Below are 288,358 nucleotides of genomic sequence, written 5' to 3' on the forward strand. Positions count from 1 at the left end.
TAAGGCCTTCACATCCTTCCGAAAGTGTGGTGCCCAGAATTGGACACAATACTCCAGTTGAGGCCGAACCAGCGTTTTTTAAGATTCAACATAACTTCCTTGCTTTTGTACTCAATGCCTCTATTTATGAAGCCTAGGATCCCGTATGCGTTTTTTACCACTTTCTCAACCTGCCCTGCCACCTTCAACAATTTGTGTACATATACCCCCAGGTTTCTCTGTTCATGCTCCCCTTTGGAATTGTACCCTTTAGTTTCTATTGCCTCTCCTAGTTGTTCCAACCAAAATTTATCACATTGCACTTTTCTGCATAGAAACATAGAAACATAGAAAATAGGTGCTGGAGTAGGCCATTCGGCCCTTCGAGCCTGCACCGCCATTTAATAAGATCGTGGCTGATCATTCCCTCAGTACCCCTTTCCTGCTTTCTCTCCATACCCCTTGATCCCTTTAGCCGTAAGGGCCATATCTAACTCTCTCTTGAATATATCCAATGAACTGGCATCAACAACTCTCTGCAGCAGGGAATTGCATAGGTTAACAAGTCTCTGAGTGAAGAAGTTTCTCCTCATCTCAGTCCTAAATGGCCGACCCCTGATCCTAAGACTATGTCCCCTGGTTCTGGACTTCCCCAACATTGGGAACATTCTTTCCCACATCTAACCTGTCCAGTCCTGTCAGAATCTTATACATTTCCATAAGATCCCCTCTCATTCTTCTAAACTCCAGTGAATAAAGGGCCAGTTGATCCAGTCTCTCCTCATATAACAGTCCAGCCATCCCTGGAATCAGTCTGGTGAACCTTCGCTGCACTCCCTCAATAACAAGAATGTCCTTCCTCAGATTAGGAGACCAAAACTGTACACAATATTCCCGGTGAGGCCTCACTAAGGCCCTGTACAACTGCAGTAAGACCTCCCTGCTCCTATACTCAAATCCCCTAGCTATGAAGGCCAACATACCATTTGCCTTCTTCACCACCTGCTGTACCTGTGACTGATGAACCATGACACCCAGGTCTCGTTGCACCTCCCCTTTTCCTAATCTGTCGCCATCCAGATAATATTCCGCCTTCGCGTTTTTGCCCCGAAAATGGATAACCTCACATTTATCCACATTATACTGCATCTGCCATGCATTTGCCCACTCACCTAACCTGTCCAAGTCACCCTGCAGCCTCTTCGCGTCCTCCTGACAGCTCACACCGCCACTCAGTTTAGTGTCATCCGCAAACTTGGAGATATTACACTCAATTCCTTCATCTAAATCGTTAATGTATGTTGTAAAGAGCTGGGGTCCCAGCACTGAGCCCTGTGGCACTCCACTAGTCACTGCCTGCCATTCTGAAAAGGACCCGTTTATCCCGACTCTCTGCTTCCTGTCTGCCAACCAGTTCTCTATCCACGGCAGTACATTTCCCCCAATACCATGCGCTTTGATTTTGCACACCAATCTCTTGTGTGGGACCTTGTCAAAAGCCTTTTGATAGTCCAAATACACCACATCCACTGGTTCTCCCTTGTCCACTCTGCTAGTTACATCCTCAAAAAATTCCAGAAGATTCGTCAAGCATGATTTCCCTTTGATAAATCCATGCTGACTTGGTCCGATCCTGTCACTGCTTTCCAAATGCGCTGCTATTCCATCCTTAATGATTGATTCCAACATTTTCCCCACTACTGATGTCAGGCTAACCGGTCCATAATTACCTGTTTTCTCTCTCCCTCCTTTTTTAAAAAGTGATGTTACATTAGCTACCCTCCAGTCCATATGAACTGATTCAGAGTCAATAGACTGTTGGAAAATGATCACCAATGCATCCACTATTTCTAGGGCCACTTCCTGAAGTACTCTGGGATGCAAACTGTCAGTCCCGGGGGATTTATCGGCCTTCAATCCCATCAATTGCCCAACACAATTTCCCGCCTAATAAGGATATCCTTCAGTTCCTCCTTCTCACTAGACCTACTGTCCCCTCATATAATCGGAAGCTAATTTGTGTTTTCCTTCGTGAAGACAGAACCGAAGTATTTGTTCAATTTGTCTGCCATTTTTTGTTCCCCATTATAAACTCACCTGAATCCGACTGCAAGGGACCGACATTTGTCTTCAATAATCTTTTTCTCTTCACATATTTATAGAAGCTTTTGCAGTCAGTTTTTATGTTCCCTGCAAGCTTCCTCTCGTACTCTATTTTCCCCTCTTAATTAATCCTTTAGTCTTCCTCTGTTGAATTCTAAATTTCTGCCAGTCCTCAGGTTTGTTGCTTTTTCTAGCCAAATTATATGCCTCTTCCTTGGCTTTAACACTATCCTAATTTCCCATGTTAGCCACGGTTGAGCCTCCTTCCCTATTTTATTTTTACTCCAGACAGGGATGTACAATTGCTGAAGTTCATCCATGTGATCTTTAAATGTTTGCCATTGCTTATCCACCATCATCCCTTTAAGTATCATTTGCCAGTCTATTCTAGCCAATTCATGCCTCATACCGTCGAAGTTACCTTTCCTTAAGTTCAGGACTTAATAAGAATTCTGCCATATTATGGTCACTCTTCACCAAGGGGCTGCGCACAACAAGATTGCTAATTAGTCCCTTCTCATTACACATCACCCAGTCTAGGATGGCCAGCTCTCTAGTTGGTTCCTCGACATATTGGTCTAGAAAACCATCCCTAATACACTCCAGGAAATCCTCCTCCACTGCATTGCTACCAGTTTGGTTAGCCCAATCAATATGTAGATTAAAGTTGCCCATGATAACTGCTGTACCTTTATTGCACACATCCCTTATTTCTTGTTTGATGCTGTCCCCAACCTCACAACTACTGTTTGGTCGTCTGTACACAACTCCCACTAGCGTTTTCTGCCCTTTGGAATTCCGCAGCTCCACCCATACTGATTCCACATCATCCAGGCTAATGTCCCTCCTTACTATTGCATTAATTTCCTCTTTAACCAGCAATGCACCCCGCCTCCTTTTCCTTTCTGTTTATCCTTCCTCAATGCTGAATACCTTTGGATGTTGAGTTCCCAGCCTTGGTCACCCTGGAGCCATGTCTCTGTGATGCCAATTACATCATACCCGTGAACTGCTACCTGCGCAGTTAATTCATCCACCTTATTCCGAATCCTCCACACTTTGAGGCACAGAGCCTTCAGGCTTGTCCTTTTAACACACTTTGCCCCTTTAGCATTTTGCTGTAATGTGACCCTTTTTGTTTTTTGCTTTGGGTTTCTCTGCCCTCCACTTTTACTATTCTCCTTTCTATCTTTTGCTTCTGACTCAATTTTATTTCCCTCTGTCTCCCTGCATAGGTTCCCATTCCCCTGCCATATTAGTTTAACTCCTCCCCAACAGCACAAGCAAACACTCCCCCTAGGACATTGGTTCTGGTCCTGCCCAGTTGCAGACCGTCCGGTTTGTACTGGTCCCACCTCCCCAGAACCAGTTCCAAAGCCCCAGGAATTTGAATCCCTCCCTTCTGCACCACTGCTCAAGCCACGTATTCATCTGAGCTGTCCTGCGACTCCTACTCTGACTAGCACGTGGCACTGGTAGCAATCCCAAGATTACTACTTTTGAGGTCCTACTTTTTAATTTAACTCCTAGCTCCCTAAATTCGTCTCGTAGGACCTCATCCCGTTTTTTACCTATATCGTTGGTACCTATATGCACCACGACAACTGGCTGTTCACCCTCCCTTTTCAGAATGTCCTGCACCCGCTCCAAGACATCCTTAACCCTTGCACCAGGGAGGCAACATACCATCCTGGAGTCTCGGTTGCGGCAGCAGAAACGCCTATCTATTCCCCTTACAATTGAATCCCCTATCACTATCGCTCTCCCACTCTTTTTCCTGCCCTCCTGTGCAGCAGAGCCAGCCAAGGTGCCATGAACTTGGCTGCTGCTTCTCTCCCCTGATGAGTCATCCCCCTCAACAGTACTCAAAGCGATGGATCTGTTTTGCAGAGGGATGACCGCAGGGGACCCCTGCACTACCTTCCTTGCACTGCTCTTCCTGTTGGTCTTCCATTCCCTATCTGGCTGTGGACCCTTTACCTGCGGTAAGACCAACTCACTAAGCGTGCTATTCACATCATTCTCAGCACCGTGCACGCACCAGAGTGAATCCACCTGCAGCTCCAGTTCCGCAATGTGGTCCGTCAGGAGCTGGAGGCGGATATACTTCCCGCACACGTAGTCGTCAGGGACATCGGAAGCATCCCTGACTTCCCACACGGCACAGGAGGAGCATAACAAGTGTCCGAGCTGTCCTGCCATGACTTAGATAAACTTAAATTGGCAACAACAATGCTAAAGGTTACTTACTGATAAAGAAAAGAAAAAAGAAAAGCTACTTACCAATCACCAGCCAATCACTTACCCCCTTGGCTGTGACGTCACCTTTTGATTTCTTTCTATTTCTTTTTTGCTATCTTGCTGCTGCAGCTGCACCAGCTGGGCCTTTATAGGCCTCTCGACGCTCCCCGGACTGCCCGAACTCCTCCGACTGCCACCTCTCCGATGCACTGGGCCTTTATAGGCCTCTCGATGCTCCGCGGACTGCCCGAACTCCTCCGATTGCCGCCTCACCGACGCGCTGGGCCTTTATAGGCCTCTCGACGCTTCCCGGACTGCCCGAACTCCTCAGACATTATATTTCATCTGCCACATGTCCGCCCATTCCACCAGTCTGTCTATGTCCACTTGAAGTCTATCCCTATCGTCCTCGCTGTTCACTATATCTCCAAGCTTTATCTGTAAATGTTGTAATTGTGTCCTGTACACTCAAGTCTAAGTCATTAAAATATATCAAGAAAAGCAGTGGTCCTAGTACCAAACCTGGGGAACACCATTGTACACCTTCTTCCAGTCTGAAAAAACACCGTTCACCGCTACTCTTTGTTTCCTGTCACTTAGCCAATTTTGTATCCATGCTGCCACTGTCCCTTTTATTCCATGGGCTTCAACTTTGCCAGCAAACCTATTATGTGGCACTTTATCAAACGCCTTTTGGAAATCCATGTACATCACGCCAACCCTATTGCCCTCATCAACCCTCTCTGTTACCTCATCAAAAAACTCAATCAAGTTAATTTAACACAATTTGCCTTTAACAAATCCATGCTGGCTTTCCTGAATTAATCCACACTTGTCCAAGTGACTGTTAATTTTGTCCTGGATTATCATATTTAAAAGCTTCCCCTCTACCAAGGTTAAACTGATTGGTCTGTAGTTGCTGGGTTTATCCTTACTACCTTTTTTGATCAAGGGTGTAACATTTTCAATTCTCCAGTCCTCTGGCATCAACCCCATATCTAAGGAGGAGCGGAAGATTATGGCCAGTACTTCCACAATTTCCACCCTTACCTCCCTCAGCATCATAGGATGTATCCCATCTGGTCCTGGTGACTTATCTACTTTAAATACAACTAGCCTTTCTAGTATCTCCTTTTTATCAATTTTTATCCCATCCCATATCTCAACTACCTCCTCTTTCGCTATGATTTTGGCAACATCTTCTTCCTTGGTGAAGACAGATGCAAAGTATTCATTTAGTATCTCAGCCATATCCTCTGCCTCCATGCGTAGGTCTCCTTTTTGGTTCCTAATCGGCTCCACCCCTCATTTAATATTTATCTGTCTATAGAACACTTTTGAATTTAATTTTATGTTAGCTGCCATTCTCATACTCATGCTTTACCGCCTGAGGAAAAGAGTGTTTGAAGATCAGGCCCTCAAACCTGCCACCAAGCTCATGGTCTACAGGGTTGTAGTAATACCAGCCCTCCTGTATGGCTCAGAGACATGGACCATATACAGTAGACACCTCAAGTCGCTGGAGAAATGCCACCAATGATGTCTCCGCAAGATCCTACAAATCCCCTGGGAAGACAGACGCACCAACGTTAGCGTCTTCGACCAGGCCAACATCCCCAGCATTGAAGCACTGACCACACTCGATCAGCTCCGCTGGGCAGGCCACATAGTTCGCATGCCAGACACGAGACTCCCAAAGCAAGTGCTCTACTTGGAACTCCCTCACGGCAAACGAGCCAAAGGTGGGCAGAGGAAACATTACAAGGACACCCTCAAAGGCTCCCTGATAAAGTGCAACATCCCCACTGACACCTGGGAGTCCCTGGCCAAAGACCGCCCTAAGTGGAGGAAGTGCATCTGGGAGGGCACTGAGCACCTCGAGTCTCATCGCCAAGAGCATGTAGAAATCAAGCACAGGCAGCGGAAAGAGCGTGCGGCAAACCTGTCCCACCCGCCCCTTCCTTCAATGACTATCTGTCCCACCTGTGACAGGGACTGTGGTTCTCGTATTGGACTGTTTAGCCACCTCAGGACTCAATTTTAGAGTGAAAGCAAGTCTTCCTCAACTCCGAGGGATTGCCTATGATGATGATGATATTTCCTTTTTCACTTCCCCTCTGAACTTTCTATATTCAGCCTGGTTCTCACTTGTATTCTCAACCTGCCATCTGTCATACGCACGCTTTTACTGCTTCCTCTTACTCTTCATCTCTTTTGTCATCCGGGGAGCTCTGGCTTTGGTTGCCCTACCTTTCCCCGCGTGGGAATGTACCTCGACTGTACCTGAACCATCTCCACTTTAAAGGCAGCCCATTGTTAGATGATATTTTTGCCTGACAATCTTTAATTCCAAATTATCCGGGCCAGATAAGTTCTCAAACCATTGAAATTAGCCGTCCTCCAATTAAATATTTTTACTCAAGATTGCTCCTTGCCCTTTTCCATATCTAATATAAGCCTTATGATACTATGATCATTGTTCCCTAAATTTTCCCCGACTGACACTTGCTTCACTTGACCTACCTCATTGCCTGGAACCAGATCCAGCAATGCCTCCTTCCTCGTTGGGCCAGAAACGTACTGATCAAGAAAGTTCTCCTGAACACACTTCTGAAATTCTTCCCCCTCTCTGCCCTTTGCACTATTACTAACCCAGTCTATATTTGGCTAGTTGAAGTTCCCCAAAATCACTGCTCTCTATAATTCTTACACCTCTCTGTAATTTCCCTGCAAATGTGCACCTCTATACTTCCCACTCGTTAAGAGTGTATAGAATACATCTAGTAGTGTAATGTGACCTCTATTTTTACTTAACTCTAAACAAATAAATTCTGCCCTTGACCCCTCCAGGACATCCTCTCTCACCAGTGCTATAATTCTCATAATCAATACTGCCGCCCCATCTCCCTTCTTTCCTTCCCTATCTTTCCTGAACACCTTATAACCAGGAATATTTAGTACCCAAACCTATTCCCATGTGGCTATTCGCGCCTGCAGCTCGCCAACCTTATTTACCACACATTGTGCGTTTACACACATGCACTGTAATCCTATCTTAGACCTTAGAAACATACATAGAAAATAGGTGCAGAAGTAGGCCATTCGGCCCTTCGAGCCTGCACCACCATTCAATAAGATCATGGCTGATCATCCACCTCAGTATCCCTTTCCCGCTTTGTCTCCATACCCCTTGATCCCTTTAGCCATAAGGGCCATATCTAACTCCCTCTTGAATATATCCAATGAACTGGCATCAACAACTCTCTGCAGTAGGGAATTCCACAGGTTAACAACTCTCTGAGTGAAGAAGTTTCTCCTCATCTCAGTCCTAAATGGCTTACCCCCTATCCTTAGACTGTGTCCCCTGATTCTGGACTTCCCCAACATCGGGTACATTCTTCCTGCATCTAACCTGTCTAGTCCCGTCAGAATTTTATATGTTGCTATGAGGTCCCCTCTCATCCTTCTAAACTCCAGTGAATATGGGCCCAGTCGATCCAGTCTCTCCTCATATGTCAGTCCAGCCATCCCGGGAATCAGTCTGGTGAACCTTCGCTGCACTCCCTCAATAGCAAGAACATCCTTCCTCAAATTAGGAGACCAAAACTTAACACAATATTCCAGGTGATGCCTCACCAAGGCCCTGTACAACTGCAGTAAGACCTCTCTGCCCCTATACTCAAATCCCCTAGCTATGAAGGCCAACACAACATTTGCCTTCTTCACCGCCTGCTGTACTTGCATGCCAACTTTCAATGACTGATGTACCATGACACCCAGGTCTTGTTGCACCTCCCCTTTTCCTAATCTGCCGCCATTCAGACAATATTCTGCCTTCGTGGTTTTGCACCCAAAGTGGATAACCTCACATTTATCCACATTATACTGCATCTGCCATGCATTTGCCCATTCACCTAGCCTGTCCAAGTCACTCTGCAGCCTCTTAGCGTCCTCCTCACAGCTCACACCGCCACCCAGTTTAATGTCATCTGCAAACGTGGAGATATTACACTCAATTCCTTCATCCAAATCGTTAATGTATATTGTAAATAGCTGGGGTCCCAGCACTGAGCACTGTGGCACTCCACTAGTCACTGCCTGCCATTCTGAAAAGGACCCGTCTATCCCGACTCTCTGCTTCCTGTCAGCCAACCTGTTCTCTATCCACGTCAGTACATTTCCCCCAATACCATATGCTTTAATTTTGCACACCAATCTCTTGTGTGGGACCTTGTCAAAAGCCTTTTCAGAGTCCAAATACACCACATCCACTGGTTCTCCCTTGTCCACTCTACTAGTTACATCCTCAAAAAATTCTAGAAGATTTGTCAAGCATGATTTCCCTTTCATAAATCCATGCTGACTTGGACCGATCCTGTCACTGCTTTTCAAAGGCGCTGTTATTTCATCTTTAATAATTGATTCCAACATTTTCCCCACTAATGATGTCAGGCTAACCAGTCTATAATTACCCGTTTTCTCTCCCTCCTTTTTTAAAAAGTGGTGTTACATTCGCTACCCTCCAGTCCATAGGAACTGATCCAGAGTCGATAGACTGTTGGAAAATGATCACCAATGCATCCACTATTTCTAGGCCACTTCCCTAAGTACTCTGGGATGCAGACTATCAGGCCCTGGGGATTTATCGGCCTTCAATCCCATCAATTTCCCGAACACCATTTCCCGCCGAATAATGATATCCTTCAGTTCCTCCTTCTCACTAGACCCTTGATCCCCTAGTACTTCCAGAAGGTTATTCATGTCTTCCTTCATGAAGACAGAACCAAAGTGTTTGTTCAACTGGTCTGCCATTTCTTTGTTCCCCATTATAAATTCACCTGAATCTGACTGTTTTCACTAATCTTTTTCTCTTCACATTTCTATAGAATCTTTTGCAGTCAGTTTTTATGTTCCCGGCAAGCTTCCTCTCATAATGTTTCCCCCCTCCTAATTAAATCCTTTGTCCTCCTCTGCTGAATTCTAAATTTCTTCCAGTCCTCAGGTTTGCTGCTTTTTCTGGCCAATTTATATGCCTTTTCCTTGGATTTAACACTATCCTTAATTTCCATTGTTAGCCGTGGTTGAGCCACCTTCCCTGATTTATTTTTACTCTAGACAGGGATGTACAATCGTTGAAGTTCATCCATGTGATCTTTAAATGTTTGCCATTGCCTATCCACCGCCAACCCTTTAAGTATCATTTGCCAGTCTATTCTAGCCAATTCACATCTCATATCATCGAAGTTACCTTTCTTTAAGTTCAGGACCCTAGTCTCTGAATTAACTGTGTCACTCTCCATCTTAATAAAGAATTCTACCATATTATGGTCACTCTTCTCCAAGGGACCTCGCACAACAAGATTGCTAATTAGTCCTTTCTCATTAGTCCTTTCTCATCTTGTATTCTCTCTTAGTCTGACCCCATCTAATACTGTATTATTTCTTACTCTAGTGCTATCTGTCTCTCCCAATCCTTGATTCTCCTTTCGATTGGTACACCCTGGTGTCCATCCAACGCCACTCCCCCGCCCTCCGCCAAATTAGTTTAACCACTCTACAACAGCACGAGCAACTCCCTCCCCCCCCCCCCGCCCCCCAAGGATATTGGTCCCAGCTCTGTGAGGTGCAACCCGTACAGCCTGAACAGGTTCCATCACCCCCAGAACTGGGCCCAATGTCCTAGGAATCTAAAGCCCTTCCTCCTGCACCATCTCTCCAGCCATGCATTCATCTGCTCTATCCTCTTATTTCTATACTCACTCGCTTGTGGCACCAGGAGCAATCCAGAGATTACTACTTTGAGGTCCTGCTTTTCAATCTCTTTCCTAACTCCCTAAAATCTGCATGCTGGACCTCATCCTTCTGTCTGCCTAAGTTGTTGATACCAATATGGACCACTGCTTCTGGCTGTTCACCCTCCCTCCTCGGAATGTTCTGCAGCCGCTCGGTGACATCCTTTACCCTGCACCAGGGAGGCAACACAATATCTTGGAGTCATGTTTGGGGCTGCAGAAAAGTCTGTCTGTTCCCGTAACTATTGAATCCACTATCACTATTGCTTTCCCGATATTCCTCCTCCCCCCCTTTTACAGCTGAGCCATCCATGGACTTGACTTTGGCTGTACTCTCCAGAGGAACCATTGCCCTCACCAATATTCCTGTTAGAGAGTGGGATGCACTCAGAGGACTCCTGCACTACCTGCCTAGTCTTCCTTGTCTGTCTGGCGGTCACCCATTCCCTCTCTGCCTGCACACTCTTATGCTGTGGAGTGACTATAAAGTCTTTACTCTACAGTATGAAACCACACGAAGCACCTTCTGGGGACAAGGTCACTCTGTGACCTGAACTCTTTATTCACAGGACTCCAAAAGCAATGACCCTGCGTGGGACCTCCCTTTTTATATCTGAGTGAACAGGTAAGGAGCGTCTCCCACAAGTTCACCCCTTGTGGTCAAGGTGTGCATCTAGGTTGAGTGTATACAGTAATACGGTGGTGTTACATTGTGGTTACATGCATGACATCACCTCCCCCCATAAAGTCTTATTGGAATCATAGCTTTAGTCTTTCAGGTGGTCTACGCTCCCTCGTGGAGCGCCGCAGTTGGGGCTCTGGTTGTTGGACACTGGCGTGAGTATCTGTCACCTGTGGTGATTCCGGCCTGTTCGGGCTGACCGCAGGGACTGTGCATTCTTCTGATTGCTCTTGTTGCTCATTCACTGGTGGTGTGGTGAGCTCCATCTCATGGTCTTCTTCAAGTACCTCCGTGTCGATGCTGAACCTTTTTTTCACTTGGTCCAGATGCTTACGGCATATCTGACCATTGTTGAGTTTTACCACGATGACCCTATTCCCCTCTTTGTCAATTACAGTGCCCTCAAGCCATTTGGGCCCCATGGCGTGATTGAGGACGAATACAGGATCATTTATTTCTATACATCTCCCCCTCACATTATGGTCATGGTACTCGTTTTGTGACTTGCGCTTGCCCTCAACTATGTCGGTCAGGACTGGGTGAATGAGGGACAACCGAGTTTTGAGTGTCCGTTTCATTAGTAGCTCTGCGGACGGGACCCCCGTGAGCGAGTGCGGTCGGGATCTATAGGCCAGCAGGAGGCGCGATAGGCGGCCCTTGAATCCTGAGCATACCTTGCTTAATGATTTGGACCGCACATTCCGCCTGGCCATTGGAGGCCGGCTTGAACAATGCATTCCTCACGTGGTTGATGCCATTGCCCGACATAAACTCTCGGAATTCATAGCTTGTGAAACGTGGGCCATTATCACTAAGCAGGATGTCCGGCAAGCCATGGGTTGCGAAGATCGCACGTAGGCTTTCCACAGTGGTGGATGATGTGCATGAATTCGGAATGATGCACTCGATCCATTTCGAGTACGCATCTACCACAATAAGGAGCATCTTACTCATGAACAGGCCCGCGTAGTCAACATGAATGCGTGACCCTGGCCTGGTGGGCCAGGGCCACGGGCTGAGCGGGGCCTCCCTGGGGGCATTACCCAGCTGGGCACACGTCGTGCACCTGCGAACACAGTGTTCCAGGTCTGAATCAATTCCAGGCCACCAAACATGTGACCGGGCAATGGCCTTCATCAGCACAATGCCTGGGTGCTCACTGTGGAGTTTCCTGATGAAGGCCTCCCTGCCCTTCTGGGGCATAACTACCCGACTGCCCCATAGTAGGCAGTCGGCTTGGATGGAGAGCTCATCTGTGGAATGGTCTGACCTCCTCAGGGCATGCTCCGTGTGCGGGCGCCCAATCCCCAGTCAGGCCACATTTCTTAATCAGGAATAGGAGGGGATCTCTGTTTGTCCAGATTTTGATCTGCCAGGCTGTGATGGGGGAGCTTGCGCTGTCAAAGGCATCGACAGCCATGACCATCTCGGCGCTTTGTTCCGCTGCCCCCTCAGTGGTGGCCAGTGGAAGCTTGCTGAGCGCGTCAGCGCAATTTTCAGTGACGGGCCGGTGCCGTATGGTGTAGTCTTACGCTGTATGCGAGCTGATGCGTTGGCATTGACAGCCTTGCTGTCTGACAACAGGGATATTAATGGCTTGTGGTCCATCTCTAATTCAAACTTCCTACCAAATAGGTACTGATGCATTTTTCTTACACAGTAGACACATGCAAGCGCTTCCTTCTCGACCATCCCATATCCCCGTTCTGCTTGAGAGAGCGACCTGAAGGCATAAGCCACAGGTTGTAGTTGATCCTCAGTTCCCCCAAAACCAATTGCAACCCTTACGCAGGAGCACGTGTAGCGGCTCCAACAACATGCTCAAGTTCGGCAGAAAGTTCCCGAAATAGTTTAACAGTCCCAGGAATGAACGCAACTCCAATGTGTTGCAGGGCCTGGGTGCTCGCCGAATCACCTGTTTTGGATTCGGTGGGCCGAATCCCATCTGCAGCAATACTCCTGCCCAGAAATTCAACCTCAGGAGCTAAGAGTAAACATTTAGACTTTTTGAGTCGCAGGCCTACCTGGTCTAGTCGGCATAGCACCTCCTCCAGGTTGTGGAGGTGTTCCTCGGTGTCTTGACCCATGATGAGGATGTCGTCCTGGAATACGATCATTCCAGGAACGGATTTAAGCAGGCTTTCCATGTTTCATTGAAATATCGCGGCCGCTGATCGAATGCCAAATGGGCACCTATAATAAACGAACAGTCCCTTGTCCGTGGCGATGGTGGTCAGTAGTTTAGATTCGTTGGCCAGTTCCTGGATCATATCGGTTGAAGTGAGGTCCAACTTGGTGAACAGTTTGCCGCCTGCCAGCGTGGCGAGGAGGTCCTTCGCTCTCGGGAGCGGGTATTGATCTTGTAGGGACACCCGATTGATGGTGGCCTTGTAGTCACCACAGATCCTGACAGAGCCTTCCGCTTTTAGTCCAGGAACGATGGGGCTCGCCCAGTTGCTGAATTCGACAGGCGAGATGATGCCCTCTCTCAACAGCCGGTCCAATTCGCTCTCGATCTTTTCCCGCATCACATACGGCACCGCTCTGGCTTTGTGGTGCACTGGCCTAGCGTCCGGGGTGATGTGTATCACTACTTTAGTGCCTTTGAAAGTCCCGACACCAGGTTGGAATAGTGAATCGAATTGTTGTAGGACTTGTGAGCACGAACTTCGCTCCACAGATGACATTGCGTGAACATCCCCCCATTTCCAGTTCATCTCAGCTAACCAGCTCCTCCCCAACAGTGCGGGACCAATGCCCGGGACAATCCAAAGCGGCAGCCGATTCACTAACCCATTGTGTGTGACAGCCAACATTGCACTGCCTAGCACCGGAATGATTTATTTTGTGTAAGTCCGTAATTGTGTGTCAACATGTGCTAATTTGGGTCTACTGGCTTTAAGTGGCCATAGCTTCTCAAATTGCTGAACGCCCATGATTGACTGGCTGGCCCCAGTGTCCAGCTCCATGCGTACAGGGATACCGTTTAATAAAATCCTCATCATCATTGGTGGTGTTTTGGTGTATGAACTGTGAATATTTGCAACATGGACCCGCTGCACCTCGGCATCCATCGATTTGCCCCAAAGGTCATCCTGCCTCAAAGAACCTTCTTCTGGTCCATCCGCCTCATATATTAGTCTGGTTGCAGGCTTCCTGCACATTCGAGCTAACTGGCCACTGAGATTGCAGTTCCTGCAGACAAACTGTTGAAATCTGCAAGATCTAGCTGAGTGTTTTCCCCCACACCTCCAGCATGAGTTAAATTTCTATTGTTGGGAACAACAGGGCTGTGGCCAGGCATTCCGCGCTGACTGCCCCTTTGACTGCTCTTAAATACCGTATTAGTGGGTGTCAATGGCCCCATCCCAATGTCCACTGTGATGGCGTGAATGTCCGTTCAGCCTGCTATTGTCTCTGTTGAAGTCCTGCTCTGGGATCTATTGCTTTGGACTGCCCCTGCCTGCCTGCGGGGCTCTCAGTCGCATTAATGATGTTGACTTCCTGATCCATCGCCGCGTTAGAGGCACAATTGCGTGCGTATATTATTTTTGTCTCTTCCTCCCCCGCCATGAAAGTTTGAGCTATCAACGCCGCCGCTTCCAAGGTCAAATCCTTGGTCTCAATTAATTTGCGGAAAATTCCCGTATGACCGATGCCCTCGATAAAGAAGTCCCTTAGCATCACCCCCCTGCAGGCCTTCAAACCAGTTTATATCCAGTACTTGGTAAATTACTCATTAAAAAGCTGAGAAGGAGAAAATAAAGCTGTGGTTTATTAAAGATGTCTTACTGAACAGCCCACTCCCTCCCAGCTTATAAAAGTCCAGCTGCACGAAATGGACAGTTCCCTGGTTTGGTGCCTTTTATCCCAATCCTCGAATACAGCTAGGCTACTAGATGTCCTACTCTTTTTCCACTGGAGCCTGTACATGACGATAGCTGAAGACATAGCTGACAATGATACCTATGAGATGCAAATAATCAGGCACAAAGAATACACATTCCAGTGTTAAGATCCATAGCCTGGAGATTTTGCTTCATCAACCTCTAGAGATGGGTAGGAATTTCAGATTTTTCTCATTTTAGCAATCTTCCTTTGTGGTTTCATGTTTTTCAGATAATAAATTTGAAAGACATTCAAGATAGCTCAACTCATGTAGGGTTTGATTGTAGAGACGTCTTTGATAGACGCCTTTTCCTTTTATATACTAATATAGAGAAAAACAAGGAGTCAGATCAAGGCAAACAGCAATGAGGTCATTTTCTTTCATTATGTAGCCTGCACTGCAGTCCAAAAACACATTCAGAATTCAGCCATAATTCTTACATTTTTTCCTAAAGTTTATAAGTTTAATTTGTTTCTTACGCTGTGCATTTTTATTCAGTGTCATTAACCATCTCCTGCCAAGTATTACCATTGTTTCCCCATCATACCCTGATTTTTCGGGCAAACACTTTTATGGTGATGTGCTATCAAAGATACTGTGATCCTGCGCTTTTGTTCCCCATTCTCCACCAGTACATATTTTTTTGGTGTGTTATGTATTTAACTATGTTAATTTTAACCCCTTTATCAAAATTATTCTTTTACAGAGCATTTTCTCTGAACATCAAGATGAAATCACTCATAAAACATCCATCATTTCCTTTATACATCTGTGACGATTATAACGGAGATTGCCAGTGACACCATGGAGTGACCCAAAGGCGTGGAAGCTAGGGCTGTTGTGATCATGTGGTCTTCACAGGCAATGGCAGTGCTACACCTGTGGATGAGCTACAGTGCAGCTCATCTTGCAGCATTTTGACAATCAGTCACTGTCCTGTGAACTGCAGCCTACACAAGTAATGATCCTTTGACAAAATCTAAGGTTGTAACTTCATGTGCAAGGGTACCAGATGACCAGCGAATGCCTCATATACCCCTATTTATTGGAGGAAGAATCATAAAAATGTACGGCTCAGAAGGAGGCTATTTCAACCCATCGTGTCCGTGCCGACCGACAAACAGCCTAATCCCACTTTCCAGCTCTTGGTCTGTAGCCATGCAGGTTACAGTACTTCAAGTGTACATACAAGCACCCCTTAAATGTGGTAAGGGTTTCTGCCTCTACCATCCTTTCAGGCAGTGAGTTCCAGAGCCCTACCACCCTCCGGATGAAGAAATTTCCCCTCATATCTCCTTTAAACCTCTTACCAATTACTTTAAAACGACGTCCCCTGGTTGTTGACCCCTCTGCCAAGGGAAATAGGTCCTTCCTATCCACTCTATCTAGGTCCCTCATAATTTTATACACCTCAATAAGATCAGCGCTCAGCCTCCTCTGTTCTAAGGAAAACAAACCCAGCCTATTCAATCTCTACTCATAGCTACCATTTTCCAGACCAGGCAACATCCACATAAATCTCCTCTGTACCCTCTCAAGTGCAATCACATCTTTCCTGTAATGAGGTGACCAGAACTGCACACAGTACTCTAGCTGTGGCCTTACTACTATTTTATAGATTTGAATCATAACCTCCTTGCTCTTGTATTCCATGCCTCGACTAATAAAGGCAAGTATTCCGTATGCCTTCTTCACCATCTTTTTTACCTGGCCTGCTACTGTGGACCTGCACTCCATGGTCCCTTTATTCCTCTACACTTCTCGGTGTCCTACCATTTAATGTGGATTCCCTTGCCTTGTTAGCCCTCCCCATTATCTCACACTTCTCCAGATTGAATTTCATTTGCCACTGTTCTGGCCACCTGACGATCGATATCCTCCTGCAGTCTGCAGCTTTCTTCTTCATTATCAACCACACAGCCTATTTTTGTATCATCTGCAAACTTCTTAATCACACCCCCTACATTCAAGTCCAAATCATTGAGATATACCACAAAAAACAAGGGACCTAGTACTGATCCCTGTGAAACCCCACTGGAAACATGCTTCCAGTCACAAAAACACCCACAAACCATTACCCTTTATTTCCAGCCCCGAGCCAATTTTGGATCCAACTTGCCGCTTTGCCTTGGATCCCAGTCTGCCATGTGGGACTTCATCAAAAGCCTTGCTAAAATCCATATACACATCAAACGCACTATCCTCATCGACCCTCCGTGTTACCTCTTCAAAAAATTCAATCAAGTTAGTCAGACACGATCTTCCCTTAACAAATCCATGCTGGCTGTCCCTGATTAATCTGTTTCTTTCTAAACGAAGGTTTATCCTGTCCCTCAGAATTTTTTCCAATAATTTTCCCACCACCGAGGTTAGGCTGACTGACCTGTAATTACTCGGTCTATCCCTTTCTCCCTTTTTAAACAAGGTACAACATTAGCAGTCCCCCAGTCCTCTGGCACCACACCTGCATCCAGAGAGGACTGGAAAATGATGGTCGGAGCCTCTGCTATTTCCTCTTTTGCTTCTCTTAACAGCTTGGGGTACATTTCATCCAGACCTGGGGATTTATCCACTTTCAAATCTGCTTAGCCCCTTAATACTTCCTCTCACTATGTTTATTTCATCTAATATTTCACAAGGGTACAGAAGGATTCCCATGGTGAAAACCCATTTCTTTTATTCCACTGCCATTTTTTTTCCAACAGTTGCCCGAAAAAAAAAGTGTCTCAAAGCCAAGTGGGAACCATGGCGAGCATGAGGCAGCCACAGTTTCCTTTGACTCATTTGCCCAGTCCCTGGTATGTCGCTGGGTGGCATGCAGCTCACCTTCCATTTTTAGATATTTTTTTAAATTACATGTAATTTTGAAGTGAGAAATGTCATGGGAGATCCACTCGCTTATAGATCACTATTCAAACACATTCTTCAGTAATGCTTTGCGCAGATTGATGAACACATTTATCATTGTTACAGATAAACATTGCTGAATGCACAGAAGTGATGCAATCGCAATTTCATGGATCATTTAGGCTCGAGAGTGCTCTGAACCAATTGCATAGTTCCTTGGAGCAGGGGAGAAGGGAAAATCAGTGTTTCAATATAGTTATCATGTGAGTCTTTTCAAGGAGAATACGTGCTTGATCTTAGAACTCAGGTTCCCTTGCATGAAATAAGAACACCACAATGTTAATTGGTTTAAGCTTAAAATAGCTTACTATGTATGTAACATACTTAAAATCCTCCTTGTGGAATGAAATGTCAGGAAATAGCAAATAAAATGGTATGCAAAGGCCAGGAAATCCATATATGTTTTAGAGGTTCCAAAATACCTACAAAGTCAGAACATTACACTAAAGACAAAAACAGGAAGATGCTAAAGGTCTATGATAATTCATAAAAAGGTATCTTCACAAGGCTCATATATAAATTAGTGCTAGATCACATTGATTATTAGATAGGATTCTAGTGCATCTCACCCAGTAGACTTTCTATTTGTTATATGAAGATACATTAAAAACCTCTGGCATCATAAATGAATAAATAGCTAATAACTGACAAAGATGCAGGCCAACTAAACAGGCAAAGCAAAAATAAGGAATCGGATTCTACCAATGTTTAACCAGACATTATCCAAACGATTTGCACACAGATTTAAGTTTGTAAACAGAAGAGTTTAATATTGCTGATACTGCATTGATCTGTAATACTTTAAGATATCTATGCATCCATTAGTAACATTCACAGGTACACTACCACACTATGATTATATTTTAATTATAAAACTAAGCTTTGAGTTTTATAGTAAAATATAAAATGGATAACCAAGGAATGTATTAAACAAAGTTAACAATAGAATGAAGCAGTTTACTGCAAATCTTAGTTTGGATAGAATGAGACAGCGAGTCCCAAACACACAGGATTCATCACAGAAATTTACGGCACAAGAGGAGGCCATTTGGCCCAATGTGTTTGTGCCGGCTTGATTTGAAGATCCATCACTTAACAGGTTAAATTTGGCAATTTATACAACACCCAGACACATCATACCATACACGTCACATACAGAAAATGGATTTTCATAGTTTGGCAACCACCATACTTTAAGACTTTAGTGCATTGTGTTGCTTTGCTGAAGAATGTTTCTTTTTATTTCGTGACTTTCATTGAAGTTTGGCAGGCACTTCAATCACCTTTGTGCCTTTGTTTTAAATCTTTATACATAAGCATAAATATCAATATATTTTGACAATACAATAATCATTTGAAGTACAGCATAAAACAATAGAGTCAGACCTGGTTTATCCATAATTCATTAAGCCAAACACGGTTTCTTCTGATACCCAACTTCCATTATAAGCAAATTAAATAATCCAAAAACCTTGCTTTGAATCAAACTTGAATCAACCTATTAATCCAAAAATGACTGCCTATTGGACTGATTTACTGCCGTTGATGCACGTGCTTTTCACCTTGCTGACTTACATCTGCTTGCATATATTGTTACTAACTGGACTATGCATTATGAGCCTAACAGGATACGACATTATAAAAAACCCTGCCTTTACTCATGAACACAGCATTTCAACATGCTGCAATTGGCCAGGTGTTAAGCTCTACAGGAAACATGCCTACCTCAACCCATTGTAAGCTCACTCAACAGATCTCCTGTAACTGCACTCCAAAGTCTCCTGCTAAATGAAAAGGCGTAAGCACCGTCCGGGTTTGGCCTGCGGCTTAGTCTATCAACTAGCTTCATTTGGAGAAACAAGGAGAAGTGATTTGATTAAACTGCCGACTCATCCAGCAGGAATACCGTGTCCATCAGCACCCCCACCCCCCCAAAATCAAGTTTGATCACATGATTTTGAATGTAAGTTTGTATATGGTTCGAATGCTGAATGTGTTCTTGATTATCTGCAAACTGTATACAGAAACCTGCTCCTTTTTTGATGTATTTATATCCATTTTCACTCTTTTGCACATTTTTTGAATGGACAGAGTAATCTGGTGATTTACAATCTAATAAAAGCCAATATTCCAGAAGTATTTGAATAAACCAGGTCAAACTGCAACTACAGTATTGGAGAATACTAGCAATTTTAGCAACAGCAAATCTCTGCAGTTTTCAACAACAAAAAATCAGACAACATCTCCTGAAAAAACGATTTTGTTCATACCTTCCCAAAGTCAATCATGTGTTTGCATCAAAAGAAATCTACATCAGATTTCAAACTGCAAATGTTCTCGAATAACTACATGAAAGGTGGTTATATCTGTAATTTGTGCAGAAATGCAATAGCAATCCCGAGGGTTGATATCTCCATCTTACTAGATTTTTTTTAAAGTATTTTTATTACTTTTTTAATCTCTGCTCTCATGAAGAGAAAAGTATGTCTGTTGAACCAAATGTCATTTGAGAAAAGGTTTCCCAGCCACGGCGAGAGAGGTTAACTTACTTATTGTTGACATGTCATTTAAACATGAACCAGAATTTCCCTCTTGACCAAATCAGATGGGATGAATATGTGCACAAAAATACTCCATGTAAAAAGCCATATAGTGTTGAAGAGAGGGCTCATGCATCAGGTAATCCTAGCAATAACTGCCAGCCAGAATTATCCACAAGGAAAGAATAGCTTTACAAGAATAGCTCAAATATCTTAAATTTACACAAATATTTAAACCTGCTGAACCTTGGAATGTTTCCCTCCCCAGTTCGTTGATTGATAAATTTTACTAAATAAGTGCTTACCGCCATGTACAAAAGCATAATCTTTCAACTATTGGACCAACACCTCAGAAATATAGTAGTATTGCAAAGGAAAGTTCATCCAATCAATGTTATAGTTATACGACAATTATCAAGATTCCCAATTGTTGAAACAGGTAGGAAACAGTACGTTTATTGATCTTGCATGTAATAATACCATTCACTGTGAGATCACTGCCAATCCTATACATTAGGAAAGTGGTACTCAACCTGCAGCTAGAGTCATATTTGGCTATTCAGAACCACAATGCAGATTTTCATCTCCCCCACCCCCGCCTTATCCCCGCTAATGGTCACAACCATCAAAATACATTTTAGAATTATAAATTGTATTGATGAAAAAGTGCATTTACACAGAGTCAGTGTGAAACAGTTTCTACTTCATATCGATGCTAAACTTGTGGTGTAAATCCAGAGTTATGGCCCAACCTAATTGTGCTTTGTTCCAGTGTCAGGTTGGGCCTGGACTCCAGATTAAGGTTGCATTTACACTACAGCTGTAGAACACAGTGACAAACCAATTGCTTGCACTAACTGCGGTCCTAATCTAAAATATAGTCTGTCATTAAAATCCCATTTCTCTTCTGATTTCTTAAAATTGCCCAAATCTCTTCTGATACTACTCTGTTCTGATGCTGGAAACATTTGACTTTTATTGCAAGAGTAACTCCAAATGGTTTTTTCTATATTTTGCCAGCCTGACCACCCATACCTTTGAACTTGGCTGTTTGAGTCTACTTGATTCAATAATGGTTCTGATTGAGATGAGGTTGAGTACCACTACATTGATCAATAACAGTGTCAACCCTACCTCCTCACAGAAAAGTTACATCATCTTGTGACTGCACCCAGTGCCAGTGGGCATCATATTCAATGTGCATTTTATTTCGTTTACAACCATCATAATCTATTTTCCCATTTTTTTGAATTTTCAGTTTCCCACCATCTTTGCATAGTTTATCATGAGAAAATTTACTTTCCACAGTGTAATCAGCAACATTGTTCCCTTGCTTTTCCAAAAAGCCATTAGCCATGTTGGTTTGTTGACAGTATGTCTCGTTGGAATACATTTCTTTCTCCATTGTGGTGAATGGGCCTCCTTGGCTCGAGTGTGTAGAGGACAAAGGATCTATGGTGGTCTGACAGTATTCATCCATATCATCGGCCAAAGTATCCAAAAAACTTCCAATGGAAATGCCATCTAATTTATCATTTGGATCCTGCAGGCTGTTCCAGCTACCTCTCCTTGAGGTCTCCTGACTCTCCACAAGGCTGTACATACTGCTGGTCAAACTGCTGCATCTGCTGGCAAGTGTGCCTTTTTCTTCCAAAATCCACTTCACTGCCTCAATCCCTTCATTAACAGCCATCAACTGGTGCATTATCTTGATATCAATCGCCCTTAGATATGCCTAATGATAAAAAATGAACAGTTATTGGTAAAAATGAACAGTTACTGATAAGATCATAACATTCTACTGCCTAAAGAAACATTTTTTTTTAAGATAATACCTGTATCTTGCTGACTGGTTTCATTTTCAGCAATAGCATATGAATAGCAAATGCCCTCCCCTCAGCATCCCAAAGACTCTTTACACACATTTTACATCTGGTATATTTCAATCCTGAGGATTTAACATTCAAACGGGAAAAATAATATTCCAAATATTTCCTCCTCATCCTGCACCAATTCATTTACTCCCCAGACCTTCACATTGCTATGCTTGAACAGGCCATTAGGAAGTATTAATCCTTCAATTTTCCTTCCATCCTTCCCATGGGGAATGTAACTAGCCTTTGCTCAGTGCCTCTTCTCACCCAACCAAACAGCACAACAGAGATCAGGATCTTGATGAGAAGGACTCATTGCACTGGAGCAGCAACAGTTATTGTGTTGCCTTGCTTGGGAAATAAATCTGTTCTTCAAGTGACTACATCTTTCTGGTGTTAGTGATCAAGGATTAAAAAAAGAAACCCTAAATTCCAAATAGCTTCCATTTACGAGAGAGAACACTCCTCTAAGGTTAATAGCATTAATTCAGTATTATAATTTCATCTGCATTTTAAATTAGGGCTCAAAGTGACTGCTGCCAGATCAGTGGCAAACAATCATAATTACTTTGGGGCGATCATTATCTGCCCAGGAGACCTGGTGATGTAGAGAAGCTACTTGCTGCTGCCTGACATATCCGATAAATTATTTTTAAATAGGTCAATGCAGGAAGGCTTTAATTAATTGGCATTTAAACAGGCTTTAGTTTAGGTTCCCTAAAATGCATCTTTCCAAACCCCCTTCCGTCCTTTAAAAGACATCAGTGAACCAGTTGGGTTTTATGACAATCACTTTAACTGAGATCAGCTATTAAATTCCAGATTTGGAAAAAAAATCTGAATTCAAATTCTCAAAACTGCCATGGTGGGATTTCAACTCACATTCTAGATTACTAGCCGAGGCCTTTGGATTACTAGTCCAGTAATATAACCACAACGCTACTATACCTATCTTGTACTCTAGAACGGAACCACAGAACCGAGAGAGGAAACAGTGCCAAAAAGATTCAAGTTATCTCCTTGCTGAAAAATTGTGCAAACACCTCTCCATAAAGCTTGCCCACGATCACCCATATCTTGCCCAATGATGGTGGGTGGTAGTAGGGTGTCGTGGTGGTGGGTCCCTTGTACACGAAGATAGTGGAGCACAAGATCTTGGTAGGTGGGTGCGTTGATGACTATTCAGGCCAATATGGGACAGACATTTTCTGCTACAAGCCTCATATAATTATGTTCCTGCAGGGTCACCTGTTGATCCCTCTGATGTTGCCAACCCTTCCACCTCTCATATCATGCTGCCATGGTAATGTAGCACAATGTTCTTCACTCCTTCACGGCGTTGCCTGGCAGAGGTCAGAGTTTCCCCAAGATCATGTTGCACTGCGTTAAATGAGTCTTCAGTGTGTCCTTGTAGTGCCTTTGTTGTCCAATCTGCTGGCGTCCATCAGTTCTCCATAAAGTACACGTTTCAGCAACCACATGCTGTCCAGTCTAACAACATATTCAGCCCAATGGAACCAAGCACTGATTATTATAGCCTCACTGCTGGTGCCGTCAACACATTCTAGCACTTTGTGGTTAGTGACCTTGTCCTGTCATCTAATACAAAAAAGCCTTTCCAGCTGTTCCAGTGTGAATAGAACTAGGCCCATTACATAGCCTTACTTCATACCATTCGAAATAGGGAACAATTCAGACAGAGTATCTTCAATACACACTCTACCACAAATGTGTATTGTGGAGGTAGCTCCACCAAGTGGCAAACATCTTCTGAAAAAAGAGGTTCAGTAGTAACTGAGCCTGTAGCATTGTGAAAGACAGAACTGCATTTTTAAATAAAGTGTTGGGTCATACTCCTGAAATTCACAGAAGAAAGAAAATATGAAATCCCTGAATGAGACTTCCAGTCCGCTGATAGAAGATCCTCCTTCCTTTCGGAAGAGGCCAACACATAATAAACTAGTTCCACTGGCACCTGCCATTCTCCATTTATTCAGGTGGCCATTCATACGTAAGCAATATTAGGCTGTTGAACCGTGGGAACCAGAGTTGATTTTCACCCTCCTTACCCTTGTGAACTTGGCTAATTTTAATTTGCCACGACTGGTCTGGCTGAGATCAACTAACTCAGCACAATTAGATAGCACCTTGACCATTCTGACAAAAGGTCTTCGACCTGAAATGTTAACTCAGTTTCTCTCTCCACAGATGCTCCCTGACCTGCTGAGTATTTATAGCATTTTATGTTTCCATTTCAGATTTCCAGCATCCGCAGTATTTTGCTTTTGCAGATAGCACCTTGGGCGATCCTTGTCTATTGGCTCAGCTTCACGCTAGGCCATGACTACCAGCAAAGGGGAGGACAAGAAAGTTCCATTTGTTTGCTTTGGAGTTATACGTACCTGCTTCACATTTATTTCCCTTCCATTTACAACTGGCTAAGATCAAGTGTAGTATCTGTTCTTCTGGTGGGTGGCCTTTTGGCTAAGATCTGCATAACTAACCTGACCAGCCACCATGACTTCCGGGTGGTTTCTCCCTGGTCAGGAAGGTATATGCTTACATTTTTGTAAACAGGAGGTGGGTGGGATGGCTTGACCCATCCACCTCCACGGAGGTGTGTGGGGGACCTGACCCATCCACCTCCATGGCACGAACCTGGTATTGCAGTACTTCCAGGAACGGTGCAGTGGCTCTAGGCCTTTTGGCTAAGAGCATTGGCGCAGAGTGATCCTTGACTGGTGCAGGGTGACCTCTGGCGTTTGTGACTTGACAAAGAATTGGAAACGATTGGCTACGAATTTATTTAAAAAAAAAAAAAAAAAATCTGTTCTTCTGGTGGGTGGGGTGGCTTGACCCATCCACCTCCACGGAGGTGTGTGGGGGACCTGACCCATCCACCTCCATGGCACGAACCTGGTATTGCAGTACTTCCAGGAACGGTGCAGTGGCTCTAGGCCTTTTGGCTAAGAGCATTGGCGCAGAGTGATCCTTGGCGTGTGCAAGGTGACCTCTGGCGTTTGTGATTTGACAAAGAATTGGAACGATTGGCTACGAATTTAAAAAAATAAAAAAAATAAAAATCTGTTCTTCTCGGCCTTTTGGCTAAGATCATGCGTAACTGACCTGACAGGGGAGTAGCCACCATAACCCCAAGGTGGTTCTCCCTGGATCAGGAAGGTATATGCTTGCTTTTTTGGAAATAGGAGGTGGGTGGGGTGGCTTGACCCATCCATCTCCACGGAGGTGTGTGGGGGACCTGACCCATCCACCTCCATGGCACGAACCTGGTATTGCAGTACTTCCAGGAACGGTGCAGTGGCTCTAGGCCTTTTGGCTAAGCGCATTGGCGCAGAGTGATCCTTGATGTGTGCAAGGTGACCTCTGGCGTTTGTGATTTGACAAAGAATTGGAAAGATTGGCAACGAAAATTTTTAAAAAAAATAAAAATTAAAAAAATTAAAAAATAAAAAATTTAAATTAAAAAAAAAAGTATTAACGTTGCTATACACCATTGGCCACAAAATCCATTAAATATACCTACATACAAAAATAAACAGATGTACTAGCAGAGAAAAATATCTGTGACAATAATTTTCCAACATCCTAACCCTCATGAATAATTAAAGTTTCATTAGCCAAACATCAAGCATTATAGCATCAACCTGGCTAATTGCCAAAATTTGCATCACACACTGTCTGCGTATATGTAATAATGACTCTGATGAGCAGTTTCCGCTCTGACTATGCAGAGTTAAATGTATAATGTATAAATAGCTCTCAGAACACTTGGAAAGTCTGCTAGATCATAAATTCATGCTTCACTCACTTGTTTCTTTGGGGTTGATGGAATACAGATAATATTGACAGCATGATTCAGTCTGTAATATTGAGGACTAAATTGTTTCTATGATATCTCTTATCTCTACTCCATGGAATCTTTGCAGTACTTTATAATCGCAGCTGAGGGGGATATGCACCTGTGATGCTCAAGCACTGGGGTTCTTGTCCTTTTTACAGCAGATTGTGACCAATTTGAATAAATCTAGTATGGCGTTCACTATCAGGATCCAATGGAATAACTTTATCAGCATGAGCTGGCCGGCAAGTTTAATATCTCCCAATATAACTACTTGCACTGCTGTCAAGTCTGTCATTTTATCTAGGATCCTACAATCTAATGCAAACTGTCACCTTTAGAGCTGACCCTCTACCCCACAGAACTTCACCTCACCTTGTCTAAAATTAGTAAATTTCACCCAACCCTGGCAGGAGGGCTGGCAGAACTATGGCCACAAATGTGCATTCCTGCTTCCATGCTGATCCTTCCTCACCCTCCTTGAAAAAAGGTGCTGCTGGCTACTGAAGCTATAGGAGCACTAACCACCCCTCTGAACCCAAGCCCTTGTATACCCCAGCCTACTACCTGCAAAATGAACTCCTGTACCTCTCAAGCTCACTCAGATCTCCCTCCTGGTAGCAAGCTAATGTTGTGACAAAATCCAATACAACGAGTGCAGTCTAAGCATGTGAAACATCTACCAGTCAGATCAAGTAACGCACCAGCTGCTAACGAATCTGGAGAACCACCACCAGCTGTTTGGCACCTTCCTGGCGGCCAGCCACCCATCCACAGCCAGACTACGCCGAGGATTGCTTGCACCCTGCACAGTGTCAGCAGGGCCCGAATAATACTGCAGTCTACAACCCACCATCTTCCCACAAGCCACTAGGATCCCCTGACTAGAGATAACACCAGCTCCAATACCAAACACTCTAGTGCATAGATCTGTATAATTATGCATAACACTCATTGCATTTACCTGCAAGTATTAAGATGTATACAATAGCATACACTGTGAAACCATACTTAGTGTGTAAACTTCTATAATAAAAAGGCATTGTATGGTCTTTGGAAAATTAGACTTACAGCAACCCTCCCATGGTGAATTTTCTCTTTACTCTGTAAATAAAAGCTGCAAAGCATGTGTCTATTAACAGCCTCCTCTCTGGGAATCTCCTGTCCATCTCCCATCATCTAGAATGAAGAGCTTGGAAGTCATCTAGTTTTCTGAATGATATTTTTGCTTCTGTGGAATTTGAATAATTTGATTTAGGTTAATTTAATCAGATTTCTAATGGCAGCAAATGATTCTGGAAAATTTCTGAGAAGACAATGTTCCACTGAATGTCACGGAATTCCGTTTCCCACAGAAGAATATTGCAAGTGAACTTTATTCCTTTGCTTTGTTCGGGTCTTTGGTTTGAAAACTCCATATCACCAAACGTAACATGGAATGACAAAATGCATCACTCTTCCTCTCCTTTCAAAAAATGCCACTGCACTGACACAGTCTGAAGACAAATCCAATGGCCGGATTTTGCAGTCAGCGGTGAAGTGACAGCGCTCGCCACTGACCTCAAAGAAAGCTGCCCACAAAGATCTAATGATCTCTGTGGTGTGGATTTCACCTTTTCTGCTGTTAATTTCATTCTGGCGTCATCTATAGGAGATCTCCAGAGTCCAGCTACAGTGATGTCATCAAGCAGGCTTAGCGGCCAATCACACTGAAGAATTCTCACAGGACAGTAAACCAGGAAACAAAAAGTACTGATTATCCTTCATTTTTTAATCATTTTACAGAGAGCGAAATAAAGATTGGGACATACACATGGGATTGAGGCAGATGATGATATACAATAAACTTTTAAAAAAATGCAAGGGCCAGAGACGATGTTCAGCAATAATTATAACTTACTATGCCATTAAAGATTCAGTTACATCTCATTCAACAAGGCTTAACTTTTTTGGGGGGAGGGGGGGGTTACAGCAAGATTAGAGCGTAAAAAGTTGAAGTTCACATCAAATCTTTACAAGATTTCCATTCGCGAGGACTTCAACAGCGCACCCTGTGGAGGAGCAGGGAGTCACTGACAGCAACTTCTGGATTTCTACGTTTAACTGCGTATGTGCAATCCGCCTGATGTTGCTGTCAGTTTAACATAGTAATGACGGCGAATGTTGACAGTTTCGCCATCATTACAACCGCAAATCCAGGCCAATACCTCATTAGGAGCGGCACACAATGTGAAAAAGATTTATGAATTTCGCACTATTATTACAGTACCACTAGCTGATGGAAATAAAGGATAGCTTGATTAACATTTTTAATGTGGCAATTTTCCAAACACAATAAGAAATAGAAGTAGGAGTAGACCACATGGCCCCTTGAGCCTGCTCCGTAATGATGCATGCGACAGAACAAATGAAGATTAAAAAAAGACAGAACGGTTGATACGATTAAAGCGAAGAAAATACTTTAAAAATCATAAATGTGGTGAAAATATATAAAACCTTATGCTCCTGTATTTTCTGAAAAATACTCGAAATATTTAAGCAGACATGGATTGATTTTTACTCCCAGGCAGGAATGCTCGATTTTAACGGCTTGGCCTCATTAGCATGTTGCTTCCCAACCAAAAGGGCCAGGAAGTAATTGCCCAGACGCTAAAATCGTGCAGTTTGGAGGCAGCCGCTGGGGACCAGAGGGATCAGTCCCCGGCACACAGGAAGTCCAGCGGAGGATAATTCTGAGGCAAGGAAGGCCCAAGGTTTTCTTTTGGGGCTCAGAGAAGCACTCCTCCTCCTGGACCATAGGAAATTAAAAACAAACTGGTACCAACACTGCCCCCCCTTACTCCCGCCCCTGAGGTTAAAATAGCAGATAAGGCTCAATTAAATCATCAGAGCCCAACTTGCACAGTTAAAGGGGGAGCTGCCAGCTTCAAGCATTTTAAAATTGCAGTCAGCCAGATTGGGGCTGAAAGGAGGGAGGCGTGGAAGTGTCCTACTTTAGTTTAATTGTGCCCCACCGCCCCCCGTTCCAAGTCCGGTTTCCACCAGGCACGGAGGTAAAATCACCTCCACCCCGCTGTGGTTTCTGTATTTATCTACCTCCAAAGCCCATTGTTTCTGAATCTACATACTGTTCATCATTACTAAAACCTTTCACCTGATGCAGTTGGCTAGATCATAAATATACTGCTTCTATCCTACAAAGCAGCAGCAGCTTGGATGAATAACTCACAATTATAGAGTGATGGGACAAGTAAGACAAAACAGAAGGATACATAGCACCCATTATATGAAAGACAGCAAATTTACCTACGACATTTTACCTATCCTGGCATCCTACATGTCAAACACTACCAGTCTGATCTAACTAGGATCCATTCATTTCTAACAATTGGCATTAATAAGATTAGCTTAGATCTGAAGTGAAATTGGGGGAAAAAACTGAAAGGAAAAAATTAAATCCCTTGAGAAGAAACAGATAGCAGGCAATAAATACAAATATAGAAAGGATAAGCAACAGTTAAAGATACAAATAAAAAACATAAACAAGTTCTAATGCTTGCGTCAGCTCGATGATCTTGGGTGGTACTTAAAGATGAGATAGATACTGGAATCGATCCTTAGTATGTGTGGGCTGAATTAACTAACAGACTAGGGTGTGGTTTGTGAGTCCATGGGCTGAACAGAGTCAGACATAAGAATTAGGAGTAGGCCATACATACAGCCTCTCGAGCCTGCTCTGCCATTCAATAAGATCCTGGCTGATCTTCGACCTCAACTCCACTTTCCCACCCAATCCCCATATCCCTGGATTCCCCGAGTGTCCAAAAATCCATCTATCTCAGTCTTGAATATACAACGATTCAGCATCCACAGCCGTTTGGGGTGGAGAATTCCAAAGATTCACAACCCTCCGAGTGAAGAAATTCTTCCTAATCTCAGTCCTCAATGGCCGATCCCTTATCCTGAGGCTGTGCCCCCGAGTGCTGGACTCTCCATCCAGGGGAAACAGCCCCTCAACATCTACCCTGTCAATCCTCCTCACAATCTTACAGACAGGGGATCTGCCCTCGGCAGCAGAATGTGACCTAATATGCAAAGCCGGGTGAGGGGTGAAGCCTGGGGGGGGGGGGGGAGGAAAGGGGAGGGGGGGGGGAGTGAGGGCGGAATGAAGCCGGGGGAGGGATGGAGTGAGGAGTGGGGGCGGAATGAAACCGGGGAGGTGTGGGGACAGAGTGAAGCCGGGGGGTGGGAAAGTGAAGCCAGAGGGGGGAGGGGGGGGGGGGTGAGTGAAGCGGGGTGGTGGTGGGGGGGTGAGTGAAGCCGGGGGGAGGGGGGGTGAGTGAAGCCGGGGGGAGGGGGGGGTGAGTGAAGCCGGGGGGAGGGGGGGTGAGTGAAGCCGGGGGGAGGGGGGGTGAGTGAAGCCGGGGGGAGGGGGGGGTGAGTGAAGCCGGGGGGAGGGGGGGTGAGTGAAGCCAGGGGGAGGGGGGGTGAGTGAAGCCGGGGGGAGGGGGGGGGTGAGTGAAGCCGGGGGGAGGGGGGGTGAGTGAAGCCGGGGGGAGGGGGGGTGAGTGAAGCCGGGGGGGAGGGGGGGGGGTGAGTGAAGCCGGGGGGAGGGGGGGGTGAGTGAAGCCGGGGGGAGGGGGGGAAGGGGGGAAGGTGAGTGACGCCGGAGGGGGTGTGTGGTGGGGTGAGTGAAGCCAGAGGATGGGGGGAGGGGGAGAGTGAAGCCGGAGGAGGGGGGGGGGAGAAAGAGAGTGAAGCCGGGGGGAGGGGGGGTGAGTGAAGCCGGGGGGAGGGGGGGTGAGGTGAGTGAAGCCGGAGGGGGGGGGGGAAGGGGGAGAGTGAAGCCGGAGGAGGGGGGGGGGAGAAAGAGAGTGAAGCCGGGGGGAGGGGGGGGGGGAAAGAGAGTGAAGCCGGGGGGAGGGGGGGGGGGGGGGAGAAAGAGTGAAGCCGGAGGGGGGCGGGGGAGGAGAGAGAGTGAAGCCGGGGGAAGGGGGGCGAGTGAAGCCGGAGGGTTGGGGGGGGCGGGGGGGAGGTGAGTGAAGTCGGAGGGTGGGGGGTGAGTGAAGCCGGAGGGGGGGGGACGTGAGTGAAGCCGGAGGGGGGGGGGGGTGGTGGTGAGTGAAGCCGGAGGGGGGAGGGAGGTGAGTGAAGCCGGAGGGTGGGGGGTGAGTGAAGCCGGGGGGAGCTGAGTTAAGACAGAGGGGAGTGCAGCGATATTGTGTCAGACCCGGAACACTTGCCTCCCAGCGCCCGCGGGAAGCTCCTGTTACATGAATATTTCCTATTGCCCCCCGCACCGCGGGCTCAGGTTGAACCAGCTGCCGATCGGAGACATATTACAGGGAAGGTGAAGCGGACAGTGGGCGGCTGGTCCTGTGACAGTGTGCACCGCCCAGGGGTTAAAGTCAATGGGGCAATGTCAAACTGGCGAGTAACTTTTCCCGGGAGGCTGTGTGTGGCCAAGGTCAATAAATACACAGCAATAGCCCAGCAAAACACCCGCCCCGGCTCACCATTTCCAGCCGGAGCACTCGGATCTTCTCCGCCAGCCCCTGGGGCAGCCGCTTCCCCGGACTGCCGCCGGCCCCGCTCCCCGGCGCTGCCTGCTCGCCACTCGCCCCGGGATGGTCCAGCTGCTCCCCGGCCGGCCGAGCCGTGTCCTCCCGCAACCAGCGCAGCAACCCCTCGGGAGTCTTCCGTCCCACCTTGCTCTCCAGATCCTTCAGGTCGCGCAGCGATTCACTCGCAGCCTCCTCCATGGCAGCACAACCTCTGGATATATATAATATAGAATAAAACGACTGAGCTCAGTTACAGGCTGGCCAACCAGTGCTGCTCCCCGCCAGTCGGGCTCTCCGGGCTGCACATTTGGCCGCGGTTGGTGTCGATGTGCCGGAGCTCAGTGACCGCCGGCCCGGGGCAGCCGATCGCTCATTTCCACCTGCAAGAGTCAATGAATGAATGAAGACACTGCGGCGAAAGCAGCTCCGGCACAGCGTCCGCCCCTTCTTTACCGCAATGGATCTAAACAAAGCGCCATTCACCAGCCAACCCCCTCAGGGAGGGCGGATACACCTCGCCTCCTCCCACACCCAGATGTGGATCGCCCTGGTATTAGCATTGAGAGAAGGCACAACCCAACCACGTCCATTCAACCCTGCTCGCTGGCTTCGACCTCCATCTGCCAACCCAAGTCCCAATGCCACCAGTAAACCCTCTCCCTTTCCACTTGTGAGTGAGTTCAGAATAAGGGGGGTATAAATATAAGACAGATCAAATGAAGAATTTAGCAGGGACTTCTTTACACAACACAGAGAATGGAGAGAATGTGGAACCGGTTGTCACATGGAATGGTTGAGTCAGACAGCATTGGCTCATTTAAAGGGCGGATTGATGTATACATGACGGAGGATAAGGAGGGGAAAGGGTGGGAAGGGGGTAATTAGAGTGGAAGGAGGCTCTATGTAATTCCTCTGTTTTAAAAGCCAGACACGTTGATTTGTCAAGCTAACATATATTTCGTGTTTACTTAGTACAGGAAGGATCTTCCGCAAGCTCCTACAAATCCCCTGGGAGGACAGACGCACCAACATTAGCGTCCTCGTCCAGGCCAGCATCCCCAGCATTGAAGCACTGACCACACTCGATCAGCTCCGCTGGGCAGACCACATAGTTCGCATGCCAGACACGAGACTCCCAAAGCAAGCGCTCTACTAAGAACTCGTCCAAGGCAAACGAGCCAAAGGTGGGCAGCGGAAACGTTACAAGGACACCCTCAAAGCCTCCCTGATAAAGTGCGACATCCCCACTGACAGCTGGGAGTCTCTGGCCAAAGACCACCCTAAGTGGAGGAAGTGCATCTGGGAGGTTACTGAGCTCCTCGAGTCTCGTCGCCGAGAGCATGCAGAAATCAAGCGCAGGCAGCGGAAGGAGCGTGCGGCAAACCAGACTCCCCGCCCACCCTTTCCTTCAACCACTGTCTGTCCCACCTGTGACAGGGTCTGTGGTTCTCGTATTGGACTGTACAGCCACCTAAGAACTCATGCTAAGAGTGGAAGCAAGTCTTCCTTGATTCTGAGCGACTGCCTATGATGATGGATGATGAGTACAGGAAGGGTTAAGTGTTTAAAAAGTTGAAGTGTCAAGTAAGCTAAACAGAAGTGCATTAATGCTTCAGTGAATCTAATTTATTTTATGGGACTAAGGGTTTTCAGTGCCCAGACGTGATAATTAAATGGAATGATAAATAAATGCCAGGTTTTCTCTGGAATGATGAACCGCAAAGCGCTGCAACACATGTCGAGGACCTTTTAAATATTGAACATTCATTTTCTGCAGAATTAATAAAATTTACATACCTCGCAAGAGTCACAAACAATGTTATGGGCTAATAATACCACCACTTATGCTTTAATGTGAAGCTATTTTAGACATGTAGCAACAGAAAGAATATAGTATACTATACAGTCAGGTTAGTAGTCTGACTGGACTGCAGTAAAGACATCATCATCATCATAGGCAGTCCCTCGGAATCGAGGAAGACTTGCTTCCACTCCCAAAGTGAGTTCTTTGGTGGTTGAACAGTCCAATACGAGAGCCACAGACCCTGTCACAGGTGGGACAGATATTTGTCGGGGGAAGGGAGGGGAGAGACTGATTTACCACATGCTCCTTCCGCTGCCTGCGCCTGATCTCTTCACGCTCACAGCGTTGAAATTCGAAGAGCTCAACGTCCTCCCGGATGCACTTTCTCCACCTTGGGCGGTCTTCGGCCAGGGACTCCCAGGTGTCAGTGGTGATGTCGCACTTTATCAGGGAGGCTTTGAGGGTGTCCGCTGCCCACCTTTGGCTCATTTGCCGTGAATGAGCTCCACATAGAGGTCCGGATGGGGGTCAAACAAGGCTGTGTCATCGCTCCAACCCTCTTCTCAATCTTCCTCGCACTGCCATGCTCCACCTCACAGTCAACAAGCTCCCCACTGGAGTGGAACTAAACTACAGAACTAGTGGAAAGCTGTTTAACCTATGCCGCCTCCTGGCCAGGTCCAAGATCATCCTAACCTCAGTCGTTGAGCTGCAGTACGCAGACGACACCTGCGTCTGCACACATTCTGAGGCTGAACTCCAGGATATAGTCAATGTATTCACCGAGGCATGTGAAAGTTTGGGCCTTACGTTTAACATCCGTAAGACAAAGGTCCTCCACCAGCCTGTCCTCACCGCACAGCACTGCCCCCCCAGTTATTAAGATTCACGGCGCGGCCCTCGACAACATGGACCACTTCCCATTCCTTGGGAGCCTCTTATCAACAAAGGCAGACATTGATGCGGAGATTCAACATCACCTCCAGTGCGCCAGTGCAGCCTTCAGCTGCCTGAGGAAAAGAGTGTTCGAAGACCAGGCCCTCAAACCAACCACCAAGCTCATGGTCTACAGGGCTGTAGTGGATCAGAGGCTTGGACGATGTACAGAAGACACATCAAGTTGCTGGAGATATATCACCAATGATGTCTCTGCAAGATCCTGCAAATCCCCTTGGAGGACAGGTGCACCAACATCAGTGTCCTCGCCCAGGCTAACATCCCCAGCATTAAAGCACTGACCACACTCGATCAGCTTCGCTGGGCAGGCCAGATAGTTCGCATGCCAGACACGAGATTCCCTAAATAAAGACAAGAGGTATGAGCTCACCCCAGGAGGTATGCTCATACCGCTTTAGCATTACACCTTCTGCAGTATAACTGCAGTTTAGTGCCGACTTAAATTTCCAAATTCCCTGATAGAACTTTTAAACTTAATAGTTTCATCTCACAGAATCACAATCATAGAATGATACAGCACAGAAAGGGGTCGATTGACCCATCATGCCTGTGCCGGCTCTTTGGTAGAGCCATCCAATTAATCCCACTTCTCTGTTCTTTCCTATAGCTCTGTAAGTATTTTCTCTTCAAGTGTTTATCCAATTCCTTTTTGAAAGTTACTATTGAATCTGCTTCCACCACCCTTTCAGGCAGAGCATTCCGGGTCACCCATCAGTTCTCTCCTATTATTAACATTTAAACAGCATTTGGAATCCAGTAGTGCCTGGGTAGAAAGGAACATTGGGGCTGGGGCCTATTGATCATGCATTGCCATTTGTAACCTCAATGTATCATATAACTGACCTCATAGTATTACTCAATCAATGCACTTCTTGCTTCTTCAACCAAACTCTGATGGGTATTGCCACATCTCCATGGAAACAAATATCTTCAGTTAAAGTGTCATCATCGTTGTTTGAGGGTGGAGAATACATAAGGAGGATATATCCCTTTAATCTTTCAGATGTCACATGCAACCAATGCTGTGATGTTACTGTAAAGGGAGTCAAGGGTTAGGGAAGTGGAGTTGAGGCCAAGATCAATCAGCCATGATTTTATTGAATGATGGAGCAGGCTCGAGGTGCCAAATGGTTTACTCCTCCTCCTATTTCTCATGTTCTTATGTTCTTATGGGATCTTTTACATCCAGCTGGATTAAAAAAGGTGTCAATATTTTTCCAGGTGGTGAACCATATTTGGGTGAGGCTGGAATGCGAGAGTACATGTCTAAAGGAGTTAGAGAGTAATCTTTCCCAGAATGCAATGTAATATTTGAAGTGTTGGGGCAGGCACGTATCTGCATAGGAATGGTAAAGACGTGATTAGAGAGAGCGATGCCAGTGATAAAGGTTTCAAGGCCACGTGTGATGATAAGGTCAACAGGTGGCCACTTTAATGAAGTACTGGAATGGATGCACTGATCAGACTCTTGAATTGTGTCCCTGTATTTTCATTGATGTCAATGTATTTTCTTGACTGTAATCTTTTTTTTGACCTTTGAATCTTCTGATTTTTTATTTAATTTCAATCATTGCACTTATTCTGAAAGTTACCTTCCCCTTTAAGATGTTTACAAAATACATTAGGAAAATGTTTACAAGATATAATGAAAAGTTCTGGTATTTTGCAATTGCTTTCATGAAAACAACAGTTGTTAGGCATTAGCCTTCATTCAATTCTTGTGTTCCAATTACTGTAATACACAGACAACTTGCTGGTTCATTTTAACTTATGCTAACAATGTTCTTTTATTCTTGAAATGCATATTGAACCACTTGAAACTACTGTCTTTATGACCCAGATTTTACAGTGGTAATGATGGCGAAACTGTCAGCGTTTGCTGTCATCACTCCTCTAAAACTGGCAGCAACTTCAGGATTTAGTGCATGTGCAGATAAACGCCGAAATCCAGAAGTTGTGGTCAGTCATTCCCTGCTTTGCCACAGGTTGCGCTGTGGAACTCCCCAGAGTCAGCAATCAATTGAAATCACACTGAAGGATGAAAAATTCTGCTATTACACTGGAATATCGCTGTTAAACAGCCCCCCACAATCCCTGAAAAAGTTAAGGCCTGTTGAAAGAGATGTAACTGAGATTGTAAAGCCATATTGACTGCTGAACAATCGTTCTGGTCCTGAAACGTTAATTTTATATTTGTGGAATATGAATTTTTTTTATTTCTATGATTAAAAATTACATGTTTTTTAAATTCTTTTTAAGTTTCTTTATAATATTTCAGCTTCTACCTTAATCCTATGTGTATGTTCCAATCTTTATTTTGCTCTCTGTAAAATGTATAAAAAGTAAATTAGAATCTGTGCATTTTACTTCCTGGTTTGCTGACTGTGAGAATTCTTCAATGTGATTGGCTGCTTAGCCTGCTTGATGACATAATTGTTGCTGGATGCTGGCATTTCGTTTGATTTGGTGCCAGATTCAAACAAAGGTCGGGAGAGCTGAAATTCACGCCACAGAGATCGTTAGGTTTTTGTGGGCAGCTTTCGTCGGCAGTGAGCATAATTGCTTTGCTGCTGACTGCAAATTCAGGGCCATTATAGAATCATAGAAATTTATAGCACTGAAGGAGGCCATTCAGCCCATCGTGTCTGTGCAAGAAATATCCAGCCTAATCCCACTTTCCAGCTCTTGGTCCGTAGCCTTGTAGTTTACGGCAATTCAAGTGCATAATCCAAGTACTTTTTAAATGCTATGAGGGTTTCTGTCTCCACCATCCTTTTAGGCAGTGACTTCCAAACCCCCATCACCCACCGGGTGAAAAAAATTCTCCTCAACTTCCCTCTAAACCTTCTACCAATTACTTTAAATCTATGCCCCCTGGTTATCGACCCTTCTGCTAAGTGAAATAGGTTCTTCCTCTCAACTCTATCTAGGCCCCTCATAATTTTATACAACTCAATTAGGTCTCCCATCAGCCCTAGCCCATCCAATCTTTCCTCATAGCTAAAATTCTCCAGTCCAGGCAACATCCTTGTAAATCTCCTCTGTAACCTCACTAGTGCAATCACATCTTTCCTGTAACGTGGTGATCAGAACTGCATGCAGTACTCCAGCTGTGGCCTAACTAATATTTTATACAGTTCAAGCATAACCTCCCTGCTCTTACATTCTATGCCTTAGCTAATAAAGGCAAGTGTCCTGAATGCCTTCTTAATCACCTTATCTACCTGACCTGCTACCTTCAGAGATCTGTGGACATACATTCTAAGGTTCCTCTGTTCCTCTACACTTCTCAGTGTCCTACCATTTATTGTGTATTCCCTTGCCTTGTTAGCCCTCCCCAAATGAATTACCTCACACTTCTCCGGATTGAATTCCATTTTGATGTATCATTGTCCTTTTATCCTCTTTATAAAGGTGTCAGCTTGATTCAGTTGGCAGCATTCTTGCCTCTAAGTTAGAAGGTTGTAGTTTCAAGCCCACTATTAACTTGAGCACATAAACTATGCTAATGGAGTGCAGAATTTTCAAAGATGCTGCCTTCTGAATGAGGCATTAAACTGTGCCCAACTGTTCAAGTGGGGATAAAAGATCCCCATGGCACCATTTAAAGAACAGTTTTCCAATTGTCCTGGCTGCTTGCTAATAGCTGTTCACAAATTGGAGCCACATTTGTCAATATAACAACAATGACTGCATGACAAAAGTAATCCACTGATTGTACAGGACTCAGTGACATTCTGAAGATGTGATAAAGTGCTATATAAATACAAGTTCTTTCTTGTATTTTACCATGATTCATTTTTTCATAGCCTTTGTGAAATAATCACTAATGCTGCACAGAATAAAGTATCATTGCATGCTGGTGAATGACCAATCATGAATCTAGCCCTCTTCCTAGTCCCTGATAAATTACTGTGCAATGCATTTCAGTATACCTGTGAAGGTTATCAAGTGCCACGTGCTCTGATAGCTCGAGGACCACTAGCAGCCTCTGAGGGGCATAAAAATAGCTCAAAATACATTTTTTTAATCATAAATAAACTGCAGTGCTTTCATATCTTCAGAATTTCCTATATGTCACAAGGCAAATACACCTCTGTACAGATAGAGTCCAGAAAGTCAACCAGGACATGAATGATAGATTGTCTTAATGTCAAATTCATCACCATTACCACTCACATTGAGTAAGAAATTAGGATATGCATATCTCAATTAGGCAGCATGTATGCATTTTCCACTGTAATAACACCAAGTATTAATAAAATAACAATTTTCATCACGCAAACTTAATTAAAGAAGTGTACGAGGTGTTAAAGTATTTATTGTATTTCTTTATTAATTAGCAAAATCTCTGTAATTTCATAATTTACTTGTTTTTCCTGATACATTTTCACAGATAGACATAGCAATACAGAAAAAACACCAAGCTAAACACAGAAAAATGTGCACCATGTAAGAACTGTGTGGTCATGAGCTGGGAGCACTGAAATACTGTTGGTTCAAACTTGAACACAAAATCTAGGCTGACACTCCAGTGAAGTACTGAGGGAGTGCTGCACTGTAGGAGGTGTCGTCTTTTGGATGAGATGTTAAATTGAGGCCCGGTCTGCCCACTTAGGTGGGCGTAAAAAATCCTATGACACTATTTCAAAGAAGAGCAGGGGAGTTCTGCCCGGTGACCTGGCCTATATTTATCCCTCAACCAACATCACTAAAAACATGATCTGGTCATTATCACATTGTTGTTTGTCAGACCTTGCTGTGCACAAATTGGCTGTTGTGTTTCCTAATTTATAACAGTGACTACACATCAAAAGTAAATAATTAGCTGTAAAGTACTTTGAGAAGTCCTGAGGTTGTGAAAGCTGCGACAGAAATGGTAGTCTTTTTTTATCTTTGTATAGAAAATGTCTTATGATATCACCTGAACTGCTTGGGCAGGTAATTTACTTAGAGATACACCTTAACAACAACAACTTGCCTTTATATTGCAACTTTAATGTAGTAAAAAATCCCAAAGCGCTTCACGAACATAATCAGACAATAAAATTGACACTGAGGTAAAGGCGGAGACATCAGGACAGATTACCAAAAGCTTGATCAAAGAGATAAGTTTTAGGAGTATCTTAAAGGAGGAAAGAGAGGTGGAGAGGCAATGAGATTTAGGGAGATAATGCCAGAGTTTAGGGCCTAGACAGCTGAAAGCATGGCCAGCAATGGTGGCGTGAAGAAAGATGGGAATGCACAAGATGCCAGAATTGGAAGAATGCATCGCTTTCGGAAGGGTAGAAGGCTGGAGGAGGTTGCAGAGATAGGAAGGGGGTGAGGCCATGGAGGGATTTGAACAAAAGGACGAGAATTTTAAATTTGAGGTGTTGGTGGATCGGGAGCCAATGTAGGTCAGCGAGCACAGGCATGATGGATGGACGAGACTTGGTGTGAGTTAGGTCATGGGCCGCAGAGTTTTGAATTAGTTCAAGTTTATGGAGGGTGGAGGATGGAAGGCCAGCTAGAAGAGCATTAGATTAGTCGAGGCGGGAGGTAACAAAAAGTTGGATGAGGGTTTCAGCAGCAGATGGACTGAGGCAAGAGCAGAGATGAGCGACTTACGGAGATGGAAATAGGGGATCTTAGTGATGGAGAGGATATGGGGTCGGAAGCTCAGCTAAGGGTCAAATAGGATGCCGAGCTTGCGAATAGTCTGGTTCATCCTGAGACAGTGTGCCAGGTGTAGATTAAGAACATAAGAAATAGGAGCAAGAGTAGATCGAACGGCCCCTTGTGCCTGCTCCACCATTCAATAAGATCATGACTGATCTTCAACCTCAACTCCACTTTGCTGCCTGATCTCCATATCCCTTAATTCCCCAAGAGTCCAAAAATCTATTGATCTCAGATTACGTACTGAACATCTGTTAAAGAGTGATGGGTGAACATGACTTGGTGACATTTGACTCAGAGGTGGAAGTGCTACTCCTGGCCAAATTCGACACCTATGAAGTTATTGTTCATGAATCCCACCTACATTTCATACGCTAATCTAGATCTTCATTTATCTGATTTATGGGCTTATGACTGCATTTCAACAGTGGCATGTTTTCTGTTAAAAAGATAATTGGTTAATCTTTCTACTGCATTCATTTCAATAAGACGGGCTCTGCATGTTGGCATGTAAATTCTATATTATTTTTTGAGTAATTTTTCACCAGGTATTTAATTTACCACTTGGTGAGTGCATATGATTTTTGAGCTTATAATTGCAGTTCTCATTTTCACAACTTGAAATATCAAACTCCTATGGCTTATGCTTGAGTGAAGTTTTAACACCAGTTTGCTTTTGACACTGTATTGTTAGTGGGGATAAAGTTTAACTCAATACTGAAGGTCAAGTGTTTAATTTCTTGTGTTAAGATGACTAAATTACACAATTACCCTACTGAACAGCCTAAAATACTAACACTGATCGCTCACTGATTTATAAGAGATGTTCGCTGACAGGGCCCCTTGCTTGTGTAACCTTCCACAAAAATAGTGAGATGTTTTCTTAGATCACCACTATTACCTTTCATAGACACTGTGAAGTATCACAAGGGTGAGACAGTGTCCTTTTTCTACTCCCTCGCTCTGTCTCCTGATTTACCTCATCTTCTTTCTTAGTTTTTACAATCTTGGTGTTGCCCTTTACCTTCGTTTCCCAATTAAAATAATGTTGGTGTTAAATGCCATTTATTTATGAATATTTTACATACATTTTATTGTATCTCAATGGTAGCTATTATATTCATTTTATGAAATTGAACTGCCTTAAAATTAAATATTTGTAAATTCAGAAATCGTTCATCAAAAATGTAATTTTAAAAAATTGAGGTGCTGTAGTTATGAAGTTTAGTTCCCAGTATGGTTTTGCAATTATGAAGGTATTGCTGCGTAGGAAATTATTGATAGCATCCATTGAGGTTGTAGAGTTGTTAATTGTGAATATTGTCACACAAGATGCAATTTTTATGTTACCAATACAATACTGACCTCCAGTGAGCTGTTCCGAAAAGGCTTGATGTTTTCCACAAGAGGGCAGCCTTGATCACTGAAGACAATATTTCACTTCTGAAGAATTGAATGTGCATATACTAAGATCCTGATATATTGAAGGAAATAGTAGCACACATTTATAAATAAATGGTTGCCTGTTCATATTGTTGTCTGCACAAAACAAAAAAAAGCAGAAATTCAAAGAAAATAGCTCAGTCTGAGTTGAATTAAAATTAGTTCTCCCAGACCCTGGGACCCCACCCCCATAAAACAATGCGAAACCCTGAGACCCCATCCCGATGCTGCCAGAACCAGGGCACCTATTCCAGTGCTCTCCGTTACAAAGTCTTCCCCCAATGCTGATGGATTTGTTGTGTTGGTAATACAGTTTAGCATAACACCTCTGTCCTTATAAAACCTCTGCTGATAGTAAGTAAGGCCTGGCGCTTCCAGATATTATCGGCTTCACTGAAATAAATGTCACTTCACTCCTGGAGCACTCCATTGGCACAGTCACAGCCACAAACCTCCGAACCTCCTGGCGCTGGGCTAGCATCACATAGGAGTAAGAGGTTAGGATCATGCGTAAAATGAGTTTTAAAGAAAGACGTGCATTTATATAGCACCGTTCATGACCACCGGACGTCTCAAAGCGTTTTACAGCTAATGAAGTACTTTTGGAATGTAGCCACTGTTGTAATGTGGGAAACATGGCAGTCAATTAACACACAGCAAGCTCCCACAAACAGCAATGTGATAATTACCATGCTATGTTGATTGAGGTATAAATATTGGCCAGAACACTGTGGATAACTTCCCTGCTCTTCTTCAAAATAGTGTCATTGCATCTTTTATGTCCACCTGAGAGAGCTGACAGTGTTCAACGTCTCATCCGAAAGACGGCACCTCCGACAATGCAGCACTGCCTCAGCACTGCACTGGAACATTAGTCTAGATTCATGTGTTCAAGTCCCTGGTGTGGGACCTGAACCCACAATCTTCTGACTCAGAGGGCGAGTCTGCTATCCACTGAGTCACAGTTGGTACTGTTCCAACCACAAGGGATAGTCACAGTGATAAGAGGTAGCATGGAAACATAGAAACATAGAAAATAGGTGCAGGAGTAGGCCATTCGGCCCTTCGAGCCTGCACCAGCATTCAACAAGATCATGGCTGATCATTCACCTCAGTACCCCTTTCCTGCTTTCTCTCCATACCCCTTGATCCCTTTAGCTGTAAGGGCCATATCTAACTCCCTCTTGAATATATCCAATGAACTGGCATCAACAACTCTATGTGGTAGAGAATTCCACAGGTTAACAACTCTCTCTGTGAAGAAGTTTCTCCTCATCTCAGTCCTAAATGGCTTACCCCTTATCCTAAGACTGTGTCCCCTGGTTCTGGACTTCCCCAACATTGGGAACATTCTTCCTGCATCTAACCTGTCCAGTCCGGTCAGAATTTTATATGTTTCTATGAGATCCCCTCTCATCCTTCTAAACTCCAGTGTATAAAGGCCCAGTTGATCCAGTCTCTCCTCATATGTCAGGCCTGCCATCCCAGGAATCAGTCTGGTGAATCTTCGCTGTACTCCCTCAATAGCAAGAAAGTCCTTCCTCAGATTAGGAGACCAAAACTGAACACCATATTCCAGGTGAGGCCTCACAAAGGCCCTGTACAACTGCAGTAAGGCCTCCCTGCTCCTATACTCAAATCCCCTAGATATGAAGGCCAACATACCATTTGCCCTCTTCACCGTCTGCTGTACCTGCATGCCAACTTTCAATGACTGATGTACCATGACACCCAGGTCTCATTGCACCTCCCCTTTTCCTAATCTGCCGCCATTCAGATAATGTTCTGCCTTCGTGTTTTTGCCCAAAAAGTGGATAACCTCACATTTATCCACATTATACTGCATCTGCCATGCATTTGCCCACTCACCTAACCTGTCCAAGTCACCCTGCAGCCTCTTAGCATCATCCTCACAGCTCGCACCGCCACCCAGTTTAGTGTCATCTGCAAACGTGGAGCTATTACACTCAATTCCTTCATCTGAATCATTGATGTATATTGTAAATAGCTGGGGTCCCAGCACTGAGTCCTGCAGCACACCACTAGTCATTGCCTGCCATTCTGAAAAGGACCCGTTTATCCCGACTCTCTGCTTCCTGTCTGCCAACCAATTCTCTATCCACGTCAGTACATTACCCCCAATACCATATGCTTTAATTTTGCACACCAATCTCTTGTGTGGGACCTTGTCAAAACCTTTTTAAAGTCCAAATACACCACATCCACTAGTTTTCCCTTGTCCACTCTATGAGTTACATCCTCAAAAAATTCTAGAAGATTTGTCAAGCATGATTTCCCTTTCATAAATCCATGCTGACTTGGACCGATCCTGTCACTGCTTTCCAAATGCATTGCTATTTCATCTTTAATAATTGATTCCAACATTTTCCCCATTACTAATGTCAGGCTAACCGGTCTATAATTACCTGTTTTCTCTCTCCCTCCTTTTTTAAAAAGTGGTGTTACATTAGCTACCCTCCAGTCCATAGGAACTGATCCAGAGTCGATAGACTGTTGGAAAATGATCACCAATGCATCCACTATTTCTAGGGCCACTTCCTTAAGTACTCTGGGATGCAGACTATCAGGCCCTTGGGATTTATCGGCCTTCAATCCCATCAATTTCCCTAACACAATTTCCCGCCTAATAAGGATTTCCTTCAGTTCCTCCTTCTCACTAGACCCTCGGTCCTCCAGTATTTCTGGAAGGTTATTTGTGTCTTCTTTCGTAAAGACAGAACCAAAGTATTTGTTCAATTGGTCTGCCATTTCTTTGTTCCCCATTATAAATTCACCTGATTCCGACTGCAAGGGACCTACATTTGTCTTCACTAATCTTTTTCTCTTCACATATATATAGAAGTTTTTGCAATCATTTTTATGTTCCCAGCAAGCTTCCTCTCATACTCTATTTTCCCCCTCCTAATTAAAACCTTTGTCCTCCTCTGTTGAATTCTAAATTTCTCCCAGTCCTCAGGTTTGCTGCTTTTTCTGGCCAATTTATATGCCTCTTCCTTGGATTTAACACTATCCGTAATTTCCCTTGTTAGCCACGGTTGAGCCACCTTCCTTGTTTTATTTTTACTCCAGACAGGGATGTACAATTGTTGAAGTTCATCCATGTGCCATTTCCTATCCACCGTCAACCCTTTAAGTATCATTCGCCAGTCTATTGTAGCCAATACACATCTCACACCATCGAAGTTACCTTTCCTTAAGTTCAGGACCCTAATTATCTGTGTCACTCTCCATCTTAATGAAGAATTCTACCATATTATGGTCGCTCTTCCCCAAGGGGCCTCACATAACAAAATTGCTAATTAGTCCTTTCTCATTACACATCACCCAGTCTAGGATGGCCAGCCCTCTAGTTGGTTCCTCGACATATTGGTCTAGAAAACCATCCCTAATACACTCCAGGAAATCCTCCTCCACTGTATTGCTACCAGTTTGGTTAGTACAATCTATATGTAGATTAAAGTCGCCCATGATAACTGCTGTACCTTTATTGCATGCATCCCTAATTTCTTGATTGATGCCATCCCCAACCTCACTACTACTGTTTGGTGGTCTGTACACAACTCCCACTGGCGTTTTCTGCCCTTTGGTATGCAGCAGCTCCACCCATACAGATTCCACATCATCCAAGCTAATGTCCTTCCTTACTATTGCGTTTATTTCCTCTTTAACCAGCAATGCTACCCCACCTTCTTTTCCTTTCTGTCTATCCTTCCTGAATGTTGAATACCCCTGGATGTTGAGTTCCCAGCCTTGGTCACCCTGGAGCCATGTCTTCGTGATGCCAATTATATTATATTCATTAATTGTTGCAGTAGTAGTAGGGCAAGATGGTAGTGAGCATACACATTTTTGGCAGTTTGTGTGTTTATGTATTTTTCAAAGAAGCCTCCTGTTATCTCTCTCATATGATTATTAATGTTTGTAACTTTCCTCTCCCAGAGAGGATATTAGATGTGTTACAGATTGGCTGAATGGTTGTCTGAGAACAAGGCAAGGGACCATGATGGGCTTTATTGCGTCATGCAGGTGGAAGGTACAATCTTTACTGGAAGAAGTTGGTGATGATCTAATGCCTGATAGTACATGCTGTTGGTAGTGAAGTGTCTGGCCCCCACCTCCTCTTGATCTGGGCTTCTTTGTTGTTAGTGAGAGATTGGTCTCCAGCACATTCTTTGTTTTCACTTTTTATTATTGGAAGACCCAAATTATGGAGAATGCAGCAAGATCTACAGCTCTGGAAACCTTTGCTGGACTATAATGCAGACCTTCCCCTAACATGTATAGGCAATGGTAATGTGACTTTGGATGGTCCATTCCACAATGATCCTGGTAGCGTCTAAGGCCTCATTGAACATGCTTTCAACCTCTGTCTTTTAGTTCCGAAAAGGTGTCATCAGCCAAAGTTGAAGTAGGTATCCCTGTTACATTACTCTGCCTAAACAGAGCTGGTAATATTAACAGGTCCCAACATGAAAAATAAAGTAGAATGTTCACAATCAGAAAGCTTTTGCTCAATCAGCACAACAATTTTTTAAGGATTAATTAAATAACTTAAATATATAAAATCTGCTTACAACTGCCTTCACAATGTGTAATAAAGAGTATTAAGAATTCCAAGATGCCCACAGCAGCAAATCTTGGATGACATTCAAGCTTGGGCTGATAAGTGGCAAGTGACATTTGCATCACGTAAATGCCAGGTAATAATTATCTCCAACAAGCGAGATTCTAACTGTTATGTATGAAGAAAGAGTCTGACTGGATACTGTGAGCTCAAAGTAAAGTGCGACCTTAGTCTTTTATTGCAGGTCTCCAGAGTGCCTCTCCAACCTGTGAGGCCTTCTTAAGTACCCATGCTCCCAAGGGATTATGGGATCCCTTGGGACTCCAGGGGATGAGCCCTCTGGTGGCTGTACAAGATAAATACAAGCTTACATATATAACAACACTCTGCCCCCCCACCTCCCCCCCCCCCGCCCCAAAGTCAATAGTGTAACTATTTACAAGGTGAGATGATCTGGGGCCCTTCTTTCCCTGGTTGATCGTCTCGGTGCAGATGCTGGTATTGTTGGACCCTCGCTGGGCTGCTGTACAGCTGGCCTTGCTATGCTGCCTGGTGTGGTGAGTCCTGCTGGGCTGCTGAGGATACTGGGTTCTGCTTTGTGTCCAACCGTGGTGTCGGTTGCCACTGGTGTGTATGTTGGGGGGTCAAAGAAGGTTGGGTCCAAAATGGGTTGCTCAGGATAGTCCGTGAATCTGAGTTTGATTTGGTCCAAGTGTTTCCGGTGAATGAGTCCATTTGAAAGTTTGACCCGAAACACCCTGCTCCCCTATTTGGCCACAACAGTGCCGGAAAGCCACTTGGGACCTTGTCCACAATTCAATACAAATACAGGATCATTTGATTTCAATTTTGCGTGACACATTTGCGCTATCATGATATGTACTTTGTTGAAGCCGCCTGCTTTCTACCTGTTCATGTAAATCAGGGTGAACTAATGAGGGCCTTGTCTTAAGTGCACTTTTCATGAGCAGTTCAGCAGGTGGGATCCCAGTGAGCGAGTGGCGTCTCGTGCGGTAGCTAAGCAGGACTCAGGATAGGCGAGTCTGCAGTGAGTCTTCAGTTACCCTCTTCAAGCCCTGCTTGATGGTTTGCACTGCTCTCTCTGCCTGACCATTGGACGCTGGTTTAAACGGGGCAGAAGTGATATGTTTGATCCCGTTGCGGGTCATGAACACTTTGAACTCAGCACTGGTAAAACATATCCCATTGTCGCTCACAAGGACATCGGGTAATCCGTGCGTGACAAACGTGGCCCGGAGGCTTTCAGTGGTGGCAGCAGATATGTTTGCCAACATTATCTCACATTCAATCCATTTGGATTACACATCTACAACCACAAGGAACATTTTACCCAAGAACGGGCCTGCATAGTCGACATGGACCCTAGACCATGGTTTGGAGGGCCAAGACCATAAACTTAGTGGGGTCTCCCAGGGTGCATTACTTAACTGCGAGCATGTGTTACATCCGTGCACGCAGGACTCTAAGTCCGCATCGATACCGGGCCACCACACGTGGGATCTGGCTATCGCTTTCATCATTACGATGCCTGGGTGGGTGCAGTGGAGGTCACTGATGAAGGTGTCTTTGCGCTTCTTGGGAACCACTACCCGATTTCCCCACAGAAAGCAGTCTGCCTGTATAGACATTTCATCTTTGCGCCACTGGAACGGCTTTACCTTTTCCTGCATTTCCACTGGGACACTGGACCAGCTCCCGTGAAGCACACAGTTTTTAACTAGGGACAGTAAGGAGTCCTGGCTCGTCCAGGTTCTAATCTGTCGGGCTGTGATGGGTGATTGCTCACTCTCAAATGCTTCCATAACCTTGACTAAATCTGCGGGCTGCACCATTTGTCAGACAGGAAGCAAAGAGTAGGAGTAAATGGGTACTTTTCAGAATGGCAGGCAGTGACTAGTGGGGTACCGCAAGGTTCTGTGCTGGGGCCCCAGCTGTTTACACTGTACATTAATGATTTAGATGAGGGGATTAAATGTAGTATCTCCAAATTTGCGGATGACACTAAGTTGGGTGGCAGTGTGAGCTGCGAGGAGGATGCTGTGAGGCTGCAGAGCGACTTGGATAGGTTAGGTGAGTGGGCAAATGCATGGCAGATGAAGTATAATGTGGATAAATGTGAGGTTATCCACTTTGGTGGTAAAAACAGAGAGACAGACTATTATCTGAATGGTGACAGATTAGGAAAAGGGGAGGTGCAAAGAGACCTGGGTGTCATGGTACATCAGTCATTGAAGGTTGGCATGCAGGTGCAGCAGGCGGTTAAGAAAGCAAATGGCATGTTGGCCTTCATAGCAAGGGGATTTGAGTACAGGGGCAGGGAGGTGTTGCTACAGTTGTACAGGGCATTGGTGAGGCCACACCTGGAGTATTGTGTACAGTTTTGGTCTCCTAACCTGAGGAAGGACATTCTTGCTATTGAGGGAGTGCAGCGAAGGTTCACCAGACTGATTCCCGGGATGGCGGGACTGACCTATCAAGAAAGACTGGATCAACTGGGCTTGTATTCACTGGAGTTCAGAAGAATGAGAGGGGACCTCATAGAAACATATAAAATTCTGACGGGGTTAGACAGGTTAGATGCAGTAAGAATGTTCCCAATGTTGGGGAAGTCCAGAACCAGGGGTCACAGTCTAAGGATAAGGGGTAAGCCATTTAGGACCGAGATGCGGAGGAACTTCTTCACCCAGAGAGTGGTGAACCTGTGGAATTCTCTACCACAGAAAGTTGTTGAGGCCAATTCACTAAATATATTCAAAAAGGAGTTAGATGAGGTCCTTACTGCTAGGGGGATCAAGGGGTATGGCGAGAAAGCAGGAATGGGGTACTGAAGTTGAATGTTCAGCCATGAACTCATTGAATGGCGGTGCAGGCTAGAAGGGCCGAATGGCCTACTCCTGCACCTATTTTCTATGTTTCTATGTTTCTATTTCCACCCCCATTGTGGGCAATGGCAGCCTGCTGAGAGCATCGGCACAGTTTTCTGTGCCTGGCCTGTGGCGGATGGCATAGTTGTATGCGGACAACGTGAGCACCCATCTCTGGATGCGGGCCAATGCATTAGTATTTATCCCCTTACTCTCGGAAAACAGGGATATTATGGTCAGTTTCCAATTCAAATTTTAGCCCAAACAGATATTGATGCATTTTCTTTACCCCATAGACAAACACCAACACTTCTTTTTCAATCATGCTGTAGGCTCTCTCAGCCTTAGACAGACTCCTGGATGCATAAGCAATCGGTTGCAATTTTGCAAAATCATTAGCTTGTTGCATACACACCCGACGTCATACGACGACGTATCACATGCTAGTACCAAATGCTTACATGGATCATACAACACAAGCAATCTGTTTGAGCATAACAATTTTCTAGCTTTTACAAAGGCATTTTCTTGGCTTTTGCCCCAAACCCATTCGTCTCCTTTACGCAGTAAGTCGTGCAGTGCTTCTAACAGTGTGCTGAGACCAGGTAAGAAGTTACCAAAATAGTTCAGGAGTCCTAGAAATGACCACAGTTCCATCACGTTCTGTGGCTTCGGTGCGTTCTCAATTGCCTCCGTCTTCGAATCAGTGGGCCTGATGCCGTCCACCGTGATTCTTCTCCCCAGGAACTCCACTTCAGGCACCAGGAAAACGCACTACGAGTGTTTTAACCTGAGCCCCACGCAGTTGAGTCGACTAAGAACCTCCTCCAGGTTCTGCAGATGCTCGCTTGTGTCCCAACCTGTAACCAAGATGACGTCCTGGAAGACCACCGTGCGTGGGACCGACTTCAGTAAGCTTTCCATGTTTCTCTGGAATATCGCTGTTGCTGATCGAATTCCAAATGGGCATCTGTTATAAATGAAGAGACCTGTTGATGCAGGTGAGGGCCTTCGATGATTCCTCCAGCTCCTGCGTCATGTAGGCCGAGGTCAAGTCCAGCTTCGTGAACGTCTTTCCTCCCGCCAGCGTAGCAAAAAGGTCGTCGGCCTTTGGTAGTGGGCATTGGTCCGGCAGAGAGAAACGATTGATAGTTACTTTGTAATCACCACAGATTCTGACGGTGCCTTGAGGACAGGAACAATTGGACAGGCCCACTTGTTGAATTCGATCGGCGAAATGATGCCCTCTTGTTGCAGCCGGTCTAACTCGATCTCTACCCTTTCTCTCATCAGGTACGATACTGCTCTCGCCTTGTAATAGATGGGTCGCGCTCCCGGAATTAGGTGGATCTGCACTTTTGTTCTTTGGAACTTCCTGACGCCTGGTTCAAACAGCAAAGGAAAGTTGTTTAAGACCTGGGCACACGAAGTGTCGTCAGCGGACGAGAGCGCTCGGACATTGTCCCAATTCCAATGTATCTTTCCCAGCCAGCTCCTGCCGAGCAGCATAGGACCATTGTCCGGTACCACCCAGAGTGGTAGTTTGTGCACCGCTCCATCGTAGGAGACCTTTATCGTAGCACTGCCGATTACGGGAATCAGTTCCTTTGTGTAAGTTCTCAGTTTTGTGCGAATTGGAGTCAAGACTAGCCTTGAGGCCTTGCTGCACCACAATTTTCCGAAAGTCTTTCTGCTCATAATGGACTGGCTCGCACCCGTGTCCAGCTCCATTGACACCAGGTGTCTATTCAGTTCAACATTCAATATTATCTGGGGACACTTAGTAGTAAATGTATGCACTCCATATACCTCTGCCTCCTCGGTCTGAGGCTCTAGTTCTCCGTGATCCACCGTGGATCTGTCCTCCTCTGCAATATGGTGGTTTGCAGGATTAACAGGATTAGCAGCTCGCCTGCACACTCGTTGGAGGCGTCCCAATGTTCCACAGCCCTTGCAAATGTACCCTTTGAAGCGGCATGAATGGAAACAATGATCACCCCCGCAGCGCCAACAAGGTGTTGATGGCCTTGCATTCATCACCCTTGATGGTGGACTCTGAGACATCTGCAGACGTACAGCTGCAGACATGTGGGGCCTGCACTGTATGTTGCAATTTGAAAACAACATCACTTTGTTCACAGTACCTATAGCAGCATTCGTGTGCTGAGAGATTTGCTTAGTATTGTCACTGGTGGCAATGAATGCCTGGGCTATCGCTATGGCCTTACTCAAGGTTGGGGTCCCTACAGTCAAAAGTTTGTGAAGTATCGTTTCATGGCCAATGCCAAGTACAAAAAAGTCTCTGAGCATGTTCTCCAAATGTCCTTCAAATTCGCAATGTCCTGCAAGGCGTCTTAGCTCGGCGACATAACTCGGCACTTCCTGGCCTTCAGACCTTTTGTAGGTGTAGAACCGATACCTCGCCATCAGTACGCTTTCCTTCAGGTTCAGATGCTCCCGGACCAGTGTGCACAAATCATCGTACGATCTCTCTGTGGGTTTTGCTGGAGCGAGCATATTTTTCATGAGGCCATACGTTGGTGCCCCACAGATGGTGAGGAGAATCACCCTTCGTTTCGCAGTGTTCTCTTCTCCTTCCAGCACGTTGGCCACAAAGTATTGGCCGAGTCACTCCATGAAGGTTTCCCAATCATCTCCCTCCGAGAATTTCTCCAGGGTGCCCACAGTTCTCTGCATCGTTGGGTTCGTTATCTATACCTCGTCGCCAGTTGTTATGTATGAAAAAAGAGTCTGACTGGATACTGTGAGCTCAAAGTAAAGTGTGACCTTAGTCTTTTATTGCAGGTCTCCAGAGTGCCTCTCCAACCTGTGAGGCCTCCTTAAGTATCCGTGTTCCCAAGGGATTATGGGATCCCTTGGGACTCCAGGGAATGAGCCCTCTGATGACTGCACAAGGTAAATACAAGTTTACATATATAACACTAACCATCATCCCTTGAAATTCAATGGCATTACCATCATCGAATCCCCCATCATCAACATCCCGGGGGTCACCATTGACCAGAAACTTAACTGGACCAGCCACATACATGCGGTGGCTACAAGAGCAGGTCAGAGGCTGGGTATTCTGCGGCAAGTGTGTCACCTCCTGATCCACCAAAGGCTTTCCACCATCTACAAGGCACAAGTCAGGAGTGTGATGGAATGCTCAAGAAGCTCAACACTGTCCAGAACAAAGCAGCCCACTTGATCGGCATCCCATCCACCACCTTAAACATTCACTCCCTCCATCACTGGCGCACCATGGCTGCAGTGTGTACCATTTACAAGATGCACTGCAGCAACTCGCCAAGGCTTCTTCAGCAGCACCTCCCAAACCCACGACCTCTACCACCTAGAAGGACAAGGGTAGCAGGTGCATGGGAACACCACCACCTCCAAGTTCCCCTCCAAGTCACACACCATCCTGACTTGGAAGTATATTGCCGTTCCTTCATCGTCGCTGGGTCGAAATCCTGGAACTTCCTCCCTAACAGCATCGCGGGAGTACCTTCACCAGATGGATTGCAGCGATTCAAGAAGGCGGCTCACCACCACCTTCTCCAGGGCAATTAGGGATAGGCAATAAATGCTGGCCTTGCCAGCGATGCCCACATCCCATGAATAAAACAAAACTAAAGATTTGTGTGCATTATTAGCTGCATACTTGGTATCTGTCCCATCAAACTTCAGTTGTCCATATATAAAGCAGTTGACTAAAGGTGTGCTGTATCTCGATTCTGCCCATTCATGGGGGAAGGGATGGCAAACGCTTCTTGTACCAAAGACAGTATGTGCTGAGTGAGTCAGACTAGAATTGTTCTCTTCTGATATTGATATTTAAGGATTTGATCAGGATTAACGCTAATATTTTAAATTCATCTTTGGGGGAGGGGCATAGTTAGCTGGTGAAATCAGGTTTAACCCTAAAATCAGAAAGCTTATGATTCAGTGTACTGGAAATTTTACCCTACATTAATGAACTCATGCTTTTCTTGACCATAGAATGCTTTATGTTGACACTGAGTACAAGTAGTGGAAATTCAAAAATATTCCATTCTCTAGCACAAACATCTCTCAATTTAATAAATATAATGCTTAACATGAAAAAGTAGAAAAAATAAAACTTTTGTTTTGTAAAATTCTGTAAACCATTGGTAAAAATTGGTGAATGCTTCAAAAATAAAACTTACAGTTTTATGCCTTTTATGTACAACGGGAGGAATTTCCAATATCCACCATTTGTAAATTAAGACATTGAAGAGTCATGACACTTTACAAGGGTGGACAGTTTGGTAACTAATACGATTGTAAAGCTTTCCATAATAACACTAGTGGGCCTATGTAGAGTAACGGTGAAGTATTGGCAAACATTGAACATACATCATTTTGTGATTTTTTTTAAGGCTGTTCTTTGCTTTATTAATTTATTTTCTATCGAATTTTCGCCCTTTTCCTCTACCTTATTCAAGTATGCATCCAGGAATGGCAGTCACTCTCTATTACCTTGTCCAAATGCTCATTATTCATATGTGAACCTGGACAGTGAGACCTGGATTTCCCTCCACTATGCTGGTCCAAATTGGGCAGGATAGCAATGGAAACATTGGGGAAACCAGGCAGTGAGGCCTACTACTACCTTCCTACTCTGTCCTTAATCTCCCTCTTTTTGCAGCTACTGAGACCGCTGATTGAAAACCCTTCTCCACCCACTACATGCAAGTGCAGCTCAGGTTCTTGACCCATTTCCCTCCGGTCCATCTCTCCTACCACTGCATCGGGACTGCCAGGTGAAAGCTGGTCATGGTCCCTGGGTGGCAGCGAGAAGGTCCCCAAAGTCTTCTGATGAAGGGATAGAGCCTAATAGCGACCTGCTCATTTCAGCCTGATCTCTTACCTGCTGAAGGTGTTGGTCTTAGTCGAGACATTCAGTAAGTGATTTGCTGGAGTCTTCAGGGTCCTGTGGCTCTTTTAACCTGACCTCCCATTTCTTCGAGGCCTGCAGCAGCGATCCCGCTGTAGTACCTCCAGGATTTTCCTCGAGGTCATTGGTGACCTCGCACTTACTGGCAGGGATCTTGCCAGAAGCCTGCCATGGAAGAGGTAATGGCCGGGCTGGGGTCATGACAAGGTTAGGGCATTGGGCAGAAGTTCAGCCCTGATGCTTCAGAGGCAGATTAAGAAAAATCCACCCGTGAGTGTAGAGGACATGACAGCCAAGTCCAATCCTGTTCTGACACACGCAGTCGTCTACTTCATATTAGTGTAATCTTACGAGTCCCTCGCACATTATGGAAACTGACCAACCAGTTGAGCAGTTTTAATTGGGCCCAAGTTTTGGGTGGAGTTGCTCCTATTTTTTTGGAGCAACTAATTTAGTTTGGAGCATGTTAGAAATTGCAATTCTCGCCACTTAGTTTGCTCCAGTTCTAGTGAGTTAGTTTAGGTTCGTTTTAGTTCAGGTATTTTTTTTTCAAAAGGGGGTGTGTCCAGCCACTCAGGCCTGTTTTGCAAGTTTCGGCAGCGAAAACTTACTCCAAACTAACTTAGAATGGAGTAAGTGTCCACTTTTGTAAGTTCTGAACAACCTTACCTAGGGTTAAGCTCAGTGCAGGCCCAGCCGGAGACACGGGAGTGGGGGGGGGGGGGAGGAATTAACACAAAAAGGACTGAAGTATTAAACACATCACTTAAAATGGCCTAAAACCTCTTTCGATGATATTTTGCCATATCTACTGAATGAGGATAGTTGGTTCTCTTTTTATAAATAAACAAGTGCAGGCTCCCGGCTGATGCAGGCACATTAACACCTAATTATGGCTAATTTGATCCTTTGGAAATACCCCATTAGTCCAACCTATTACTTGAATGACTCACTTCATTTGTAAAACTAACTGTTTGGCATTGTGCCTGTGTCAGGGACAATGTTGTAAGCCACTCTAACCCACCATTGTCTCCCACACCCCCAGCAGCACTCTTCCCCCATCCCTTCACTCCGTGTGTCCCTCCTCACTCCTGCACTCCCTAACAGCACTCTTCCCCTCCCCGCCTCCACCTCCCCAGCCCAACCCCTCACAGCCAGCAGCAGGACCAATCTGTGTGTCTCAGATACTGTAGGGCAATTAGTCGCTGGCTTCCTCGGTCCACGGACACCCATCCCACTGCAGCAGGAGAGATCTCCGAGCCACGACACGCCACACCAGCACGCCCCTCGGTTATGGCTAGGTGCGGGAGGGCAGGCATGACTGAAGGGCTGAGGGATGTTTATCTTTTGCAGGTGTTCCTAAATGTTGTGTTTGGTATGATAATGGACCATGAATCAGTTTTAATGTTAAGTAATAAACTTTATTGAAACGTTTACAATGTACTTTACTTTAGTGCAATAATAATAAAAGTATTCTTGTCATGATTCAGTTTCAATGTACAATATATTTCATTGAAATCTTTACAATGTACTTTACTTTACTGCAATAAAATCATTCTTCTATCAAATTTGATAAGACTCTTTCCGATTACTTAACAACCCCAAAAACTTATAGTTTTAAAGTTAGAAAACTTAGTAAACAATTTCAATTTGTGAACAAAATCACTGAAAAACCTTAAGATAACTTTTAACGCAGTAAATTTAAACAACTTATTAAATATGAGAATATTTATACTTTAAGATCACTTAAAAACTCAAAGATCACTTATATACTTGTAAAGTTACAAAACTTAGTACACAATTTCAATTTGAAAACAGTTACAACAGTGGTATCAAATCTACTACATCAACACCAACAGCAAAGAGGCTGCACCCAGCTCTCATCCACATCTCGGTGCATGTGCACTGCCTCATGGGGGTGGGGGTGTAGGGGAAGAGAAGGGGTGGGGGGGGGGAGGAGAGAGGGGGAGTCCCAGCTTGGATGCCTACAGAGGCTGATACTGGGATTGCAGTAGGAGGGGCATTTGATTGGCCGGAAGGTATGCGCTTATTGCAGCAGCTAACTGCCTGATGGCCTCTGCCAGCATTTGCGTTGCCCCAGTGATTCCCGCACTCAGTTCACGTGGCATAACTGCTATTTGCCCAGACAGCGCTGTCAACTCATCACCAACCCCTCTGATGGTGCCCTCCAGTGAACGGGTAAGGTCATTGTTCTCCACACCCAATGCAATAACGTCAAGCGCATTTGTTGAATGCTACATCTCAGGAGAGCCTACTCGGGTTCTCCTTCCTCTCCCCCCGGCTCTGCCTCATGGTACCACTCCAGTATGAGGTGCAGGGTGGGACGGTGGGGCCCTGGGTGTTCCACTCTGCATTCCACCACCACCACTGGGACCCGCTTCCTCTGACAGTGGGGCCCTGGGTGTTCCACTCTGCATTCCACCACCACCACTGTGCCCCTCTACCTCGAAGGATGAGAGACCATGGAACGCCTTACCAGAACTTACATCACTATGCGCGGATGGGTACATGAGGAGACGATGATATGCCGCATCAAAACTTAAAGCACCACGCAAGGATGGGGGGTGGATGAAGGAATGGAATGTTGGAGGAGAATTCAAGGTGTTCTCTGGGATAGTGAGGCCTTGCACTATGGACTGAGCCATATTACGATCGACATTCTTCCCTGAACACATATCCATTCCCCCCTCCTCCCCCCCACCGCCTTGGTCTTGATCGCATGCATCCGACTCTTCTGAATTGACATCATGTTCTGCAAAATATAACCGAACAGTCAAATGATTAGCAGCACAGGAGTGGGCAGGATGGGTGACATGGATAGTCTCGCACATGGCAGGCTAGGCAGCAGGATGATTTGAAGGGTTACGATGCATTTTCAGGACTTATCTTCTCCCAAGCGTGTAGGCCCAGCTTGTGCATCACTGATTGCCTTTCTCCAGGCACGACTCATCATGGCAGCGACCCTCTGTTCCAAGGGTGTCAGTGGGTGCAGATTTGGCGGGCCGCCTCCTGATTGTGTTCTTTCCCTTTTGTTGTGAGCCAATTTCTTCTGCAAGGCTGAAAATATAACTTTTTAGAGAGGGTGCCTTTCTGCCGGGTGGAACATATACAGCTGGTCACATTTACAATTGTAATTCCATTGAGAAAAGGAAGATATTACTTACACTAACGACTTGACCAAGGACCTGCCATTTCTTTTTACACTGGGCTCCAGATCTCCTGGTAATCACCACTGCGCAGTATTCATCTGCAACTAGGTCCAGCGTTTCTTGATTTCTTTGGGTGCCACCTTTGTGCGGCCTCTGTTGCTGGTGTCCAGCTCCTGCCATCTCCCCTCAATGACATCAACTCGTGTCTCGACTTCGTCATGCAAGAAGTTCTTCGTTCTCGCTGCACGTTCTTGCATTGCTGTACAGGTACTGGATTTCCACTCAGTGATTTTTAAAAACACAGTACTTTCCTTGCATGCACATGTGCAGCACCCCTTTGCACTCCAAGAATCATTTAAGACTTTTCACTCCTTCCCTTCCTGCACCCAAAAATCACACAGCTCGCTGTAACAGAGTGCCACGTTTTCCCTTTAAATGTCCTTGCTTGCACCTATGCAGCACCTTTGCAGCACTCCTTTGCACAACAAGAATCAGTAAAATAATGTTTACTCCTTTTCCTACCTGCAACCAAAAATCCCAGCTAGCTTTAAATGAGTGCCACGTTCTCCTTTTAAATGGCCGATTGCCATGGTCGAGGTCCCATTGCGCATGCGCGCACATTGTAACGTGCACGTGCAAGGGAGTCGGCTGTGAAAGACATGCAGGGGCTTAGCCCTGCCCCCTGCAGACTGCGATAGGCTTGCTTCGCCCCAGGGAGATTCCGCTGCGCCACGCCACGTTCCAGGAGGACCAGAGAATTACTCGGGAAGATTCCGGAACGCTATTTATCCCAGGCAAGTCACGTAAGTCTCGGAGGTGTGCCGTTTTCGTCAGAATCGGAAACTTGGGCCCATTGTGCGTGAAAAATGAGAGACTACACTCTCTAAAATTATAAACGGCCATCAATAAATATCCCAGGCCAGTAAATATTTATTTTGTTTCTGAAACTGTCTTTCCATTACCAGCCCAATTTAAGACAAGAAATATTTGGAAACATTGTGAATCCGCAGTCACAGGGCAGGTTGAACCCCATAGGTAATTTTACCAATGGGTCTTTTATTACAAGTCAAAATACAAATTGCGCACTTCAAATATCACTGCTGAAATTATATTATGCCGTCTATTCATTTGAACTATTTCATTGGATGATATTATGGGTTGAATAGATTACCATTGACAACAAAACATTAACCTAGGGGTGCATCAGCTTTAACTGCACTGGGACTGAGTAACTGCTCCAGGCTGGTACAATCACTGCTGTTATCAACACTCACTTTTTAAATAGGTGCTGGCTTGATTGCTGGAAAGAAAGAGCAACTGAAACAGTCACGTGTCATTTCCATTACTCAGAAATGAAAGCATTATATTATGTGATATGATGGGTGTTGATGGAAATTAGATTATCACATTGCAATATTTTTCAAACGCAAGTTGCCAAACACTTCTTCACAAGAGAATATTCAAAAGCAATCAAATAGAAAAAAGCTCAAGTTAATGGCTATCCTTTGTCATATATTTGTTGCCTTTTGGCCCAATTTGTCATCTCTCATGGTATTGCAGGTTTTGACAATATTGACAAACTAGCTTCTATGAATTTTGTTTTAAATACCAGTGTAGTGTGTCTGACCCTGTGTGTTTTCCTGTGCCAGGATAGTCACCCGAGCCATCTTCCACTTCATCTGGAGATTGAAAATGGACCGCGTCCGCAGAGACACGATGTACAAATCTCTGGACAAGGGGGGAAAGCATGTTCCAAACGTTGTGTGAGGCTGCATCAAGCTGTGCATAGACCCTTCGTACGCAAACATCAAGTGTCAGTACGTGCTGAGATTCTATCTGTCCCTGGTGTTGTGAAGGATGGGTCTGGCCAGGCTGCCGCGGAACGCTCCGAGCAGTTGGACCATGCCTCAGCACCTGTCCTTCGTGGAAAAGTTTTTCAAGAGAAACACTTTTGACCACAAGGCCATAAAGCAGTGATCGGCACGCAAGGTCTTGGACGCCCTACAAAAGAAGACGATGATGGATCCTGTCGGCAGTTCCCCTAGCAGACTGTCGAACTCGTTTGGCAGAATGTCTCATCGCCAGAACTTTCACACAAGCACCAAGACGTAGCTTGGTTGGCGGTGAGAAGGACCCTACCCGTCAGATCCTTCATGCACAGCCGGGGTTTCAGAGACACAGCACTCTGCCCCCAAGTTGGCTGTGGTGCGGACGAGACTGTCATCCATCTCCTTTGGGACTGCAAGGCAGGTCTGGAAGGAGATGCAGTGGTTGCTGTCGTGGTTCATCCCAGGCAGCTCCGTAACACAGGACTCTGTGCTCTATGGGCTGTTCCCAGGGACACACGCCACGACAGACATCATCTGCTGCTGGAGGGCCATCAACTCGGTGAAAGACGCACTTTGGTCTTGTCGAAATTTGCTGGTCTTCCAGAGCAAGGAGATATCCATGTCTGCGTGTTGCAGACTGGCGCAATCCAAGATCCAGGAGTACGTGCTGAGGGACACACTAAAAATTGGTGCAGTCACCGCAAAGGCACGGTGGGGAAGAGCCACAGTTTAAAGCCCTTCCGCCACGGTAAACCCAGGGGCTAGAATCAGTATAAAACTCCCCTTGGGCTGTACTTGTAAACCTTTGTATACATCGAGCACCATGATCTGAAAATACCTATGCAGTGCCATGTATAATGCAAGTTCAGCAACTGTTTAGTAATGTATGTTGTAAAGAATTGTAACTGTACCCTCACCCGTTCTGTGTACTGTATAGTGCCACATGTAACATAATTTGATGACTGTATTACAATATATCCTGGATTGTACTGAATTGTACCCTGAAATGTAAAGCAAACAAATGTATTGAACGGAACTGCCGTCAGCATCCAAATGTATTGTATGGAATTGCTGACCGCATCCAAACGTACTGAACTGCCTTCCAATGTATCGTGCAAATTTTTAAGTGAATAAAGTATATATTTTGAAATTTTAAAAATGTAGTGTTTTTCAGTGGCAGGATCCATATCTTTTGTAACGTAACTTTAGAAATCATCAACTTTATACATTTTGGTACCTTTAGAGCATTGTGCAATGTTTCATTATTGTTGGAGGAGTACCAGGAGCTGTATCTGTTGTGTTGTCAGCTGTGACTCAGTGGATAGCGCTCTCACCTCTGAGTCAGAAGGTCGTAGATCCAAGTCCCATTCCAGAGACTCTAGGCTGGCACTGTCGGAGGTGCCGTCTTTTGGATGAAACTTTAAACTGAGGCCCCACTCTGCTCTCTCAGGTAGATGTAGAAGATCCCTTAACACTATTCAAAGAAGAGCAGGGGAGTTCTCCCTGGAATTCTGGCCAATATTTAACCCTCAACCAACATCACTAAAACAGATCATCTGGTCATTACAACAGTGACTACACTTCAAAAGTACTTTATTGACTTGTAAAGTGCTTTGAGACATCTGGTGGCCGTGAAAAGCGCTATATAAATGTAAGGCTTTCTTTTAAGGCTTTCTTTCATTTATTCATTGATGTGTGTGGGACCTTGCTGTGTGCAAATTGGCTGCAGCTCATTTCCTACATTACAAACAGCGACTACACTTCAAAAATATTTCATTGGCTGTGAAGTGCTTTGGGACATCCTGAGGTCATGAAAGGCGCTAAAAAAATGCAAGTACTTTCTTTCTTCTTATTTTTGATGATCATTATGCTGCTGTTTGGTATCTCAACGAAGACTAGTTTAATGATATAGGAGTTCTTATGATACCATGTTATAATCATTGTAACTCAGAATTAAATCATTAACCTGTCTGTATTGTATTATAATGTAGTATACACCACTCTTTTATTTCCCAAGTAATGTTTGCATCATAATTGAAGGGTTCCTATGTTATATGCGTCTGTGCTACAAACCATGCAACAACAGCACAGCAACTTCTCATTTATTGAACAGCCACAGCTCAGCCGTCACAGTGAACAAGTTTATTTTTTAACATGAAATCCTGCTTCTTGTACATTATGAAATGACAGGTATCTGTGAGTAAGGACAGGGCACATCATTTAATCTCAAGATCTGGACTGTTTCTGCAAATGTGTCTCTAGCAGGGCGGAACGAAAAATGTTTTAATTCGTTGGCATGGTTTTCTAGTTTGCAATTATATTGTAAATGGATTTATTTTAACGACACAAACTGACAACAATCTACTCACGAGATGTTAACGCACAAAGGCTTTGAACCAACTCCATAACAAACAAAATATATTTGGGTGATAAGAAGTTTTATGTTCAGCATTTGGTGCAGCCTTTCTTGTCCAGTTGTACGTTAAACATTAAAAACAGTGTGATCAGACAATTTACAATGTAAATGCCTCTCACTCACTGTTAAACTATTTTATAACAGAAAGCTCGTTACTGAAGGGCCAGCCTAAGTGTACAGACATCTGTACTCAGTTGATATTGGAATCTTAAATTAACCTGAAATTGAGACATAGATGGTTGTCACGTCCATATTGCAGTTACATTCTGACTGAGAGCTAGCGCTTCACAGCAAGCTGGATGTATGATTTTATGCAAATGCCACTTGATGTCTAGGGACACACCGAGAAATAAGTAATACAATGAGGGAGAGGTACATTTTTCAATCGATCGCTGAACTAGGAATTTGAAGACAATATAATGCTGTGACCACATGTACAGTATATCCAGTAGCAGTATATTTTATGTTGGCAATTTCAGAAAAAATATTACATCAAGGTTACTTTCTAAGCATTTTTATTTAAAAAATAATTCAGCTGAAACCTGCCATATTAAAAAATTCCATAAAATCAAAGCACGTTTCATCTGCCTGTGAAGCACCATTAACATTCTAATTCCAAATATCTTTAAACAGCAATCAATAGAATGTGTAAAGTTCATCTTCAAGGTGATATTTTAAAGGGACATCAGTCCCCCAAATGGAATGCCCCCAGAAGTAGTCCCCTTGATAATTATGCAAATGAATGACTTTACATAGATGCCACATGGAGGGGGAAGAAGCAACAACAAAAGATGCTTGTATATAAAAAGATGTCTTCAATTAGTCAGTCCAAAGCTACAGGTGTCATCAGTCAAACAATACGCACTCTTGTGACAGCTGTGCAGAAACTGGCAATATTTTCTTGTTCTTCTCTTTCTCATATTCAACTTTATTCTGTGTGAGAGGGAGAGAGAGAGAAAGCTGGATTCAGTTCAACTTTAGCTTTTAGTTAATTAAAGAAGGATATCCTGTATTCATTTGCCTTCGTGTTCCCAGTTCTGAAGTCCAATCATTTTCATGTCTCTTGAGGTAAATATAAATGATCTTCTATGAAAATCACCAGTTCATCTGGCTTTTCACCTCCTTCCTGGCGCTGGCTGTCTACTTTATTCAAGCTACTGGAAGTGCATTTCAGATCGCTTTTATTGCTGCTGTCATCTGGAGTTGGTCCGAACATCCAATCTGTAAAAAAGAGCATTGTATAATATGGAAAACAGAAAGAAGAATAAAAGGACAGCGTCGCTAATTAACAACACCCTTAAACCCCAGGTTAAACATGTTTTAATGGAAACGAGCTTCTTACTTACCAATGCTCTTCTACGCCAGCAGAATGGAAATATTTTGTACTAAATAGGAGGCATCATTTACAGTAACTGCATTACCTGGTGTGACGGCAGTTACAGAACAGGATTCACGAAATAACTGACACAAGATCAATTCATTCTCATGCGTCTAATTATCATCTAGATTAGAGGATTAATGACTGACCGTTTTCCAGCTGACGTGTTGCACCTGGAGAAACACTAAACAGATGTTAGCAGGGAGGTGGCGAGGAAATCAAACAGATCGATAAAATAACATTTAGAAATTGTTTAGCATTTTATTTAACAATTTCTAAAGCCAATTAACAGAGTACAATTTCCTGTAAGGTTCAATTTACACATTTATACCCTTGACATTAAAAAAAATTCTATTTCCCCATCCAAATATTAATTTCATTTCAGTGTAACATAGCTAACAGAAGCATGGTGGCAGCAATTATATAGAAAATGACAGATACATAGCAGTAATTGCACAGAATAACACATCTGTAGAGCCGATTACACAGATGATAATAAATGCATGGAAATAATGAGATGGATGATAACCAATGTATTGGTCTGATTATACAGAGAATAACAGATATGTAGGACTCATTTCAGGGAATATGACAAATGTGTGGAACTGTTTACACGTAACATGAAAAATACATGGGACTGATTACAAAGAATAGCAGATAAATAAAACTGATTACAAAGAATAGCAGATCTGTTTAGCATTTCTCCAAGTGTAACACGTCATCTGGAAAATGGTCATTCATTAATCTTCCAATCTAGATGATAATTAGAAACAGGACTGATTAGTTGGCGATAACAGAGGGGTAAAACTGAATACATTGAGAATAATAGATATCTGGAGCTGATTACAGAGAATAATAAATATGGGGCTGATTAATGAACCATAAGGGATATATTAAGAATCAACCATGCAGTGTAGGAGTTGAGTCATGAAAAGATCAGACCGGTAGGGCTGGTAGGTTCCATCAGTGAACTAGTTGGGTCTTTAGGATAATCCAGCAGTTTACCTGGTCATTGTATGTGATGCCAGTCCACAAATTACCAGGTTTATTGAATTTAATTTCACAATTTCCTATGTTTCACTTCTCTGGCTCAAACTCTTTACAATCATTTTATAATTCATTCCCTCTCCTTTCTGTCATACTCACATGTGCTATTTTCTGCTTCTCTCCTTTTCTCCCTTTGTCTCTTCCTTCTGCCTCTCTTCTCTCCTGCCACCATTCTCCATCTCACTCTCTCTTTCTCTGTCACTCTTTTCTCTACCTCGTTTACTTCTCTCTCCACTCTTCTGTCTCTCTCTCCTCTTTTCAGTGTCTCTCTCCTCTCATCTACCACTCTCTCCCCTATTCTGCAGGTCTCTTTCTGACTCTCTCTTTCTCGCCTCTTTTGTCTTTCACTATTTCTTACCTCACTCCACTGCTGGATGGGAGGACAGTACGTTCTGTGTTTCCCTTTATTTCAGTTACTACACATTAGGAATACTTCATTGCCTGTGAAGTACTTTGGAACATCATGGTATCATGAAAGGTATTAAAAAAATCAAGTTCTTTCTTTCAAGCATTTTACAGGCAATGAGTATGTTGAAGAGTAGTCACCATTGAAATAGAGGCTTTTATAACAGCCAATTTGCACACAACAAGATCCCACAGAGTGCAAAGAGATAAATGACTAGTGTTATGTGTTTCAGTCTGCCTTCATTTTCTCGGTTAGCGTGACGAAGTTCACTCTTGTGAACAGTCCAAGCAACACATGTTCAGGAGTTTGCTGTACTGCACAATAACTAACTATACAATAGCGTAATCCATGGGTGTACCTCACAATACAACTCCTAAACTTCTAATCTAAATTTAGCTAAGCTTTTTGAAGGTGGACTGACATGTTTGGTGAGACTACACTATATACAAATTGTTAAGCCGCTTTTATTCACAGACAGCAACTGAATATAGAGTAACAGTCAAGCAAACTCCATTTACTCCACTCAATCTCACTTCTCTCCTCAAAAAATAGGAAACATATTAAACCAAATGCTGTGAGCCTTTTGTGGGATGGTGCACTTTTTTATTGCATTACTTTTCTTTCGAGCTACCTACCTGCAGAAACTGACTTCTGGCAATTTAGCTTTCAGCTGTGGACTCCAGGCCTACAATTTGCAGTCTTTCATTAAAATCTGACTGCCTGCGTGTTCCCTTTCTGTGTTTCCAACAGGGGAGGGGAGGTTGTGAAAGTGACTTCCTCCCTGGTCACTGATTCACCAACAGACCTGCCAATAAAGCCTTTCCTCGTCTCAGGGTGTGAGTTCAAAGACAACATCTTCTGCTGTACTGAAATTCAATAGTTGCCATCCTGGCTAATGGGCCTGGGATGAGACAATTAACTCTCATTGTATCAGTTCTGACATTCCACAAACAAGCCCACCTGGCTGTAATAAATATCTCAATGCCTGCAACCTGTGAATGGCCGTTTCCTTTTAAATCTGAGCAAATTCACTTTGTTTTAAAACACAACAACATTTAAATGTAACTCAATGGGGAAGAAACAATTAATCAATAAATCCCAACATGGCAACCAGCTGTTTTGGTAGTTTGAGGAATATTTTCCAGGATACTGAGAGAATTCACCCGTTCTTCTTTGAGTAGTGCCATGGATCTTACACATCCACCTGAATAGGCAGATGGGGCCTCAGTTTAATGTTTCATCCAAAAAATAGCACATGCAACAGGGCAGCATTCCCTCAATGCTCAAGTTCATAGAATGGGACGTGAACCCACAACTTTCTAAATCAGAGGTGAGGCGACTTCCACCAAGCCAAGCTAACACATGAGATTGATTATCTAGAGAATAACAGATACATGGGATTGGTTGCAAAGGCATGGTGGGGCAAGGATGTGGAGGAATTTCTAAATGAGGATTTTAAATCCAAGACAACAACTTATATTTATATAGTGCCTTCAACATAATAAAATGTCCCAAGGCACTTCACAGGTGCGTTATCAAAAAAAAATAATATCTTGCCATGTAAGGAGATGTTCGGGCAGATGACCAAAAACTTGGTCAAAAAGGTAGGTTTTAAGGAGCACCTTAAAGGAGGAAAGAGACAGAAGTGGAGAGGTGAAAAGATTTATGGAGGGAATTCCAGAGCTTAGAATCTAGGCAGCTGAAGGCACGACCATCAGTGGTGGAGCATTTAAAATCGGGGATATTCAAAAGTCCAGAATAGGTGGAGTGCAGAGGTACAGGTGGATTATACAGCTGGAGGAGGTTACAGAGATAAGGAGGGGCAAGGCAGTGGGGACTATTATATTAATGTTATTTATATGGACTTCCAGAAGGCATTTGATAAAGTCTCTCATAAGAGACTGTTAGCTAAACTTGAATTGAAAGCAAATTATTGACTTGGTTAGGAAATTGGCTGAACGGCAAGAGACAGAGAGTAGGGATAATGGGCAGCTACTCTAACTGGCAGAATGTGACTAATGGTGTCCCACAAGGATCTGAATAAGGTCCTCAACTATTTACTGTATTTATTAATGACTTGGATGATAGGATAGAAAGTCATATATCCAAGTTTGCCAATGACACAAAGGTACGTGGTACTGTAAGCAGTGTAGATGGAAGCATAACATTACAAAGAGATATTAATAGATTAAGTGAATGGGCAAAACTGTGGAAAATGGATTTCAATATAGGGAAATGTGAGGTCATCCACTTTGGACCCAAAACAGATAGAACAAAGTACTTTCTAAATGGTAAAAAGCTAGAAACAGTGGAGGTCCAAAGAGACTTGGGGTCCATATGCATAGCTCATTAAAATGTCCTGGACAGATACAGAAAATAATCAAAAAGGCTAATGGAATGCTGGCTTTATGTCTAGAAGACCAGAATACAAGCGCGTAGATGTTATGCTACAGCTGCACAAAATCTTGGTTAGACCACACCTGGAGTACTGTGAGCAGCTCTGGACACCCCACTTTTGGAAGGAAATATTGGCCTTGGAGGGAGTGCTGCGTAGATTTGTCAGAATGATGCCTAGACTCCAAGGGTTAAATTACAAGGACAAATTACACAAAATAGGGTTGTAATCCCTTGAATTTAGAAGATTAAAGGGTGATTTGATCAAAGTTTTCAAGATATTAAAGGGAACAGATATGGTAGATAGAAATAAACTATTTCCGCTGGCTAGGGAGTCTAGGACTAGGGGGCATAGTTTAAAAATTAGAGCCAAACCTTGCAAGAGTGAAATTAGGAAAAGTGCCTTCACGCCAAGGATGGTAGAAGTTTTGGAAAACATTTCCGCAAATGGCAATTGGTGCTAGATCAATTGTTAATTTTAAATCTGAGATTGATAGATTTTTCTTAACCAAAGGTATTAAGGGATATGAAGCAAAGGCGAGTATATGGTGTTAGGTCACAGATCAGCCATGATCTCATTGAATGGCGGAAGAAGCTCAAGGGGTTAAATGGCCTACTCCTACTCCTATGTGTGGACTGACAATGGAGGCTGGCTAGGACAGAGGCGATAGGGGAGCAGGACTTGATGCATGATAAGGGGCAGCTTAGCAGGAAATTTTGGATCAGTGGAAGCTGATGTGGATGGAGTTCAGATGTCCGATGGAGAGCATCGGAGAAGTCGGTCTGGAGATAATGAAGGCATGGATGACTAGTTTAGTGGCAGTGGGGGTGACATAAGGGTAGAGGTAGGCAAAGTTGCAAAAGTGGAAATACGTTGACTTTCTAGAAGTTGTTAATCTGTTTTTGCTAATTTTTTTTAGGTTGAAATATAGAAATATTTGATTTGATTTACAAAATCGTCAGCTTGCTCTAAATGTATGTATTTCAGTATAGGTCTATTGATTCTGTCTTTTGTTTCATTAATGAAGCAATTTTATACCCATTTTGCGAGTATCTTAAAATAAAATCACACTGTTTCAAATGCATTACATGTCTCCACAATAATCCTGCATCTCCTCACACTTCCATTGCGTACTTCCAACACCTGCAGGAGTTATTATTGCTGATACCATTATCATCATCATTATCATTTAATTTCCAAGACATCATGACCTATTCAAGATGACTTAAAACATGACTTATCAGTGACTTGAATACATTCCATTTAAAACCGATTAGCTTAAAGCATTACTTATCCTACATAATGTCTTTTGAATGGATTTAAGCACATAATCTAGGTTAGCATTTCAGTGCAGTACTAAGGGAGTTGCCACATTTCAGATGGCCCTATCTGCCTATTCAAGTAGATGTAAAGAAATGTAAAATAATTCTATTGGTACATTTCCAAAAAAAACAGCTTATATAGTCATTCATCCCAATTACTGTTTGTGTGCTAATTGGCTGCCATGATTGCCTAAGCAATAGTTGTGACTGCACAGCATTAGACACTGAGTCATGGAATGCTATTGAAACCCAATCATCATCATCATAGGCAGTCCCTCGAAATGAGGATGACTTGCTTCCATGCCAAAAAAGGATGAGTTCACAGGTGTTTCAATGAAGGACCTAATATTCCAGGTCCCGAACTACATCCTGAAGGGTGGAAGATGCCTGTGCGTGGATTTTTTAACATGTGGTGGCCATTGCACACCAGCCACCTCACGGGCTAGATAGAGCTAGGTCTTGGTCCAGTGGCATTGAGTTCTCCAAGACGACTGGAGACCTGCTCTGCTACACAGACCTAGTGTACACATATCGTAGTGTGGGCTGGCCCGTGCTGCCCCTGGGCCCCTGGCCGCGAACTCACGGCTCTCCTGGGCCCCGATCACATCCCTCCACAATCTCTCGCTGCTCTTTTGCCCCAATCTCGCCGCTCCTGCTGTATCTGCCCACGCTCCAATCACCGACCTAGACCTTGATGCCGTCACTCTTCGCTGCCAAAGCATTGAAACCCAATGAGAAGCTAAGGAAGACTTCAGTCAGTCAAGTCACTCCCTTGTAGAAACTCAGCACTGAAAATGGGATGAAGCCATTTTTTCTGCTAATCACCTGCAGATTATCACTAGATCAATTTGCAGTGGTTATGTCATACTAGCTAGTTGACATCCTGTTAATACATGGATTGCACTGGTCACTAATGTCTACCATGATACCACTCACTAGCAAATGGCCCCAAACAGAAATATCTCACTTTAAAGAAAAATTCCATCGAGAATATTTTCAAAAGAAACCATTTGAACTTCTCAATGAGATCATTGCCTTTTAATCATTCCCAAATATCCACATTTCAAAATTAATTCTCTCCCTCCATAACATCCTACTTCATTTTTTCGAACCTTGTCAAACATCATGGGTTATAGATGAAATAAGTGAAATATAACATTGCCTCGACTACCAAATTCAGCAGTGATCTATATTTGAGGTGATCATGCAGGTTATATCGATTTTCCCTAGAGGCCAGAGTAATTTTAAATACAATAGGTTAGTGACTGGTTGCTACCAGCCTTTTTTTTAAAGTCTATTATCAGGCAATGGAGAAGGGTAAAGCATCTCTCCCACACATTATTCCAAGGTCAGAGGAATCTAAGGCTGTTTTTAATACTGTAATCCTATAAATATATAACACACAATCTTTTCCTTCAGCTGCCTACTGACTTTAAGAAATCATTTTAACAGAGGTAGGAGCTGAGTAGATTATGAATTGATAGACGATTAATGAAAGTGTTCCACTTTTTAATGGCAAAATGGGTCAGTACTTGGGTTTCTAACAACAGGTACCTTATGGGAACTTTGAAATTAGAGCAGGCAAACTCTGATAAAGTTGGATAAATTTCCACAAAAAAAATCTTTAAAAAAGTATTCTTCTTCTCAAAATGGTTTTAAAGTAACAGACTCAGCTGTTGGAAAAATAATTTTAATAAATAAGTTAGCCACGCCTACAATGTCAATAATTGACTATAAAAAGTATTCGAGTTGTATATTACACTGCTTCGTGAAGGTGTCTTTAAAGGGATATGTTACAGATGAAAGAATTTGGCAAGTCTCTTGTTCTGTCAATGCGATTTCATCATTTGTGTCAAGAAATATAACGGAGTCAAAAACCTTGTATTAGTTTGACAACTGACGACATTAATTTGACAAAAATGGCACGCTTCCGATTAGAGGAAATTCGTTGGGAATAATCTGAAATGTATTGATTGTATCTCTTTAATATTTACCCTTAATATTTAATATTTGACTTGTCAAAAACCAACTACAACATGGCTAGTATTTAACTTGATGTCTCCTTTCTACTCAGCGTTTTAAAATCGTGTCGACACTATTGATCTAGAATTTAGACTTCAGATTTAGAAGGCAGACTGGATGAGCCAATTGGCCTAATGGCTTCCTTCGGTGCTGTTCTATGATTCTATGAATATTTCTAATAATGTTAAACCGATCAAAACACGCAGCCTTCATTGTCTTCATGCCCAGCTAAACGAGGCAAATCTTGGTGGGTAAAATATTGTTGGGGAGTTAATAGTATATATTTCATTATAAAATTGAGCCCTTTGGTTTTATACGGTTTAAATGTTTTACTGTGATCGGGATCACAGAATCTTTCTGGTGTTTGTAAATTATACTTGATCTTTATTTCAGTTTGACGGAAGTGTATCCAGGTTTCTTTTAGTGTACCATCGGTTTCTAAATGGGTTTGACTTTGATCACATGCTTGTTATTCTGTGCCAGCTTCAAAGCAACGAAGGTATGTTAATGAAATCAAACCGGGTTTGACCGAAGGTGTGTGATCAACAACAGAGAATCTGCCCGTCCAGGCGGAAAGTAATGCGATAAAACTGGCCGCTACAGCAATGATCACAAAGCCAAGGACCGCAGCATCCAGATTTCAGTTCAAGCACTATGTGTTGTTTAATTCGAAGGGCAAAGATGTAGAAATGCTAAAATGAATTGACATTAGTTAAAGGATTATATATTAAAGATTTCCACGTTTAAGTTATCAAGAGATGTTATTCATCATGGTCTCAGTCTTGTTGTGACCTGTGAACAAGTAATCCCTTGAGAGCATTCAGAAACCATTGATGAGATATGAAGGGAGAATACTGGGGAAATAATAACCATCAACCGGATTAGTATGAGCCAGGGCTGGGTGTTCGGATGAGCTTACACGGAGGGATCAAAAGAAAGCTGAGCGTGTGAGAGGTGACCAGTCACTAATGATTTTTAACTGTGGCTTCGAATAGAATTATCCGCTCGGCTCGTTTGAATGGGTGTTAAAAAATGAAAAAGAATCGAATTTGACTAATTGAAAAGCAAAATACTTTGGTTGCTGGAAATCGGAAACCTCTCCACAGATGCTGCCTGACCTGCTGAGTATTTCCGGCATTTTCCGTTTTTACTTTGAATTTGACCTAAGTTTGCTCATAAACTTTGAATGTGTGAAACAAGATATGCATTCTCAGGTTTAAAGAACGTCATTCTGATGCGCCCGTGTGTGTGGTTCATTTACACTGTGCCCCGTTTTAATAGGGCAGTGAGGACTCCCAACTACTCACCCACAAAGTCATGGACAAGGTCCTTGATGAAGTGGCCCACAATAGCATAAGCCACAGCCACCACCACCAGGGCTGCCATCAACAGGTAAAGCACAGCCTTTGGCAAAGGGATGGCGTCCCGAGACGGAGGGTTGTATTCCTTGTACAGCAATTCGTTGTCGGAGAAGGAATACTGGAAGAGATGCTCCATGCCACCGCTGGAATTGGTGGCATTCACCGCTGAGTTATAATCGCCCTCCTCCGGACCCAGCACACTCACCGCCGACGTGGTCGTCTCCACAGTTTTTTGCACCAAATTCGCGGTCTTGTTCACAACGGGTAAAATCCGGGAAAGCAACGTGATCCAGTCTTTGAACGCCGTCCCGTTGCACAGGATCATATTGCCATGGACGCGAGGAACTGAAAGTAGGCTGGAAGGTTGTGCGGCTCCCTGGATATCTGCAGCAGTCTAACCGGGCAGCAACAGTTGGGATCTGTGCAGACTGCAGAGCTGTACTCGGTCTGTGTGTCCGGGCTGTGACTGGATCTTGTTGCGCGCTGACTCTTCTCTCCACGGATTAGTATGAGCCAGGGCTGGGTGTTCGGATGAGCTTACACGGAGGGATCAAAAGAAAGCTGAGCGTGTGAGAGGTGACCAGTCACTGGTGCTGGGGGAGAGATGTTCAGCCTCAGTCTGTGCGCCTTTCTATTTGTTGGTCTCACTCAGTGTTTAGAACGGGGTTGGGTTTCAGACTGACAATGTTTGGAGCTTGAGCCTCAAACAGAGGCAAAGAATAGATTGTAGTGGTAATTACTTCCACCCAAAGCCTCTGCTGATGATGGCTCTTCCCAGGCAGACTCAGAAGTGGCGATCAAGGTGAAAGCAGTGACTTCCATTCACACTGCAAGTTTAGCATCGATGCGTGTTATATCTTCAGTACAACTCACAAACACACACACAGCCTTAAGATGGCAGAACACTCCACAACTCCAGTCAGGTGACCTGTTCCCTCTATTATAAACAGCACTAGCTGCAGTACCACAGGTGGAGCTATATATATTACACTTCTCCCTCCTTAATGAAGAAGTAATTATAACAAAATAATCATCATACATAACTTGCATGGTTATACATAACAAAAGATAGGGACTTATTTTGCCATATTTACAAATCAAGCTTAACCACTTGTTTTCTGTTTCGAAGAGGATACCTTCGCTCTCAAACAGAACTTTCTAAACATGGTGTCAAATTTAAACTCTTTCAAGGCTGATCCTGAGGAAAGTTTTCCTCCAAGGGATGCCCTTGATTTCCATTTGAACTCTCTCTCTTTTACTCTACCTCTATCAAAGTAACTGCGTGCAAAACTCTTGGTCAAGCACATTCCCAGGTGCTGGTCATGGAGGTCTCCTAATAATTTGGACTTGAACTTATTTGGTATAACCACTCTTGCACCCCACATGATACAACCTTTATCGACTGATCATTCATTCCTACGAATGAAGAATGGATGAATATCTTTGTCTGTTACCTGGTTTGGCCAGCCATTTGCAATATAATCATACACCTTTGACATAACTGGGTCATGTTTGGTTGCTCTACCAATCCCTTCAGCTGTGACTGGCAGTTCATCAATGTATGAAAAATAGAACACTTCTTCCCTATCGGGTGTAACTTGTGATGGGGAATGCAATCTAGACATTGCATCAGCATTACTGTGATCAGCTGATCATCTGTATTCAATATCTTATGTATATGCTGACAAAATCAAAGCCCATCTCGGCATTTGGACTGCAGCTAATGTTGGAACTGGGGACTTTGGATGGAGGATTGCTGTCAGGGGCTTATGGTCCATAATGATGGTAAAGTTACGACCATACAAGTATTTGTGGAAATTCTGGACCCCAAAAATTAATGCCAAAGCTTCCCATTCGATTTGCACATAATTACTCTCACTGGCAATGAGAGTGCGTGAAGCAAAAGCAAATAGTCTCTCCTTCCCACTACATAATACATGAGAGATCACTGCCCCAACTCCATCACATGCTAGCTTGATCTCCTTAGATATGTCATAGTGAACTAACATGGTGCTCTCTATCAATTTGCTTTTACACTCCTTGAATGCTGTATCGCATTCTTCTGACCACTTCCAATGGACCTGTCTTTTCAATAGTTCATTCAGTGGATGTAATACAGTAGCCAAATTTGGTAGGCACTTCCTATAATAGTTCAAAAGACCCAAAAATGATTGAAGTTCAGTGACATTCTTGGGAGTGGGTGCATTTCTGATTGCATCCAGCTTTCCCTTGGTTGGATGTAAACCATCTTTGTCTACTCTGTACCCTAAGTACTCCACGGAGTTTTGAAATAACTCACACTTGCGAGCAGACACTTGTATTCTGTGCTTCTCTAGCCATTTGAGGATTTCATTCAATATATTATGAATTTGCCTACTTGGTGCTGAAATGAGTATGTCATCTCAATAACATACTACCCCTTCAATACCTTGCAAAATCTGATTCATTGCCCCTTGAAATATGGCAGGGGTGGAAGACATTCCAAATGGTAGCCTATTAAATTGATATAGGCCGAGATGAGTATTTATAGTCAAGCATGACTTGGACTCCTCATCTAGTTTAAGCTGTAAGTAGGCATTCGTAAGAGCCAACTTTAAGAAAATCTGACCATCCGTCAGTGTTGTGAACAAATCTTCTACATTTGGCAATGTATTGGGGACATTACCCTCTAGAATGTGGTTTACGGTTACTTTATAATCACCACACAATCTTACCTTACCATCGGACTTAGGTACAACAACAATGGGTGTAGCCCAATTACATTGATTTATCTTAGAAATAATGTTCTCAGTCTTTAGTTTTTTGAGTTCTTGCTCAACTTTTTCCTTGAGTGTATATGGCTCAGGACCGATCTAGCATCCTTCTGTACCCTGACACTTGCCTTGAAACCTTTGATCGGACTGCCTGTTTCGCAGAACACCTTCGGATAATTCTTGATGGCATCATCCTTTGATGCAAATCTCATTTCAACACAAAAAATTTCACTCCAATCCAGCTTCAGTGATCCCAATTAATTTCTTCCTAGTAAGGCAGGCTTGTCTCCTGCCACTAGTAATAGAGGCAAGCTCTGAATTGGATCCTTGTATTTCACCGGTACGGTGATATGACCTACCACAGGAATGTTCTCTCCTGAGTAGCCTCGCAGCTCTATCTTGGATTTCTCCAATGGGAAATCACGCAATTTGTCAAGGTATAGCGACTCCGGTATTATACTCACGGATGCACCAGTGTCGATTTCCATGGGTATCTTGGTTCCTGCAACATCTATGATACTTTTTGAATTGCTGTTAGTTAACCTCGTGCTCCTGATGATGTGTTTCTCTAAAACTTCCTCGTCCTGTTGTTTTTCTTCCATGCTATGTAGTCTCTGGGGATTTCTACTTATTCGCATTGAAAGTTGGTTTACCCTTCAGTCGGCATGTTTTCGCAAGCTGCCCAATTTTGCTGCAGATGAAACACCCGGCCTTCACATATGGACAACTTTGAGCAATGTGTTGTCCCAGGCACCGATAGCAGGACTTCAATACTCTGTTACTATTGCCAGTTTCTGAGACCTTGGTGCCAAAATGCCTTTTACTTTTAACCTGCAGGCGATTCACCTCGGTTGTCTGACAACTGGAAATAGTATGAAATTCTCAGGAATATTGGTCAGCCATGTTCATTAACATAGCTGTCTGACACGCTAAATCAAAAGTCAAGTTAGGCATTGTCAATAACTTCCTTCTGATCGCATCATTGTTCATCCCACAAATAAAGTGGTCACGCAATGCTCGGTCCTGAAAGTTTCTGAAATTACCGTGAGTAGATAGCTTTTTTAATGCTACAATGTATTCACTGATATTTTCTTCGGTTAACTGATCTCATATTCCGAAATGATAACTTTCAGCAATTTCCAGAGGCACAGGACTGTAGTGCTGTTCACTGCTTAAGAGTTGTGTCCTTTGGCTTGACAGGCACAAGCACATTTTTCAGGGTTTCATACACCTTGGGCCCTGCTTCAGTTAAGAAAATTGCCCGGTTATGGTTTTCATCATTGGGGACTTCGATGATATTATTTGCAGTGAAAAACATTTCTAGCCGCTCCACATATGCTCCAAAACTTTCACAGTTGTGTTGAAACTCCCCCAAATGTCCTATTATTCCCATAGACACGGCCATCTGGACTCTAGCAGTTCAAACAAGTGTGCTTGTAATTTACCTTGGATTTGCAGCTGTCAATCAAAACAGAGAAGCTCTCAAAGTCTCTGTCAATTGACTGAATCCTCCACCAATAAAAATTGCAGCTTTTTTATCCACTTTATCCCATCTTCATCGCCATTGTTATATCTTCAGTACAACTCACAAACAAACACACAGCCTTAGGATGGCAGAACACTCCGGAACTCCAGTCAGGTGACCTGTTCCCTCTTTATTATAAATAGCACTGGCTGCAATGCCACAGGAGTCCCCAGGTGGAGCTATATATATTACACTGCGAAGCGATTTCCGCACTGATCCCGAACTGGCAGTGTGGACGCGGAAACAGAGTCAAGCCTGACCGAGTCTTCCTGGTGTAAATTCGCGTGCAACTCCAAAGTGCAGATTCTCCCCTCCACTCTATAAACATTTACATCTCGAAATTTTTGGGGGACAGCTCTGCACATATAAGTTCATGCATTTAAAATTCCAGCCAGATGGGAAAATAAAGAAGAAAGATTTGGATTTATATAGCGCCTTTCATGACCACCCAAAGTCTCAAAGCACTTTACAGCTAATGAATTACTTTTGGAGTGTAGTCACTGTTGTAATGTGGGAAACGCAGCAGCCAATTTGCGCACAAGCAAGCTCCCACAGACAGCAATGTGATAATTACCAGATAATCCGTTTTGTTATGATTGAAGGATAAATATTGGCCAGTACACTGTGGATAACTTCCCTGCTCTTCTTCAAAATAGTGTCATCAGATCTTTTACGTTCACCTGAGAGAGCTGACGGGGCCTCGGTTCAATGTCTCATCTGAAAGACGGCACCTCCAACAATGCAGCACTCTCTCAGCACTGCACTGGAGTGTTAGCATACATTCATGTGCTCAAGTCCCTGGAGTGGGGCCTGAATCCACAAAATTCTGACTCAAAGATGAGTGTGCTACCCACTGAGCCACAGCTGTCACAGGAACCAATGCAAACAGAGTTTTGTCTGGTTAGAACCCAAACTCCAGCTACCTGCCTCAAAGCAGTCTAGGTCTAGAATGACTAAAAAAATGATTAAGAAAGGGAAGATAGACTATGAAAGTAAACAAGCATGAAATATAAAAACAGATAGCAAGAGTTTCTACAGGTATATAAAAAGGAAAAGAGTGGCTAAAGTAAACGTTGGTCCCTTAGAGGATGATACCGGGGAATTAGTGATGGGGAACATGGAGATGGTAGAAACTCTGAACAAATATTTTGTATCAGTCTTTAGGGTAGCGGACACTAAAAATATTCCAACAGTGGATAGTCAAGGAGCTGTAACGGGGAGGAACTTAACAATCACTAAGGAGGTGGTACTCAGTAAGATAATGGGACTAAAGGCGGATAAATCCCCTGGACCTGATGGCTTGCATCCCAAGGTCTTAAGCGAAGTAATGGTAAGGATAGTGGATGCATCGGTTGTAGTTTACCAAAATTCCCTGGATTCTTGGGAGGTCCCAGCAGATTGGAAAATTGAAAATGTAACGCCCCTATTTAAAAAAGGAGGCAGAGAAAAAGCAGGAAACTACAGACCAATTAGCTGAACATCTGCAGTTGGGAAAATGTTGAAGTCCATTATTAAAGAAGCAGTAGCAAGGCATTTGGAAAAGCATAATGCAGTCAGGCAAAGTCAGCATGGATTTATGAAGGGAAAGTCATGTTTGACAAATTTGCTGGAATTCTTTGAGGATGTAACGAACAGCGTGGATAAAGGGGAACCAGTGGATGTGGTGTATTTGGACTTCCAGAAGGCATTCGACAAGGTGCCACATAAAAGGTTACTGCATAAGATAAAAGTTCACAGGGTTGGGGGTAATATATTAGCATGGATAGAGGATTGGCTAACTAACAGAAAACAGAGATTTGGGATAAATGATTCATTCTCAGGTTGGCAATCAGTAACTAGTGAAGTGCAGCAGGGATCAGTGCTGGGACCCCAATTATTTACAATCTATAATAACGACTTGGATGAAAGGATTGGGTGTAACGTAGCCAAGTTTTCTGATGATATAAAGATGGGAGGAAAAGCAATGTGTGAAGAGGACACAAAAAACCGGCATAAGAATATAAGAACATAAGAATTAGGAACAGGAGTAGGCCATCTAGCCCCTCGAGCCTGCTCCGCCACTCAACAAGATCATGGCTGATCTGGCCGTGGACTCAGCTCCACTTACCCGCCCGCTCCCCGTAACCCTTAATTCCCTTATTGGTTAAAAATCTATCTATCTGTGACTTGAATACATTCAATGAGCTAGCCTCAACTGCTTCCTTGAGCAGAGAATTCCACAGATTCACAACCCTCTGGGAGAAGAAATTCCTTCTCAACTCGGTTTTAAATTGACTCCCCCGTATTTTGAGGCTGTGCCCCCGAGTTCGAGTCTCCCCGACCAGTGGAAACAACCTCTCTGCCTCTATCTTGTCTATCCCTTTCATTATTTTAAATGTTGCTATAAGATCACCCTTCATCCTTCTGAACTCCAACGAGTAAAGACCCAGTCTACTCAATCTATCATGATAAGGTAACCCCCTCATCTCCGGAATCAGCCTAGTGAATTGTCTCTGTACCCCCTCCAAAGCTAGTATATCCTTCCTTAAGTAAGGTGACCAAAACTGCACGCAGTACTCCAGGTGCGGCCTCACCAATACTCTATACAGTTGCAGAAGGACCTCCCTGCTTTTGTACTCCATCCCTCTCGCAATGAAGGCCAACATTCCATTCGCCTTCCTGATTACCTGCTGCACCTGCAAACTAACTTTTTGGGATTCATGCACAAGGACCCCCAGGTCCCTCTGTACCGCAGCATGTTGTAATTTCTCCCCATTCAAATAATATTCCCTTTTACTGTTTTTTTTCCCAAGGTGGATGACCTCACACTTTCTGACATTGTATTCCATCTGCCAAACCTTAGCCCATTCGCTTAACCTATCTAAATCTCTTTGCAGCCTCTCTGTCTCCTCTACACAGTGTCTGTTTTCCCACTAATCTTTGTTTCATCTGCAAATTTTGTTACACTACACTCTGTCCCCTCTTCCAGGTCATCTATGTATATTGTAAACAGTTGTGGTCCCAGCACCGATCCCTGTGGCACACCACTAACCACCGATTTCTAACCTGAAAAGGACCTATTTATCCCGACTCTCTGCTTTCTGTTCGCCAGCCAATTCTCTATCCATGTTAATACATTTCCTCTGACTCCGCATACCTTTATCTTCTGCAGTAACCTTTTGTGTGGCACCTTATCGAATGCCTTTTGAAAATCTAAATACACCACATCCATCAGTACACCTCTATCCACCATGCTCATTATATCCTCAAAGAATTCCAGTAAATTAGTTGAACATGATTTCCCCTTCATGAATCCATGCTGCATCTGCTTGATTGCACTATTCCTATCTAGATGTCCCGCTATTTCTTCCTTAATGATAGTTTCAAGCATTTTCCCCACTACAGATGTTAAACTAACCAGTCTATAGTTACCTGCCTTTTGTCTGCCCCCTTTTTTAAACAGAGGCGTTACATTAGCTGCTTTCCAATCCACTGGTACCTCCCCAGAGTCCAGAGAATTTTGGTAGATTATAACGAATGCATCTGCTATAACTTCCGCCATCTCTTTTAATACCCTGGGATGCATTTCATCAGGACCAGGGGACTTGTCTACCTTGAGTCCCATTAGCCTGTCCAGCACTACCCCCCTAGTGATTGTCTCAAGGTCCCCCCTTCCCACATTCCTGTGACTAGCAATTTTTGGCATGGTTTTTGTGTCTTCCACTGTGAAGACCGAAGCAAAATAATTGTTTAAGGTCTCAGCCATTTCCACATTTCCCATTATTAAATCCCCCTTCTCATCTTCTAAGGGACCAACATTTACTTTAGTCACTCTTTTCCGTTTTATATATCTGTAAAAGCTTTTACTATCCGTTTTTATGTTTTGCGCAAGTTTACTTTCGTAATCTATCTTTCCTTTCTTTATTGCTTTCTTAGTCATTCTTTGCTGTCGTTTAAAATTTTCCCAATCTTCTATTTTCTCACTCACCTTGGTCACCTTATATATTGGTTTTTAATTTGATATTCTCCTTTATTTCCTTGGTTATCCACGGCTGGTTATCCCTTCTCTTACCGCCCTTCTTTTTCACTGGAATATAGTTTTGTTGAGCACTATGAAAGAGCTCCTTAAAAGTCCTCCACTGTTCCTCAATTGTGCCACCGTTTAGCCTGTGTTTCCAGTCTACTTTAGCCAACTCTGCCCTCATCCCACTGTAGTCCCCTTTGTTTAAGCATAGTACGCTCGTTTGAGACACTACTTTCTCACCCTCAATCTGTATTACAAATTCAACCATACTGTGATCACTCATTCCAAGAGGATCTTTTACTAGGAGATCGTTTACTATTCCTGTCTCATTACACAGGACTAGATCTAAGATAGCTTGCTCCCTTGTAGGTTCTGTAACATACTGTTCTAAGAAACAATCCCGTATGCATTCTATGAATTCCTCCTCCAGGCTACCTCGTGCGATTTGATTTGACCAATCGATATGTAGGTTAAAATCCCCCATGATTACTGCCGTTCCTTTTTCACATGCCTCCATTATTCCCTTGATTATTGCCCGCCCCACTGTGAAGTTATTATTTGGGGGCCTATAAACTACGCCCACCAGTGACTTTTTCCCCTTACTATTTCTAATCTCCACCCACAATGATTCAACATTTTGTTCATTAGAGCCAATATTGTCTCTCACAACTGCCCTGATATCATCCTTTATTAACAGAGCTACCCCACCTCCTTTCCCTTCTTGTCTATCTTTCCGAATCGTCAGATACCCCTGTATGTTTAATTCCTAGTCTTGGCCACCCTGCAGCCACGTTTTTGTAATGGCCACCAAATCATACCCATTTGTAATGATTTGTGCCGTCAACTCATTTACTTTATTTCGAATGCTGCGTGCATTTAAGTAGAGTGTTTTAATACTAGTTTTTAAACCATGATTTTTAGTTTTGACCCCTCCTGCAGCCCTTTTATATTCAGTGGCCCTTTTTGTTTTTTGCCTTGGGTTTCTCTGCCCTCCACTTTTACTCATCTCCTTTCTGTTTTTTGCTTTTGTCTCCTTTTTGTTTCCCTCTGTCTCCCTGCATTGGTTCCCATCCCCCTGCCATATTAGTTTAACTCCTCCCTAACAGCACTGGCAAACACTCCCCCTAGGACATTGGTTCTGGTCCTGCCTAGGTGCAGACCGTCCGGTTTGTACTGGTCCCACCTCCCCCAGAACCGATTCCAATGCCCCAGAAATTTGAATCCCTCTCTGCTGCACCACTGCTCAAGCCACATATTCATCTGAGCTATCTTGCAAAAGGACATCGACAGGCTAAGTGAGTGGGCAAAAATTTGGCAGATGGAATATAATGTTGGTAAGTGTCAGGTTATGCACTTTGGCATAAAAAGTGGAAGAGCAAGTTATTATTTAAATGGAGAAAGATTGCAAAGTGCTGCAGTACAGCAGGACCTGGGGGTTCTGGTGCATGAAACACAAAAGATTAGTATGCAGGTACAGCAAGTGATCAGGGAGGCCAATGGAATCTTGGCCTTTATTGCAAAGGGGATGGAGTATAAAAGCAGGGAAGTCTTGCTACAGCTATACAGGGTATTGGTGAGGCCACACCAAGAATACTGCATACAGTTTTGGTTTCCATATTTAAGAAAAGATATATTTGCTTTGGAGGCAGTTCAGAGAAGGTTCACTAGGTTGATTCCTGAGATGAGGGGCTTGACTTATGAGGAAAGGTTGAGTAGGTTGGGCCTCTACTCATTGGAATTCAGAAGAATGAGAGGTGATCTTATTGAAATGTATCAGATTATGAGGGGGCTTGACAAGGTGGATGCAGAAAAGATGTTTCGACTGATAGGGGAGACTAGAACTAGGGGGCATAATCTTAGAATAAGGGGCCGCCCATTTAAAACTGAGATGAGGAGGAACTTCTTATCTCAGAAGGTTGTAAATCTGTGGTATTCACTGCCTCAGAGAGCTGTGGAAGCTGGGACATTGAATAAATTTAAGACAGAGATAGACAGTTTTTTAAATGATAAGGGAATAAAGGGTTATGGGGAGCGGGCAGAGAAGTGGACCTGAGTCCATGATCGGATCAGCCGTGATGGTATTAAATGGCGGAGCAGGCTCCAGGGACCTACTCCTGCTCCTATTTCTTATGTTCTTACGTTTTGTCGTTACAATGTAAATGCACCCTAAACTTGCACGATGATCGGAGCTCAGTTCTGATCAAAGTACAGAATTCCAATCAGTGTATCAAATCGACTTCCACTCACGCTCATCATGTACAATTTCTGATACAAATATAAAGCATAAAGAGGCAGGAGGGAGGAAAAATGATCTATGTATTATTTTCATTGCAATGACATCATAAACAATGCAATTACATTTTTGCAATGTAATTATATATTTCAAGACAAATTACATCATCAATTGTTTGACAAAGAATTAAGAAATATTTTGCAAACGCCTTTAAAAACATGGATCTTTAAAGAAGAACCACCACCATTTTGCATGGGGAGGCTGAATATAACAGTCGTGCCTGAGAAAACTGGCATGTAATGACTTCAGGTGCAAGTAACACAATAGACTAGAATTTGATCAAAATCCGCCACCACCGGATTGCCGCCCAAAAAACCACTAAGATTATTAAATTAACGCCGGTGAAAAATTGCTAAAAAAATGGAAAAAATTCCACCCGGCGGGAAAAATCGGTCTTACACGTGGATTCTCGGTGGAAAACGTGATCCTGGTCATATTGGGCAGTACTTACTCAAAATTTAGTCCGAGGCTGCAAGTTGGCCCCAGGGAGGGGTGAAAACATAAAAAATATTTTACAAAAAAAAAATCGGTAAACATTCACAGGACCCTTCCGCACTGAATCGCTGCAAAATAATTTTTTTTTAAACTTTCACTTATTTTTTTTGCTGGGTTTCTGACCTACCGCTGATCAAAGGGCTGCTCCAGCTGGTTTCTCGTGGGCGGTATTTTTTTCCCTCATCTGCGGAACACCGCTACCACCAAACTCGGGCGGTGGTGGTTTTTTTCAGTCTTCCACGCCGGCGGTCCGCTCCCCAACGGTATTTTGAAACCGCCGATGTAACCGTTGACGAAACTTGGACCAGGCGGTTTTCAACAAAAAAATAGGAGTACCGTCAAGAAACTGGGCAGAAATGGTGATGAATTTCTAGCCCAATATTATTTTCATAACAGCCCATTTCCAATGTGGAATATATCATTAGGCCATATGTTTACACAACAGAAAACAGTTTTGTCAAAAAAATGCTGATGATTTCCCCTTTAAATGCAAAACTATAAACAAACTACTTTTTTAAATGTCCTCTTCGTTACTCATAGTTTAAGCCTAATGATTTGTCACAATGTGACATCACAGGACAAATGGGATTTTTACAATCTTTTGTGACAAGTATAGTTTTGCCCAGGAGTAGCTTGATGATTTGCCTTGAAAACTCATTGCAAAGCTAGCTTGCAGATGCTTAACATATTCATAGTCATACTCTTGTGGCTGCTATTTTAACAGGGGATGTAATACATTTATTTTAAATAGATATATATTATCCAACCTGTTTATCATAGATCCACTGCTAATTTCAAAGGTGCTTATCTGCCTTTTGTCATGGATATGATCTCCTCGGTGGTCTGGACTGGCTTGGTTGATGATGCAATCTCGGGCATACCATTATGGAAGAGTCACAGATTCACTGAGTTGAGGGACCTAAAAAGTTAAGGTATTAAACTAGACCGTGATCTGAAATCCTACACTGGGGCTTGAACCCACAGACTTCTATTAAAAAAAATACATGCTCAAGACGTGGGTAGCACTGGCAAGACAGGTATTTATTGCCCATCTCTAGTTGCCCTGAGGTGGTGATGGGCCTTCTTCTTGAACCGCTGATAGTGGCTTGATGCAAATGGGTGGCTTGCTAGGCCACTTCGGAGAGCAACTGCGAGTCAAACCACCTGAGAGTGGGACTGGATAAGCCAGACTGGCAAGGACGACATGTTTCTGTCCCTAAATGATATTAGTGACCCAGTGGGTTTTTAACGACAATCCGACAACTTCATGGCCACAGATAGAGAATATGATGAAGCAGAAAAAGAGCACATTTGACAGATGTCAAGTTGTAAACATCCGAGAATAAGGCTTTATATAGAAAAGGTCAGAGCAGAAGTGAAAAAGAAAATAAGAGGGGAAAAGAGAGGGTCTGAGAATAGAATGGCAGCCAACATAAAAGGTAATCCAAAAGTCTTCTATAGACATATAAATACTAAAAGGGTAGTAAGAGGAGAGCGGTGGGGCTGATTCGGGACCAAAAAGATCTATGCATGGAGGCAGAGGGTATGGCTGAGGTACTAAACAACTACTTTGCATCTGACTTCACCAAGGAAGAGGATTCTGCCATAGACATAGTGAAGGAGAAGGTAGCAGTGACACTTGATCGGATAAAACTTGGTAAAGAAGAGGTATTAGAAAGGCTGGCTGTACTTAAAGTAGATAAATCACCAGGAACAGATGGGATGCATCTTAGGATGCTGAGGGGATTGAGGGAAGAAATCACGGAGGTACTGGCCATGATATTCCAATCCTCCTGAGATATGAGGGTGGTTCCTGAGGACTGGAGAATTGCAAATGTTACACCCTTGTTCAAAAAAGGGTGTCAAGATAAACCCAGCAACTACAGGCCAGTCAGTTTAACCTTGGTAGTGGAGAAGCTTTTAGAAACAATAATCAGGGACAAAATTAACAGTCACTCGGATAGGTGTGATAGGATAGGATCGGATAGGATAGATTAATTAAGGAAAACCAGCATGAATTTGTTAAAGGCAAATCATTTTTAACCAACTTGATCGAGTTTCTTGATGAGGTAACAGAGAGGGATGATGAGGGTATTGCGGTTGTCGTAGTATACGTAGCATAGTGAAGATGGCAGGGCAGGTTGAGAAAGCAGTTAAAATGGCTTACGGGATCCTGGGCTTCATAAATAAAGGTATAGAGTAAAAAAGTATGGAAATTATGATGAACCTGGTTCGGCCCCAACTGGAGTATTGTGTCCAATTCTGGGCACCACATTTTAGGAAGGATGTGAAGGCCTTAGAGAAGGTGCAGAAAAGATTTACTAGAATGATTCCTGGAATGAGGGACTTCAGTTACGTGGATAGACTGGAGAAGCTGGGGTTGTTCTCCTTAGATCAGCGAAGATCGAGAGGAGATTTGACAGAGGCGTTCAAAATCATGAGGAGTCTGGACAGAGTAGATAGAGAGAAACAGTTCCCATTGGCAAAACGGTCGAGAACCAGAGAACACAGATTTAAGGCAATTGGCAAAAGAACCAAATACGATGTAAGAAAAAACTTTTTTATGCAGCGAGTGGTTGGGATCTGGAATACACTGCCGGAAAGGGTGGTAGAGGCAGAGTCAATCTTATCGATCAAAAGAAATAAGTATCTGTCCTGTGGAGGATCATGCCGTTGAGGAGAAGATTTCTGCTGGTGTGCCTGCTACTGCTCGTGTTGGGGCTCTTCCTGGTCCGAGTCTGAGGACCAAGGTGACACAGTATAAGCGGAACTCCTGCTGATATAATAGATGGCAGGTCAAGTAGAGATCAGAGGAGCAATCTGTCAATACTGTGATAGTAGCAATGTGGTGAGAGTGGCTTCCGAGGTTGCAGAAAAGACTGCATCTCTAGACACATAAATCTGTGCTCAAAATGTAGTGAGCAAGAGCCTTTCCCTTAAGCAAGTAATGAGGTGTCATGTGGGAGTATTTATGGGGATTTCCATGCTCTGATTAAATTACCTTGATCAATGGCCACTCAGCTTCCGCCTCAGGTTGAGAGACATGGTTCCCGAGCTGCGTAATCCCCGTGGGCATCCAGTGCAATTCAAAAGGTCTGGTTAAAAACACTGTTAAGGGTCTAACAACAAGGTTTTAATGAGTTTAATTAGGTCAGCTACTTCTGCTGTTCAGGTCCGTGCCATGCTTGCAAACATACCCGAATTAAAGATGCGAGGATGTATGACGCAGGTTCTCAACGTGCTCTAAGTGACTTTTACTGCCAACCCACCTCCAAACCCACACACATGCTAACAGGAAAATTCCAGCTTCTATCACTATTTCTCTCTGTCTATCTCTCTCTTTCTCTGTCTCTCTCTGACTTTCTTTCTCCTTCTCTCGCTCTCTGTCCAGTACTTGCCACCATGTAAGAGGGTGGAGCTCCGGCTCCTGATCCCAGTCATGGCTCGGTCGCTAAGCCGGCGGCCCCTCGAGTGGGCTCGACTGGCACCGCCAGTATGATCCGGGGCCTTTTAGGAGGAGGGGGCGAGGGAGGGCTCCAAACGTGCCTCACCAGTCCAAAACCAGGCCCGCTCTCACAGCGGCAGTTTCAAGGTCCCCCGCAACCTCCCCCCGCTGCCGGTAGTTTTAAGGCCACCCCCCAACATTCAAAATCGCAGGACACCTGCGCAACTTGGAAGAGGCTGAAGTCTTTGAATATGATGTCACGTCAGTAAACTGAAACATGGAACATGCGCAGGAGGTAGATATTCTAAAAAACAGTCATGACTTTTTACAGTTGACTCACGAGATTGTGAGTAAGAGCAATTTTTAAATAAAAATCTCATGTCTCGCGATTAATTCAAGATTAATTCACGAGAGTTAACATTACTGTTAATATGCTACTTTTGGCTAAACCAGCAGGGTGAGAGCAACAGGTGAAGCACTAAAAGTCAGGAATAAGGTGAGAGAGAACTGCGGAGAACCAGTACTAAAGTGGGAGTTGGGTGGGAAAGAGCAACAATGTCCATTTGTGAAGTTTTTTTTGCCCAATATGAGTTGAGCTGTGTGTTTGCTCTGATGACTTGACTGACCTGGTTTTTGGAACATGAGTGGCTGTAATATAATGCAAGAGATGGGTACGCAGTCACTCAACCCTATCTACACCTATGCTCTCAGGTAGAGGGGTGATTTTCGAACTTTACCTGCTCAGCCTCTGCACTGATTTCAATCTCCATTTCAACTCACCTTGCCCTCTCTCCTCTGAGTTCGCATCCCCTTGTCTTCCTTTAACCTCTTCTATATAAACTCTTCCACCCATAATCACGGCTAATCTCGCGACCTTATCTTCTCATGGCCTCTCTACCACCATCATCTCTGGAGGACTGCTAATGTGGTACCCTTGTTTAAGAAGGGAGAAAGGGACAGGCTGAATAATTACAGGCCTGTCAGCGTAACTTCAGTGGTGGGAAAATTATTGGAAAAAATCCTGAAAGACCGGATAAATCTACATTTGGAAAGGCAAAGATTAATTAGGGACAGTCAGCACGAATTTGTTAAGGGAAGATCATGTTTGATTAACCTGATTGAATTTTTTGAGGAGGTAAACAAGAGGGTCGATGAGGGTAGTGCATACGATGTAGTGTATATGGACTTTAGCCAAGCTTTTGATAAGATACCACATGGTAGACTGGTCATGAAGGTTAAAGCCCATGGGATCCAGGGCAAAGTGGTTAGTTGGATCCAAAATTGGCTTAGAGGTAGGAAGCAAGGGGTAATGGTTGATGGATGTTTTTATGACTGGAAGGATGTTTCCAGTGGAGTTCTGCAGGGCTCAGTACTGGGTCCCTTGCTTTTGGTGGTATATATCAATGATTTAGATTTGAATATAGGGAGTATGATTCAGAAGTTTGCAGACAAGACTAAAATTGGTTAATAATGAAGAGGAAAGTCATGGACTGCAGGAGGATATCAATCTACTGGTCAGGTGGGCAGAGCAGTGGCAAATGGAATTAATTTGGAGAAATGTAAGGTAATGCACTTTGGGAGGGGTAATAAGGAAAGGGTATAAACAAATATGGCAGGGGGATGGGAACCTATGCAGGGAGACAGAGGGAAATAAAATGGGGGCAGAAGCAAAAGATAGAAAGGAGAATAGTGGAGGGCAGAGAAACCCAAGACGAAAATCAAAAAGGGCCGCATTACAGCAAAATTCTAAAGGGAAAAAGAGTGTTAACAAGACAAGCCTGAAGGCTCTGTGCCTCAATGTGAGGAGTATTCGTAATAAGGTGGATAAATTAACTGCGCAGGCAGCTATTAACGATTATGATATAATTGGGATTACGGAGACATGGCTCCAGGGTGACCAAGGCTGGGAACTCAACATCCAGGGGTATTCAACATTCAGGAAGGATAGACAGAAAGGAAAAGGAGGTGGGGTAGCGTTGCTGGTTAAAGAGGAAATTAACGCAATAGTAAGAAAGGACATTAGCTTGGATGATGTGGAATCTGTATGGGTTGAGCTGAGAAATACCAAAGGGCAGAAAATGCGAGTGGGCGTTGTGTACAGACCACAAAACAGTAGTAGTGAGGTTGGGGATGGCATCAAACAAGAAATTAGGGATGCATGCAATAAAGGTACAACAGTTATCATGGGCGACTTTAATCTACATATAGATTGGGCTAACCAAGCTAGTAGCAATGCGATGGAGGAGGATTTCCTGGAGTGTATTAGGGATGGCTTTCTAGACCAATATGCTGAGGAACCAACTAGAGAGCTGGCCATCCTAGATTGGGTGTTATGTAATGAGAGAGGACTAATCGCAATCTTGTTGTGCGAGGCACCTGGGGAAGTGTGATAATAATATGGTTGAATTCTTTATTAAGATGGAGAGCGACAGTGTTAATTCAGAGACTAGGGTCCTGAACCGAAGGAAAGGTAACTTCGATGGTATGAGAAGTGAATTGGCTAGGATAGACTGGCAAATGATACTTAAAGAGTTGACAGTGGATAGGCAATAGCAGACATTTATAGATTACATGGATGAACTTCAACAATTGTACATCCCTGTCTGGAGTAAAAATAAAATGGGGAAGGTAGCTCAACCGTGGCTAACAAGGGAAATTAGGGATAGTGTTAAATCCAAGAGGCATATAAATTGGCCAGAAAAAGCAGCAAACCTGAGGACTGGGAGAAATTTAGAATTCAGCAGAGGAGGACAAAGGGTCTAATTAGGAGGGGGGAAATACAGTATGAGAGGAAGCTTGCAGGGAACATAAAAACTGACTGCAAAAGCTCTATAGATATGTGAAGAGAAAAAGATTAGTGAAGACCAACGTAGATCCCATGTAGTCAGAATCAGGTGAATTTATAATGGGGAACAAAGAAATGGCAGACCAATTGAACAAATACTTTGGATCTGTCTTCACTAAGCAAGACACAAATAACCTTCCGGAAATACTAGGGGTTTGAGGGTCTAGCGAAAAGGAGGAACTGAAGGAAATCCTTATTAGTCAGGAAACTGTGTTAGCGAAATTGATTGGATTGAGGGCCGATAAAACCCCAGGGCCTGATAGGCTGCATCCCAGAGTACTCAAGGAAGTGGCCTGAGAAATAGTGGATGCATTGGTGATCATTTTCCAACATTCTATTGACTCTGGATCAGTTCCAAAGGACTGGAGGGAGGCTAATGAAATACCACTTTTTAAAAAAGGAGGGAGAGCGAAAACAGCGAATTATAGATCGGTTAGCCTGACATCGGTGGTGGGGAAAAGGTTGGAATCAATTGTTAAAGATGAAATCGCAGCGCATTTGGAAAGCAGTGACAGGATCGGTCCAAGTCAGCATGGATATATGAAAGGGAAATCATGCTTGACAAATCTTCTAGAATTTTTTGAGGATGTAACTAATAGAGTGGACAAGGGAGAACCAGTGGATGTGGTGTATCTGGACTTTCAAAAGGCTTTTGACAAGGTCCCACACAAGAGATTAGTGTGCAAAATTAAAGCACATGGTATTGGGGGCAATGTACTGATGTGGATAGAGAACTGGTTGGCAGACAAGAAGCAGAGAGTCGGAATAAACGGGTCCTTTTCAGAATGGCAGGCAGTGACCAGTGGGGTGCCACAGGGTTCAGTGCTGGGACCCCTGCTATTTACAATATGCATCAATGATTTAGATGAAGGAATTGAATGTAACATCTCCAAGTTTGCAGATTACACTAAGCTGGGTAGCGGTGTGAGCTGTCAGGAGGATGCTAAGAGGCTGCAAGGTGACTTGGACAGGTTAGGTGAGTGGACAACTGCCTGGCAGATGCTGTACAACGTGGATACATGTGAGATTATCCACTTCGGTGGCAAAAACAGGAAGACAGAATATTATCTGAATGGTGACCAATTAGGAAAAGGGGAGGTGCAACGAGTCCTGGATGTCATGGTACATCAGTCATTGAAGGCTGGCATGCAGATACAGCAGGCGGTAAAGAAGGCAAATGGCATGTTGGCTTTCACAGCTAGAGGACTTGAGTATAGGAGCAGGGAGGTCTTACTGCAGTTGTACAGAGGCTTGGTGAAGCCAGACCTGGAAGAGTATGTTCAGTTTTGGTCTCCTAATCTGAGGAAGGACGTTCTTGCTATTGAGCGAGTACAGCGAAGGTTCACCAGATTGATCCCTGAGATGGCAGGACTGACATATGAGGAGAGACTGGATCGACTGGGCCTGTATTCACTGGAGTTTAGAAGAATGAGAGAGGATCTCATAGAAACATATAACATTCTAACGGGATTGGACAGGTTAGAGGCAGGAAGAATGTTCCCTTTGCTGGGGAGTTCCAGAACCAGGGGTCACAGTCTAAGAATAAGGGGTAAGCCATTTAGGACCGAGATGAGGAGAAACTTCTTCATTCAGAGAGTGGTTAACCTGTGGAATTCCCTACCGCAGAGAGTTGTTGAGGCCAGTTCGTTAGATATATTCAAAAGGGAGTTAGACATGGCCCTTACGGCCAAAGGGATCAAGGGGTATGGAGAGAAAGCAGGAAAGGGGTACTGAGGTTGAATGATCAGTCATGATCTTATTGAATGGCGGTGCAGGCTCGAAGGGCCGAATGACCTGCTCCTGCACCTAATTTCTATGTTTCTATGTTTTTATTAAGCGGTAGGCCACTTAATAGTGTAGATAAACAAAGGGACCTTGGTATGCTTGTCCTCAGATCTCTGAAAGTAGCAGACCAGGTGGATAAGGTGGTTAAGAAGGCATACGGAATGCTTGCCTTTATTGGCCAAGGCATAGAATACAAGAGCAGGGAGGTTATGCTTAAATTGTATAATACTCTGGTTAGGCCATAGCTGGAGTACTGCATGCAGTTTTGGTCGCCATATTATAGGAATGACGTGATTGCACTAGAGAGGGTGCAGAGGAGATTTATTAGGATGCTGCCTGGAATGGAGAATCTTAGCTATGAGGACAGATTGGATAGGCTGGGTTTGTTCTCATTGGAATAGAGGAGGTTGAGAGGAGAACTCTGAGGTGTACAAAATTTTGAGGGGTCTGGATATAGTTGATACCAAGGGCCTATTTCCATTGGTGGAGGGGTCAATTATGAGGGGGCATAGTTTTAAGGTGGTTGGTGGAAGCTTCAGAGGGGATTTGAGGGCGGGGGGCTTCTTCATGCAGAGGGTTGTGGGGATCTGGAACTCACTGCCTGGAAGGGTGGTTGATGCAGAAACCCTCACCACATTTAAAAGGTGCTTCGATAGGTACTTAAAGTGCCGTAACCTGCAAGGTTACAGACCTAGAGCTGGTAATTGGGATTAGACTGGATAACCTCTTGTTGGCTGGCGCAGATATGATGGTAAGTACTGCAGAGAATCGAATGCGGCCAAGGTGATCTCCTGGACTAGTTTCGATCGCCTGGATGAGTCGGAGAGGAATTTTCCCAGATTTTTTTCCCCTAATTGGCCTGGGTTTTTAATCTGGTTTTTGTCTCTCCCAGGAGATCACGTGGCTCCGGTTGGGGTGGAATATAGAATGTTTTAGTATAAGGGGTGTCGCAGTTGTGTGGGTTGGACTGGTTGGGCTGGGTGCTCTTTACCTTTCCGCCATTGTTCATTATTCATAGGGTTATATGTAACCTTCAGGGCTGCTGACTGAGGGCCGTGCGGCTCTTTGTCGGCCGGCGCGGACACAATGGGCCGAAATGTATTCCTTCTGCGCTGTAAATTTCTATATTTCTGTCTTGATCACAGCCAAGGCCATCTCTGATCACTTCCTTGTACCCCTTACCACTCACAACCACAAACATCCTTACAACCTAATTTCCTTAACCATCCTCCCCGGAATAAAACTCTCCCCAAGTCATTTACAACTGCATTTTCAAACTCCCAACTGTCTAGCCTTTGGCTCTCCGTTCACCACATACTTCTTCAATCTTCAAGCTGATCAATCACTGTCTCCTTAAACCCCTCTCCCCTGCCTCCTTCACACTTACCTTCAATAATGTGCAAGGAGCTCATGTATTTCTTTGTTGCTAAGATTGAGACCATCCTCTTCTTCAAGTTTTTAGTCACTCCTCCAAATATCTCATAGAATCTTACAGCACAGAAGGGAACCATTCAGCCTGTCATGCTCGTGCCGGCTTTTTTAAAGGGCTATCCAATTTCGGCCCACACCCCAGCTTTTTCCCCATAACCATGCAAATGAGTTCTCTTCAAATACATGTTTGATTGCCTTTTAAAAGTTCCGATGGAATCTGCTTCAGTTTTTAAAAAATTCATTCATGGGATGTGGATATTGCTGGCAAGGCCAGCATTTATTGCCCATCCCGAATTGTCCTTGAGAAGGTGGTAGTGAGCCGCCTTCTTGAACCACAGAGGGCAGTTAAGAGCCAACCACATTGCTGTGGGTCTGGAGTCACATATAGGCCAGACTGAGTAAGGATGGCAAATTTCTTTCTCTAAAGGACATTAATGAACTAGATGGGTTATTATGACAATCCAGTAGTCCCATTGTCATCATTACTGATACAAGCTTTTTATTCCAGATTTTGAATTAACTGAATTTAAATTCCCAGCTGCCATGGTGGGATTTGAACTCATGTCTCTGAATTATTAGGCCAGGCCTCTGGAGTACTAGTCCAGTAACATAACCACAATGCTACCGTATCCTAGGCAGTGCATTTCCGATCTTAACAACCCTCTGTGTGAAATAACTGTTCCTATTTTAAATCTATGACCTCTGGTTACTGACCCACTTGGCAGAAGAAACAGTTTGTCCCTACATGCTCTATCAAACTGTATGAATACCTCTATTAGGCCTCCGCTTATCCTTCTCTGCTCAAAGGAGAACAATCCCAACTTCTCCAATCTCTCCATATAACAGGCATTTATCATCCTGGTACCATCCTGGTAAACCTCATCTGTACCATTTACAAGATCTTGACATCCATCCTAAAGCCCACAGTTGTACACAATACTCCAGCTCAGGCCTAACCAGTGAGTTGTAAAGATTTAGCATGACTTCCTTGTTTTTGTATTCAATACCGCTATTCACAAAGCTAAGTAGCCCATACACTTTCTTCACCATCTTACCAACTTACCCTACCTCCTTCAAAGATTTCTGAACATACAGCCCCAGATCCCTCTGCTCTTGCACCCTTCTCATAATAGTACCAGTTAGATGTTACTGCCTCTCCATGTTGTTTCTCCAAAAGTGCATCACTTCATATTTATCCGCATTAAATTGCAACTGCCATGTGTCTGTCCATTTCCCCAGTCTGTCTCTGTCCTCCTGAAATCTGCTGCTATCCTGCTTACTAATTACTACATTGCCAAATTTTGTATCATCTGCAAACTTCACATTTGTGCTCATTATTCCCAAGGCCAGGTCATTTATATATAACAAGAAAAACAATGGTCCTAATAACGATCCCTGAGGGACCCCACTGCATACATCTCTCCAGTCAGAAAAACATCCTTCATGACTACTCTCTGCCTCTTATCCCTTAGCCAATTACGTACCCAAGTTACCACCATCCGTTTAATACCATGTGCTTCTACTTTCTAAGTATGTTTGTTGTATGGTACTTTATCAAATGCCTTTTGTAATTCCATAAATACAACATCTACTGCACTACCTTCATCAACCCTCTCTGCTACCTCATCAAAGAACTCAATCAGGTTAGTCAGACACGATTTGCCTTTAACACATCCATGTTGGCTGTCCCTTATTAACCCATGCTTCTCCAAGTGAGAATAAATGTTGTTCTTGATAATAGTGTCTAGTAGTTTTCCCATCACTGACATTAGACTGATTGGCCTGTAGTTACCAGGTTTACCCTCCCCCCTTTTTTGAACAGGGCTGTAAAATTTGCAATCCTCCAGTCCTTTGGCACCACTCCCATATCCAAGGAGGATTGAAAGATTGTGGTCCGAGCCTCTATTATCTCACCCTAGCTTCTCTCAGCAACCTAGGATGCATCCCATCTAGACCAGATGACTTGTTAACTTTGAGTGATGCAGACTGTTGTAGGCATTAGGCACCTGCTGAATATATCTAAACTCATAGAAGTTTAAAGTGGCCACACATAAAATGGCTGCCCAGGCATGATGGGTACTCAGTTAGTCAAGTAATGAACTGGGGCTGACCGAGCAATGACCGAGCAATGACCTAGTGAGGCCCACTACCAGGAATGCCTTGGATACAAGATAATTATAACGAACCATTATAGTACACTGGTATAATCAGTGACTTCACACAGCCGAGCCCCGAGGAACAGAGATAAGGGGAGAACCTGCCTCACATAACGAGGTCATTAATCAGCCCGAGCTGACAAAAACCGAACATACAGCCCCTGAGGTATCAAGGGAATTCTATTGGGTTAAAGAAACCTATATGTAATCTATAATCGTTATGATTGGATTGTGTCCAGCCGAAGTGGGCTGAGTAACTGTAAAGAACTATTGTAAAACATATAACTATCGATGAGTTTCTTTGTTCGTCGGAGAGAAGTACCTGGATCCAGTCCTGAGGCTTCCTCCCCGCATGCAAAAATAAAGGCTGCATTGGCGTTGGAACCGACTCTGAGTGTTGAGTGATTCTTCTGAGAAAACTTTCACGCTAACACAGACCTATTTAGTACTTCCTTTCTATCTATTTTTATTCTATCCAGTATCTCTACTCCCCCTCCTCTGCTGCAACATTAACCCCACCCTCTTCCTTTGTGAAGACAGATGCAAAGTCCTCATTCAGTACCTCAGTCATGCCTGCCCTCTGCCTCCACAAGAAGATTTCCTTTTTGTCCCTAATCAGCCCCACCATTCCTTTAAGCAGCCTTTTACTTTTTATATGTTTTTAAAATAATTTTAGGTACCCTTTTCTATTACCTGCTAATCTTTTCCCTTTGCCTTTTCTGTATCCTTTATCAATTTCCCTCTGCACTCTCTGTACTCTGCCTGTTTTCGATTGTATTCTTTATCTAACATTTGTCATAAAACTCCTTTTCTGTTTTTTAACCTTTATTTCCTTTGTCATCCAGGGAGCTCTAGCTTTGGATGCTTCATCTTTTCTCCCTGTGGTAATATGCTTGGTTTTTACCCAAAGTATCTGTGCCTTGAAGACATGCCATTGTCCACTCACTGGACGATCTTTGTTTTCATTCCACCTGTGCTAGATCCCTTCTCAAATCACTGAAATTGGCTCTTTTCTAGTTGTGTATTTTCCCTTTTGAATGTTCTTTGTCCCTTTCCATAACTACTTTAAACCAAATTATATTATGATCACTATTAGTCAGATGTTCTCCCACTGCAAAACACTCCACTTGTCCTACTTCATTTCCCCGAGCTATATACTAGTCGGCTTTGCTTCTGTCCTCTAATTCCTGCTCTTTCGACACTATTCTTTATTTTGTTGTTGTTTATGCGTCCTAGTTTTATATTCACCTCTCTGCTGCTATGTTCTGTTGCTGCTCCCCCTGCCAAATTAGTTTAAGTCCTCCTCCACAGCACTAGTTAACCTTCCCACATGGACATTGGTCCCAGTCCTGTTCTCTTTCTTTGGCTGGTGTCAATATTTGCCTCATTATGCTTCTCTGAATCACCTTGGGACATTTTTCTACATTAAAGGCACTATATAAATCAGTCCCAGGACAATGCTGCAGGAGTTCCTCAGGGCAGTTTCCTAGGCCCAACTTCAGCTGCTGCATCAATGACCTTCCCTCCATCACAAGTTCAGAAGTGGTGATGTTTTCTGAGGATTGCACAATCTTCAGTTCCATTTGCAACTTCTCAGATAACGAAGCAGTCTGTGCCCGCATGCAGCAAGACCTGGGCGCCATACAGGCTTGGGCAGATAAGTAACAAGTAACATTCACGCTACACAAGTGCCAGGCAATGACTATCTCCAACAAGAGAGGGTCTAACCACTGCCCCTTGACATTTAATGGCATTACCATCACCAAATCCACCAAAATCAACATCCTGGAGGTCACCATTGACCAGAAACTTAATTGGACCAGCCACATAAATACTGTGGCTACAACAGCAGGTCAGAGGCTGGTTATTCTGTGGTGAGTGACTCACGTCCTGATTCCCCAAAGCCTATCCAACATCTAAAAGGCACAAGTGAGGAGTATGATGGAATACTCTCCACTTGCCTAGATGAATGCAGCTACAACAACACTAAAGAAGCTCGACACCATCCAGGACAAAGCAGCCCACTTAATTGGCTCCAAATCCACCACCTTAAACATTCACTCCCTCCACCACTGCCGCACCATGGCTGCAGTGTGTATCATCTACAAGATGCACTGCATCAACTCATCAAGGCTTCTTCAACAGCATCTCCAAAACCCATGACCCCCACCACCTAGAAGGATAAGGGCAGCAGGTGCATGGGAATATTACTGCCTCTAAGTTCCCTTCCAAGTCACCAACCATCCTGACTTGGAACTATATCGCCGTTCCTTCATCGTCGCTGGGTCAAAATCCTGGATCTCTCTACCTAACAGTACTGTGGGAGTACTTTCACCACAAGGACTACAGCAGTTCAAGAAGGCAGCTCACCACCACCTTCTCGAGGACAATTAGGGATGGACAATAAATACTGGTCTTGCCAGGAACTAATGAAAAAATAATGATAAATGCAAGTTTTAGTTATTGTGCCTGTAACTTACTCTGTTGCGTTGGGAAGAATTTCCCATGATAAATCATTAGCCTTAGTAATATTTAATGTTCCGAATATTGTGAAGACAGCAACACCCATTCAAAGTCTAATTCCTGTAGATATGACAAACCTGAAAGATTTGGTACTTTTATGCATAAAACTCAGTCTGAGCTATCCTTGCAACTTCCGTAAAAGTAGCCAAGTTTCCACTGACTTTTAAAATCTTTAACCAAGCACTATTTTTGTAATTCCAAGTGTAGCCTTGTGATATCATGTTCATTTTCTATGTCAGTGCTTTAATGGTATAAAATTCAGTAACTTCTCTGTTTAAAGCAATTACCCATAACAAAACAAGCAAAATGGAAGTTAGCACCAAGTAGCTGATAATTTTCCTGTTATGGTAATGGATAGTTTAAATCGGTACACCTTGGCCTAATTGCTGCATTTTAAATGATTTATTTTCAACTTGGTAGCTCTGCTGCTGAGCTAAGATTTAAGGAGGAGAAGTAGCGGGAAGACTCAGGCTAGTGGATCCAGTATATTAATATCATTTATCATACCATAATTGGTGGATAGAATTCTGGAGGTGATGCATTGCTTCTCCATCCCATTTGATCTAATTAGTTTCACTTCTAAGGAAATGTAATTCTTTTTCTACGACATTAATTGTAAGAAAATAATGAACATTGATTATTTTCATTCAAATTATGTTACAGAATATCTACATGGACCTATGTATCTGCTTACTAAACTAATCACTTTATTCAACAGAATCTTGATCTTTATTTCTAAATTAATTTCATGTAGTTAAATAATGAGAACTCAATTCCAATCATTGCATAACCCCAAATAACTAGCACAGCTCATTAAATATGCTGCAGCATAAACTAGAAAACCTGTGCATGGTTAAGGACATCTTCTCACAGCTGAAGAAAAGTTTTGAGGTGGGGGGAATCCAGTTGTCGCGGTCCACATAGTAACCAATGACATGGGTAGAACTAGGAATGAGATTCTGCTGAGAGAGTTTGGGGAGCTCGGGTCGAAATTAAAATGCAGGACCTCACAGGTAATAATCTCTAGATTGTTACCGGAGCCAAGTGCAAATTGTCATAGGAACAAACAGATTAGAAGGTTAAGTGCATGGCTGAAAGAGTGGTGCGTGAGGCAGGGGTTTCAATTCATGGGACACTGGCATCAGTAATAGGGAAAGAGGGAGCTGTTCTGTTGGGATGGACTCCACTTGAACCAGGCTGGAATCAGTATCCTGGCGAATTGGCAGTAGACAGGGCTTTAAACTAATGGGGAGGGTGGATTTAGGAAAGGGTAAATTCAAAAGTAGTAAGAGAAATGTCAAATCTGTAGAGCAGTGCAGCGCTTTGGGTAAAAATAAGCAGAGTGGGTCAGGAAGGGACAGAGAGCTTAACAAAGGTAATAGGGCATCAGGGAAAAATAGGAAAAAAAATCAAAACTAAAGGCACTATATCTGAATGTGTGAAACATTCGCAACAAAATAGTTGAATTAATGGCACAGATAAAAAATAAATGGGTTTGACTAATAGCCAATATGAAGACTTGGTTGCAGAATAACCAAGGTTGTGAACTAAATATTCCAGGATACTGGACTTTTAGAAGAAATAGGCAGAATGAGAAAGGAGCGGGGGTAGCCCTGATAATAAAGGATCGGATAAAGACAGTAGAGAGAAAGGAGTTTAGCTCGGAAAATCAAGATGTAGAATCAGTTTGGGTGGAGCTAAGAAACAAGGAGTAGAAAATATAGGTGGGAGTTCTTTATAAGCCCCCTAATAGCAGTTGTAATGTCGGGCAGAGTATAAATGAGGAAATTAGAGGTGAATCTAACAAGGGTAATCCAATAATCATGGGGGACTTTAATATTCATTTAGACTGGGCCAAACCAAATTTGCAGTAATAGTGTGGAGGACAAGTTCATGGAATGCATTCAATGTAGTTTTCTAGATCAGTATGTTGGGGAACCAACTAGGGAACAGGGTATTTTAGATCTAGTATTGTGCAATGAGACAGAGCTAATTAATAACCTTGCAGTCCTGAGCCTCTGCAGAAGAATGATCGTAATATAATAGAATTTTATATTGATTTTGAGAGTGATTTAGTGAAGTCAGAAACTAGGGTCTTACATCTGAACAAAGCAACCTATGTAATTATGAGGGGGTGAGTTGGCTAAGATAGATTGGGAAACTAGATTAAAATATATGATGGTAGATAAGAAATGGAAAACATTTAAAGAAAGAATTTATAATTCACAACAGATGTACATTCCTTTAAGGAATAAAAACCCCAAGGGAAAAGTGGTCCAACCATGGCTAACAAGAGAAGTAAAAGATAGTATTAGATTAAAGGAAAAGGCATATAATGCTGCCAAAAATGAGTCGTAAGCCTGAGGATTGGGAGGATTTTAGAACACAGTAAAAGAGAACCAATAAATTGATAAGAGCGAAAATAGAATGTGAGAGTAAACTCACAGAGATATACAAACAGATTGTAAAAGCTTTTATAGGTATGTAAAAATGAAGAAATTAATGAAAGTAAATATGGGTCCCTGCAGATTCCGTCTGCAGCAATTTTTCGTTCAAGGAATTCAACCTCTGGTGCCATGAAAACGCACTTCAAACGTTTCAGCCTGAGTCCCACTTTGTCCAGACGACGCAGAACCTCTTCCAGATTGTGCAGGTGCTCGGCGGTGTCACGACCTGTGACTAGGATGTCGTCTTGGAATACCACGGTCCTGGGGACGGATTTCAATAGGCTCTCCATGTTTCTCTGAAATATGGCTGCCGCCGAACGAATGCCAAAAGAGCACCTGTTGTAAATAAACAGTCCTTTGTGCTTTTTGATGCACGTAAGTTTCTTTGATGATTCAACCAGTTTTTTTGTAATGTAGGCTGACGTTAGATCCAATTTGGTGAACGATTTCCCCCCGGTTAGCCTTGCAAACAGATCATCAGCTTTCGGTAGCAGGTACTGATCTTGTTTTGAAACTTGGTTGATCATGATCTTGTAGTCTCCACAAATCCTGACCGTGCCGTCGCACTTTAACAATGGGGCCGGCCCCATTGTTAAAATTTGGCTGGTGAGATAACCCCCTCGCATTGTAGGCTGTCCAATTCGAGCTCGACCTTTTCTCTCATCAAGTGTGGGACCACCCTGGCTTTGTGATGGATGGGCCTTGTGTCTGGGCCTAGGTGAATCTGTGTTTTGGCTCCCTTGAAGCTGCCAATTCCCGGTTCAAACAGTAAGGGAAATTTGCTCAGCACTTGAGCACACAAATCATCATCCGCTGATGACAAAGCTTTGATATTGTACCATTTCCATTTTATTTTCTCGAGCCAACTCCTGCCAAATAAGGATGGGCCATTGCCCGGGATAATCCATAACGGTAGATCATGAATCACTCCCTCGTACGACACTCTTACTGCTGCACTACCGAACACTGGTATGAGCTCTTTTGTGTAGGTACGCAATTTCGCATTTATCGGACTCGGCTTGGGTCTCTCTGCCTTGGTCTCCCATAATTTTTCAAAAATCCTCCGGCTCATTATCGATTGACTCGCGCCCGTAATTCCATGGATACCGGCACGCCGTTTAATTTTACCTCCATCATTATTGGTTGGCTCTTTGTTAGTAATTTTACCTCCATCATTATCAGTTGGCTCTTTGTTAGGAATGCACGGACGTTATACACTTCCTCCTTAGAGCTCTCAGATGCCTCAGGCTGCATCGCCAGATCCACGCTGAATTGATCATCATCCACGTGGTGTGTCACAGCTCGCTTGCTCCGCTGCAGACATGTCCACTGAAGATGCCCCGTCTTCGCACACCCTCTGCATACCTACTGCCTGAAGTGGCACTGATGGGGTCGGTGATTGCCCCCCGCAATGCCAACATGTTGAATTCGGATTTGCGCCCGATGGCGGGCTTTGAACGGCTTCCGTTCCCGCATACGCAGTCGAGTAGGCCCTCGATGGCGAACTTTGAGTGGCTCCCGGTCTGGCAGACGCAGTCGAGTAGGCCCTCGATGGCGAACTTTGAGCGGCTCCCGGTCTGGCAGACGCAGTTGAGTAGGCCGTGCCATGTGCAGCTCTGCCGGCCGTCAATACAATTTTGTACGCAGTACTTGCCGTGGAGTTCCTGTTTTGTCGCGATATCTGCTTCGTGCTTTTCTGCGTGGACATGCAAGCCTGGGCGATGGTGATGACCTTGCTGAGGTCCAGCGTCTCTGTAGCCAGCAGCTTACTTAAGATCGCTTCGTGGTTGACCCCAATCATGAAAAAGTCACGTAACATGTCTTCCAACACAGGCCCAAATTTTCAAGGCTCTGCAAGATGTCTCAGGTCAGCAACAAATGCCACTACGCCCTGGCCTTCTGGACGAATGTACGTAGAAGCGATATCTGGATATGAGGATTCCTTCTGTGGGTTTAAGGTGTTCTCAAACTAGAGCACACAGTTCTTTGTAATCCTTTTCTGTAGGAAAAGTGGGTGAGAGCAGATTCTTGATGAGTGCATAGATCGTGGGGCCACAGATGTTGAGAAGAACTGCCCTGCGCTTCTCTGCATCCTCGTCTTTGTTTAGGTCGTTTGCCACGAAGTACTGGTCAAGACGATCCGTGAAATCCTCTCCCTCATTGAATCACTCGAGAATTCCAACAGTACTCGATCATGCTGTGCTTGCCATACTTTTGAGTGGGTTCATATTTTCCTCGTCGCTAGTTGTAGTGTATGGAATGATACAATAAACTCCGTATTGTGAGCCAGTGACTAGCTGTAACCTGGTCAGTCTTCAATGGCTTCCAGAAGTGAAGATACAAAGGTGAAGTTCAGGTTATATACCGGGCCCAGCACGAGTGTACCTATGACCCTAGGATCTCTGACAGTAGTGCCCCCTGGTGGTAGGCAGACCTTATGTACATACTTTACAGTTCATCTGCACTTTTCAGTGTCATACCATTTAATGTGTATTGCCTTGCCTTGTTAGACCTCCCCAAATGCATTACCTCACACTTATCCAGATTGAATTCCATTTGCCACTGTTCTGCCCACCTGACCAGTACATTGATATCTTCCTGCAGTCCGCAGCTTTCTTCTTCATTATCAACCACACTGCCTATTTTAGTGTCATCTGAAAACTTCTTAATCATACTCCCAACATTTAAGTCCAAGTCATTGATATATACCACAAAAAGCAAGGGACCCAACACTGAGCCCTGCAGAACCCCACTGGATACAGCCTTCCAGTCACAAAAACACCCATCAACCATGCAGCACAAATTATCATTTTGGGGGCAGCCAATCAAATGGTACAGCGCAGCACAGATGCAAATGTGGAAGGTTATCACTGATAATGTGAATGCAGTATCAGGACCCAGCAAACTTCATTAAATGCAGAAAAATGTTCTTTGACTTGGTAAAAGTCACATGGTAAACCCTTACCTGCAAATACATGGAGCAAGCTGTAAATGATCTGCTATCTATGGGCCACTGTCATTGTTAGAGGATCAAGTGTGTTTTGTTACAAAGTAAGTTGCTGGCAAGGGAAATTGTTAAGGAGCTTTGGCTACAACAGAACATAAGAACATAAGAACGTAAGAATTAGGAACAGGAGTCGGCCATCTAGCCCCTCGAGCCTGCTCCACCATTCAATAAGATCATGGCTGATCTGGCCGTGGACTCAGCTCCACTTACCCGCTCCACTTACAGGATACAAGTGTCATCAGAAATGCCCAGCTACAGGCACTTGGGTGCATTAAAGCATATTTGTTCCTCTGTAACCTACAGGCACGCAGCAATTATCATCATACCGTGAAAATCTATAGAGCCGAAATTCGGTATAGTCCCATTTGGTGGTGGTAACCGAGGCAAGGTGGGACTTCCTGCACCCAGCGCAGAATTCCCACCCTGGCAGCAAAATTGGGGTTACTGCCCCCGAGAGGAAGTGGAGCACAATGTTGCACGCTCCACTTCCTCTCGGGGGTGGGACTGGGGCGCTAAGCGTGGGAATTTATCAACGCTACGGGGATTGCTGCGTAGCGCTGGTAGGAGCACAGGGTCCTCCCCTTCTGTTAAAGGGCAGGGCACGCTGCTAACTCTGCAATGAGGCGAGGGGCCACAACGGGGAGCGGGGTGCTGTTCTGCAACATCGCGCAGCATGGACCCCGCGAATTTGGCAATGTAAGGCCAAGACCGGTAAGTCGTCCATTGAAACAAACGCCGGCACACATTTCCCAGCTCACGACCCGCCAGGCTGGTGTGGACTTTGCCCACGGCGGACTCACGGGGCGCTACCGAAGTTCTGCTCTGGGGTGAAAAAGGGTCGCTGCGCACAGCGATGACGTCATCATCATGGCGCAGCGGCCCGGAAGGGAGCGAGGCACTGCCAGTTTGTGCCTCCACTAACTCCCGGGGAATTTCATGCAATGCGGTCATGGCTCCGCACCCTGGGCGAGAAATCGTTTGTGCCCCATTAGCGCCCCCTGGGGACAGGAGGCGCAAATGATGCAAATTTCTCCCTCTATGATCTTTGCAAAGGTGTCAAGGTATAATGATGTTAAGAATGTAGAGAAACTATCACAATTACAATGGCACTGGGACCTATTGATGACATTTCCCTCAATTTAAAATATCAAAATGATGCTCTCGCCTGCTTTAGGTGGGTGCCTGAGCCACCTTCATGAAGGACCTAAAATATAATGATGCCCGTGGGAGTGGGAACGGGATGTTAAGTTCTTCCCACCAACCGTTCCCACCACCCTCCCCGACATCCACCCCACCCTGATTTTCAGGTGCCAGCACCTCGTTTTTGGCCAGCAGAGCCAGTGAAAATCTAGCCCCAATTCTATCCCCAGGTTCATTCCCACCAGCTTTGGGTGGAAGTCAGAATCGGGCATGTAAATGAGGCCTGGGAGTTAAAATCCCCTGGGGCTCATGCTCCAGTGGAGGCCGAACAGTTAGCCACCTGTTTTGGCCCCCACACCCTCGATTCATGAGCCCAGTTAAGATCCACCCGTAAAGTTTCCACTCATTTCTGGAGAAACATTCATTTTTTTATGGGATCAAGACGCTCGCTAAGGCGATAGGTTATGATAATTGCTGTTTTTATATATTTGGCTGAAAACCATTTGTTAAACTTGACTAATAGTGTTTATCATGGTGGATGGTGAAAGAAAACTTCAGCATCACCACTTGTTCATCAAATCTTCACATTTGATAATAACACTCATGCCACAGGCCCACATTTCCCGAGTTTCAACATGCTAGCTTATTAATATGCATGTTTTAAAATTGTTGCTTCTTTTTCGAATTAAAATAATTCTTGTTTCTGAAGCATTTTGATTGTATGATGTGTTTCCAATCTAATTGTATACTTTAACCTATGTAGCTCATTTGGTTCTGTGAAGAACAACTCAAATCTGCATTTTTTTTTAAATGATCTGTTTAAAATGCAGATGTTGAATAAACACTTTCAGACAGTGATACCCCTTATTTATATTTATATATGCATGGCATTTTACATTTAGAAAGGTTGTGGAAAACGTCAAATGCTGGAGTGAGTGGATAGCAGTCAATTAGTTCAGGATTTCACTACACCTCAAACTAGCTGTGGTAATTACCAATTTAAAAACGGATTGATTAATAAGCAGTGACTAATGCAATTAGCAGTAACCGGGGGTACAATAGCATAACGCTTATGTTACTGGACTAGTAATCCAGAGGCCTGGACTAATGATACTGGACTAGTAACCCAGAGGACTGGACCATGAAACTACTGGATTGAAATTAAAAACCCATCTGGTTTACTAATCCCCTTACCTGGTCTGCATGTGGTTGACTTTTAACTACACCTAGTAAGCCATTCAGTTGTACCAAACCACTACTGCAAAGTTTCAAGAAAGTGACTCACCACCACTTTCTCAAGGTCAATCAGAGAGGGAAAATAAATGCTGGCTTTGCCAGTGATGCCCGCATCCCATGAACAAGTAGATCAAAATAATGCTCATATATTTTCCAAAGTATTCAGTCTGGAATGAGTCACCACTTTCAGGAAAGAAGGTGAGAAAATTTGAGGAATTTTGCAAGAGAGAAGTTGTCTCATTGGCTAAAATGAGATTGGGATCCATGGGCCTGGATTCTCTTTCTGGTCGTTGGTTTGCGACAGGCCGTTCATAACATTTGCCAATTTAGGCACATGCTGTGCACGATTTCCCAATTATTTAAATGAATGGTCAGAAATCCATGCGCAGCGCATACCTGAATTTCAGATAGGTGCTTCCTTCCTCAGTGAGGCTGAATACTGTCAGCACAAAGTCAGAAAATTACCCCTCTGAATAACATTCCCTCGGTACTGTACAGAGGCTTCAGCCTGGTTTATGTGCTGAGGTCCTGGAGTAAGCTTCAAGCCACAACCTTCTGACAGAGACAAGAATGCCACCAACTGAGCAAGACTGACACATTGGTAAGGCCTTCGCTAGATTTTGAAAGATGTCAAAGACGATCCATTGATGATCTCCAGGGATATTATTCAGATTAACCTGTATGCAGATGTGCTGTGGAGCAAAATATAGAAGGGGATGTTTATTGGAGAACTGATTGGAGTTTAAGTGACCTTTGCCAGCTTGATGCAGACACTGAGTGCCAAAAAAAATCAACAAATGTTCCATTGCACAACACTGATATTCTTTGCAGTTGGTCAGTACTAACTCCAACACACTTTAAGGGAAAAAAATGATTTTTGACACTATGATGACTGCCTTTGTTGTCATGATACAGAAGTGTCTGCAGAAGGTGGCTAAAGCATTTTGATAATAATAGAAAAAGTAATCTTGCTCTTCATTCCAAAATCAAGTTCAGCACAAGTAGCCAATTATCAAATTATTACACTCTCTAATCAATGGCAATCATCTGGATTCACAACTGACAGATTACCACCCCCTGCCTCTGTCACAATTACAGAAGAAGTGATTATTCAGAGACTGTAATAAGTTAGAACAGTTTGTCAATTTGAATTGAATATTTAAACACCAATTATGATGGTGATTTACTAGAGAAAGTCAGACAGAACCCCCTAAAACATTTATTGATTGCATCACTCTGTTTTATGATATTTGCCAGTTCTACAGAACTAAGAATCAAGTCACATTAATATAACACACACTAACCATAATAAAATAGATTATAATCCCTAAGATAAATGCTAGTCTTCAAACGGCTCTGCTTCCTCTGTAGTTTAATAGGAATAGCATTACTTATTTCATGTGAATTCAAAAATGGAATGGAAAAGGAAGTGACAATTAAAATTCAGGAACTTCAAAAGAGAAAATCCTTGACAAAAGTCTGGTCTCTAGAAACTCTCTGAATATCAGAATCCTTTGGCAAAAGCTATTAATTCATTGATCCCAATATAACACCCTGCCATATCCTAATCGGTTTCAGTGGGCGCTGAAATGGTTAAATCCCTTCAACTAACAGGTCCTCTTCACTATAGAGATAGCAATCCTATCCAATAGCAACCCATGGCTAGTTAGTATGTGACCTATTCAAAACAAACAGATTTTAAGAAAATACAAATTAAAACTGCTAATTCACACACTTGTGTGAAATAATCCTTCGGATATAATTGAACTGGGATGCCGATAATGAAATGGTTTAATTTATGTAAGTGTCTTAAAAGCCATCCGAACCAAATTAGAAACATAGAAACATAGAAAATAGGTGCAGGAGCAGGCCATTCGGCCCTTCGAGCCTGCACCAGCATTCAATATGATCATGGCTGATCATTCAACCTCAGTACCCCAGCCCAGCTTTCTCTCCATACCCACTGATCCCTTTAGCCGTAAGGGCCACATCTAACTCCCTTTTGAATATGTCCAACAAACTGGACTCAACAACTTTCTGTGGCAGAGAATTCCACAGGTTCACAACACTCTGGGTGAAAAAGTTTCTCTTCATCTCAGTCCTATATGGCTTACCCCTTATCCTTAGACTGTGTCCCCTGTATCTGGACTTCCCCAACATTGGGAACATTCTTCCTGCATCTAACCTGTCCAGTCCCGTCAGAATTTTATACGTTTCTATGAGATCCCCTCTCATTCTTCTAAATAGCAGTGAGTATAAGCCTAGCCGATCCAGTCTTTCCTCATATGTCAGTCCTATTATCCCAGGAATCAGTCTGGTGAACATTCGCTGCACTCCCTCAATAGCAAGCATGACCTTTCTCAGATTAGGAGACCAAAACTGCACACAATACTCAAGGTATGGTCTCACCAAGGCCCTGTACAACTGCAGCAAGACCTCCCTGCTCCTATACTCAACCCCTCACTATGAAGGCCAGCATGCCATTTGCTTTCTTTACTGACTGCTGTACCTGCATGCCTACCTTCAATGACTGATGTACCATGACACCCAGGTCTCGTTGCATCTCCCCTTTTACTAATCTGTCAACATTCAGATAATAATCTGCTTTCCTGTTTTTGCCACCAAAGGGGATAACCTCACATTTATCCACATTATACTGCATCTGCCATGCATTTGCCCACTCACCTAACCTGTCCAAGTCCTCCTGCAGCCTCTTAACATCCTCCTCGCAGCTCGCACTGCCACCCAGCTTAGTATCATCTGCAAACTTGGAGATATTACATTCAATTCTTTCGTCTAAATCATTAATTTATATTGTAAATAGCTGGGGTCCCAGCACTGAACCCGGCGTCACCCCATTAGTCACTGCCTGCCATTCTGAAAAGGACACGTTTATTCCCACTTTTTGCTTCCTGTCTGCCAATCATTTCTCTATCCACGTCAATACATTACCTCCAGTGCCTTAATTTTGCACACTAATCTCTTGTGTGGGACCATGTCAAAAGCCTTTTGAAAATCCAAATACAATACATCTACTGGTTCTCCCTTATCCACTCTACTAGTTACATCCTCAAGAAAATACTTTAGAACTGCATTTTAAAGATGTAACTTAATTTAATCAATCAAAGTATTGTTGCGTGGACTTGGAAGGACAGTGGATTAGAACAATTTGTTTTCACTCTGGGACCTGTGGTTGAATCGAGCAAAAACTGATGGGATGAAAGTATCCTGAAAAATGAAGATTCTACAAAATAATATTTCAAGCCAGGAGGAACTCTACAGAGAAGTGCCAACCGGTAATAATACTTAACACACTGTAACCTGCCAAGACTGAATCCTGGTATTTCCTTCAGGGGAATGAACTTGGAGGAGTTACAGAGCCTGGCAGTGTAAAAGATGTGCATTAGCTTCATTAAATAATCTTTTTTTCCGACAGCTTAAACAATTTCCTTATTACAACTAAGTGTACATTGCTTTTACTCTCTTGCACTTTGGCACAATAACTCCTCTCAGCCAGGGCCACTGATGATGCCATTGGCTTCTGCTGGTTTTAAAAAACTGTTCAGCAAATTATGTTACCTCTCTGGTTCTTTAGAACATGAAGAAGAAGTCAGAGGATTTATTTCCAATTAAGATGGTATATGCTCTCACATCACTGTTTGCTGCCTTACTGCTACCAACAATGACTTATTCCAGCTGTATAACTAAAAGTCCTGTTTCTGGTGCAGGTACAGAAGGCGTGGGAAAGTTTCTGACAGACTTAAAAATGTCCACATCACATTTGCAAAATGTCACACATTATCACACACGCACCTTGTAGCCTCAAGTATTATTCATGAAAAAGAAACAAATCACTCTTAACTAAACAAGGGTGATTGTCTTAAATATCACCAGTTAGCAGAGTTACCAATGAAGAAGCAACAAGCAGTAGATAATCATCATCATAGACAGTCCCTCGAATCGAGGATGACTTGCTTCCACTCTAAAAGTTCACAGGTGTTTCAATGAAGGACCTAAAATTCCAGATCCCGAACTGTATGTTGAAGGTGTGGAAGATGCCTGTGCGTAGATTTTTTTAATGTGTGGTGGCCGTTGCACACCAGCCCCCACATGGGCTTGACAGAGCTAGGTCTTGGTCCAAGATTAACCAAGACGACTAAAGACCTGCTCTGCTGCACAGATCCAGTGCGCACACGTATCGCAGTGTGGGGCATATAGCATATAATTAAATACTAAAAACTAACCTTTATTTGTTGAACTAATTTAATAAATTATATAGGGTAAATATTTGATTAGCTTTAAAGTAATTAATTAAATAAAATAATGGGAAAACAGGAAATGTGTTGCTGCTGCAATATGTGGGAGCTTCTGGACGTTTTGGTCCAGGGCGACTACATCTGCGGTAAATGTCTGCGGCTCGACGAACTTCGGCTCCGAGTTGAGGAGCTGGAGTCCGAGCTACAGACATTGCGAGACATCAGGGAGGGAGAAAGTTACCTGGATCTTTTGCTCCAGGAGGCAGCCACACTCTCCAGATTAAATACTTTAGAATTGACAGTAGAATAAAAGCTATGAATACACAATTAGCAAGGAGGAGGAGTGGAACCAAGAAAATCAATTAATAATCACATCATTGTTTGGAAATGTGTTCGGTTGCCATCTTGGTTTCTCAGTAACCTGAGGATATAGGATGAAAAATAACATTTCTAACATAATAAATAAATATAATATTAAATGATTCATAACAAAATCATGAAATGTACTGCAGAGTTGCCTTTTACTGATTTGCATTACCAGAATAAAAAGGACTGGCACAAGAAATACAGGCTACATCACAATCATATAGGAACAAGGAGACTTGAAAGGAACATTGAAGATGCAATTGGAAACCAATGGGAGGGGGTGGCAAAGGATAACCATATTTCAGATGAAGTGGATCGTAGGGTAGAAGGTAGTCAACAGGTGGATGTTGATAGAGTAACCCTGAGAGACAGACATGTACAGGAGCCCAGGAAGAAACTGATACAGGGAGACATGAAGGAAGGTCACTCTACATTGATATGCTTATATATGAATGCTAGAAACATTAGAAATAAGATGACAGAACTAGAGGCAGTTGTGGAAGTCGGGAACAACAATGTGATGGGATGATCCGAAACCTGATTAAATCCAGAGGATGGAAGTAAATTTAATATTCAATGTTCAGAAAGAATAGGAAGTACAGAAAAGGTAGTGATGTGGCCATATAGCAGGGATCACTGGAAGGTAAATGAGGTTGATTCAGTGGGACTAGTTAGCCACAGAAAGAACTACTTGGGATAAACATTTCTAATGTGAATAAATCCAAGCTAACACTAGGCTATTCTAAACAAGGAGGATATTTTGCTCTACAAAAAGACAAGAAAGGTGTGTGAGAATTTGAATGGAAGACTTCAATCAACCCAATATAAATCGGGAAAACCCAAGTGGATTAAAGTCGGGGTTGGTATATGCAATGCATGACTCAGTGCATAAAGGGAGCCGTGAGCAGAAGTACTCATCTGATATATGTAATTGACCCAGACAATATACAGCAAATGGAAGTCACAGCACCCCTGGAGAACTGTGAACACAGAATGATCATATTTAGTACGTTCTGGGATCAAATTATATTAAAGACCGGAGTCAACTTTAAAAAGGTCGAATTCAAAGAGATGAGGGAAGAATTGAGATAAATGGCTTGGAAGAGGATCTTTGTCAACATTTCAGTAGAAGACAAATGGAAGACCTTTACAGGAATAATGCTGGATGAATTTGGGGTAACAGTCTGTTACTTTGGCAAATCGAAGTTTTAACATCACACCTGATTTTAAACTATTGGTGTACTGGAAATTCTGATTCTATAGTTCATTTTTTTAACATTGCTACATGTATACTGGCTGCTCAAAAGATAGATGTTTTAAAGTTATTTTGGGGTTTGTTAAAGTATATTTTTTAAAGATTTATTACAAAGAAAAATATTTTTAATATTATATAATAATACATTATTTGTTTCATAATATGATGATTCTGTTGTTATATAACAGCATATCAAATGATTAATAATAAACACTGGCACAGATAATTGTTCATCCTGTTCTTGGAATATTAACTAAACCAGTTGTTAGCTACATCACAATACAGTCATTCACTTTGCACAAAGATCAACAGCAATAAAAAAAGACAAATATAACTAAATAGCTTGTTCTTTTTAACTGATTGTTTTTTAAAATGAAGATTGATGTTTTATTAAGCTGTTCTTCTGAGAAAAAAAAGCTCATTTAACATTATGAAGTATTTCCCGCAGTCAGTTTGTGGCAAATGGATTTTTGCCTATGTCTCTTGTGGCTGACAACATGACGTAGTCACCGGCTATAATACTAAAAGTTTTTTAAGTTCCACCCCGATCCAATAAATTGAGTCAGACTAGTCTGAGGTTATAGCCAGTAAACACATGGCTAACATCGAGAATTACCTCAGACGTTCTCCCACTCAGCCGCCATAACGTTGGCACAAGATCAGTGGAAACTCTGTTTATGCGGCTCATCCAGGGTTTCTGCCAATCCTCTGCCGGTCATAAGAACCCTATAAGAAAATTGCCAGACAATTTCTAGAAAGGAAACAAATTGCATCTCTATATACCGCATCATCATAGGCAGTCCCTCGGAATCAAGGAAGACTTGCTTCCACTCCTGAAGTGAGTTATTTGGTGGCTGAACAGTCCAATACGAGAGCCACAGACTCTGTCACAGATGGGACAGATAGTCGTTGAGGGAAGGGGGTGGGTGGGACTGGTTTGCCGCACGCTCTTTCCGCTACCTGTGCTTGATTTCTGTATGCTCTCAGCGTTGAGACTCGAGGTGCTCAGCGCCCTCTCGGATGCACTTCCTCCAATTAGGGTGGTCTTGGGCCAGGGACTCCCAGGTGTCAGTGGGGATGTTGCACTTTATCAGGGAGGCTTTGAGGGTGTCCTTGTAGCATTTCCACTGCCCACCTTTGGCTCATTTGCCGTGAAGGAGTTCCGAGTAGAGCACTTGCTTTGGGAGTCTCGTGTCTGGCATGCAGACTATGTGGCCTGCCCAGCGGAGCTGATCGAGTGTGGTCAGTGCTTCAATGCTGGGGATGTTAGCCTGAATGAGGACACTGATGTTGGTGCGCCTGTCCTCCCAGGGGATTTGTAGGATCTTGCGGAGACATCGTTGGTGATATTTCTCCAGCAACTTGAGGTGTCTACTGTACATGGTTCATGTCTCTGAGGGGTCACAGTGCGGATTTCGTCACCTAAGGGGCACAACGGACATGATTTTTGCAGCGCGACAGCTACAGCAAAAATGCAGAGAACAGCGCCAGCCCTTATACATGGCCTTCTTCGACCTTACAAAGGCCTTTGACACTGTCAACCGTGAGGGTCTATGGAGCATCCTCCTCCGTTTTGGATGCCCCCAAAAATTCGTCATTATCCTCCGCCTGCTCCTCGACGACATGCAGGCCGTGATCCTTACCAACGGATCCATCACAGACCCAATCCACGTCCAGACCGGGGTCAAACAGGGCTGCATCATTGCCCCAATCCTCTTTTATATACCTAGGCATGTAGGGAAGATACATATTCTTACATTGTTAAACTATATGTTGTTCATTCGTATACCATGTAAATAAACCATTTATTGATTCAAAGCCTATGTCTCAACTCTGTAGATTACTTATCTAGTAGCTATCTGTAAAGAGAGGAGAACTCACATGGTGGCATGTGGTACATTCCAGGACTCATTCTATAAAAAAATGATGGAATTATAATCTGGCTGGCCATAAATTACACGCAATCTCATTATCATAATGTGTCTCTGAATGCTTCTATTTGTATGTATCTGTTGTCAGTCTTCCATAGGAACATATTCAGTTCTTCCTGTGCACAGTTCCCCATCTCATTTTTATATCATCCACAAGGTCCTGTCCCATGATCCTAGAACCCATTCTGGTATCTTCTGAATGTACCCATTGTAAGAACATAGATATGTTTATACATTATTTTAATGCAGAATGAAGACTGAACAGCCTATGTAGTCATTATGGTTAAATCACTTGAGTAAATCAAAATTGTTTTAAACTGTATGCTGGCAGAGCTTATCTTTTGATCACAATGGCACCCAGGACAAAAAGCTATAGTTCAGGAAGAGCAAACATAGGAAGCAATGGTTGCTGAAGATGAAACCTTAGACAACATAGCAGAATATTGACCAGGATATTAACCAGGACATGAGTCCTCTATCATTGTATGTTCGATTACCTAAAGGTAATAAAACACTCAACAAAGTTAACCTCTGCAAGAACTAAACAATGAAGGCTAGATTTTTTTCAAAAGGGTATAAAAAGAGATAGGAAGCAAACTTCAGTAAGAACTTTGGTTAGCACCAAGGAGAGCTACCATGAATGGCCTGTATTGGCATTCCTCACAATTCTCGCAAAGCCTTTTAGAAACATAGAAACATAGAAAATAGGTGCAGGAGTAGGCCATTCGGCCCTTCTAGCCTGCACCGCCATTCAATGAGTTCATGGCTGAACATTCAACTTCAGTACCCCATTCCTGCTTTCTCGCCATACCCCTTGATCCCCCTAGCAGTAAGGACCTCATCTAACTCCTTTTTGAATATATTTAGTGAATTGGCCTCAACAACTTTCTGTGGTAGAGAATTCCACAGGTTCACCACTCTCTGGGTGAAGAAGTTCCTCCGCATCTCGGTCCTAAATGGCTTACCCCTTATCCTTAGACTGTGACCCCTGGTTCTGGACTTCCCCAACATTGGGAACATTCTTCCTGCATCTAACCTGTCTAACCCCGTCAGAATTTTATATGTTTCTATGAGGTCCCCTCTCATTCTTCTGAACTCCAGTGAATACAAGCCCAGTTGATCCAGTCTTTCTTGATAGGTCAGTCCCGCCATCCCGGGAATCAGTCTGGTGAACCTTCGCTGCACTCCCTCAATAGCAAGAATGTCCTTCCTCAGGTTAGGAGACCAAAACTGTACACAATACTCCAGGTGTGGCCTCACCAATGCCCTGTACAACTGTAGCAACACCTCCCTGCCCCTGTACTCAAATCCCCTTGCTATGAAGGCCAACATGCCATTTGCTTTCTTAACCGCCTGCTGCACCTGCATGCCAACCTTCAATGACTGATGTACCATGACACCCAGGTCTCTTTGCACCTCCCCTTTTCCTAATCTGTTACCATTCAGATAATAGTCTGTCTCTCTGTTTTTACCACCAAAGTGGATAACCTCACATTTATCCACATTATACTTCATCTGCCATGCATTTGCCCACTCACCTAACCTATCCAAGTCGCTCTGCAGCCTCACAGCATCCTCCTCGCAGCTCACACTGCCACCCAACTTAGTGTCATCCGCAAATTTGGAGATACTACATTTAATCCCCTCATCTAAATCATTAATGTACAGTGTAAACAGCTGGGGCCCCAGCACAGAACCTTGCGGTACCCCACTAGTCACTGCCTGCCATTCTGAAAAGTACCCATTTACTCCTACTCTTTGCTTCCTGTCTGACAACCAGTTCTCAATCCATGTCAGTACACTACCCCCAATCCCATGTGCTCTAACTTTGCACATCAATCTCTTGTGTGGGACCTTGTCGAACGCCTTCTGAAAGTCCAAATATACCACATCAACTGGTTCTCCCTTATCCACTCTACTGGAAACATCCTCAAAAAATTCCAGAAGATTTGTCAAGCATGATTTCCCTTTCACAAATCCATGCTGACTTGGACCTATCATGTCACCTCTTTCCAAATGCACTGCTATGACATCCTTAATAATTGATTCCATCATTTTACCCACTACCGATGTCAGGCTGACCGGTCTATAATTCCCTGTTTTCTCTCTCCCTCCTTTTTTAAAAAGTGGGGTTACATTGGCTACCCTCCACTCCATAGGAACTGATCCAGAGTCAATGGAATGTTGGAAAATGACTGTCAACGCATCCGCTATTTCCAAGGCCACCTCCTTAAGTACTCTGGGATGCAGTCCATCAGGCCCTGGGGATTTATCGGCCTTCAATCCCATCAATTTCCCCAACATAATTTCCCGGCTAATAAGGATTTCCCTCAGTTCCTCCTCCTTACTAGACCCCCCGACCCCTTTTATAACCGGAAGGTTGTTCGTGTCCTCCTTCGTGAATACCGAACCAAAGTACTTGTTCAATTGGTCCGCCATTTCTTTGTTCCCCGTTATGACTTCCCCTGATTCTGACTGCAGGGGACCTACGTTTGTCTTTACTAACCTTTTTCTCTTTACATATCTATAGAAACTTTTGCAATCCGTCTTAATGTTCCCTGCAAGCTTCTTCTCATACTCCATTTTCCCTGCCCTAATCAAACCCTTTGTCCTCCTCTGCTGAGTTCTAAATTTCTCCCAGTCCCCAGGTTCGCTGCTATTTCTGGCCAATTTGTATGCCACTTCCTTGGCTTTAATACTATCCCTGATTTCCCTTGATAGCCATGGTTGAGCCACCTTCCCTTTTTTATTTCTATGCCAGACAGGAATGTACAATTGTTGTAGTTCATCCATGCGGTCTCTAAATGTCTGCCATTGCCCATCCACAGTCAACCCCTTAAGTATCATTCGCCAATCCATCTCAGCCAATTCACGCCTCATACCTTCAAAGTTAGCCTTCTTTAAGTTCTGGACCATGGTCTCTGAATTAACTGTTTCATTCTCCATCCTAATGCAGAATTCCACCATATTATGGTCACTCTTCCCCAAGGGGCCTCGCACAACGAGATTGCTAATTAATCCTTTCTCATTACATAACACCCAGTCTAAGATGGCCTCCCCCCTAGTTGGTTCCTCGACATATTGGTCTAAAAAACCATCCCTTATGCACTCCAGAAAATCCTCCTCCACCGTATTGCTTCCAGTTTGGTTAGCCCAATCTATGTGCATATTAAAGTCACCCATTATAACTGCTGCACCTTTATTGCACGCACCCCTAATTTCCTGTTTGATGCCCTCCCCAACATCACTACTACTGTTTGGAGGTCTGTACACAACTCCCACTAACGTTTTTTGCCCTTTGGTGTTCTGCAGCTCTACCCATATAGATTCCACATCATCCAAGCTAATGTCCTTCCTAACTATTGCCTTAATCTCCTCCTTAACCAGCAATGCTACCCCACCTCCTTTTCCTTTTATTCTATCCTTCCTGAATGTTGAATACCCCTGGATGTTGAGTTCCCAGCCCTGATCATCCTGGAGCCACGTCTCCGTAATCCCAATCACATCATATTTGTTAACATCTATTTGCACAGTTAATTCATCCACCTTATTGCGGATACTCCTTGCATTAAGACACAAAGCCTTTAGGCTTGTTTTTTTAACACCCTCTGTCCTTTTAGAATTTTGCTGTACAATGGCCCTTTTTGTTCTTTGCCTTGGGTTTCTCTGCCCTCCACTTTTCCTCATCTCCTTTCTGTCTTTTGTTTTTGCCTCCTTTTTGTTTCCCTCTATCTCCCTGCATTGGTTCCCATCCCCCTGCCATATTAGTTTAACTCCTCCCCAACAGCACTAGCAAACACTCCCCCGAGGACATTGGTTCCGATTCTGCCCAGGTGCAGACCGTCCGGATTGTACTGGTCCCACCTCCCCCAGAACCGGTTCCAATGCCCCAGGAATTTGAATCCCTCCCTGCTGCACCATTGCTCAAGCCACGTATTCATCTGAGCTATCCTGCGATTCCTACTCTGACTAGCACGTGGCACTGGTAGCAATCCCGAGATTACTACTTTTGAGGTCCTACTTTTTAATTTAGCTCCTAGCTCCTTAAATTCATTTCGTAGGAACTCATCCCTTTTTTTACCTATGTCATTGGTACCAACGTGCACCACGACAACTGGCTGTTCTCCCTCCCTTTTTAGAATGTCCTGCACCCGCTCCGAGACATCCTTGACCCTTGCACCAGGGAGGCAACATACCATCCTGGAGTCTCGGTTGCGGCCGCAGAAACGCCTATCTATTCCCCTTACAATTGAATCCCCTATCACTATCGCTCGCCCACTCTTTTTCCTGCCCTCCTGTGCAACAGAGCCAGCCACGGTGCCATGAACTTGGCTGCTGCTGCCCACTCCTGATGAGTCATCCCCCTCAACAGCACTCAAAGCAGTGTATCTGTTTTGCAGTGGGATGACCACAGGGGACCCCTGCACTACCTTCCTTGCACTACTCTTCCTGCTGGTCTTCCATTCCCTCGCTGGCTGTGGACCCTTCTCCTGCGGTAAGACCAACTCGCTACACGTGATACTCACGTCTTTCTCAGCATCGTGGATGCTCCAGAGTGAATCCACCTTCAGCTCCAACTCCGCAACGCGGACCGTCAGTAGCCGGAGGTGGACACACTTCCCGCACATGTAGTCGTCAGGGACACTGGTGTTGTCCCCGTGTTCCCACATGGTACAGGAGGAGCATATCACATGACCGAGCTGTCCTGCCATGACTTAACCCTTAGATACACTTAAATTGCCGACAACAATGTTAAAAGTTACTGACTAATAAAGAAAAAGAAAAACTACTCACCAATCCGCAGCCAATCACTTACCACGTAGGCTGTGACGTCACCTTTTGATTTCTTTCTACTTCTTTTTTGACTTCTCTCAGCTGGAGCTGCACCGCTCCCCGGACTGCTGAGCCTTTTATAGGCCGCTGCCTCTCTGGACTCCCGCCTCTCTCGACGCTCCCCGGACTGCTGAGCCTTTTATAGGCCGCTGCCTCTCTCGACTCCCGCCTCTCTCGACGCTCCCCGGACTGCTGAGCCTTTTATAGGCCGCTGCCTCTCTCGACTCCCGCCTCTCTCGACGCTCCCCGGACTGCTCCGTATCTTTTGCTTTTGTATCTAATTCTCTAGATATAGGACTGTATGTACTGCTCTGTATGTAGTCTTAAGATGAATATTTTGAAACAATAATAAATGAAGTTAATTGTCAGACATATTACTCTCTCTAGCTTTTTGAACCCATTACTAAAAATGGGAAAGGAATTTTCCTCCAACACCAGTCAGTCTTCAACAGGATAGCAAGCACATCCTGCTCAATGAAAACTACTCATTGAAACCTGCTCTGTTACTGCACAAAAATCACAGCTAATGCAGTTAATATTCAGCATCTCTAGTGGAAAGCTTGTCCAGTTCTTGCTTCTGAATCTTCTTCAGAGTCCAGCTTTCAGCACTACTCAGAAATGTAAAGTGCACAGTAGGCCCACACACTCTCACATCGCACATTACATCTATCTTCTCTGGAGGGAAACCACAGGAGTCATTTATTGAACTACATTAAAATAAAAATATGCAACTTCAACTACAATAGGCAGTCAATTGATAGAACTGTTAAATGGATTTATACTAAATAGTTCTCACATGCTTATACTTCTTACATTTTTTCTTTTTAACTGAAGATTGTGTGACATGTGATGAAATGGCTCCTGTGGACAGGTAAATGAGAATTTAGGAGCTGGTGGAATTTTTAATGCTCTTTTCAATATATTATGCTCTTCAAATCATACTGTAGCTGGGACAAGACAACTAATTATTAATAACATTCAGTATGATGAATGAGATGCTTTGAGCAGTGAACAGATCTGAGGCATACTGTGAAGTCACCTTGAGTTGTATTAGTTACATTAACCCCTCACAACCACCAGTAACACAGTGCAAATCTAGTATCCAGATGAACAGTCATTACTGTGGAAACTGGCAACACAGCCTACAGAGATCAGAGTGCCTGAGGGATTAAACATTTCTTGATAACTTTTTTTGATGGTTTCCTTAATGATATTTTTTTCTCAAATATTTTATCCAGTAGCTCTAGTGACAATAGCCTAGATTTTCCAATCAGGTGCGAACGTGACATTAATAATTTCACCTGTTAAAAATACCTCAGTCAGGAATTAGTTAATTGCCCATCCAGTTTCTGCCGGGCGGGCAGGTTTAAAATCACCTTGAAATTTTCTGTAAATCCAATAAAATTAGCGGCTGGCCACTTTAAATATTTACTGCTTTTTTCTAGTGTCCGTCAACCATGGATACCTGTGTAATTCCAGAAAGCACTAATGAGGTGGAAATGTCAGAAAATGTGATTTATATCATCACCACATCATCACTGCCTCATTTGCATGTGTCCATCCAAAAATGGGCTGGCACTTTGCCCAGCTGGCAGAAATGGCGGCGGGAAATTGGGCAAATGCTAAAGTGGGTAAAGTCACAGCAGGACAAAACACCCATACAACTCACCCGACTTACACAATGAGCATTCAGGGACAGAAATGCCAGAGTAATGGCCTGGAATTTGCAGTGGAAATTAATAACGAACGAACAATGTTCGCTGTTATTACCCCTTTGAAACTGACTGCAACTTCTGGATTTAGCGCATGAAGTTATTGTAATGTCTGTAGATCCACACTGTGGATGTATTGTGTTACTGCAACAAGAGTGTTTAATAAAGTCAGGTCACCTGACAAGAAGCAGCTTCCACAGAGAAGGTTCCAGAAACCTGCTCCATCTTAAAAGCTTGTGTGCTATGTGCTCTGTGAATCTATCGCAAATGGCGACGGTGGATGGGATAATCGGATAAAACAAAGCTGAAATCTTTGTTGGTGAAGGATTCAGCCAGTCGACAGAGAGACTTTGGGAGCTTCTCTGTTTTGATTACAGCTACAAATTCGAGGTAAATTACGAGCACATTGTTTGAATGGCCAGAGTCAAAATGGCTGCACCTATGGGAGAGATGGGGCATTTAGGAGAATATAAACGCGACCGGGAAAGGTTCAAAGCATATGTGGATCGGCTAGAAATGTATTTCACTGCAAATAAAATAATCGAAGTCCCAGAGAATGCAGACCAGAACCAGGCTGTGTTGGAACAAAAAAGAGCTATTTTCTTAAATGAAGCTGGCCCTGAGTTGTATGAAATGATGATAAATTTGCTTGTGCCTGCCGAGTCAAAGGATACAATGCTTAAGGAGATTTTAACTAAGCTGGAACAGCACTTCAACTCCATTCCGTTGAAAATTGCTGAAAGCTATAGTTTCGGTATACGAAATCAAAAGGCCGATGAAAATATCAGTGAGTGCATTGTAGCCTTAAAAAAGCTATCTATTCACTGTAATTTCAGAAACTTCCAGAACCAAGCATTGCAGGACCGTTTTGTTTGTGCAATGAAAAATGATGCGATCGGAAGAAAGTTATTGACAACGCCTGACTTGACTTTTGATATAGCTTGTCAGACAGCGAGGCCGATGAGCATGGCCGACCAATATTCCTGAGAATTTCAGACTATTTTCAGTCATCAGACAACCAAGGTGAATCGCCTGCAGGTTCAAAGTAAAAGGCGGTGGGGGTCCAAAGTCTCAGAAACTGGAAATTGTAACAGAGCATTGAAGTCCTGCTATTGGTGCCTGGGATAACACATTGCTGAAAGTTGTCCATATGTGAAGGCAGAGTTTTTCTTCTGCAGAAAAACTGGGCATCTTGCGAAGGCATGCCAACTGAAGGGTAAACCAGTTTTCAAAGCTATGAGTAGAAATCCCCAGAGACTACATAGCATGGAAGAACAACAACAGGACAAGGAGATGTTAGAGTTAAACGTCATCAGGAACATGAGATTAATGGACAGCGATTCGAAAAGTATCAAAATCCACATAGATGTTGCGGGATTCAAGATACCAATGGAAATCGACACGGGTGCATCCGTGAGTGTAGTACCGGAGTCGCTGTACCGCGACAAATTGTGTGATTTCCAACTGGAGAAATCCAAGATAGAGCTGCGAGGCTACTCGGCAGAGAACATTCCTGTGGTAGGTCATATCACTGTACCGGTGAAATACAAGGATCAATTTCAGAACTTGCCTCTAATAGTAGTGGCAGGAGAAAATCTGCCTTAGTAGGAAGAAATTGGTTGGGATCACTGAAGCTGAATTGGAGTGAGATTTTTCGTGTTTAAACGAGATTTGCGTTAACGGATGATGTCATCAAGAATTATCCAAAGGTGTTCTGCAAAACGGGCCATCCAATCCAAGGCTTCAAGGCGAGTGTCAGGGTACAGAAGGACGCTAGATCGGTTTACTACAAGCCACGTTCCGTACCATATACACTCAAGGAAAAAGCTGAGCAAGAACTCAAAAGACTGAAGACTGAGAACATTATTTCTAAGATAGATCGATGTAATTGGACTACACCCATTGTTGTTGTACCTAAGTCCAATGGTAAGGTAAGATTGTGTGGTGATTGTAAAATAACCGTAAACCAAGTTCTAGAGGGTAATATCCCCAATACATTGCCAAATGTAGAAGATTTGTTCACAACACTGACAGGTGGTCAGATCTTCTCAAAGTTGGATCTTACGAATGCCTACTTACAGCTTGAACTAGATGAGGAGTCCAAGTCATGCTTGACTATAAATACTCATCTGGGCCTATATCAATTTAATAGGCTACTGCTTGGAGTGTCTTCCGCCCCCGCCATATTCCAAGGGGTGATGAACCAGATTTTGCAAGGTATTGAAGGGGTAGTATGTTATTTATGTGACATACTCATTTCAGCACCAAATAGGCAAATTCATGATAACATATTGAATGAAATCCTCAAACGGCTAGAGAAGCACAGAGTACGAGTGTCTGCTCGCAAGTGTGAGTTATTTCAAAACTCAGTGGCGTACTTAGGGTACAGAGTAGACAAAGATGGTTTACATCCAACCATGGGAAAGCTGTATGCAATCAGAAATGCACCCACTCCCAAGCATATCACTGAACATCGATCATTTTTGGGACTTTTGAACTATTATGGGAAGTTCCTACCAAATATGGCTACAGTATTACATCCACTGAATGAACTATTGAAAAAACAGGTCCATTCGAGTTGATCAAAATAATGCGATACAACATTCAAGGAGTGTAAAAGCGAATTGGTAGAGGGCACCATGTTAGTTCTCTATGACATATCTAAGGAGATCAAGCTAGCATGTGATGCCGCTCCATATGGAATTGGGGCAGTGATCTCTCATGTATCACGTAGTGGGGAGGAGAGACCAATTGCTTTTGCTTCACGCACTCTCAGTGCCAGTGAGAGTAATTATGCACAAATCAAAAGAGAAGCTTTGGCATTAATGTTTGGGGTCAAGAAGTTCCACAAATACTTGTATGGTTGTAAGTTTACCATTGTTATGGACCATAAGCCCCTGACAGCAATCCTCCATCCAAAGTCCCCAGTTCCAACATTAGCTGCAGCCCGAATGCAGAGATAGGCTTTGATTTTGTCAGCATATACATATGATATTGAATACAGAGGATCAGCTGATCACAGTAATGCTGATGCTACATCTAGATTGCCTTCCCCATCACAAGTTACACCTGATAGGGAAGAAGTGTTCTATTTTTCATACACTGATGAACTGCCAGTCACAGCTGAAGAGATTGGTAGAGCAGCCAAACGTGACCCAGTGATTTCAAAGGTGTATGATTATTGTGATATTTTCACAGAGCACAGCACACACAGCTTTCTAACATGGCAGGCAGCTCTCTCGGAAGCTTCTGGAACATGCCTGGTTCTGTTTCTTATTAACTCTGTAGTTGCAGTACACAATATGCCCACATCCACAGTGTGGAGCTACAAACATTACAAGCTCACAAACATTACAATTATATTGCAAATGGATAGCCAAACCAGGTAACAGACAAAGATATTCATCCATTTTTCATTCATAGGAATGAATTATCAGTCGATAAAAATTGTATCATGTGAGGTGCAAGAGTGGTTATAACAAATAAATTCAGGCCCAAATTATTAGGAGACCTCCATAACCAGCACCTGGGAATGTGCTTGACCAAGAGTTTTGCACGCAGTTATTTATGGTGGCCAGGTCTTGATAAAGATATAGAGTACATCGTGAGTCAGTGTACAACATATCAATTGGTAAGCAAGCAACCACCATCAGTACCGTTACAGCCATGGAAATGGCCTCCCGGGATGTGGCAAAGGCTACATATCGATTTTGCAGAGCTAGAAGGACAACAATTGTTCATTGTGATTGATAGCCATTCGAAGTGGGTCGAGATGTTTCCAATGTGGAAAATAACAAGTAAAAGTTTATTTTCTTCATTTGGCCTCCCAGAAGAAATTGTTTCTGATAATGGACCACAATTTCATTCAGAAAAATTTGCGAGCAAAAATGGGGTGAAACATACCAAGGTTCCACTGTACCACTCTGCTTCGAATGGTGCAGCAGAGCGCACTGTACAAATTGTAAAGCATGCCCTCATCAAACAAATGTTGGATCCAAATCCTAAGAAACTACAGTTGTCATTGGATCACAAATTGGCTAATTTTCTAATTACGTATCGTAATACTCCTCATACAACTACTGGTAGAACACCAGTAGAATTGTTTCTCAAAGGACAGCCATGAACCAGATTCTCGTTGTTAAAACAAAACTTGGTGCAGTCCGTTGAAGAGACACAATTAAGACAGATAGAGAATCATGATAGAGGTAGAGTAAAAGAGAGAAGTGTGAAATTAAATCAGAAGGTGAGAGTGAAGAATCATCACCATAAATGGGTAACGTGGTTACTAGGAAGAGTGGTGAAGATATGTGGTCCTCCCACATATTTGGTCAAGATGTTTGATCATGGACAGGTTAGGTTTGTACACTTTGATCATATTTTACCAGAGACATGGAAGGAGTTGAAGGTGGGAATGATTCAATTATTTCTGACTCATCAGTTGTTTTAATACACCAGTAGCATATCCTACATCTAATATACTGGAAACAAATCCAAGAGAAAATCAGAATTTAAGTCTGAGTCCGAGTAGGGAAAAGAAACAGTCTGAAGTTAGAGTGAGTTCAAATGGAAATCAAGGGCATCCCTTGGAGGAAAACTTTCCTCAGGATCAGCCTCGATTGAGTTTAAATTCAACACCATGTTTGGAAAGTTCTGTTCGAGAGCGAGGGTATCCTCTTCGAAACAGAAAACAAGTGGTTAAGCTTAATTTGTAAATATGGCAAAGTAAGTCCACATCCTTTGTTACGTATAAACATGCAAGTTACGTATGATGATTGTTGTTATAATTACTTCTTCATTAAGGAGGGAGAAGTGTAATGTCTGTAGCTCCAAACTGTGAACGTATTGTGTTACTGCAACAAGAGTGCTTAATAAAGTTAGGTCACCTGACAAGAAGCAGCTTCCACAGAGAAGGTTCCGGAAAGCTGTTCCATCTTAAAAACTTGTGTGCTGTGTGCTCTGCGAATCTATCATAGTTATCATTATCATCATCATAGGCAGTCCCTTGGAATCGAGCAAGACTTGCTTCCACTTTTAAAATGAGCCCATGGTGGCTGAACAGTCCAATACGAGAGCCACAGTCCCTATCACAGGTGGGACAGATAGTTGTTGAGGGAAAGGGTGGGTGGGACTGGTTTGCCGTACGCTCCTTCTGCTACCTGCGCTTGATTTCTGCATGCTCTCGGTGATGCGACTCGAGGTGCTCAGCACCCTCCCGGATGCACTTCCTCCACTTAGGGCGATCTTTGGCCAGGGACTCCCAGGTGTCAGGGGGATGTTGCACTTTTTCAGGGAGGCTTTGAAGATGTCACTGCAACGTTTCCTCTGCCCACCTTTGGCTCATTTGCCGTGACGGAGTTCCGAGTAGAGCGCTTGTTTTGAGAGTCTCGTGTCTGGCATGCGAACGATGTGGCCTGGTCGAGGATGCTAATGTTGGTGCGTCTACCCTCCCAGGGGATTTGTAGGATCTTGCGGAGGCATCGTTGGTGGTATTTCTCCAGCGACTTGAGATGTCTACTGTTCATGGTCCATGTCTCTGAGCCATACAGGAGGGCGCGTATTACTACAACCCTGTAGACCCTGGGCTTGGTGGCAGTTTTGAGGGCCTGATCTTCAAACACTCTTTTCCTCAGGCAGCCGAAGGCTGCACTGGCGCACTGGAGGCAGTGTTGAATCTCGTCGTCAATGTCTGCTCTTGTTGATAGGAGGCTCCCAAAGTATGGGAAACAGTCCACTTTGTCCAGAGCCGCCCCATGGATCTTGATGACTGGGGGTAGTGGTGTACGGTGAGGACAGGCTGGTGGAGGACCTTTGTCTTACGGAAATTTAGCGTAAGGCCCATGCTTTCATACGCCTCAGTAAATACGTCGACTATGTCCTGGAGTCCAGCCTCTGTATGTGCATAACGAATGGTCAGTCATTCACTGCTCCGACAGTGGCTGCGCTGTGCAGTCTCAGGGGCTTTTAGCTACAGCCCAGTCTCAAATTGCAATCAAACTCGGCTTCCTAATGAACAGCTTCAGGATTTATCAGTTTATGAAAAATGAAACACATGGGAACATTACCTTCTGAAGTGTCTGCTTCGAACGCAAATGAAAAATATTTACATGTAAATGCATCATGGAGAGGTTCTTGCAGACTAGTGTTCATGCTTGTCCCGAACAGTAATAGTTACCAAACCAACAGTTTAAAGCTATATAAAACAAACAGTTACAATTACAAGACCTGCAGGAATGAATAATCTTAGAAGATGTTGATTGATTCGCCGCTGACCGCAAATTACGAGCCATTATGTTGCATAGTCTTAACTTAGATTCTTATGTATGCACATCCAGCTATCGTTACTCTGATGCATAAGGATATCCATCAGTCTGATTCACTTAACTCAGTTCTGCAGTTTTCAGCATGTTGCACACCTCTACAGACAAGCAAAGCCAATGAATTCTATTTTGACAAGGAAAGACTAACTTCATACAGTTCTTACACTTCAATTGTACTATACATTCAAAGTAAAATAGGAGGCATTTGCACATCATGGATGATAGAATTTTCCAAATCAAAAAAAGTTAAAAGGAACTTAGAAGTTGACTTGTTGCTTACCATGTCTAACGAATGTGAGTGACAATAAACAAAGGAATAAGAGTTCTGATTACTATTGCTAAAATAGTCAGAAATTACACTGAGTCTGCACATGACCTGCTCAGGCTGCATCGAGAATGCTACATATTGTTCTGGTCATAATGGGCCATGTAGAACCCAGATGTAGTGCAGAGAAGATTCCTGAAGTCAGAGGGATGTGCTATGAGGAATAAATTAATAAGCTAGGTCGCTTCGGTCTAAAAAATAAATGTTTTAGAGAGCACACTTAGAAGCTATAAAAGTGAATGGGCCTGAAATTGTCCCTCCTGGGGGCATTAATGGGGTGCAATATCGTTTTTGACCAGCGGAGGGGGCACTAGTGCCTCCTGGGAAACTGCCCCGGAGGTTTGGGGGCACTGTGCCGGTCGTGCCGCTCCCCGCAATTAATGTCCCGGGCCAGCACATACCAGGCAATGACATCATCGGCATGCGCGCCGACCCCTCACCGCACTGCACTGACCCCTTTTGCACCCTGCGGGCCAAAGACTGATGCGAATCAATGTCAATGTCAGCTTCGCGGGTCGCAGTCATCCGCCACCAGTGTGCCCCTTAAAGGGGAAGGCCTTTAGTGCCCGTGCCACCATTTTATTTTGTCGGCCGACTCTTAGCACTCACGTCAACTGGGTCACCATCATGCAGCCCGGCACTGCTTTGGCACTGCTGGCCCGCTCGATCGCGTCCCTAGTGGCTCAGTAGCTGGCAACTAAAGGGCCTGCAGAGTGCACAGTGGCCCACCCCTTTAAATGAAGGGGAGGGGCGTTGGAGCATCCATGTAGTGCTGGCGTCCTCAGCACTGCGCTGCCGCCCCTCCAAGGATGTGGAGTGCCGGAGACAGTGCTCCACTTCATAGAAATGTTGAAATATAGAAAATAGGTGCAGGAGTAGTCCATTCGGCCTTTCGAGTCTGCACCACCATTCAATATGATCATGGCTGATCATGCAACTTCAGTACCCCATTCCTACTTTCTCTCAATCCCCCTTGATCCCTTTAGCCTTAGGGGCCACATCTAACTCCCTTTTGAATATATCTAATGAACTGGCCTCAACAACTTTCGATGGTAGTGAATTCCACAGGTTCACAACTCTCTGAGTGAAGCAGTTTCTCCTCATCTCGGTCCTAAATGGCTTACCCCTTATCCTAAGACTGTGACCCCTGGTTCTGGACTTCCGCAACATCGGGAACATTCTTCCCGCATCTAACCTGTCCAATCCCGTCAGAATTTTATATGTTTCTATGAGATCCCCTCTCATTCTTCTAAATTCCAATTAATATAAGCCTAGTCGATCCAGTCTTTCTTCATATTTCAGTCCTGCCATCCTGGGAATCAGTCTGTGGTGTACCTTCGCTGCACTCCCTCAATAGCAAGAATGTCCTTCCTCAGATTAGGCGACCAAAACTACACACAATATTCAAGGTGAGGCCTCACTAAGGCCCTGTACAACTGCAGTAAGATCTCCCTGCTCTTATACTCAAATCCTCTAGCTATGAAGGCCAACATGCCATTTGCCTTCTTCACCGCCTGCTGTACCTGTATGCCAACTTTCAATGACTGATGTACCATGACACCCAGGTCTCGTTGCACCTCCCCTTTTCCTAATCTGTCACCATTCAAATAATATGCTGCCTTCCTGCTTTTGCCACTAAAGTGGATAACCTCACATTTATCTACATTATACTGCATCTGCCATGCATTTGCCCACTCACCTAACATGTCCAAGTCACCCTGCAGCCTCTTAGCATCCTCCTCACAGCTCACACTGCCACTCAGCTTAGTGTCATCTGCAAACTTGGAGATATTACATTCAATTCCTTTGTCAAAATCATTAATGTATATTGTAAATATCTAGGGTCCCAGCACTGAACCTTGCGGTACCCCACTAGTCACGGCCTGCCATTCTGAAAAGGACCCATTTATTCCTAATCTTTGCTTCCTGTCTGCCAACCAGTTCTCTATCCACATCACTACATTACCCCCAATACCATGTGCTTTAATTTTGCACACAATATAGGAATTACAGTCTCTGTCACAGGTGGGACAGACAGTCATTGGAGGAAAGCGTGGGTGGGAGTCTGGTTTGCTGCACGCTCCTTCCGCTGCCTGCGTTTGTGTTCTGCATACTCTCGGCGACAAGACTCGAGGTGCTCAGCGCCCTCCCGGATGCTCTTCCTCCACTTAGGGCGGTCTTTGGCCAGGGATTCACAGATGTCGGTGGGGATGTTCCACTTTATCAAGGAGGCTTTGAGTGTGTCCTTGAAACGTTTCCTCTGCCCACCTGGGGCTCACTTGCCGTGTAGGAATTCCGAGTAGAGCGCTTGCTTTGGGAGTCTTGTGTCGGGCATGCGGACAATGTGACCCATCCAACAGAGCTGCTCGAGTGTGGTCAGTGCTTCGATGCTGGGGATGTTGGCCTGATCGAGAACACTGACGTCGGTGTATCTATCCTCCCAGGGGATTTGCGGAGACATCGTTGGTGGTATTTCTCCAGCGCTTTGATGTGTCTGTTGTATATGGTCCACGTCTCTGAGCCATTCAGGAGGGTGGGTATCACTACAGCCCTGTAAACCATAAGCTTGGTGCGAGATTTGAGGGCCTGATCCTCGAACACTCTCTTCCTCAGGCGACCTCCTAGTGTATGAGTGGCCAGTGGTGCGCAGCCAGGAACTTGAATGGAATTATGAAAGAGTGACAAATCTAGAAGTTTTGACATGAATGACCATGTAGAAGCAGTCAGTTAGATTAGCTATTGTGTAATGATCCTGCCCGAGCAGCCAACAACTCAGAAAATACACCTGTATAACTCATTAACAATTGACCAAAGGAGCAAGAATGCAGTGGTGTAAGGTGACCTCAGATCATGGAGTATATTGCAGCAGGTAACTTGTTTATTAATTGGACTGCATAAAAATGGATGGAGGAAATAAAAGGTAAAACTTGTTTTTTCTGACTCTTTAGCATATAAGAAGGGAGATAGTTTGCGGCAGGTGGTGAGCGATCCAACACGAGGGAATAACCTTGTCCTTACCAATCTACCTGTTGCAGAAGTATCTGTCTAAGACAGTATTGGTAAAAGTGGCCACCAAACAGTCCTTGTGGAGACCAAGTCCCATCTTCACACTGAGGACACCCTTGATAATACTGCGTGGCACTACCACCATGCTAAATGGAATAGGTTACTAAAAGATCTAGCAGCTCAAAACTGGGACTCCACAAGGAGCTGTGGGCCATCAGCAGCGGAAGAATTGTGTACAATCACATGCAATCTCACAGTCCAACGAATCTGGCCATACTACATCACCATCAAGTCAGGTGACCATACCTGGTTCAATGAGGAGTGTCACAGAGCAACCCAAAAGCAGCACCAGGCATATCTGAAAATCATGTACCAACCTGGCGAGGCTACAACACAGGACTACTTGGACATATATCCTCAATGCCACTGGGGCACAATCCTGGAACTCCCTACCTGACAGCATTATGGGAGCACATTCACCACATGGACTGCAGCCGTTCATGAAGAACACCCACCACCATCTTCTCAAGGGTAAGTAGGGATAGCCAATGAATACTAGCCTTGATAAAAATATTAAAAAACAAAATTGTTGGAACTGGTTCTGAGGAAGGGTTCCACTTAAAACGTAAGCCCATCTTTCTTTCTCAGCTGTTGGCAACCCAGTGTGTATTTCCAGCATCTTTTGCTTTTACTTCAGATTTCCAACACTTATGTTTATTTATTTTTTAATCTCGAATCTCCACACAAGTGATTAACAAAATTGAAAACACATCCTGACTTAAGAATATATCCCTGCTCCTTCGTCAGAAGCTGGGTCATAATTCTGGAACTCCCTCCCTAACTGTAGGAGAACCTTTACCACACTGACTGCAACGGTTCAAGAAGACGGCTCACCATCACCTTCTCCACGGCAATTAGGGATGGCCAATAAATGCTGGCCTTGCCAGCGATGCCCACATTCCATTAATGAATTATTTTTTTTTAGCCATGACCTAATAAAATGGTAGAACAGGCTTGAGGGGCTGAATGGTGCATTCCTGTTCTTATATTCTTATGTTATTTAGATTATATCTTATTCTTACTTGTTTACCGAGTCGCATTACAAATATTTAAGCAAATATTTAGATTGTTTGTAAATTTGGGAAAGGTTTTTATATCAAGCTGTTAGGAATATCAATTCTAGCTGAGAGCCCCTATGTGAGGAGGATGCAAAGAATCTGCAAAGTGATTTGGATAGGCTAAGTGAGTGGGCAAAAATTTGGCAAATGGATCATAATGTGCGAAACTGTAAGGTTATCCACTTTGGTAGGAAAAATAAAAAAGCAAGTTATTATTTAAATGGGGAGAGATTACAAAATGCTGTAGTACAGAGGGATCTGTACATGAAACACAAAAAGTTAGCATGCAGGTACAGCAAGTAATTAGGAAGACAAATGGAATGTTGGCCTTTATTGCAAGGGGGATGGAGTATAAAAGTAGGGAAGTCCTGCTACAACTGTACAGGGCATTGGCAAGACCACAACTGGAGTACTGTGTATAGTTTTGGTCTCCTTATTTAAGGAGGGATGTACTTGCACTGGAGGCAGTTCAGAGAAGGTTCACGAGGTTGATTCATGAGATGAAGGGGTTGACTTATGAAGAAAGGTTGAGCAGGTTGGGCCTATACTCATTGGAGTTTAGAAGAATGAGAGGTGAATTTATCGAAACATATAAGATTCTGAGGATGCTTGACAGGGTAGATGCAGAGAGGATGTTTCCCCTCGTGGGGGAATCTAGAATTAAGGGACATAGTTTCAGAATTAGGGGTCACCCATTTAAAACGGAAATGAGGAGGAATTTCTTCTCTCAAAGGATTGTGAATCTTTGGAATTCTCTACCCTAGAGAGCTGTGGAGGCTGGGTCATTGAATATATTTTAGGTGGAGATAGACACATTTTTGAAAGATAAGGGAGTCAAGGGTTATGGGGAGCAGGCAGGGAAGTGGAGTTGAGGCCAAGATCAGATCAGCCATGATCTTATTGAATGGTGGAGCAGGCTCGAGAGGCCAAATGGCCTACTCCTGCTCCTATTTCTTATGTTCTAATTTTTTTATGTGCAGACTACATATATATACTCTCTGTGTAGTCACTGTATAGTTGCATAAGATGGAGACTTGTTTACCTGATGTACTATCAATAAGGTTTACACTGTGTATATACATGCTGGCACCACTAGAGGGTACAACTGGTGGAAACCGGGGGTTTCCTGCCCTGGTGGCAGGGGCTGTATAAAAGGGGAGTCATCATGTGGCTGCCTCACTCTGGAGTTACGAGTAAAGGACCAAGATCGCTACAGTTTGAGTACAACACATTGCCCCGTGGAGTCATTCATAGGTACATTACAGACATAATAACTGGTGACAAGAATATGGACTTTCACACAATTATGGCTACCTTTGGCACACTAAAAAACTTTGCAGAGGGTGATGATTGGGATGCCTTCACGGAAAGGCTCAAGCTATATTTCGTGGCAAACGACCTGGCAGGGGAGACAGACGCATCGCCGGAGAAGCACAAGGCTATACTGCTGACCAGTTGTGGGCCCAAGGTTTACCATCTCATCAGAGACTGTTGACACCCATGAAGGCCAAGGATAAGACATATGATGAGCTGACTGAACTAATTCACGACCAACTAAAACCAAAACAGAGCATCCTCACGGCCAGGCGTAGATTCTACACCCACTACAGATCTGCGGGCCAGGAGATTGCAAAATATGCTGCCGACCTCAGGAGATTTGTGGCACCGTGTGATTTTTGCACGCATCTCAACGATGCATTGCGAGACATCTTCATTATAGGAATTGGCCACGAGGGCCTCCTTCACAAGCTATTATCTACCGACACCACAGTCAACCTGCAGAAGGCCACGAGCATCAGTCAGGCGTTCATGACCTCGACCTGCAGCACCAAGCAAATTATTCATCATGTGGACTCAAACCCAGCAAGTACTTGTACACAGAATGGTGCCTTTCACAGGCAAGACTGTAGACCGTGGCTCTGCCCAGGGCAGAGAGCACAAACTTCAGGGTTCCAGAACTCAGAGTCTGCCGAGGGGTGCTAATTGATCAGCACCATGCTGGTGTTGCGGAGGAAACCATAGGGCTCACCAATGTCGGTTTGCTGAGTACATATGCAAAGCCTGTAACACGAAGGGCCACCTTCAGTGTATGTGTAAAAGAAATACGACTCACCATCTAGCAGAGGAGTCGGTAGATGATTTTGAATCCAGCGGGGAGTATGATGATTTGGCGAGAGAGGCAGCCCAGTCCCAAGAAGAAGTATATGAAGTGTATACCTGCACCACCAATTATCCTCCAGTGAAGATGGAAGTCGAGATAAACGGCGTGCAGCGTGGTGTGGCAGGGTTCTTTTAAAGGAGGCCTGCAACCAACTGAATGTGAGAAGACATTGTATGCATGGTAATCAACGTAATGAACTGATTAAGAATGTAAAGAACAAATGTTGCGAGATGTCGGGAATAGAGTGTCCCCAAAAGTAGCAAGCGAGCGACTTCGGGAGGGTAAAGGTGCTGATCCTGATACCCTGCCCCAGGTCTATCCCACACTGCAAGCACCCAATGGCACTATTTGCCAAGGACCTGGAAACGAAAACACCGCCATTGCCCACCAACCGGGTGGAGACGGTGCAGCCCCCAGACCCAGTCGCTACCTCGGCCATGTCCGGGAGCGAAAGGTCAGAACCAACGAGCTCCCCAAACGGGACCTGGAACAGCCAGGTTTCCAACACCGTTAGAGAGCAGGCAGAAGACTCTGCAACTCTCAAAGGAGCACAGGGAGGCCACACACATCTGTGGCTCTGCCCACCACTAGGCAACGGCAAAGGCCCTGAGTCCTGGCTAGGTGAGCAAACCTCCCACCCTGCTAGCAGGGTGCGCAGCGCCGCTATCAGACAACTAAGACCCCGTCTGGTTGCTCTGGAACTAGTGTCCTCGCATACCAGTACTGCTATCTCAGTACTGACCATGACTGAATTAATTATCCAATCTACCCAATCCTGGCGCATGACCGTAAAACGTAATGAATGTAAGTCACTGAACCAAGGTGACACGATACAAACTGTAAAAAAAAAATTTTTTTTCGTCCTTTCTTTGTAGTTTGCACTGTGCCTGATCCTGTATGTTAATGTAACGGGCCAGCTGCATGATCTCACTGTGGGGGGGGGGGAGGGGGGGGATGTATGTAGCCATGGACACACACATGGATCACACCCAGAACCCACTGGAACCTCCACTGCATCATCGAACCATCCAAACTGGTGACCACTACCCAACGTTGTGGCAAAAGGACTTGGGGATTAACAGGGAGAGAGCCAAGCCAAAGCACAGCCAAGGTGCAAGGGCTATTGGCACTTAAATCTGGGGAGAGCTAAGCCAGAGCACATAGTGCAAAAGTAATTGGCACAAAGGACTTGGGGGAGAGTGATATTATATATGCAGACTATTGATATACTCTCTGTGTGGTCACTGTATAGTTGCATAAGATGGAGAATTGTTTACCTAATGTATTATCAATAAGGTTTACACTGTGTATATACATGCTGGCACCACTAGAGGGTGCAACTGGTGGAGACCGGGGGTTTCCTGCCCTGGTGGCAGGGGCTGTATAAAAGGGTAGCCACCATGCGGCTGCCTCACTCTGGAGTTAGGAATAAAGGACCAAGGTCACTACAGTTTGAGTACAACACATTGCCTCATGGAGTCATTCATCGGTACATTACAGACATAATACTTATGTTTAAAGAATTGTGATACGGTCAGTGGAAAAAGCCCACAATTGTGTGAATTGTAATTGTCTGTTGCTATAGTAATAGGGCAAGACTTTCGGCTTCATTGTCGGCAATTTTCTCGGGTTACAGTTGGTTTTCCGCCTGGCGAGAGTTTCCACGTAAGTTTTTGCCTTGGTATCGCCCACTTCTGAAGTTGCCCGCCGGGACCAAAGCGCCCACATACAATGCCGAGAACAACCGCCAGGGCGTAAGTTTGGCCTCGATCGCTGACGTCCAGATGGCCGAGAGACCCGCCCTGTAAAAGCTGCTTTTACAGGGCGGTAAGGGGGGACCCTGCAAAGAAAGGTAAGTTAAAGGTTCTTTAGTTACTTTTTTAAAAAAATTTAACACGCCAATTAGGGTTAAAACTGTCTTGGGAATGCTTTGTATGTTCTGACCATTTTTTAAGGAAATTTTGTTTTTAAGTTTCCCCCCTCTCTAGGTCCAACCGCAGCCTCGGACTAAATTTTACTATTTACCGTCCATTCCGGTAACGACCGCCCATGTTGCTAACTTTCCACTTATCCGGCAAGAAAACCGTTGACAATGAGTGTGCAACGCCCATTTTCTTGCTGGGTGATTAGTTTTACTTACTTTAAACTTTAAAATGGAAATTCTCGCCAGCATTTTTTGCCAAACGTTAGCGGTGCTTCTCAGCGGGCAATCGGGCGTTGAGACCCTTTAGGGAAACTCTAACTCTATTAGGTCATGTTACATCTGATAGAAAAGATTGTTTAAAGCTCGGGAATGAAAAGAGCATTTAAAGTTTTCTGTTTGATTTGATGTTCTGTGGCTTCTTAGATAAATAAATTTTTAAGGGTTTTCAATACTTTTTTATTATTATACCAACTAAAAGGCAAGAATTCTCATCCACTGAAAGTTTACTTTCAAAGCTTTAGTACCACTGGGAATTTTTTTTTAAAGTAGCTCAATCTTCCTCACACAGAAATGAATAGCTAGTCTTACAATAGCATTTACTGCACTGAAGTGTATACTCCAGTTGAATGTTTAGCTATACATAAGGTAATATTTCCCCCATTCATTTTTATGGCCTATGTTAAGTGTATATTTTGGGTAATTTTTGTTTTCGTGCATTGTTTCCAGGCCTTTTTTCACCAATATAAATGTTAATCTCTTCATTTTGATTTATCTAATCAATTTACCAGTGTAAACATCATACTCTAAGCTCTACAAGTGTCCTAAGTGATGATTCATATGCTTAAAAGCATTAGAGCAATTCATTAATTTAAAGAAAGACTCTTTAAAATGAATATATCTTGAAATGAATGACAGCAGTTGTAACTGCTAAGTTAATATGCACCTATGAAAAATGGGCAAGAAAAGAGAACGATGTCCAACACGGTACGCCCCAGCCAAGAGGCAATACAATCACATGGACTATGTTCCGACCTGTGACCAAGATGTCGTCCTGGAAGATCACGGTGTGCGGGACCAACTTCAGTAAGCTTTCCATGTTTCTCTGGAATATCGCCGCCGCTGATCGGATATCAAACGGGCATCTGTTATATACAAAAAGACCTTTGTGCGTGTTGATGCAGGTGAGGGCCTTTGATGATTCCTCCAGTTCCTGCATCATGTAGGCTGAAGTCAGATCCAGCTTTGTGAACGTCTTTCCTCCCACCAGCATTGCAAAGAGGTCGTCGGCCTTTGGTAGAGGTTATTGGTCCTGCAGGGAGAAATGATTGATAGTTACTTTGTAATCGCCACAGATTCTGACGGTGCCGTCTCCCTTGAGGACTGGGACAATAGGACTGGCCCACTCGCTGAACTCAATCGGTGAAATGATGCCCTCTCGTTGCAGCCGGTCCAGCTCGATCTCTACCCTTTCTCTCATCATACTGCTCTCGCCTTGTGATGGATTAGTCGCGCCCCTGGAATTAGGTGGATCTGCATTTTTGCTTCTTGGAATTTCCCGATGCCTGGTTCGAACAGCGAAGCAAATTTGTTTAAGACCTGGGCACACGAAGTGTTGTCAGCGGGCGATAGCACTTGGACGTCGTCCTAGTTCCAGCGTGTCTTTCCCAGCCAGCTCCTGCCGAGCAGCGTGGGACCATCGCCCGGTACCATCCAGAGTGGTAGCTTGTGCACCGCTCCATCATAGGAGACCTTTACGGTAGCACTGCCGATTACAGGAATCAGTTCTTTTGTGTAAGTTCTTAGTTTCGTGCAAACTGGAGTTAAAACTGGCCTTGAGGCCTTGTTGCACCACAACCTTTCAGAAGTCTTTTTGCCCATGATGGACTGGCTCGCGCCTGTGTCCAGCTTCATTGACACTGGGAGTCCATTTAGTTCAACATTCAGCATTATCGGGGGACAATTTGTGGTGAATGTGGGCACCCCATGTACCTCTGCCTCCTCGGTCTGAGGCACTGGTTCGTCATGATCCTCCATGGATCTGTCCTCCACTGCAACATAGTGGTTTGCAGGTTTAACAGGCTTTGCAGCTTGCCTGCACACTCGGAGGTGTCCCATTGTTCCACAGCCCTTGCAAACGTACTCTTTGAATCGGCATGAATGGAAACGATGATCACCCCCGCAGCACCAACAAGATGTTAATGGCCTTCCATTCATCACTCTTGCTGGTGGACTCTGAGTCATCTGCAGACATGCAGCTGCAGGTATGTGTGACCTGTCCTGTACGTTACATTCGAAACTGTCTATTTCTGTCTTAAATTTATTCAATGTCCCAGCTTCCACAGCTCTCTGAAGCAGCGAATTCCACAGATCCACAACCCTCTGAGAGAAGAAATTTCTCCTCATCTCAGTTTTAAATGGGTGGCCCTTTATTCTAAGATCATGCCCTGTAGTTCTAGTCTTCCCCATCAGTGGAAACATCCTCTCTGCATCCACCTTATCAAACCCCCTCATAATCTTCTAAGTTTCGATAAGATCACTTCTCATTCTTCTGAATTCCAATGAGTAGAGGCCCAACCTACTCAACCTTTCCTCATAAGTCAATCCCCTCATCTCCGGAATCAACCTTGTGAACCTTCTCTGAACTGCCTTCAAAGCAAGTATATCCTTTCGTAAATATGGAAACCAAAACTTCACGCAATATTCCAGGTGTGGCCTCACCAATACCCTGTACAACTGTAGCAAGACTTCCCTGCTTTTATACTCCATCTCCTTAGCAATAAAGGCCAAGATTCCATTGACCTTCCTGATCACTTGCTGTACCTGCATACTAACCTTTTGTGTTTCATGCACAAGTACCCCCAGGTCCCGCTGTACTGCAGCACTTTGCAATCTTTCTCCATTTAAATAATAATTTGCTCTTTGATTTTTTCTGCCAAAGTGCATGACCTCACACTTTCCAACATTCTACTCCATCTGCCAAATGTTTGCCCACTCACTTAGCCTGTCTATGTCCTTTTGCAGATTTTTTGTGTCCTTCTCACACATTGCTTTTCGTCCCATCTTTGTATCATCAGCAAACTTGGCTACGTTACACTCAGTCCCTACTTCCAAGTCATTAATATATATTGTAAATAGTTGGGGTCCCAGCACTGATCCCTGCGGCAACCCACTAGTTACTGATTGCCAACCTGAGAATGAACCATTTATCCCGACTCTCTGTTTTCTGTTAGTTAGCCAATCCTCTATCCATGCTAATATATTACCCCCAAGCCCGTGAACTTTTATCTTGTGCAGTAACCTTTTATGTGGCACCTTGTCAAATGCTTTCTGAAAGTCCAAATACACCACATCCACTGGTTCCCCTTTATCCACCCTGTTCATTACATCCTGAAAGAATTCCAGCAAATTCGTCAAACATGACTTCCCCTTCATAAATCCATGCTGACTCTGCCTGACTGAATTTTGTTTTTCTAAATGTCCTGCTACTGCTTCTTTAAAATGGATTCCAACATCTTCCCAACCACAGATGTTTGGCTAACTGGTCTATAAAAGTAATCATGCAAATCAGCTTCACAGCAAATGAACCACTTGGCCTTTGTTAATGAGTAGACTTTATTTCCATTGGCAGTAATGCGACAATAAAATTATGTGACACGTTAGTGAAACAGTTTATAAAGTTGAAAAAAATTATAGGATCCAAAAGCCATCGCCTAAAACTTACTGTTTGCATATTAGAATATAAATCTCATCATCAAAGGCAGTCCCTCGGAATCGAGGAAGACTTGCTTCCACTCTTAGCACGAGTTCTTAGGTGGCTGTACAGTCCAATACCAGAACCACAGTCTCTGTCACAGGTGGGACAGACAGTGGTTGAATGAAAGGGTGGGCGGGGAGCCGCACGCTCCTTCCACTGCCTGTGCTTGATTTCTGCATGCTCTCGGCGACAAGACTCGAGGAGCTCCGTAACCTCCCAGATGCACTTCCTCCACTTAGGGCGGTCTTTAGCCAGGGACGCCCAGGTGTCAGTGGGGATGTCACACTTTATCAGGGAAGCTTTGAGGGTGTCCTTGCAACGTTTTCGCTGCCCATCTTAGGCTTGTTTGCCGTGGACGAGTTCTGAGTAGAATACTTGCTTTGGGACTCTCGTGTCTGGCATGCGGACTATGTGGCCTACCCAGCGGAGCTGATCAAGTGTGGTCAGTGCTTCAATGCTGGGGATGTTGGCCTGGACGAGGACACTAATGTTGGTGCGCCTGTCCTCCCAGGGGATTTGTAGGATCTTGCGGAGACATCGTTGGTGGTATTTCTCCAGAGACTTGAGGTGTCTACTATACCTATCACAGTCACACAATGTCCTTGGGCTAGACTTTCCACTTTGCTGTCTATCGCCCAAAAAATGGGCGATGTTCCAGCGATGTTCGATGTCCCAGCCTTATCGATCGCTGGCTCATCGCCCATTTTTTGGATGCTGATTTTCTACTCGGTGATAGGCCAGCGATGTCAAATGGGTGATGCAAAAGATCAGCGATGTGACGCTCGCCCAAGGAACAGCCAATGTGGAAGGCAAAAGCTTCCCTATCAACAGGCTTCTGCGCATGCGATTTTTTTTTTTCCGGTTGTCAGCATTTTGTGTCTTTTGGGAGGTCAGGGGTCATCCACACATGCGCAGTAAGGTCGATTCTGGTTGGAGAGAAAGTGAGAGCAAGAAGAGGGAGAAGAGTGCTCTTATTAAGATTACGAGGGGATTAAGAAAGAATTAAGATTAAGAGAGGATTAAGAGAGCAAAAGGTGATAACAACATTAGAAAGAGTGAGTTCAACCGACAAAAGCTATCAAAATGTCAGCAGCATCATCATCGGATGTGGAGGAGGCTCACAAAAAGGCCAAGCCCTTCTCAGATGAGGCAAATGAGGGCCTTGTTCAGGAGGTATATGCAAGGTGAGGCAAGTTAACCCGGGGTGGCAGTGGGAAACCCCCACCCCGGACATACAGGAAGATAAGGGCCGAGATTTTGGACGTCGTCTCGGCGGCGTCTAATGAGGCGAGGGGGTCCGACCAATGCCACAAGCGTTGGAACAGCCTGGTCACGTCAGCAAGAGTATGTACAGATTTTACATTTTGTATATTATTGTATATTATTGTATGGAGATTGTATTAGAGAGAGATATGTTTGTGTCAATCATCACCTCGTATCCCCGATATGTGTTATAACTGTTAAAATGTCTTTCCATGATAGTACACATACCATACAGCTTATGCCCTGCACTTTGCCAATTTTGCAGAGGAAGATATCAAACAACCGAGCCCAGCAGAGGTGCACTGGAGGGGGCACAGCCATGTTACAGTCACTGGGTGACATTGAGGATCGTGCTGTAGCTCTGGTGGGGACCCACAGTAGAGCGGCCACCTCCCGTGGATCTGCCAAGCCCACTGATGTGTCACGTGAGTAACGTATCAAGCAGTGTTAAAGTACTGCAATGCCGTTTCATGATAATATACGAATGTACGGTCCTCTTAATCAATCTCAGACTAATCCTGCCTCCACAACTCTGTGTTACTCAATTCCGCATAGATGTACTAACATATGATGCATTGTTATGTAACGTCTCCTGGTCTCAGTTATTGTAGTATTGATGATCCTCTGCAATGTGTAACCCTCTGCTATAATAAACTCAATAAGTTCAATTGTGTTTTGCAGGGCCCACAACACCCACAGCACAAATGTGTAGATCATCAGCGGTTCTGTTCCAGGTGGTCCTCACCACAGGTGGGGAGGAGGACGAGGAGGAGGAAGATACCACAGAGCCTGAGGAGGAAGAGGAGGAAGTGGATTTGGAGGAAGATGCCCCGAGCATCACTCAGCCTATGGTAGAATCACCTGTGGGATCTGTTGTGTATCTGTAAAGCATGCACTCCCATGTTCCGCCACCAGGGAGTGCATCCCCTGAAGCCCCAAGGGTCCCAGCATCTCTTGGGAGCACTGTATATAAGCCGGCCCCTAAGACCTGTTCCTCACTCTGGAGTGTCTTAATAAAGATTGAGGTCACTGTTACTTTAACCTCCCTGTGTGCAGTCTCATCTGTGTTAGGAACACAATAACTGGCGACGAGTATACGAATCCAACGCAAAGATGCAGAAAACTGGGCATCCTGAAGAAGTTCTCGGAGGGTGAGGACTGGGAAGCCGATGTCGAACGGTTAGACCAGAACTTTGTAGCCAACGAGCTGGATGGAGAAGGAAGCGCTGCAAAAAGGAGAGCGGTCCTCCTCACGGTCTGCAGGGCACCGACCTACAGCCTCATGAAGAATCTTCTGGCTCCGGTGAAACCCACAGATAAGTCATATGAGGAGCTGTGTACACTGGTTCGGGAGCATCTTAACCCGAGGGAGAGCGTGCTGATGGCGAGGTATCGGTTCTAAACGTGCCAGCGATCTGAAGTTCAGGATGCGGCGAGCTACGTTGCCGAGCTAAGGCGACTTGCAGGACAATGTGAATTTGATGGCTACCTGGAGCAGATGCTCAGAGATTTTTTGTACCGACCCTCAGTAAGGCCATTGCGATAGCACAGGCATTTATGTCCACCAGTGATAACACCAAACAAATCTCTCAGCACACAAGTGCTAGCATTGTTCATAAATTAACTGGAACTGTGTTTGCGAGCAGAAGTGTGCATGGCAGAAACCACGAGTCTGCAACTGCCAGCAGGCCTCAGGTGACCCAGATGACTCAGAGTCCCCAACAAAGGATGAATGCAAGGCAATTCACACCTTATTGGCTTTGTGGAGGCTTCCATTTAGCCTATTCATGCCACTTCAAAGGGTATGTTTGCAAGAGCTGTGGAACAATGGGGCACCTCCAACGAGCTTTCAGACGAGCTGCAAGCTCTGCAAAACCTGCAAACCACCACGTGGCAGAGGAAGATCAGTCCATGGTGGATCAAAGCAATTTCGAGCCTCAGAGAGAGGAGGCAGATGCTGAAGTACATGGGGTGCACACATTTTCGACGAAATGGCCACCTATAATGTTAAATGTAAAATTGAATGGCTTACCCGTGGCCATGAAACTGGACACTGGCGCTAGCCAATCCATCATGAGTAAAAAGATGTTTGAGAGACTGTGGTGCAACAAGGCATTTAGACCAGCCCTGAGCCCCATCCACACGAAACTGGGAACGTACACCAAAGAGCTAATCACTGTCCTGGGCAGCGCCATGGTCAAGGTCACGGTGCACGAACTGCCACTCTGGATTGTCCCGGGTGATGGCCCCACACTGCTTGGAAGGAGCTGGCTGGGCAATATCCGCTGGAACTGGGATGTCATCTGAGCACTATCACATGTCGATGAGGCCTCATGTAGCCAGGTTCTAAACAAATTTCCTTCCCTTTTTGAGCCAGGCATTGGAAACTTTTCCAGGGCGAAGGTGCAGATCCACTTGGTCCCAGAGGCACAACCCATTCACCACAAGGCGCGAGCGGTACCTCACATGATGAGGGAGAGAGTGGAAATCGAGCTGGACAGGCTGCAACGCAATGGCATCATCTCCCCAGTGGAATTCAGCGAGTGGGCCAGTCCGATTGTTCCAGTACTCAAAAGTGATGGCACGGTCAGGATTTGCGGCGATTATAAAGTAACTATTAATCGTTTCTCGCTACAGTACCAATACCCGCTACCTAAGGCAGACGACCTATTTGCGATGCTGGCAGGAGGCAAGACATTCACCAAGCTCGACCGGACTTCGGCCTACATGACGCAGGAGCTAGAGGAGTCTTCGAAAGGCCTCACCTGCATCAACACGCACAAGGGACTGTACATCTACAACAGATGTCCGTTCGGAATTCGGTCGGCTGCAGCAATCTTCCAGAGAAACATGGAGAGCCTTCTCAAGTCGGTACCACACACTGTGGCTTTTCAGGACAACATATTGGTCACGGGTCGGGACACCGTTGAGCACTTACAAAACCTGGAGGAGGTCCTCCAGCGACTGGATCGCGTAGGGCTGCGGCTGAAGAGGTCGAAATGCGTCTTCATGGCAACAGAAGTGGAGTTTTTGGGGAGAAAGATCGTGGCGGACGGCATTCGGACCACAGACGCCAAGACAGAGGCTATCAGGAATACGCCCAGGCCACAGAATGTCACGGAGCTGCGGTCGTTCCTGGGACTCCTCAACTATTTTGGTAACTTCCTACCGGAGTTAAGCACCCTCTTAGAGCCCCTATATGTGTTATTGCGTAAAGGTGAGAACTGGGTTTGGGGAAAAAAATGAAGTAATTGCTTTTGAGAAAGCCAGAAACATTTTATGCTCCAACAAGCTGCTTGTATTGTATAACCCGTGTAAAAGACTTGTGTTAGCATGTGATGCGTCGTCGAACGGAGTCGGGTATGTATTACAAGAAGCTAACGTTGCGGGCAAGTTACAACCTGTCGCCTATGCCTCCAGGAGCTTGTCTAAGGCTGAGAGGGCCTACGGCATGATTGAGAAAGAGGCATTAGCATGTGTGTTTGGGGTAAAGAAAATGCATCAGTACCTGTTTATCCTCAAATTTGAGCTGGAAACCGATTAAAAGCCCCTCATATCCCTGCTTACTGAAAACAAGGGGATAAATACTAATGCCTCAGCCCGCATACAAAGATGGGCACTCGTGCTATCAGCATATAACTATACCATCCGCCACAGGCCAGGCACCGAGAACTGTGCGGATGCTCTCAGTCGCTACCATTGCCCACCACGGCGGTGGAAATGGCGCAGCCTGCAAACTTGTTGATGGTGGCGCAGTCCGCAGACTTGTTGATGGTCATGGAAGCGTTTGAAAATGATAAATCACCTGTCATGGCCCGCCAGATTAGGACTTGGACCAGTCAAGATCCTCTGCTGTCCCTAGTAAAAAACTGTGTACTGCATGGGAGGTGGGCCAGCATCCCCGTTGAAATGCAAGAGATAATCAAGCCGTTCCAGCGGCGAAAGGACAAGTTGTCCATTCAGGCAGACTGCCTGTTGTGGGGTAACCACATAGTGCTACACAAAAAGGGCAGGGAGACGTTCATCTCGGATCTCCACAGCACACACCCGGGTATAGTAATGATGAAAGCGATAGCCAGATCCCATGTGTGCTGGCTCGGTATCGACTCTGACTTAGAATCCTGTGTATGGCAATGTGTGCTCAGTTGAGCAACGCGCCCAGAGAGGCACTACTAAGTTTGTGGTCCTGGCCCTCCAGACCATGGTCAAGGATCCATGCCGACTATGCGGGCCCGTTTCTCGGTAAAATGTTCCTGGTGGTGGTGGATGCTTTTTCAAAATGGATTGAATGTGAAATAATGTCGGGAAGCACCACCACCGCCACCATTGAAAGCCTGAGGGCCATGTTTGCCACCCACGGCCTGCCTGACATACTGGTCAGTGACAACGGGCCATGTTTCACTGGTGCCGAATTTAAAGAATTCATGACCCGCAATGGAATCAAACATGTCACCTTGGCCCCATTTAAACCAGCTTCCAATGGGCAGGCAGAGCGGGCAGTACAAACAATCAAACAGAGCCTTAAACGAGTCACAGAAGGCTCACTCCAAACCCGCCTGTCCCGAGTACTGCTCAGCTACCACATGAGACCCCATTCGCTCACAGGAGAGCCCCCGGCTGAGCTACTCATGAAAAGGACACTTAAAACCAGACTCTCGCTGGTTCACCCCAACCTGCATGATCAGGTAGAGAGCAGGCGGCAGCAACAAAATGTAAACGATGGTCGCGCCACAGTGTCATGGGAAATTGATCTGAATGACCCTGTTTATGTGCTAAATTATGGACATGGTCCCAAGTGGATCGCAGGCACGGTGATAGCTAAAGAAGAGAATAGGTTGTTTGTAGTCAAACTAGACAATGGACAAATTTGCAGAAAGCACCTGGACCAAACGAGGCTGCGGTTCACAGACTGCCCTGAACAACCCACAGCAGACACCACCCTTTTCGAGCCCACAACACACACCCAAAGGATCAACGAGAGCATACCGGACCAGGAAATTTAACCCATCAGGCCCAACAGCCCAGCAAGGCCAGGCTCACCCAGCAGTCCTGCAAGGCCAACAACACGCCAGCCCAGCGAGGGCACAGCCAACACACCAGAACAGACATTTGTATCGAGGCGGTCCACCAGGGAAAGAAAGGCTCCCGACCGCCTCACCTTGTAAATAGTTTTCACTTTGACTTTGCGGGGGAGTGATGTTATGTATCTGTAAAGCATGCACTCCCATGTTCCGCCACCAGGGAGTGCTTCCCCTGAAGTCCCAAGGGATCCCAGCATCTCTTGGGAGCACTGTATATAAGTCAGCCCCTAAGGCCTATTCCTCACTCTGGTGTGTCTTAATAAAGACTGCGGCCACTGTTACTTTAACCTCCCTGTGTGCAGCCTCATCTGTGTTAGGAACACAAGCGGGTCAGGAGGAAGCAATTCCTTCTGACTCGGAAGGCGATCCCCATGCTTCGCCTTCCCCTCCTCCACCTCCCCAAAATGCGATCGCACCAGCAGTTCCCCCACCACAGCAGGAAGTTTTGCCGTTGGCAGTTGCACACCCGCGACGTCTCGGTGCCACCCGGGGACCAAAGTGGGTGGGTGTGGCACGAGTACGGGGAGGGAAACGTGGTCGCAGGTGATGTATGAATATTGTTTCTGGTTCTCTCTGTTAATGGTTTACTGTTTACTGTTGGGGTGTTGTTTGGGGAGGTTGGGTGGGAGAGTGGGTGGGTTGTTGAGTTGTTTGGGTTGCTCCTGTTGCAGTTGAAATTTAAATTTTGTTTGAGTAAAAATGTTTTGTTACATTTTACAATTTACAATTGTTGTGCATTTTCTTATAATAACATGATAACATATTAATGTAAACAATGGCTGACCAGACCAGGCAATGAGGTAACATAGAAAAAAAGGTGCAGGAGTAGGCCATTCGGCCCTTTGAGCCTGCACCACCATTCAATAAGATCATGGCTGACCATTCCCTCAGTACCCCTTTCCTGCTTTCTCTCCATACCCCTTGACCCCTTAGCCGTAAGGGCCGTATCTAACTCCCTCTTGAATATATCGAATGAACTGGCATCAACAACTCTCTGCGGCAGGGAATTCCACAGGTTAACAACTCTCTGAGTGAAGAAGTTTCTCCTCATCTCAATCCTAAATGGCCTATCCCTTATCGTAAGACTGTGTCCCCTGGTTCTGGATTTCACCAACATCAGAAACATTCTTCCCACATCTAACTTGTCCAGTCCCGTCAGAATCTTATATTTTTCTATGAGATCCCCTCTCATCCTTCTACACTCCAGTGAATAAAGGCCCAGTTCATCCAGTCTCTCCTCATATGTCAGTCCAGCCATTCCGAGAATCACTCTGATGAACCTTCGCTGCACTCCCTCAATAGCAAGAACGTCCTTCCTCAGATTAGGAGACCAAAACTGAACACAATATTTCAGGTGTGGCCTCACCAAGGCCCTGTACAACTGCAGTAAGACCTCCCTGCTCCTATACTCAAATCCCCTAGCTATGAAGGCCAACATACCATTTGCCTTCTTCACCGCCTGCTGCACCTATATGCCAACTTTCAATGACTGATGTACCATGACACCCAGGTCTCGTTGCACCTCCCCTTTTCCTAATCTGTCACCATTCGGATAATATTATGCCTTCCTGTTTTTGCCACCAAAAACAGTTATCCACATTATACTGCTTTTGCCATGCATTTGCCCACTCACCTAACCTGTCCAAGTCACCCTGCAGCCTCTTAGCGTCCTCCTCACAGCTCACACCACCACCCAATTTAGTGTCATCTGCAAACTTGGAGATATTACACTCAATTCCTTCATGTAAATCATTGATGTATATTGTAAATAGCTGGGGTCCCAGCACTGAGCCCTGTGGCACCCCGCTAGTCACTGCCTGCCATTCTGAAAAGGACCCGTTTATCCTGACTCTCTGCTTCCTGTCTACCAACCAGTTCTCTATCCACGTCAGTACATTGCTCCCAATACCATGTGGTTTGATTTTGCACACCAATCTCTTGTGTGGGACCTTGTCAAAAGCCTTTTGAAAGTCCAAATACACCACATCCACTGGTTCTCCCTTGTCCACTCTACTAGTTATATCCTCGAAAAATTCCAGAAGATTTGTCAAGCATGATTTCCCTTTCATAAATCCATGCTGACTTGGACTGATCCTGTCACTGCTTTCCAAATGCGTTGTTATTTCATCCTTAATAATTGATTCCAACATTTTCCCCACTACTGAGGTCAGGCTAACTGGTCTATAATTACCCGATTTCTCTCCCTCTCCCTTTTTAAAAAGTGGTGTTACATTAGCTACCCTCCAGTCCATATGAACTGATCCAGAGTCGATAGACTGTTGGAAAATGATCACCAATGCATCCACTATTTCTAGGGTCACTTCCTTAAGTACTCTGGGATGCAGACTATCAGGCCATGGGGATTTATCCGCCTTCAATCCCATCAATTTCCCTAACACAATTTCCCGCCTAATAAGGATATCCTTCAGTTCCTCCTTCTCACTTGGTCCCCGAGTACTTCCGGAAGGTTATTTGTGTCTTCCTTCGTGGAGACAGAACCAAAGTATTTGTTCAATTGGTCTGCGATTTGTTTGTTGTTCAACGCTCATGCAAACGCAACCGTTGCTTTGCGATAAACATAACTGTAACTCTGACTGTCCACAATGAAAGTTCATGCAAAGCGTTCATTTATGAGCTGCTCACTTTTGCAGCCCACGGGGTCAGCGACCTGATCAGGATGGTACTGTAGGCTGCCTCCTGAGTGGTCCAGGCATCTGAAGCGCTGCTTTAGGACTCCAATTGTGACTCCCACGGGGTTTTTCCACTCTTGCGGGTGAGCGTGGGGGCATGGGTTCATGCCAGGTTTATTGTCCTCCCCGAGATGCTCATCAGTCTCCTCCTGCTCCTCCTCCTCCTCCTCCTCCTGCTGCTCCTCATCATCTACCTCTTCCGTCTCCAATCCTTCTTGAGGTGGAGCGGCAGCTCCATCTGCAAATGTTGTCCTCTCCTTATAGCCAGGTTATGTAACATGCAGCACACCACAATAAACTCAGCGACCTGATCAGGATGGTACTGTAGGCTGCCTCCTGAGTGGTCCAGGCATCTGAAGCGCTGCTTTAGGATTCCAATTGTCTTTTTGACGATGTTGTGTGTAGCAATGTGGTTATCATTGTAACGCTTCTCAGCCTCAGTAATGGGGTTACGCAGGATCATGAGCCAGCTGGCAAGGCCATTTCCTTTATTCCCCAGCATCCAGCCGTGACCTAGTGGCTGATTGGCAAACAGGTCAGAGGCAGCACTCTCACACAGGATGTAGGCATCGTGGATGCTGCCTGGAAAATTAGCATTAATTGCCATGATAATCTGGTTGCGGTCGACAATGAGCTGCACATTTAGCAAGTGAAATCCCTTTCGGTTATGAAACACCTCCGCATTCTGTAAAGGTGATTTCAGGGCAATGTGCGTGCAGTCTATTACTCCCTGCACCTTGGGGAAGTTTGCTATTCTCGAGAACCCCAAAGACCTCCCAGATTGTGCCTCCCTGGTCATGCGGAAGTTTATAAAATCCATCCTGCGAGCGTAAAGGGCTTGAGTCACCTGTCGAATGCAGCAGTGTGTGGCATGCTGAGAGATATGGCAGATGTCACCAGCTGAAGCCTGAAAAGAGCCCGATGCGTAGAATGATAGCGCCACAGTAACTTTTACCTCAACGGGCAATGTGGTCCTGATGGTGCTGGCAGGCTGCAGATCCCCCTTGATAAGCTGACAAATATCATCGATGACCTCCTTTCGGAAGCACCCTCCGAAGGCACGCGTTATCAGAAAAGTTCAGGTAAGATTGCCTTTCCTTGTAAGTTCTTCGGCTGTAAGGTCTCCTCATACGTTCACGCGTTAATCTGCGACTTCTACGATTGACCCCTTCACTTAACTCAAGCTCAGATGCCAGCAGTTCTGCACTTACAAGTAATGGCAGAGAAGGTGCAGCCTCCATTCTTTCACTGTTTATATAAATGCCTTTCTACTGCTAAACTGACCTTTCTACGAAAATAAATTATAATAAATAATATGTTTAAATTTGACTGGATATATCTGTCAAATACACTTATAACTCACAAATTATTAGAGCACTCTTGTTTTTGCAGCCTCCCTCCTTTCCTCCGATATTCAATATGGCGTCAAAATGGCGTCCGTAGTGCCGAGTTCTGTGAGTAAAGCCCGGGAAAAGCAACTATTGCCCAGCACTGTTGTCGACGAGCGATCAGCCCGGCGATGTGCCGGCGATAGTTAGAATGGGTGATGTGCTCAGCAATCAGCTTGGCGATGTGAGCCGAAAGTCAGGGGGATAATCGAAACATAGAAACATAGAAAATAGGTGCAGGAGTAGGCCATTCGGCCCTTCGAGCCTGCACCGCCATTCAATAAGATCATGGCTGATCATTCACCTCAGCACCCCTTTCCTGCTTTCTCTCCATACCCCTTGATCCCTTTAACCGTAGGGCCATATCTTATGCCGTCTTGAATATATCCAATGAACTGGCATCAACAGTTCTCTGTGGTAGGGAATTCCACAGGTTAACAACTCTGAGTGAAGAAGTTTCTCCTCATATCAGTGCTAAATGGCTTACCCCTTATCTTTAGATTGTGACCCCTGGTTTTGGACTTCCCCAACATCGGGAACATTCTTCCTGCATCTAACCTGTCCAGTCCAGTCAGAATTTTATATGTTTCTATGAGATCCCCTCTCATCCTTCTAAACTCCAGTGAATACAGGCCCAGTCGATCCAGTCTCTCCTCAGATGTCGTTCCTGCCATCGCAGGGATCAGTCTGGCAAACCTTCGCTGCACTCCCTTCCAACATTTGATAATTGATTCCAACATTTTCCCCACTACTGACATCAGGCTAACCAATCTATAATTACCCGTTTTCTCTCTCTCTCTCTTTTTAAAAAAGTAGTGTTACATTAACTACCCTCCAGTCCATAGGAACTGACCCAGAGTCGATAGACTTTTGGAAAATGATCACCAATGCATCCACTATTTCTAGGGCCCCTTCCTTAAGTACTCTGGGATGCAGACTATCAGCCCCCGGGGATTTATCGGCCTTCAATCACATCAATTTCCCAACACAATTTTCCGCCTAATAAGGATTTCCTTCAGTTCCTCCTTCTCACGAGACCCTCGGTCCCCTCGTATTTCCGGAAGGTTATTTGTGTCTTCCTTTGTGAAGACAAAACCAAAGTATTTGTTCAATTGGTCTGCCATTTCTTTGTTCCCCATTATAAATTCACCTGAATCTGACTGCAAGGGACCTACGTTTGTCTTCACTAATCTTTTTCTCTTCACATATCTATAGAAGCTTTTGCAGTCAGTTTTTATGTTCCCAGCAAGCTTCCTCTCAAACTCTATTTTCCCCCTCCTAATTAAACCATTTGTCCTCCTCTGCTGAATTCTAAATTTCTCCCAGTCCTCAGGTTTGCTGCTTTTTCTGGCCAATTTATATGCCTCTTCCTTGGATTTAGCACAATCCTTAATTTCCCTTGTTAGCCATGGTTAACCTTCCGCGTTTTATTTTTACACCAGACCGGGATGTACAATTGTTGAAGTTCATCCATGTGATCTTTAAATGTTTGCCATTGCCTATCCACCATCAACTCTTTAAGTATCATTTGCCAGTCTATTCTAGCCAATTCACATCTCATACCATCGAAGTTACCTTTGCTTAAGTTCAGGACCCTAGTCTCTGAATTAACTGTGTCACTCTCCATCTTAATAAAGAATTCTACCATATTATGGTCACTCTTCCCCAAGGGGCCTCAAGATTGCTAATTAGTCCTTTCTCATTACACATCACCCAGTCTAGGATGACCAGCCCTCTAGTTGGCTCCTCGACATATTGGTCTCGAAAACCATCCCTAATACACTCCAGGAAATCCTCCTCCACCGTATTGCTACCAGTTTGGTTAGCCCAATCTATATGTAGATTAAAGTCACCCATGATAACTGCTGTACCTTTATTGTACACATCCCTAATTTCTTGTTTGATGCTGTCCCCAACCTCACTACTACTGTTTGGTGGTCTGTACACAACTCCCACTAGCGTTTTCTGCATTTTGGTATTCCGCAGCTCCACATATACAGATTCCACATCATCCAAGCTAATGTCCTTCCTTACTATTGCGTTAATTTCCTCTTTAACCAGCAATGCCACCCCACCTCCTTTTCCTTTCTGTCTATCCTTCCTGAATGTTGAATACCCCTGGATCTTGAGTTCCCAGCCTTGGTCACCCTGGAGCCATGCCAATTATATCATATTCATTAATTGCTGCCTGTGCAGTTAATTCGTCCAGCTTATTACGAATACTCCTCGCATTGAGGCACAGAGCCTTCAGGCTTGTCTTTTTAACACACTTTGCCCCTTTAGAATTTTGCTGTAATGTGGACCTTTTTGATTTTTGCCTTGGGTTTCTCTGCCCTCCACTTTTACTTTTATTCTTTCTATCTTTTGCTTCTGCCTGCATTCTACTTCCCTCTGTCTCCCAGCATAAGTTCCCATCCCCATGCCATATTAGTTTAACCCCTCCCCAACAGCACTAGCAAACACTCCCCCTAGGACATTGGTTCCGGTCCTGCCCAGGTGCTGACCGTCTGGTTTGTACTGGTCCCACTCCCACAGAACAGGTTCCAATGTCTCAGAAATTTGAATCCCTCCCTTCTGCACCACTCCTCAAGCCACCTATTCATCTGAGCTACCCTGCGATTCCTACTCTGACTAGCACGTGGCATTGGTAGCAATCCTGAAATTACTACATTTGAGGTTCTACTTTTTTATTTAACTCCTAGCTCCCTAAATTCAACTTGTAGGACCTCATCCTGTTTTTTACCTATATCGTTGGTACCTATATGCACCACGACAACTGGCTGTTCACCCTCCCCCTCCAAAATGTCCTGCAGCCGCTCCGTAGTGGCGATGCTCTAGCCTGAATTTCCACTTTTTTATCAAAATGGGCGATGAAAGGCTGTTTTGGGCGATATATGGGTGATGTGCAGTGGAAAGTCTAGCCCCTTATATCTGCTATTTTAACTGAGGTATTAGCCCGTTCAAAACAAATGGGTTTTGCTTCCATTCAAACAGCACACAAAAGTCTAGCGGAGGACAATGAAGGACAATCAGGCTGGAAGGCCTGTTATTACATCACCACCCTGGCTTGGACTTTCCCCTTCTGATCCCAAGCCTCCGGCCAGCCCTTCACCACCCTATCGCATGTAACTGACAGCAGAGGAGACATCGCCTGGAAATCCAGCTGCTTTTGCTGCCTTAGACTGCTGGCACCGCTGTGAAGACAGATTTTCAGGAGAGGGTGACATTAGTCCCTGGGCAGCAGCAGAAAGTCCACTGGCCCCTTTTGGAGGTAGAGAGCCCAGTAGTGGATTCCTCTCCTCTTTAGACCCCAAAACTTACCTTGTTAAGGTCTAAAAGAAGTTAAAGTCAACACTTCTTCATGGTTCTTCGGTCCCCTTTTCATGATCTCTCTGGTGCTATAGTGCTGGTTCCACTATAGCAACTCCCACATGTTCCTCCCTCAGTAGCATCGGGCCCCTTTTTGGACCCAGCCTGCTTGAGCAATGAGCCCTGATCTAAAAAGATGGGGCATGGTGACAGGGCAGAGAGCGGAAATCTCCTCTCAACCTTTCCCAGGTAGAAGGAAGGAACAACGGCGTGCATCGTTCAAATGCCGTTATTTTTTCAATAATTTCTGCCCCATTTCGTTCAGTCTCTTATGCCGCAGACTGGTCTAATTATGTTGAGTCCAATATATTTCTTTCATATTTCACATACCATACTTTCACAAGCACACAGATGAATTACCCACATCCAAAATCACATCTGGTGCCTTCTCCACTGAAGGACAGGATGAAGATGGTGTAAAGAATTTTTTCGGTGTTATATGTAATTAGGTATTTAACTGTTGATTATCTACATTCATTGTTTTATGCTACGCAACAGTAAGTTCGGAGACTGTGCTCTGGGTCTCTGCCCATTCTTCCTGCTCACTTGACACACTTGGGGCACTGGGATGAGGAAAATCGAGCACAGCAACTAACTAAAATCAGTGGCACAAATCATAGCAATTGGCAGTGATTTGATCAGAATACTGCTCAATAAATGATCCCAAGTGGCAGTGACAGAATCAGAATACTGCTCAATACAATGATACCAAATGCAAAACATAATGACAGGGTCATCCCAGAATAGTACAGGGATGACTGGAGTTCTTCTTTTTGTCTTTTCCATTCTACATGTCTTTGCTGTGCACTACTTTCGACGCATTAGCTTTAGAGCATTCTGGTTGTCACACCATCTCTACGTCGTAATATATATCTTGGAAAGGAGACATTTTCATAAGTTATCAATGAAGTCAACTGTCATGTATTCAACTATCATTGTAACCCATGTATAAGCTGACCTAAGTTGTACACCTTGAGAACACTGACCACAAGGGGGTGACCTTGTGGGAGACACTCCTAATCTGGACTTTCAGGTATAAAAGGGGAAGCTCCACCCACCTTCAAGACTGGAGGTCTTGGTGATAAAGGTAACTTGTCACAAAGTGACCTTCACTCAAGCATGGGCCTAGTGTGCAATTATATTGTGTAGTAAGGACATATCATTGGCGACGCAAAACTGGGATTTAAACCACGCGAGCATGGCCACTAGCAGCACAGAAGAGAGGTACTGTGTTGGTGATGATTGGGCCGATTTTATTGAGAGACTACAGCAAAGTTTTTTCACTAAGGAATGATTGGGACATGATTCGGCCGACAAACACAGGGCTAATTTCCTGACGGTTTGTGGATCCAGAACGTACTCCCTGATAAAGGACCTTCTAGCGCCAGAGAAGCCGGCGGACAAGACATTCGAAGAGCTCAGTAAATTGATCGGGGAACACCTTAAACTGGCGAGCAGCATGCACATGGCGAGACACCGGTTTTACATGCACCGGCGGCGAGAAGGGCAAAGCGTTCCAGACTTCATGGCAGACCTCCGGCGACTGGCGATCCAATGTAAGTTCCCAGATGCATGCAGAGCAGAGATGCTGCGAGACTTTTTTATTGAGGGCATCTGGCACGCTGGGGTTTTCAAGGAACTGATTGAGACCAAAGACTTGACCTTGGAAGCGGCGGCTCTGATAGCCCAGACATTTATCTCTGGAGGAAGAGATCAGAATGATGTATGACAAAAATCTTGGCTCAAATGCGGCAAACAACCAGGGAGTCAACATTGTTAACGCGGCACACAGTTCTCTAGGCAGAAAAGGGCAATTGGACATGCCCCAGCATGTAGTCGAATCCAAAGGGGGAATTCAACAGAGACATTGGCTAGCTGAACGGCGATTCATGCCATCACAATGGAAAATGCGGCCAGTAATGGGGCGATCAACATCTGTTAATGGTGCGCTTAACGACAGTTACAGAGACAGTCAGAGATGATCGACTGGTAATGGACCTTTTGTTTCTAACAATGGGGCTTCCAGCTCATGCTGGAGGTGTGGAGGCAAACACCCAGCCAGAGCTTGCAGGTATCAGCAATATACCTGTAGAAACTGCAACATCAGCGGTCACTTGGCACGTATGTGCAGGAAGCCTACAGCCAGGTTGATGTACGAGGAGGACGGACCCGATGTAAGCCCTACAAGGCCAAATGAATACTGGGGGAAATCGCTGGAAGCTGAAGTTCAGTGGAGCTCATGTGGAGCACATATACAGTTCATATATCAGGACGCCACCGATAATGATGAAAGTGCTCCTCAATGGCATCCCAGTATTAATGGAGCTAGACACGGGGACCAGCCAGTCCCTGATGAGTATCAAACAGTTTGAAAGGTTGCGGGTGTCCAAGGCCAGGAGGCCAAAATTATTGCCGATTGACGCACAGCTACGGACATATACAAAGGAGATCATTCCAGTGCTAGGCAGTGCCACGGTAGTTGTGACCCACAAAGATTCGGAGAACAGGTTGCCACTCTGGATTGTCCCGGGGATCGGTCCGCACTACTGGGGAGGAGTTGGCTTGCTGTCATGAACTGGAAGTGGGGCGATGTCAATGCAATTTCTTCTGTGGAGCGAGTATCATGCTCACAGGTCCTGGACAAATTTGACTTATTATTTCAACCCGGAATCGGCACTTTCATGGGGGCCAAGGTAGTGATTCACATAAACCCGGACGCCAGGCCAGTACACAACAAGGCCAGAGCGGTGCCGTACGTGATGCGGGAAAAGATAGAAGGCGAATTGGACCGCCTGCTGAGGGAAGGCATCATCTCGCCAGTCGAATTCAGTGACTGGGCGAGCCTGATCGTGTCGGTGCTCAAGGCAGATGGGTTAGTCAGGATATGTGGCAATTACAAGGCCACCATCAATTGGGTGTCACTCCAAGACCAATACCCGCTACCGAGAGCGGAGGACCTCTTTGCGACGCTATCCGGTGCAAACCTTTTTCAAAATTGGACCTGACCTCAGCTTACATGACCCGGGAGCTGGCGAGTGAGTCGAAGAAGCTGAGCACAATCACGACACACAGGGATTTGAGTACAACAGATGTCCATTCGGGATTCGTTCGGCCGCCGCGATCTTTCAGTGAAATATGGAAAGCCTCCTCAAGTCAATTCCAAGGACGGTGGTTTTTCAAGACGACATCCTCATCACGGATCGCGATACTGAAGAACACCTCCACAACCTAGAGGAGGTGCTACGCAGACTGGACCGGGTAGGGCTGCGACTGAAAAAGGCGAAGTGCGTCTTCTTAGCTCCAGGGGTAGAATTCCTGGGGAGGAAAGTAGCAGCAGACGGGATCAGACCTACTGCGTCCAAAACGGAAGCAATCCAGAGAGCACCCAGACCCCGTAACACGATGGAGCTGCGTTCGTTCCTGGGGCTATTGAACTATTTTGGTAACTTTCTTCCCAGATTGAGCACGCTGTTAGAGCTGCTATACATGCTCCTACGCAAAGGTCACGATTGGGTCTGGGGTACAGCCAGGAAAAGGCTTTTGATAGGGCACGCAATTTGTTATGCTCCAAAAAACTGGTAACGTTATATGACCCGTGTAAGAAACTTGTTTTAACGTGCGATGCGTCGTCCTATGGGGTCGGGTGTGTGTTGCAGCATGTGAATGCCAATGGTTAGTTACAGCCGGTAGCTTATGCCTCCAGAAGTCTGTCCCAGGCAGAAAGGGGCTATGGGATTGTAGAAAAGGAAGCGCTAGCATGTGTGTGCGCAGTAAAAAAAAATGCACCAGTACCTGTTTGGCAGGAAATTTGAGCTGGAGACAGATCACAAACCCCTAACGTCCCTTTTGGCCGACAACAAGGCCAATGCACTCAGCAGGCTCCCACTAGCTACCACTGAGGGGGCAACTGAGCATGATGCTGAGATGGTCATGGCTGTTGAAGCTTTCAAAAGCCCGTCAGATTAAAGTCTGGACAAATAAACACCCGCTACTGTCTTTAGTTAAGAAATGTGTCCTGAATGGGGACTGGGCAGCCACGTACGGGGCATGCCCTGAGGAATTTAAACCGTTTCATAGGCGCAAGGATGAACTCTCGATTCAGGCTGATTGCCTACTGTGGGGAAACCGAGTAGTCATGCCCCAGATGGGCAGAGAGGTGTTTATCAGAGAATTTCACAATAAGCACCCGGGCATTGTCATGATGAAGGCAATTTCCAGGTCACACGTTTGGTGGCCAGGGATAGATGCAGACCTGGAACTTTGTGTTCGCAGGTGTAACATGTGTGCACAGCTGGGCAACGCACCCAGGGAAGCCCTCCTTAGCCCGTGGTCCTGGCCCACCAAGCCATGGTCACGCATCCATGTGGACTACACAGGATCTTTCATGGGAAAAATGTTTTTGGTTGTAGTAGACGCCTACTCCAAATGGATTGAGTGTGCCATTTTAAATTCAAGCACATTCTCTGCCACGGTAGAAAGTCTACGGGCAATGTTCGCCGCCCATGGTCTACCGGATGTCTTGGTCAGCGACAATGGCCCGTGCTTCACAAGCACTGAATTCCAGGACTTCATGGCAGGCAATGGAATCAACCATGTCAGAACGGCACCGTTCAAGCCGGCCTCAAACGGCCAGGCGGAACGAGCAGTGCAGATAATCAAACAGGGGATGCTCAGAATCCAAGGGGGTTCCCTACAAAGCCGCTTATCACGCCTCCTGTTGGCCAATAGATCCCGACCACACTCGCTCACAGGAGTTCCACCCGCAGAGCTGCTAACGAAAAGGATGCTCAAAACCAGGTTATCCCTTATATACACTCCACTATGAAAGAAATTGTTGAGAGCAGGCGTCAGTCACAATGTGACTACCATGACAGGAATGCAAGGGCGCGATGTATTGATGTCAATGACCCTGTTTTTGTCCTTAATTACGCTGCAGGGCCCAAATGGCTTGCAGGCACTGTGATTGCCAAAGAGGGGAATCGGGTTTTGGTAGTTAAACTTACCAATGGACAAATCTGCCGCAAACACGTGGATCAAACTAAAAGGCGGTTCAGCAACCCCATAGAAGAGGCAGAGGAAGAACACGACATAGAGTTTACTCCACCACAGGTGACCGAACACCGGAACCAAGTGGAGGAGAACCCAGTCACTGTGGGCAGTCCGGACAGGCCTGAGGCACCGCAAACAGCAGACACTCAGGCCAGCGCCCAACAACCGGAGCCCCAACTCAGGCGCTCTACAAGAGAGCGTAAACCACCAGAGAGACTTAACCTGTGATCCCAATAAGACTTTGGGGGGGAGGTGATGTCATGTATTCAACTATCATTGTAACCCATGTATAAGCTGACCTAAGTTGTACACCTTGAGAACACTGACCACAAGGGGGTGACCTTGTGGGAGACACTCCTAAACTGGACTTTCAGGTATAAAAGGGGAAGCTCCACCCACCTTCATCACTTGAGGTCTTGGTAATAAAGGTAACTGGTCACAGTGGGACCTTCTCTCAAGTATGGGCCTCGTGTGCATTTATACTGTATAGTTAAGGATATATTACTTTTGGTCACCTGTCCTAATATCTTTTTTTGTGACTCAGTGTCACATTTTGTCTGATAATGCCAGCTGAAGCGCTTTGGGATGTTTTATTACCTTAAAGGTGTTGTATAAATGCAAGTTGATGTTGTCTGGAAAGCAAAGAGCTGATTAAAGTAACTGGCAATAGCTAAACATTTCTATTTTCTAAAGGTCCATTATGTTCACACTTCGTAGACATTTGGTCAACAGGGTCATTTTAAGAACCCATGCAATAATGGGTTTTAAACTTCAGTCACTCTCCTTACAGTACAGAACTTTATCAAAGATTAATTACATTAACATGTCAGACACTTAAATGCCAAAATGTGTTTCAAACAGGGAATGATTTAGTAAAGATTTGTTTTATAATTCTACAATATGGTAAACAGTAGATATTTCCCCTCTTCTTTAACCTGCATAATTTGAGTAGATCATCATCATAGGCAGTCCCTCGGAATCGAAGAAGACTTGCTTCCACTCTTAAAATGAGTTCTTAGATGGTTGAACAGTCCAATACGAGAACCACAGTCCCTGTCACAGGTGGGACAGATAGGCGTTGAGAGAAAGGATAGGTGGGACAGGTTTGTCCCACGCTCTTGCCGCTGCCTGCGCTTGATTTCTGCATGTTCTCACCAATGAGATTCGAGGTGCTCAGCACCCTCCTGGATGCACTTCCTCCACTTAGGGTGAGCTTTGGCCAGGGACTCCCAGAGGAGTGGAAGATGCCTGTGCGTGAGTTCTTTTAATGTGGGGTGGTCGTTGCAGACCGGCTACCATACGGGCTTAGCTGAGCACGGTCTTGATCCAGAGGCAAGGAGGTCCAAGACAACTGGAGACCAGGCACTGTTATATGGGCCTAGTTGCCTACGGCGAGATGTTGGCCACAGGCTCAGTGCTGAGTAGCGCAACTGCAATAGAATGCTGGTTACCAATATCACACAGTGATCTGTGATACCATCATTGCAGTGGTCTTCATTCACATGAACTATTGTCAAGCACGTTGCCCATTCACCCCAGGACTGAAAAGGGAGGAATCAGATTGTTATTTGTTATGATAATAATAGTGGAGCCTTCTTTCCAGCTGTTGGAAGGATGGTCTCAGGGAAACGGTCCAATCGACAATGATAAAACGAGGCTTCCCAATGGCTCTGTAAGTTTATTCAGTGAGTCGCTAACCCACACAATCTAGGAAAGCACCCAGGCTCAATCCCCGATCGTGGCTCAGTTAATTATTCTCATTTTGGCCACTGCAATGGGTGCCAATGGCCCTGGGATCGGGGTAAGTCGTTCAAAGACCCTGCTTGCAACCACTACCCAGTAATCCCGGCATGTGCGGCCTAGGCAGCTGAAGGTACAGCCACCAATGGTGGAGCAATGGAAATTGGGGATGCACAAGAGACCAGAATTGGAGAAGCGCAGAGAGCTCGGAGGTTCGTCGGGCTGAAGGAGATTAGAGGGATAGGGTGGGGCAAGGTCTTGGAGGGATTTGAACACAAGGATGAGAATTCTAAAATCAAGGCCTTGCCGGACCAGGAGCCAAAGATCACTTCCTTGTATCCTTCACCACTCACATCCCTCTTCTCCCTTCCAACCCCACTTCCTAATGCGTATGCCCCTGGAGACAGAATGAAAGGAGGACTGCAATGCCAGTTCATTGGCTGAGACATGGATTTGAAAGTACAAACCTTGTGCAATTCTTCATTACCCGAGAACAGCAGATTGTTAATCAACCCTCAGTAAATTCCTGCAGAGTTATAAGAATGTTAGGAAAGTGACACCTGAAGGTTAATAATCTCATTAATAAAGACTACAGAAAATGTTCTAATCACAGGAGAATGAGTGATTTCATTGAATGCCTTACTTAAACTGTAAATTAAAACCAAGGCATCTTAATCATTCAGGATAATGATACTGAACAGCATGAAGAGATGAACAGAGCAGCACAAAGTTACCCCCCAAATAAAAAGATCCATTATATACAGAGCTATAAAAATTAAACAGGCATCAGACTGAGCTGTGTACAAGATATGTTGTCATTTGGAACGTATAAGATTATGAGGGGGCTTGACAAGGTGGATGCAGAGAGGATGTTTCCACTGATGGGGGAGACAGACTAGAACTAGAGGGCATGATCTTGGAATAAGGGGCTGCCCATTTAAAACAGAGATGAGGAGAAATTTCTTCTCTCAGAGCGCTGTAAATCTGTGGAATTCGCTGCCTCACAGAGCTGTGGAAGCTGGGACATTGAATAAATTTAAGACAGAAATAGACAGTTTCTTAAACAATAAGGGAATAAGTGATTATGGGGAGCGGGTGGGGAAGTGGAGCTGAGTCTGTTATGTTCAGAATAACTCAACAAGACTGTATTGTAAGCTCAAACTGTTGTGACCTTGGTCTCTTTATTCAAACTCCAGAGTGAGGAAGCAGCATAGAAACATAGAAACATAGAAAATAAGTGCAGGAGTAGGCCAATTCGCCCTTCGAGCCTGCACCGCCATTCAATGAGTTCATGGCTGAACATGCAACTTCAGTACCCCATTCCTGCTTTCTCGCCATACCCCTTGATCCCCCTAGTAGTAAGGACTACTTCTAACTCCTTTTTGAATATATTTAGTGAATTGGCCTCAACAACTTTCTGTGGTAGAGAATTCCACAGGTTCACCACCCTCTGGGTGAAGAAGTTTCTCCTCATCTTGGTCCTAAATGGCTTGCCCCTTATCCTTAGTCTGTGACCCCTGGTTCTGGACTTCCCCAACATTGGGAACATTCTTCCTGCATCTAACCTGTCTGAACCCATCAGAATTTTAAACGTTTCTATGAGATCCCCTCTCATTCTTCTGAACTCCAGTGAATACAAGCCCAGTTGATCCAATCTTTCTTGATGTCAGTCCCGCCATCCCGGGAATCAGTCTGGTGAACCTTCGCTGCACTCCCTCAATAGCAAGAATGTCCTTCCTCAAGTTAGGAGACCAAAACTGTACACAATACTCCAGGTGTGGCCTCACCAAGGCCCTGTACAACTGTAGTAACACCTCCCTGCCCCTGTACTCAAATCCCCTCGCTATGAAGGCCAACATGCCATTTGCTTTCTTAACCGCCTGCTGTACCTGCATGCCAACCTTCAATGACTGATGTACCATGACACCCAGGTCTCGTTGCACCTCCCCTTTTCCTATTCTGTCAACATTCAGATAATAGTCTGTCTCTCTGTTTTTATCACCAAAGTGGATAACCTCACATTTATCCACATTATACTTAATCTGCCATGCATTTACCCACTCACCTAATCTATCCAAGTCACTCTGCAGCCTCATAACATCCTCCTCGCAGCTCACACTGCCACCCAACTTAGTGTCATCCGCAAATTTGGAGATACTACATTTAATCCCCTCGTCTAAATCATTAATGTACAATGTAAACAGCTGGGGCCCCAGCACAGAATCTTGCGGTACCCCACTAGTCACTGCCTGCCATTCTGAAAAGTACCCTTTTACTCCTACTCTTTGCTTCCTGTCTGCCAACCAGTTCTCAATCCACGTCAGCACACTACCCCCAATCCCATGTGCTTTAACTTTGCACATTAATCTCTTGTGTGGAACCTTGTCGAAAGCCTTCCACCACATCAACTGGTTCTCCCTTGTCCACTCTACTGGAAACATCCTCAAAAAATTCCAGAAGATTTGTCAAGCATGATTTCCCTTTCACAAATCCATGCTGACTTGGACCTATCATGTCACCTCTTTCCAAATGCGCTGCTATGACATCCTTAATAATTGATTCTGTCATTTTACCCACTACCGATGTCAGGCTGACCGGTCTATAATTCCCTGTTTTCTCTCTCCCTCCTTTTTTAAAAAGTGCGGTTACATTGGCTAACGTCCACTCCATAGGAACTGATCCAGAGTCTATGGAATGTTGGAAAATGACTGTCAATGCATCCGCTATTTCCAAGGCCACCTCCTTAAGTACTCTGGGATGCAGACCATCAGGCCCTGGGGATTTAGTGGCCTTCAATCCCATCAATTTCCCCAACACAATTTCCCGACTAATAAGGATTTCCCTCAGTTCCTCCTTCTTACTAGACCCTCTGACCCCTTTTATATCCGGAAGGTTGTTTGTGTCCTCCTTAGTGAATACCGAACCAAAGTACTTGTTCAATTGGTCTGCCATTTCTTTGTTCCCCGTTATGACTTCCCCTGATTCTGACTGCAGGAGACCTACGTTTGTCTTTACTAACCTTTTTCTCTTTACATATCTATAGAAGTTTTTGCAGTCCATTTTAATGTTCCCTGCAAGCTTCCTCTCGTACTCTATTTTCCCTGCCCTAATCAAACCCGTTGTCCTCCTCTGCTGAGTTCTAAATTTCTCCCAGTCCCCGGGTTCGCTGCTATTTCTGGCCAATTTGTATGCCACTTCCTTGGCTTTAATACTATCCCTGATTTCCCTTGATAGCCACGGTTGAGCCACCTTTCCTTTTTTATTTTTAAGCCAATTGTTGTAGTTCATCCATGCGGTCTCTAAATGTCTGCCATTGCCCATCCACTGTCAACCCCTTAAGTATCATTCGCCAATCTATCCTAGCCAATTCACGCCTCATACCTTCAAAGTTACCCTTCTTTAAGTTCTGGACTATGGTCTCTGAATTAACTGTTTCATTCTCCATCCTAATGTAGAATTCCACCATATCATGGTCACTCTTTCCCAAGGGGCCTCGCACAACGAGATTGCTAATTAATCCTCTCTCATTACACAACACCCAGTCTAAGATGGGCAAGCATGGTAGGTTACCTTTTATACCTGCTTGCCCAGAGTGCACAGGTGACCCTTAGATCTCCCACAAGTGTGCCCCCTGGTGGCAAGTCTTACATATTGGTGAGGTGTACATACATACATAACATCACTCCCCCCCAAAGTCTTATGTGCAAGTTATTTACAAGTTGAGGCGATCTGGCGCTTTGCGTTCCCAGGTCGATCGTCTGAGTTGAAGTCCTGGCATGGGTGAGTTGGTCGGATCATTGCTGCACGGCCGCGTGGCTGGTCAAATCGGACTGACGGGCATGATGGGTTCATCCTCGTGGTTGACAATGAGGTCGATTGTGTTAGTGGGTCGCTGGAGGCCAGGTCCTTTCACAGTGGTTCCTGTTTATCTGTTGTTCGCAGTTTGGTCTGGTCCAAATGCTTGCTGCATTTGTCCATTACATGGTTTCACAACAACAACTCCATTTTCATCACAAACACTCCATTCCCCTCTCTGGCTAATACAGTGCTAGCAGCCCATCTGGGGCCATGAACATGGTCTACATAATTTATTCTGATGTCACGTGGAGGAGCCGTACGATCATGGTACATTCTCAGCTGATAGTATATGGAAGGCTCAGTTCTGAGTGATTCAGTCCGGTGACTGTGTAGCACCTACGATAGCCGGGTCTGTGGGGAGTCTACCATGACACGTGTGGTGCCTGGATTTATGATTTAGGTTGCCCACTCCAGACTATTGTCGCTGACCCTAAGGTCTGGCAAGCCAAGGGTGGCGGATATGGTTTTGAGACTTTCGGTAGCGCCGGGAGGCCGCGTGGTCCCTGTGGATTCTGGGCCATGGTATGGAGGCCCCGGACCACCGACTGTGTGTCGCCTCCCTGCCTTTCTTTGCAACATTGCAGGGTTGCCCCATAGGAGGCAATCTGATGGGATGAGCATTTCGTCTTTGTGACCGATAAGCTGCAACATCCCATCTGGTGGTTCGCCATTGGCAGGCGGTAACATGGGATCCTGGCTGGTTCAGGTCCTAAACTGGGGAGCTGTTACGGTCGACCCCTCACTTTCTAACACTTCCATAACAACGAGCAGGTCTGCGGGCTGGGCCGTTTCCACCCCGGTGGTGGGCAATGGTAGCCAACTGAGGGCATCAGCGCCGTTCTCAGTGCTTGGCCCGTGGTGGATCATGTTACAATGCACAGACAGTGTTAGGCATATTTGAAACAAAGCATTGATAATGGTGCCTCTGCTCTCCAAAAACTGTGAGATTGGCAGCTTGTCTGACTCGAGCAAATATTGGGACACTCTTTGGTACATCTCTTTTATCCCGTGAACACAGGCTACTGCCTTGGTTAACTTATTGGATATATGTACAACCGGTTGGGGCTCGCTCACTACTTTGGCTTGTTGTAAGGTACCCCCGACCCCATATGATAATACATCATTGGCCGCCAAAGAGCGCTCACATGGGTTACATAGTGCAAACAACTTATTGGAATGTAGTGGGTTCCTGGCCTTCTCAGCGGCCGCCCCTTTACTTTTGCCCCAAGCCCAGTCGTCTTCCTTGCTGGGCAACACATGCCTCTGTTTCGTTGTGGCGACATCCTGTGGTCTGGCGCTCTCTCGTCCTGTGGTCTGGACGCACCTTCATCCCGTGGTCTGGACGCACTCTCGTCCCATGATCTGGCCACACTCTCATCCGTGTCCGTGATGCCGACTGCCGCGAACTTCCTCCCCAGGGATTTTGCTTCAGGCATTGGGAAGACGCATTCAGATCGTTTTGGTCGGAGTCCCACTCTGCTTGGTCGACCTGGAGCCTCTTCCATCGTCACAAAGAGGTCGTCGGCTTCGGGTGGTGGGTACCGCGCCTGTACCGCTGCTCGGTTGATCTTTACCTCTTCGTGGTCGTGATGAGCGGCCTGTGTTTGTTTGAGTTTAACTTTTAACATTATCGGAGGGCTTTTAGTGGTGAAAGTGTGTATCCCATATACTTTTTCTTCAACCTCAGGTTGAGTTGCCTCTCCTGCTCGTTCAGCGTGATCCTCACTGGATCCGTCGGCTCTCCTGACTCTGCCACGTGATGAGTCACAGGTCATTTGCACATTCGCTGGAGGTGCCCCATTGTTCCACAGCCCTTGCACACATAGTGCTTGAATCGACATTGATGGGCTCTATAACTGCCCCCGCAGCGCCAACATGGTGTTAATGGATACACATTCACGCCCCACGGCGGACTCTGGGTCACCCTAGGTCTGGCCTCTGTGGTCGTGTAGGCCCTGCCATATACAATTCTGCCTGCAATTCTTTATGCACAATACTTGCCGGTGAGCTTCAATTCTGTGAAGATATCTGTTTCGTGTTATCGCTCGTGGATATGAAAGCCTGGGCTATCGTGATGACCTGGCTCAGATCTAGGGATTCGACAGACAGCAGTTTGCGAAGAATGACCTCGTGGCCGATTCCAAGCATGAAAAAGTCCCGCAACATTTCCCCCAAAGATCCAGCAAATTCGCATTGTCCGCAAGGCACCTTAGGTCGGTGACAAAGCTCGCCATGTTCTGACCCTTGGTGCGATGGTGCATGTAAAAGCGATACCTGGCCATTAAGATGCTCTCCTTCGGCTTGAGGTGTTCCCGAACCAGCGTGCACAGCTCTGTGTAAGTCTTGTCCGTTGGTTTGTCCAGTGCCAGCAGATTTTTGAGGAGGCCATATATCGAAGAGCCACATAGTTGAGGAGAATCGCCTTGCGTTGACCGCCATCTCAGCCTTGTCCAGTTCATTGGCCACGAAGTACTGGTCGAGACGCTCAATGAAGGCTTCCCAATCATCACCCTCAACAAATCTCTCAAGTATATCAACGGCAGCCATTACCGTGTGAAAGTTCGTGATCCGTTACTGGTCACCAATTGTTATGTTCAGAATAACTTCACAAGACTGTATTGTAAGCTCAAACAGTTGTGACCTTGGTCTCTTTATTCAGACTCCAGAATGAGGAAGCAGCATATAAGAACATAAGAACATAAGAATTAGGAACAGGAGTAGGCCATCTAGCCCCTCAAGCCTGCTCCGCCATTCAAAAAGATCATGGCTGATCTGGCCGTGGACTCAGCTCCACTTACCCGCCCGCTCCCCATACCCCTTAATTCCCTTATTGGTTAAAAATTTATCTACTGTGATTTGAATAAATTCAATGAGCTAGCCTCAACTGCTTCCCTAGGCAGAGAATTCCACAGATTCACAACCCTCTGGGAGAAGAAATTCCTTCTCAACTCGGTTTTAAATTGGCTCCCCCGTATTTTGATGCTGTGCCCCCTAGTTCTAGTCTCCCCGACTAGTGGAAACAACTTCTCTGCCTCTATCTTATCTATCCCTTTCATTATTTTAAATGTTTCTATAAGATCACCCCTCATCCTTCTGAACTCCAACGAGTAAAGACCCAGTCTACTCAATCTATCATCATAAGGTAACCCCCTCATCTCCGGAATCAGCCTAGTGAATTATCTCTGTACCCCCTCCACTAGTATATCCTTCCTTAAGTAAGGTGACCAAAACTGCACGCAGTACTCCAGGTGCGGCCTCACCAATACCCTGTACAGTTGCAGCAGGACCTCCCTGCTTTTGTACTCCATCCCTCTTGCAATGAAGGCCAACATTCCATTCGCCTTCCTGATTACCTGCTGCACCTGCAAACTAACTTTTTGGGATTCATGCACAAGGACCCCCAGATCCCTCTGAACCGCAGCATGGTAGGTTACCTTTTATACCTGCTTGCCCAGGTGCACAGGTGACCCTTTGGTCTCCCACAGGTGTACCCCCTGATGGCAAATCTTACATATTGGTGAGGTTTACATACATACATAACAGAATCCATGATCAGATTAGCCATGATCTTATTGAATGGCAGAGGGGCCTATTTCTTATGTTATAATAATTTAGCCCCAATCTTGATTTTAAATCCCGGGCCTCATCTGCCTTGGCCCGTCAATCTCCCGCTCAAGCGGTTGAAAGCAGCAGCTGTCCGGCAAGCGGGGCACTAATGTTGGGCAGCAGGGGGCTGCAGACAGGAACCGAAGGAACAGACCCTGGCACTTAGATTAGGGGCTGAGAGGGGGTCTGACAGGGTCCCACCATTGAGGGAGGGGGGCAAAAGCGAAGGCAGGGGAGGTCTAATCTGTCCCACACCCCTGCTACTCCTGGAGCCACAAAGTAAGGGCTAATTTAAACCCGCACCCACCCCCACAACAAGCGGGAGAGGGGTCAGGGGCTAAATTGGTAAAAATGTGAAACCCGATCCCAACCCGCGATGAACACTCCAACTTCCGGTTTAACCGTGGTGGATTTGGGGGCTTGCGAGTAACCCGCATTGAAGAGGAAAGTGTAGTCAGGTGCCAACAGAATCACATGAGCAGGTGGCAGTCCAGTCACACCATTTTACCAATAGTGCCAGGAAAACCCCGGTCCCAATCATGGCTGTGAAAATCAGGGTTAGCCAACTGAAAAATAGGATGAAACACTCACAGCCATTCAATGACTCAGTGTAACTATTATATGTTCCTCACCACTGACTGATCCTTGGAAAATCAACTGCCTGAATAATCAGTAATCGAATTAATTGAAGAAATCTATTGTTAGAAATTTAATATAGCATTTGTCCCAGAACTGAAAGAGCAAAATGATATTGTACCAGAAGTATTGGCATAAGATCTAAATACTCTTTGTTCGACACAATATGTTCAATGCACCACTCGACTCACTGAGACTGTCTTTTGAAGCCAAGCAATCTTATTCCTGTTCACCACAGCACCACAGCAAACTTGTAATCTGGTCCTAATGATTGCTAGGATACTGCCATTCAAGGAAAAAACAATTTGCACCTGGCTAGATTATTTAACCTCTGCTTGGAAGTGAACACTATATAGAGACAAGTTTCCATTTTAACCAGCATAGATAGAATGCATCACGATGATTACAAATGATCATTTGCTTTATAATGGAGCAACATCCAACACATCAATCAGAATGTAACAGACACTGCCAAAGCAATTGGCATCGCGTTAGTCACAGCACGCTAATTTATTCCAGATGAGAAAGATCATTGGCCGTAGATAGATAGTTGTGATACTGAGACATTTTGCTGGTGCCCTCAGTCATGATCTGTTTGCACTCAGTCTCATTAGTGCTGTCACATCATGTCAGAATGTGCAAAATTGTAAAAATAAAGCCGTCAGAAAAAGGGTCTAAAAGAGACATGTTTGGCAATAATGAGGAGTAAACATATTAACAATCTAACAATGCTAAAGGTGCTGACTGCAAGTCACAGTTTTTAATTCAGAACTGACTAGTTCCTGGAATCAACTCTTAATTAACTTTCGAAACTTGTAGGGGTTGAAATTCAACATCGCGTCGCCTGCTTTTTGAGGCGTAAAATCAATGGTGGGAGTACCAATTTAAGATCATGATCTCCTGGGCATGATTTCCCCTGGAAGTGCACCGCTGCCAAATTGGAAGTCGGTGACTTGTTGGCATGCAGGGCGTCAACGTGAAACAGGAGTTCAGCACCTTGCATAAGCACATCAGGATCGTAATGCTGGTTGTCGGATCCTGATCGAAGTTGGTCTGGCAATGAGTGGAGCTTGCACAGCACACACTCCGCCCAGTTGTTCCAGGTTTTGAGCTGCCTAACAAGTGGTCTGTAAAGGGACATCTAGAGACTGCTCAAAAAAAAGTCAGAAAACGTTTAAATAATTTAATTTCTGTGGAGTCAGAAGGAGTGGAATGATTTTGCCGGCCCCACCAAAACACTGTGAGCCTCTACTGTCTCGGGCAGGCCCCACGCCGCTTCACCCACCTCCCCACGACCTACCTGTGAGCCAGCTCTCCGTCGTGTCACCCAGAATTGGTCAGGCTTCCAGCAAGCTGCATCAGGACACCTGATGGCCATCCATAGCTCATCTGTTAATGCAAATGAATCCTGAGGCCCAATTTCGTTCGAGCCTCAAACTGATATCTTCGGGCATCTGGAAACCGGTGCAAAATGAATTTATCCCCTGTAATCACTAATCATCACGTCAACAATACAGTGGCCATAAAATAAAATTCTCATAGTAACAAGTTGGCAGAGTCAGAAAACTTTGAAATGTGTACCAGATAGATATATTTCTGCAACAAAATTGTTTCCCCCCGCCTGCTAACCTACTCTTGAATTTGTCATCAGAAAATGTATGAGAGTGATGTAAGTTGACTTGACCTCCAGTTCCATTATTTCTGTCCATCTTCTCCTGGCTCATGCTGGAGAGCAGGTCTAAGGGCACCAGGGTCCTCCAGTCCTCCAGTGAGTTCAGCAGGCATTCTAGCAAAGGCAACATTGAAATAGAACTTGATGTCATCCTCACACAGGCTCTGAAAATGCACAGGCCTTCAATCCCAGCATAAATGCCAGGATGCGCCCACCAGGAACCTCCTCCACTGACCCTGCGGAAGCACGTGGGATCGGGGAGATTCCTTTATTACCATAAAGATGGCGGGCACCCGCACTACTATGGGTGGATCTTGGGAACCTGCCAGAGCCGGGGGGGCTGGGGCAGGAGAGGCAGCTCCAGTGCCTTTTCGATAAAAGGCTAATTACCCCCTTGGTCACTCAGGCGAGTTGTACTCCTACTAGCCAGTACATCTCCGCTCTCCTGGCATACTGGCTGCTCGACCGTTCCCAGGCTGTGGTCAACAAGACTCTTGGACAGGAAATCCCTTCTGCCTGGCCAAGCCCCTCTGACACAGGTACTTAGTTTGGGTGGAGATTCCACTCCAAACAAGGCCCCACACAAACTCAGCGCAAAGACTGCAACCTGATATATTATTCGGAATTCCTCTATCTTCCACCGACTGCCTTCCATCAGAAATGCATGGGAAAGGCCAGCACAAATGTCCAAGTGCATAATCCAGTAGAGGTTCGTGAATAGAAGGACCTCAGGGTTGACTTTTCTTTCCTCTAGCCCTTCGACAATAAGGTCAGTTGTACTGATCTATGAGCATTCTGGCTCAGGTCAGCTAATTCAGTGCCGATTTGGACCTAGGCCTTCCTGTTTTTGACTAATATGGCACCATCAGATGTCCATTGAGCCATCAGAGATACCCATTTCTTTTTGGCTGCACACTTCTCTTTTTGATGTCTCAACATTCAAATCAATTCTATCATCGTTTAACACAGAATATTAGTGCACCAACATATTGTGGTTAATACCATAACGCAACAGCCAGCTATCTTGAACAAGATCTTTTCACAGACAACCTGTCTCATTACTTAGTTGCTGGATGAGTATACTTACTCAAGAATTTATTACCACATTGCTTTGCTCCTAAAAGATTCACTTCTTGTAAAAATCAATAGTAAAATACATAGAGGAACAAATTTGGGAGCCCCCCGTTTGGGGCATTAACTTTTTAAAAAGTTGAAAAAATTAGCGGCAGGCACTAGTGTTTTTCAACTTAAACAAATTTGGGGTTTGCGCTCCAGGAACAAAGTGCAGCGCTAAATCAAACACTCCACTTCCTTCCTGGAGCGCAAGAGGTAGCAGGCAGGACGGTAGGTGTGCAGCACTGCTGCGTTGGAAGGCTCCTTCCCTCCATTAAAGGGAAGGGCCAATGCTGCAGGCTTTGCAAGGCAAAAACTTACCTGGTCCCCGATGGCAGCCGCGGTCCGGCCTGATCAGCTCGATGCACTGCAGCAGAGTGCCGGGCTGATCGATCGCGGGCAAAGACAAATCGGAAAAAGTTGTCAGAGAGCATTTCAGAAATTTGTTCACTTACCCCAGCCACCTCGCCTTTAAGCATCTCTCCCGAAGCGCCCGGCCTCCCGATGAACGTCTCCTGCAGCTGCCGATGTTTTTGCCCGGCGATGCTACAGGGGGCGGAACTGAAGTTGGGGTCCGGGGCGATGCACACGGCGATGACGGCACAATCTCTGGGCGCAACACCATAACACCGCCGCAAACCTCCCGCCGAATTTAGCTGGAGTTGATCATCTCGCCACACCCGGTCAGTAAGTGTTTAGCGTCCCGTTATCGCACCCCCCCCGCCCCCTCGCCCCCTAGAGACGATAACAGGAGGCACTAAGGAGGCCAATTTCTAGGCCATAGTCACATACAATATTTATCCCATATTACAATCTTTTAATACATATCTGATTCTTAATTTGTTTCTAAGGTTATGATTCATGTGCAAATCATCATCATAGGCAATCCCTCGAAACGAGGATGACTTGCTTCCATGCCAAAAAAGGATAAGTTCACAGGTGTTCCAATGAAGGACCTAAAATTCCAGGTCCTGAACTGCATCCTGAAGGGTGGAAGATGCCTGTGCTTGGATTTTTTTTAACGTGTGGTGACCATTGCACACCAGCCACCACACGGGCTTGACCGAGCTAGGTCTTGGTCCAGTGGCAAGGATTAACCAAGACAACTGGAGACCTGCTCTGCTGCACGGACCTAGTGCGCACACATATCGCAGTGTGGGCTGGCCATGTGCTGCCCCTGAAAGAATATCGGAAGGTACGAAATCCCAAAGAGCATGCAGGAAATGAGCAAGCACACACAAATTTTGTTGCAATTTCTAAGAGACTTCTTTGCTGTGTTGTGATAACGTTTCCATATAATAAGCAAGATTCCCTTCATTTTTGAAGTCTCAATTCGCTGGCCAAAATGTATTTTACTGCAATGAAAGGAGAAAGCTTTGAGGAGCTAATACCAGACTGGAGATTGCTGCTGGCATCAATTTCCAAACCATCTGTGTAAATTTCTACTGATTTACTGTTACTGGGCATATTCATTATCACTGACAATTCCACCCATCACACGCCCCATGACAGATTTCTTGTTAGAAAACCCCCTAAAAATTACCTGGACAGCCCTACAGGGGCTGCCTCGCTGGCTAACAATTATGGTAATGGTAAGGGAAGAATATGCTAAATTGTTACAATAGTAACCTTTTGCAAATCCAAAGAGACTGGCAAACTATAGCTTCCCATGGATTTTCCTCTAGAGTCTTCTATTAAAAGACAACCGAACAACTTTTTGAATATTCGTGAGTCTTACTGCTTTTTCACGGAGAGCAATTTCTTAATTTCAAGCCCGCTCCCTAACAAAAGAAAGCATTTAAGTTGCAAGTTGTGTTCTATTTCACAATGAACTCACTTGCCCAGTTCTTTTTTGATAATGCACCAATGAACTTTCAGGCAATGGAAGTAACTATATTGAACTGAATATAAGCTGACCTACAGTGTGGAGTCATTCAGCTGTTTAAAATTAGGAAAGGTTTGATAGAGTAGACACACAGGGGCCGAAATTGCCGCTCGCCTTAAGCCCTGTTACCACCACAAATCGGCGGCCATTCTACGGAGTGGGGCAGCCGCTGACTTTTCGTGGAATGGTCATTGATAGCCCAATTGCCCAATTGCCCTTCCGAGGTTTCCCGGCGGTGCCCCGATCTCCCCCACCCCGCCTCTCTGCTGCTGCCGATCCATCTTAAGTGCTTCATCACCATGTGCACTGGTGATCTACCCTCCCCCACCCACCCTCCCCCTCCGATGGCAACATTCCCCTCTGAAAATCTTCGGCCCGCTCAGCGGTGCCAAAACCTGTTTTTTTTTCCCGGTGGTCCAGTGAGCTGTGGCCTTCTGCAACGGCAGTGTGGCTTCTGTAAAAGGGGAGGGCTCACTGCCGCTGCCGTCATGTTTTTTTTTGTCGGCGGACTGCCATGTCGGTCCGACAATTATGCCCCCGGGTTCGGCCGGGCCACCAACAGGCAGCCTGGCACTCCCCTTGGGTGCCAGGCTGCTGCCCCGGCCGAAACCCTCCGTGGTGGCCCAGTGGGCCGAAGTTTTTAAATCGGGAAGGCTCTCCCCTTGAAGTGAAGGGGAGAGCTGTGGTGGCGCGGCGCCGTGATGACATCATCACAGTGGACACCTCGCACCAGCCCCAACTTCCGCCCCTCAGGTGTTGCCACTGCCGCGTATCCGCCCCTCTCGTGTAGTCATCGCACCCATTAAGAGCGACTTCCGGATCCGAATAAAAAAAAACTACCAAAGTGCAGAATTTCGCTCAAGAGGCAACCTCAACCACAGCTGTGGTAAAAACCATTGAAATGGGGTGCGTGCACTCCATTTCAGGCGGGGGGCAATTTCTACCCCACTTGTTCCCACTGGTGGGCAAAACTAGAAGTCATCAATATAAGATAGTCGCCAAGAAATCAAATGGGGAATTCAGAAGAAACTTCTTTATGCAGAGAGTGGTGAGAATGTGGAACTCGCTACCACAGGGAGTGGTTGAAGTGAGTAGTATAGGTGTATTTAAGAGGAGGCTAGACAAGCAGAATAGAGGGTTATGCTTATAGAGTCAGATGAGGAAAGATGGGAGGTAGCTCAAGTGGAGCATAAACTCCACCACGGACTGATTGGGCCGAATGATCTGTGACTGTGCTGTATATTCTCTGTAATTCTATGTATATACACATACAGCTTATGGGCTCAATTTTTCCCAATGCTGTTTTTAGCCGTACTTGAAAACATGGCGGCAGCAGTGCACCCTCCCCGTTTTTTGGGGGCCCAACTACGGCAAAAAAAAAATCATCCATCTATCCCCGCTTGATTTGTTAATTTTGGCGCCACCTAGCCTGTCCTTTAGCTTTGGGGGTGGAGCCTAAGATGTGCGCCAAAAAGATTGGGTTGCCAGGGTAACGAAGGACACACTGTGGGCTGAGGCTGGAAAGTGAAACATACAAAACATTCTCGCCAGCTCACAGCAACCTGCACAAGCACCTTGCACATTGCAGCAGCTTACCAGCATGAAATTATTAAAGTGCTTATGCCAAAAGTCTATCCCCCGCCCCCCCTCCCCTCCCAATGTCCGGTGCCGCTCCTAACCCTGGTCGAAAGGATTCCCTCCCCTGCCGGTGCCGGGTGCCACTCCTAACCCTGGCCGAAAGGCCTCTCTCCTCTCTCTCCTCTTCCCCGCCCCCCCACCCCACCTCTCTTCTCTCCCCCTCTCTCTCTCCCTCTCTGCTGCTGCTGTCCTGGCCGTGGAACTGGACCTTCTGCGCTGATTCGCTTACCTGCGTCAATTTTGTTAATTGCTCAGAAGGTTTTTCCAGAGCGGTCACATACACCATCCTAAAAAAAATTGGAGTATATCAGAGCCAGACAAACTTGCTTAAATGACCAGGATTAGCGCAGGTGAATGACGCTAGCGCAGAAACATTGGGGAAACTTGGAGATTTTAATTTACTCCAAAGAAAACGGTGCACGGCAAAAAAACGGCACAGATAATTGGGGTTAAATTGAGCCCATATCTGTAACTAAGATAAAGATAGCTGCTTCAGTGTGTGTATGTCAAGAATGCATTAGGCAAGCATCTGATACCGACTAGTCCTCATATAAAAATAGTGAACTTTTTAAGAGACAAAAGAAGATTTATTTAGCATCAATAACTAAAACAGACTTTTTGCTTTTAAAATAAAAGAGAGTTTTCTTTGGGGGACAGGATGACTGTTAAAAATGTCAGGTTTGCTCAGGGTATGCTCTGAGGTTCGAGACCACCAACCAATCCTGTAAGCAAACCCCACATTTTTATGACCAAGGGTTTATATTTATTGGCCAGTATCTAGTTATACGGTAGTGTATCCTGGATGTCATAACAATGAAACCACTGATCGTGTGAATTGGATACTGTAATCTCACACATGCCCTCATGTATGTTTACCTTAACTTTCTCGTGCATTTGTCCTATTTCCCAGAACAGGGACCGATCAGCATTCCAGTTAGATGAGGCTAATTGTAACCCAACAAGCTGTTTATTTTACATGTAAGATGTGAACAAGTACAGTTTTCAGTAAAATTCAATCTAATCTCTAAGGCTCCTCGTAACATTAAAAATTCCACAGTTTACCCCTGGTTTCACATTATTATCCAGCCTTCACTGGACTGGCTGGCTTTTACCTTAGATAGAAGACCTCCCTCCCTCTTTGTTTTAAATCCAAGCTTCTGCACATCAATTTTGATGCAGGACATTTTGAGGAAGTGGAAAATGAAAATGTTTGAGCAGTTCTAACGGTGAACATAAGAATATAGAACATAAGAAATAGGAGCAGGCATAGGCCACCTGGCCCCTCAAGCCTGCTCCGCCATTTAATAAGATCATGGACTCAGCTCCATTCCCCTGCCCGCTCCCCATAATACTTTATTCCCTTATTGTTCAAAAATCTGTCTATCTCCGCCTTAAATATATTCAATGACCCAGCTTCCACAGCTCTCTGGGGCACAGAATTCCACAGATTTACAGCCCTCAGAGAGAAGAAATTTCTCCTCATCTCAGTTTTAAATGGGAGGTCCCTTATTCTGAGACTATGTCCCCTAGTTTTAGTTTCCCCTATGAGTAGAAATATCCTCTCTGCATCCACCTTGCCGAGACCCCTCATTATCTTATATGTTTCAATAAAATCATCTCTCATTCTTCTGAACTCCAATGAGTATACGCCCAACCTACTCAATCTATCTTCATAAGTCAACCCCCTCATCTCCAGAATCAACCGCGTGAACCTCCTCTAAACAACCACCAATGCAGATATATCCTTCTTAAATATGGAGACCAAAACTGCACGCAGTACTCCAGGTGTGGCCTCACCAATACCCTGTACAGTTGTAGCAGGACTTCTCTGCTTTTATACTCTATCCCCCTTGCAATAAAGGGCAACATTCCATTCGCCTTCCTGATTACTTGCTATACCTGCCTACTCACTTTTTGTGTTTCATGTACAAGGACCCCAGGTCCCTCTGTATTGCAGCACTTTGCAATGATTTCTCCATTTAAATTCGAATTTACTTTTCTATTTTTTCTGCCAAAGTGGATAACCTCACATTTTCCCACGTTATACTACATCTGCCAATATTTTGGTCATTCATTTAGCCTGTCTATATCCCTTTGCAGATTTTTTGTGTCCTCCTCACAATTTGCTTTCCCACCCATCTCTGTATTGTCAGCAAACTTGGCTACATTACACTCAGTCCCTTCATCCAAGTCATTAATATAGATTGTAAATAATTGAGGCCCCAGCACCGATCCCTGCGGCACCCGACTAGTTACTGTTTGCCAACTGGAAAATGACCCATTTATCCCGATTCTCTGTTTTCCATTAGTTAGCCAATCCTCTATCTATGCTAATATATTACAGTAACCTTTTTTGTGGCACCTTGTTGAATGCCTTCTGGAAATCCAAATACACCACATCCACTGGGTCCCCCTTATCCACCCTGCTCATTGCATCCTCAAAGAACTCCAGAAAATTTGTCAAACATGATTTCACTTTCATAAAACCTTGCTGACTCTGCTTGATTGAATTATGCTTTTCCAAATGTCCCACTACTGCTCCCTTAATAATGGACTCCAGCATTTTTCCAATGACAGATGTTAGGCTAACTGGTCTATAGTTTCCTGCTTTTTGTCTGCCTCCTTTTTTAAATAGGGGCGTTATATTTGCTGGATTAACTGAATAACAAGGTATGCTAGATGGACCGAATAAGCCTTTTCCCCTTTCACGTCATTTTATATTATTTTTCAGAGCCATCAGACTAACTATTACTGGGGCTTTGATGCTATTGGTGCAGCTACCATCCTAGTACCAGGAGCAGTTTCTTCCTGCACCTCTCCTCAGCTGCTCGGTGATGGGACAGGGTGTGGAGATAGTGAAGGGGAGTCCAACTGAACCCGTTATTCTGCCATACTGTAGTTGCAATGCTCACACAGCTGTGACTATACATTGTCATCATTTCCCCACATAATACAGATTCATTGCGGAACCAGCACTCTCGTGTACAATGACAAAATGCCAGTCACGTGGGATCTGTTTGTCCTTCAGAGTGTTGCTGGTGACTCTCGTTGGTGATTTTTTTTCTGGGAGGAGGTATTTAAGGCTAAAAAGAACTAATTCCATTTCTCTAATCTGTACCAGCCAAAATGTTATTGAGGGACTTTGAGTGCAGTGCAATGTTGTCTAATACATCTGCACAAGTCCAATGACTTGACGTTTAAGGGGACTTTCACGTTAAGGTGCTGGGGTTATGACAGGGCCTCAGGGAAGAAGAACAATCCCACTACACAGGAAATTGAAAGGAGTCAGGAGATAAAGCAGAAGTAATTATCATGAAAAATTGCACAAAAATTGTCACCCTCGGGAGATAGGTTTTCTAAAATTCTTATATTTTTCCGTGAACATGAACACATATCAATGCTGCACCATATGGGGGGAGGAACTAGCAGGAATAAAACAAAAAGACCTGCTTGGGTAAAACATAGATACATAGAAAATAGGTGCAGGAGTAGGCCATTCGGCCATTTGAGCCTGCACCACCATTCAATAAGATCATGGCTGATCATTCCCTCAGTACTCCTTTCCTGCTTTCTCTCCATACCCCTTGATCCCTTTAGCCGTAAGGGCCATATCTAACTCCCTCTTGAATATATCCAATGAACTGGCATCAACAACTCTCTGCGGTAGGGAATTCCACAGATTAACATCTCTCTGAGTGAAGAAGTTTCTCCTCATCTCAGTCCTAAATGGTTTACCCCTTATCCTTAGACTGTGTCCCCTGGTTCTGGACTTCCCCAAAATTGGGAACATTCTTCCTGCATCTAACCTGTCCCGTCCCGTCAGAATTTTATAAGTTTCTATGAGATCTCCTCTCATCCTTCTAAACTCCAGTGAATACAGACCCAGTCGATCCAGTCTCTCCTCAGATGTCAGTCCTGCCATCCCAGGAATCAGTCTGGTGAATCTTCGTTCCACTCCCTCAATAACAAGAACGTCCTTCCTCAGATTAGGAGACCAAAACTGAACATAATATTCAAGGTGAGCCCTGTACAACTGCAGTAAGACTTCCCTGCTCCTATACTCAAATCTCCTAGCTATGAAGGCCAACATACTATTTGCTTTCTTCACCGCCTGCTGTACCTGTTGTGTATCTGTAAAGCATGCACTCCCATATTCTGCCACCAGGGAGCACATGCTCTGAAGTCCCAAGGGATCCCAGCATCCCTTGGGAGCTCTGTATGTAAGCTGGCCGCTAAGGCCTGTTCCTCACTCTGGAGTGTCTTAATTAAAGACTGAGGTCACTGTTACTTTAACCTCCCTGTTTGCAGTCTCATCTGTGTTAGGAACACAATAACTGGCGACGAGTATACGAATCCAACGCAAAGATGCAGCAAACTGTGGGCATCCTGGAGAAGTTCTCGGAGGGTGAGGACTGGGAAGCCTATGTCGAACGGCTAGACCAGTACTTTGTAGCCAACGAGCTGGATGGAGAACGAAACGCTGCAAAAGGGAGAGCGGTCCTCCTCACGTTCTGCGGGGCACCGACCTACAGCCTTACGAAGAATCTTCTGGCTCCAGTGAAACCCACAGATAAGTCGTATGAGGAGCTGAGTACACTGGTTCAGGAGCATCTTAACCTGAGGGAAAGCGTGCTGATGACGAGGTATCGGTTCTACACATGCCAGCGATCTGAAGGTCAGGAAGTGGCGAGCTCCGTCGCCGATCTCAGGCGACTTGCAGGACAATGTTTGATGACTACCTGGAGCAGATGCTCAGAGACTTTTTTGTGCTGGGCATTGGCCATGAGACCATCCTATGAAAACTTTTGGCTGTAGAGACACCGACCCTCAATAAGCCCATTGCGATAGCACAGGCGTTTATGTCCACCAGTGATAACACCAAACAAATCTCTCAGCACACATGTGCTAGCAATGTTCATAAAATAATTGGAACTATGTTTGCGAGCAGAAATGTACAGGGCAGAAACCACGAGTCTGCAACTGCCAGCAGGCCTCAGGTGACCCAGATGACTCAGAGTCCGCAACAAAGGATGAATGCAAGGCAATTCACACTTTGTTGGCATTGTGGAGGCTTCCATTCAGCCTATTCATGCCGCTTCAAAGGGTATGTTTGCAAGAGCTGTGGAACAATGGGGCACCTCCAACGAGCTTGCAGACGAGCTGCAAGCTCTGTAAAACCTGCTAACCACCATGTGGCAGAGGAAGATCGGTCCTTGGTGGATCAAAGCAATTTTGAGCCTCAGAGAGAGGAGGCAGATGCTGAAGTACACGGGGTGCACACATCTTCGACGAAATGTCCACCTATAATGCTAAATGTAAAATTCAATTGCTTACTCGTAGCCATGGAACTGGACACTGCCGCTAGCCAATCCATCATGAGTAAAAAGATGTTTGAGAGACGTGGTGCAACAAGGCACTCAGACCAGCCCTGAGCCCCATCCACACAAAACTGAGAACGTACACCAAAGAGCTCATGACTGTCCTGGGCAGCGCCATGGTCAAGGTCACCTACGAGGGCACGGTGCACGAACTGCCACTCTGGATTGTCCCGGGCGATGGCCCCACACTGCTTGGAAGGAGCTGGCTGGCAAAATCCGTTGGAACTGGGATGACATCCGAGCGCTATCACATGTCGATGAGGCCTCATTTACCCCGGTTCTAAACAAATTTCCTTCCCTTTTTGAACCAGGCATTGGAAACTTTTCCGGGGCAAAGGTGAGGATCCACTTTGTCCCAGAGGCACGACCCATTCACCACAAGGCGTGAGCGGTACCTCACATGATGAGGGAGAGAGTGGAAATCGAGCTGGACAGGCTGCAACGCGAGGACATCATCTCCCCAGTGGAATTCAGCGAGTGGGCCAGCCTGATTGTTCCAGTACTCAAAAGTGATGGCACGGTCAGGATTTGCGGTGATTATAAAGTAATTATTAATCGTTTCTCCCTACAGGACCAATACCCGTTACTTAAGGCAGACGACCTATTTGCGACGTTGGCAGGAGGCAAGACATTCACCAAGCTCAACCTGACTTCGGCCTACTTGACGCAGGAGCTGGGGGAGTCTTCAAAGGGCCTCACCTGAATCAACACACACAAAGGACTGTTCATCTACAACAGATGCCCGTTTGGAATTCGGTCGGCTGCAGCGAACTTCCAAAGAAACATGGAGAGCCTACTCAAGTCGGTACCACGCAGGGTGGTTTTTCAGGACAACATATTGGTCATGGGTCGGGACACCATCGAGCACCTACAAAACCTGGAGGAGGTCCTCCAGCGACTGGATCGCGCAGGGCTGTGGCTGAAGAGGTCGAAATGCATCTTCATGGCAACAGAAATGGAATTTTTGGGGAGAAACATCGCGGCGGACGGCATTCGGCCCACAGACGCCAAGACAGAGGCTATCAGAAACGCGCCCAGGCCTCAGAACAACACGGAGCTGCAGTCGTTCCTGGGACTCCTCAACTATTATGGTAAATTCCTACCAGGGTTAAGCACCCTCTTAGAGCCCCTACATGTGTTATTGCGTAAAGGTAAGAACTAGGTATGGGGAAAAAAACAAGTAATTGCTTTTGAGAAAGCCAGAAACATTTTATGCTCCAACAAGCTGCTTGTATTGTATAACCCGTGTAAAAGACTTGTGTTAGCATGTGATGCATCGTCGTACGGAGTCGGGTGTGTATTACAACAAGCTAACGTTGCAGAGAAGTTGCAACCTGTCGCCTATGCCTCCAGGAGCTTGTCTAAGGCCGAGAGGGCCTACAGCATGATTGAGAAAGAGGCATTAGCGTGTGCGTTCGGGGTAAAGAAAATGCATCAGTACCTGTTTGGCCTCAAATTTGAGCTGGAAACCAATCACAAGCCCCTCACATCCCTGTTCGCTGAAAACAAGGGGATAATTACTAATGCCTCAGCCCGCATACAAAGGTGGGCACTCGCGCTATCAGCGTATAACTATACTATCCGCCACAGGCTAGGCACCGAAAACTGTGCGGATGCTCTCAGTCGGCTACTATTGCCCACCACAGGAGTGGAAATGGCGCAGCCTGCAAACTTGTTGATGATGGCGCAGTCCGCAGACTTGTTGATGGTCATGGAAGCGTTTGAAAATGATAAATCACCTGTCACGACCCGCCAGATTGGGACTTGGACCAGCCAAGACCCTCTGTTGTCCTGAGTAAAAAATTGTGTACTGCATGGGAGCTGGGCCAGCATCCCCATTGAAATGCAAGAGCTAATCAAGCCATTCCAGCGGCGAGAGGATGAGCTGTCCATTCAGGCAGACTGCCTGTTGTGGGGTAACCGCGTAGTGCTACCCCAAAAGGGCAGGGAGACGTTCATCTTGGATCTCCACAGCAGACACCCGGGTATAGTAATGATGAAAGCGATAGCCAAATCCCACGCGTGGTGGCCCGGTATCGACTCTGACTTAGAATCCTGTGTACAGCAATGCCGCGTGTGTGCTCAGTTGAGCAACGCGCCCAGAGAGGCACCACTAAGTTTGTGGTCCTGACCCTCCAGAACATGGTCAAGGATCCATTCCGACTATGCGGGCCCGTTTCTCGGTAAAATGTTCCTGGTGGTGGTGGATGCTTTTTCAAAATGGATTGAATGTGAAATAATGTCGCGAAGCACCGCCACCGCCACCATTGAAAGCCTGACGGCCATGTTTGCCACCAACGGCCTGCCTGACATACTGGTCAGTGACAACGGGCCATGTTTCACCAATGCCGAATTTAAAGAATTCATGACCCACAATGGGATCAAACATGTCACCTCGGCCCCGTTTAAACCAGCCTCCAATGGGCAGGCAGAGCGGGCAATACAAACAATCAAACAGAGCCTAAAACGAGTCACAGAAGGCTCACTCCAAATCCGCCTGTCCCGAGTACTGCTCTGCTACCGCACAAGACCCCACTCGCTCACAGGGGTACCCCTGGCTGAGCTACTCATGAAAAGGACACTTAAAACCAGACTCTCGCTGGTTCACCCCAACCTGCATGATCAGGTAGAGAGCAGGCGGCAGCAACAAAATGTAAATGATGGTCGCGCCACTGTGTCACGGGAAATTGATCTGAATGACCCTGTGTATGTGCTAAACTATGGACATGGTCCCAAGTGGATCGCGGGCACGGTGATAGCTAAAGAAGGGAGTCGGGTGTTTGTAGTCAAACTAGACAATGGACAAATTTGCAGAAAGCACCTAGACCAAACGAGGCTGCAGTTCACAGACTGCCCTGAACAACCCACAAAAGACACCACCCTTTTCGAGCCCACCACACACACCCAAAGGATCAACGATACCACCCTGGACCAGGAAATCAAACACATCACGCCCAACAGCTCAGCAAGGCCAGGCTCACCCAGCAACCCTGCAGGGCCAACAACACGCCAGCCCAGCGAGGGCACAGCCAACACACCAGAATAGACATTTGTACCGAGGCGGTCCACCAGGGAAAGAAAGGCTCCCGACCGCCTCACCTTGTAAATAGTTTTCACTTTGACTTTGTGGGGGAGTGATGTTGTGTATCTGTAAAGCATGCACTCCCATGTTCTGCCACCAGGGAGCGCATCCCCTGAAGTCCCAAGGGATCCCAGCATCCCTTGGGAGCACTGTATATAAGTCGGCTCCTAAGGCCTGTTCCTCACTCTGGAGTGTCTTAATAAAGACTGAAGTCACTGTTACTTTAACCTCCCTGTGTGCAGTCTCATCTGTGTTAGGAACACAATAGTACCTGCATGCCAACTTTCAATGACTGATGTACCATGACACCCAGGTCTCATTGCACCTGCCCTTTTCCTAATCTGCCGCCATTCAGATAATATTCAGATAATGTGTTTTTGCCCCCAAAGTGAATAACTTCACATTTATCCACATTATACTGCATCTGCCATGCATTTGCCCACTTACCTAACCTGTCCATGTCACCCTGCATCCTCTTAGCGACCACCTCACAGCTCACACCGCCACCCAGTTTAGTGTCAGCTGCAAACTTGGAGATATTACACTCAATTCCTTCATCTAAATCATTAATGTATATTGTAAATAGCTGGGGTCCCAACACTGAGCCCTGCGGCACCCCACTAGTCACTGCCTGCCATTCTGAAAAGGACCTGTTTATCCCAACTCTATGCTTCCTGTCTGCCAACCAGTTCTCTATCCACGTCAGTACATTACCCCCAATACCATGTGCTTTAATTTTGTACATCAATCTCTTGTGTGGGACCTTGTCAAAAGCTTTTTGAAAGTCCAAATACACCACATCCACTGGTTCTCCCTTGTCCACTCTAGTAGTTACATGCTCAAAAAATTCCACAAGTTTTGTCAAGCATGATTTCCCTTTCATAAATCCATGCTGACTTGGACCTATCCTTTCACTGCTTTCCAAATGTGCTGCTATTTCATCTTTAATAATGGATTCCAGCATTTTCCCCGCTACTGATGTCAGGCTAACCGGTCTATAATTACCCATTTTCTCTCTCCCTCCTTTTTTCAAAAGTGGTGTTACATTCGCTACCCTCCTGTCCATAGGAACTGATCCAGAGTCGCTAGACTGTTGAAAAATGATCACCAATGCAATCACTATTTCTAGGGTCACTTCCTTAAGTACTCTGGGATGCAGATTATCAGGCCCTGGGGATTTATCGGCCTTCAATCCCATCAATTTCCCAAACACAATTTCCCGCCTCATAAGGATATCCTTCAGTTTCTCCTTCTCACTAGACCCTCGGTCCCCTAGTATTTCTGAAAGGTTATTTGTATCTTCCTTCGTGAAGACAGAACCAAAGTATTTGTTCAACTGGTCTGCCATTTCTTTGTTCCCCATTATAAATTCACCTGAATCTGACTGCAAGGGACCTACTTTTGTCTTCACTAATCTTTTTCTCTTCACGTATCTATAGAAGCTTTTGCAATCAGTTTTTATGTAAATTGGGGGCTGGATTTTTGGTCTTCTGCCACCCCTGTTAGTGCCCGGAGGTGCCAGTTTTGACGGGGCACAGAGCAGTACCGTCCAAAAGAGGCGAGCCGCTGTGCAATGCCCCTGGTTGCGACATCGGCTCGATTTTTGGCTCCTGCCCAATCTGCAGCGCTCCATAGAGCGCCATGCTGGGACCACCTGTGTAAGCTGGCGGTCCAAGTTATAGCGGCCGCAGAGAGTCTCAGGTAAGTGTGATTGCTTTTAATTCTTTTTTTTTGCGATTTATGTCATGGTGGCGTGGGTTATTCATTGGGAATCTTTTTGGTGGGTTTTTTTCAGGATCCCCCCCCTCCCCCCAGGTCTCTCTTAGAGTGCTCCGAGCCTGGCTGTTTAGCTCAGGATTTTCACTTGCACAGCTGGCCTAGCACCCTAAAAGAAGTGTGTAACGCCTCCCTTAGCACTCCGCCCCACACTCCGGGCCCAGCTGATGAATTTTGCTGACTGGGGCACAAACTGATCCCGGGCACAAACTTTACCGCCCCGTCGCCATTACCGCCCCGAAATGAGCAGAAGCAAAATTCCAGCTCACTTTTCCTCTTCCAACAAGTCCGAAAAATGTTCATAACCAACTTGTGAAAACATAATTGCTTTCACAAATCCTCCACAAGTGACAGCTACAGGGAACATAGCAGATAGGAAAAACCCAGTGGAGACAGTCCTTTTGAATATCTCTCCCCTACCCCCAGACTTGTCAAAGGAATAGTTAAGAGTAGCTCTTTGCCTTCAAGCTAGGATAGCTAGAGTGTATCGAGCATGTCAGCTTGTCTGCTTTTTGTTAATGACAGTCAATGCCTTTAGTGTATCTCATGCACATTATCACTAGTTAAAAAGGGCATTCTGACATTTCAAATTTCCATTTCCAGAGACAAACATAATGAATAAGACTCATGGTTGAACCAAATGTATAACTTTTCATTAAAGGGATATATATTCCAGTGAAAGCTCAGAAAAATAACTGGTAATTTGTAAAGTCAAGAATTCAATATAATCTTAGGCCTATAAACTATTTTAAATGATAAAATGGATCATGAAGGCTATTATTTCCTGTGCTTGTTGCTATAGCACCAGAAACTGACAACAGACAATGCGGGAGTGTTGTATTGGAGTTCGAGCCCAGCAATCCCTAGCCCCCAATTTACCCTCCGGTTACAGCATGAAAACACCATAATCAGGCCATGTGGCGGGAAATTCGAGGAAGGAATTGGTTACACTGGATCCCTGCTGCTTTTCCCACCCGTCAAAATTTCTGCCAGATTTAGCTTTGGTCGCATAAATCCCAAAAGCGGAAAATATATCATAGAACATATTTCCTCTTATTTGTGACCTAGCAACACTGGACAGAGGGGGTGGGGCTCAGAATCATTGATTGTGTAACCAAAACCGCTTAATGTTTAAACAACTTGCTGAACATTGCCCAGGACTGCCAGGGCCCACTTTACACTGCAACATCATGGTGTAGAAGTTTCTCTCCACCCCCCACCCCCAACAACAGTTGTGCCCCCAGCAGAGCTGTAAATGGCCCCTGCACCTGTCCAAAATATTTAAATGTCCCTGACCTGGGAAATAGGCAGAGGTCAGGGTTACAACCAAGAGGCGGGCAGAAATCTTGCGATGCCAACATTACAGCAGACAAGAAATTCATTACTATTTTAGCAGCAAAAGGAAGTAAAATCTTCTGTTTGTACCTTAGTCCTTTCCCCTCACAGATCTGCCTAAGACATGGCATTCTGAATGTAGACTGCTGGCAGAATGTTAGGATGCAGTATTGTATAGAATAAAAATACTCTGCTTCTGTGTGGCAATGCAGTGAGGATAACATGGTACCTGGCTGTGGTTACAGGAAAATGAATTTATTTTAGTGTTGATTATAAAACTGGTACCATGAGAGTCACAAATTCAGCCCCACAAATACAAAATGATTTCACACAGTGCGTACTAATTTTCATAATTTGAGAAAAATATTGCATCTTAATAACAAAACCAAATAACACTTACTTACAAATGTTTATTTAAACAGTAATACAGTAATGCTGACAATCCTGACTCATTCTGTGTCTGTTCAAAAAACATAGATTGGAGAAGAAGATGCTGTACAACAATTGTTCCAACTGGTTCGTTGATCAAGATGTCTTATATTCGCTTTGGTCAAAACAACATTAACAATCTCAGACTGCCTTTTCAGGGAGACATGAAAGATCCCATGGCACAATTTGAAGCAAAGCAGTGCAGTTCCTCAACCAACTCCACAGAAAATAGACTTACTGGTCATTATCTCATTACTGTTTGTGGGATCTTGCTGTGTACATAATTGATTGTTGCATTTGCCTACATAACAAGAGTGACTGCACTTCAAAATCATTGTCTGTGAAGTGCTTTGGGACGTGCTGAGGATGCGACAGTTACTATATAAATGTAAGTCTTTTTTTCTTCTCATCCGAGTTTAACTAACCTTGCATACATGTTATTTTCTTGTACTACAAACTGTTACTTTGCTTTCCCTGGTTTCAGAGACGAGTTTTTAATAGCTGTTACGCATTTCACAATCTTTACTTCTGTTCAATTAAACTCTTTACAATCTCTCTGCATTTTGCAGAACTGCTTCAAAGGCTTTTTAAAAAACTTTAACTTCTTGGATTCTGTCTCTGTCTCCCTCTCTAAGGATTCAATTTTCCCCAAAGCCGTTTGTTGGCGAACTTGAAGAGTTACGCCCGTTTCTTTGGGGCCCAAACTACGCCTAAAAAAATCATCCGACTTTCCCTGTTTGAATTGTTGATTTTGGCACCGCCAAGCCTGTCCTTTAGCTTTGGGGGTGGAGCCTAAGATCTGTGCCAATAAGATGGGGTTGCCAGGGTAACGAGGAACACACTGCGGGCTGAGGCTGGAAAGTGAGACATTCTCGCCAGCTCACAGCAACCTACACAAGCACCTTACACATTGCAGCAGCTTACCAGCATTAAATTATTAAAGAGTTTATGCCAAAAGTCTATCCCTCCCCTGTCCCCGCTTCCCCCCTGCCCGGTGCCTGGTGTCGCTCCTAACCCTGGCCGAAAGGTTTCCCTCCTCTGCCAGTGACGGTTGCCACTGCTAGCCCTGGCCGAAGGGCCTCCTCCTCCCGGTGCCGGTTGCCACTCCTAATCCTGGCCGAAAGGCCTCCCCGCTTCTCCCCTCTCCCCTCTGTTGCTGCTGTCCGGACCATGGAACTGCATCTGCTTCAATGATTTTCTTATCTGCGCCAATTTTGTTAACTGCCCAGAATGTTTTTCCAGAGTGATCACACACGCCCTAAGAAAAATTGGAGTAAATCAGAGCTGGCCAGACTTGCTTAAATGGCCAGAACTGGTGCGGGTGGCAGGTTACGCCCCCAATGAGGTAAAATTATCGTAGCCTAAAAACATTCTACCGAAGTGAATTATGCTAGCACAGAAACTTAGGGGAAACTTGGAGATTTTAATTTACTCCAAAGGAAACGGTGCAGGCCAAAAAAAATGGCGCAGATAATTGGGGAAAATTGAGGCCCTTCGGGCTCGAATTTTCCTACCGAGGTGGAAGAGAGGCGGGCGACGTCCGAGGCGTATTGCGACACGCTCCTGGCTCCATGTCAGTTTCCCCCACAACTTTCCCTAGATTGGGCTTGTTAAGCCCGCCTTGCGAGGTTCCCGGCCAAATAAAAGGAAGTAGGTCTGATGACGTCATCTGATAATGCGTCATCAGCCGATTTCCTTAAAGGGACCATACCCGCATACATTTTGACAGAGTGCTGTCAGTGTTCTGCAACATTGAGGTGCTGTAAACACTGACAATAATTGCACAAAGGTGCACGGCTGCACCCAGGCTCTCCCATCACTCCCTCCGTAGGCTTATAGAGGGAGTCGCAGCATGCAGGGAGGTTCTCTTCTCTTCCCATGGGTGGAAGAGATTTTCCCAGGACACCATCGCAGCCTGGTTGCACGTTGTACAGGAGGGCACAAGCAGGGATGTTGTCAGGAGGACCTGGCTACAGTGGTGCAAACCTTTCAATGATCTCAGTACATCACAAAACGTTACTGCAAAGCCACACTCAACCTCATCCTGTTGTGCCATTCATCACATCCTCATCATTCTGCCTTCTCTACCCTACTCCTGCACATCCTTACTCACACCAACTTACCTTGCACCTCCACCCATCCCTCTGTCTGTATCCACATTATCTTATCCCCATCTCATGAGCCATCCCTCACACTCACCCTTATCCTTGTCCATTCATACCAACTAACAATACACAAGGGTAGACACTTGGGTGTCATCGTCAATGTTCATGTAAGGTTTGTGCTAATGTGTTGTCAAACTTGAAATCTTTATTTTCAACTCTTTGCCTTCTTGGACAGATCTGGAAGTGGCTTAGTGAGTTGCAGTGAATGGTGAGACATAACGCACACCGCACCCGCCCCCCCTCCCCCAATGGTGGTGAGTGTGAAAAGAAGAGCTTGGGCATTGCAGAGACGTTTTCTATTGGTGTGGGTGGTGCCAACCTGGCGTATCATGTGGCAGCTAGAGTGTACAGCATCAAGTGAAGTAAATGTGGCCATGGTGAGGCCATCCCTGGCGTCCCGGCAGCAATGTGGTTGGGTGCTGATGCCATGGGGTAGAAATTGGCCTCTGCCAGAAATGAGGCGCACCTACCATCTTTAAATGTTCTGGCCACCACATTGGAAGCGGCGGCTTATCCAGCGAAATTCAGCTCCTCGGGTTTTTATTCCAGCAGGGCGGAAGTGGCATCATCATGGGGCCGGAGGTGGGAGGGGAGTGCAGTGGCCATCACTAGTGGGGCGGACGGAGTATCTGAAGCTGTCAGTCATCAGCGCCGCGCTGATGATGTCATCGCGCTGGCACATCACAGCGTCTCTCCCCTTCAGTTAAAGGGGAGGGCTGCTGCAAACTCTGCATTCATTTTAGTTCCGTCCACTGGGCCACCAGGGAGGAATTTGGCCGGGCCAGCGGCCTGGCACCCAAGAGGAGGTGTTGGGGGCACTGGCCGGTGGCAGGACTGCTCCCGCGGGGCAATTTCAGGTAGGGGGCAATTTCGCGAGGGACTCCCATCAGAAAGTAAGGGGACAGTGTCTGCACACTACAGCAGGAAAATGAGTGGAGCGGTCCCGGACACCACTCCGCTCCTGAGGAAGGGCAATTTCAAAAATGGCAGCCCCTTGTAAGTGGTTTTGCCTTTGGTGGTTTCGAATTACCCCTCTTACAATCGTTCTGGACACCGGAATTATAGTCATGAACAGTAATATACAGTCATAGACAGATCCTTTCGGCTTCAACCGTCACAATGCTTTTATTCAAGTTAAAGCACACCTGCACCCAGTAAAAACACACCCTGGTAGCATAATACAAACAAACACAGTACAATACACAGTCTGGCATGTCTAAATAGGCCCCTAATGCAAAATACCCATGTCTAAACCACCCCTTCTCACATTCAAAATTGCACCACTGAAATCTGTCCAACAGAATGTGCGTAAGCTTATGATCCTTGCAAAAATCTTCTCACTAAAACCCCTAAGGCTTGGTTGGGATGCATGACACCCTTTCACAATATGCGATGGTCTTAAAAATGCATGGGCTGGGATAAATGCTCACCAATTACCCCTCTGGCTTACTCGTTGCTTCTCCCAATGAGGTGTATCTTCTGGGTCTTCAAGTCCAGTGTCAAGGTCAGCTTTCCAGTCGAAGTAGCAAGGCTCTCTGGTGTTTCTTCTCTCTGTCCCAGATGGAGTGCTCAGTCCTTGTGCGTTGCAAGCAGGTGTAGAAGAGGGGAGAGAGAGAGAGATGGCAGCCAAAACTGCCTCTCTTATACTTGCAAAAATGCGTCTTCTTGCGCCAAAAGTCCAACTGTCCTTCGCCTGAGGCTGTCCAACTGAAAAGCAAAATCAAGTCTCTGGCTTGTTCCTTTGTCAACTGGGCTGTACCTCGATGTGTAGCTCCGATGAGTCTGTGATTGAATAGCTTTCCTTTGTCTTTCAATGGCCTGAAACCCCGGCCACTTTACTTAATGTCTCACTGATGGGTTCCCATTCCATAACAAAAGGCGCCCATCAACCATGATGTTCCTGCTTTCAGCCATTCTCATTCCCGCCCGGCTGCTGTGTATTCAAGTTAAACATGTTTGGACCTGCCCAGGTCAGTGCTTTCTGCTCTCTGCAGTAACAGAAAATGTGTCCAAGCAATGTAAGTTTTTGCTGTCGAGTTTTCACCGAATGTTACACCCTCCACGGAGAATCGGCGGCCATTCCATGCCGCCCCATGCGCACCGCTTTCTGGTGGCCAGAGGCCTATTGGGAGGGGGGCAATTTTGGCCCCCCTGTGTCCTGCGCAGCATCAGGTGATTGCGGAGAAGGTTGGTGTTGTTGTTGGTGATGCTGGTGTGCCTAGTGCTAATGGTGTTGGGGCTGATCCTGGTGGGATTCTGAGGACCAAGGTGAAAATTTTTCAAGGGCACCAATGCTGATGGAATAGATGGCAGCTGACGTTGAGATGACAGGACTGATCTGTCAATGGTGAGATAGGTTGCTCCAAGGAGGTGACAGTGGATAGAGAGTTCACTGCAAACAGTTCAAACCTCCGTAAAGCTGAAAAGTGTCTTTCAAATCCTGAAGGCTTCAGCTTCTAAGATTGGAAATTGAATAGCTATTAAATGGTAGCTTTTATACCAATTATGCAGCTGTCAACTAGTCAAACCAATCCAGAGTTGTTGAGAACCCGATACACTTACCTACCGTGATCCCCGAGGGATGAGAACCTCGTAAATAACTTGGTAAAATGGTTAAGTCTTGGAAAAATGCCACTGAAATAGCTTTAAGCAGCTTCTTAACTGTTTTAATTGCCTGACACGTCTGCAAACCACAGGCAGAGCCGGCACTTGGGAAATTCACAAGGAGGCAGGTTCAGAGCAGAATTCCACCCCGCTGCCAATCATGGCCATTTTGACCGCGGGCCCACCTCCAAACACACACTCGTAGGGCTGGGAAGATTCAGGTCTCTGATTGCCAGATGTCAATTATTTTGACAAAGGCTGCATTTCTCTTTGGTAGTGCTTAGTTCATCAAGCAAATGAAGAGAAAATGTTTCCAATGACTGAAGAGTCGATAGCCAGAGGGCACAGATTTAAAGTGATTGGCAAAAGAACCAGAGGCGACATGAGGAAAAACTTTTATACGCAAGGAATGGTCAGCATTTGGAATGTACTACCTAATAGGGTGGTGGAAATAACTTCACCAGTAGCCTACAAAAGAGAATTGGATAAATACTTGAAGGAGAAAAAATTGCAGAGATATGGGGAAAGAGCAGGGGAGTGGGACTAACTGGATTGCTCTTCGAAAGAGCCAGTGCAGACTCAATGGGCTGATGGGCCTCCTTCTATATAATTCTATGATTCATGAATGGGACACGAAGGCCCAGACCCCAGTTGCTTCCTAGTCTCTTCCTACTCATTAGACAAGACCCATGACACATCTTTGCTGGTGCTCAGGCCATCAACAAGACACTGATTGTTTCAAGGATTGGTAATTAGTCTTATCATTACAAGACTCATAGCATATTATTACGTTCAGTTTTCCATAACCTTGAGGTCTCATTCAGTCCCAGCTCAGCAAGCTCCATCACCAATGATCTTCTGCTAGCACAGAGCTATGTTATATGTTTGCTATATGTTTCAGTTTGGAAAAATTCAAGGATTACCCCTCTGTTTTACACAAAGTCTGTCGTGTGTTTCGCAATTGACAGCTCCCCTACAGACTGGCGTGTCCCCATGCTCACAGCTGCTTAGTCCTGAGATGATCCTGCTGCAGGCTGCAGCCCCTAGTGGGTAATCTGACCCTGCCTCCTTTCAGCCACATGTGCAGGCACCAGAAGGTGTTGGAAGGAAGCACACATATGTGCTGCTATCCTAAGAGACAGCACCATTATAAGCTTACCTACCAACAATTGCAGGGCACCAGCTCTCCATGAAACATTGGAACATAGGAACAGGAGTAAGCCATTCAGCCCCTTGAGCTTGTCCCGCCATGCAATTAGATCATGGCTGATCTGTACCTTAACTCCATTTACCGGCTTTGCTTCCTTAACCCTTAACACCCTTGCCTAATAAAGGTATTACCTAATATTGTTGTGGTCACTGATCTGTAACTGGTCTCTAAGATGCATATCAGGATAGATAAATGCTGGGGGACTCATTATAAGTCAACCGCCTTCTTTTTCATAGCAAATCCCCAAAGATGTTTTTTTCTTCCACCCACCAAATGAATTACTTGCTTTTGGAAACTTAAAGTAGAAAAGTTAAATTTAGAAAAATGGCAAATGAAATTAAAAAGCCAGCTTTATGTGCAGCATGGGTCTTCCTGGATCCACAAGATATCCAGGAGGAGTACACGTGCATGAAGCATTGGAAGATGGTATTGCTGGAGCTGGGAAATGTCAGCTCGAGCTCGAGCTGACCACGCTCCGCACAATACTGAAGGAGGAACGGATTGGAAAACATAAGTTCCAGGGAGTGGTCACCATACAGGCAGAGAGGAGTCAGGGGCAGGAGAAATGGGTGACCACTCACAGGACAGGAAGGTAAAGTAGAGATGAACCGGAACCCACTGTGTATCTGAAACTGTCCAATCATTACTCAGTGCCAAGTGCCTGTGATGAGGACAAGATGGGAGATATAGGGGAGAGTGACCCAGAAGCAATGTGGAGCAAGTGGTTACGAAACAATATGAACGTATTCATCTTGTATGAATAAATTCATGATGCTTCAACTTGTTATATTTTTTGGATAGGGATCTGTATTCGAGCAGTGAAAATCTTTTGCCTTGAGTAATCGGCACTTCTCACATCAACGCGATTCATTTTCTAATTAAATGGCGATGTAGGAGCCCGGGTAAAGGCCTTCATGTTTAGCATGAATCTGTTTTATGCTCCAGTTTAATAATCTAGTTATGAAAATGCTTTGAAGCCTCACAGCAGGTTGCGAAGTGCACTGATTGATGTCCGGTTCTGAAGCAAACCTTTGCTGATTGCAGCCACTGTTCACTACCAAGCCTAATGTGTTCAATAAGTCATTCATCTCAGGGAGGAGTCCAACATGCTGAGTAAACAGACTCAAAATACACTTGTGACCTTGATTCTGGTGTGAAGAGAAAGAACTGAAACAGCCCAAGAGCTATTACATTTATAAACTATTCTAGCTATAGGGGCCGAAATTGCCCCTGTCCTTAAGGCCTGTTACCACCGCAAATTGGCGGCTGCGGAATGCAGTGGTCGCCAACTTTCCGTGGAATGGCCACTGCTCGCCCAATTGCCCTTCCAGTAGTGCCCCAATCCACTACTGCCAATCCGTGCTAAGTGCGTCATCACCATGCATACCGCCGATCTAACCCCCGAAGACAACATTGCCCTCTGAAAATCTTCGGCCGCCCAGCGGTGCCAAAATCTGTTTTTTCCTGGTGGTCCAGTAGGGCCGTGGCCTTCTGCCATGGCGGTGTGGCTTCTCTTAAAGGGGAGGATGCACTGCCGCTGCTGCCTTGTTTTTTTTTTGTTAGCCGACAATTATGACCCCGGGTTCGGCCAGGCCGCCAACAGGCAGCCTGGCACCCACTCTTGGCGTAACATCATCACGGCGGTCACTCCGCACCGCCCCCAACTTCCACCCCTCCGGTGTTGGTACCGTCGCGTATCCGCCCCTCTCGTGGAGTTACTGCCCCATTAAGAGCGACTTCCAGATCCGAATAAAAAGATCAACAATGAGTGGAATTTCGCTCAAGAGGCGACCTCAACCACAGCTGCGGTAAAAACCATTTTGGGCGGGGGGCAATTTCGGCGCCATAGAATTTTATTTTGTTCAGGTTGTGAGCATTGCTGGCAGGCCAGAATTTATTGCCCATCCCTAGTTGCCCTGGGAAGGTGGTGACACAACTGAGTGGCTATGCCACTTCAGAAGGCAGTTACGAGTCTTTTTTGAACACAGTTTTTTTGAACGATAAGGGAGTCAAGGATTATGGGGAGTGGGCAGGGAAGTGGAGTTGAGGCCAGGATCAGATCAGCCATGATCTTATTGAATGGCGGAGCAGGCCAAATTACCTACTCCTGCTCCTATTTCTTATGTCCTTATATAAAAGTCAACCACGGTGTGGGACTGGAGTCACAAATAGGCCAGACTGTGTAAAGACGGCAGGTTTCCTTCCCTAATGGACATTACTATAAAAGGCCATTAGTGGAGCCCAGCGATTATGTTTAGTCAAGTTGTAGCTTTTAATTTGAAGCCCAGACAGTTCAGGGTATTGCAGGTGAGGACATCAACTTTCCCTTCTTCTGCCTCCAAACTATTGCCTGGTTTTCCCTTCAGTCCCTGTTCACAACTACTGTGGAATGGGGCAAACTCACTTGTATAGTGGAATGGATTAACTGCAAAACCCCCACCTCACTGAATCAGTAAGCATCACCAGTAAAAATGAATACATTCCCTCACACTCGTCCATTGTGAAAAACAGAGTCCACCACTGAATTTGGCATCTGATACCCCTCCACTGGCCCACCATTAAAAATGGACCTCCATTAGACAAACCAGTACACTTCCCACTCGGTGCCAGGGCAGCATTTTACACACTTATTCACTAAATAATCATGAATTGGACTCCTTATGGATTCATCCTCAAAATGCCCCAAAGCACTTCACAGCCACTGAATTACTTTTGCAGTTCAGTCACTGTTGTTACAAAGGCAAATGCAGAAGCTAGTTGCCCATCACAAGTTCTCACGAATAGCAAATGAGATGAATCTGTTTTTGGTGGCTTTAGTTGAGGGGGGAAAGTTGGCCAAGACATCAGGAGAACTCTCTGCTTTTTTATCAAATAGTGCCATGGAATCGTTTACATCCACCTGATCAAGCAAAAGGGCATCTGTGTAACATATCCTAAATGGCTCACTTCCAGCAGTACTGCATCAAAGTGTCAGCCAAGATTATGACCTGGAAATTCTAGGGTCTCCACTCGGCCAGCATAAAACCAGCAGAGCAGAACCCCCACTCGCTCAAGGCCAAACTCTGGCTACGAGGTCACTTGCATAACCAGGGCAGGCCGCCGGCAACTGCTAGGGTGCATAGCAACGACCGCTTTTGCTCGACCTGATCCTCCCTTCTTGGGTTGAGTAGATTCCATCAGAGGTCCAAATTGGCTGAGGAGGCTTTTTTAAAAATTTGGTCTCCCAGTCGAGCTGCTCCAAATAGAGAAGGTAAGTGATCCCCTCTGGGATCAATGGCATAAGAACATAAGAACATAAGAAATAGGAACAGGAGTAGGCCATACGGCCCCTCGAGCCTGCTCCACCACACAATAAGATCATGGTTGATCTGATCATGGACTCAGCTCCACTTCCCCGCCCGCTCCCCATAACCCCTTATCCCCTTATCATTTAAAAAACTCTTTATTTCTGTCTTAAATTTATTCAATGTCCCAGCTTCCACAGCTCTCTGAGGCAGTGAATTCCACAGATTTCTCCTCTAGCAAAGATTACTCTAGTAAAGGTTTCGAGCCTATATAAGGCCAGATCTCCACTGGCATGAGTTCCATTAAGATGTTTCAAGGATGTAAAGGCAGGAATTTCCCTGGGAAGCTCAATGTAATGTATTTGCTTCATGGGTTCTTTGCTTAAGAATTCATAGCAACACATTGATATTAAGAACTAGTTGGTTTATTAACAAGGGTTTAACAATCACACTACACATTACCAGTGCATTCACTGGGCTCACAACATCATTCTTCATCGTGGATGACCTAGACCCAACTGACTGGAGTTTTATTGAGTCTTGTGAACGTCACGTAACTGGCTAAGCCAATCACAATGCAACAGCTCTACAAACCTGTGAGCATACTCCCAAGTGCATTCATTACACTCGGAAACTCTTCTGAAAGGCCCCCTTGTTATAAGAGACATGGATGAATGATCTGTCCAGTCAAAATGTGACTGAATCTCAGCAGAACTGGGATCAAGTCCTTATTCCAGGCACCCCTCAAGCTTAACTGTTACTTGTGTCCTCATCAGTCCCAAGAATTTGGGCAATTATGGACTGGATTTTCCATTCTTTTGCATCTCTGTTTGTGCCCCGCAGGGGCGGTTCGCGGTGTTTTCGGGGCGTAACACCGAGCGTCCAGGTTTTAGCGCCCTGCCAGTAAATTAGGCTCCTGATTTGCGGCGGCACAAAAACTTACCATCTTGACCTCCAGTTTGAGTGAGATCATGATGTCAATTGTCGTGCAACACTGCACTTACACCCTGGATGGAAAATTCGACCCTTACGCCTCAATTAACATCTGCCCCAGGAAACGTCCGAAAAAAAAGTGTTCTCAGGGTGCAGCACGCGATTTTGGTGGTGTATTTAAATGGAGGGAGGGGGATCCTACATCACAGGTCACATTGACTGCAACGGTTGCGCACAGCACGCTGCGTGAAGCTCTGGCTTGAAAGCAGCAGTTTTATCTGCCATTGCAGTGACCTTAATGGGGGCATTACGAGTTTGCCAGCATATCATGCTGGTTGCTATTGGCAGGCAGCTTCAAACTAGAAGAAGGGCTGCTGGCCATGTCGGGCCACAGATGAAGAGAGGCCAAAGACATCTGGGGAGGAAGTCTTATCCCTGATGGGTTTACAGGGAACAACGTTCATATCTCCAGCTCTCTGAGGAGCAGTGTGTGAGAAGGCTGCACTTCTGACAGAGATATGCCAGCTCCTACAGGCAAACCTACAGCCTTCCAGCACCAACACGGCTGCGCTTCCCATCGCAGTGAAGGTGACCATGGCGTTGGCCTTCTATGCCTCCGGCTCCTTCCAGGCAGCAGCAGGGGACATATGCAGCTTCTCTCAATACACTACACATTTCTGCATTCGCCACGTCACAAAAGCTCTGTACGCCTGCAGAATGGACTTCATAAAGTTCCCAATGAACAAGGTCAGCCAGAATGAGAGGACATGTGGGTTTGGCAGAATTGCAGGCTTCTTGAGGGTTCAAGGAGCCATTGACTGCACACACGTGGCCTTGCAAGCACCATTGGACAACGCCGACCTAGTCCAAAGCTAAAAGGGATACCACTCCCTAAACATCCACCACACGCAGTGCATCCTCGCAGTGAATGCCCGCTATCCAGAGAGAGCACATGATGCTTTAATCTTGTGTGAGAACAGTGTCTCACAAATGTTTCAGCAACAAAGGGAAGGGCAGGGCTGCCTGATCAGGGACAGAGGATACGGCCTGGCCACCTGGCTCATGACCCCCTCCGCAACCCCACCACAGAAGCTGAGCAGCTACAATGACAGTCATGCAGCCACCTGCAACATCATCGAACAGACAATTGGGGTGCTCAAGCAGTGCTTCCGATGCCTGGACTGCTCTGGAGGCAGCCTTCAATACTCCCCTCAACAGGTCTCCGAATTAATTGTGGTGTGCTGCATGCTACACAACTTGGCCATCATGAGGGGCCAGGCTTTGCCAGTGGGGATTGCGGGCCCACCTCAGGAGGAGGAGGAGGAGGACGATGAAGAAGAGCCTGGTGAGGCCCCGATTGCACAGCCACCCCATCCACGGGGAAGGTAGTGTGGAGATGTTGCCGGAGCAAGAGCCGCATGTCGCCAACTCATAATGGACCGGTTTGCTTGAATAGAGGAAGCTGAGGGATGAATCTAATACTGTCCATGCTAGATTGAATAGACTGGGTCTTTACTCGTTGGAGTTCAGAAGGATGAGGGTGATCTTATAGAAACATTTAAAATAATGAAAGGGATAGACAAGATAGAGGCAGAGAGGTTGTTTCCACTGGTCGGGGAGACTAGAACTAGGGGGCACAGCCTCAAAATACGGGGGAGTCAATTTAAAACCGAGTTGAGAAGGAATTTCTTCTCCCAGAGGGTTGTGAATCTGTGGAATTCTCTGCCCAAGGAAGCAGTTGAGGCTAGCTCATTGAATGTATTCAAGTCACAGATAGATAGATTTTTAACCAATAAGGGAATTAAGGGTTATGGGGAGCGTGCGGATTAGTGGAGCTGAGTCCACGGCCAGATCAGCCATGATCTTGTTGAATGGCGGAGCAGGCTCGAGGGGCTAGATGGCCTACTCCTGTTCCTAATTCTGATGTTCTTATGTTCCACCATTCAGGCATATCTACGCTGAGCTTTTGAATGATACACACGACACCAACGGCAAAGGATCAAAGCGACATGTTTATCAAAAAAAGTAACGAACAATCCATCCCCAACAAAACCAAACGAGACAATAAATCATCAGAACGAAATGAGACAATAAACAGTGTTCTGCTGCAAGTAACCAAACAAGTGCATTATTATAAAACAACTATTTAGAGGCGTTCGCATATTAGATCAAGTCATCTGCAGAACGCTGTCCGACCCCTTAATTGGTCTTGCCGTGAGATTTCACCCCCCTTCCATTCTTCCTATTCTGGGACTCCCTACTCAATGGACATGTGTCTGGAATTTTAAAGGGAACTGTGTCAGACTTTTGGAGGAGAAATGTGGACAAAAATATCTCACTATTAGGCGCCTTTGGACTAAACTAGGGCCTTTTAGATTGAGTTTGGACATTTTAAATTGTATGCTGAGTCTACATAGGGAAATGGGATCCTTATAGGGCTGCTAACCCACCTGGGAGGCAGGGCCCAGGGAGACATTAGCAGTCTAACAAAAGCCCACTTACCAGGGATCCAGATACATACATATTTTAATAGTTCTTAAAACGACTATACAGAAAAACCCTGGCATCAGCAAAACACACAATGGACAGTATCAAGACCTGATTACATTCTAACAGCACCATTCGAAAGCCCCATCAACACCTTTGGGAATCTTGTATCACTTTAATGCTCAATCAGCCCACCAAAATTCTCACAAAGGGATCACATTAGAGTTGATCAACCTGCCAAAATCGCACAAAAGCAGTCATCAAAAATCAATTGCGCACCCGAGTTTTGGCGCGAAAGTTTAAGCAGTCTCTCAGGTATAACTGGGGGCCTTGCTGGTAGCTTGAGTGGTAACCTTTGGGCTGAGGAAACACTTTTGAAGAAACGTACCCGAGAACACTCTGGAAAAGCACTTGGTCTCTGAGCTTCTTGACTCTGGCTTTGAAACATCTAACTTGCCACACGAGGTTACAGCAACGCAACAAGAAGAACCTAACAAGAAGCCTCGGGGTCACTGAAAAATCAACAATCATCCAGCGCTGACTCAAGAAAAAAACTTATTTACCATCAAAACATCGACCAGTGCTAATACCGAAGACACCGCAACCAGCCAAAGAATCCACAAGATTGAGGAGAGAGAAAGCAGTATGCAACCGGTCTAAACTGTGGAGAAATCCTTTGGAGAGCATAGTCCCTGCAATTTCAGAGCCTAACTTAATTATTGTAGTGGTGGGAAGTAGGTTTTTTTTTCACTGCATAACCTCTGTACCCGTTGCATATAATGTTTTCCCCCTTTTTCTGTACATTTTGTTACATGCTATTAAGTTAATTAGTGTGGTGCGCTATTTTCTAAATAAAATATTTCTTCTTGCACCAAACAGTTGTCTGTTTACATCTTTCACATCCCCTAAATAATTCCAGGCCCTAGAACCAGGGAGTGGGACGATTCGAACCGTCAAGGTCAGAAAAGGCTGACAAACCCACCACTCCCTACATAACGGCAAGCCTGGTAGGAGCTTGGTACAAAGGATGTGAGGATGTAGACTCGGTTCTGGTGGAAAGAACAAAAATGGAGGAAGGAATCTCCGAATATGTATTTAAGAAAGTAAATATTACCAAAAAGTGGGTCATAAGCCTGTTACGGACTGAGCGTCCAGTGGACGCAGCTGCTAAGTGGACCGAGAGCAAGGACCATAAAAGGTCAATAGAGAAGGCCATTTGGTTAGTCTGCTACCAAAGACAGATCCAGTTGCTGGATAGGAAGGTCAAGAAATTGGTAGCAGAGCACCGGGAATCTGAAGAGCACTCAGCCGTAAGGGCTATGGCAAGGGAGAAAATGTTTGCGGAATTAACGAAACAAAAGCATAGCAGATTACAGCTAGAGGAGACCCACAGGAATAAGCAGGACTATTTCCAATGCCAAGTAACAGAGGCAAAGGGGAATGAGTTAGCACTGCAGGAGGAAAATGCCCGCCTAACAAAAGTAATAAGAGAACAGGAGGAGAGGATACGGGATGTGCAGGCAGCCTATAAAGTAGCCAGTAGCAAGGGTTTTGGGGTAGAGGATCACAGGCCCTGTGAGGCCAAGATAAAAAGTTTAACCCAATGCTAAGGGGATGGTATGCCTGATAAGCCCAAGCGCTCCTAAGGGAGACGTGTAGGAACAGGGGGGAGTAGAGGGGGAGAGGGATCGAGTGGCAGAAAGGGGCGCCCAACCACCACCTGTAGCCCTACCGAGGATAAACCTGGCAGAAATGAGAGAGCGCGGCACTGAGGAAATACAAGGGGTGTCAGGACCGGGGCCGATGTGCCCGATCCGACAACAAAAGTATGGTTCCGGCAACAGTAGTCAGGGACAAGGGGCACTGGAGAGCCAATTTGTAATCCCCCATGGAACCCAGCAGCTCCGGGCAATGGTAGCTCATTTAGAAAAGTTAACCCTCAAGGAGACCCCTCGGTCCATTTTATGGACATAGAGCAGGCAGCCGGTATAAACGGCTGCGATGAGGCCGAACAGGCTAAAATGCTGCTTTTCTCCTTGGACCGCAAGGTATACCAGGCCCTCTCTGCAGATAGCAAGAAGGGGCAGGACACATAGGCTATGATCCAAGAAGAGGTGTTAGAGATTCTGTGCCTAAATGATGGAAGTCCGTTTTCCCGGGTTGAGAAAACCCTGCAACAGGCAGACGAAACTCCACAGGCTTTTGCAGACAAGCTGTGGTCCGTCGATGAGAGAGCATGTGGAGGAGATCTCGACCGGGAACACCTGGACCGGGAACCAACAGCTCACTGGCTTCGCAGCCTAGTGGCTAACTGCCTGCCACAAGTAAAGGCTAAAGCCGAGCTGTGGTTCGACCCCAGAGACCCCACCGTTACCGAGGAGTTAGTGGTTAGACAGTTAACCCTGGCTTACCGGAACGGCAGAGGGACAGTTGAGGCCCCACAAAAAGGAAAGGTCCACGAGATCCGGCCCAGTAATTCCAGGAGGGAATGGCACCAGGAAGGGGGGAGCCCTTCCGACTCAAAGAGTACATGCTATTGGTGCGGAAAAAGTGGACACTGGCGTAAGGATTGCCAAAATCCTTGGAAAGATAGGGCAGGAAAGGAATCCCCACCCTTAAAGGATTTCCCTGCCATAAAAGGTTTAACAGCCCGGCTCAAAAGTCCGGACAAGTGGCACACAATCCCTCTGGCAGTTTCAATGAGATTGTGGCCGCGCTCCGAACTATGATAATGGGCTCAGGGAAGGTAGCTGTAGCCACCGGCGCAACCCCATCTGCCCCACCTAATCCTGATCCATGACTAGAGCCAGCGTAGCCTGTATACCTGTGCCCTTTACAATATGATGAGTGGAAACGGCCTTGCCTGAAGATGGAGGTGGAGAGGGTTAAAGGGACCTATCTGCTGGACACTGGTGCTTCCAGCACCATCGTCTATGCGGATAATCCAACCACCTCACCTCTGTCGAACGGAGTCTCGTATTCCTTGGTAGGATTCGCAGGTAACGAGCAGGCTGGCTCGTTCTCCATTCCACTATCAATTGACTTAGGAGCACTCCACACCAAGTGGACATGTGTCCTAATGAAGAGGGAGAAAGAGGGAACAGGGATCCTAGGTGCAGATTTCATTGTTGGCCACAAGGTCCAAGTGGATCTTAGAAATCATTGTCTATGGGGAGCGGTGTACACGGGGGAAGAGAAAGAAGCTGTAGTGATCCCGGGGATACAAGGCAAAGGGACCCTATGCACGGTAAAGCCAAAAGAAGGCTATGACCTCGAGTTACTGGTAAGCAGTACCCCCAGAGAGTATCAGGCGTTTGTGCGGGCAAATCTCAGTGCATTCGCCACCCACAAGCATGATTGTGGAAGGGTAACATGGGTTGAGGTTAGCGTAGATGGGGATCCCATGGCCAGGCCCCAAAAACAGTATCATTTCCCTAGGGAGGCGGAGGCAGACCTGGAGATTGCCCTGGGTTCCCTAGTCACACAGGGAGCGTTGAGGCCGATAGCCACCCACATGAACTCACCAATTTGGCCGGTTAGGAAACTAGACAATTCGTGGAGAGCCACTGTGGACTACCAGGTCCTCAACCGCAATATCCCAGCCTGCGCGTCCACGGTCGCTGCAGTCGCCGACCTAATTGGAAGCGTACCGGCATCCGCGTGCACCTTCACGGTGCTGGATATCTCAAACGGTTTTTGGTCCATCCCGTTAAAGAGAGGGGACCAGTACAAATTTGCTTTTACCTTCAAGGGCCAGCAATACACGTGGAACTGCCTTCCCCAGGGGTTTCATAACAGCCTCAGTATATTCCACCAATGTGTAGCCAATTGTCTAAAACACTTCAGCAAGCCCCAGCAGTTGGTACAGTATGTGGATGACCTGCTCCTATTCACCGACAAGGGTGAAGAGCACGGCCCACAGCTGGCTGAACTGCTGGGACTGCTAAAGGAAGAGGGTTTTAAAGTCAACCCAAAGAAGGCGCAGATTGGCCAGCCAGAAGTAAAATTCCTGGGGCTGACTGCGCGCAGGCAAGAGGGCTATCGATAAGGCCAGGAGAGAAGCAGTGCAGGAATTACCAGCCCCTCGTTCTGTTACTGGAGTAAGATCTTTCCTAGGGCTTACCAGTTACTGCAGGGATTTCATTGAGGACTACGCAGCCACAGCAGCCCCCCTACTCCGATTCCTTCACAAGGAGTGGATTGGGATTGGGATAAAAGCTGCGAGGTGGCGTTCACTCAATTAAAAAAAAACCTGCAAACCGCGACCGCTTTAGGGGCTATTGATGGGGATGAGGAGTTTTTCCTGGAGGTGGCAACCAGTGGAGATAGCCTGAGCACAGTGCTGCTTCAGGAGCGACATGTCCAGCTCAGACCAGTGGTCTGCTCCTCCAGGGTCCTCACAGGTGTGGAGAAGGCATACTCCAACTGTGAGAGACACCTCCTCGCCACTCATTGGATGGTAAAAAGATCGCTTATCTTTACAGGGGGGTTTCCAATTACACTCCTCACCCATCACACGCCCACCCAAATGCACCTAGATGGGAGAATTAAAGACGGGACAGTGAGCAGTGCCCGCATTGCTCGCTGGACCCTACTTCTCTCCCAAATGGACTTAAAGGTGACAGGTCTTTGCGAGCCTAGACTAGCGGCTAATATGATCTACTCAGGGGTGGCCCATAGGTGTTCCATAGAAGGGGTATGGGACATCAATGTAGGATTTTGGGCCGGGATACATCCCACAGGCCGCGAAATCTACGGTGACGGATCCAGCACAGTGTCGGCAGGCGAGCGACTCACGGACTGCGGGATCTATGACCCACGGGCAGGCATTGCCCTGGGGATTAAGCTCCCGAGCACCATGAGCGGCCAGCATGCTGAACTGTTGGGGGTGGTGTACGTTGTGACCCACCCCGAGGAGTTCCCTACCCCGTACACGATTTGTTCAGATAGCATGTTTACCTGCAATTCATGTACAGAATACCTGGCCATCTGATCCTATCGCGGGTATACATCTGCGGACGGGAAACCCCTAGCAACCAAACCGTTGCTGGAGAGAATCATGCGGACTATAGGCAATGAAAGGCAGGTGTATATACATAAGGTAAAGGCCCACTCAAAGGCCGAACCTCGTGGGGAGGGTAACCAGCGGGCAGACACCCTAGCTAAAGAGGGTGCTCGTACGGGCAGTTTTTGAGACCCGTACAATTTAGGACCCGTGGCAGCAATTAGGGGCAGAGACAGGACACAAGGGAGTGCAGGGGTAGCATTGGCCCCGGACCTTAAAACAGTTCAGACGCAGGACTCTGCCCTGAGATCTGTCTTTAGCTTGCTAGCCAAGGGGGAGAAAGTAGAGGGTCCGTACGGCGCAGCTAAAGTGGCTGTAAAGGAAGGCATGTTGTTCCATGGGGATCAGTGGATTGTTCCACAGCAGCACCAAAGGGAATTCCTCCAACTGGCCCACAAGAGTCCAGGAGCCGGACACCCCGGACCTGAGACCACCTGGCAACGGGTGGAACAGGCAGGGTGGTGGCCGGTACTCGGGAGGATGTCCGGCAGTTTTGCTCGGAGTGTTTAGTGTGTGCAGTCAACAACCCTGACCTCCAGAAAAGGAAGGTGTCCATGGGGCATATCAGAAGGGTAGAGGGACTATGGCAGTCGATACAAATTGACTACATCGGGCCCCTACCCACCGGCCAGAGAGGATACAAATATTGCCTGGTTTTGATAGATGTTTTCTCCAAATGGGTGGAAGCCTTCCCGTGCAGCACAGCGACCACACTAGGTACAGCTAGAATTTTAGTTAGGGAAGTGTTCTCCCGGTGGGGACTTCCACAGTATGTGGAGTCCGACCAGGGAAGTCATTTTACCGGGAAGGTGATGCAGGCCATCCTTAAGGTGCTCGGCATCGAGGGGAAATGGCATGTCGCCCACAACCCGCAGTCATCGGGCCCTGTGGAGTGATTGAATCTGACTATAAAGGAGAGGCTGTGAAAGGAGACAGGAGACTCACCCAAGGTATGGGTGGAGATCTTGCCGTTGGTCCTAATGGGGGTCCGGGTCAGCCCATCGAAAAGCACGGGGTATTCCCCGCACGAGCTTATGACTGGCCGGATCATGTGAACTCCCACCCATGTGCTAGCCCTAGTGCTTACTGAGGGCCAACTCAGGGAAGTGAGCCGGAACAGCTTCACTAAGAATCTGTTTGAGCACCTCAAACAGATTCACTGGCAGGCTGCTGGTAACATGGGGAGGCAGCATAGGAGTAACCGATTGCTGTTGGAACCCCGTAGACTCCACGAATGGGTGGTAGGGGATCAGGTGATGGTAAGGAACTTCGTGCGGGTTGGGGTTTTTGAAGCACTGTACATGGGGCCATGCAATATTGTTGATAAAGCAAGCCCCATGGTGTACGCTGTCAAATTGCCCCGCCACACGAAATGGTTCCACATCAACCAGTGTAAGCTGCACAACCCAGGGTCAGCTAGGCACAAAGGGCAGCCGGGAGGGGTGAGCCGTCCTCAGGACAAGGGCCCCCAGCCGGCAGCCTCCGACTGTGGGGGAACCGCAGGGGTAGTGGGGGCAGACTCACAGGCCGTACAAGTAGGGGCCATGAGCTGCATTACTGGAGGGGCTGTCCCACCTATAGTTTGGGACTCGTACAAGCCCCAGGTACTCGAAGGCCTTAGAAGGACCTTTCGCACCCCGCAGCCCAGGTTCCCATGGTCCCCTACGCTACGATACAGACTGCTCTGGCCGGAGAGGGACTCCAGGAAGCAAAGACTGCGGAAGGCGGGAGACCACTTTCGGGCAAACGGTCCCAGGCCTGTAGTGCCCCACTGTAGGGAACCGGCAGGGGAGGCAGCAGCCCCACTGGTCATAGCCTCTGAAGGGAACGAGCCCACAACAGAGGTAACAGCCCCACCAGGCATTGAACCCGATTATGGGAAGCCTGTGGGGGAAGTAGCAGCCCCACCGGACATAGGTTCCGACTATGGGGAACCAACAGGAGAGATAGTAGTCCCACTAGCTTTAGGGTTAGGCGCTGTTCACTGCATAGAGAGAAGGGCCATCCCACCTATTGTATGGGACTTGGAAAAACCCCTGAGTACCGACCCCGTGAGAAGGAGTAACCGGGTCTCACAGCCTAGGACGCCATGGTCCCCGGTACAAATGCTGCCCAGACACCGCAGAAGGCACAGGACATCCAGGATGTAACCTGGCCACCCGGAGACGGGTGGCGCTGTATATAGCTTTGGTTTAAGTTAGTATCTAAGTTAAAGGGGTTTTGAGTTTTAAGTTAGTGGTTTGGTTTTGGATTTTAGAGCTTTCAAGTTTAAATTTGAATAAGATTACCTTGTAGCCAAGCCAGAGAACGTTTTCTCAAAGGCAAGGCTGTCTGTTGTATGACCTCTCCAGGAAAGCCAGAAATGATGGAAGGAATCCTGTTCCTACTCACCCTACTGGATGCAAGCACCGGCAAGGGAGGTGATGTCGAGGAGTCCCAGATCTTTGGGTGCTCAGGTGGAAGAGCGGCCATCGTTAATACCGGGGATGGTACTCGAGGCGCAAATGAGGTCGTCATCCATCACCACGAGGGAAGGTGGCCAGGATGGCTGGGGTCCAATTCGACCAAACACTCCAGCCAGGCCGGGTTTACTTACAGGGAGACGTCCCTCCCATGCCCAAGGGTACAGATTGTTGCTTCCCGGATTAGGGTGACGGAAGAGAGTGTGTTTGAATTGTCGAGGACAGATTCGCCTGGGTAGGTGGTGATGGCTCAGAAAGCTGAGCAAGGACACGGGGGACCAGGAAGCTGCATGGGAACGACTTAACAATGATACCTACCGGACTATTACAAGTGCCCCAGATGGAGTGAGAGTATGTCGGGATAAATAGTGGGAGTCAGAGCAAGGAATGTATGTGTGCATGTGGGGATCGGAGAAGGTTTGTCCAGCAGGAATCTCTAGCGTGTTCGTTAGACAGTGGCAGGATTCAGGGAAGGGGATGGTGTGGGACCAAAGCCTATACGCCTGTGTGATCCCACGTTCCCCGACCCCAATAAATGCCATGGAATTAGTCGCACACCCTAGAGGGCCCCCACCGACCACCCCGCCAGCTAAGACCGTACTAGAGAGGTGTCCCACAACTACCAAGGGACCAGGGAATGGGCTAGTTTTAATATCTACAGGAAAATCCTATACCAGGGGGTACACTATGCAGTGGCATCAGTAATAATAAATCTGACAGAAGTCCACTTACCGGCATGGTGCCCCAAGGAGACAGAGCGATTGTATCAAGCTCTACTTCGGGATATGTTTCGACGTTTCTACGAGCTAAACTTTGGGGAGGTGGATAAAGAACAGTTGTACAGTTTCCCCGCAGAGCAAAATAGTGGTGCAGGACGGCAGAGAAGGGGGACGTGGAACAATATTTTTATGGCTTATAACACTGGGTCCTCAGTCATCAACAGCATGGACGGTGTGGAACTCCAGATTCAAATTAATGGACTTAAGGATCAGTTACGCAAAATACTGAGGGATGAGAATACAGAGGTAGGCTCAGAGCTACACGAGGACCAAGCTATGACGGTCCATTTAAAAGATATTATTGAAGAGCTGGAAAGATCTCTGGGATCCGACACAATGTAGCCATGAGCTCACGGTGCATGTCTGTGTTTTCCCTGGACGTTTCCACGAAGTCCAGTTCCATGTCTGCCTGTTGTTGAGCAGATCTACTTTGCCGACTCACCCTCCGGAGAGCTGGCCTCCGAGATTTCCCTCTCGCTGCGTGTTGCTGTAGACAACTGGGGCCAGGAGCCTACGATGACTTAAAGCCAGGGAAATTGGGCTCATACCCAGATGTGCTTTGTTGCGACAGGCCAACTGGTGGGCTATGTGGCTCAGGTATTTCAGTCTCCTCACATGCCTCATCATCTCCTCCATGGTCGATGGTTCCCTGGACGCCTGTTGCGATTGTGGCTGTTCTTCTGCAGAATACAACAGACGTGTGGTTAGCAGCAGGGTAGGGGAAGGGTGATAGCAGGAAGGTGACATTGCACATGTACATGTGAAGGCCCCATGCCACTTCATAATACATCTCAATGAAGTCACATGAGTTGCGCAATCCATTTACATACCCTAACTACCCGAAGGTTGGTCAGCATCGCCCTCGGCAACTGTCCGAGCTGGTGCTCCAATGAGGGCAGACACCCGTTCCTCCATATCCGTTAAATCAGGGACCTGAAGCCGATGCCCATCTGTCCGGCACTGCTCACGCCTGTTGTGTGAGAGCTTCACCTGCAATGAGAAAAATAGGAAGGGTTGAGAAAGGGTTCACCTTCTCTTGTACCACATATGCCTAACCATAGTTCAATAGCTGAGACTGTGTGGATGTGCAAGTGTCTTCACTTCAATCTGTGTGGATGTTGCAGGAGCTTTGTGAGCAATTGGTAGGAGGTGAGAGGGAGGTACATAGGGGCTGCAGGTGATCTTTAGGAAACCCATATCAGCAGTGGGAGTGTATTGCGGGGAAGGTTCTCAATGATTAGGGAACAAGAGGGTTTGTGCATCCTTAATTAAGAGGCCATGGCTGGAGAAGTCAGCCTTCAGTTTTCTGATGCATTGTGAAACTCACACCACAGACTGCAAGACTTTGAGAATGGGCAGACACATGAAATACTTCACATAGTGTCTGACATTCATGTTGGAAGGATAGAACGCATACATAAATGTGAAGGGTACTCATCCTGATGATCCTGGTAAGGTCGTTGAACTTTTTGCGGCATTGGGTGCCAGTTCTGGAAACCGTGTCTGCCGCGGACCCCTCCTGGGCAATTTCACGTCATTTGAAAATAGTTGGCAGTGGTCTCCCTTCCCCAACCAGATGGAGTGATGTCCACCTCCTCTCCACAGTGTGGACTACGGCCTTAGCAGCCTCTGTTGAGAAATGCCTGGCCTCCTGTGCTCCATCTCTGCAGAAGTGCCAGAAGTCGGGCGGGCCATCTGCACATACGTGGAGGAAACCGCCACGCCCTGAAATAACGTCTGCACTCGGGAAAACAATAACGCGACAGTGCATGCGCAAAATGGCCACCTCTTTAAATGCCACGATTTTCGGCTCGGGCACACAAAGTCCATTGTGTAACGACTGATTTAATGCCCCCGATCATGGATCGAATTTTTTGCCGAATTTTTCAGTCGAAGGCGCCCCGAAATCAGGAAAGTCGAAAATCCAGCCCATAATATCTGCTTAATTCTTGTTGTGCAGCTTGAACACCTTCTGACTCAGAGGTGGACCAAGTTGGTGCTGTATGGATAATCTCTAGCTTCACTCTCCCAATGGGATCCGCCGATAGCACAAATCAGAAATGTGGCCGTGTGCTGTGTATGATTCACGGACCATGTAAGTTAATAGACAGAGAAACAGTATGATTATAAACCATACCATTCAGGCTAAAACCTTGGGGTAAAATATCTGCGGGGTTTCTCCCACCGTAACTACTGCGGAAGATCCACGGACCCCCATAGAAATGGGGCAAACGGACAATGAGTTCAAAGGGCCAGATTTTCCACCGATCCTCCGCCAGAGTTACAGTGAACCCCTGCCGAAATTCTACCCCTTATACAAGTCAAATTTATTATATTAAATATACAGAGAAGCAAAAGAAACCAATAAGAAACTAGTGGTACTACTACCTAAAGAAAGAAGAAAGATTTAAATCTGTCCACAGGAATTTAAATGTAATTTCTCCAGAGTGTCTTTCTTACACAGTGCAATAAAGTGCGGAATTATTTTTTGTAGATGGAAGCTGTAATCATCCTAGTTCCTCCACAGGGCCCAGAGGTGTCTGCAATACATCCAAAACTGCATTGAAAATGGCCAGCAGCCGGCAGAATATATCCCAGACTGAAAGGCCTGTGAGCACAAAGTCATCAATCAAATCAGATGAAAGGAGGCCTTTCACCCTCCCTCTTCCTTTGAAGAACACCCCAGTTCTTTCTCAACAGGCTGGTAATTATAATTATTTCTATCACCTGGATGGATAGGGATATATCATCGCTCTCTGGAGAGATGTTTACTAGGTCAAGCCTGAAGTAAAATATTTTGTAATGTTTGAGGCAATCACTAACAACTAGCTGGGTCTACTAGCACAGTGACAATGGGCTGTAAATTGCCGGGTGTAGATGGTATGCACACGCATACACTGCGCATACGCCTAAACCCGGCACTTGCGATGACAGATTGTACGAATGCAAAAGTAAAGGGCCTCCGTGGAGGGAAAGTATTTGCTCAACTCATGCCCAGCGAATGTCCTTAAAACACTTATGCCTGGTAGAAGACCTGCTTTTACCAGTGTAAGAGTTGTAAAAGATAGAAAAAATACATTTTATGACAAATTTTTATATTAAAAGCCCTGTCCATTAAGGTAAGTTTATTTTTAACACTATTAAAACATATTCTTAAAAGAATTGAACAATTAAAAAAAATTCTAAAACATTTCATTTCTATTCATTTTAAATAAGTGAGGTGTTTTTTTATTTATGTAAAGTGTTTTCTTTGTTTTTGGGGTATTCCCATTCATAGTAATGGCAGCTCCGTACAAGACTGTGGAGTTAAAAAAAAATTGGGGTCTGGTCTATTCAAATGAGCTTTTTTGACAGGTCTTGTGGGCGGTACAATTTTCTGAATGAAGTCACAGGCTTCGCGCACGCAGTGTGCCTGTGCGACGTGACGTCATGCGCTGCCCAGGAATTCTCTGTGTGTGCAGGGACTGCAGGTGGATGTGGGAAGCCTCTGACTGTAATTTTTGGCCCAGTATTACATGAGTTACATTTCAACCATACCTACTTATTGGTGAGACAACCTCAATCTAATTCGGTTTTGTTCATAGGCAATTTTATAAACACCTTCACTTGAAACTAACTACTAAATTCAGATAATATCTCGTACTGCTTAAATACAGGCCCCAAGTCAAATGAGCTTGGCTAAAAATTCATCTGAAAAAATATTTACAGGTAATTTCAGCCACCATCAGACTGTGGGTCAGAGTAAGGAGTACAACAGTGTCACACTAATTCACCAGACAAACGCAACACTCCACTGGAAATGCAGGATCAGTAAATTTACTCTGTTATGCAGAAATGTTATTGTTCAGGGCGAGGCAAAGCTTGCTTCTGTAACACTGATAGCCATTGGTGCTGATACAACAAGCAAAACCCGTAAATTAAAAGTTGTTTAATGCAATGAAAACTATTTATATTGGTGTGAAGTGATGCACTTTGGGAAAAACAACATGAAGAGGCAGCATAATGTAAATGGTGCTGTTTTGAGTGGGCTGCGCGAGCAGAGGGTCCTGGGTCCTCAAAGTCAAAAAGTTCTTGCAGTTGGCAAGTGGGTGGGTAACCAGAGGCCATAGATTTAAAATAATTGGCAAAAGAACTAGATGGGAATTGAGTAGAAACGTTTTCGCACAGGGTTGTTCTGGTCTGGAACACACCACCTGAAAGCATGGTAGAATCAGGTTCCATAGGAACTTTTAAAAGGCAATTAGACATGTGTTTGAAGATAACTTATTTGCAGGGTTATGGGGGAAAAGTTGGTGTGTGGGATTAAATTGGTCAGCTCTTTCAAAGAGCCAGCACAAGAATGACAGGCTGAATGGCCCCCTTCTGAGCTGTAAGGTTCAGTATGGTTGACTGTCGAATTACTTCTTCCATGTGGTGGAATGCAGCATCTATACAAAAGATATATTAATATATAACTCTATTTAAAAGCTGTTTAAGTGTTTTAAACATCATTATTTAAATTAACAGTAGCTATTTTTGTAGAAAAATATGGTACAGGTTAATGTTTAAAATTTAACATCAAGGGATTTTTCTCGATGAGCTGCAGTCTCAAGGAGTGTAATATATTTGCTTCATGGTTTCTATTGCTGTAAAGATGGCAGAAATGCATACCACACCATTTTGGCCTTGGGCATCCCAGGCAGCCACCTTAAACAGGCATTAGACCCTAGCATGTGCTAGTGAGAGGCCTAAATCTTAATGAAGGACCCCTCAGCATCATTGGTCTGCACTGAACAGAGCAGGCATCAGGTTCACTCTGTTCAGATTTTGGTGGGATTGATGCAGACTAAGTAGCGGCCGCTATCTGAAAGTAAGTATTTTTTTGAATTTACCTTCTTATGGAGCCGGGAACAACAGGAGTTTTTCTTCCCCTCTCCTCCCCATGACTTACCTGAGGGCAGCAGGCCAAAATGTCATCTCTGACTTCGGGCAAGATGAACCCTCCATATATCTATGCGATTATTTTGTCAGCAACTAAACCACAGCATGTAGCATCCCAAGAATGGGGGGTTGGGAGCATGAAGAAAAGGAAAATGAACACTGTTTGATCATGTCTGTGTCAAAGTGGGCAGACTACCAATGGTAGAAGCAGCATTGTGATGGTGATATTGGAAAGATTTTCAACTCTGTCCATTATGGTCCCGAATTGAAATTCAGGCTGTGTAAACAAATGAGGCCTTAAATGAGAGAAATAAGGGGCAGAATTGGACAAGAAAACACTCAGGAGATCTCTGTGATCTTTACTGATGAACCAACAGATGAAACTAACAAATAATCAATGCATTTTGCCATATCAGTAGCCTGAATAGGAGCATCCTATAAACCACCAAATAGTGTAAGGAAATTGGTGGAAGAAATATGTAGGCAAATCTCATCATCATCATCATAGGCGGTCCCTCGAACGGGGATGACTTGCTTCCACAAGAGTTCACAGATATTTCAATGAACGACCCGATGTTCTAGTCCTGAACTCCAATTGAGGGGGTGGAAAATGCCTGTGTGTGGATTTTTTTAACGTGTGGTGACCGTTGCACATCAGCCACCACACGGGAGGAAAGTTTACGAGATGGGTAGCAGACATATAATAATGATAATGGGAGATTTCAACTACCCCCAAATAAACTGGCAGGAAAAAGAGGGGAAAGGAGAAAAAGGAATGGAGGTTTTACAGTGTATACAGGACTCCTGTCACACTCAGTACGCGTCCAACAAGAAAAGAATCACTGCTGGATCTTGTAACGGGTAATGGACCAGAACTGATAGATAGACGAGCATCTTACTAGTAGTGATCACAACATAGTAAAGTTCAAGATTAGAATCGAGAGTGATATAAGTAGGACAAAGACTAATGTAATAGATTGGAAATGAGCAAATTACAAGGTAATGAGGGTGGAACTAAAGAAGGTAAGTTGGGAGAAAATATTGAAAAACGAAGAGACAGAAAAATAGTGGGAAATCTTTAAAATGGTAATCAATTTAGTTCAAGAGAAATGTATTCCACTAAAAGCCAAAACAAGAAAGCTAACCATGGGGCACAGTGGATGAATAAAGAACTAAAATGAAAATTGAATCTAAAGAAAAAGACATATAAGAAGTGTTTAGATACTATAGGAGAGGAGGACAAAAAGGACCACAAAGAACTTAGGAGACAATTTAAAAATGCCATCAGGAAGCCAAAGAGAAATTAAGAAATCAAATGATCAAGGAATATAAAAAGAAATAATAAAATACTCTACAGACACATAAATAACAAAGGGAAAATTAAAGTAGGGATAGGGCCACAAAAGGATGAGCAAGATAAACTCATGAGTAATGATAGAGAAATGGCAGAAGTAATGAATAACTACTTATCCTCAGTTTTAACTAAAAAAAGTTAACTAAATAGACATTTCACTAGAGGATGAGTTTAAAAAGAATATTAATGCAGTTGGGATAGAAAAGGAGAAAATAATTGACAAAACTAAAAGAGGTTAAGACCCCAGATACAGATTGTATGCACTACCTATACTCAAGGAGACTAGGAAGGAGATAGCAGAGACAGTAGTTTATAAGTATTAAAGTTTCATAGAAGAGGGGATAGTGCCAGAGGACTGGCAAACAGCTAATGGTGTTCCTAAATACAAAAAGGATTTATGATTGACTTTCAAAAGGCGTATGATGAAATACCATATTCTAGGCTTATTAGCAAAATTGAAGCCCATGGGATAAAAGGGACAGTGGCAGCATGTATCCAAAATTGGTTAGGGGATAGAAAACAGAGGGATAGAAATTGCATAGCGTCCCGGTATCTCCAGGTGCTACAGAATTCCAGCAGAAATAAACCTTTGGTTTAGCGCTCCAGGAGGGAAGTGGAGTGCTACATCAAGTGCTACCACTTTCCTTGGAGCACGAAACCAGCAAGGGGGGCGGGAGCGGCAGAGCGCTGTACAATATCCAGTGCAGAGCTGCCGGGATCAGAGGCCCCATCTCTCCCTGAAAGGGAAGGGCCATTGCTACAGGCTCTGCAATAAATCTAATTCCCTGCTTGGTGACAGCACCTGCGATCCGCGACAATCGGCCCCAAGTGCTCTAACAGAGCACAGGGCTGATCAATCGCGGCAGAAGAAAATGTTAAAAAAATGACCTGAGGGCTCAATAAAAAATATTCCCTTACCTCAACGGCAATCCCTTTAAATACCGCTCCCCAAGCAGCCAGTCTACCTTACAACACCTCCTGCAGCTGCCGATGCTGACGCCCGGCAATGTTGCAGGGGGCGGAACCAAAGTTCGTATCTAGAGTGGTACCGGGGTGCTGCACACTGGATGACGTCACAATCTCCGGGGCGCAGAAGATCGTGGCATTAGGGTTTACCGCTGGCACTAATCTGCAAAGCAAGTTCACATCGGTACTCTCGCCATGCTCGGTCACAGAGCCGGGAGCACCTCATTATTGCCCCCCGGAGGCACTAATGGGAGGCGCAAAGGAGGCCAATTTCTCCCCCAGAGAGATGTGGTGAATAGCTGTTTTTCAGACTGATGGGAGGTAGACAGTGATGTTCCTCAGAGTTCAGAACTAGGACCACAGATGTTTTTAGTATACATTAATGACTTGGACAGTGATACAGGGCACAATTTCGGAATTTTCAAATTACATGAAACTTGGAAGTGTAGTAAACAATGGGGAAGATGGTTATAGACTTCAAGAGAACATAGACAGGATGGTGGAATGGGCGGACATAGCAGATGGAGATCAATGTGGAGAACTGTGAAGTGATGCACTTTAGGAGTACTAATATGGAAAAGCAGTATACTATAAATGGCACGATTTGAACAGTGTAGATGAGCAGAAAGACCTTGGTGTCCATATACACAAATCCTTAAAGGTGGCAGGGCAAGTTGATATGGGTTACTTGGGTTTATAAATAGAGGAATAGAATATAAAAGCAAAGAGGACATGCTAGAACTTTATAAATCACTGGTTAGGCCTCAGCTGGAGTATTGTGGACAATTCTGGGCACCACATTTCAGGAAAGATGTAAAGGCCTTAGAAAGACTATGGAGAAGGTTTATTAGGACGTTACCAAGAATGACGGATTTCAGTTATTTGGAAAAATTAGGACTGTTCTTCTTGGAAGAGAGAAGGTTAAGAGGTGACCTAATTGAGGTTTTCAAGATGATGAGAGGTTTTGATAGAGTAGATAGAGAAAAACTATTCCCTCTGGCGAGTGGTTCAATAACTCGAAATCATAGCTTCAAAATCATTGGACAAAGATCTATAGGGGAGATGAGGAGAATTTTTCTTCATTCAAAAAGTTGTCAGGATCTGGAAAGCTTGACCTGAAGACCTGATTCATAGAAACATAGAAACATAGAAACATAAAAACGTAGAAAATAAGTGCAGTAATAGGCCATTCGACCCTTCAAACCTTCCTCACCATTCAATAAGATCATGGTTGATCATCACCTCAGTGCCCCTTTCCTGCTTTCTCTCCATACCCCTTGATCCCTTTAGCCTTAAGGGCCATATCTAACTCACTCTTGAATATAATCCAACGAACTGGCATCAACAACTCTGCGGTAGAGAATTCCACAGGTTAACAACTCTCTGAGTGAAGAAGTTTCTCCTCAACTCGGTACTAAATGGCTTACCCCTTAACCTTAGACTGTATCCCCTGGTTCTGGACTTCCCCAACATCAAGAACATTCTTCCTGCATCTAACTTGTCCAGTCCCGTCAGAATTTTATATGTTTCTATGAGATCCCGTCTTCTAAAATCCAGTGAATACAGGCCGAGTCGATCCAGTCTCTCCTCATATGTCAGTCCTGCCATCCTGTCAGTCTGGTGAACCTTCGCTGCACTCCCTCAATAGCAAGAACGTCCTTCCTCATATTAGGAGACCAAAACTCAACACAATATTCCAGGTGAGGCCTCGCCAAGGCCCTGTACAACTGCAATAAGACCTCCCTGCTCCTATACTCAAATCCTCTAGCTATGAAGGCCAACATGCTATTTGCCTTCTTCACCGCCTGCTGTACCGGCATGCCAACTTTCAATGACTGATGTACCATGACACCCAGGTCTCATTGCACCTCCCCTTTTCCTAATCTTCCACCATTCAGATAATATTCTGCCTTCCTGTTTTTGCCACCAAAGTGGATAACCTCACATTTATCCACGTTTTTCTGCATCTGCCATGCACCTAACCTGTCCAAGTCACCCTGCAGCCTCTTGGCATCCTCCTCGTAGCACACACCACCACCCAGCTTAGTGTCATCTGCAAACTTGGAGATATTATACTCAATTCCTTCATCTAAATCATTGATGTATATTGTAAATAACTGGGGTCCCAGCACTGAGCCCTGCGGCACCCCACTAGTCATTGCCTGCCATTCTGACAAGGACCCGTTTATCCCGACTCTCTGCCTCCTGTCTGCCAACCAGTTCTCTATCCACATCAGTACATTACCCCCAATACCACGTGCTTTAATTTTACACACCAATTTCTTGTGTGGAACCTTGTCAAAAGCCTTTTGAAAGTCCAAATACACCACATCCATTGATTCTCCCCTGCCCACTCTACTAGTTACATCCTCAAAAAATTCTAGAAGATTTGTCAAGCATGATTTCCCTTTCATAAATCCATGCTGACTTGGACCGATCCTGTCACTGCTTTCCAAATGCACTGCTATTTCATCTTTAATAATTGATTCCAACATTTTCCCCACAACTGATGTCAGGCTAATAATTCCCCGTTTTCTCTCTCCCTCCTTTCTTAAAAAGTGGTGTTACATTAGCTACCCTCCAGTCCATAGGAACTGCTCCAGAGTCGATTGACTGCTGGAAAATGAGCACCAATGCATCCACTATTTCTAGGGCCACTTCCTTAAGTACTCTGGGATGCAGACTATCAGGCCCCGGGAATTTATTGGCCTTCAATCCCAAAAGTTTCCCTAACACAATTTCCTGACTAATAAGGATTTCCTTCAGTGCCTCCTTCTCACTAGACCTTCTGTCCCTTAGTATTTCCGGAAGGTTATTTGTATCTTCCTTCATGAAGACAGAGCATTTGTTCACTTGGTCTGCCATTTCTTTGTTCCCCATTATAAATTCACCTGATTCTGACTGCAAGGGACCTACGTTTGTCTTCACTGATCTTTTTCTCTTCAGTCAGTTTTTATGTTCCCAGCAAGCTTCCTCTCATACTCTATTTTTCCCCTCCTAATTAAACCCTTTGTCCTCCTCTGCTGAATTCTAAGTTTCTCCCAGTCCTCAGGTTTGCTGCTTTTTCTGGCCAATTTATATGCCTCTTCCTTGGATTTAACACTATCCTTAATTTCCCTTGTTAGCCACGCTTGAGCCACTTTCCCCGTTTTATTTTTACTCAAGACAGGGATGTACAATTGTTGAAGTTCATCCATGTGACCTTTAAATGTTTGCCATTGCCTATCCACCGTCAACCCTTTAAGTATCATTCGCCAGTCTATTCTAGCCAGTTCACGTCTCATACCATCGAAGTTACCTTTCCCTAAGTTCAGGACCCTAGTCTCTGAATTAACTGTGTAACTCTCCAACTTAATAAAGAATTCTACCATATTATGGTCACTCTTTCCTAAGAGGCCTCTCACAACAAGATTGTTAATTCGTCCTTTCCCATTACACATCACCCAGTCTAGGATGGCCAGCCCTCTAGTTGGTTCCTCGAAATATTGGTCTAGAAAACCATCCCTAATACACTCCAGGAAATCCTCCTCCACTGTATTGCTACCAGTTTGGTTAGCCCAATCAATATGTAAATTAAAGTCACCCATGATAACTGCTGTACCCTTATTGCATGCATCCCTAATTTCTTGTTTGATGCTGTACCCAACCTCACTACTACTGTTTGGTGGTCTGTACACAACTTCCATTAGCGTTTTCTGTCCTTTGGTATTCCGCAGCTCTACCCATACAAATTCCACAGCATCCAAGCCAATGTCCTTCCTTACTATTATGTTAATTTCCTCTTTAACCAGCAACGTACCCCACCTCCTTTTCCTTTCTGTCTATCCTTCCTGAATGTTGAATACTCCTGGATGTTGAGTTCCCAGCCTTAGTCATCCTGGAGCCATGTCTCCGTAATTCCAATTATGCATGTTTGTTAATAGCTGCCTACACAGTTAATTCGTCCACCTTATTACGAATACTCCTCGCATTGAGGCACAGAGCCTTCAGGCTTGTCTTTTTAACACACTTTGCCCCTTTAGAATTTTGCTGTAATGTGGCCCTTTTTGCTTTTTGCTTTGGATTTCTCTGCCCTCTACTTTTCCTTATCTTCTTTCTATCTTTTGCTTCTGTCCCCATTCTACTTCCCTCTGTCTCCATGCATAGGTTCACATCCCCCTGCCATATTAGTTTAACCCCTCCCCAACAGCACTAGCAAACACTCCCCCTAGGACATTGGTTCCGGTCCTGCCCAGGTGCAGACTATCCGGATTGTACTGGTCCCACCTCCCCCAGAACCAGCTCCAATGTCCCAGGAATTTGAATCCCTCCCTCTTGCACCATTCCACAAGCCATGTATTCATCTTAGCTATCCTGCAATTCCTACTCTGACTAGCACGTGACACTGATAGCAATCCTGAGATTACTACCTTTGAGTTCCTACTTTTTAATTTAACTCCTAGCTCCCTAAATTCAGCTTGTAGGACCTCATCCCACTTTTTCCTGTATCGTTGGTACCTATATGCATCACAACAACTGGCTGTTCATCCTCCCCCTCCAAAATGTCCTGCAGCCGCTCCGAGACATCCTTGACCCTTGCACCAGGGAGGCAACATACCATCCAAGAGTCTCGATTGCAGCCATAAAAACGTCTATCTATTCCCCTTACAATAGAATCCCCTACCACTTTAGCTCTCCCACTCTTTTTCCTGCCCTCCTGTGCAGCAGAGCTACCCATGGTGCCATGAACTTGGCTGCTGCTGCCCTCCCCTGGTGATATCCCCCCCAACAGCACCCAAGGCAATGTATCTGTTTTGGGGGGGTTGACCGCAGGGGACCCCTGCATTACCTTCCTTCCACTGCTCTTCCTGATGGTCATCCATTCCCTATCTACCTGAGCAACCTTTAGCTGCGGTGTGACCAACTCACTAAACGTACTATTCACGATATCCTCAGCATTGCGAATGCTCCACAGTGAATCCATGCGCAGCTCCAGTGCCGCAATGCGGTCTGTCAGGAGCTGCAGCAGGATGCACTTCCTGCACATGTAGTCGTCAGGGACACTGGAAGCGTCCCTGAGTTCCCACAAAGCACAGGAGGAGCATGACACGGGTCTGGGCTCTCCTGCACCCTTAAATTAACTTAATTTGGCAACAATGCCAAAGGTTACCTACTGATAAAGGAAAAGAAAAAGAAGAAAAACTACTCACCAATCACTTATCCCCTTGGCTGTGACGTCACCCTTCGATTACTTTTTACTTCTTTTTTGCTTTCTCTCCCTGCACCAGCTGGCCTCCCCCGGACTACCGCATCACCTCCTCGAACTCCCGCTGTTCTGACGAAGTTGGGCCTTTTATAGGCCTCCCCCGGACTCCTGCGTCTCCTCCTCGAACTCCCGCTGCTCCGACGACGTTGGGCCTTTTATAGGCCTCCCCCGGACTCCTGCGTCTCCTCCTCGAACTCCCGCTGCTCCGACGACGTTGGGCCTTTTATAGGCCTCCGCCGGACTCCCGCGCCACCTCCTCGAACTCCCGCTGCTCCGACGACGTTGGGTCTTTTATAGGCCTCCCCCAGACTCCCGCACCGCCTCCTCGAACTCCCGCTACTCCGACGACGTTGGGCCTTTTATAGGCCTCCCCCGGACTCCCGCGCCACCTCCTCAAACTCCCGCTACTCCGACGACGTTGGGCCTTTTATAGGCCTCTCCCGGACTCCCGAGCTGCCTCCTCGAACTCCCGCTACTCCGATGACATTGGGCCTTTTATAGGCCTCTCCCGGACTCCCGAGCTGCCTCCTCGAACTCCCGCTGCTCCGATGACATTGGGCCTTTTATAGGCCTCCCCCGGACTCCCGCGCCACCTCCTCAAACTCCCGCTGCTCCGACGACGTTGGGCCTTTTATAAGCCTTGTCAAAATCTCGACTCACAATATACGACTCAGACACCTTCATGAATTGGTAGAAGTTTCTTTAATTTTACTTGCAGCAAGAGCAAAGTCTCACCTAGTCAAAGGCTAAGTGGGGACCTCCGAAATGGTACAATTTCACGAGATATTTATGCAGCAAAAACCCAAGATATGGCCTCTTCCTGTGTATTGGCTCTGTCTTGCAGTCAGTGAATACAGATAGAGTTAATTACTACCTCCTTGTCCTGACATGGTTTCCAAATGTTTCCCTTTGTCAGGGTTATTAGTTGGCTAGTCAGCCATTACTCAGTGAGGGTGTGGTAATGAGCTATTACCGGCATTGCATTGTGTCAGAATTGTCCAGTTTCCTGGTCAGTTATCTTTTTGCATGAAATGGATGAGGTCTGTACAAGAGATAATGACTGGTGGTTTGAGTATCACAAAAAAAGGGTGGGGCGGAGTGGAACTGGTGTTGTATGGACAATAGGAGAGCACCATAGGTGGTACTTGTCTCAGCAGGACTTGCCTCCAAGCTGTCTGGTGGCTATTGATTAGTTATCAGCCGTTTCAAGCCCAGTTTAGTTGTTTATGCAAACAGACTGTCTGTTGCAAAAATTTCTGGAAGGACCAGGATTCCATTTTGTTTTATATCAAAAAGGGTACAAAATACAGCGTGATACAGCTTAGATAAAAAATACATTTCCACAGCCTCCCCTCGGAGGCAGCGAATTCCACAGATTTACAACCCTCTGAGAGAGGAAATTTCTCCTCATCTCTGTTTTAAATGGGCGTCCCCTTATTCTAAGATCATGCCCTCTAGTTCTAGACTCCCCCATCAGTGGAAACATCCTCTGCATCCACCATGTCAAGCCCCCTAATAATCTTATACCTTTTGATAAGATCACCTCTCATTCTTCTGAATTCCAATGAGTAGAGGCCCAACCTACTGAACCTTTCCTCATAAGTCAACCCCCTCATCCCCGGAATCAACCTAGTGAACCTTCTCTGAACTGCCTCCAAAGCAAGTATATCCTTGGTAGGACTTAAGTTTTATTTTTTATTTCTTCTTGATGGTTTTAATGCTTCTTGAATGTTGTTGTGCTTTGTTTAGTGCTCTGCTTCCCTTCCCACCCCTATCTCTGGCTACCTGCATTGATTTCTTAACTTTCCGCAAGTATTTTCTGTGTGGCCACAAGTGGCCACATACGCTGGCCTAAGTTAGTTTGGAGCAACTATTAGCTGTCCAAAGTGGCCTAAATGGCCAAAACGAGCATAGGTGGCTGGTAACGCCGGCTTTTGTAAAAAACTAAACTAAACTAAAAGAATCCTAACTAACTCACTTACACTGGCGCAAATTGAATGTGCAAAATGGGTATTTTTAAGATACTCCAGAGAAATCAAGTTGCTCCAAAAAAAATGGAGCAACTCCTGGGCAATTTTGGGCCCATAGAAATTTACAGCACAACATTAGACCATTCGGCTCATCGTGCCTGTGCTAGCTCTTAGAAAGAACAGTTGTGCCTAGTCCCACATCTCCACTTTCTGTCTGTAATCCAGTAAGTTCCTCATCCTCAAGTACCTGTCCAACTTCTTTTTGGTGCCGATTTCAGCCTACGAAGTCGCCGCATCTCTGGTGAGCGCGCCGGAAAAATGGGTGGGCCAAATTTGGGCCCAATGATTCTAAAAGTGTGCAGTGGTAAGAATGAGGTGAGAAGATACAAGCTAAATGGTACAATTTTAAAGGGGGGGTGCAAGAGTGGAGAAACTGCGGGGTATTTGTGCACAAATCCTTGAAGGTGACAGGACAAGTTAACTAAGCATATGGGCTTTAATAAATAGAGGCCTAGAGTACAAAAGCAAGGGAGTTATGCTAAACCTCAATAAAACATTTGTTCGTCCCAGTTGGAGCATTGTGTCTAATTCTGGGCACCACACTTTAGGAAGAAGGTGAAGTCTTTGCAGAGGATACAGAAGAGATTTACTCGAATGGTTCCAGGGATGAAATGTTACAGTTACATAGATGGACTGGAGAAGCTGGCGTTATTCTCCTTAGAGCAGAAAAAACTAAAAGGATATTTGGTAGAGCTGTTGAAAATCATGAAGGGTTTAGATAGAGAAAATAAAGAGAAACTGTTTCCAATGGCTGAAGGATTGGTAACCAGAGGGCACAGATTTAAAGTGATTGTCAAAAGAACCAGAGGCAACATGAGGAATATTTTTATTATGCAATGAGTGGTTAGTGTAATGTACGTACATAAGATCTGCCCACCACCAGGGGGCACTACCGTCGGAGGTCCTAGGTCCTAGGGTCATAGGTACACTAGTGCTGGGCCCGGTATATAACTTGAACTTCACCTTTGTATCTTCACTTCTGGAAGCCATTAAAGACTGACCAGGTTACACCAAGTCACTGACTCACAGTATGGAGTTCATTGTATCATTTCATACACCACAACTGGCGACGAGGCAAATACGAACCCACGCAAATGTATGTCGAGCACAGCACGATTGAGTACTTGGAATTCTCGAGAGATTCAATGAGGGAGAGGATTGGAGAGATTTCATGGATTGTCTTGACCGGTATTTCGTGGCAAACAACCTAAACAAAGACGAGGATGCAGAGATGCGCAGGGCAGTTCTTCTCACCGTCTGTGGCCCCATGATCTATGCACTCATCAAGAATCTGCTCTCACCCACTCTTCCTACAGAAAAGGATTACAAAGAACTGTGTGCTCTAGTTCGGGAACACCTTAAACCCACAGAAGGAATCCTCATATCCAAATATCGCTTCTATTTGCACGTTCATCCAGAAGGCCAGGACGTAGCGGCATTTGTTGCCGGCCTGAGAAGTCCAGCAGGGCCTTGGAAATTTGGGCCTGCGTTGGAAGGCATGCTGCTTGACTTTTTCGTGATCGGGGTCAACCACGAGGCGATCTTAGGTAAGCTGCTGGCTGCAGAGACGTCGGACCTCAGCAAGGTCATCACCATCGCCCAGGCTTGCATGTCCACGCAGAAAAGCACAAAGCAGATATTGCGACAAAACAGGAACTCCACGGCAAGTACTGTGTACAAAATTGTGTTGACGGCCGGCAGAGCTGCACATGGCAGGGCCTACTCGACTGCATCTGCAAGACCGGGAGTTGCTCAAAATTCGGCATCGAAGGCCTACTCGACTGCGTATGCGAGAACGGGAGCCACTCAAAGTTCGCCATCGAGGGCCTACTGAACTGCGTATTCGAGAACGGAAGCCGTACAAAGCCCGCCATCGGGCACAAATCCGAGCTCAACATGTTGGCATTGCGGGGGCATTCACCGACCCCATCAGTGCCGCTTCAGGCAGTATGTATGCAGAGAGTGTGCGAAGATGATGCACCTTCAGCGGACGTGTCCACAGCGGAGCAAGTGAGCTGTGACACACCACGTGGATGATGATCAATTCAGCGTGGATCTGGCGATACAGCCCAAGACATTTGAGAGCTCCAAGGGGGAAGAGTATAGCGTACGTGCGTTCCTAACAAAGAGCCAACCGATAATGATGGAGGTAAAATTAAACGGCTTGGCAGTATCCATAGAATTAGACACGGGTGCGAGTCAATCGATAATGAGCCAGAGGACTTTCGAAAAGCTGTGGGAGACCAAGGCAGAGGGACCCAAACTGAGTCCGATAAATGCGAAGTTGCGTACCTACACCAAAGAGCTCATACCAGTGATCGGTAGTGCAGCAGTAAGAATGTCGTACGAGGGAGCGGTTCATGATCTACCATTATGGATTATCCCGGGCAACGGCCCATCGTTATTCGACAGGAGTTGGCTCGAGAAAATAAAATGAAAATGGTATGATATCAAAGCTTTGTCATCAGCGGATGATGATTTGTGTACTCAAGTGCTGAGCAAATTTCCCTCACTGTTTGAACCGGGAATTGGCAGCTTCAAGGGAGCCAAGATGCAGATTCACCTAGGCCCAGACACAAGGCCTATCCATCACAAAGCCAGGGCACTCCCGCACATGATGAGAGAAAAAGTCAAGCTCGAATTGGACAGGCTACACCACGAGGGGGTCATCTCACCAGTCAAATTTAATGAATGGGCCAGCCCCATTGTTCCGGTGTTAAAGAGCGATGGCACGGTCAGGATTTGTGGAGACTACAAGGTCACCATCAACCGAGTTTCGAAACAAGATTAGTACCCGCTACCGAAAGCTGATGAGCTGTTTGCAACGCTAGCCGGGGGGAAATCGTTCACAAAATTGGATCTAACGTCGACCTACATGACACAGGAACTGGTTGAATCATCAAAGAAACTTATGTGCATCTTGGTATTCCAAGACGACATCCTAGTCACAGGTCGTAACACCGCCGAGCACCTGCACAATCTGGAAGAGGTTCTGCGTCGTCTGGACAAAGTGGGACTCAGGCTGAAACATTCGAAGTGCACTTTCATGGCACCAGAGGTCGAATTCCTTGGACGAAAGATTGCTGCAGACAGAATCAGGCCTACAGTCGTGAAAACAGAGGCCACCAAAAATGCGCCCAGGTCCCAGAATGTGATAGAGCTGCGTTCGTTCCTGGGTCTTCTCAATTACTTCGGTAACTTCTTACCCAAATTGAGCACAGTCTTAGAGCCTTTGCACAAGCTGCTCAGGAAAGGAGACGACTGGGTGTGGGGTGAACTTCAAGACACAGCCTTTGAGAAGGCTAGAAATCTGTTGTGTTCCCACAAGCTACTGGTACTGTATGACCCATGCAAGCGTCTAGTTTTGACCTGTGATGCGCCGTCCTATGGGGTCGGCTGCATACTCCAGCAAGCCAATGAGTCAGACAAACTACACCCAGTTGCATATGCATCTCGAAGCCTGTTCAACGCAGAAAGAACCTACGGCATGGTAGAGAAAGAGGCTTTAGCATGTGTTTATGGGGTAAAAATAATGCACCCAGACCTGTTTGGGCTTCGCTTCAAGCTGGAAACTGATCACAAGCCGCTTTTATCGTTGTTCTCAGAACATAAAGGTATCAATACCAACGCGTCGTCCCACATCCAGAGGTGGGCGCTGGCATTATCTGCCTATGATTATGTCATTCGCCATAGACCAGGCACCGACAACTGCGCTGATGAATTGAGCCGGTTAACATTGCCCACACCAGAAGTGGAAATGCCAATGCCCGCAGAGCTACTCGTGGTCATCGATGTCTTTGAGAGTGAAGGGTCGCCTGTCACTGATCAACAAGTTAAGACCTGGACAAGCCAGGATCCGATCCTGCTGGTTGTAAAAGGTTGTTTCTTAACGGGGACTGGTCGACCATCTCCAAGGAAATAGGTGATGAAACCAAACCGTACAGCCGTCGCAAAGATGAGCTTTCCATCCAGTCCGACTGTTTACTGTGGGGTAATCGTGTCGTAATGCCCAAGAAAGGCAGAACGAGGTTTGTACGGGAGTTACATAGTACGCATCCTAATATTGTCATGATGAAGGCCAGGTTCCATGTTTGGTGGCCTGGCATTGACTTGGACTTAGAGTCATGAGTGCATCAGTGCAGCACTTGCATGCAGTTAAGCAATGCCCCAAAGGAAGCTCCGCTCAGTCTGTGGTCATGGCCATCCAAACCGTGGTCCAGAATCCACATCGACTTTGTGGGCCCCTTCCTCGGTAAAATGCTTTTTGTGGTGGTGGATGCTTACTCCAAATGGATAAAATGTGTGATCATGTCATCCAGCACTTCCACTGCCACCATTGAGAACCTGAGAGCCATGTTTGCCACACATGGTCTGCCAGACATCGTTGTCAGTGACCACGGACCGTGTTTCACGAGCCTGGAGTTTCAAGAAACGCAATGGCATAAAACACGTGAGGTCAGCCCCATTCAAACCCGTGTCCAATGGTCAAGCGGAGTGGGCAGTTCAAACCATCAAGCAGAGCCTGAAACGTGTAATTCACGGTTCTTCGCATACTGCTCAGTTACAGGACAAGGCCACACATGCTCACCGGGGTCCCGCCTGCGGAACTATTGATGAAGAGAGGCCTCAAAACCAGGCTCTTTAGTTCATCCTGACCCTAACGATCATGTCGAAACCCGACGTCAACGCCAGCAGTGGTATCACGACCGTGCCGCAGTGTCACGCGACATATCTGTAAATGATCCAGTGTATGTACTGAACCATGGTCAAGGGCCCAAGTGGCTCCCGGGCAATGTTACGGATAAGGAGGGTAACCGGGTGTATAAGGTTAAGCTCAAGAATGGGCAGATGTACAGGAAACACATTGATCAAATCAAGCTAAGACACACTGACGAACCGGAACAGTTGGAAGAAGACACCACGAGCTTAGACAACCAACCAACTCACGTCCAGCCATCAGAAGAACCTACTGTGGTCAATGCCCAGCCCCAAGTCATGAGAGACTCGGAAAGTACTGGGATTATACTGAGACGGTCAACCAGGAAGCAAAGGGCTCCGGCCCATCTGAACTTGTAATATGGACGTTTACCAAGAACTGGGGGGGGAGGAGGAATGATGTAATGTATGCACACAAGGTCTGCCCACCATCAGGGGGCACTACCGTCGGAGGTGCTAGGGTCATAGGTACACTCGTGCTGGGCCCAGTATATAACCTGAACTTCACCTTTGTATCTTCACTTCTGAAAGCCATTAAAGACTGACCAGGTTACACCTAGTCACTGGCTCACAGTACGGAGTTCATTGTATCATTTCATACACCACAGATAGGATTTGGAATGCAATGCCTGATAGAGTGGCGGATACATATTCAATAGAAGCCTTCAAAATGGAATTGGATAAAGACTTGAAGGAGAAAAAAATTGCAAGGATATGGGGAAAGAGCGGGGGGGGCAGGACTAATTAAATTGCTCTTTGAATAAGGCAGCACAGACTCAATGGGCCGAATGGCCTCCTTCTGTGCTGTACTATTCTAGGATTCTAAGTCACCACCATTCCAGACATTCTTGGTGGGTAGAGGGATAGTCTACACTTTTTCCAAACTCTTTTGTATAACCATCTGGGCTGACGTATTTGGGGGAATGGTGAAACTGTCTACTTTTCTATGTTAAAGACGTTATATAAATTCAGCTTTGAAGGTGTTTCGGAAAGAATCCTTCACTATGATACTAGCGTTTCATAGTGAACTTGCGCTCAGTATCATGCTTCAACTCCACTGACTTTATAGAGCTCTTTAAAATTATGAAAGGTTTCGATAGAGTGGATACAGAGAAAATGTTTCCACTTGTGGGGTGGAGCAAAACTAGAGGCCATCAATATAAGATAGTCGACAAGAAATCCAATAGGAAATTCAAAAGAAACATCTTTATCCAAAGAGTGGTGAGAATGTGGAACTCGCTACCACAGGGAATAGTTGAAGCGAATAATATGGGTGCATTTAAGGGGAGGCTAAACAAGCATATGGGGGAGAAGGGAATAGAGGGTTATGCTGATAGATTTAGATGAGGAAAGAGGGGAGGAGGCTTGACTGGAGCATAAACGGCAGCATGAACTGTTTGGGCTGAATGGCCTGTTTCTGTGCCATATATCTGATGTAATCCGATGTATCTCATCTACCCCAACTTGATATAACTACTAAACACCACATAAGAACTGACACAAAAGCAAAATACTGCGGATGCTGGAATCTGAAATAAAAACAGAAAATGCTGGAAATCACAATAGGTCAAGCAGCATCTGTGGAGAGAAATAGAGTTAACGCTTCAGGTCTATGACCTTTCATTAGAATTGGAAAAGTTTGAGATGTAACAGATTCTTAAGGAAGTTCAGGGGCAGTGAAAGGGGGAGGGAGGAAAGAACATAAGGGAAGGTCTATGATAGGGTGGAAGGCAGGGAGTTTGTAAAAAAAAGCGAAAAAATATGGGTCGAGGTTATGGTCTGAAATTGTTGAACTCGATGTTGAGTCCAGAAGGCTGTAAATCGAAAGATGAGGTGCTGTTCCTCGAGCTTACGTTGAGCTTTGTTGAAATAGTATAGGAGGCAGAGGACAGAGAGGTTAGAATGGGAATGCAGTGGAGAATTAAAGTGACAGGCGACCGGAAACTCAGGGTCACACTTACGAACTGAATGGAGGTGTTCCGCAAAGTGGTCATCCAACCTACGTTTGGTCTCCCCAATGTAGAGGAGACCACATTGTGAGCAGCGGATACAGTATACTAAATTGAAAGAAGTACAAGTAAATCGCTGTTTCACATAAGAACTGACCCCTTGTATTTCTTTGTGCATGGGTCTGACATATATTGCTGTGAAGGAAGTCCACAATATTTGAAGGATTATTCAAGCTAGTGAATAATTAGCTCAGCAACTGGTTAAAGAAACTGATCACAAAAGTCTCACTGAGAAGTTTGATATATTGAAAGTAAAATGATTGCAGGAATCTGCTGTTTGATGACGTGCTTCAATTCGGAATTGTTGGCTGGATCAATATTCCATTAATGTTAGATCATTTTGTTCTCACACCCCATTTCTGGGATATATTTTGCAGTGCCTGTTACCATGGTGAGGTTCTTTATTTTCCTTCTGCATCATAAGTGATCACAAGCCTGATCAGTTTCTTCTTAATGCAAAAAATGAAATAGAGAAAGATGCAAAAAAAGTCCACTATTAATTCAAAAAGCGGATATTTATCAAAAATATTAATTACTTGAACAAAATGAATCACTGAGCACTGTGGGCTCCAGTGTGCTTTAATAAGAACGCCCTACTTCTTCTGCCAAACATGTTCACCGTATGATAAAACAGTGTTTTCAACTTGTATAGACTTGCCTCGTCATCACAGTTATATCTGCGGAGTATGAACACCCACAAATGACAGCTCTTTAATCATCAATTATTATATCATTTGTCCAACTGGTCTTTGTGGGGATACTTTGTTGGCATTTGTGTGCTAATGCTGGAAAGCAGTTAATTAATTTTCCTTATGATACACTCCCAACAGACTTGCTTATCTAATTTGCCGATAGCTGTATCTCAAATATCTTGTTTGGACTAATCCCGAGGGATTTCAGAGTAAAACTTTCTGTCTAGTATTTTCCAGTATGTTGACATTAAAAATTCCACCAGCTAAGAATTAAGATATCCAACTGTATAAGTAAATGTACACATATCACAACGAGCTGGGAATTACACCTTTGAATTCTATAAAGATACATCGTCAGTAATTCTGTTTGGAAAAATTGAGCAATGATTATCTATAACACAGGCTCAATGGGCTGAATGACCTTATTCTGTGCTGTAACCATTCTATTCTATGAACGTTAATAAAACTGGGAGTTAGATCTTTTAGCGGAGGTGATGATGAACAGGAATTTCCTCGTTTGTGGAATCCTGGTGTATCTTACGCAGGACAAAAATCTCACCCGTCACAAGGATGCGCTCCTTGCTCGGGTCGGATTTCCAGGCTCAGACTCAAAATAAAGAGCATGTTTCCCAGTCTCCACCAGGGAGTCCATCTGGAGCAGGGGCAGAGGAAGGCTGCAATGAGCAACAGAGGCCTCTGGCCCAGCCACAGAGCGGGAGAGAGTTTTTTTAAAATTCTCAGTAATTGCAGAGGGTGAAAGTTGATGGCAGAAGTGACAAAGAGCTGGCAAAATGACTTCCAAACAATTTTCCGCCACATTCTGCTTGAGTTGCATCAGGGAGCCAGCGTAACTCGAATGGAAAAGTCCTGCCTGATACGTCAATTGCATCTCTTGTGTTGTTTGAAGGCTAGGAGACTCAGTATTACTCTTCCTGGTGTGTATTTTACCAGTTGTGACCCTTAAATCTCCCTTCGTCATTCCTGTGAACTTAAGGGCCCTGGGGTAGCACAGGCCAGCCCACGTTGTGATAGGTGTGTGCATTAGGTCCGTACAGCAGAGCTGGTCTCCAGTCATCTTGGTTAATCCTTGCCACTGGAACAAGACCTAGCTTTGTCAAGCCCGTGTGGTGGCTGGTGTGCAACAGCTACCACACATTAAAAAAATCCAAACACAGGCATCTTCCACCCTTCAACATGTAGTTCGGGACCTGGAATATCAGGTCCCTCATTGAAACACCTGTGAATTCACCCCTTTTTCGTGTGGAAGCAAGTCATCCTCGATATGAGGGACCGCCTAAGAAGAAGAAGAACTTACTGAGTTCAGGCAGATCACTGTCCTTCTCTAATGTCAATCAACAGAACTTCTTTGAAGCACAATTCTCAGTTATCTGTGTTTAGAGTTTTACAATCCACATTCTGGAATTAGCACTTCACTGCTGACTGCTGTCGACATGACAAAACCAAAAAACACCCCACTGCTGTTTCCAACATCCTGCTGAGTCCAATGAAAGAGAATTCTTTCATCGATAGCATTTCTGTGAGATGATCGTCTACTATTATTTCAGTATTGTTCTATTTATCATGCGCCCCCATATTAATCAGTGTATTGGAAATTTCTTGTAGTTCCTCTTCACTGTAATGCAAATCTTTTTCAGTTGCTTTGCAGCTATATTCAATCCAATAATTCCCACTTCAAACCTCTCTAGCTACTTTAACCTGTGAATTACAACTGATGACGGTCAGAATAAGCATTAAATACATACAGGATAGCCACTGCTGAGGCCAAGTCAATAGCAGATAGCCAGATTTTTGTTATTAAAACAGATTGTTTTACTTTTTTCTCTCTCTTCTAATGTGGCTGCTTTGGCAATCATCATCCCCAATACTGTGTGTGGATTTGTTTCCATGGGTGAAATATGTCCCTTTTTTCCTTTAGCATCACATGTTTTTTTTAACTCACCAACCACACATTTGAGCCAGGAACCTACCTAACAAAAGTCAGCGTGATTTCCATGAGTTCCATCTGCTGGACACATATGTAAGTACAAAAAGGAGAAAGCTGCAGCTGGAAATCTGAAACTAAAGCAGAGCATGATGGAAACACTCAGCAAGTCAGGCAGCAGAACAATTAGGCATAGACCCTTCGTCAGAACTGATGAAGGAGCCAGAAATCTACTTTTAACTATGACACCTGAGAATGCTACAGCATGGCACTTCATTAGTTAACATTCAAACTTGGAGTGGGGGTAATTTTGTCCTTTGTGACTTCAATCGGGAGAGCTGGTTTCCTATCGCCTGTTTTACACTATCACACAAGGTCAGAATCCACTGAGTTTTAAAATGTCACTTTTCTGTATTGGAACTTGGTGAAGAATAAAAGATAATAATACAGTATCTGGTTCCAATCCATCAGCGTCAATGAACTATTCACTTTTGTTCCATTATCCACCACAATCAAACTTGCTTTTCCAGCTGCTCAATCTAAGTTGTGTCACTTAATGATATATTTCATCACTGTCTAAGCCCTAAGGCTTCAACCTATTAAATGACCAGATTTTCGAGAGGTTTGCGACCGGATTTTCATAGCGATTTGACCCTCCGCAGTGATGACCCGGGCGGGACCCTCGGGTACAGGTGCAGCACCTAAAATCCGGAACCCGCGGGACCGAGGCCGTTCCGGACTTCGTGTTTTTCCAGACTTTCGAACGAGTTTCTGATGTCCAAAGTCCGGAAACACCCGAGCCCAGGTTCAGGCATTTCCGTTTTTGGACGTCATTTTGAAGTTCTTCTCTTCGCAGGCCTTGTAGTCCTCGCTTCTTCACAATGCATCATAAGTTTCCCTCTCTTGTTTTTGTACTTGTATATTTTGGAAGGTAGTCTGATGCCCTGTACACCTGTACACCAGTACAAGCCGAAGGGACTTGCGCGCAGAGTTTGGTTGATTCTGGTCGAAAGGACTTGTGTGCTGTGCAGAGTTTGATTTTGGCCGGAGACTTACACAGAGCTTGGTTGGTTCTGGCCGAAGAGGCTTGCATGTGGACCCAGGGAGAGAGGTGTGGTGACTGTGAAAACCTGGCTTGGAACTTGTAGGATTGGAGTTTTTGGTCTTGCAATTTTTGACAGTTGGATTTCATTTCTTGACTTTTCCCTGGGCCCGGTTGGCAGCGGTAACAGTTTGGCAGGGTGTTCGGATTCCGGAACATTCTGTGGATTCTGGACGACCCTGCCACGGATCGTCCCGGAGTCCGGATTCCGGAACATTCCAGATTCCAGAACTCTGGATTTCCGACGCTGCACCTGTACCTGTTTGCGGCGGTAATGGGACGTACCGCCAGGGAGAGGAGCGCCGACGTGCAACAACGCCGATTGCGTTTGCGGCAACTTTCAGCTCTCTCATGACCGGTATGCCGTGCCCAGAATATCGACAAAACGGCAGCACAGCGAAAACGGTAAGTTTCACATATCATCACCGTTTTCACCGAAAAAACCCGAAACCTGAAAATCCGGCCCATGGTTTCCTAAATCTTGTTAAATTGTTAAATAGATGCCAGATCACTGGATGCAAGAAACCATATCAACTGATTTTCCTGTTACCTTTCAACTGATACCGTAAGACTTGTTGATCACAGATCCTTTAACTGAATTTTTTCGAGCTGAGATGCCATCCTACAGGAGTTATAGTGGAGCAGCTTGCTGGCTCTCCTCACTGACAACATCTTAACATTCCTAGCCAGCACAATGAAAAAACAGACACAACGTAATAGAAACACCTTGGGTGACCAACAGGAAGAGCAGTGGAAGGAAGGTAGTGCAGGGGTCCCCTGCGGTAATCCCCCTGCAAAACAGATACACCGCTTTGGGTACTGTTGAGGGGGGTGACTCATCAGGGGAGAGCAGCAGCAGCAAAGTTCATGGCACCGTGGGTGGCTCTGCTGCACAGGAGGGCAGGAAAAAGAACAGGAGAGCTCAAGTGGTAGGAGATTCTATTGACGTTTCTGCGGCCGCAACTGAGACTCCAGGATGGCATATTGCCTCCCTGGTGCAAGGGTCAAGGATGTCTCGGAGTGGGTGCAGGGCATTTTGAAGGGGGAGGGTGAACAGCCAGTTGTTGTGGTGCATATAGGTACCAACGATATAGATAAAAAACGGGATGAGGTCCTACAAAATGAATTTAGGGAGCTAGGAGCTAAATTAAAAAGTAGTAATCTCAGGATTGCTACCAATGTCACGTGCTAGTCAGAGTAAGAATCGCAGGATAGCTCAGATGAATATGTGGCTTGAGGAGTGGTGCAGAAGGGAGGGATTCAAATTCCTGGGACATTGGAACCGGTTCTGGGGGAGGTGGGATCAGTACAAACCGGATGGTCTGCACGTGGGCAGGAACGGAACCAATGTCTTAGGGGGAGTGTTGCTAGTGCTGTTGGGGAGGAGTTAAACTAATATGGCAGGGGGATGGGAACTTATGCAGGGAGACAGAGGGAAGTAGAATGGGGGCAGAAGCAAAAGATAGAAAGAAGAAAAGTAAAAGTGGAGGGCAGAGAAACCCAAGGCAAAAAACAAAAAGGGCCACATTACAGCAAAATTCTAAAGGGGCAAAGTGTGTTAAAAAGACAAGCCTGAAGGCTCTGTGCCTTAATGCGAGGAGTATTCAGAACAAGGTGGACGAATTAACTGCGCAGATAGCAGTTAACGGGTATGATGTAATTGGCATCACGGAGACACGGCTCCAGGGTGATCAAGGCTGGGAACTCAATATCCAGAGATATTCAACATTTAGGAAGGATAGACAGAAAGGAAAAGGAGGTGGAATGGCATTGCTGATTAAAGAGGAAATTAATGCAATAGTAAGGAAAGACATTAGCTTGGATGATGTGCAATCAGTATGGGTGGAGCTACAGTATACCAAAGGGCAGAAAACGCTAGTGGGAGTTGTGTACAGACGACCAAACAGTAGTTGTGAGGTTGGGGACAGCATCAAATAAGAAATTAGGGATGCGTGCAATAAAGCTACAGCAGTTATCATGGGCGACTTTAATCTATATATTGATTAGGCTAACCAAACTGGTAGCAATGCGGTGGAGGAGGATTTCCTGGAGTGTATTAGCGATGGTTTTCTCGACCAATATGTCGAGGAACCAACTAGAGAGCTGGGCATCCTAGACTGGGTGACGTGTAATGAGAAAGGGCTAATTAGCAATCTTGTTGTGCGAGGCCCCTTGGGGAAGAGTGACCATAACATCGTAGAATTCTTTATTAAGATGGAGAGAGCGACACAGTTAATTCAGAGACTAGGGTCATGAATTTAAGGAAAGGTAACTTCGATGGTATGAGATGTGAACTGGCTAGAATAGACTGGCGAGTGATACTTAAAGGGTTGATGATGGATATGTAATGGCAAACATTTAAAGATCACATGGATGAACTTCAACAATTGTACATCCCTGTCTGTAGTAAAAATAAAACGGGGAAGGTGGCTCAACCGTGGCTAACAAGGGAAATTAAGGATAGTGTTAAATCCAAGGAAGAGGCATATAAATTGGCCAGAAAAAACAGCAAACCTGAGGACTGGGATAATTTTATAATACAGCTGAGGAGGACAAAGGGTTTAATTAGGAGGGGGAAAATAGAGTATGAGATGAAACTTGCTGGGAACATAAAAACTGACTGCAAATGCTTCTATAGATATGTGAAGAGAACAAGATTAGTTAAAACAAACGTAGGTCACTTGCAGTCAGATTCAGGTGAATTTATAATGGGGAACAAAGAAATGGCAAACCAGTTGAACAAATACTTTGGTTCTGTCTTCACGAAGGAAGACACAAATAACCTTCCGGAAATACTAGGGGATCGAGGGTCTAGTGAGAAGGAGGAACTGAAGGAAATCCTTATTAGTCGGGAAATTGTGTTAGGGAAATTGATAGGACTGAAGGCCGATAAATCCCCGGGGCCTGATGGTCTGCATCCCAGAGTACTTAAGGAAGTAGCCCTAGAAATAGTGGATGCATTGGTGATCATTTTCCAACAATCTATCAACTCTGGATCAGTTCCTATGGACTGGAGGGTAGGTAATGTAACACCACCTTTTAAGAAAGGAGGGAGAGAGAAAACGGGTAATTATAGACCGGTTAGCCTGATATCAGTAGTAGGGAAAATGTTGGAATCAATTATGAAAGATGAAATAGCAGCACATTTGGAAAGCAGTGACTGAATCGGTCCAAGTCAGCATGGATTTATGAAAGGGAAATCATGCTTGATGAATCTTCTAGAATTTCTTGGGGATGTAACTGGTAGAGTGGACAAGGGAGAACCAGTGGATGTGGTGTATTTGGACTTTCAAAAGGCTTTTGACTGTCCCACACAAGAGATTCGTGAGCAAAATTAAAGCACATGGTATTGGGGGTAGTGTACTGATGTGGATAGAGAACTGGTTGGCAGACAGGAAGCAGAGAGCCGGGATAAACAGGTCCTTTTCAGAATGGCAGGCAAGGACGAGTGGGGTGCCGCAGGGCTCAGTGCTGGGACCCCAGCTCTTTACAATATACATTAATGATTTGCATGAGGGAATTGACTGTAATATCTCCAAGTTTGCAGTTACACTAAGCTGGGTGGCGGTGTGAGCTGTGAGGAGGACGCTAAAAGGCTGCAGGGTGACTTGGACAGGTTAGGTGAGTGGGCAAACGCATGGCAGATGCAGTATAATGTGGATAAATGTGAGGTTATCCACTTTGGGGGCAAAACCACGAAGGCAGAATATTGTCAAAATGGTGGCAGATTAGGAAAAAAGGAGGTGCAACGAGACCTGGGTGTCATGGTACACAGTCATTGAAAGTTGGCATGCAGGTACAGCAGGCGGTGAAGAAGACAAATGGTATGTTGGCCTTCATAGCTAGGGGATTTGAGTATAGGGGCAGGGAGGTCTTATTGCAGTTCTACAGGGCCTTGGTGAGATCTCACCTGGAATATTGTGCTCAGTTTTGGTCTCCTAATCTGAGGAAGGACGTTCTTGCTATTGAGGGAGTGCAGCGAACGTTCACCAAACTGATTCCCGGAACGGCTGGACTGACATATGAGGAGCGACTGGATCAACTGGGCCTTTATTCACTGGCGTTTAGAAGGATGAGAGGGGATCTCATAGAAACATATAACATTCTGACAGGACTGGACAGGTTAGACGCAGGAAGAATGTTCCCGATATTGGGGAATTCCAGAACCAGGGAACATAATCTAAGGATATAGGGTCAGCCATTTAGGACCGAGATAAGGAGAAACTTCTTCACTCAGAGAGTTGTTAACCTGTGGAATTCCCTACCGCAGAGAGTTGTTGATGCCAGTTCAATGGATATATTCAAGAGGGAGTTAGATATGGCCCTTACGGCTAAACGGATCAAGGTGTATGGAGAGAAAGCAGGAAAGGGATACTGAGGTGAATGATCAGCTATGATCTTATTGAATGGTGGTGCAGGCTTGAAGGGCCGAATGACCTACTCCTGCACCTATTTTCTATGTTTCTCTGTTTCAGGAAACGATTCACAAATTTATCTGTGCAAGGGCTGATAATCAGTCTGGAGTGATCCCTATCCTTTGCTGCCTTTCCTGCTCCATGTTGCTCTTCAAAAATTGATTGAAGAATGGCAGTAAGTCTGTGGAAACGTTCGCAGGCATGACTGTCCCAATCTCTCCCGTGAGGAGGATAGCTTTTATTGTTCATCATTTGGTAACCAAAATATCATTTCATTTTCTGCAGTGAGTTCTTTGATGACTGATGAGACCTATTTTTACTCGGAATGAATGTCCACAGAGTGGATCCCGGATACATGAATCTTGATTTTTCAGGCGAGACTTCCTCAGCTGGCATTTACATTCAGCATCAGCAATTCGACAGGTCTCACATTAGGAGGTGCCTTCACGGATTTTTTTTGCCATGCTTTCTTATCTTGAGCAAGTTGTTCCCATTTATGGATGTCTATTTTGCATTGTTTCAGAGTCGCTTTTATATCACTTTTGCTCTCCGCCATGAGATCACTTACCAGTTATCAATGGGCCATAAAAGATTTGTTCATCAGACATTCACTGTCATGTTTGTAATCTCACATAACTGTAACCTTTATGTAACATCACTGTACACTGTATACACCTGAGAAATGCACACCTTGACCACAGGGGGTGAACTTGTGGGAGACACTCCTCACCTGGTCATCCAGGTATATAAAGGGAGGTCCCACGCAGGGTCATCACTTCTTGGTCCTGTGAATAAAGGTACAGGTCACAGAGTGATCTTGTCTCCAGTATGTGCCTCATGTTGATTTGCTGTAGTGTGTAAGGACACAACATTTGGCGACGAGAAACGGGAATCAACGACTCAAGAGAATGGCCACCGGTAGCACGGAGGAACGGTACTGTATTGGTGAGGACTGGGACGATTTCGTTGAGAGGCTCCAGCAGAGCTTTGTCACGAAGGACTGGCTGGGAGCGGCAGCGGCTGACAAGCAAAGGGCGCATCTACTGACCAGCTGTGGACCTAAGACGTACGTGCTGATGAAAGACCTGCATGCACCCGAGAATCCGGCGGACAAGACCTTCGAGGAGCTCAGCAAACTGATCAGTGAGCACCTCAAACCGGCAAGTAGTATACACATGGCCCGACGCCGATTCTATACACACCGTCGGGAAGGGCAGAGCATACCAGACTTCGTTGCGGACCTTCGGCACTTGGCCAGCCTCTGTAAATTCACAGACGCCTGCAGGGGGGAGATGTTACGGGATTTCTTGATTGAGAGCATTGGTCATGCCGGGATTGTTAGGAAGCTAATTGAGACCAAGGACTTGACCTTGGAAGCAGCGGCATTGATGGCTCAAACCTTCATGGCGGGGGAGGAGGAAACCCAGATCATGTACGCGCGCAACTCTGCTCCCAACGTGGCGATGGAGCAGGGAGTTAACATGGTAAGCGCGACTCAGAACCCCACAGGCAGGCAAGGGCAATTCAACACCAACCAGGCAGTAACAGACTCTAGGCTGGGCCCGCAACAGAGACAATGGCCCGGGATGGGACCATTGACACCCATCAGCAGAGTGCTCAAGAGTAATCAAAGACACAATCAGAGAGGAATGCCTGGTAACAGCTCTTTTGCTCACAACAATTTCAGCTCATGCTGGAGGTGCGGGGGCAAACATGCTGTGAAGACCTGCCGGTTTCAACAATTTATCTGCAGAAATTGTAACTTGAGTGGACATTTAGCCAGGATGTGCAGGAAATTCGCAGAAAGGCTGGTTTACGAAGTGGATGAACCACAAGAGGGGTCTGCAAGGCAGGGGTATGCCTGGGACACAGCAATCGACGCTGAAGTTCAGCGGTTCCAGGTGGCAAACATCCACAGCTCATACACAAAAACGCCACCTAAGATGATGAGAATACTGTTATACGGAATCCCGGTACGCATGGAGCTGGACACAGGAGCCAGCCAGTCACTCATGAGTGTCCAACAATTCGAGAAACTGTGGCCACTCAGAGCTAGCAGACCCAAATTAGAACGCATTGACACGCAATTACGGACGTACACCAAAGAGATCATCCCAGTGCTAGGCAGTGCAATGTTGGTGGTCACACATAATAGATCTCAGAACCGGCTGCCACTCTGGATTGTCCCGGGAAATGGTCCCGCGCTTTTGGAGAGGAGCTGGCTAGCTGAGCTGAACTGGAAATGGGGGGATGTGCACGCCATTTCACCTGTGGAGCGAAGTTCATGCTCACAGGTCCTACTAAAGTTCGAGTCATTATTTCAACCTGGCGTCGGGACTTTCAAAGGCACCAAAGTAAGGATATGCATCACCCCGGACGCCACACCAGTGCACCACAAAGCCAGAGCTGTGCCGTATGTGATGCGGGAGAAAATTGAGAGTGAGTTGGACAGGTTGCTAAGAGAGGGCATAATTTTGCCCGTTGAATTCAGCGACTGGGCAAGCCCCATCGTCCCTGTTCTAAAAACGAATGGCTCGGACAGGATCTGTGGTGACTACAAGGCCACCATTAATCGAGTGTCCCTTCAGGACCAATACCCGCTTCCGAGAGTGGAGGATCTTTTTGCCACGCTGGCAGGCGACAAGCTGTTCACCAAGTTGGACCTCAGTTCAGCCTACATGACCCAGGAACTGGCCGAAGAATCCAACCTACTGACCACCATCACCACGCACAAGGGGCTGTTCGTCTACAACAGGTGTCCGTTTGGCATTCGTTCAGCAGCCGCTATCTTTCAGAGGAACATGGAACGCCTGCTAAAATCCATCCCCGGAACAATCGTATTCCAGGACAACATCCTTATCACGGGTCGAGACACCGAGGAACACCTTTACAACCTGGAGGAGATTCTACGCTGACTGGACCGGGTAGGCCTGTGACTAAAGAAGTTCAAGTGTGTGTTTTTGGCCCCAAAGGTCGAGTTTTTGGGCAGGAGGGTTGCCGCAGACTGGATCCGACCCACCGAATCCAAAACGGAGGCGTTCCGTTGCGCGCCCAGGCCCAGTAACACATCACAGTTGCGTTCATTTCTGGGACTATTGAACTATTTCGGGAACTTTCCACCAAACTTAAGTACGTTGCTGGAGCCGCTTCACGTGCTCCTGCATAAGGGTTGCGATTGGTTTCGGGGGGACTGTCAGGAACGGGCTTTCAATCGGGCACAGAACCTGCTTTGTTCTAATAAGTTATTGACCCTGTACGACCCCTGTAAGAAATTGGTTCTGACATGCGATGCATCATCCTATGGGATTGGGGGCGGGTTGCAGCAGAGTAATGATGAGGGCCAACTTCAACCTGTGGCTTATGCCTCCAGGTCACTCTCCCAAGCAGGAAGGGGGTATGGGATGGTTGAAAAGGAAGCACTTGCATGTGTCTACGGGGTGAAAAAGATGCACCTGTACCTTTTTGCCAAACTTTCGAGTTAGAAATGGACCACAAGCCATTAACATCCCTGCTGTCTGACAGCAAAGCTGTCAATGCCAATGCATCAGCTCGCATACAGCGATGGGCTCTCTTGCTGGCTGCTTATGACTACACCTTACTGCACCGGCCAGGCACCGAAAATTGCGCTGACGCGCTCAGCAGGCTTCCACTGGCCACCACTGAGGGGGCAGCGGAGCAAAGCGCGGAGATGGTCATGGCTGTCGATGCCTTTGACAGCGCAGGCTCCCCCATCACAGCCCACCGGATCAAAACCTGGACAAACAGGGACCCCCTCCTATCTCTGATTAAGAAATGTGTCCTGACTGGGGATTGGGCGCCCGTACACGGAGCATGCCCCGAAGAGGTCAGACCGTTTCACAGACGGATGGATGAACTCTCCATCCAAGCCGACTGCCTACTATGGGGCAGCCGGGTAGTCATGCCCTAGAGGGGTAGGGAAGCATTCATCAGGGAGCTCCACAGCGAGCACCCAGGCATCGTGCTTATGAAGGCCATTGCCCGGTCACATGTATAGTGGCCGGGAATTGATACAGACCTGGAACACTCTGTTCACAGGTGCACAACGTGTGCCCAGCTGGACAATGCCTCCAGGGAGGCCCCACTCAGCTCGTGGCCCTGGCCCACCAAGCCATGGTCACGTATTCATGTAGACTACGCGGGCCCGTTCATGGGAAAAATGTTCCTCATTGTTGTTGATGCGTACTCGAAATGGATCGAGTGCATCATATTGAATTCGTGCACGACATCCACGACAGTGTGCGTGCGGTCTTTGCGACCCATGGCTTGCCGGACATCCTAGTTAGTGACAACGGCCCGTGTTTCACTGGCTATGAATTCCGGGAGTTCATGTCGGGTAATGACATCAAACATATCAGGACAGCGCCGTTCAATCTGGCTTCCAATGGCCAGGCGGAACATGCGGTCCAAATCATAAAGCAAGGCATGCTCCGGATTCAAGGACCCTCCCTGCAATACCGTCTATCGCGCCTCCTGCTGGCCTACAGGTCCCTACCGCACTCGCTCACGGGAGTCCCGCCAGCGGAACTACTTATGAAAGGTACACTAAAAACTCGGCTGTCCCTCATTCATCCAGTCTTGTCAGACATTGTTGAGGGCAAGCGCCAGTCCCAAAATGACTGTCACGACCGTAACTCAAAGGCAGATGGATAGAAATCGATGACCCTGTATTTGTTCTTAATCACGCTGTGGGGCCCAAGTGGCTTGAGGGTACTGTAATTGGTAAAGAGGGGAATAGGGTCATAGTGGCCAGACTCAACAATGGGCAGATATGCTGGAAGCATCTGGACCGAGTAAAAAAAAGGTTCAGCATGGACACTGAGGAACCTGAGGAAAATCATGAGATGCTGCCCACACCACCGCCAGTGAACGAGCAACAAGAACCTTCAGCAGCATGCACAGTCCCTGCGGCCAGCCCGGAATCACCACAGGTGACAAAGACCCATGCCAAGGCTCAACAACCAGAGCCTCAACTGCGGCGCTCCACGAGAGAGTGTCGACCGCCTGAAAGACTCAATCTTTGACCCAAAGACGTTGGGGGGAGGTGATGTCATGTTTGTAACCTCACACAACTGTAACCTTTATGTAACAACACTGTACACTGTATACACCTGAGAAATTCACACCTTGACCACAGGGGGTGAACTTGTGGGAGACACTCCTCACCTGGTCATCCAGGTATATAAGGGGAGGTCCCACGCAGGGTCATCACTTCTTGGTCCTGTGAATAAAGGTACAGGTCACAGAGTGACCTTGTCTCCAGTATGTGCCTCGTGTTGATTTGCTGTAGTGTGTAAGGACACAACATTCACAGTATAGCTGTGCCTTCATGATCAGGGCACCTACCCTTGGAATGCCAGCTTTATTCAGAACTTTAGTGTCAGGGATCTTATCGAGCCATCTGATCTTCATTACTCATCTCAGGCAGCTTAGATGAAAGTGAATCAGTTTCTTAATGTGGTATGAATATGTTGTCCAGCTTTCAAAGGCATAAAGCAGGGTTGTTAGATAAGAGCCCTGTACACTTTGAGCTTGGTTTGCAGGCTAATGTCTCTTGTCCTCGTGGAGTTTGCCAGAAGCTAAGCTGGCTTTGGCGATTCTGTCAGATGGTTCTGTATCAATCTGGACTTCCTCGACAAGGTGCTACCGAGGTAGGTGAAACTGCCCAGTAGCATGAGATCACGGATAGTGAGGTTTGGTGGCGTGTAATCCTTGCCTGCGGCTGGTTACAAGCTGCTGCAAATTGGTTCATGATTGTTTGCATATCATCCTGGGAATGGGCCACAGCAGCACAGTCATCAGCAGATAGGAGTTCACAAACAAGTTCTTCCAGCACCTGTGTTTTAGCTTGCAGTCTTTTGAGGCTGAACAGCTGCCCATCTGTTCTGAATCTGATCTTAACTTCAATTTCAAGATTATTGAAAGCCACAAGAAGCCAGACAACTCCAAACACAAAATGCCAAAGAGTGATGGTGTAAGGACACATCATTGCTTAACACCAGTTGTAATGGGGAAGGAGATGGAATTGTACCCATCTTTCATTACTCTAGCCATCATACCATCATAGAATTGTTTGGCAATCTCAATGAATTTATCTGGACACCCACACTTGGAGAGGATTTTCCAGAGACCTTCTCTACTGACAGTGAATGCATTTGTCGGTTCAACAAAGAGACATAGGAGGGCTATATTTTGCTCTCTATACTTTTCTTGGAGCTGTCAGACTGCAATGATCACAACAGCTGTGCTGCTTCTCTTTCTGAACCCACATTGACTGTCTGGTGGGATATTTTTAACAACATGTAGAATAAATTGATTGAGCATCACTCTTGCAAGGATCTTTCCAGCAATGACAAATAAAGAGATTCCCCAGTGATTCTAAATTTTTTGAGGATGTAACTAGTAGAGTGGACAAGGGAGAACCAGTGGATGTGGTGTATTTGGACTTTCAAAAGGCTTTTGACAAGGTCCCACACAAGAGATTGGTGTGCAAAATTAGAGCACATGGTATTGAGGGTAATATATAGACGTGGATAGAGAACTGGTTGGCAGATAGGAAACGGAGAGTCGGGATAAACGGGTCCTTTTAAGAATGGCAGGCAGTGACTAGTGGAGTGCAGCAGGGCTCAGTACTGGGACCCCAGCTATTTACAATATACATAAATGATTTAGACGAAGGAATTGAAAGTAATATCTCCAAGTTTCCAGATGACACTAAGTTGGGTGGCAGTGTGAGCTGCGAGGAGTATGCAAGGAGGCTGCAGGGTGACTTGAACAGGTTAGGTGAGTGGGCAAATGCATGGCAGATGCAATATAATGTGGATAAATGTGACGTTATCCACTTTGGGGCAAAAACATGAAGGCAGAATATTATCTGAATGGTAACAGATTAGGAAAAGGGGAGGTGCAACGAGACCTGTGTAGCATGGTACATCAGTCATTGAAAGTAGGCATGCAGGTACAGCAGGCAGTAAAGAAAGCAAATGGTATGTTGGACTTCATAGCAAGAGGATTTGAGTATAGGAGCAGGGAGGTCTTACTACAGTTGTACAGGGCCTTGGTGAGACCACACCTTGAGTATTGTGTGCAGTTTTGGTCTCCTAATCTGAGGAAGGACATAGAAACGTAAAAACATAGAAATTAGGTGCAGGGGTAGGCCATTCGGCCCATCGAGCCTGCACCACCATTCAATAAGATTATGGCTGATCATTCCCTCAGTACCCCTTTCCCGCTTTCTCTCCATACCCCTTGATCCCTTTAGCTGTAAGGGCCATATCTAACTCCCTCTTGAATATATCCAATGAACTGGCATCAACAACTCTCTGCGGCAGGGAATTCCACAGGTTAACAACTCTCTGAGTGAAGAAGTTTCTCCTCATCTCAGTCCTAAATGGCCTACCCCTTATCCTAAGACTGCGTCCCCTGGTTCTGGACTTCTCCAACATCGGAAACATTCTTCCCACATCTAACCTATCCAGTCCCATCAGAATCTTATACATTTCAATGATATTCCTTCTCATCCTTCTAAACTCAGGTGTATAAAGGCTCAGTTGAACCAGTCTCTCCTCATATCTCAGTCCAGCCATCCCTGGAATCAGTCTGGTGAACCTTCGCTGCACTCCCTCAATAGCAAGAACATCCATCCTCAGGTTAGGGGACCAAAACTGAACACAATATTCCAGGTGAGATCTCACCAAGGCCCTGTACAACTGCAGTAAGACCTCCCTGCTCCTATACTCAAATCCCCTAGCTATGAAGGCTAGCATAACATTTGCCTTCTTCACTGCCTGCTGTACCTGCATGCCAACTTTCAATGACAGATGAACCATGATACCCAGGTCTCGTTGCACCTCCCCTTTTCCTAATCTGCCACCATTCAGATAATATTCTGTCTTTGTGTTTTTGCCACCAAAGTGGATAACCTCACATTTATCCATAGTATACTGCATCTGCCATGCATTTGCCCACTCACCTAACCTGTCCAAGTCACCCTGCAGCCTCTTAGCATCCTTCTCACAGCTCACACCGCCACCCAGCTTAGTATCATCTGCAATGTTGGAGATATTACACTTAATTCCTTCATATAAATCATTAATGTATATTGTAAAGAGCTGGGGTCCCAGCACTGAGCCCTGTGGCACCCCACTAGTCACTGCCTGCCATTCTGAAAAGGACCCGTTTATCCCGACTCACTGCTTCCTATCTGGCAACCAGTTCTCTATCCACGTCAGTACATTACCCCCAATTCCATGTGCTTTGATTTTGCACACCAATCTCTTGTGTGGGACCTTGTCAACAGCCTTTTGAAAGTCCAAATACACCACATCCACTGGTTCTCCCTTGTCCACTCTGCTAGTTACATCCTCAAAAAACTCCAGAAGATTCGTCAAGCATGATTTCCCTTTCACAAATCCATGCTGACTTGCACCAATCCTGTCATTGCTTTCCAAATGCACTGCTATTTCTTCCTTCATGACGGATTCCAACATTTTCCCCACTACTGATGTCCGGCTAACCAGTCTTTAATTACCCGTTTTCTCTCTCCCTCCTTTTTTAAAAAGTGGTGTTCTATTAGCTACCCTCCAGTCCATAGGAACTGACTCAGAGTCGATAGACTTTTGGAAAATGATCACCAATGCATCCAATATTTCTAGGGGCACTTTAGGGTCACTTTCTTAAGTACTCTGGGATGCAGGCTATCAGGCACCAGGGATTTATCGGCCTTCAATCCCATCAATTTCCCTGACACAATTTTCCGCCTAATAAGGATATCCTTCAGTTCCTCCTTCTCACTGGACCCTCGGTCCCCTAGTACATCTGGAAAATTATTTGTATCTTCCTTCGTGAAGACAGAACCAACGTATTTGTTCAATTGGTCTGCTATTTCTTTGTTCCCCATTATAAATTCACCTGAATCCGCCTGCAAGGGATCTACGTTTGTCTTCACTAATCTTTTTCTCTTCACATATCTATCGAAGCTTTTGCAGTCAGTTTTCATGTTCCCGGCTAGCTTCCTCTCATACTCTATTTTCCCTCCTAATTAAACCCTTAGTCCTCCTCTGCTGAATTCTAAATTTCTCCCAGTCCTCAGGTTTGCTGCTTTTTCTGGCCAATTTATATGCCTCTTCCTTGGATTTAACACTATCCTTAATTTCCCTTGTTAGCCACGGTTGAGCCACTTTCCCTGTTTTATTTTTACTCCAGACAGAAATGTACAATTGTTGAAGTTCATCCATGTGATCTTTAAATGTTTGCCATTGCCTATCCACCATCAAATCTTTAAGTATCATTTGCCAGTTTATTCTAGCCAATTCACGCCTCATACCATCGAAGTTACCTTTCCTTAAGTTCAGAACCCTAGTTTCTGTGTCACTCTCCATCTTAATAAAGAATTCTACCATATTATGGTCACTCTTCACCAAGGGGCCTCACACAACATGATTGCTAATTGGTCCCTTCTCATTACACATCACCCAGTCTAGGATGGCCAGTTCTTGAGTTGATTCCTCGACATATTGGTCTAGAAAACCATCCCTAATACACTCCAGGAAATCCCCCTCCACCGCATTACTACTGGTTTGGTTAGTCCAATCAATATGTAAATTAAAGTCGTCCATGATAACTGCTGTACCTTTATTGCACAAATCCCTTATTTCTTGTTAATGCTGTCCCCAACCTCACTACTACAGTTTGGTGGTCTGTACACAACTCCCGCTAGCGTTTTCTGCCCTTTGGTATTCCGCAGCTCCACCCATACCAATTCCACATTATCCAAGCTAATGTCCCTCCTTACTATTGCATTAATTTCCTCTTTAACCAGCAATGCCACCCCGCCTCATTTTCCTTTCTGCCTATCCTTCCTAAATGTTGAATACCCCTGGATGCTGAGTTCCCAGCCTTAGTTACCCTGGAGCCATGTCTCCATGATGCCAATTACATCATATCCGTTAACTGCTATCTGCGCAGTTAATTCGTCCACCTTATTCCGAATACTCCTCACATTGAGGCACAGAGCGTTCAGGCTTGCCTTTTTAACACAATTTGCCCCTTTTGAATTTTGCTGTAATGTGACCCTTTTTGTTTTTTGCCTTGGGTTTCTCTGCCCTCCACTTTTATTATTCTCCTTTCTGTCTTTTGCTTCTGCTTCCATTTTATTTCCCTCTGTCTTCCTGCATAGGTTCCCATCCCCCTGCCATATTAGTTTAATTCCTCCCCAACAGCACTAGCAAACACTCCCCCTAGGACATTGGTTCCAGTCCTGCCCAGGTGCAGACCATCCAGATTTGTACTCATCCCACCTCCCCCAGAACCAGTTCCAATGTCCCAGAAATTTGAATCCCTCCCTTCTGCACCACTCCTCAAGCCACGCATTCATCTGAGCTATCCTGCGATTCCTACTCTGACTAGCACGTGGCACTGGTAGCAATCCTGAGATTACTACTTTTGAGGTTTTTTAATTTAGCTCTGAGCTCCCTAAATTCATCTTGTAGGATCTCATCCCGTTTTTTACCTATATCGTTGGTACCTATATGTACCACGACAACTGGCTGTTCACTCTCCCTTTTCCGAATGTCCTGCACCCGCTCCGAGACATCCTTGACCCTTGCACCAGGGAGGCAACATACCATCCTGGAGACTCGGTTGCGCCCACAGAAACGTCTATCTATTTCCCCTTACAATTGAATCCTCTATCACTATAGCTCTCCCACTCTTTTTCCTGCCCTCCTGTGCAGCAGAGCCACCCACGGTGCCATGAACTTGGCTGCTGCTGCTCTCCCCTGATGAGTCATCCCTCCCAACAGTACCCAAAGTGGTGTATTTGTTTTGCAGAGGGATGACTACAGGGGATCCCTGCACTACCTTCTTTGCACTGCTCTTCCTGTTGGTCACCCATTCCCTATCTGGCTGTGTACCCTTTACCTGCGGTAAGACCAACTCACTAAACATGCTATTCATGTCATTCTCAGCATCGTGGATGCTCCAGAGTGAATCCACCCGCAGATTCAGTGCCACAATGTGGTCTGTCAGGAGCTGCAGCCGGATACACGTCCCGCAAATGTAGTCGTCAGGTACACTGGAAGCGTCCCTGACTTCCCACATATTACAGGAGGAACATAACATGTGTCTGAGCTCTCCTGCCATGATCATGATTTAACTCCTAGATTAACTTAATTTGGCTAGGGGAAAAAAAAGAAAAACTACTCACCAATCCCAGCCAATCACTTACCCCCTTGGCTGTGACGTCACCTTTCGATTTCTTTCTACTTCTTTTTTGCCTTCTTTCCCTGCAGCTACACTGGCTGACCTTTATAGGCCTCCCAAAATTCCCGGACTCGCGCTGCTCAAAGCTCCCGCCTCCTCACGCCTGCTGGGCCTTTATCGGCCTCCTGAAATCCCCGGACTCGCGCTGCTCTGACATTCTTGCTATTGAGGGAGTGCAGCAAAGGTTCACCAGACTGATTACCGAGATGCCAGGACTGACATATGAAGAAAGATTGGATCGACTAGGCTTATATTCACTGGAATTTAGAAGAATGAGTGTGAATCTCATCGAACCATATACAATTTTGACAGGATTGGACAGATTAGATGCAGGAAGAATTTTACCCGATGTTGGGGAAGTCTAGAACCAGGGGTCACAGTCTAAGGATAAGGGGTAAGCCATTCAGGACCAAGATGAGGAGAAATTTTTTCACCCAACGAATTGTGAACCTAAGGAATTCTCTAACACAGAAAGTTTCTTGAGGCCAGTTCGTTAGATATATTCAAAAGGGAGTTAAATGTGGCCCTTACGGCTAAAAGCATCAGGGGATATGGAGAGAAGGCAGGAGTGGGGTACTGAAGTTGCATGATCAGCCATGATCATATTGAATGGTGATGCAGGCTCGAAGGGCCCAATGGCCTGCTCCTGCACCTATTTTCTATGTTTCTATGTTAACATAAATGAAATGATTTCCCTTTCCCTTGTAGAGCTGGACAATTGAAGCATCTTTGAACTCCTGGGGATCTTTACTACGTGTCATGTAAATACTAAGTAGTTGCCACCAGCTTTTTATATCTCAGCTAGGATAGTATCAGAACCAGGTGCCTACCTATTTGATCATCTCTTGGAGGATAGCATCGACGTGGAAAGAAAACTTGAGTGTAGAAAGAGTAGAGATCGCTGGAGTGATTGCAAATCAGTAACCTTATCATGGCGTTCAGATTACATCCTAAACCATGACTGCCATCATCCAAACTACAAAATCAGATTATTACTTAACATTTGCATGAGTTAACTGATAATTACCTAACATTATTCATTATTTTAAACATACATTTTATGAAGAGGTTATATTCGTGCAATCCATGGAATTTATGTGTGATGGAGTTTAAACTGACCACATAATCGATTCCGAAGAAATTCTAGGGTCAGTAATATTACAAAAATGTAACCGGGATGAGATTAAAGAACAGAAAACATTGAATAGCTCTGTGGTTTCATTCTGAGTAATATTTCATTATTCAGTGATACTCATTAACTTTATAATCAAGTGTCGTAGTTCCAACAAATGTCTTACTCGAGGGCTATACTCAAGACTGTTGTAATAGGCACACTATGGAGTGATGAGATAGAAATCTGTATTTGTGATTCTTCACGTGAGTTCCTGATTTCAGCCATATCACTGTGAGCAGCTCCCAAGTGGAAGCCAGGCATTTGCCCACGTAAGAATGAGCCAATAATTCTATTAAAAAGTTCTATATAGTAATATCTTTTCACTGTGACTTCCCGCTCAGGCCACCAAGTTAAATTTGCAGTGGGGTCTGTTAACTTCACAAGACTGTATACTGTAAGCTCAAACTGTTGTGACCTTGGTCTCTTTAATGTAACTCCAGAGTGAGGAAGCAGCATGGTAGACTGCCTTTTATACCTGCTTGCCCGGGGTGTGCAGGTGACCCTTGGGTCTCCAACAGGTGCGCCCCCTGGTGGCAAGTCTTACACACTAGTAAAGTTTACATACATAACATCACTCCCCCTCCCCCCCCCACCCCCCCCCCAAAGTCTTAGATACAAGTTATTTACAAGTTGAGGCAATCCGGGGCTCTACGTTCCCGGATTGATCGCCTGAGTTGAAGTCCTGACATGGGTGAGTTGGTCGGATCGTTGCTGCACTGCAGCGCGGCTGGTCTGATCAGACTGTCGGGCATGGTGGGTTCATCCTCGTGGTTAACCGCGAGGTCAATTGCTGGTTGGGTGTGTGTTGGTAGATCAATGATGGTAATATCCTCTTCAAACTGTTCTTGGGTGTCAGTGAATCGCAGTTTGGTCTGATCCAAATGCTTTCTGAACGTTTGTCCATTCAAAAGTTTGACAACCAACACTCTATTCCCCTCCTTGGCTAAAACAGTGCGAGCAACCTATTTGGGACCATGACCGTAATTAAGAACAAACACAGGGTCATTAACCTCAATGTCACACGATACAGCTGCGCGATCGTGGTACACATTATGCCGGTGAGGCCGGGTTACTACATGATCATTGCGATCCGGGTGAACTAAGGAGAGCCTGGTTTTGAGTACTCTCTTCATTAACACTTCTGCAGGGGGAACACCAGTAAGCAAGTGGGGTCGCGTGCTGTAGCTGAGCTGAATCCGAGATAACAGGGTCTGCAGGGAACCATCCGTCATGCGTTTCAAGCTCTGCTTGATAGTTTGGACTGCCCGTTCCGCTTGACCATTGGATGCGGGCTTAAACGGGGCAGACCTGACATACTTGATGCCATTGCGGGTCATGAACTCGTTGAAGTCCGAGCTGGTGAAACATGGTCCATTGTCACTAACAAGGACGTCGGGCAAACCATGGGTGGCGAACATGCCCCGGAGGCTTTCAATGGTGGCAGTGGACGTATATGATGACATTATTACACATTCAATCCATTTAAAGTAAGGGTCCACTGCTACTTGGAACATCTTTCCTCGAAAGGGGCCAGCGAAATCTACGTGGACCCTGAACCACGGTTTGGAGGGCCATGACCACAGATTCAGTGGGGCCTCCCTTGGTGCATTGCTCAACTGTGAGCAAGTGTTACATTGGTATATGCAGGACTCCAATTCTGAGTCAATGCCAGGCCAACAAACATGCGATCTGGCGATAGCTTTCATCATGACTATGCTTGGGTGGGTACTGTGTAGGTCGCGTATAAACGTTTCCCTGCCTTTTTTTGGCAAAACTACGCGATTCCCCCATAGGAAACAATCCGATTGGATGGACATTTCATCCTTGCGTCGGTAAAACGGCTTAATTTCATCTTGCATTTCCCCAGGAACAGCCGACCAGCTCCCATTAAGGACGCAGCTTTTTATAGTGATAGCACAGGGTCCTGACTAGTCCAGGTCCTGATCTGGCGAGCAGTGACGGGTGACCCCTCGCTCTTAAAAGCATCCATTACAAGAAGCAAGTCTGCGGGTTGCGCCATTTCCACCACGGTGGTGGGCAATGGTAGCCGACTGAGGGCATCAGCACAGTTCTCAGTGCCTGGTCTGTGGCGGATTACGTAGTCATACACAGATAATGTTAGTGCTCATCTTTGGATGCGGAACGAAGCATTGGTGTTAATACCTTTGTTTTCTGAAAACAGTGAAGTGAGCGGTTTGTGGCCGGTTTCGAGCTCGAACGGGAGTCCAAATAGGTATTGGTGCATTTTCTTAACCCCGTATACGCATGCTAATGCTTCTTTCTCAACCATACTGTAGGCTCTTTCAGCCTTAGATAACCTCCTGGACGCATATGCAACCGGTTGCAGTTTGCCTGACACATTGGCTTGCTGTAACACACAACCGACCCCATACGAAGATTCATCACAAGCTAATACTAAACGTTTACACGGGTCGTACAATACAATTAACTTGTTAGAGTATAGCAGGTTTCTGGCCTTATTAAAGGCTGTCTCTTGAGACTTACCCCAAACCCAGTCGTCACCCTTGCGTAGCAATAAATGCAAGGGGTCCAGCAAAGTGTTCAACCCTGGTAGAAAGTTACCAAAATAGTTGAGGAGTCCCAGGAACGAACGCAGCTCCATCAAATTCTGTGATCTGGGTGCATTCTTGATAGTCTCCGTCTTGGAGTTTGTGGGTCTGATGCCGTCCGCTACAATCTTTCTCCCCAGAAATTCGACCTCTAGCGCCAGGAAAACACACGGAGCGTTTCAGCCTGAGTCCAACTCTGATCAGTCGCTTTAGAACCCCTTCCAGGTTGTGCAAGTGTTCGGTGGTGTTACGACCAGTGATCAGGATGTCGTCTTGAAACACCACAGTGCATGGAACCAATTTCAGCAGACTCTCCATGTTCCTCTGGAAGATGGCCACAGCCGAGCGAATCCCAAAAGGGCATTTGTGGTATATGAACAGTCCTTTGTGCGTGTTGATGTACGTCAATTTTTTTGAAGGTTCAGCCAGCTCCTGTGTCATGTAAGCAGAGATTAGATCCAGCTTGGTGAACGACTTCCCCCCTGCTAGCGTTGCGAACAGGTCACCCACTTTGGGTAGTGGGTACTGGTCCTGTAACGAGACTCGGTTGATCATTACCTGCAGATTCTGACCATCCCATGGCTTTTCAACACCGGAACAATTGGGCTGGCCCACTCGTTGAACTTGACTGGCGATATGATCTCCTCTCGTTGACGTCTGTCCAGCTCGATCTCGACTTTCTCTCGCATCATATACAGAACCGCTTGTGCCTTGTGATGAATGCGTCATGTATCAGGGACTGGATGGATCTGCACTTTGGAGCCTGTGAAGTTGCCGATGCCTGGCTCAAATAACGACGGGAATTTGTTTAGCACTTGGGTGCACGAGGCATCATCCACCGAAGACGGTGCTTTGATGTTGTCCCAGTTCCATCGGATCTTTCCTAGCCAGCTTCTGCTGAACAGCGTTGGACCATCACCTGGTACAATCCATAGTGATAAATCATGCACAGTTCCATCGTACGATACCTTCATGCCGCACTGCCAAAGACTGGTATGAGCGCTTTGGTGTAAGTGCACAGCTTGGTGTGAATTGGGCTTAGTTTTGGCCTTTGTGCCTTGTTGCCCCACAGTTTCTCAAAAGCCTTCTGGCTCATAATTGACATCGCCCCCGTGTCCAATTCCATGGAAACTGGAATTCCGTTTAATTTGATTTTCAACATTATCGGAGGGCTTTTGGTGGTGACGGTGTGTACCCCATATACTTCCTCTTCAGCCTCGGGTTGAGTTGCCTCTCTTACTCGTTTAGCATGATCCACGCCAGATCTGTCATCTTCTGCCCACTCTGCCACATGGTGAGTCACAGTGCGTTTGCACATTCACTGGAGGTGCCCCATTGTTCCACAGCCCTTACACACATAGTGCTTGAATCGACATTGATGGGCTCTATGATTACCCCCGCAGCGCCAACATGGTGTTAATGGATTCGCATTCATGCCCAACAGCAGACTCTGAGTCATCCTAGGTCTGGCCTCTGCAGGCATGTAGGCCCTGCCATGTACAGTTCTGGCTGCTGAAGGCGTTATTTTATGCACAGTACTTGCCGGTGAGCTTCGATACTGCAAAGATATCTGTTTAGTGTTATCGTTCATGGACATGAAAGCCTGGGCTATCGTGATGACCTTGCTCAGATCTAGGGATTCGGCAGACAGCAGTTTGTGAAGAATGACCTCGTGGCTGATTCCAAGCACGAAAAAGTCCCGCAACATTTCCCCCAAAAGTCCAGGAAATACGCACGGTCCCGCAAGGCGTCTTAGTTCGGCGACATAGCTCAGCACGTTCTGGCCCTCAGAGCGATGGTGCATGTAAAAGCAATACCTGGCCATTAAGCTGCTCTCCTTCAGCTTGAGGTGTTCCCGAACCAGCGTGCACAACTCTGCACTTTCTTCTCCGTTGGTTTCATCGATGCTAGCAGATTTTTGATGAGGCCATATATCGTGAACCCACAAACAGTGAGGAGAATCGCCCTGCGCTTGACCGCAGTCTCTTTCGTATCCAGCTCGTTGGCCACGAAGTACTGGTCAAGATGCTCAACGAAGGCTTCCTAATCAACACCCTCAACAAATCTCTCAAGAATACCAATGGCAGCCATAGCCACGTGAAAGTTCGTGATCTGTTACCCGTCGCCAATTGTTATGTTCAGAATAACTCCATAAGACTATATACTGTAAGCTCAAACTGTTGTGACTGTGGTCTCTTTAATGTAACACCTGAGTGAGGAAGCAGCATGGTAGACTGCCTTTTATACCTGCTTGCCCAAGGTGTGCAGGTGACCCTTGGGTCTCCAACAGGTGCACCCCCTGGTGGCAAGTCTTACACACTAGTAAAGTTTACATACATAACAGTGTCCTAACACATCATCGGGACCTAACGTGCAGATATAAAAAAGGACCTCGCCAGCTTTTAGCGGGTGTCCTTGCTGTCTGCTCAGTTAAACATGTTAAAATCAGGGACCATCAGCTTCTGGCATTTCCAGAGCGGGTCATAAGAACATAAGAAATAAGCCTGCTCTGCCATTCAATAAGACCATAGCTGATCTTCTATCTCAACGTCACTTTCTTTCATTCTCCCCATATCTCTTGATTCCCTTAATATCTAAAAATCATTTTGAAAGATTCAGGCTACATGGTCAGGTAGCCTGCTGGACCTGGGGGTCTCCCACAGGGGAATTCCATTGCCCTCAGCATGGTCCCTGTAGGACCCAATGTCCTTTGGCAGTGTCCTACATGACACCTTGGCTCTGATCACACATAGTCGAGCCTGCATTATACATTCTAGCATTTGCATCACTTTTGGGTGTCCGGGTTTCAACAGACATGGTTACATTAGGCATTTCATAATCTCTATCATTACTGTTAAGCATAATAAACTTGTTCTTAGCCTTACTGACACCTGCATTCATATCATTAGTCACATTAATTAAACCAGCATCACAATTTATTGTTACATTGCACACATTTTCATACTTGCACCCTTTAATCGCATCTTTAGCTTTAAAGTCTGTGTACTCAAATAGTTGAAACTTCCCCTTTAAATTTCTTTGGTTACCGGTCTCCTTCAAGGGAGCCTTCAAATCCGATTGGTGATGCTCTTCCATGTTCACTGGTATGGCAGTGGCCATTTTGATTACGTGTTTCTCTTTGTGCTGCTGATGCTGCAGCCATTTCCTGGCTTTCCTGCAGGAGGGCTGTGGTGGTCTTTTCTTTCACAGGGCCACTTCGCCTGATGTGGACCCGGTTCATCCAATTCCTGCCCAGCAGCATGGGACCGTCGCCAGCTACAATCCACAAGGGGAGTTTGTTCAACACGCCGCCCTGGGAGACCTGGACGTCTACACTGCCAACGATTTGGATTTTACTTTTGCATAGGTAAGCAGCTTTGCCTGGACAGGAGACAGTTTTGGTCGAGTGGCAGGATTCATCCAAATGTTTTCAAAGGTCATTTGGCTCATCACAGACTGGCTCGCCCCTGTGTCGATCTCCATGGAGACTGGGACCCCATCAATGTCCACTTCCATCGTCCACGGAGAACTTCCGGTGGAGCAGGTAAAGATTCCATACTCCTCTTCCAGGGTTTGAGCAGCTCCATCTTCATCTGTGTCAGAGCCCCAGTGATCAGCCAACTCATCAGAGACACAGTGAGTACAGCCTTTTCTGCATATTCTCTGAAGGTGCCCTTTCTCTTTGCAGCCTTTGCATGCATAGTCTTTGTAGCTGCACTGGTGGGCCCTGTGGTTTCCTCCACAGTGCCAGCACAGGGCTATCGGGTTTGCCCCATGTGGCGGACTCAGAATTGCGGGACTCGAGGCAGCATTTCTGCCTTTAGAAGTGTCCATGCAGTGAACTGCGCTCGCCAGTTTAGAGTCCTGGGTCAGTATTCGCCTGGAGCCGCAGGCCGAAACATGTAGGCCTGGCTCATTTGAATTGCTTTCTGTAGGGTGACCGTGATGTCAGCCGAGAACAATTTGTGTAGGAGGCCTTCATGGCCAATTCCGATGACGAATATGTCCCTTAGTGCTTCATTAAGGTGGTTGCCAAATTCACACGGTGCAGCTAGTTGTCTTAAATGTGCAGCATTCTTGGCAATTTCAGGTCGCCGGTAAGTGTAGAACCGATGCCTGGCTGTGAGGATGCTTTCTTTCGGTTTTAGTTCCTGTATGATTGTTACAAGTTGATCATAGCTCTTGGTGGTTGTCTTCTCCTGGGCTAGTAAGTCCCTGACGAGACCATAGATGGTGGGCCCACAACTGCTAAGCAGGATGGCCCTGCGTTTGTTCGGTAGTGTAGCTGGTGTGTCCCCGTCCAGGTCGTTGGCCATAAGGAAGTGTTCCAATCTTTCCACAAAAGCATCCCAATCTTCCCCCTCTGTAAATTGCTGAAAGTTGCTGAGGTTAGACATGTTGAGCGTGTAGTTTGTGACCTCGTATTCCCGTCACCAGTTGTAATATATGTAAGCACCTTTAATAATGACTCCACGAGGCAGGGTATGATACTTAAACTGTGCAGACCTGTAGTCCTTTATTTTCAGCTCCTGAGTGATGGCAACAAACTGTGAGTTCCCTTTTATACTGAGTTATCTGCCGTGTGCAGGCAACCCCTAGGTCTCCAGCAGCAGCACCCTCTGGTGTACCGGTAGGGTATGTACAGTATAAGGGTACATTCAATGTGGCATAACAGTGTTACAGACATCACACAGTAAACAGGCATGCATACACAACGGCTACCATTTAACTTGCACCATACAATGAATTATTTAAGGCGTATCTGAAGCACTGGAGCATTCAATTCAGGGAGATTAATTCATAAGAGCACTTCAAATGTAGGTGCAATAACACTCAAGACATTTTCTCTGCACCCATCACTATTCGAGGATATGCATTTATAAACCTTGCCACACATACCTGAACACGTCAGAAACTTCTTGTATTCCCTGCCTCTGCTTCACAAGGCAGGCTGCTATAGAGCTGCTCCATCTGCTGCATAATCATTTGTAGACAACATCTGGCACAGAGACAGTGCTACCCATAGAAGTGAAGGTTCCTGCAGCATGAGGCTTTCAGTCCAACAAATCCTTCCAAGCACCACAGGGGAAATCTGCCACATTCGGCAGTCTGCAGTGCACACAAACTCCTTGGCTGGGAATTTCCTTGGAGCTGCTTCTGTTCCACTGCTGTCAGTTTGCAATATTTACAGTGCGGCCTGCAAGTTTATGCACTTCCAGTAAGGTTACAGCAGCAGAGCGGGTCCACTCTAAGGAAATTCCCAGCGTATGTTTTAAGGGGTATCACCTTCATCACTTTCGCAATGGAAAAGAAACATCAAATGTACAAATGTCAAAAAACAAATTATTCACTGAGAACTGCTCGCACTGAAGTGAGCTGTAACTTTTCAGACAGATGTGAAGTCGGACTGGCTCTGAGGAAGGGATTTTCTGCCACTTGACTATGAAGGAATGATACATCCACTCCAGCTATTTACAATATACGTTAATGATTGAGACGAAGGAATTGAATGTAATATCTCCAAGTTTGCAGATGACACTAAGCTGGGTGGTGGTGTGAACTGTGAGGAGGATGCTAAGAGGTTACAGGGTAATTTGGACAGGTTAGGTGAGTGGGCAAATGCATGGCAGATGCAGTATAATGTAGATAAATGTGAGGTCATCCACTTTGGTGGCAAAAACACGAAGGCAGAATATTATCTGAATGGTGACAGATTAGGAAAAGGGGAGGTGCAACGAGACCTGGGTGTCATGGTACATCAGTCATTGAAAGTTGGCATACAGGTACAGCAGGCGATGAGGAAGGCAAATGGCATGTTGGTCTTCATAACAAGAGGAATTGAGTATAGGAGTAGGGGGGTCTTACTGCAGTTGTACAGGACCTTGGTGAGGCCACACCTTGAATATTGTGTACAGTTTTGGTCTCCTAATCTGAGGAAGGACATTCTTGCTATTGAGGGAGTGCAGCGAAGGTTCACCAGACTGATTCCCGGGAAGGCAGAACTGACATATGAAGAAAGATTGGAACAACTAGGCTTATATTCACTGGAATTTAGAAGAATGAGAGGGGATCTTATAGAAACATATAAAATTCTGATGGGATTGGACAGGTTAGATGCAGGAAGAATGTTCCCGATGTTGGGGAAGTCCAGAACCAGGGGTCACAGTCTAAGGGTAAGGGGTAAGCCATTTAGAACCGAGATGAGGAGAAACTTCTTCACTCAGAGAATTGTGAACCTATGGAATTCTCTACCACAGAAAGTTGTTGAGGCCAGTTCGTTAGATATATTCAAAAGGGAGTTAGATGTGGCCCTTATGGCTAAAGGGATCAAGGGGTATGGAGAAAAAGCAGGATTGGGGTACTGAAGTTGCATTATCAGCCATGATCATATTGAATGGTGGTGCAGGCTCGAAAGGCCGAATGGCCTACTCCTGCACCTATTTTCTATGTTTCTATGTTTCTATGTTAGGCCATTAAGCTGAAACTGTATGGTGCTCTGATCAGACCGCACCTTAAATACTGCATTCAGTTCTGGTCACAGGCAGAAGGAGACCATTGAAGTGCTGGTAACAGTACAGAGAAGGTGATGGTGGCTGATTCTCTGTATCAGAGGACTGAGTCACGCAGAAAGGTTAATAAAACTAGGCTATGCAAACAATGAAATAGGAGAGGGAAACTTGAACAAAAAAAACTGTTCAGTTTAAAAGGAGCATTCAACTCAGTGCTACTTCTCATCAACTGAAAATATTATTGTCCTTAAAAGCTAGAGCTCCAGTCGATAGGTAATTGCTGTGTGATCCCCTATAGCAACATGACATTTTAACCTGTCTGTGTTGTAACTTGCTTTCTAATTTAGTGTTCAGAATGTGTGGCATTTCGGAAGGACGTGAAGGCTTTGGAGAGGGTACAGAAAAGATTTACTCGAATGTTTCAGGGATGAGGGATTACATTATCATGGACATTGCTAAACAATCCAAGACCAATCCTCCTACGGCTCTAATGTGCAAATAGCAAAAAATCAATTCACTGAGAATTACCAGAGGTGTTAGTTTAACAGACAGATATGAAGTCTGACTTCCTCTGAAGGAAAAGGTGCCAGGAATTTTGAAGATGTTGGCTTTGGCAAAATAATTCTGAACTTTCCTTCCTATGGAGTCTCCTCCTTGCATTTTTCTCAACAGAATTCATTAGCAAAGTTTCAGCTTGCTTCAGCAACTTAATAATGTTCGACAAGAGCAGGGCCAGCTTTGATGTTGTTAGTGTGCTGTCTAGACCTGTTAATGAAGCATAACAGCACAGTAAAATGGATGGATACTTATAATGCTGGGTCTCATCGCCTTTTGCACGTGAAAGGGCCAATGTTAAGCCTGCCAGCCTGACAGAAAACAATGGACTGAGTGACTCACCTGCACTGATCCTTATGCATTCCCATGGATTGTGATCTTAACCTAATCTTTTGGGCAGGCTAGAGGACCACCAACCAGATATCAACGGGGTCCTTCTTTAAATATACAGATCGGATTCCAATGACATCACCCAGGTCTGGCTACAATTTTAACCAGAGGCCTGCACAGGGAAGTCTACCGGCCTAGCAACAGGAGGAGCCAGAACCGGATGAAACCCAGAAAGGTAAGTTTTTTTTTAAGTTTCCTTCTGGGCCAGAATGTTACTCCAGGCTCCACAACAAAGCTTTTGGCCTCCTCTGTCCTGGGCTTCCCCCAACCCTCCTAAGATCCTCCCAAACCCCCTCCCAACCACTTACCTTATTGTCTGGGACTGTTCCTCCAGGTCCCCAACGGCTGCATCCTGCCGACCAAAATCTTGCTTCCGCCCGCCCGCCCGCCAGCTACCACACCCGACTTGGTTCGGGCGAGAGATTGACCAGGGGTTAAATTTTCCCAGGTCTCACGTGATGGAGGGCTTTTTGTAGTATATATCAATGAGTTAGACTTGATTGGCATCATGGAGACATGGCTCCAGGGTGACCAAGGCTGGGAACTCAAAATCCAAGGAAGGATAGACAAAAAGGAAAGGAAGGTGGGGTGGCGTTGCTAGTTAAAGAGAAAATTAATGCAATAGTAAGGAAGGACATTAGCCTGGATGATATGCAATCTGTATGGGTGGAGCTATGGTATACCAAAGGGCAGAAAACGCTAGTGGGAGTTGTGTACAGACCACCAAACAGTAGTAATGAGGATGGGGCCAGCATCAAACAACAAATTAGGGAAGCGTGCAATAAAGGTACAGCAGTTATTGACTGGGCTAACCAAACTGGTAGCAATGTGGTGGAGGAGGATTTCCTGGAGTGTATTAGCGATGGTTTTCTAGACCAATATGTCAAGGAACCAACGAGAGTGCTGGCCATCCTACACTGGATGATGTGAAATGAGAAAGGACTAATTAGCAATCTTTTTGTGCAACGCCCCTTGGGGAAGAGTGACCATAAGAATTCTTTATTAAGATGGAGAGTGACACAGTTAATTCAGAGACTAGGGTCCTGAAATTAAGGAAAGGTAACTTCGATGGTATGAGGCGTGAATTGACTAGAATAGACTGGCGAATGATACTTAAAGGGTTGACGTTGGATAGGCAATGGCAAATTTTAAAGATCACATGGATGAACTTCAACAATTGTACATCCCTGTCTGTAGTAAAAAATAAAACGGGGAAGGTGGCTCAACCGTGGCTAACAAAGAAAATTAAGGATAGTGTTAAATCCAAGGAAGAGGCATATTAATTGGCCAGAAAAAGCAGCAAACCTGAGGACTGGGAGAATTTTGTAATACAGCAGAGGAGGACAAAGGGTTTAATTAGGAGGGGAAAATAGAGTATGAGAGGAAGCTTGCTGGGAACATAAAAACTGACTGCAAAAGCTTCAATAGATATGTGAAGAGAAAAAGATTAGTGAAAACAAATGGAAGTCCCTTGCAGTCAGATTCAGGTCAATTTATAATGGGGAACAAAGAAATGGCGGACCAGTTAAACAAATACTTTGGTTCTGTTTTCACGAAGGAAGATACAAATAACCTTCCGGAAATACTAGGGGACCGAGAGTCTACTGAGAAGGAGGAACTGAACGATATCCTTATAAAGCGGGAAATTGTGTTAGGGAAATTGATGGGATTGAAGGCAGATGCATCCCCGGGGCCTGGTAGTCTGCATCCCAGAGTACTTAAGAAAGTGGCCATAAAAATAGTGGTGATCATTTTCCAATAGTCTATCGACTCTGGATCAGTTCCTATGGACTGGAGGGTAGCTAATGTAACACCACTGTTTAAAAAAGGAGGGAGAGAGAAAACGGGTAATTATAGATCGGTTAGCCTGACATCAATAGTGGGGAAAATGTTGGAATCAATTATTAAAGATGAAATAGCAGCGCATTTGGAAAGTATTGTGTTCCGAAAACAGATGAGGCTGCACACAGGGAGGTTAAAGTAACAGTGACCTCAGTCTTTAATAAGACACTTCAGAGTGAGGAACAGGCCCTAGGGGCCGGCTTATATACAGTGCTCCCAAGGCTTGCTGGGATCCCTTGGGACTTCAGGGGATGAGCACCCTGGTGGCGGAACATGGGAGTGCATGCTTTACAGATACACAACATCACTCGCCCCGCAAAGTCAAAGTGAAAACTATTTCTTTCCCTGGTGGACCGCCTCAGTACAAATGTCTGTTCTGGTGTGTTGGCTGTGCCCTCGCTGGGCTGGTGTGTTGTTGGCCCTGCAGGACTGCTAGGTGAGCCTGGCCTTGCTGGGCTGTTGGGTGTGCTGGGTTCAATTTCCTGGTGTGGTGTGCTCTCGTTGATCCTTTGGGTATGTGTTGTGGGCTCGAAAAAGGTGGTGTCTGCTGTGGGTTGTTCAGGGCAGTCTGTGAATCGCAGCCTCGTTTGGTCCAGGTGCTTTCTGCAAATTTGTCCATTGTTTAGTTTGACTACAAACAACCTATTCCCTTCTTTAGCTATCACCGTGCCCGCGATCCACTTGAGACCATGTCCATAGTTTAGCACATACACACGGTCATTCAGATCAATTTCCCGTGACACAGTGGCACGACCATCGTTTACATTTTGTTGCTGCCGCCTGCTCTCTACCTGATCATGCAGGTTGGGGTGAACCAGCGAGAGTCTGGTTTTAAGTGTCCTTTTCATGGGTAGCTCAGCCGGGGGCACCCCTGTGAGCGAGTGGGGTCTCGTGCGGTAGCTGAGCAGTACTCAGGACAGGCGGGTTTGGAGTGAGCCTTCTGTGACTCGTTTAAGGCTCTGTTTGATTGATTGTACTGCCCGCTCTGCCTGCCCATTGGAGGCTGGTTTAAACGGGGCCAAGTGACATGTTTGATCCCATTGTGGGTCATGAATTCTTTAAATTCGGCACTGGTGAAACATGGCCCATTGTCACTGACCAGTATGTCAGGCAAACATGGCCCTCAGGCTTTCAATGGTGGCGGTGGTGGTGCTTCCCGACATTATTTCACATTCAATCCATTTTGAAAAAGCATCCACCACCACCAGGAACATTTTACCGAGAAATGGGCCCGCATAGTCGACATGGATCCTCGACCATGGTCTGGAGGGCCAGGACCACAAACTTAGTGGTGCCTCTCTGGGCGCGTTGCTCAACTGAGCACATACGCTGCATTGTTGTACACAGGACTCTAAGTCAGAGTCGATACCGGGCCACCACACGTGGGATCTGGCTATCGCTTTCATCATTACTATACCCGGGTGTGTGCTGTGGAGATCCAAGATGAACGTCTCCCTGCCCTTTTTTGGTAGCACTTCGCGGTTCCCCCACAACAGGCAGTCTGCCTGAATGGACAGCTCGTCCTTTCGCCGCTGGACCAGCTTGATTAGCTCTTGCATTTCAACGGGGATGCTGGCCCAGCTCCCATGTAGTACACAGTTTTTTTACTAGGGACAGCAGAGGATCTTGGCTGGTCCAAGTCCTAATCTGGCGGGCCGTGACAGTGATTTATCATTTTCAAACGCTTCCATGACCATCAACAAGTCTGCGGGCTGCGCCACCATCAACAAGTTTGCAGGCTGCGCCATTTCCAACCCCGTGGTGGGCAATGGACAGTTCTCGGTGCCTGGCCTGTGGCGGATGGTATAGTTATACACTGATAACGCGAGTGCCCACCTTTGTATGTGGGCTGAGGCATTAGTATTTATCCCCTTGTTTTCAGCGAACAGGGATGCGAGGGGCTTGTGATAGGTTTCCAGCTCAAATTTGAGGCCAAACAGGTACTGATGCATTTTCTTTACCCCGAAAACATACACACTGATGCCTCTTTCTCAATCATGCTGCAGGCCCTCTCGGCCTTAGACAAACTCCTGGAAGCATAGGCGACAGGTTGCAACTTTCCCGCAACGTTAGCTTGTTGTAATACACACCCGACTCCATACGACGACGCATCACATGCTAGCACAAGTCTTTTACACGGGTTATACAATACAAGCAGCTTGTTGGAGCATAAAATGTTTCTGGCTTTCTCAAAAGCAATTACTTGGTTTTTTCCCCATACCCAGTTCTCACCTTTGCAGAATAACACATGTAGGGGCTCTAAAATGGTGCTTAACCCCGGTAAGAAGTTACCAAAATAGTTGAGGAGTCCCAGGAACGACCGCAGCTCCGTGATGTTCTGTGGCCTGGGCGCATTCCTGATAGCCTCTGTCTTGGCGTCCACTTCTGTTGCGATGAAGATGTATTTCGATCTCTTCAGCCGCAGCCCTACGCGATCCAGTCACTGGAGAACCTCCTCCAGGTTTTATAGGTGCTCGGCGGTGTTCCGACCCGTGACCAATATGTCGTCCTGAAAGACCACCGTGAGTGGTACCGACTTGAGTATGCTCTCCATGTTTCTCTGGAAGATCGCTGTAGCCGACCGAATTCCAAATGGGCATCTGTTGTAGATGACAGTCCCTTGTGCGTGTTGATGCAGGTGAGGCCCTTTGAAGACTCCTCCAGCTCCTGTGTCATGTAGGCCAAAGTCAGGTCGAGCCTGGTGAACGTCTTGCCTCCTGCCAGCGTCGCAAATAGGTCGTCTGCCTTAGGTAGCGGGTATTGGTCCTGTAGCGAGAAACGATTAATAGTTACTTTATAATCGCAGCAAATCCTGATCGTGCCATCACTTTTGAGTACTGGAACAATTGGGCTGGCCCACTCGCTGAATTCCACTGGGGAGATGATGCCCTCGCGTTGCAGCCTGTCCAGCTCGATTTCCACTCTCTCCCTCATCATGTGAGGTACCGCTCACGCCTTGTGGTGAATGGGTCGTGCCTCTGGGACCAAGTGGATCAGCACCTTCGCCCCGGAAAAGATTCCAATACCTGGCTCAAAAAGTGAAGGAAATTTGTTAAGAACCTGGGTACATGAGGCCTCATCGACATGTGATAGCGCTCAGATGTCATCCCAGTTCCAGCGGACTTTGCCCAGCCAGCTCCTCCCAAGCAGTGTGGGGCCATCACCCAGGACAATCCAGAGTGGCAGTTGTGCACCATGCCCTCGTAGGTGACCTTGACCATGGTGCTGCCCAGGACAGTCATGAGCTCTTTGGTGTACGTTCTCAGTTTCGTGTGGATGGGGCTCAGGGCTGCTCTGAATGCCTTGTTGCACCTCAGACTCTCAAACATCTTTTTACTCATGATGGATTGGCTAGCGCCAGTGTCCAGTTCCATGGCTATGGGTAAGCCATTCAATTTTACGTTTAGCATTATAGGTGGACATTTCGTCGAAAATGTGTGCACCCCGTATACTTTAGCATCTATCTCCTCTCTCTGAGGCTCAAAATTGCTTTGATCCACCATGGATCGATGTTCCTCTGCCACATGGTGGTTAGCAGGTTTTGCAGAGCTTGCAGCTCGCTTGCAAGCTTGTTGGAGGTGCCCCATTGTTCCACAGCTCTTGCAAAGATACCCCTTGAAGCGGCATGAATAGGCTGAATGGAAGCCTCCACATCGCCAACAAGGTGTGAATTGCCTTGCAATCATCCTTTGTTGGGGACTCTGAGTCATCTGGGTCACCTGAGGCCTGCTGGCAGTTGCAGACTCGTGGGTTCTGCCCTGTACATTTCTGCTCGCAAACACAGTTCCAGTTAATTTATGAACATTGCTAGCACTTGTGTGCTGAGAGATTTGTTTGGTGTTATCACTGGTGGACATAAATGCCTGTGCTATTGCAATGGCCTTACTGAGGGTCGGTGTCTCGACAGTCAAACGTTTTCGTAGGATGGTCTCGTGGCTAATGCCCAGTACAAAAAAGTCTCTGAGCATCTGCTCCAGGTAGCCATCAAACTCACATTGTCCTGCAAGTTGCCTTAGCTCGGTGACGTAGCTCGCCACTTCCTGACCTTCAGATCGCTGGCATGTGTAGAACCGATACCTCGCCATCAGCACGCTCTCCCTCGGGTTAAGATGCTCCCGAACCAGTGTACACAGCTCCTCATACGACTTATCTGTGGGTTTCACCAGAGCCAGAAGATTCTTCATGAGGCTGTAGGTCGGTGCCCTGCAGACTGTAAGGAGGACCGCTCTCCTTTTTGCAGCGCTTTCTTCTCCGTCCAGCTCGTTGGCTACCAAGTACTGGGCTAGCCATTTGATATAGACTTCCCAGTCCTCACCCTCCAAGAACTTCTCCAGGATGCCCACAGTTTGCTGCATCTTTGCGTTGGATTCGTATTCTCGTCGCCAGTTATTGTGTTCCGAACACAGATGAGGTTGCACACAGGGAGTTTAAAGTAACAGTGACCTCCGTCTTTAATAAGACACTCCAGAGTGAGGAACAGGGGCCAGCTTATATACAGTGCTCCCACGAGATGCTGGGATCCCTTGGGACTTCAGGGGATGAGCTCCCTGGTGACGGAACATGGGAGTGCATGCTTTACAGATATACAACAGAAAGCAGTGACAGGATCGGTCTAAGTCAGCATGGATTTATGAAAGGGAAATCATGCTTGACAAATCTTCTGGAATTTTTTGAGAATGTAACTAGTAGAGTGGACAAGGGAGAACCAGTGGATGTGGTGTATTTGGACTTTCAAAAGGCTTTTGACAAGGTCCCACACAAGAGATTGGTGTGCAAAATCAAAGCACATGGTAGTGGGGGTAATTTGCTGACGTGGGTAGAGAACTGTTTGGCAGACAGGAAGCCGAGAGTCGGGATAAACGGGTCCTTTTCAGAATGGCAGGCAGTGACTAGTGGAGTGCCGCAGAGCTCAGTGCTGGGACCCCAGCTCTTTACAATATACATTAATGATTTAGATGAAGGAATTGAGTGTCATTTCTCCAAGTTTGCAGTTACACTAAGCTGGGTGGCAGTGTGAGCTGTGAGGAGGATGCTAAAAGGCTGCAGGGTGACTTGGACAGGTTAGGTGAGTGGGCAAATGCATGGCAGATGCAGTATAATGTGGATAAATGTGAGGTTATCCACTTTGGGGGCAAAAACACGAAGGCAGAATATTAACTGAATGGTGGCAGATTAGGAAAGGGGGAGGTGCAATGAGACCTGGGTCATTGAAAGTTGGCATGCAGGTACAGCAGGCGGTGAAGAAGTCAAATGGTATGTTGGCCTTCATATCTAGGGGATTTGAGTACAGGAGCAGGGAGGTCTTACTGCAGTTATGCAGAGGCCTCACCTGGAATATTGCGTTCAGTTTTGGTCTCCTAATCTGAGGAAGGACATTCTTGCTAATGAGGGAGTGTAGCGAAGGTTCACCAGACTGATTCCCGGTGTCATGTATTCAACTATCATTGTAACCCATGTATAAGCTGACCTAAGTTGTACACCTTGAGAACATTGACCACAAGGGGATGAACTTGTGGGAGACACTCCTAACCTGGACTTTCAGGTATAAAAGGGGAAGCTCCACCCACCTTCATCACTTGAGGTCTTGGTAATAAAGGTCACTGGTCACAGAGTGACCTTCTCTCAAGTATGGGCCTCGTGTGCATTTATACTGTATAGTAAGGACATATTATTGGCGACGTGAAACTAGGATTTAAACCACGCAAGCATGGCCACTAGCAGCACAGAAGAGAGGTACTGTGTTGGTGATGATTGGGACGACTTTATTGAGAGACTACAGCAAAGTTTAGTCACTAAGGAATGGTTGGGACAGGATTCGGCCGACAAACGCAGGGCTCATCTCCTGACGGTTTGTGGATCCAGAACGTACTCCCTGATGAAGAACCTTCTAGCGCCAGAGAAGCCGGCGGACAAGACGTTCGAAGAGCTCAGTAAGTTGAAAAAGACGAAATGCGTCTTCTTGGCTCCAGAGGTAGAATTCCTGGGTAGGAGGGTAGCAGCAGACGGGATCAGACCCACTGCGTCCAAAACGGAAGCGATCCAGAGAGCACCCAGACCCCATAACACAATGGAGCTGCGTTCGTTCCTGGGGCTCCTGAACTATTTTGGTAACTTTCTTCCCAAATTGAGCACGCTGCTAGAGCCGCTACACGTGCTCCTACGCAAAGGTCGCGATTGGGTCTGGGGGGACAGCCAGGAAAGGGCTTTTGATAGAGCACGCAATTTGTTATGCTCCAACAAACTGTTAACGTTATATGACCCATGTAAGAAACTTGTTTTAACGTGCGATGCGTCGTCCTATGGGGTCGGGTGTGTGTTGCAGCATGTGAATGCCAATGGTCAGTTACAGCCAGTAGCTTATGCCTCCAGAAGTCTGTCCCAGGCAGAAAGGGGCTACAGGATGGTAGAAAAGGAAGCGCAAGCATGTGTATAGGCAGTAAAGAAAATGCACCAGTACCTGTTTGGCAAGATATTTGAGCTGGAGACAGATCACAAACCCCTAACGTCCCTTTTGGCCGACAACAAGGCCATAAATGCGAATGCATCGGCCCGCATACAGAGGTGGGCACGCACGTTAGCTGCCTATGACTACGCAATTCGGCACAGACCGGGCACTGAAAACTGCGCCAATGCACTCAGCGGGCTCCCACTAGCCACCACTGAGGGGGCAACTGAGCATGATGCTGAGATGGTCATGGCTGTTGAAGCTTTGAAAGCGAAGGCTCACCTGTGACAGCCCGTCAGATTAAAGTCTGGACAAATAAAGACCCGCTACTGTCTTTAGTTAAGAAATGTGTCCTGAATGAGGACTGGGCAGCCACATACGGGGCATACCCTGAGGAATTTAAACCGTTTCATAGGCGCAAGGATGAACTCTCAATTCAGGCCAATTGCCTACTGTGGGGAAACCGAGTAGTCATGCCCCAGATGGGCAGAGAGGTGTTTATTAGAGAACCTTACAATGAGCACCCGGGCATTGTCATGATGAAGGCAATTGCCGGGTCACACGTTTAGTGGCCAGGGATAGATGCAGACCTGGAACTTTGTGTTCGCAGGTGCAACACGTGTGCTCAGCTGGGCAACGCACCCAGGGAAGCCCCCCTTAGCCCCTGGTCCTGGCCCGCCAAGCCATGGTCACGCATCCATGTGGACTTCGCAGGTCTTTTCATGGGAAAAATGTTTTTGGTTGTCGTAGACGCCTACTCCAAATGGATTGAGTGTGCCATTTTAAATTCAAGCACAGCCTCTGCCACGGTAGAAAGTCTATGGGCAATGTTTGCCGCCCATGGTCTACCGGATGTCTTGGTCAGCGACAATGGCCCGTGCTTCACAATCACTGAATTCCAGGACTTCATGGCAGGCAATGGAATCAACCATGTCAGAACGGCACCGTTCAAGACGGCCTCAAACGGCCAGGCGAAACGAGCAGTGCAGATAATCAAACAGGGGATGCTCAGAATCCAAGGGGGTTCCCTACAAAGCCGCTTATCACACCTCCTGTTGGCCAATAGATCCCGACCACACTCGCTCACAGGGGTTCCACCCGCAGAGCTACTAATGAAAAGGACGCTCAAAACCAGGTTATCCCTTATACACCCTACTATGAAAAAAATTGTTGAGAGCAGGCTTCAGTCACAATGTGACTACCATGACAGGAATGCGAGGCGCGATGTATTGATGTCAATGAACCTGTTTTTGTCCTTAATTACACTGCAGGGCCCAAATGGCTTGCAGGCACTGTGATTGCCAAAGAGGGGAATAGGGTTTTGGTAGTTAAACTTACCAATGGACAAATCTGCCGCAAACACGTGGATCAAACTAAAAGGAGGTTCAGCAACCCCATAGAAGAAGCAGAGGAAGAACACGATATAGAGTTTACTCCACCACAGGTGACCGAACACCGGAACCAAGTGGAGGAGAGCCCAGTCACTGTGGGCAGTCCGGACAGACCTGAGGCACCGCAAACAGCAAACACTCAAGCCAGCGCCCAACAACCGGAGCCCCAACTCAAGCGCTCTACAAGGGAGCGTAAACCACCAGAGAGACTTAACCTGTGATCCCAATAAGACTTTCGGGGGGGGAAGGTGATGTAATGTATTCAACTATCATTGTAACTCATGTTTAAGCTGACCTAAGTTGTACACCTTGAGAACATTGATCACAAGGGGCGAACTTGTGGGAGACACTCCTAACCTGGACTTTCAGGTATAAAAGGGGAAGCTCCACCCACCTTCATCACTTGAGGTCTTGATAGTAAAGGTAACTGGTCACAGAGTGATCTTCTCTCAAGTATGGGCCTCGTGTGCATTTATACTGTATAGTAAGGACATATTACCCGGGATGGCGGACTGACATATGAGGAGAGACTGGATCAACTGGGCCTTTATACACTGGAGTTTAGAAGGATGAGAGGGGATCTCATAGAAACTTATAAGATTCTGACGGGACTGGACAGGTTAGATGCGGGAAGAATGTTCCCAATGATGAGGAAGTCCAGAACCAGGAGATGCAGTCTTAGGATAAGGGGTAGGCCATTTAGGACTGAGATGAGGAGAAACTTCTTCACTCAGAGAGTTGTTAACCTGTGGAATTCCCTACCGCAGAGAGTTGTTGATGCCAGTTCATTGGAAATATTCAAGAGGGAGTTAGATGTGGCCCTTACGGCTAAAGGGATCAAGGGGTATGGAGAGAAAGCAGGAAAGGGGTACTGAGGAAATGATCAGCCATGATCTTATTGAATGGTGGTGCAGGCTCGAAGGGCCGAATGGCCTACTCCTGCCCCTTTTTTCATCGTTTCTATGTAGGGGGTATGATTAAGAAGTTTGCAGATGATGCAAAAATCGGCTGTGCGGTTAATAATGAAGAAGAAAGCTGTAGACTGCAGGAAGATATCAATGGACGGGACAGGTGGGCAGAACAGTGACAAATGGAATTCAACCTGGAGAAGTGTGAGGCAATGCATTTGGGGAATGCTAACAAGGCATGGGAATACACATTAAATGGTCGGATGCTGAGCAGTGTAGAGGAACAAAGGGACCTTGGAGTGCAGGTCAACAGATCCTTGAAGGTAGCAGGCCCGGCAGATAAGGTGGTTAAGAACGCATATGGAATACTTGCCTTTATTAGCCGAGACATAGAATACAAGTGTAGGGAGGTTATGCTTCAAGCATAAAACATTAGTTAGGCCACAGCTAGAGTACTACGTGCAGCTCTGGTCATCGCATTCATCGTTGGCAGTCCCTCGAAATCAAGGAAGACTTGTTTCCACTCTAAAGTGTGTTCTTTGGTGGCTGAACAGTCCAATACGAGAGCCACAGACCCTGTCACAGGTGGGACAGATATTCGTCAGGGGAAATGGTGGGTGGCACTGATTTACCACATGGTCCTTCCGTTGCCTGCATCTGATCTCTTCACGCTCGCAGCGTTGAGATTCGAAGAGCTCAACGCCCTCCAGGATGCACTTTCTCCACCTAGGGCGGTCTTCGGCCAAGGTCTCCCAGGCGTCAGATGTCGCACTTCACCAGGGAGGCTTTGAGAGTGTCCTTGTAACGTTTCCGCTGCCCACCTTTGGCTCATTTGCCATGAAGGAGCTCCGCATATAGCAGTTGTTTAGGGAGTCTTGTGTCTGGTATGCGAACTAAGTGGCCTGCCCAACGGAGCTGATCGAGTGTGGTTAGTGCTTCAATGCTGGGGATGTTAGCCTGGGCGAGGACACTGATATTGGTACGTCTGTCCTCCCAGGGGATTTGCAGATCTTGCGGAGATACCTTGGTGATATATCTCCAGTGGCTTGATGTGTCTTTTGTAAGTCGTCCATGCCTCTGACCCATATAGGAGGACGGGAGTTACTACAGCCCTGTAGACAATGAGCTTGGTGGTAGGTTTGAGGGCTTGGTCTTCGAACACTCTTTTCCTCAGGCAGCCGAAAGCTGCACTGGTGCACTGGAGGCGATGTTGAATCTCCGCATCAATGTCGGCCTTTGTTGACAAGAGGCTCCCAAGGTATGGGAAGTGGTCCACGTTGTCGTGAGCCGCGCCGTGAATCTTGATGACTGGGGGACAGTGCTGTGCGGTGAGGACAGGTTGGTGTAGGACCTTTATCTTACGGATGTTAAGCATAAGGCCCATGCTTTCATATGCCTCGGTGAATACATTGACTATATCCTGGAGTTCAGTTTCCGAATGTGCGCAGACGCAGGCGTCGTCCGCATACTGCAGCTCAACGACAGAGGTTGGGGTGGTCTTGGACCTGGTCTGGAGGCGACGTAGGTTAAACAGCTTCCCACTGGTTCTGTAGTTTGGTTCCACTCTGGTGGGGAGCTTGTTGACAGTGAGGTGGAACACGGCAGCGAGGAAGATTGAAAAGAGGGTTGGATCGATGACTCAGCCCTGTTTGACCCCGGTACGGACGTGGAATGGGTCTGTAACGGATCCGCTGATAAGGATCACAGCCTGCATGTCGTCGTGGAGCAGGCAAAGGATGTTGACAAACTTTTGGGGGTACCCAAAATGGCGGAGGACGCTCCATAAGCCCTCACGGTCGACAGTGTCAAAGGCCTTTGTAAGGTCGAAAAAGGCCAGCTGGCGCTGCTCCCTGCATTTTTCCTGCAGTTGTCGTGCTGCAAAGATCATGTCCGTTGTTCTCCATAGGGGACGAAATCCGCACTCTGACTCCAGGAGGAGCTCCTTGGCCACAGGGAGAAGACAGTTGAGGAGGACTCTAGCGACAACCTTCCCAGTGGTTGATAGCAGGGAGATTCCCCTGTAGTTGCCACAGTCGGATTTGTTCCCCTTTTTAAAAATGGACACGATCGCTGCATCTCTGAGATCCCCTAGCATGCTCTCCTCCCTCCAAATGAGAGAGATGAGGTCATGTATCTGCGCCAACAGCGCCTCTCCGCCATATTTTAGCGTCTCAGCAGGAATTCCATCCGCACCCATAGCCTTGTTGCTCTGGAGCTGTTTTATGGCTTTGCCTACCTGTTGCCGCGTTGGAGTTTCACTGAGGTGGTGATGGGTTGCATGCTGCGGGACGGAGTTGAGAACACAAGTCAAAGGCAGAGTCTCGATTGAGGAGATCTTCAAAGTGCTCCTTACAGCGGGCCCTGACAGCCTCGGTGTCCTTGATGAGTGTTTCCCCGTTCTTTGCTAGGGGTGGGGTGGGGCCTTGGAAGTTTGGACCGTAGGTGGCCTTGACTGCAGTGAAGAATCCTCGTATGTCGTGGCTGTCGGCTAGTTGTTGTATCACCTGCACAATGCATGTGAGGTAACGCATTTGGGGACAGCTAACAAGGTAAGGGAAAACACATTAAATGGTCGGACACTGAGCAGTGTGGAGGAACAAAGGGACCTTGGAGTGCAGATCGACAGATCATTGGTAATAATTTTCCAACTGTTTATCGACTCTGGATCAGTTCCTATGGACTGGAGGGTAGCTAATGTAACATCACTTTTTAAAAAAGGAGGGAGAGAGAAAACGGGTAATTATAGACCGGTTAGCCTGACATCAGTAGTGGGGAAAATGTTGGAATCAATTATTAAAGATGAAAAAGCAGCGCATTTGGAAAGCAGTGACAGGATCGGTCCAAGTCAGCATGGATTTATGAACGGGAAATCATGCTTGACAAATCTTCTAGAGTTTTTTGAGGAAGTCACTAGTAGAGTGGGCAAGGGAGAACAAGTGAATGTGGTGTATTTGGACTTTCAAAAGGCTTTTGACAAGGTCCCACACAAGAGATTTGTAAACTCCTGTCCCCTCAGTACAGATTCACACGAGGCATGTAGTGAAGTCAAGGTCACTCTGGACCTGCACCTTTATTTCACAGCTCTGGAATGTTGCACTTGCCTGAGACCTGTCCTTATATACTTGTCTCTTGCAAGTGCACCCCTGGTGGTAAGGTATGCTGGTGGTTACAGGTCATATCTTATTACAGTCATGTATAGCATGTTGGGATACAGTTATATATAATAATGTAAGATACGTGACAAGATTGGTGTGCAAAATTAAAGCACATGGTATTGGGGGTAATGTATTGACGTGGATAGGGAACTGGTTGGCAGACAGGAAGCAGAGAGTCGGGATAAATGGGTCCTTCACAGAATGGCAGGCAGTGACTAGTGGGATGCCACAGGGCTTAGTGAAGGGACCCCAGCTATTTACAATATACATCAATGAGTTAGATGAAGGAATTGAGTGTCATATCTCAAAGTTTGTAGACGACACTAAGCTGGGCGGCGGTGTGAGCTGTGAGGAGGATGCTAAGAGGCTGCAGGGTGACTTGGACAGGTTAAGTGAGTGGGCAAATGCATGGCAGATGCAGTACAATATGGATAAATGTGAGGTTATCCACTTTGGAGGCAAAAACATGAAGGCAGAATATTATCTGAATGGCAGCAGATTAGGAAAGGGGGAGGTGCAACAAGACCTGGGTGTCATGGTACATCAGTCATTGAAAGTTGGCATGCAGGTACAGCAGGCGGTGAAGAAGGCAAATGGCATGTTGGCCTTCATATCTAGGGGATTTGAGTATAGGAGCAGGGAGCTCTTAATGCAGTTGTACAGGGCCTTGGTGAGTCCTCACCTGGAATATTGTGTTCAGTTTTGGTCTCCTAATCTGAGGGACGTTCTTGCTATTGAGGGAGTGCAGCGAAGGTTCACCAGACTGATTCCCGGGGTGGCGGGACTGACATATGAGGAGAGACTGGATCGACTGGGCCTGTCATGTATCTTACATTATTATATATAATTGTATCCCAACATGCTATACATGACTGTAATAAGATATGACCTGTAACCACCAGCATACCTTACTACCGGGGGTGCACTTGCAAGAGACAGGTATATAAGCACAGGTCTCAGGGAAGTGCAGCATTCCAGAGCTGTGAAATAAAAGGTGCAGGTCCAGAGTGACTTTGACTTCACTACATGCCTCGTGTGAATCTGTACTGAGGGGACAGGAGTTTACAGTGGTGACGGGTTACGGGATTACAGAATCCACAGAATGGCGAACAACGGATCAGATGAAAAGTACAATGCGGGAGACAATTGGGAGGACTTTATAGAAAGGCTCCAGCAAAGCTTTGTAACCAAAGGCGACGATACGGCAGACAAGAGAAGAGCCCATCTCTTGACCAGCTGTGGCTCGAAAACATACGCTTTAATGAAGGATCTGTTGGCACCTGAGAAACCAGCAAGCAAGTCGTTTGAAGAATTGAGCACACTGGTAAGAGACCACCTGAAGCCAGCGAGCAGCCTACACATGGCCGGACACAGGTTCTACAACTACAGTAGCTGTGTGGGCCAGAGCATACCTGACTTCGTGGCGGAACTTCGGAGGTTGGCTAGTTTATGTGAGTTCTCCGATGAACTGAGGAGAGAAATGTTGAGAGACTTTTTCATTGAAGGAATAGGCCATGCAGGCATATTCCAAAAGCTCATCGAGACCAAGAACCTGACCTTAGAGGCAGCAGCACTGGTTGCACAGACATTCTTGGTAGGGGAAGAAGAAACGAGGTTGATTTACAATGCAGGTACGACAACTAACGAAATAATGGAACAAGGAGTTCACAGCATTAGAAAAGCTGCTACCCCCACACACAGACAAAACCGGCAGAACAGGTTTTCGACAGCAAGCAGTGGCAACAGAAGCCATCAAGAGCCACAGGAACGGCCGTTCACACCTCATCAACCCACAATGCAAGCAATCAACTACAAACTGAGAGAAGCTCAAGAGAGATCAGCCAGACGCAGCTCATTCTTTGGGAACTCTTTGAACAATGGAACAGGTCTGTGCTGGGGGTGTGGGGGTGGGCACGCAGCAAGGGGATGTCGATTTCAGCAGGCTGTTTGCAGGAACTGTGAATATACAGGGCATTTGGCCCGCATGTGCAAAAAAACGGCAGCTCGGCTGGTATACGAATCGGATGGGTCGGAAAGCGGACCAGAGGACGGTGGGGACAGTACCCGGGACACCGATGTACAGCGGGTCAACACAATCAATGGCCGCTGCTCCTACGACAGGACGCCTCCTATAATGATGAGGGTCCTACTCAACGGGATATCTGTCAACATGGAGCTGGATACAGGAGCGAGTCAATCTCTCATGGGCGCTCAACAATTTGAACAACTGTGGCTGCATAAAAGAGACAGACCAAAACTCATAAGGGTCGACACCAAACTAAGGACCAATACCAAAGAAATCGTACCAGTCCTCGGCAGTGCCATGCTCTCTGTCACACACAAAGGGAAAGTGAACCGACTTCCCCTGTGGATTGTCCCCGGAGACCCCCCAGCACTGCTGGGGAGAAGCTGGCTGGCAAAACTAAACTGGAAATGGGATGATGTCCATGCCATGTCATTAGAGGAATGGACCTCCTGCTCAACAGTTATAAAGCGATTTGAACATCTCTTTCAGCCAGGTGTGGGCACTTTTAAAGGCGCCGAAGTCAAAATCTTCATCACACGATGCTAGACTGGTCCATCACAAGGCCAGAGCTTACCCCATGTGATGAGGGAAAAGATTGAACACGAACTAGACAGGCTTCTGCGGGAAGACATTATATCACCTGTGGAATTTAGCGACTGGGCAAGTACCATCGTCCCAGTCATGAAGCCTGATGGATCCATACGAATCTGTGGGGACTACAAATCTACCATAAACAGAGTCTCCCTACAGGACCAGTACCCGCTGCCCAGAGCGGAGGACTTATTTACCACATTGGCTGGAGGTATACTTTTCTCAAAATTACACCTCACATCTGCGTATATGACGCAAGAATTGACCGAGGAATCCAAGCTACTCACCACCATCAACACACATCGAGGCCTTTTCATATACAATCGGCATCAGGTCGGCAGCTGCCATATTCCAGCGCAACATGGAGAGTCTGCTCAAGTCCATCCCGGGCACGGTTGTATTTCAAGACGACATAATTATCACGGGCAGGGACACCGACTCCCATCTCCGTAATTTGGAGGAAGTACTAAAGCGGTTGGATCGGGTAGGCCTACGAGTCAAGAAATCCAAGTGCCTGTTTCTCGCACCCGAGGTTGAATTTTTGGGCAGAAGGATTGCCGCTGATGGAATCCGCCCAACAGAGTCCAAAACAGAAGCAATTCGACTGGCACCCAGGCCCCAGAATGTCTCAGAAATGCGTGCCTTTCTCGGGCTACTCAATTATTTTGGGAACTTTATGCAGAACTTAAGCACGCTGCTGGAGCCTCTCCACGTGCTACTCAGGAAGGGGTGCGATTGGTTTTGGGGGCACGCTCAGGAACGCGCCTTCAATAAGGCACGCAACATTCTGTGTTCCAACAGCGTTTTGACTTTCTTTGACCCAGGTAAAAAGCTAGTTCTCACATGCGATGCGTCAGCGTATGGGGTCGGGTGCGTTTTGCAACATGTCAATAGTGCGGGCAAATTACAACCCATAGCTTATGCCTCCAGGTCACTTTCGCAGGCGGAGCGCGGGTACAGAATGGTAGAGAAGGAGACGCTCGCATGCATGTACGGTGTCAAAAAAATGCACCAATACCTTTTCAGGGCCAAGTTCGCGTTAGAAAACGACCACAAGCCCCTCACGTCCCTCCTATCCGAGAGCAAGGCAATAAACGCCAATGCCTCGGCGCGAATACAACGGTGGGCACTCATGCTGCCGTCCTACGACTATACAATAAGGCACAGACCAGGCACAGACAACTGTGCCGACGCGCTCAGCAGGCTACCCCTGGCGACCACAGAAGGGTCTGACGAACAGGACTGTGAGATAGTCATGGCAATCAATGCCTTTGAGCCCATGGTGGCTCGCCAAATCAGAGCCTGGACGGCCAGCGACCCCACGTTATCCTTAGTAAAAAGATGTGTCCTAACCGGTGACTGGGCAGAGGCTCGCGATGCCTGCCCCGAGGAATTAAAACCCTTTCACAGGCGTATGCATGAGCTATCACTAAAAGCAGACTGCCTGATGTGGGGCAGCCGAGTAGTCATGCCTCTGTGAGGCAGAGAGGCATTTGTCCGGGAGCTCCACCGCGAGCACCCGGGGATCGTTCTCATTAAAGCCATAGCCAGATCCCACGTCTGGTGGCCTGGTATTGACGCGGACTTGGAGCTCTGCGTCCAAAGGTGCACCATTTGTGCCCAACTCAGCAATGCCCCCAGGGAGGCTCCACTGAGTCCCTGGCCCTGGCCTACCAAACCGTGGTCGCGGGTGCATGTAGACTATGCGGGCCCATTCATGGGCAAAATGTTCCTCGTAGTTGTAGATGCATTTTCAAAGTGGATCGAATGCACCATTTTAAACTCGAGCACAACCTCCACCACTGTGGAGAGCCTCGCAACCATGTTTGCAACGCACGGAATCCCTGACATATTAGTCAGTGACAATGGTCCGTGCTTCACCAGCGCAGAATTCCAAGACTTTATAATTGACCACGGCATAAATCACATCAAGATGGCACCGTTCAAGCCGGCCTCCAACGGCCAGGCGGAGAGAGCAGTGCAAATCATTAAACATGGCATGCTTAAAATCCAAGGTCCCACGCTGCAGGGTCGCCTGTCGCGACTGCTGTTGGCATACAGATCTCATCCGCACTCACTGACTGGGATCCCCCCCGCGCAACTGTTGATGAAAAAGACTTTGAAAAACAAGGCTCTCATTAATCCTCCCAGATATGCACAAAATCGTTGAGGCAAAGCGCCGTAAGCTGACTGAGTACCATGACAGAAATTCGAGGGGGAGATGGAATGAGATAGGAGACAAAGTGTTTGTACTAAACTATGGCAGGGGTCCCAAATGGCTTGCAGGGACAGTAACGGGCAAGGAAGGAAACAGGCTACTGGTAGTACAAATGGACAATGGCAAAACCTGCCGGAGGCATGTCGACCAAGTCAAAAGCAGATTTACCAATAGCACTGCGGAACCAGAGGCAGACTACAATGTGGAACTCGCACCACACCTGGTGGACAGAGGGAACAAACTGAGGAAAGGGCAATCCCAACAGACAGCCCAGGCGAGTCAGCAACAATCACACCAATCGAAACAGACAGCCCAGGTGAGATACCAGCAACCACACCCAAAGAAAAACAGACACCAAGGCAAACAACTGAACCACAACTCAGACGCTCTACGCGAGAGCGTAGACCACCTGAGAGACTGAACCTATAAAGACAATAAGACCTTGGGGGAGGGTGATGTCATGTATCTTACATTATTATATATAACTGTATCCCAACATGCTATACATGACTGTAATAAGATATGACCTGTAACCACCAGCATACCTTACCACCGGGGGTGCACTTGCAAGAGACAGGTATATAAGCACAGGTCTCAGGCAAGTGCAGCATTCCAGAGCTGTGAAATAAAAGGTGCAGGTCCAGAGTGACCTTGACTTCACTACATGCCTCGTGTGAATCTGTACTGAGGGGACAGGACTTTACAGGGCCTGTATTCACTGGAGTTTAGAAGAATGAGAGGGGATCTTATAGAAACGTATAAAATTCTGACGGGACTGGACAGGTTAGATGCAGGAAGAATGTTCTCGACATTGGGGAAGTCCAGAACCAGGGGTCACAGTCTAAGGATAAGGAGTAAGCCATTTAGGACCGAGATGAGGAGAAACTTCTTCACTCAGAGATTTTAACCTCTGGAATTCTCTACCGCAGAGAGTTGTTGATGCCAGTTCGTTAGATATATTCAAGAGGGAGTTAGATATGGCCCTGATGGCTAAAGGGATCAAGGGGTATGGAGAGAAAGCAGGAAAGGGGTACTGAGGTGAATGATCAGCCATGATCTTATTGAATGGTGGTGCAGGCTCAAATGGCCAAATGGCCTACTCCTGCACCTATTTCTATGTTTCTATTTTTCTATGAAGATGGCAGGACAGGTAGATAAGGTGGTTAAGAACGCATATGAAATACTTGCCTTTATTAGCCGAGGCATAGAATACAAGTGCAGGGAGGTTGAACTCTATAAAACATTAGTTGGGCCACAGCTAGAGTACTACGTGCAGCTCTGATCACCACATTACAGGAAAGCTGTGATTGCACTAGAGAGGGTACAGAGGAGATTTACGAGGATGTTGCCTGGACTGGAGAATTTTAGCTATGAGGAAAGATTGGATAGGCTGGGTTTGTTTTCTTTGGAATAGAGGAGGCTGAGGGGAGACCTTATTGTGGTGTATAAAATTATGAGCGGCCGAGATAGAGTGAATAGGAAGGACCTATTTCACTTAGCAGAAGGGTCAACAACCCGGTGGCATAGATTTAAAGTAATTGGTATGAGGTTCAGAGGGGATTTGAGGGGAAATTTCTTCACCCAGAGGGGGTGGAGGTCTGGAACTCACTGCCTGAAACAGTGGTAGTGGCAGAAACCCTCACCACATTTAAAAAGTGCTTGGATATGCAACTGAATGCTGTAACCTACAGGGCTACGGACCAAGAGCTGGAAAGTACGATTAGACTGTTAATTTTGTCCCTGATTAACATTTCTAAAAGCTTCTCCACTACCAAGGTTAAACTGACTGGTCTGTAGTTGCTGAGTTTATCCTTACACCCTTTTTTTGAACAAGGACGTAACATTTGTCATTCTCCAGTCCTCTGGTACCAGCACCGTATCCAAGGAGGATTGGACGATTATGGTCAGCACCTCCGCAATTTCCACCTTTATTCCCTCAGCATCCTAGAATGCATCCCATCCAGTCCTGGTGACTTATCTACTTTAAGTACAGCCAGCCTTTCTCGTATCTCATCTTTATCAATTCTTATCCAATCCAATAACCCAACTACCTCCTCTTTCACTTTGGCAGTATCTTCTTCCTTGGTGAAGACAAATCCAAAGTACTCAATTAGTACTTCAGCTATGCCTTCTGCCTCCATGTGTAGGTCTCCATGTTGGTCACTAATCGACACCACCTCTCCTCTTACTACCCATTTCCTATTTAAATGCATATAGAAGACGTTTGGTTTCACCAGCAGTATTGGAGAGGCGAGCGGGGAATCAGGAGGCGGAGCGCCAGGTGAGCGGGGAGTCGGGAGGCGGAGTGCCAGGCGAGCGGGGAGTCGGGAGGTGGAGCGCCAGGCGAGCGGGGAGTCGGGAGGTGGAGCGCCAGGCGAGCGGGGAGTCGGGAGGCGGAGCGCCAGGCGAGCGGGGAGTCGGGAGGTGGAGCGCCAGGCGAGCGGGGAGTCGGGAGGCGGAGTGCCAGGCGAGCGGGGAATCAGGAGGCGGAGCGCCAGGCGAGCGGGGAGTCGGGAGGTGGAGCGCCAGGCGAGCGGGGAGTCGGGAGGCGGAGTGCCAGGCGAGCGGGGAGTCGGGAGGTGGAGCGCCAGGCGAGCGGGGAGTCGGGAGGTGGAGCGCCAGGCGAGCGGGGAGTCGGGAGGTGGAGCGCCAGGCGAGCGGCCTACAAGAGGCCCACCAGCAGTGTCGGAGAGGCCCAGCCGGTGCAGCTGCAGCAGGGAGGCAAAAAAGAAGTAGAAAGAAATTGAAAGGTGACATCACAGCCAAGGGGGTAAGTGATTGGCTGGTGATTGGTGAGTAGTTTTTCTTTTTCTTTTCTATATCAGTAAGTAACATTTAGCATTGTTGTTGCCAATTTAAGGAAATCTAAGGGTTAAGTCATGGCAGGAGAGCTCGGACATGTCTTATGCTCCTCCTGTACTATGTGGGAAGTCAGGGACGTGTGTGGGAAGTGTATCCACCTCCAGCTCCTGACGGACCGCATTGCGGCACTGGAGCTGCGGGTGGATTCACTCTGGAGCGGGGAATCAGGAGGCGGAGCGCCAGGCGAGCGGGGAGTCGGGAGGTGGAGCGCCAGGCGAGCGGGGAGTCGGGAGGTGGAGCGCCAGGCGAGCGGGGAGTCGGGAGGTGGAGCGCCAGGCGAGCGGGGAGTCGGGAGGTGGAGCGCCAGGCGAGCGGGGAGTCGGGAGGCGGAGCGCCAGGCGAGCGGGGAATCAGGAGGCAGAGCGCCAGGCGAGCGGGGAGTCGGGAGGTGGAGCGCCAGGCGAGCGGGGATTCGGGAGGCGGAGCGCCAGGCGAGCGGGGAGTCGGGAGGCGGAGCGCCAGGCGAGCGGGGAATCGGGAGGCGGAGCGCCAGGCGAGCGGGGAGTCGGGAGGCGGAGCGCCAGGCGAGCGGGGAATCGGGAGGCGGAGCGCCAGGCGAGCGGGGAATCAGGAGGCGGAGCGCCAGGCGAGCGGGGAATCGGGAGGCGGAGCGCCAGGCGAGCGGGGAGTCGGGAGGCGGAGCGCCAGGCGAGCGGGGAGTCGGGAGGTGGAGCGCCAGGCGAGCGGGGAATCAGGAGGCGGAGCGCCAGGCGAGCGGGGAATCAGGAGGCGGAGCGCCAGGCGAGCGGGGAGTCGGGAGGTGGAGCGCCAGGCGAGCGGGGAGTCGGGAGGTGGAGCGCCAGGCGAGCGGGGAGTCGGGAGGTGGAGCGCCAGGCGAGCGGCCTACAAGAGGCCCACCAGCAGTGTCGGAGAGGCCCAGCCGGTGCAGCTGCAGCAGGGAGGCAAAAAAGAAGTAGAAAGAAATTGAAAGGTGACATCACAGCCAAGGGGGTAAGTGATTGGCTGGTGATTGGTGAGTAGTTTTTCTTTTTCTTTTCTATATCAGTAAGTAACATTTAGCATTGTTGTTGCCAATTTAAGGAAATCTAAGGGTTAAGTCATGGCAGGAGAGCTCGGACATGTCTTATGCTCCTCCTGTACTATGTGGGAAGTCAGGGACGTGTGTGGGAAGTGTATCCACCTCCAGCTCCTGACGGACCGCATTGCGGCACTGGAGCTGCGGGTGGATTCACTCTGGAGCATGCACGATGCTGAGAATGACGTGAATAGCACGTTTAGTGAGTTGGTCTCACCGCAGGTTAAGGGTACACAGTCAGATAGTACATGGGTGACCAACAGGAAGAGCAGTGGAAGGAAGGTAGCGCAGGTGTCCCCTGCGTCATCCTCCTGCAAATCAGATACACCGCTTTGAGTACTGTTGAGGAGGATGACTCATCAGGGGAGGGCAGCAGCAGCCAAGTTCATGCCACCGTGGGTGACTCTGCTGCACGGGAGGGCAGGAAAAAGAGTGGGAGAGCTATAATGATGGGGGATACGATTGTAAGGGGAATAGATAGGCGTTTCTGCAGACGCAACCAAGACTCCAGGATGGTATGTTGCCTCCCTGGTGCAAGGGTCAAGGATGTCTCGGAGCGGGTGCAGGACATTCTGAAAAGGGAGGGTGAACAGCCAGTTGTCGTGGTGCACATAGGTACCAATGATATAGGTAAAAAACGGGATGAGGTCCTACGAGACGAATTTAGGGAGCTAGGAGCTCAATTTAAAAAGTAGGGCCTCAAAAGTAGTAATCTCAGGATTGCTACCAGTGCCACATGCTAGTCAGAGTAGGAATCGCAGGATAGCTCAGATGAATACGTGGCTTGAGGAGTGGTGCAAAAGGGATGGATTCAACTTCCTGGGACATTGGAACCGGTTCTGGGGGAGGTGGGACCAATACAAGCCAGATGGTCTGCACCTGGGCAGGACCGGACCAATGTCCTAGGGGGATGACACAACAGTTAGTGGGAAAGCGGGTTATGTAGAGGACACAGAGAGGCTGCAAAGAGATTTAAATAGGTTAAGCAAATGGGCTAAGGTTTGGCAGATGGAATACAATGTCGGAAAATGTGAGGTCATCCACCTTGGGAAAAAAAAAACAGTAAAAGGGAATATTATTTGAATGGGGAGAAATTACAACATGCTGCGATGCAGCGGGACCTGGGGGTCCTTGTGCATGAATCCCAAAAAGTTAGTTTGCAGGTGCAGCAGGTAATCAGGAAGGCGAATGGAATGTTGGCCTTCATTGCGAGAGGGATGGAGTACAAAAGCAGGGAGGTCCTGCTGCAACTGTACAGGGTATTGGTGAGGCCGTACCTGGAGTACTGCGTGCAGTTTTGGTCACCTTACTTAAGGAAGGATATACTAGCTTTGGAGGGGCTACAGAGACGATTCACTAGGCTGATTCCGGAGATGAGGGGGTTACCTTATGAAGATAGATTGAGTAGACTGGGTCTTTACTCGTTGGAGTTCAGAAGGATGAGGGGTGATCTTATAGAAACATTTAAAATAATGAAAGGGATAGACAAGATAGAGGCAGAGAGGTTATTTCCACTGGTCGGGGAGACTAGAACTAGGGGGCACAGCCTCAAAATACGGGGGAGCCAATTTAAAACTGAGTTGAGAAGGAATTTCTTCTCCCAGAGGGTTGTGAATCTGTGGAATTCTCTGCCCAAGGAAGCAGTTGAGGCTAGCTCATTGAATGTATTCAAATCACAGCTGGATAGATTTTTAAGCAATAAGGGAATTAAGGGTTACGGGGAGCGGGCGGGTAAGTGGAGCTGAGTCCACGGCCAGATCAGCCATGATCTTGTTGAATGGCGGAGCAGGCTCGAGGGGCTAGATGGCCTATTCCTGTTCCAAATTCTTATGTTCTTATGTTCTTATGTTTGCTAGTGCTGTTGGGGAGGAGTTAAGCGAACATGGCAGGGGGATGGGAATATATGCAGGGAGACCGAGGGAAATAAAATAGAGGCAGAAGCAAAAGATAGAAAGGAGAATAGTAAAAGTCGAAGGCAGAGAAACCCAAGGCAAAAAACAAAAAGGGCCACGTTACACCAAAATTCTAAAAGGGAAAAGTGTGTTAAAAAGACAAGCCTGAAGGCTCTGTGCCTCAATGCGAGGAGTATTCAGAATAGGGTGGATGAATTAACTGAGCAGACAGCAGTTAACGGATATGATGTAATTGGCATCACGGAGACATGGCTCCAGGGCGATCAAGGCTGGGAACTCAACATCCAGGGGTATTCAACATTTAGGAAGGATAGGCAGAGAGGAAAAGGAGGCGGGGTGGCGTTGCTGGTTAAAGAGGAAATTAACGCAATAGTAAGGAGGGACATTAGCCCGGATGATGTGGAATCGGTACGGGTGGAGCTGCGGAATACCAAAGGGCAGAAAACGCTCGTGGGAGTTGTGTACAGACCACCAAACAGTAGTAGTGAGATTGGGGACAGCTTCAATCAATAAATAAGGGATGCGTGCAATAAAGGTACAGCAGTTATCATGGGCGATTTCAATCTATATATTGATTGGGCTAACCAAACTGGTAGTAATGCGGTGGAAGAGGATTTCCTGGAGTGTATTAGGGATGGTTTTCTGGACCAATATGTCGAGGAACCAACCAGAGAGCTGGCCATCCTAGACTGGCTGATGTGTAATGAGAAGGGACTAATTAGCAATCTTGTTGTGCGAGGCCCCTTGGGGAAGAGTGACCATAATATGGTAGAATTCTTTATTAAGATGGAGAGTGACATAGTTAATTCGGAGACGAGGGTCCTGAACTTAAGGAAAGGTAACTTCAACAGTATGAGGCGTGAATTGGCTAGAATAGACTGGCAAAGGACTCTTAAAGGGTTGACGGTGGATAAGCAATGGCAAACATTTAAAGATCACATGGATCAACTTCAGCAATTGTACATCCCTGTCTGGAGTAAAAATAAAACTGGGAAGGTGGCTCAACCGTGGCTAACAAGGGAAATTAAGGATCGTGTTAAAATCAAGGAAGAGGAATATAAATTGGCTAGAAAAAGTAACAAACCTGAGGACTGGGAAAAATTTAGAATTCAACAGAGGAGGACTAAGGGTTTAGTTAAGAGAGGGAAAATAGAGTACGAGAGGAAGTTTGCAGGGAACATAAAAACTGACTGCAAAAGCTTCTATAAATGTGTGAAGAGAAAAAGATTAGTGAAGACAAATGTAGGTCTCTTGCAGTCGGATTCAGGTGAATTTATAATGGGGAACAAAGAAATGGCAGACCAATTGAACAAATACTTTGGTTCTGTCTTCACGAAGAAAGACACGAATAACCTTCCGAATGTACTAGGGGACAGTGGGTCTAGTGAGAAGGAAGAACTGAGGGATATCCTTATGAGGCAGGAAATTGTGTTGGAGAAATTGATGGGATTGAAGGCTGATAAATCCCTGGGGCCTGATAGTCTGCATCCCAGAGTACTTAACAAAGTGGCCTTAGAAATAGTGGATGCATTGGTGATCATTTTCCAACAGTCTATCGACTCTGGATCAGTTCCTATGGACTGAAGGGTAGCTCATGTAACACCACTTTTTAAAAAAGGAAGGAGAGAGAAAACAGGTAATTATAGACCGGTTAACCTGACATCAGTAGTGGGGAAAATTTTGGAATCAATCATTAAGGATGAAATAGCAGTGCATTTGGAAAGCAGTGCAGGATCTGTCCAAGTCAGCATGGATTTATGAAAGGGAAATCATGCTTGACGAATCTTCTGGAATTTTTTGAGGATGTAACTCGCAGAGTGGACAACAGAGAACCAGTGGATGTGGTGCATTTGGACTTTCAAAAGGCTTTTGACAAGGTCCCACACAAGAGATTGGTGTGCAAAGTCAAAGCGCATGGTATTGGGGGTAATATACTGTCGTGGATCGAGAACTGGTTGGCAGACAGGAAGCAGAGAGTCGGGATAAACGGGTCCTTTTTCATAATGGCAGACAGTGAGTGACTAGTGGAGTGCCGCAGGGCTCAGTGCTGGGACCCCAGCTCTTTACAATACACATTAATGATTTGGATGAAGGAATTGAGTGTAATATCTCCAAGTTTGCAGATGACACTAAACTGGGTGGCAGTGTGAGCTGTGAGGGGACGCTAAGAGGCTGCAGGGTGACTTGGACAGGTTAGGTGAGTGGGCAAATGCATGGTAGATGCAGTATAAATGTGAGGTTATCCATTTTGGAGGCAAAAACACAAAGGCAGAATATTGTCTGAATGGTGGCAGATTAGGAAAAGGGGAGGTGCAACGAGACCTGGGTGTCATGGTTCATCAGTCATTGATGGTTGGCATGCCAGCACAACAGGCGGTGAAGAAGGCAAATGGTATGTTGATCTTCATCGCTAGGGGATTTGAGTATAGGAGCAGGGAGCTCTTACTGCAGTTGTGCAGGGCCTTAGTGAGGCCTCACCTGGAATATTGTGTTCAGTTTTGGTCTCCTAATCTGAGGAAGGACGTTCTTGCTATTGAGGGAGTGTAGCGAAGGTTCACCAGACTAATTCCAGGGATGGCTGGACTGTCATATGAGGAGAGACTGGATCAAGTGGGCCTTTATACACTGGAGTTTAGAAGGATGAGAGGGGATCTCATAGAAACGTATAAGATTCTGACGGGACTGGACAGGTTAGATGCGGGAAGAATGTTGGGGAGGTCCAGAACCAGGGGACATAGTCTTAGGATAAGGGGTAGACCATTTACGACTGAGATGAGGAGAAACTTCTTCACTCAGAGAGTTGTTAACCTGTGGCATTCCCTGCCGCAGAGAGTTGTTGATGCCAGTTCATTGGATATATTCAAGAGGGAGTTAGATATGGCCCTTACGGATAAGGGGATCAAGGGGTATAGAGAGAAAGCAGGAAAGGGGTACTGAGGGAATGATCAGCCATGATCTTATTGAATGGCGGTGCAGGCTCGAAGGGCCGAATGGCCTACTCCTGCACCTATTTTCTATGTTTCTATGTTTCTGTTTCCCTTTTATGTTAGCTGCCAATCTATTCTCATACTCTCTCTTTGCTCCTCTTATTTCTGATTTCACTTCCCCTCTGAGCTTTCTATATTCAACCTGGGTCTTATTTGTATTCTCAACCTGACCTCGGGCATGTGCCCCCTTTTTCTGCTTCATCTTACTCTCTATCTCTTTCATCATTTGAAAGTGGTTTCCCTTAGGTGTTTTTGATGCACCCCCACATTACAATAGTTCTAGACCTAGGAGTGATTACTGTACTGAACAGATGAATGAGTCACAGACAAATACCTCAGTCTCAACCATCAATACTTTATTCAAGCTACCTCAACACAGTAAAACTACAAGTAAATACAGTGACAATGTAGTACAATCCAATACCCTGGCATGTCTAAACTGCCACTATCGCGAAGTACCCAACATCTAAACCCTCTGCTCGGATCCACAGTGTACCCCGAATTTGTACTGACCGGCTGGGCGTACCCCTATGTTCCTCGCAGCAAAACCTCTCCACTAAAACCCTTACTAAGGCTTGGTTAGGAGAACACATGATACCTCCTCACATAATGGCTGTGATCTTAAAGATCCGGGGGCAGGGGTGATGCTCACCGATTCGTTGGCTGACTCGCTGCTTCTCCTGGTGAAAACATGACTCTTCTGGTTCCGTACTGTTTATAGTATCCAAGTCCCAGTCTCAAGATTATCTCCACAGTTGAGTGGCGAGGTTCTGGTTGCTCGTTGATGGTTTCTTCTCTCTGTCCCAGACCGAGTGCTTGGTCCTTGTGGAGGTGAAGCAAGCGAGAGCAAACAAGAGAGAGAAATGGCCACACGGTCACCTTTTATATCCAAAGTCTGTTTGCTTCTTCTGGCTAAATAAAGTTTTTCCTTATTTCGAAGCTTTTGTCTGAGTGGCCAATCATCTCAGAACTTTTTAAATAGTATTCTAGTGATGGCTGGTGATGGGTTTTCGCTTCCGATCGGTCTGGGGCTTAATGGCTTTCTTTTGTTCTGGTTTCCCGCCTCTCAGGATTATCTCATCCAGGTAATGGCTTGATCACTGACCAGTTTACATCTCTGACGAGTTCACATTGCTTAACAATGGACCCTTCATCTTTGCCCATCAAATGTGGATTTTTCGTGTACAACATGGAAAAATACCTGGGCCCCTCCCACAACAAGGGCTGCCAGCTCTTTTCTGCAGTGAGAAATATTAAAACACAATGTCCAGATAATGGCCAACAATCCTTGGGGAACCGATGCTTACACATCCAGGGATCTCTGGCTTTGGTTGCCCTACGTTTCTCCATCGTGGGAATGTACCTCGAATGTACCCAAACTATCTCCTCTTTAAAGGCAGCCTATTGTTCAATTACAGTTTTGCCTGCCAATCTTTGATTCCAATTTACCCGGGCCAGATCCATTCTCAACCTACTGAAATTAGCTTTCCTCCAATTAAGTATTTTTACTTTAGATTGATCACTGTTCCCTAAATGTTCCCCGACTGACACTTGCTCCACTTGACCCACCTCATTCCCCAGAACCAGATCCAGCAATGCCTCCTTCCTCGTTGGGTCAGAAATGTACTGATCAAGAAAGTTCTCCTGAACACACTTCAAAAATTCTTCTTCTTCTCTGCCCTTTACACTGTTACTTTCCCAGTCTATATGAGGATAGTTGAAGTGCCATATTATCACTACTCTATAGTTCTCGCACCTCTCTGTAATTTTCCTGCAAATTTGCTTCTCTATATCCTTCCCACTAGTTGATGGCCTATAGAATACACCTAATAGTGTAATGGCACCTCTATTGCTTCTCAACTCTAAACAAATCAATTCTGTCTTTGACCCCTCCAGGACATCCTCTCTCTCCGACACTGTAACTTTCGCCTTAATCAATACTGCCACCCTACCTCCTTTCCTTCCTTCCCTATCTTTCCTGAACACCTTATATCCAGGTATATTTAGTACCCAATCCTGCCCTTTTCTGAGCCAGGTCTCTGTTATCGCCACGACATCATATTCCATGTGCGCCTGTAGTTCACCAATCTTATTTACCACACTTCGTGCATTCACACACATGCACTGTAAACCTATCTTAGACGTTCTTATATTCTCTCTTAATCTGACCCCACCTAATACCGTACTTTGTCTTACTCTTTTGCTATCTGTCTCTCCCAATCCTTTGTGCACCTTGTTTCTCCTTTCTAATGCTACATCCTGGCGCCCATCTCACTGCCAATTAATTTAAACCCTCCCTAACAGCATTAGCAAACACCCCCCGCGAGGACATTGGTCCCAGCTCTGTTGAGATTCAACCCGTCCATCCTGTACAAGGTCCCACCTCCCCCAGAACCGGTGTCAATGTTTCAGGAATCTAAAGCCCTCCCTCCTGCACCATCTCTCCAACCATGCATTCATCTGCTCTATCCTCCTGTTTCTGTACTCACTAGCTCGTGGCACCAGGGGTAATCTGGAGATTACTACCTTTGAGGTCCTGCTTAGTAATCTCTTTCCTAGCTCCCTAAAATCTGCCTGCAGGACCTCATACCTCATTCTACCTATGTCGTTGATTCTGATATGGACCACGACTTCTGACTGTTCACCCTCCCCCCTCAATATTCTGCAGCCGCTCAGTGACATCCTTGATCCTGGCACCAGGGAGGCAACACACTACCCCGGAATCATGTCTGTGGCCTCATAAACACCTGTCTGTTCCCCTAACTATCGAATCTCCTATCACTATTGCTTTCCCAATCTTCCTCCTCCCAGCCTGTACAGTTGAGCCACCCAGGGTGTTGTGCACTTGGCTCTGGCTGTACTCCCCAGAGGAACCATCTCAATACTGGTTGGAGAGCGAGATGCACTCAGAGGACTCCTGCACTACCTGCCTGATCCTCCTTTTCTGTCTGACGGTCACCCATTTCGTCTCTGCCTGCACACTCTTACGTTGCGGGGTCACCACCTCCTGAAGCTCCAAAATCTAGAGCTTGAGCTCTTCCAGCTGACAACAGTTCCTGCACATGTGGTTGTCCAGGACACGGGAAGTGTCCTGGAGTTCCCACATGGCACAAGATGTGCATTCCACGGGACCGAGGTCCCTGCCATGCCTCTACCTAACTGAACAGAAATAAACTTAAGACTTGAAAAAAAAAACATCACCAATTACTCACCAATCAGCTCCTTCCCTTGCACTGATGTCACTTATCTAACACTCACGCTCCCTCCGGGCTCTTGGGCCTACCTTTATCTGCGGCCGCTCCTCTCGCTGTCTCACAGATCTGCTCTCGTGTCTATTAATTTGAAGATCTTGGGTTCTGTGGCTCCACACCTCCTTTTCAGTCAAATGTCTCCACTTCCTTCCTCCTCTCCGCTCACAAAATTCCGCTAATCTGCTTGCGACCCACACGGTTTGCAAATCTCGCAGCTCTGTCTCCAAGTTCTGTGCTCTAATTTTGTTTCAGCCAAATTAACTGGCTTTTCAAAATAAGTTTAGTTATATTTTAACTCAAATACTTTTTCATTGATCTTAAAATAAATGTGTCAGCTGAGTAAAAGAAAAGCAACACCAAATGTTTATTCAAGGAAAGAAAAATGATAGAAAAGAAGAAATATTACAATTCAGCATTCAGGAGTACCTTTGGCAGTGCTGTCGAACTGACGCATGCTTTATCTATAACTCCCTCTGCTGGCAGAGAGAATCAAAATTAGTAGCCATGTCAAAGGCAAATGTCTGATGGGTATGTTGTAAACTATAAAATAATTAAGCAATTGTAGCTATATTTGGGTAATTTTAATTTTATAAAGGTCCCGATCCGTCACCTTATTTGCCCAGGGAGTAGTGCTAGAGATCTCTTGCTGAGCTTGTAACCTCCAAGGAATTTAAGAATGAAACGTGGCCATTTGACCTATGTAGACCACACCATATAATAGAGAACTGGACCAATTGTCAACAAGATGAAGCATTTCTCTGCAAAATAGACATGGTCATTAATCTTGAGGGACCAAAAACAGAGGCAGTG

General features: G+C 45.7%; 1 protein-coding gene, 1 long non-coding RNA gene and 2 pseudogenes across 2 annotated transcripts; 2 read left to right on the forward strand and 2 right to left on the reverse strand.

The window, feature by feature from the left end:
* Window positions 1–18,336: 18,336 nt before the first annotated feature.
* Window positions 18,337–31,922, reverse strand: lurap1 (leucine rich adaptor protein 1). The gene is made up of 2 exons (XM_070886091.1): window positions 31,383–31,922; window positions 18,337–21,868 (listed from the first exon to the last, which is right to left on the reverse strand). The coding sequence occupies exons 1-2, from the start codon at window positions 31,626–31,628 to the stop codon at window positions 21,272–21,274; spliced, it is 843 nt and encodes a 280-aa protein (XP_070742192.1). The 5' UTR covers window positions 31,629–31,922; the 3' UTR covers window positions 18,337–21,271.
* Window positions 24,420–24,702, forward strand: LOC139269988 (U2 spliceosomal RNA; annotated as a pseudogene).
* Window positions 25,093–25,331, forward strand: LOC139270003 (U2 spliceosomal RNA; annotated as a pseudogene).
* Window positions 31,923–61,329: 29,407 nt separating the features above from the next.
* On the reverse strand, window positions 61,330–212,335 carry LOC139268081 (uncharacterized). The gene is made up of 4 exons (XR_011593970.1): window positions 212,247–212,335; window positions 205,885–206,044; window positions 205,008–205,734; window positions 61,330–62,325 (listed from the first exon to the last, which is right to left on the reverse strand). It is a non-coding gene; the product is annotated as an uncharacterized lncRNA (long non-coding RNA).
* Between the last annotated feature and the right edge of the window lie 76,023 nt (window positions 212,336–288,358).

The sequence above is a fragment of the Pristiophorus japonicus genome, chromosome 8, assembly GCF_044704955.1.
Source record: "Pristiophorus japonicus isolate sPriJap1 chromosome 8, sPriJap1.hap1, whole genome shotgun sequence".
NCBI lineage: Eukaryota > Metazoa > Chordata > Chondrichthyes > Pristiophoridae > Pristiophorus > Pristiophorus japonicus.

Excerpts from the sequence above, each read along its gene's own strand:
- lurap1 (XM_070886091.1), bottom strand. The coding sequence starts at position 31,628 with ATGGAGGAGGCTGCGAGTGAATCGCTGCGCGACCTGAAGGATCTGGAG. Across the intron at positions 21,869-31,382 it reads GAGTGCTCCGGCTGGAAATG|GCATATCTAAGGGCGATTGA; the intron begins GTGAGCCGGGGC and ends TTTTATCATTAG.